Source organism: Schistocerca cancellata, chromosome 10 (genome assembly GCF_023864275.1).
Source record: "Schistocerca cancellata isolate TAMUIC-IGC-003103 chromosome 10, iqSchCanc2.1, whole genome shotgun sequence".
NCBI classification, from domain to species: domain Eukaryota; kingdom Metazoa; phylum Arthropoda; class Insecta; order Orthoptera; family Acrididae; genus Schistocerca; species Schistocerca cancellata.
In genome coordinates this window covers 72,568,666-72,811,240 of record NC_064635.1, presented here as the reverse complement: position 1 = coordinate 72,811,240, position 242,575 = coordinate 72,568,666, and the positions used below count along the sequence as shown (strand labels likewise).

Here is a 242,575-nt window from a genome sequence, read left to right as displayed (position 1 = left end):
TTAGTGAAACAAATTGGTTACACATGTATCATTCGAAGTATTTTCCATCGCTGGCCACTACTTTCTCCCATCTTTCGGGCAATATACGAATCCTGCGTCGAACAAATTGTTCATCTTTTGAAGCGATCTACGAATCGATCCAATTTGTGACTTCTTTATGAGATCGGAAGTGCTGGTCAGCCAAGCCATGTGCCATTGATCTAAACAGGTGGTAGTCAGAGGGAGCAATGTCTGGAGAATACGGCGGGTGGGGTAGGACTTCCCATTTTAACGTTTCCAAGTACGTTTTGACCTCTTTTGTAAGGTGGGATCGTGCGTTGTCGTGTTGCAAAATCACTTTATCGTGCCTCTCGCTGTATTACGGCCGTTTGTCTTTTAATGCTCTGCTCAAACGCATTAACTGCGTTCGATAACGAGCACCTGTGTTTGTTTCACTTGGTTTTAACACCTCATAGTACACGACGCCGAGTTGGTCCCACCAAATGCAGAGCATGATCTTGGAGCCGTGAATATTCGGTTTGGCCGTCGACGTGGAAGCGTGGTCGGTATACGAGGTGTGGCTAGAAAAAAAAACGGATTAGTACTGGTGAAACAATAAAACGAATGCAATAAGGCTGAAAGTCGCGTGGCCTGTCACGTGACTCTCGCTCCGCCTACTGCTCGAGTTTCATCTGCCTCCTGCACTCAGTCTGCCCGTGGCGTCTGTTTTAAGTAGTTGACGTTTTGTCTGTGCGTCGGAAAATGTTGAGTGTACAGAAAGAACAGCGTGTTAACATCAAATTTTGTTTCAAACTAGGAAAATCTGCCAGTGAAACGTTTGTAATGTACAACAAGTGTACGGCGATGATTGTTTATCGCGAACACAAGTGTTTGAGTGGTTTAAACGATTTAAAGATGGCCGCGAAGACACCAGTGATGACACTCGCACTGGCAGACCATTGTCAGCAAAAACTGATGCAAACATTGAAAAAATCGGTAAACTTGTTCTACAAGATCGCCGTTTAACAATCAGAGCAGTATCTGAGTTAACAGGAGTTGACAAGGATCTTGTCGAACAAGTTTACCGATTTTTTCAATGTTTGCATCAGTTTTTGCTGACAATGGTCTGCCAGTGCGAGTGTCATCACTGGTGTCTTCGCGGCCATCTTTAAATCGTTTAAACCACTCGAACACTTGTGTTCGCGATAAACAATCATCGCCGTACACTTGTTGTAACATTACAAACGTTTCACTGGCAGATTTTCCTAGTTTGAAATAAAATTTGATGTTAACACGCTGTTCTTTCTGTACACTCAACATTTTCCGACGCACAGACAAAACGTCAACTACTTAAAACAGACGCCACGGGCAGACTGAGTGCAGGAGGCAGATGGAACTCGAGCAGTAGGCGGAGCGAGAGTCACGTGACAGGCCACGCGACTTTCAGCCTTATTGTATTCGTTTTATTGTTTCACCAGTACTAGTCCGGTTTTTTCTAGCCACACCTCGTATACCCATGATTTTTCGCGTTTAGGGGTATCGTAATGAACCCATTTTTTGTCGCCGGTCACAATGCGATGCAGAAATCCCTTCCGTTTTTGCCCCTGAAGCAACACACAAACGCTGTTCAACGTCTCTTGGTTTCAGCTCACACGGGATCAAAGTTCCTTCTTTATGAATCATGCCCATAGCCTTGAGACGTTTTGAAATGGCTTGCTGCGTCACTCACACTAATCGTGCCAATTCTGCTTGAGTTTGACTCGAGTCTTCACTCAGCTATGTCTCCAATTCTGCATCTTCGAAAACATTCTCTTTTCCACCGCTATGCCGGTCTACGACTTTAAAATCAACGTTCGTGAACCGTTGAAACCACTCACGACACGTTATTTCACTAATTGCGTCCTTACCATACGTACTTGAGAGCTTTCGATGAGACTCAGCCGCTGTTTTATTCATACTGAAACAAAACAGTAACACCTCCCACAAATGACGAGAATTTGGCTCGTAAACTGAAATTTTCAATCAAGAACATCTTTATGGTGCGGACACAAATCGACTAATGTTTGAATGAGGTTATGTTGACCGAGGTCCGAGGTAACTCATAGACGTCTGCGATCTGTTTCTTTCGACCGCTACTTACCGTTGTCGCCACCTAACGGCGGAAGCAAAGTTGTAAACCTTGTATATGACGGCAGCCTTTGTGCACAACTGTCTTGCAAAAGCTAGTTTCCCCCCTCCGCCTAAGTTCGTAGCGTTTCAGTTTTGCATATTGGTATTCCGGTTGCTATCGGTTTATTTATCGATTCCGATTTTTTATTTCTAGTTCACTGTTTCTATTTTGAGTTTAAATGCTATCATTTTGTCATTTGGAGATAGCGAGTGAAGCTGTAGACGCTAGAAAATGGAGTGCCAAGTAAAGAAATCGGAACATTTACAACATATTCTTCTGTATCAGTTCTTTAGAGGGCTGACAGCAGCGGAGGCAACCAGAAAAATTTGCGCCGTTTACGAGGATAATGCCGTTGGACAGAGCACGGCAAGAAAATGATTTTCTCTTTTTAAGGAGGATCGGTTTTTGACACTAGTGAGTCTCTATGTTCAGAAAGACTTTTAGGGTTCGATGAAGATCATTTAAACGCGTTGCTCCTCAACGCTCCACGTCAGTGTACTCGAGAACTGGCGGATATTATGAACTTTTTTTTTTGCTGCTGCTGCTCTTTGTAATAACCCGACATCTTTATACATAAGACGGGTCCTTTCTAGCCTATGGGCTGGTCTCCTAGCCGACACACAGAGCGCTACGACCACACTCTGTGTGTCGTTGCCCGTGCCCCACCAACGTGAAGGTGGACCACTAAGCCCTCTTTCTGAGTATTGATTTGCAGCCATAAATACAGGGCTATTACAAATGATTGAAGTGATTTCATAAATTCACTGTAGCTCCATTCATTAACATATGGTCACGACACACTACAGATACGTAGAAAAACTCATAAAGTTTTGTTCGGCTGAAGCTGCACTTCAGGTTTCTGCCGCCAGAGCGCTCGAGGCCGCAGTGAGACAAAATGGCGACGGGAGCCGAGAAAGTGTATGTCGTGCTTGAAATGCACTCACATCAGTCAGTCATAACAGTGCAACGACACTTCAGGACGAAGTTCAACAAAGATCTACCAACTGCTAACTCCATTCGGCGATGGTATGCGCAGTTTAAAGCTTCTGGATGCCTCTGTAAGGGGAAATCAACGGGTCGGCCTGCAGTGTGCGAAGAAACGGTTGAACGCGTGCGGGCAAGTTTCACGCGTAGCCCGCGGAAGTCGACGAATAAAGCAAGCAGGGAGCTAAACGTACCACAACCGACGGTTTGGAAAATCTTACGGAAAAGGCTAAAGCAGAAGCCTTACCGTTTACAATTGCTACAAGCCCTGACACCCGATGACAAAGTCAAACGCTTTGAATTTTCGGCGCGGTTGCAACAGCTCATGGAAGAGGATGCGTTCAGTGCGAAACTTGTTTTCAGTGATGTAGCAACATTTTTTCTTAACGGTGAAGTGAACAGACACAATGTGCGAATCTGGGCGGTAGAGAATCCTCACGCATTCGTGCAGCAAATTCGCAATTCACCAAAAGTTAACGTGCTTTGTGCAATCTCACGGTTTAAAGTTTACGGCCCCTTTTTCTTCTGCGAATAAAACGTTACTGGACACGTGTATCTGGACATGCTGGAAAATTGGCTCATGCCACAACTGGAGACCGACAGCGCCGACTTCATCTTTCAACAGGATGGTGCACCACCGCACTTCCATCATGATGTTCGGCATTTCTTAAATAGGAGATTGGAAAACCGATGGATCGGTCGTGGTGGAGATCATGATCAGCAATTCATGTCATGGCCTCCACGCTCTCCCGACTTAACCCCATGCGATTTCTTTCTGTGGGGTTATGTGAAAGATTCAGTGTTTAAACCTCCTCTACCAAGAAACGTGCCAGGACTGCGAGCTCGCATCAACGATGCTTTCGAACTCATTGATGGGGACATGCTGCGTCGAGTGTGGGAGGAACTTGATTATCGGCTTGATGTCTGCCGAATCACTAAAGGGGCACATATCGAACATCTGTGAATGCCTAAAAAAACTTTTTGAGTTTTTGTATGTGTGTGCAAAGCATTGTGAAAATATCTCAAATAATAAAGTTATTGTAGAGCTGTGAAATCGCTTCAATCATTTGTAATAACCCTGTACTTATTGGAAAATGAATATACAAAGATTTGACAAAATTGTAATTCTAGAGTTTAAATTAGTTTTAAGTTGAGATATAACATAAAGTTAGTTAATGATTTAAGATTTATGTCTTAAAGATGCAAGAGTGCACTGATGAAATTTTCGTTTAAGTTAACTATGCTTACACTTACAGTTCATTTGTCAAGAGTGCAGAGTTTGAATTGAGACAGACTTATTTCATGCTCATATTGATTTGTTACTTCTATTATGACCATTGAAACTTTACCAATATACGATTATGTGAGTATAAAACTTAACATTAATAGATATCATATGTATATGGTTGTTCAGTTGTTACTTGCATTTAATGTATTAAAACCTTACCTATCTAGGACGTGATAACAGAAAACTTGCCATTGACGTAAATATTGACATTGACATTGACTGTGTTGTTCAGTCACTAGCTTAAATTTTTCAAACGCAAGTTAAAAACTTAACATATTACTGCTGCGTCAATTCATAAAACTTATAATTAGTCAGTTCATAAAACGTACAATTAGTGCATCATAGCTGTAATATCTATGTATACCGTCAGAGCATTACAACTTTACAGTTCTTGGTATAGCACATAGTGTTAGCTCTCGTCGGTGCTATCTCCCTGTCTCCTCGCCGTCACTGTCGTCCTGGAATGTCTGTCGTTGCTGTGGCCGGTGTTGTGTCTAGTAAGTCTCTCAAGACCTGCCGTGTGGTGGCGCTCGGTCTGCGATCACTGACGGTGGCGACACGCGGGTCCGACATGTATTAATGGACCGCGGCCGATTTAAAGCTACCACCTAGCAAGTGTGGTGTCTGGCGGTGACACCACATTCCTCCCCCGCAAATCGGCGAACGGTCGTGTGATAAGGCTTCCGCCCGCCTTGGGGAGGGCCCCATTGTTGACGTATGCGATGAGGTGGGGAGCCTAACAACAGGCGAGGCTGTGCCACCCGCACCCGGCCATTCGGTCCGAGGGGAGCTAGGAAACGCCTGAAAACCTAGTCCAGGGCGCACGTCAACATGCGGTGTATGCGCCCATAATGAGACAGGAGGGGCCGAAGGGTCGACCTCCATTGCGTCGGGGTATCCGACGCGCGATGACGCCAAGTGGTCCGGAGCGGGCAAGAGTTCCATGGCGGAGGACAGCTGGTCACGGGAAGCGATCGGCGGCGCGTGACCCAGGGAGGCGCGTGGCGGCTGCAGCGAAGCGTCCACTGCGGGCGGCGCCGGCGGCGGCTGCGGCGGCGGCGCGTCGCCACGGGGCAAAATGGAAGGCATCGTCGGTAACACCTGGGGATGAGGTGAGCCAGTAGATGGGTCCCCAGGGCGCTGACCGACTTCAACATCTGTGACTTGAAAGTCCGGACCAATCGTTCAGCGGCACCGTTTGACTGAGGCGAAAACGGCGCGGATGTCAGATGTTGAATGCCATTGGCCTTGCAGAATGACTGAAATTCTGCGGACATGAATTGTGGGCCATTGTCGGAAACAATAGTCTGTGGAAGACCTTCAATGCAAAAGAGAGCGGATAACGCTTGGATTGTGGCAGATGACGTCGTGGAAGACATCCGGACACTCACAACCATTCCAGGCCCTTTGCTTCGCGCCGGAATCGAACCAAGAACACTCAGGCTCGTGAACCTTCGCCCATGGACATTAATGTAGTTAATCCCATCCTCGTCGCCAAATATGTTGTGTCTAGTAAGTCTCTCAAGACCTGCCGTGTGGTGGCGCTCGGTCTGCGATCACTGACAGTGGCGACACGCGGGTCCGACATGTACTAATCGACCGCGGCCGATTTAAAGCTACCACCTAGCAATGTGGTGTCTGGCGGTGACACCACAGCCGGAACTGCGCAGCTTGGCGTTGCCTCTCTCTCTCTCCTGTACTCCTCCGTAAGGGCCATCGAGACTCTGTCTGCTGTTTCATTGATTAACTTCCATTTATCAGGGTCCCGCAGCGCTCGTCTCGCAGCAGTTGTACTTCATCACTTGGTTCATGTCTATTGCACTGGAGAACAACATGCTCTGGTGTGCCCACGTTTCCACATGTGCAGTTGGCAGCTCTGTCCTGACGTATACGGTAAAAGTATGTTGGGTACGGTCCGTGACCTGTAAGGAAATGCATCATGCCTACGCCTGGGTCAGCATGTCTCATTTTTAGGCGCTCTTCAATATTAGGGAAAAAACTCATATACGCGCCTGCTCTTTTCACTGGTGTCCCACTGCCTTTTCCGCTCCATCAGTCTCCATCGCTTTAAGTCGTGTCTGGTTGGGATATCCTCGTCAGTTATCTCCTGAACTTTGTGATTCTGGCACCCGTCTCAGCCAATACGCTGCCCCTCTGTATCTTATTGTTATATCTATAGGATACGTGCCATGCACTACGAATAGTGCTTCAGTAGATGTTGTTCCGAAGGCGCCAGATAGCCGCAGGAGTACATTCCTCTGACCACTTCTGGCGGCTGTCACATATGCAGATTACGTCTATCGACATATGTGACAGCCGCCAGAAGTGGTCAGAGGAATGTACTCCTGCGGATATCTGGCGCCTTCGGAACAACATCTACTGAAGCCCTATGGTGAACTGTGATCGATCCACCATCTTCCGACATTTGAATGCAACGTGGAAGGTTCAGTACTGCATACCAAAATCACAAAAATCAGCGGGCGTCCACATGTGGGCCTCTGCTTGCTAGTCTCAAATGGCTCGTGATCAACACCGACCATTCCTGTACTGTATGGTTACTGGTGGAGAGAAAAGGTGTCTTTATGTGTGGTGTACTACGAATTGCATCCCCGACGTGTAGCCACCACTGCTGACATGTATCGTCACCAACTGCGACGTCTTGCAGACGAAATCCAAGAATAACGGCAAGGCAGACTGCCACAAGTGACGATACTCCACGACAACGCCCGCCCGCATTCAGTTAGACTGACAAAAAAAAAGTGGTATACGGGAATGATGTTGTGCACCCGATCTTGCGCCCTCAGATTTTCGCCTCTTCCGGTCTCTACTGAGCAACCTTCACGTAACTTCTTTTCCGGATGAAAATGCACTTCGAACATGTTTCGATGAGTTCTTCCCCTCAAGACCACGTGATTTTTACAGTCGCGGAATCGAAAAGTTAATACAGCTTGCCAGACTGTTGTCAATAGTGAATGAGAATACATTATTGATGCCTGAAGTGTGTGTTATATGTACTTGTTTACTTGTTGTGTTTATTAAACTTACGAAAAACACTACAAACTTACGCTGCAAACTAATATATATGGTGTAAATTTTAAGTTGACAAACCAGAATAACTCGAAATATAAGTTTCACACGAAGCTAAAACTCTCCGGCTCTCCGCATAAGGTGGGTTTTGAGAGAGAGGAGTTAGAGTTTCATAAATGTTGACCAAAATATTAATTATTTTCGCAGATTCGGGTAAGTTTTGTTTGTTATGTGGTCATGAGGCCACACAACTTTTAATTATCAAACAAATCATCTGACTAGCTAACAAATAACCAAAATCCTACGAAGTAAATAAGAATTTTTTATTTACCGTAACCACTTTCCACGCAAAAATGACAACATGAGTTTTATTGAATTACAGCGCCAACTACCAAGAATAAACACAATTGTGTAAGACAAAATGTACGCAGTTATTTATGTAGAATCTGCCCATTTGAACTTTTGAAGTTGCTTCCTGCCCTACCCCCAGTGGTGGGCTAATTTTAGCACCAGCAGATGTCCCCCTCGAAAATAATCAATTTTGGATTCTACACATTTTTTCGTGTGAAGCATATTTTTCGAGTTACTCTGGTTTGTCAACTTGAAATTTACACCCTGTTTTCGGCATTAACGTAACAACCGACGTTAGAAAATCTCTGGGTGCTTTTACTCTATTTAAAAGTACATCTGGTCCCTTTTAAAAGGGGAATCTGACATAGATGCCAAATTAAACCTTCCCCTGTCCTGAAAACTTGACTCCGATGACCGTATTCCGTTTGCCAAAATCTCTCCAAGCTATTTATACTCTTCCGTTGGCTTCTTTTCTACTGCTCTGAATACATAAGCTCTTTATCAGTTGGTTTTGTAACTTAGTCCTTAATTTGTTTCACTCCCTACAGTCTGGAACCGCGTGACCGCTACGGTCGCAGGTTCGAATCCTGCCTCGGGCATGGATGTGTGTGATGTCCTTAGGTTAGTTAGGTTTAAGTAGTTCTAAGTTCTAGGGGACTGATGACCGTAGAAGTTAAGTCCCATTGTGCTCAGAGCCATTTGAACCATTTTGTTTCACTCCTTGTGATGTCTGAATTGTACGTACATTATTATTTCATTCGACGCTGTTGTTTGTGTAAACTACTGGCAGACTTCCATCAGTAGCATGCGGGCCCTTGAGATATATTCCAGTGACACATGTTTCTTCGTCGACTCTCCAGTTTATGAACCTGAACATTTCGTCTAGAAATGCTGAGAATAATTCTGGCAATATGAAATTCTTTTCCTGGCTAGTTTTCACGTTTCAGTTTCTTCCTGACCTCATCTACATCTATATAAACACGATTACTCTCCAGTTTGCAATTAATTGCCTGGCAGAGGGTTCATCGAGCGACCTTCAAGCTATTTCTTTACCTTCCCACTCCCGAACACAGAGCTGGGAAAAAACAAATCTTTCCGTGCGGGCTCTGATTTCTCTTAAGTTATTATGATAATCATTTCTCCCTGTGTAGATATGCACCAACAAAATATTACCACCCTCTGAGGAGAAAGTTAGTGATGAAATTTTAATGAAACGATTCTGCCGCAACGAAAAAAAGCGTTTGTTTTAGTGATTACCATTCCAACTCGTGTATCATGTCGATGGTACTCTCACTCCTATTTCGAGATACTACAAAATGAGCTGCTCCACACTGAAATTTTTCGATGTCGTCCGTCGATTCTCTCTCATGTGGATTCCACACCGCACAGCAGTCCTCAACAAGAGTACGTACAAGCCTGGTGTAAGTAGTCTCTTTAGAAGACCTGTTGCACTTCCTAAGGGTTCTGCCAATAAATCGCAGTCCACTACATTATATATGTAATCGTAATTCTAGTACCTATGTACTAAGTTGAATTTACAGCCGTTGGGTTTGTGTTACTTGTCGTTTAACCGAAATGTAGCGAATTCCTTTTAGTACTCACGTCAACAATTTCACATTTTTCATTATTTACAGTAACTGACACTTTTCGCATCATTAAAATATCTTGCCTAAATCGTTTTGCAATTTGTTTTGATGTTCTGATGTCTTAATAAGACGGTAAATGACAGCATCAGCCCCAACCGATCTAAGAAGGCCGCTCAGATTGTCTCCTAAATCGTTTATGTAGACCAGCAACAGCAGAGGCCTTATAACACGCCAGATATCACTTCTGTTTTACCTGATGACTTTCCGTCAGTCACTATGAACTGTGACCTTTCGTACAGGAAGTCATGAATGCAGTCGCACAACAGAGACTCCACGGGCACGCAATTTGATTAGAAGTCGCTTGTGAGGTACGGTGTGAAAAGCCTACAGATGTAGAAATACGGAGTCAATTTGAAATCGCTTGTCGATAGCACTCACTACTTCGTGAGAGTAAAGAGCTAGATGTATTTCACAAGAACGATATGTTATGAACCCGTGTTGGCTGTTTGTCAACAAATCGTTTCCTTTGAGCTAACTCATAGTGGTCGAAAACAGTATATGTTCAAAAATCCTGCTGCTAATCGATGTTATCAATATGGGTGTGTAATCCAGATGATTACTCCTATTTCCTTTCTCATCCTCATACTCATCCGCATTCCTCATGAAGTTTCGTGAAGATAGCACTTGAAGTGCGCAGCCTTCAGTATGTTAATATAGCCTGCAAAAATAACGTGTTCCTCAAGCGTTGTCAGTATAGGTTTAGTTTGGATCAAGTCGAAAACCTCTCAAAATCTATGACTCCGTGACAGTAGTTCTGAAAAGAAATTTTACTTTGGAAGATCTCTTATAATGGTCATGAAGAACAAGGACAAACCTCGATGATAACATACAAGGAGTTTTAAAGAAATTATAGACTGACTGAAGTCCGGAAAGGCATGTCGTGCCCATTCCATGCCCTTGGAGTTAATCCGAAGTGGCTGTTTACTTCAAGTGTAAAGAATCCAAAGTTTATCTGACAGATGGCTGTTGGCTTTCAGTTATTTCGTGAGAATAATAACTGAGAAAATTAATCATCTCCTGTGAATAAAGATGGCGGCGCTGTTCTTACTATCATAGATACCTACCATTGAAAGTGAAAGACTATTGAAGTGGCTTGGAATGGATAGTAAAAGGGAACGGGCCGTCCAGCTCCGACCCTCTCTGCCTGTTTCGGGGACACTGAGCTGTCACGTGACCCAAAAAAATGGATCTGTGACGCGTCTACACATTCGACTAAGCAAAATGAGGTTAATAAACTGCCTATTGGGTAATGAATGAACTTATCATGCAGAACTAGCGACAGGAAGAAGATGCTGTGATATGCAAATGATTAGCTTTTCACAGTATTTGCACAAGGTTGGCGCCGGTGGCGACACCTACAACGTGCTAACATGAGGAAAGTTTCCATCCGATTTCTCATACACAAACAGCAGTTGACCGGCGTTGCCTGGTGAAACGTTGTTGTGATGCCTCGTGTAAGGAGGAGAAATGCGTACCATCACGTTTCCGACTTTGATAAAGGTCGGATTGCAGCCTATCGCGATTGCTGTTTATCGTATCGCGACATTGCTGCTCGCATTGGTTGAGATCCAATGAGTGTTAGCAGAATATGGAATCGGTGGGTTCAGGAGGATAATAAGAAACGCTGTGCTGGATCCCAACGGCCTCGTATCATTAGCAGTCGAGATGACAGGCATCTTATACGCATGGCTGTAACGGATAGTGCAGCCATGTCTCGATCCCTGAGTCAATAGATGGGGACGTTTGCAAGACAACAACCGTCTGCACGAACAGTTCGACGACGTTTGCAGCAGCATGGACTATCAGCTCGGAGACCGTGGCAGTGGTTACCCTTGACGCTGCATCACAGACAGGAGCGCCTGCGATGGTGTACTCGACGACAAACCTGGGTGTACGAATGGGAAAACGTCATTTTTTCGGCTGAATCCAGGTTCTGTTTACAGCATCATGATGGTCGCATCCGTGTTTGGCGACATCGCGGTGAACGCACATTGGAAGCGTGTATTCGTCATCGCCATACTGACGTATCATCCCGCGTGATGGTATGGGGTGCCATTGGTTACACGTGTCTGTCACCTGTTGTTCGCATTGACTGCACTTTGAACAGTGGACGTTACATTTCAGATGTGTTACGACCCGTGGCTCTACCCTTCATTCGATCCCTGCGAAACCCTACATGCACGATCGCATGTTGCAGGTCCTGCACGGGCCTTTCTGGATACAGAAAATGTTTGACTGCTGCCCTGGCCAGCACATTCTACAGATCTCTCACCAATTGAAAACGTCTGGTCAATGGTGGCCGAGCAACTGGCTCGTCACAATATGCCAGTCACTACTCTTGAACTGTGGTATCGTGTTGAAGCTGCATGGGCAGCTGTACCCGTACACGCCATCCAAGCTCTGTTTGACTCAATGCCCAGGCGTATCAAGGCCGTTATTACGGCCAGAGTTGGTTGTTCCGGGTACTGATTTCTCAGGAGCTATGCACCCAAATTGCGTGAAAATGTAATCAGATGTCAGTTCTAGTATAATTGTCCAATGAATACCCGTTTATCATCTGCATTTCTTCTTGGTGTAGCAATTTTAATGGCCAGTAGTGTAGTTAGGAAAGCTGGTACTTTTGTACATACACTACCTGACAAAAAAGGTGAACCACACAGGACAGGAGAAAACGAAATGAATGATAGGGTGCGTGACGTTATTTAAGTAATTAGAGAATCTAGTCAAATGTACGAGGAGTGTAGCAGTGTGAGTCCACTTACCTGCATGACGCTGCACACCCCTGGCCTGGATGCATGCATTATTTGGTTAGAAGGGTTTGATAAAGCTGTTCTATGCTCTCCAGTGACAAGCTGGCCACAGTTGTTGGACTTGTTTGTTGATATCCTCTATACTGAAAATGGGAAGGAGCTGACGATCTAGCTGGTCCCATACAGCGCTATTGTGACGGATTTGGAGGTCAGCAATACCTCAACACAATTTACACAGTCTCCAGAGACGTGTGTAATGTGTGGAGGAGCATTGTCCTACTGAAAATTGCCACCACTATATATTTGCATGAGAGGTAACAGAGGGTGACGCAGGATGACCGTGGTGTACTGTTGTGTCATCAGAGTTCCCGCAATCACTACCACTCTTGGCCTGAAGTAATACCTGCGGTGTGTATAACATGTGGCGTACAAGGTGTATAGCTGCCTAACGTTGTCACCGCAATGGAATTCTCACGTCTATCAAAGGTTAAGATGACATTGCCACTGGCAACGTACACCTAGCGATTTCCATAAAACGAAGTGTTGTGTTGTGGTTGTACTTCACTTCAAACCACATTCATTTAATGTGGACAGACAAGAACATATTGTGAGACCTTAACTTTTCCTGGCGAATTGAATGTTCAAATAACTTACGGGTTTTCTGCCGAGTGACGTCGTCGACCACCGCCTGTCATTGGAGCACACCCCGTCATTGTCAAGGCACAAATGCAAGGAGGAAGCAATGTGCAAGGGAATTTAATATCTCGATTCACAGAGGAGAAACAAGGAAGATACCACACACAGAACAAGTAACCGCAGTCAACACACAACCAAAGATAACCAACATCAGAAATATCGAGAGTGACTATTAATCAACAGGTGAGGTAGCACTAATTCTGTCCCTTGAAACCTGCGTGTTTTTTCAGATGCTTTTGTTGTTTGGCCTCATGGTAGTGAGAATTTAAACCGGTTTCTGGAACACCTGTATTCAATCCACCCGAATATTCAGTTCACTATGGAGGTGGAAAAGATTGGATGCCTTCCCTTCCTTGATGTGTTGGTCAGAATGATGGTACGTTGGGACAGTCTGTTTATAGGAAGCGTGCTCACACTGACTTGTATCTGCGAGCTGATAGTTGTCACCATCCAGCTCAGCGTGAAGGAGTACTTCGTACCTTGGTTCACAGGGCCCACGTTGTCTCAGACCCTGAAAGTTTGGCAGCTGAGCTATCACATCTCGAAGTCACCTTTCGTCACAATGGTTATAGTGAGAGGCAGGTCAAACGTGCGTTGCGCTATCAGTCTTCTGTGCAACGAGTGAGTGACGATAATAACGAAGTGGCACCTGAGTCTACGGCCTTTTTGCCTTACGCAGGAAGCATTTTCAACAGTATTGGCCATATTTTCCGGAAATATGATGTGATATGTGTTTTTCGACCACCTTCTAAGACTAAGGCCCTGTTGGCATCACTAAAACATGATCTTGGTTTTCGCAAGGCTGGTGTCTGTCGTATTCCTTGCAGTTGTGGCATGTCATATATTGGTCAGACAATCAGGACTGTGGAAGACCAATTTATTGAACATAAGCGTCACACACGCTTACAACAGCCGAGCAAATCCGCTATTGCATAACATTGCCTTGACACCGGTCATCCTATGGAATACAACAACAAGGAGATTTTGACTTGCACTTCCAGCTATTGGGATAGTGTTATTAAGGAAGCTGTTGAAATCAGACTATCAAGCAACCTTATAAACAGAGATGGTGGATTTTGTTTAAATGCTGCTTGGAATCCGGATCTGTCTCTCATCAAAAACAGAGGGACAGGATTAGTGCTACCTCACCTGTTGATTAATAGGCACTATCGATATTTCTGATGTTGGTTATCTTTGGTTGTGTGTTGACTCTGCGGTTACTTGTTCTGTGTGTGGTATCTTCCTTGTTTCTCCTCTGTGAATCGAGATATTAAATTCCCTTGCACATTGCTTCCTCCTTGCATTTGTGCCTTGAGAATGGCAGGGTGTGCTCCTGTCGAAATATCGGCGGTGGTCGACGACGTCACTCGGCAGAAAACCCGTAAGTTATTTGAAGAACATAGTTTTTCTTCCAAATATTATCATTTGTTTGACAGACGTTCATGTGTATTCATAACATCGTACATACTGAGAATAGCACACTGAACCTCATGTCTACGTGACAAAAGTTGAGCTGTACTTAAAGACTCGAAAATTGTTCACATGACGCAGACAAATGAAGTGTAGGTTATGTGTCTAAAAGTTAACTAACAGCTGACAGACACAATGGCGTATTTTGAATGCTTGTAGAATTTGTGACTTAGTGCACATATGTTCTAGAAATTTGCAGTTTTCAAAAAAATGGCTCTGAGCGCTATGGGACTTAACATCTGTGGTCATCAGTCCCCTAGAACTTAGAACTACTTAAACCTAACTAACCTAAGGACATCACACACATCCATGCCCGAGGCAGGATTCGAACCTGCGACCGTAGCAGTCGCGCGGTTCCGGACTGAGCGCCTAGAACCGCTAGACCACTGCGGCCGGCTTTGCAGTTCTCAATTGCAACAGTTCTCTAATTGAAACATTACTTTTTTATGTATGGTTTTGAAATATTCGATTTTATTACCATAAAATAATAGTATTTATTCTTTAAATTAATATCAAATATCCCTATGAAATCTTCTAAACCTCATAATTTTGTTCGAATTACGATTTTTTATTACATTTATTTAAACAGAATGGGTTCAACAAACTTATTTTGTACTTAGACTCAGGAGATATGTACTTAGGTATTGGATGATAAAATTTAATTTGCAACCTTTTAAAAAGTTTTCACAGTTATGTGATGTACAGGTGATGTTCAGATGAAAACGACAAATGAAAAAACGAAGTGGACTATTTATTATTTCAAAATTGATCGCCATGTGGGTCGTCTCACTTGTTGCCAAGTACGCTGCAGTAATTGACCTGGGACGCCTTTGTACGTCTTCCGCACAGTCCAGATCTCGCCCCACGCGATTTCCACGTTTTTGGAGCCAACGCCACTTCTGCGTTAAATGACTCCACCAGCAAAATTATTGGTACAGGCAGCTTCTTGCGGTCGTGTCACCAGTACGTATTCCCTGGCACTCAAGCGTCTATGAAATCAGTCCACAAAGAGTACCCGCGCTGCGAAAATTATCTAATTCTGATGCTAAATGGGCATTACAAACACACGCGGATAAGAAATAACGAAGCTAATATTCTGCTTTACAAAACCGTATAGGATCTCCTAAACTTTATGACTGAGGGATTGAGCACCCTTTGTTTTGGGAGTAACAAAAGCCTTCCATAAAAAAGAAATGCTATGGCAGTTACTGAGTCGTCCCCGCCGGACACTTAAGAATTTGTCCTGCCCGTCGGAACCAATAATGGTGATTCATCTTCCGTTGATGTCACGCTAACATAGACGGCGCCTTCACGAGAGTCGCTTCATTAGTAAGGCGGAGTCGATTTCCTTTGAAAGCATTTAAGGACTTTCAACAACATACGCACTCTTCCCACATTCGTGCTGCCGAGTTCTGTAGCAGCCATTTCTTAGCGATAGATCTAGTATGTCCTTTGATTCAAGAGTAGCTACAAAAAGGGACTTACTAAAAAGTCAACAGGTGTTGGAATATTACTTATTGGCACACACACACATACACACACGCATACACACACATGGAAAGCCGGCCGGGGTGGCCGAGCGGTTCTAGGCGCTACAGTCTGGAACCGCGCGACCAACCTTTTAGGTTTAAGTAGTTCTAAGTTCTAGGGGACTGATGACCGCAGAAGTTAAGTACCCTAGTGCTCAGAGCCATTTGAACCACACATGGAAATACTACAATCATATTTAGAGTCTGTTCTAAAGTTCCCAAAAGAAACAAAAAGAAAGAAAAGCACAGTGGAAAGATTTAGAGCGGTACAACAGATAAATGTGAGTGACTGACCACTGCATTTTACAAACACATGCCAGCGATTCTGCAGCATACTAAATCCTTCAACGTCAGTGCTTGGTTAGAGCCAAGACACTACACGAAATTTTACAACTTCTGTCGCACACCAATTGGCATCAGTTACAGTGCTGGAGCGATCGACGTATGCATTTCACGTACTACTATATACCACTATACACTCTGAGGTGGAATAGCGATATGTACATGTACAGATGACAGCAGTAGCGCGTACACAAGCTATAAAAGGATACTGCATTGAGGAGCTTTCATTTTGACTCAGGTCATTCACGCGAACAGTTGTCATACGTGATTATGGTCGCACGACCGGAATTAACAGAGTTTGAACGCGGAATAGTAGTTGGAGCTACACGCATGGGACATTCCGTTTCGGATATTGTTAACGAATTCAATATTCCGAGATACACAGTGACGAGAGTGTGCGGAGAATATGAAATTTCAGGCGTTACCTCACCACGGACGGCCATCCATATGGTATATGTTAGAGCCCACCACGTACCACTGGTAGTCATTTCCTTTCGTATTCCATTCACAAATGGAACGAGGGAAAAACAATCTTTACTTAACGACCGAGAACAGCGACGTTTGCATGGAGTTGTCGGTGCTAACATACGAGGGCAGTTCAATAAGTAATGCAACACATTTTTTTTCTGAAACAGGGGTTGTTTTATTCAGCATTGAAATACACCAGGTTATTCCCCAATCTTTTAGCTACACAACACTATTTTTCAACGTAATCTCCATTCAATGCTACGGCCTTACGCCACCTTGAAATGAGGGCCTGTATGCCTGCACGGTACCATTCCACTGGTCGATGTCGGAGCCAACGTCGTACTGCATCAATAACTTCTTCATCATCCGCGTAGTGCCTCCCACGGATTGCGTCCTTCATTGGGCCAAACATATGGAAATCCGACGGTGCGAGATCGGGGCTGTAGGGTGCATGAGGAAGAACAGTCCACTGAAGTTTTGTGAGCTCCTCTCGGGTGCGAAGACCTGTGTGAAGACTTGCGTTGTCATGAAGAAGGAGAAGTTCGTTCAGATCTTTGTGCCTACGAACACGCTGAAGTCGTTTATTCAATTTCTGAAGAGTAGCACAATACACTTCAGAGTTGATCGTTTGACCATGGGGAAGGACATCGAACAGAATAACCCCTTCAGCGTCCCAGAAGACTGTAACCATGACTTTACCGGCTGAGGGGATGGCTTTAAACTTTTTCTTGGTAGGGGAGTGGGTGTGGCGCCACTCCATTGATTGCCGTTTTGTTTCAGGTTCGAAGTGATGAACCCATGCTTCATCGCCTGTAACAATCTTTGACAAGAAATTGTCACCCTCAGCCACATGACGAGCAAGCAATTCCGCACAGATGGTTCTCCTTTGCTCTTTATGGTGTTCGGTTAGACAACGAGGGACCCAGCGGGAACAAACCTTTGAATATCCCAACTGGTGAACAATTGTGACAGCACTACCAACAGAGATGTCAAGTTGAGCCCTGAGTTGTTTGATGGTGATCCGTCGATCATCTCGAATGAGTGTGTTCGCACGCTCCGCCATTGCAGGAGACAGCTGTGCACGGCCGGCCCGCACGCAGGAGATCAGACAGTCTTGCTTGACCTTGCGACGATGATGACACACGCTTTGCCCAACGACTCACCGTGCTTTTGTCCACTGCCAGATCACCGTAGACATTCTGCAAGCGCCTATGAATATCTGAGATGCCCTGGTTTTCCGCCAAAAGAAACTCGATCACTGCCAGTTGTTTGCAACGCACATCCGTTACAGACGCCATTTTAACAGCTCCGTACAGCGCTGCCACCTGTCGGAAGTCAATGAAACTATACGAGACGAAGCAGGAATGTTTGAAAATATTCCACAAGAAATTTCCGGTTTTTCATCCAAAATTGGCCGAGAAAAACAATGTGTTGCATTACTTATTGAACTGCCCTCGTACAAGCAAGACTCCGTGGAATAATCGCAGCAAACAACGGGAAACGTACGATTAACATATCCGTTAGGACAGTGTCGCGAAATTTGGCGTTAATGGGCTACGGCAGCAGACGATACACGCGAGTGTCTTTGCTAACAGTACGACATCGCCTGCAGCGCCTATCCCGGTCTCCTGACTATGTCGGTTGGGTCCCAGGCGACTGGAAAACCGTGGCTTGGTCGATCAGTCCCGATTTCAGTAAGTAAGAGCTTATGGTAGAGTTCGAGTGTGGCGCAGACCCCACGGAGCCACGGACCCAAGTTCTCAACAAGGCACTCTGCGAGCCAGTGGTGGCTCCATAATGGTGTGGGCTGTGTTTTCACGCAATGGAACCAATCATTGACTGGAGATGATTATGATCCCTTTCTTGGAGACCATTTGCAGCCGTTCAAGGACTTCATGTTCTCAAGCAAAGATGGAATTTTTATGGATGACAATGTGTCATGACACTGGGCAACAATTGTTTGCGATTGGTTTGAAGGACACTCCAAACAATTCGAACGAGTGGCTTGGCCACCCAGACTGCCCGACATTGATCCCATCGGACATTTATAAGACATAATCGAGAGGTCAGTCCGTGCACAAAACCCTGCACCGATGACACTTTTGTAATTATAGACGGCTATAGAGGTAGCGTTGCTCAGTTGTTTTGCAGGTGATTTCCAACGATTTGTTGAGTCCACGACACGTCGTGTTACAGAACTATGCCGAGCAAAAGGAGGTCCAACCCGATATTAGGAGTTGTACCCTGACTTGTCACCTCAGTCTATACAGTATACGAAATTGCAGTGCCTGTATTGTTCAGAAGTACGATGCAAAGTTTCTTTGGACATGCATGCATGTCCAGTTGTTCAGAAGTACGATGCAAAGTTCCCTCGGACATGCATGAATGTACAGTTGTTCAGATGTACGATGCAAAGTTCCTTCGGACATGCATGTATGTCCAGTTGTTCAGAAGTACGATGCAAAGTTCCCTAGGATATGCAAGCATGTCCAGTTGTTCAGAACTACGATGCAAAGTTCCCTCGGACATGCATGCATGTCCAGGTGTTCAGAAGTACGATGCAAAGTTCCTTCGGAGATGCATGCATGTCCAGCTGTTCAGAACTACGATGCAAAGTTCCCTCGGACATGCATGCATGTCCAGTTGTTCAGAACTACGATGCAAAGTTCCCTCAGACATGCATGCATGCCCAGGTGTTCAGAAGTACGATGCAAAGTTCCTGCATACATGTCCGAAGGAACTATGGATCGTACTTCTGAACAATACAGGCACTGCAATATCGTATTTATCCTCCAACACCGAGCAAGTGTCTTTCAATTAAAAAGTCTCCCCGGAACGGGAATATACACTCCTGGAAATGGAAAAAATAACACATTGACACCGGTGTGTCAGACCCACCATACTTGCTCCGGACACTGCGAGAGGGCTGTACAAGCAATGATCACACGCACGGCACAGCGGACACACCAGGAACCGCGGTGTTGGCCGTCGAATGGCGCTAGCTGCGCAGCATTTGTGCACCGCCGCCGTCAGTGTCAGCCAGTTTGCCGTGGCATACGGAGCTCCATCGCAGTCTTTAACACTGGTAGCATGCCGCGACAGCGTGGACGTGAACCGTATGTGCAGTTGACGGACTTTGAGCGAGGGCGTATAGTGGGCATGCGGGAGGCCGGGTGGACGTACCGCCGAATTGCTCAACAAGTGGGGCGTGAGGTCTCCACAGTACATCGATGTTGCCGCCAGTGGTCGGCGGAAGGTGCACGTGCCCGTCGACCTGGGACCGGACCGTAGCGACGCACGGATGCACGCCAAGACCGTAGGATCCTACGCGGTGCCGTAGGGGACCGCACCGCCACTTCCCAGCAAATTAGGGACACTGTTGCTCCTGGGGTATCGGCGAGGACCATTCGCAACCGTCTCCATGAAGCTGGGCTACGGTCCCGCACACCGTTACGCCGTCTTCCGCTCACGCCCCAACATCGTGCAGCCCGCCTCCAGTGGTGTCGCGACAGGCGTGAATGGAGGGACGAATGGAGACGTGTCGTCTTCAGCGATGAGAGTCGCTTCTGCCTTGGTGCCAATGATGGTCGTATGCGTGTTTGGCGCCGTGCAGGTGAGCGCCACAATCAGGACTGCATACGACCGAGGCACACAGGGCCAACACCCGGCATCATGGTGTGGGGAGCGATCTCCTACACTGGCCGTACACCACTGGTGATCGTCGAGGGGACACTGAATAGTGCACGGTACATCCAAACCGTCATCGAACCCATCGTTCTACCATTCCTAGACCGGCAAGGGAACTTGCTGTTCCAACAGGACAATGCACGTCCGCATGCATCCCGTGCCACCCAACGTGCTCTAGAAGGTGTAAGTCAACTACCCTGGCCAGCAAGATCTCCGGATATGTCCCCCGTTGAGCATGTTTGGGACTGGATGAAGCGTCGTCTCACGCGGTCTGCACGTCCAGCACGAACGCTGGTCCAACTGAGGCGCCAAGTGGAAATGACATGGCAAGCCGTTCCACAGGACTACATCCAGCATCTCTACGATCGTCCCCATGGGAGAATAGCAGCCTGCATTGCTGCGAAAGGTGGATATACACTGTACTAGTGCCGACATTGTGCATGCTCTGTTGCCTGTGTCTATGTGCCTGTGGTTCTGTCAGTGTGATCATGTGATGTATCTGACCCCAGGAATGTGTCAATAAAGTTTCCCCTTCCTGGGACAATGAATTCACGGTGTTCTTATTTCAATTTCCAGGAGTGTAGATAATGAATGTACGAGTGCAGGCTGCAGACATATCGCTGACGACATCTGAAAGATTGGGTCTGTCCTTGAGTCGTGGTCAGCGTAATAGTATGGCTTCCACTAGCGATAAACGGGAAATCGGCTTTCGAGTTCTGGCCAGGCAGAAATTTTCATTGTCATCACTCCGCTATACAGTTGATTGTTGCCCATGTGCGCAACTACGAATATATTTCACGTGTACATACATGTTCTAGAAGGTACCATATGGTAAATGTCGGGGACTACCATGCTCCTTTCCTAGTCGTTTCCTCTACTATTCCACTCACAAATGGAGCTAGGGGAAAATGGCTATATGCCTCGATGTGATTTGTAATTTCTCTTACCTTGCCTTTCGGTAAACCTAAGTTGGCTGCAATGGAATCGTTCTCAAGCCAGCTGAAAATGCCTGTTCTGTAATATTTCTCAATAGCGTTTGGCGAAAAGAACGTCGTCTTCTCTCCAGAGATTGTCATTTTGGTGCACAAAGCATCTTCGTAACAAATCCACCAGAACGCTACTGAATTACTTCGAAGTCTTTCTTTAATCCGAGCAGGTGCGGATCACAAACACTCGACTAATACTTGAGAATGGGCCGGAAAAGCTTCTGTCCTCTTGTTAAATTTTAAAATTCACTTGGTTAAAATGTGGCATACAGAGAGGCAACACATACTAGAGGTTCCTACACCAGAATGCGACACGGACTTCTGGGCACTGTCCTATAGAGATTCAGGTCAGAGTGACTTTATTCTGTTCTGAATGACTTGTATGAGATACGCAAGGGTGTAGTTGCTTGCTACACCGAAACCAGCTTTCTTCTATTGCTAGCTACTCTTCTCGCATTTGCATAGTTTTGACGTAACACCCCACCTGCGAATGATACATTCTGCCACATCGTGTTCCGTGTAGGACTGCTGGGCTGGGCTTCGTGCTGTTTCCCCCAATTTTTCCACAAGCCCTGCAACTCAGCAGAATGCTTCACTCTATTTATCTAGTAGATAATGGTATCTGTTATTTGTTTTCTTCACCTTAGTGATTTTTTTACTTTTATTTTTTTTAATTTTTGCAGCCAGACACTTAACCTACTTCTTTTATGCATTTTCAGTTGTTTGAAGCACATTCATAGGCTCCCCTGAAGCTATTCCTGAGCTAAATATCTTTTTGAATGTTTTGGTTCGCCGCAAAAATGACGGAGCTTCGGGACATGCAGTACATCGGAAACCGATGCGTACGGATTTATATTTAAGTGAACTATCGTTCGAAGACGAAGAGTGTTCTCGCTGACGAGAACACTCATTTAACGACGCACTTTCAATAACAGATACCTAATAGTCCTTTTATACGAGTATTTCAAAAGCTTCGAAATCAGTTGCAATAAATTACAGTCGTCGTCTGTTTGCAAGACCAAATATGCATGTATATTAACATTTCATCGTCCTACATGTGAAGCGTATTTGCGAACTCTAAATTTTTACTGCCTTTCACAATCATTCCTCCGTTATGCACATTTTAAACGTTTCAGATAACGGTACTATCACACAACTACTTACTTGTTTTAAAAACATCTGATAAAAATTACTGGACATTTTAGCCATGTAGGCCTACAAGCTGCTGTTATGTATCAAAAATGTTACGTTGACAAACAAGCATCTGTAATTTGATGAGGCTGGAAAAGAACTCATACCTCGTTACATGAACATTTATCCCGTTCTTATCTTTTATAAATTTTAATAACGATCAGCGATATCTTAACACAGCGACACTTATCTTCTTGCGAGGAACGGCTTTGCAATCTGCTTTAACCTGGTCCAGCACTTCGAAGTCTTAAAACCGCACCAGAGGGTCAATTTGCTGTTGCCAAGAGTCGTCATTGAACATGAAATGAACACAAAACACAGACATTTTGCGGTATTTTACAAAGAACACTTAATATAACAAAATTAGTTGCCATGCACTGACACAAATTAAGTAACTTAGTCACCATATATCGTGATACGGTTCCAAATGTTGAAACACTGCAGTCTGAACGGTAAAACCAAACGAAACAAGCAATCAATCAATCAAAGGAGCCCAGCTACAAACATAATACCGTTACTATACATTTACCTGTAGCTAGGGCGATCAAGTGCTCATATGTGAAAGCAGGGTATATTTGTAAAACTGGTCTAGCATAAGAGCTTACTTTCGTCGCAGCTACCAGTATGGTACGTTGTACTGTGTAGTGTACCAATAAGACATTTAAAATAAGATATTTAAAATTGTAAGAAAATAAAGCATGAGTTGATGATTTAGTGTAACTGTGAGTTCAATTAGTGGTGTCAGTCGGTATTTACGTATTAAGTTCAAATGGTTCAAATGGCTCTGAGCACTATGGGACTTAACAGCTGTGGTCATCAGTCCCCTAGAACTTAGAACTACTTAAACCTAACTAACCTAAGGACATCACACACATCCATGCCCGAGGCAGGATTCGAACCTGCGACCGTAGCAGTCGCGCGGTTCCGGACTGCGCGCCTAGAACCGCGAGACCACCGCGGCCGGCACGTATTAAGTCCGTGATTATAAGATGAAGAAATCTGTCTTTTGTTTAATATTGGTGAGTTACTGTCCTTTATAGGAAAAAGTACGTTGAACGTAGATATCGTTAAAGAATATGTGACAATTGATGAGTGACTAATTTCATTGTCGGGGCATTTTTCTTGTAAGCATTATTTTCCTAAAAATCCAAAAATTCTGGAATAAACGTCGGTTGATACACTAAATTGTAGAAGTCTCTACTTCCGCACGTTTGAGGTTTACGCAGCAATGCAGTCTGACCGTTCGTTCGGACAATGTAATTGTGTTTCAGCTGTTCTCTAGCATTTTTATACTCGCTTAAATGACTCAGGGATAAACGATACACAAGAGTCCCATCTACCAAAACCTTAATCCGTTTAAAGCTGGCTTTAGTGGGAATATTTTGCTGAAATTAACGTGAATTTACTATTGAGCTTCTTCGCAATAAACATAGAAATGTTGAGATCACGTTTGCTTGCTTTTACGAGACAAATGTGCATTGTGTCCCAAGATATGTCACTGTTTAGTTCTAATACAGTATAAGCAATGCAGACTGATGCCAAAGTACATGAAGATACAGGCACACTTCTACGTTTGCAGTTAGGGAGGATCGACAACATGCTAACACAACACTCAACAGCTATAGTTTTTGGGGATAAACAAGCATATGAACCCTTGCTGTGTTCTAATTTTTAAACATCTGCGTTTCAAACGACTGTGTGATTTACGAAATTAGCAACAGAAAGAAATACACTAAAAATTAGCTCAAAAGTAATCGTGGAAAAGGTCGGGAGTTAGTTGGTAATAGCATAGTCATACATCCCATATCATTAGAGACAGGACTTGTTTCTGATAGAGAGAGAGAAAACCAGCAAGTAAGCAACCGGTAGCAGGAGCAACTATGACACCAGGATATAAGAAATGGACTAACATTGAAGAAAGTCAAGAGATTTGCATCTGCCCAAGCTCAAAAGTTAACAAGTATTCAAGGAAATCGTGTGCAAAACTCTTTCCAACGATTTATGAACTAAATGTTTAGGCGGAGTGAAGCTTAATGCTACAAAACGTTTTGTACTATAGTTCTGAAACACTCTTTGCGAACATACTCTTTATTTTCCACAGTAATAATTTCAGTATTATTAAATGCTGGTAAGTAAATGTTGCTTGTGCTTAAGGAAATAGGTCTGAATTTCTGTTCACAAAGTCTCAACATTCCATCCTTTCTATGAAAAAATAATGTAACAACATTAAGCTACGAAATATCAATTAGTCTTTAAGAATGAATTAGTATTAATATTATTTCACAAAATTTTCCTGTATAAGCAGTGACAATAATATCATTTCAAAGCTTTAAAGTTGTAAAGCAAAATTAATGCATAACTAAATCGGAACATAAAGAACAGATACTAAATCCATCACACACACACACACACACACACACACAAACAAACACACACACACACACTTATGAACTGTTCCAACGCTTCACGGTCCTCGTTATAATCATTTTCATTAAGCTCATTCTGCACCTGAATCCGTCGGATTTCTAGCTATAGGGGCATTTGAAGACATTGGTGTATGACCTACACAAAGGCAGTTTGCAGACGTTACAAGAGCTGGTGACCAGTTTATGTGATGAAGTCAGAATGGAGCTACACGTATTAGAAAGAGAATGTGATGCTCTGCAAAGAAGGACTGAAGGGTTTGTCAGGATGCGTGACAACAACATACACTCCTGGAAATGGAAAAAAGAACACATTGACACCGGTGTGTCAGACCCACCATACTTGCTCCGGACACTGCGAGAGGGCTGTACAAGCAATGATCACACGCACGGCACAGCGGACACACCAGGAACCGCGGTGTTGGCCGTCGAATGGCGCTAGCTGCGCAGCATTTGTGCACCGCCGCCGTCAGTGTCAGCCAGTTTGCCGTGGCATACGGAGCTCCATCGCAGTCTTTAACACTGGTAGCATGCCGCGACAGCGTGGACGTGAACCGTATGTGCAGTTGACGGACTTTGAGCGAGGGCGTATAGTGGGCATGCGGGAGGCCGGGTGGACGTACCGCCGAATTGCTCAACACGTGGGGCGTGAGGTCTGCACAGTACATCGATGTTGTCGCCAGTGGTCGGCGGAAGGTGCACGTGCCCGTCGACCTGGGACCGGACCGCAGCGACGCACGGATGCACGCCAAGACCGTAGGATCCTGCGCAGTGCCGTAGGGGACCGCACCGCCACTTCCCAGCAAATTAGGGACACTTTTGCTCCTGGGGTATCGGCGAGGACCATTCGCAACCGTCTCCATGAAGCTGGGCTACGGTCCCGCACACCGTTACGCCGTCTTCCGCTCACGCCCCAACATCGTGCAGCCCGCCTCCAGTGGTGTCGCGACAGGCGTGAATGGAGGGACGAATGGAGACGTGTCGTCTTCAGCGATGAGAGTCGCTTCTGCCTTGGTGCCAATGATGGTCGTATGCGTGTTTGGCGCCGTGCAGGTGAGCGCCACAATCAGGACTGCATACGACCGAGGCACACAGGGCCAACACCCGGCATCATGGTGTGGGGAGCGATCTCCTACACTGGCCGTACACCACTGGTGATCGTCGAGGGGACACTGAATAGTGCACGGTACATCCAAACCGTCATCGAACCCATCGTTCTACCATTCCTAGACCGGCAAGGGAACTTGCTGTTCCAACAGGACAATGCACGTCCGCATGTATCCCGTGCCACCCAACGTGCTCTAGAAGGTGTAAGTCAACTACCCTGGCCAGCAAGATCTCCGGATCTGTCCCCCATTGAGCATGTTTGGGACTGGATGAAGCGTCGTCTCACGCGGTCTGCACGTCCAGCACGAACGCTGGTCCAACTGAGGCGCCAGGTGGAAATGGCATGGCAAGCCGTTCCACAGGACTACATACAGCATCTCTACGATCGTCTCCATGGGAGAATAGCAGCCTGCATTGCTGCGAAGGGTGGATATACACTGTACTTGTGCCGACATTGTGCATGCTCTGTTGCCTGTGTCTATGTGCCTGTGGTTCTGTCAGTGTGATCATGTGATGTATCTGACCCCAGGAATGTGTCAATAAAGTTTCCCCTTCCTGGGACAATGAATTCACGGTGTTCTTATTTCAATTTCCAGGAGTGTACAGCAGCGTCTGTAGTGACTGCGTTTACATGACGGACAGTTGGGACTCAGAGGACAGATTCGCACACATCTCAACAAGTGCTGCCTTCCGGACATCATACGAACTTTTCTTCTTAATTTTGTCTAGTACTCTCTCCCGTAAGGATATATGATAGTTTTTTAAACGGGCTGTATACCATAACACAACCCGACACCGTCCAGACGGAGCAAAGCAAAGAAAAAGCAGAGCGCCCAAGTTCTGGCGATCAGTCGGTGGTCAGCTCAGTGGCGAAATTCGTCAAACCTTTCGCGACAGCATCAACTATCCCGACCGCTCCACACCAAATTCAAACGGAAGAAGAAGTAAAATATCTCAATCCGAGACTGAGTTAGTTAGATAGCGAAAAAACTGACATACGTAACAAAAATGAGGTGAAAGTTAGGGAAGACATGGACAGAGAAACTGAAAGAGCTCAGAGGAATGTAGAAAATCTTGTAGGTAACTGAAATATAAACGAAAATAGATTGAAAGACAGCTTACTAGATCAACTGGGAGCAAGTGAAAAAGAAAAAAAACTGAAAGTAGCAACGATATTTTGTTTTCTGACGTATCTCAGCGGTTTTCCCCTGTTCCAGAAAATCCAAGGGTTAAATCAATTAAGATAAGAAGTGAAGCATTTCAAAACAAAGCTGGGTTATTTGCACTTTTAAGAGACAAAATGTGTTAACCGACGACTTCTGACTGGTTCTATACCAGTCACCCAATTGGTGAGAAACGTATGAGAAACTGGATGGCATACTCAACTAACAACCAAAGTTTGTACTGTTTCTGCTGTAGACTCTGTAGCATAGTCACAAGTTTGAGCAATTTATCTAAATTTGTCTCTGGTTTTTAAGCATTGTGGGAGCGTAGTTCGAAAGTTTATAACCAACAAAATGTATGAAAAACGTCGGAATTGTTTCAGAAACGGAAAAGCTTAAGAGCTGGTCTGGTTTCCAACAGAACAATTGAACATGTTACTCAGACTGCATCTGATACAGAAAAAAGGAAATGGAGAGATATTTTAGAAAGACTGTTGTACGGCACTATGTTTTAGGCTAAGCGTAATCTCCCATTATACGGCCACAGAGAGCACATGTTGGCAGAAAACAGGAATTTTTCAGCAGTTTATTAGACAGTTATCTAAATGTCATGCTGTACGATGAGAACATCTGAGCAATCTAGAACAGTCCATTCTGTAACAGCCGAGCTAAAGTTTTAGAAGCTTTCATCGCCCACTACACAAAGTGATTTCATGTCACTTTCGTGCTGGCTTGTATAGGGAAACATTTTCGGTGACATCAAAGAGTCGATATGATTTTTCATCATCTTTGACAGCAAGAAGAGGCCTCACACATGGATCAAATCAGTGAAATGTTTCGTTACGTTCACACAGGAAACATAGAATTAGAAGTAAAGGAGTAGCGACTAGGTTATTTTCAGCAAACTAGGAAGATATGCGTTGCCATAACGGAAGATATTTTCCATGTTATTGAACAATGTGGTCTGGCTGTAACAGTGTGCCGAATACAAGAGTACGACAATACTCCTACAGTGGCTTGTGTGCATTCAGAATTCAAGCAAGAATTTACGGATTTAATCCTACAGCCCCCATCCGCAGAATGAACCATGAAACTTGCCGTCGGTGGAGAGGCTTGGGTTCCTCAGTGATACAGAAAGCTGTACGTTAGGTGCAACCACAGCGGAGGGGTATCTGTTGAGAGGCCAGACAAACGTGTGGTCCCTGAAGAGGGCCAGCATCCTTTTCCATAGTTACAGGGGCAATAGTGTGCATGATTGACTGACCTGGCCTTGTAACATCAAACAAACCAGCCTTGCTGTGCTGGTACTATGAACAGCAGAAAGCATGGGGAAAACACAACCGTAATATTTCCTGAGAGCATGCAGCTCTACTGTATGGTTAAATGATAATCGGGTATGCAGGTTCGAAAATTTAAAAAGAAAAATGGATGGGTTCAAGCTGGATATTGTAGGAATTAATGAAGTTCGGTGGCGCGAGGAACAGGACTTCTGGTCGGGGTTGTAAATAAGAAATGCAGGAGTAGATTTAAAAATAAATAAGAAAATTAAAATGGGAGTCAGCTACAATGAACAGCATATGATCGCTTTATTGTAACCAAGATAGACACGACGTCAACACCTGATACATTAGTAGAAGTTTATATGCCAGCTAGCTCCACAGATTGTGAAGAGATAGACAAAATGTATGATGAGTCAAAAGCAATTAGTAGGATAGATAAGGGAGACGAAAATTAAATTTTGATGGGCGTCTGGAATTCGATAGTAGGGAAAGGAAGGCAAGGGAAAATAGTAGGTGAATATGGACTCTGGGGAAGGAATGAAAGAGGAAGCAACCTGATAGAATTTTGCACAGAGTGTAATTTACTCATCACTAATACTTAAGAATTATGAAAGAAGATTGTGTACGTGGAAGAAATCTGGAGGCACCAGAATGTTTCTGATTGATCATCATTTTTGACCCATATTTTAAATTGTCAGACTCTGGGCACAATTTATTGGTTATAAGTTGTAGATTAAAACAGAAGAAATTGCAAACAGGTACAAAATTGAGGAGATGGGGTTTGGGTAAGTTGAAAGAAACAGAGGCTGTCGACAGTTTCAGAGAGAGGATTAGGCAACAGTTGACAAGAATAGGAGAAAGGAATACAGCAGAAGATAAATAGGTAGCTTTAAGAAATGAAATAGTGGAGGCAGCAAAAAATCAAGTAGGTAAAAGGACAAGGCCCAGTAGAATTCGATAAAACAGGAAATATTGAATTTAATTGTTGAAACGAAAAAATATGTCGCAAATGAAGCATGAGAAACAGAGTACAAACTTTAAAAAAATGAAATTGGCAGGAAGCGCAAAATAGCGAAACAGGAGTGGTTAGAGGACAAATGTAAGGATTTAGAAGCATATTTCTCTAGGGAAAAGACAGATACCACCTACAGGAAAATTAAAGAGACCTTTGGAGGAAAGAGAAGTAACTACGAAAGGTGGAATTATGAAATTCTGTAGAGGTATTTCTGTAAACCCAAGAAATATTCTCTAAAAAGTAAATTCTGAAATCCTGAATGTAAGCTGAGATATGGGGTAAAGTGCGTGGAAATTTGCATGAATTTTATATTATATGTAGGTTAAGAATTTAAACAAGGGAAAATATTGCAGTAAAGTACTGAATAGTTTCTTAGAAAAAGGTACATATATTACTTTTTAAATAAATTTTTAAATTCCATAAAAAAGTTAAATATATATTATATTCCGATATATATATATATATATATATATATATATATATATATATATATATATATATATATATATATATATATATAATGGAAGGAACTTAACAGTAGATGTGTTAAAACGTGTAGAGTACAATACAAAATTTCATTGCCATATTTTCAAAACTATGGATTTGGTGCATCTTTTAAATAGTGTGTGTTTTCCATGAATATGGCCCCTTAACATACGTATTGCTGGTAACTCTGCCAGATCACCAAAGACAGAAACTGTCGGTCTGTTAAGTGCTGTTGTCACAAGGGGTGCACTCAGACCTGGAGAGGCCACTGTAGGAGCTACTTGAATTAGCAGCTCCAGTCACAAAAACTGACAACGGTTGGGACGGTGGTGTGCTGACTACACGGCTCTCCATATTCACAGCCAGTGAAGCATATGGGCTCAGGATGACATCGCAGTTTGTCGGTACCTTTGGGCCTTCAAATCCTGTTTGGACGAAGTTCGTTTATAACATGAATATGAAAATGAGGAGTGACGAGGTTGTTAAACAGTTCCATTACGGAGACAGCTTTAAGCACAGGTGTAGTTTCTGAACCCAGTGAACGACGACTAGCTTAGCTAACGGTACACCCAGAGTGGTTCTGCTGGCAGTGGCATTAGCTAAGTTCTGGCACTGTTAACATGCACATGCACCGACACTTGGCGGATGCTATGGAAACAATGTGAGATTCTGGAGATACTGACTAATGAGTGGAGCTGTGCGTCCACTTAAATTGGGGGTTTGTGTATGATTGTCCACTTGCCCTTTTAGAGGTTTCCAATTCACTCAAGATTTATTGTTGCAACAGTTATATCGAGTATATAAAACGATTACATTTACAGATCCATTGCACATGCAATTCTGAGGTACAAGCTATGGACCCATGCTGAAACTCCCATACTAGTATGTGGCGTAGCCTCCATGGTCAGCAATGTAGGTGCTAACTCTAGGAGCCCTTCGATCGTGCAGATGCTGGATACTGTCCTGGGATGCGTTATTCCACGTCTGCTCGACCTGTTCACATAGTTCTGTAAGAATTGTTGGTTGACGAGTCGCACAAGTCGCCTCTCATCCTATTACATCGCACATGTGTTCGATTGGAGACAAGTCTCAAGAGCATGCTGGACAAATAAGTTGCTGCACGTCCTGCAGAACACGTTGAGTTTCAGGGGCAGCGTGTGGGTGAAGCATTATCCTGTTGGAACAGCAAATCACCCTCCTGTTACAAGAATGTCAAAAGAACGGCTTTAACAGTATTCTGCACATATGGAGCGCTGGTTAGCGTCCCTCCGCAAACACCACAAGGCCTGGAGTGTGGGCAGTGTGTCTTGGACGAATGCACTGCATGAGACAGCACTCACCAGGTCTACGTCGCATGTGTAAAAGACTGTCACCTGCGTGCATTCAGAATCTGCTTTCGTCGCTAAAAACCCCGGAACCGCATTCCAACTTCCAAGTGATCCTCTGGCGACACCAGCCGAGTCGCGCAAGACGATGCTTTGACGTGAGTGGAAGAGGGGCTAGAGGTCTCCATGCCCGTAGTCACACTGCTAGTAACCTGTTCGTAACTGTTCATGTTGACAATTATGGGCCCACGATCTGTCACTGCTGCCCTTACAATACGAAGATCCTGGTGTGTGTGTTTGTGGGAGGGCGGAGGTGGGGGGGGGGGGGGGGGAAGGGGGGGCGCCTGTGCTGCGTGGACGTTCAGAGCCTCGTCCATGTCTGAGAGAATGTTCAAGTGACCAGTGACAGAAGTATCATCGCAGCGCGTCCAACTTGTGTGGCTGGACCACCCCTCCATTCCGAGGGCCACAATTTGGCGCTTTCGAAACGCTCAGTTGGCTGTAGGAGGCACGAGTACATCTCCAGGCACGGTTGCTTGCTGGCTTCACACGTTTGCACCACGCTGAGCTTTCTGGCTGTGAGCGTTCCCTATTAAAGGGTAGACTCAGATGGCGCTCTGGTAGCAATGACACTGTTGGTGGACGACGTTGAAACCATTATTAGTGCATCTACTATCCCCCAGGCGGCATACTCCGTAATGGAATCAAAATCGACGTCGTTACCGACGCTGGAGAGCTGTACAATTTTTTTTTCAGCAGATTATTTGTTTCAGTGTTGATCCTTGCCGCGTTTCGAGGCTCTGACGTTGTCTATACTGACGATTCGATGGTTACTGATCATGTGGGTTATGCTCTTACTCTAGGGGATCATTATGAACAACACTCATTTCCGGTCGGCTCCAGTGTTTTCGCTGCCGAGTTGGTCACCATCTCTCGCGCCGTAGATTATATCCGCTCCTGCTCAGGTGAGTCCTTCGTTATCTGTAGTGACTCAGCGGTTTACGAGCTATCGACTAGTGTTTCCCTCGCTCTCGTCTGGTGATGGCTATCCAGTAGTCCCTCCATACTCTTGCCCATTGCGGCCGCTCTGTGGTCTTTGTGTGGACCCCGGGTCACGTAGGCATCCTGGGAAATAAACGTGTTGACACACTGGCCAAACAGGCTGTCGTTGCACCAGCCTTGGCGATTGGCCTTTCGGAGAGTGACGTCAGGTCAGTTTTGCGGCAGAAGGTACTTCGCACCTGGGTGAAGACTGGCGCGCCCTGCCTTCACCCAACAAGGCCATCGAGGAGGCTACCTCCTCCTTGAGGGTATCTCGCAGGGACTCTGCTGTCCTCTGCCGGCTGCGCATTGGCTACTCCTGGATGACGCACAGCTATTTATTGCACCGCGAGGACCCACCTCTATGTCGGTGCGGGTCAGCTTTGACGGTGGTCCACTTCTTGCTGCACTGCCCGCTTTTAACTCCGCTCAGGCAGACGTTTCCGCTGCCTGATACGCTTCCTGCACTTTTATCAGATGACGTTGCGATGGCAGCCTCAGTTTTGAGTTTTATTCGTACAGGATTTTTTTATCGCTTGATCTAAGTGTTTGCCCTTTTTTTGTGTTGAGTCTTTCCTTTTGCGTACGATTTTAGACTGGGGGTCGTAGTGCGTTTCTTGGCGGTTGTCTTTTCCTTTTTTGTTTCTATGGTCGGCCAACCACTGTCACATTCGGTGTGATTTCAATTTCTTTTTTCTGGTCTCTGTCTATGTCTTTCATATCCTGTGCCGTCTTTGTCATCTTAATTGTTCGTTTTTATTCTTTGTAGGTGTTTTAAGTTCGTGGAAGAAGGGACCGATGACCCTAGTAGTCTGGTCCCTTCAATACCACAAAGCAACCAACCAATCATCTCCTGTGACAAAATTCATTTTCCTTTTCTTTCGTGTTGCATACTTGTCCTCAATAAGAAACTGAATCACAACAGCAAGCCGGCCAGTGTGGCCGAGCGGTTCTAGGCGCTTCAGTCTGAGACCGCGCGACCGCTACGGTCGCAGGTTCGAATCCTGCCTCGGGCATGGATGTGTGTGATGTCCTTAGGTTAGTTAGGTTTAAGTAGTTCTAAGTTCTAGGGGACTGATGACCTCAGAAGTTAAGTCCCATAGTGCTCAGAGCATTTGAACCACAACAGCAAACAACAACAAAAACCGTAAACGGTAGCACTTACATTAAATTCAGTTGCCAGTAAGAACTGAACTGACTAGCAGAAAGACAGTTGAGCTACAGCACGGCAAAGAAATGTAAAGAAATCGTCTTGGTTGGGAAATAGCCGATACTGCTATTGACATGTAGATAATTTAAATATATCGTTGGCTTCGTTGATTGCCGATAGTGAAATCCCTTTTTCGTCGTATGATTGAAAATCAAAGCATCTTAGAATTTCACTACTTGGCAACTAGGTCGTGTGTAATTTCATTTAGGTAATAGGGGGTTTGGGCCCCTCTTTGGCTAGGTCCTTGACGCCAAATGCAGACCCTTCGTACAAAGTATGTAAATAGCATGTAAATAATACACATAATGTTGTATGGGGATTCTAACATTGTTAGAAAATACATAAGAAGTAATTTCTTAATTATATTGAAGTTTACACAGTAAAATTTCTCTTTTTGTCATTCTGCATGTGTGCTTTGTCAACATTTTGTGTACTCGTTGTTTGTCTTCAACTATACATCGTATGAGACTAAACGAGATATGTGTGGAAACAAAGTGCCTTAGAAAGTTTTCATTCGTTACATCGAAAAAGGAGGAAAGCTGACCAGGCAATTACTACTGAATCACTTCTGAATCCATCCATATCAGCTGGTGATGAAAAAATAGAGGAGCTCAAGAAGTAACTACAGACAATAAAGAAGAGAAATATGGCCCAGAAAAAGCACGAGTATAAAGAAACTTATCTATTACAAAAAATTATCGTTACATGAAATATAAGACTGAAATGACTGTGCACGCGCTAGATATAAAAGGTCAATAAGAAATGGAAATGGTGTCACGTGGAATGCAGAAGATACTACTAAGGCCCTTTCATCAAAAGTACTATCTCCCAGTGTATATGTTCAATTATTTGAGGAGACAGAAGTATTATTTGCTTTATAACCTAACGCTCGTAAAACAGGCTGAGGTATTTCAGTGTAATAATGAGATTTCAAAAGAGGTCGCAAATTCAATTACCGCTAAAACAGAATTAATTCTCGAAGTAAAAACAGGAATCATCTTTTAATACCCACAGCAAATGTTAATGTCATTCCTTTGTCTTAATGCTCTAGTCACCAAGGACAGACTCAACCTCTTATCTGTACCTCCGTTTAAGTTTCAACGTCACTAGAAGTGAGCAACGTAAATTACCTTTTCAATCAGCTATGCATCAAACTAGGTGCCGATTTTCCTTACAAAAACGGCAAAGAAAACTTTCTTCAAAACATTAACTTCAAGATAATTTTATACGTCAGTCATAATTATTTCCAGTGGCTGCTATCATTCAACGACGCAAATTAAATGAGAATTGTAGTTCCACTCCGGACAAACGATTTTTACCTCCGTACATGAGTGTAAATAGTTGAAATGCGTCCAGGAATACCCCCAAACAATAGTCATTGATCTGCAGTTTTGTTGATACTTATTCCGGTTCAGATGGCAATTAACAAATATTGTTGATTTCATTCGATCAATATTTCCTCAAAAATGCTTCTTTAAACGTGCCAACATCATTTCCTGTTTTCACTGTGTTGTTTGCCCATACCACATAGTTCTTTGAGAATCAAAACAACGGAATTTACGTCTTATGACTGCTGCGTCATCTCTGGCAACAATCAAATGCTGAGAAATTGTTATTGAGAGCTGAGTATGTTCGGCTACTACTGTTAAGTCGATAAGTTACTAATTGCAGATCAACAACATTATGAAAGATTTTTGCTCTAGCTCATAACAATTGGGTGCATGTCTCTCTGCTTCAACTGCACCAGTTGTTTCCTGTTCAGTGCTATCAAAACTGTGGCTCTGCCTGTACAACAGTACCTTCGTGCAACACTGTTATACGATTAGTCATGACATCTTCCAGTATTGTTTCCGATTTCCTTTATCGAAACGTTAGCAGAAATGTGTACTTCTGTTTTTTTTCTCGGCAACTTCTGAAATAATATTTTTGCACTTAATTTTTGTGTACAGCTTTAACATCAGCGCCTACTCTGACATCATTTTCAACCTGTGGTTGTATATATTCTTGCTTCTGTCTCGTCGTATTGCTCCGTAATTTTCTTTTCTAATTACGAAATAATCACTACTTTTACAAATACACTCCTGGAAATGGAAAAAAGAACACATTGACACCGGTGTGTCAGACCCACCATACTTGCTCCGGACACTGCGAGAGGGCTGTACAAGCAATGATCACACGCACGGCACAGCGGACACACCAGGAACCGCGGTGTTGGCCGTCGAATGGCGCTAGCTGCGCAGCATTTGTGCACCGCCGCCGTCAGTGTCAGCCAGTTTGCCGTGGCATACGGAGCTCCATCGCAGTCTTTAACACTGGTAGCATGCCGCGACAGCGTGGACGTGAACCGTATGTGCAGTTGACGGACTTTGAGCGAGGGCGTATAGTGGGCATGCGGGAGGCCGGGTGGACGTACCGCCGAATTGCTCAACACGTGGGGCGTGAGGTCTCCACAGTACATCGATGTTGTCGCCAGTGGCCGGCGGAAGGTGCACGTGCCCGTCGACCTGGGACCGGACCGCAGCGACGCACGGATGCACGCCAAGACCGTAGGATCCTACGCAGTGCCGTAGGGGACCGCACCGCCACTTCCCAGCAAATTAGGGACACTGTTGCTCCTGGGGTATCGGCGAGGACCATTCGCAACCGTCTCCATGAAGCTGGGCTACGGTCCCGCACACCGTTACGCCGTCTTCCGCTCACGCCCCAACATCGTGCAGCCCGCCTCCAGTGGTGTCGCGACAGGCGTGAATGGAGGGACGAATGGAGACGTGTCGTCTTCAGCGATGAGAGTCGCTTCTGCCTTGGTGCCAATGATGGTCGTATGCGTGTTTGGCGCCGTGCAGGTGAGCGCCACAATCAGGACTGCATACGACCGAGGCACACAGGGCCAACACCCGGCATCATGGTGTGGGGAGCGATCTCCTTACACTGGCCGTACACCACCGGTGATCGTCGAGGGGACACTGAATAGTGCACGGTACATCCAAACCGTCATCGAACCCATTGTTCTACCATTCCTAGACCGGCAAGGGAACTTGCTGTTCCAACAGGTCAATGCACGTCCGCATGTATCCCGTGCCACCCAACGTGCTCTAGAAGGTGTAAGTCAACTACCCGGGCCAGCAAGATCTCCGGATCTGTCCCCCGTTGAGCATGTTTGGGACTGGATGAAGCGTCGTCTCACGCGGTCTGCACGTCCAGCACGAACGCTGGTCCAACTGAGGCGCCAGGTGGAAATGGCATGGCAAGCCGTTCCACAGGACTACATACAGCATCTCTACGATCGTCTCCATGGGAGAATAGCAGCCTGCATTGCTGCGAAAGGTGGATATACACTGTACTAGTGCCGACATTGTGCATGCTCTGTTGCCTGTGTCTATGTGCCTGTGGTTCTGTCAGTGTGATCATGTGATGTATCTGACCCCAGGAATGTGTCAATAAAGTTTCCCCTTCCTGGGACAATGACTTCACGGTGTTCTTATTTCAATTTCCAGGAGTGTATTTATTGATGACAAGGGAAGGTATTTATCTTTACTCAGTGAACACTGTGACAGCATGCAACTAGCTGTTTCTTGTTCTGTAAACATGTTGTTGTTATTGTTGCTGTTGTTCTGGTCTTTAGTCCAAAGACTGGTTTGATGCAGCTCTCCAAGCTACTCTTTTCTGTGCAGCCTTCTTCATCTCCGAATAACTACTATAACCTACATCCTTTTGAATCTGCTTACTGTATTCGTCTCTCGTTTTCCCTCTACAAGTTTTACCCCTCACACTTCCCTTCAGTGACTACTACGGTCGCAGGTTCGAATCCTGCCTCGGGCATGGGTGTGTGTGATGTCCTTACGTTAGTTAGGTTTAAGTAGTTCTAAGTTCTAGGGGACTTATGACCTAAGATGTTAAGTCCCATAGTGCTCAGAGCCAGAGCACCTACTTTCTTTGGAATTGGAATTATTATATTATTCTTGAATCTTTGTCCTGTCTCATACGTCTTGCACACCATGTGGAACAGTTTTTTATGGCTGGCTCTCCCAAGACTATCAGCAGTCCTGATGGAATGTCGTCAACATGTTGGCTCTTTTTTCGAATTAAGTCTTTCAGTGCTTTGTCAACTTCTTCACGTAGTGTCACATCTACTTCCTCATCGTATTCTACGTTCTCTTCCATCTCCTCAATATTGTCATCAAGTACATCTCCCTGGTATAGACACTCCTTCCATCTTTCTGCTTTCCCTTCTTTGCTTAGGACAGATTTTCCATCTAGCTCTTTATATTCATACAGGTGGTTCTCTTTTCTCCAAAGGGCTCTTTAATTCTTCAGTGGGCAGTATCTATCTTACCTCTAGTGATATATGCTTCTGTATACTTACATTTGTCCTCTAGCCATTCCTATTCAGCGATTTTGCACTTCCTGTCGATCTCATTTTTTAGACTGTTTTCCGTTTCGATCGCTTCATGTATTGCATTTTTGTATTTTATTCTTTCATCGATTAAATTCAGTATCTTTTGTTATCCAAAGATATCTACTAGACCTCGCTTTTTTACGTACTTGGTCCTTTGCTGCCTTCACTGTTTCATCTCTAAAAACTACCCATTCCTTTCCCCTGTTCGTATCAATCATTCCCTAATGCTCCCTCTGAAACCCTCTACAACTTCTGGTTCTTTCTGTTTACCCAGGTGCCATCTCCCTAATTTCCTGCCCTTTTGGATTTTCTTCAGATTTAATCTGCGGTTCATAATCAATAAACTGTGGTAAGAGTCCACATCTGCCAATGAAAATGTCTTGTAATTCAAAATCTGGTTCCTATCTCTGTCTAACCATTATATAATCAGTCTGAAACCTTTTGATATCTCCAGGTCCCTTCCACGTATACAGCCTTCTCTCATGATTCTAAAACCAAGTGTTAGCTATGATTAAATTATGCTCTGCAAAATTCTACCAGGCGGCTTTCTCTTTTATTCCTTTCCCCCAGGACAAATTAATCTGCTACTTTTCCTTCTCTTCCTTTTCCTACTATCGAATTCTAGTCCCCCATAACTATTAAATATTCGGCTCTATCTGGGTAATTTCTTTCATCTCATCATACATTTTCTCAATCTCCTTCTCATCTGTGGAGCTAGCTGGCATATAAACGTTTATTATTGTGGTGGGTATGGACTTTGTTTCTATATTGGATACAATAATGCGTTCACTTTGCTGTAAACATATATACCGATTGTTGAGGGCGCTCTCAACACTGTAGATACTAGGGACACAAATGCACTGCGTTGTAACACCCATCATTACATTTATATTACAGTCAAATTACCTTCAACATTCAAGAAGTCTTACAAATTTTACCTCACTCAAAGATTTGGTAAAAATGTCTGGTGCATTGTTTAGTGAATCTGTTTTACAAATGTCTAAAACTCTATTCACGTAACATCCATTCTAAAAATGGTAGTGTATTGCAACATACTTTGAATTTTTTGAAAAGTTACCATATCTAGCAAAACTGACTGTTCCTGACATGTCTTCGTACATTTAAAAAAATTCAAAATATTCCGAATTATCCTAATCTCAGTGACAGATTTTGACAATGCTACATACCCAGCAAATGTAGATTTCGTAACACTTCCTTTTTTTCAGCGATCCAAAATATGATGTCTCTAAATATTCTAATTACTTAGGCTGATGTAGCCTTATGAGCTGTGCAGTTATCTGCCCAATCTACAACTACAAAACAATCTAAGAGATTACTATTTTTAGTCTTTCCATATGTTAATTTCAAATATACGTAAAGTATCTGTGGTGTCACTGCCAGACACCACACTTGCTAGGTGGTAGCCTTTAAATCGGCCGCGGTCTGTTAGTATACGTCGGACCCGCGTGTCGCTACTATCAGTGATTGTAGACCGAGCGCCGCTACGCGGCAGGTCTAGAGAGACTTCCTAGCACTCGCCAAAGTTGTACAACCGACTTTGCTAGCGATGGTTCACTGACAAAATACGCTCTCATTTGCCGAGACGATACTTAGCATAGCCTTCAGCTACGTCATTTGCTATGACCTAGCAAGGCGCCATTACCAGTTACTATTGATACTGTAAAATATGTACCGTCAAGAGCGACGCTCATCATTTACGGATTAAAGTTAAGTATTCCACCAGCTACGTCCGTTTTTTCTAAAGTCTAAATTCCTTGTCCTGTTCCAGACATCACACCAGACTGTGTGAGCTGAAATGCATGCCTTTCGGCTTCCTCTAGTAAACCGGTGTTGGCTCTCCTGCCAACCCACAACATTGGCGACGAGACAACACCGCGTTCGTAACTATACTGCCCTGATTTACTTATGTAATGGCTTCGCCACCATCTCCAGATGTACTGTCCGAATTTTATCGCTTACAGAATCAGCAGACGCAGGCCTTACTGGATGCCCTTGGACAGCTCGTCCAGGGTCAACGTGCAATGCAAAACGACGCGGCAGCCGCCGCTCCACCGCTAACGCAGCCACAACACACAGTTGCACCAACTTTTCGTCCTTTTGATGCTGCACTGGAAAGCTGGACGGAGTGGTCACGCCAATTTGGATTCCATCTCGCCGCCTCCAGTATTCAAGGTAACGAGCGGCAGCCTTTTTATTGTCCTCCGTTGGGGTGCACACGTACCGTGTGACAGTCAAATTATTTCCCTGACACGACATAGCAACTCTGTCCTACGACGAAATTTTGTCTGCATTAGATGCATATTTCAAAGAATCAGTCAATGTTGTTGCCAAACGGTATACCTTCTTTCGTACAAAACGTACGGCAGGTCAGACTAATCGGGAGTGGGTTGCAACCTTGCAAGGCCTTACTAGTGATTGCACTTTTGAGTGTCAATGTGGACTCCCTTATTCAGATACTATGGTGCGTGATGCCATTGCACAGAACGTTTCTGATGTTCGTATACGGGAACAGATTTTGAAACTAGTCAATCCCTCCCTTCAACAAGTGATGGACATATTGGACTGGCAGGACTCACTTGACTTTGCTCAGGAATCATTTGAACCTTCGCCACCCGGGTGTCAGGTTAACCGGCCCACCGGGCGAGCTGCACGGAACAGTAAACAGTCCTCGTGCCCAGCCGCGCCGCTGCTGCCAGTATCTCAGCCACATGTCATGTTCCGCGCCGGCAAGCCAATGCAGTGCTAAAATCATGCCCGCGGTGTGCTACTAGACATTCGCGTGAAAATTGCCCGTCACGCCAAGCTATTTGCTTTTACTGTAATAAAAAAGAACATGTTCAAAGTGTTTGTCAGAAAAAGCTCAGATCAGAAACTCAAAACCATTCCAGGCCCTTTGCTTCGCGCCAGATTTTATTTAGCGTATGGCTATACATGCAACATTAATACATCAAGTGTTAGACATTAAAATCTTATAACAATCATGAATATAATTTATGTTTATATTGGTCAGTTAAAAGGTTATATCGAGATTTGAGATCCATTCTAGCGCCGATGGGGATGCCTCCAGGAAGTCGGACCAGTTCCCTACTTATGCTCGCAAGGAGCATTCACCATGGATGTGTTGGATCGTCTGTCTAGGGGCACTGCAGTCGCATTCTGGTGACATCGCTCTTCCCCATTTGTGTAGTGAATCCGCACACCTGCCATGTCCAGTACGTATTCGATTTAATGCGGACCATGTTTTCCATGTTAGTTCCATTCCAGAGATGTTGCAGTTATAGCTCTCAAACCAGGTCTGTAGTTGGTCATTTGTCTTTTGGTTCCAATCTAGTTTCCATTGTTTCATGTGGTAATAGTTATTATTTTGAAGCTGCTCAGCTGTGCGTATGGGTGGCTTTCTTGATTTCAATCGAGTGTGTCGCAGTTGTGAGAATTCTGCTTTAATTGGTAGTTCTGGTTTTGTTTCAATCTTTCTGAATTCGTGCAGTAGGGCCGCTTTTCTATGCAGGTCCGGGGGCAGGATATTACATAGCACCAGTAGCCAGTACGTGGGCGTTGATTTAACGGTTCCAGATAGCAACCTCATTGTGTTATTTAATTGCCTGTCAATAAGTTTGATGTGACAGCTATTAATCCAGACTGGAGCGCAGTACTCAGCCACAGACAACACTAAGGCGATAGATGAGGTGCGTAATGTTTTTGCGTTAGCTCCCCAAGTAGTACCGCAAAGTTTTTGAATGATGTTATTCCGTGTTCCAATTTTTGCAGTGGTGTTCTCCAGATGTTTTTGGTAAGAAAGAGTGCGATCCAATGTTATACCTAAGTACTTTGGAAACTTATTATGTTTGAGGTTGGTGTTTCCGAGTTTTATGTTAATAATTTCATTTGCCATTGTGTTATTAAGATGGAATGTAGATACTTCAGTTTTGTTAGGGTTTGGCTTGAGTCTCCATTTCTTGAAATAATTGTATAGTATTTCGACGTCATTATTAAGGACTTCCTCTGTATTGAAGAGATACTTGTCTCTGGTAGCCAGTGCTATGTTATCCGGATAGCAAAATTTTCTTGACTTTGTGTTTGGGAGATCTGCTATATAGAGGTAGAACAGAAGAGGGGCCAATACAGAGCCTTGCGGAAGCCCGTTGTTAATAAGTTTTGTTTTGCTTGTCTTTCCGTTTAGGGTGACCTGGAAGGTTCTGTTACTCAGCATATTATGTATTAAGGATGTTAAAATCTGGCAAGGAATCACTCCTAAGAGTTTGTAAATTATTCCATCTCTCCAAACAGTATCATATGCAGATGTTAAGTCTAGAAATACAGCACTTGTTTTCAATTTCTGTTGAAAGCCAGCCTCTACGTAGGATGTTAATGCCAGAACTTGGTCACAGCAACTACGGCCAGGTCTGAAGCCTGCCTGTTCTATAGGTAAGTTCTCCATAATGATGCCGTTAATTCGATTATGGACAAGTCGTTCGAGAAGTTTGTATGTACAGCTAAGAAGTGCTATTGGTCTGTAGCTTAGCGGTTGGTCTGCTGGTTTCCCTGGTTTCAGCAAAGCTATTATTCTTGCCTTTTTGAATTCTCTAGGGAGATGGTTTGCAGTCAAAATGTTCGAAAAGAAATTTGCCAGCCATTTGACTACGTTCTTTCCAGCGTAGGTTAGAAATTCTGGATATATGTTGTCATAACCTGGGGCTTTGCCCGGTTTCATATCCTTGAGGGCAGTAATGACATCATCCTCAGTGAATGGTCTGGAAAGCTCTGATATATTTGGAGTATTCTTTTTTAGTGTTCTGAGTTCGTGCTTAATCATCCTGGTATGTGATTTGTCTCTCGGAGCTCTTGACATTTCGACAATGTTATTTGCAATTTTCTCTGGTGTTACGGTTGGATTTTTCTGGGCTGGTCTTGTCGTACCTCCGAGTTTACGTAACAAACTCCATGCCTTCCTGCTTGATTGAGTGAAATTCATTCTTTCAGTTGCTTCAGTCCATCGTTGTCTTCTTGCGGAATCTAGATTGTGGAGGAGGTCATCAGCTATTTCTTGGTCACCACTACTAGTAAAATCCTCATATAGCTGATGGCATTTAGCACCCCATCCTGGGATGTACTCTTTTCGAAACCCCCTAGGAATGTGTTTTTTAGCTGTGGTAATTATAGCTTTCCTGAAACGATCGTAGCATTTAGGTAGTGACGGTATAAACCGGATGCATTTATCAAGGTCCGCTGAATACTTCTCCCAGTCAGCTTTTTGGAAATTCCATCTAGGTCGAGGGAAGGACCGTATCAGGGGTATAATGACACCGATGTCTAAAATAACAGGCCTATGCTGGCTGTGTGGGAAATCTGTGGCAACCATTCTGTGTTTAGGCACTGGTTTTCCCTCGTTATTGGTAGTTACAAAGCAGAGGTCCGGATTGTAGTCCCTGCGCCAGGCGGCCGAGTGGAATGTGCCCCTCTCCTTGGCATCGAATATAAGATGTAGATTGTTCTCGTCGGCCCATTCCACCAGCGCTTCTCCGTGTTCATTATTTTGGGTGTATCGCCACATTTCATGATGACTATTAAAATCACCGGCATATATCGTTGGGTGTTCATGTGCGGGTAGTACAATACTTGGCCAATTTGGTTTGGTGGTTTGTAGACATTTATAAGTCTTATGTTGTCTACTTTTATATCAACGACATGGATGTTGTTTTCTGTGCTTGTGGACAGCAGGTGTGCATGTTCAATATCGGATCGGGCATATGTGGCGGTGCCATAGGCGTGATGATATGTTGCGCCTATTTGTTGGAAGCCTTGAATACGTCCTCTTCTTTGTAAGTCTTCCTGCGAGTCGGTATGTGTTTCCTGAAGGAGTATCACATCGATGCTATTGTCCAATAGAAACTTTGAAAGATATTCAGATTTGGATCGGCTAATTCCCTCAATATTTAGCTGGCAGATCCGGACTGATGGTCCCAATCTTCTAGTCGGATGGTTCCCAAAGGAATCGTTCGTTTGTTCGCTTCGTTGCATGTTTGAATTACCAGGAGATCCCAAAGGATAGTCTGGTAGACAAGTTTGTAGACTATTTAGCCGTGATACAATCACGTTGCCCGGGGTGCACCATGAGGTTCAAAAATGGTTCAAATGGCTCTGAGCACTATGGGACTCAACTGCTGTGGTCATAAGTCCCCTAGAACTTAGAACTACTTGAACCTAACTAACCTAAGGACAGCACACAACACCCAGCCATCACGAGGCAGAGAAAATCCCTGACCCCGCCGGGAATCGAACCCGGGAACCCGGGCGTGGGAAGCGAGAACGCTACCGCACGACCACGAGATGCGGGCGGTGCACCATGAGGAGGCTAGTCTACTACGCGCCAGAATCGGAATCGAACCAAGGATACTCAGGCTCGCGACACTTCGCCCATGGAAATTCATGTAGTTCATGCCACTCCGCCCAGTGCCACTCTCTCTAACAGTGACTGTGTTCGTCCCACACATAGTGTGCGTCGACATCGCCGGAACTCCCGTCAAGTCGCAAGTAATTTTGTACCAGTGTCAGTTCACGCTGCACGACACAGTCGCTCTTGTCGTCAGCAGGACAATGAACTTTTTGTGGACTTGGACATTAACGGCAAAGTGATACCATTCCAGCTAGATACCGGGGCTGCAGTTTCACTGATCAATCAAGACACTTACAAACTGCTGGGCACACCTCCGTTGTGTGCCGCAACTGTTACATTAACTAGGTATTCGGCTCACCAGATCCCTGTGTTAGGACAGTGCAGCCTTCATGCAACATACAAGGGACAAACAAAACTTGTGTCATTTTACGTCCTTCGTTCTTCTTCTGCAATGAACTTGTTTGGTTTCGATTTACACTCCTGGAAATTGAAATAAGAACACCGTGAATTCATTGTCCCAGGAAGGGGAAACTTTATTGACACATTCCTGGGGTCAGATACATCACATGATCACACTGACAGAACCACAGGCACATAGACACAGGCAACAGAGCATGCACAATGTCGGCACTAGTACAGTGTATATCCACCTTTCGCAGCAATGCAGGCTGCTATTCTCCCATGGAGACGATCGTAGAGATGCTGGATGTAGTCCTGTGGAACGGCTTGCCATGCCATTTCCACCTGGGGCCTCAGTTGGACCAGCGTTCGTGCTGGACGTGCAGACCGCGTGAGACGACGCTTCATCCAGTCCCAAACATGCTCAATGGGGGACAGATCCGGAGATCTTGCTGGCCAGGGTAGTTGACTTACACCTTCTAGAGCACGTTGGGTGGCACGGGATACATGCGGACGTGCATTGTCCTGTTGGAACAGCAAGTTCCCTTGCCGGTCTAGGAATGGTAGAACGATGGGTTCGATGACGGTTTGGATGTACCGTGCACTATTCAGTGTCCCCTCGACGATCACCAGTGGTGTACGGCCAGTGTAGGAGATCACTCCCCACACCATGATGCCGGGTGTTGGCCCTGTGTGCCTCGGTCGTATACAGTCCTGATTGTGGCGCTCACCTGCACGGCGCCAAACACGCATACGACCATCATTGGCACCAAGGCAGAAGCGACTCTCATCGCTGAAGACGACACGTCTCCATTCGTCCCTCCATTCACGCCTGTCGCGACACCACTGGAGGCGGGCTGCACGATGTTGGGGCGTGAGCGGAAGACGGCCTAACGGTGTGCGGGACCGTAGCCCAGCTTCATGGAGACGGTTGCGAATGGTCCTCGCCGATACCCCAGGAGCAACAGTGTCCCTAATTTGCTGGGAAGTGGCGGTGCGGTCCCCTACGGCACTGCGTAGGATCCTACGGTCTTGGCGTGCATCCGTGCGTCGCTGCGGTCCGGTCCCAGGTCGACGGGCACGTGCACCTTCCGCCGACCACTGGCGACAACATCGATGTACTGTGGAGACCTCACGCCCCACGTGAGCAATTCGGCGGTACGTCCACCCGGCCTCCCGCATGCCCACTATACGCCCTCGCTCAAAGTCCGTCAACTGCACATACGGTTCACGTCCACGCTGTCGCGGCATGCTACCAGTGTTAAAGACTGCGATGGAGCTCCGTATGCCACGGCAAACTGGCTGACACTGACGGCGGCGGTGCACAAATGCTGCGCAGCTAGCGCCATTTGACGGCCAACACCGCGGTTCCTGGTGTGTCCGCTGTGCCGTGCGTGTGATCATTGCTTGTACAGCCCTCTCGCAGTGTCCGGAGCAAGTATGGTGGGTCTGACACACCGGTGTCAATGTGTTCTTTTTTCCATTTCCAGGAGTGTATTTCAGTTGTTTAACTTGTCTATAGTAAATCAGGTCCTATCAGTGAAACAGACTGTGCCTTCAGGCAGTGTTTCTCGTCTATGTGAAGAATTTGCAGACATTTTTGCACCGGGCCTCGGTTGCGCTAAGAACTATAAAGCACGATTTGGAACTGAAAGTAAACGCGCCACCGAAACTTTTCAGAGCGCGCAATGTTCCCCACGCCTTGCGTGATGAGGTCGCAAAAACATTACACGATTTGGAATCACAAGGTGTAATTGAACTTGTGCAGGCTTCTCTCTGGGCATCACCCTTAGTAATTTTGCCAAAACCTTCGGGAAAATTGAGACTTCGTGTGGACTTCAAGGCAACAGTGAATCCACAACTAGTGACTGCAACTTTTCCTTTACTCCGCTCGGCAGATCTTTTTGTCAAACTGTGCCCGGGTAAATATTTTTCGAAGTTGGACCTAGCAGATGCGTACTTGCAAATACCGGTGGACGAAGAATCCCAGTGCGTTTTGGTGGTTAACACGCATCTTGGTTTGTATCGATTCAAACGACTGCCATTCGGGTGTGCATCCGCCCCTGCATTGTTTCAGCAATATCTACAAACTGTTTGTGCGTCGGTCCCTACTGCAGCAAACTATCTGGACGATATTGTGATCTCCGGAAAGACGGAAGAAGAACATTTAGCCAATCTCAGAACATTATTTCAGGTCTTGCGACAAAATGGTCTTCGCTTGCGGAAGGACAAATGTGTGTTTTTTGCTCGTGACTTACCCTATCTGGGACATGTACTCAATGCCCAAGGCATACATCCCAGTCCAGAGCACCTCCGTGCCATACAAGACTTGCCTTCGCCGCAGAATTTGAAGCAGCTACAGAGTGTGCTGGGAAAAATAAATTACTATAACAAATATGTTCCACAGGGCTCTTCCATTTCAGCTCCGCTTCATCGCTTACGCCGTAAAGGTGTTCCGTTCGTCTGGAAGACGGAATGCGAACGCGCCTTTCGCCAGTTGCAATCGGCGTTGCTTTCGAATACTTGCCTTACGCCATTCGATCCCCAGAAGCCCCTTTTGTTGATGGTGGATGCATCGGATTTCGGGACCGGTGCTGTGCTTGCGCACAAAGATGGTTCGCACGATCGCCCTATTGTCTTTGCGTCCAAATTGCTCTCGTCTGCGCAAATAAATTATTCACAGATCGAGAAAGAAGCATTGACTCTCGTATTTGGTGTTACAAAGTTACATGATTTCTTGTATGGTCGTCACTTTACCATCATCACAGACCACAAACCTTTGACATCGCTTTTTCATCCGACCAAGCCTGTCCCTCCACGCACAGCGCAGAAATTCATTCGCTGGTCTATTCCTCTCGCAGTACCGCTACGATATCTTGTATCGGTCCACTGCTACGCACGGAAACGCCGATGCGTTGTACCGTTTGCCTGTTGCTGAGGATAGAGCATTCGATTCCTCCGAACTTGCTTGCATGTTCATTGATTCGAAACCGATGACGTGGTCGAATCGTTTCCGATTGATTTTCGTCGTGTAGCTACAGCCACAGCTGCCGACCCTGTCCTTGCTGCCGTTCTGCGTTTTGTTGCTACGCAATGGCCTTTGTCAAAGTCACGGATCGGGGATCCGTTGGTTCGCCGATTTTTTGCTCACAAGGAGAGACTTTTTGTACGACGTGGTGTTTTGCTGTTGCGTTCTGATAATGATCAGTCCAGGGTCGTGGTCCCACGTTCGTTACAGTCCTCTGTCTTACAGCTTCTCCACCAAGGACATTGGGGTATAGCGAGAACGAAACAACTTGCTCGTCAGCACTGTACTTGGTTCGGAAGCGATGCCGCGATTACGAATATGTGCTCTTCTTGCATGGTGTGTGCCGAACAACAGTCAGCACCACCGCGGAAATTCTTTGCATGGCCAAAAGCCACTTCCCCTTGGCAACGATTACACATCGATTTTGCTGGTCCATTCTGGAATGCTCGATGGTTGGTTGTGGTAGATTCATTCAGTAATTTTCCTTTTGTTGTCCGGATGTCTTCCACGACGTCATCTGCCACCATCCAAGCGTTATCCGCTATCTTTTGCATTGAAGGTCTTCCACAGACTATTGTTTCCGACAATGGCCCACAATTCAAGTCCGCAGAATTTCAGTCATTCTGAAAGGCCAACGGTATTCAACATCTGACGTCCGCGCCGTTTTCGCCACAGTCAAACGGTGCCGCTGAACGATTGGTCAGGACTTTCAAGTGACAGATGTTGAAGTTGAAAGAGTCGCATTCTCGGGAGGACGCGTTATTGCTCTTTTTGTCCTCGTATCGCTCTCAGCCCCGAGATGGTCGCTCGACGGCTGAGTTGCTCCACGGTCGCCCTCATCGAACCTTGATGTCTTTGCTACATCCGCCGCATCAGGTTCCTGTGCAGCGGCAGACAACTGCTTTTGCCCCAGGCGACGTCGTCTACTACCGCAACTATCGAGGTTCACGGCGTTGGCTCGAAGGGCGCATTCTTCGCTGCCTCGGCCGCGCTATGTATCTGGTTTTGGGGGCCTCTGGTGAGGTGCGTCGGCATCTCCATCAGCTGCGCCTCTGTCGTCGCACGGGATCTGCCGCTCCCCGTCTGCTTTCAGCGTCGGTGCCGTCTGGTCAGCGCCCTGGGGACCCATCTACTGGCTCGCCTCAGCCCCAGGTGTTACCTACGCTGCCTTAAATTTTGCCCCATGGCGACGCGCCCCCGCCGCCGCCGCCTGTGCTCCCGCCGGCGACGCCCGCCGTGGACGCGTCGCTGCAACCGCCGGGCGCCTCCCTGGGTCACGCGCCGCCGATCACTTCCCGTGACCAGTTGTCCTCCGCCATGGAACTCTTGCCCGCTCCGGACCATACGTCGTCTTCGCCCGTCGGGTGCCCCGGCCCGATGGAGGTCGACCCTTCGGCCCCTCCTGTCTCTCTACGGGCGCATACACCGCATTTTGGCGTGCACCCTGGAGCAGGTTTTCAGGCGTTTCCTAGCTCCCCGCGGTCCGAATGGCAGGGTGCGGGTGGCACAGCCTCGCCTGTTGTTAGGCTGCCCACCTCGTCGCATACGTCAACATGAGGTCCTCCCCACGGCGGGCGGAAGTCTTATGCCATGACCGTACGCCGATTTGTGGGGGAGGAATGTGGTGTCACCGCCAGACACCACACTTGCTAGGTGGTAGCCTTTAAATCGGCCGCGGTCCGTTAGTATACGTCGGACCCGCGTGTCGCCACTATCAGTGATTGTAGACCGAGCGCCGCCACACGGCAGGTCTAGAGAGACTTCCTAGCACTCGCCCCAGTTGTACGAGGTGCATTCAAGTTCTAAGGCCTCCGATTTTTTTTCTCCGGACTGGAAAGAGATAGAAACATTCGCATTGTTTTAAGATGAGGTCGCGTTCATTGTCAATACGTACCAGAGATGGCAGCACCGTATGGCAGATGGAATTTTACCGCCAGCGGCGAGAATGAGAACTGTTTTAAATACTTAAAGTGGCGACGTTTTCCTTACTTGAACAGCGTGCAATCATTCGTTTTCTGAATTTGCGTGGTGTGAAACCAATTGAAATACATCGACAGTTGAAGGAGACATGTGGTGATGGAGTTATGGATGTGTCGAAAGTGCGTTCGTGGGGCGACAGTTTAATGAAGGCAGAACATCGTGTGACGACAAACCGAAACAACCTCAGGCTCGCACAAGCCGGTCTGACGACATGATCGATAAAGTGTAGAGAATTGTTTTGTGGGATCGCCGAATGACTGTTGAACAGATCGCCTCCAGAGTTGGCATTTCTGTGGGCTCTGTGCACACAATCCTGCATGATGACCTGAAAATGCGAAAAGTGTCATCCAGGTGGGTGCCACGAATGCTGACGAACGACCACATGGCTACCCGTGTGGCATGTTGCCAAGCAATGTTGACGCGCAACGACAGCATGAATGGGACTTTCTTTTCGTCGGTTGTGACAATGGATGAGACGTGGATGCCATTTTTCAATCCAGAAACAAAGCGCCATTCAGCTCATTGGACGCACACAGATTCACCGCCACCAAAAAAATTTCGGGTAACTGCCAGTGCTGAAAAAATGATGGTGTCCATCTTCTGGGACAGCGAGGGCGTAATCCTTACCCATTGCTTTCCAAAGAGCACTACAGTAACAGGTGCAGCCTACGAAAATGTTTTGAAGAACAAATTCCTTCCTGCACTGCAACAAAAACGTCTGGGAAGGGCTGCGTGTGTGCTGTTTCACCAAGACAACGCACCCGTACATAGAGCTAACGTTACGCAACAGTTTCTTCGTGATAACAACTTTGAAGTGATTCCTCATGCTCCCTACTCACCTGACCTGGCTCCTAGTGACTTTTGGCTTTTTTCAACAATGAAAGACACTCTCCGTGGCCGCACATTGACCAGCCGTGCTGCTACTGCCTCAGCGATTTTCCAGTGGTCAAAACAGACTGCTAGAGAAGCCTTCGCCGCTTCCATGGAATCATGGCGTCAGAGTTGTGAAAAATGTGTACATCTGCAGGGCGATTACGTCGAGAAGTAACGCCAGTTTCATCGATTTCGGGTGAGTAGTTAATTAGAAAAAAAATCGGAGGCCTTAGAACTTGCATGCACCTCGTACAACCGACTTTGCTAGCGGTGGTTCACTGACAAAATACGCTCTCATTTGCCGAGACGATACTTAGCGTAGCCTTCAGCTACGTCATTTGCTACGACCTAGCAAGGCGCCATTACCAGTTACTATTGATACTGTAAAATATGTGCCGTCAAGAGCGACGTTCATCATTTATGGATTAAAGTTAAGTATTCCACCAGCTACGTCCGTTTTTTCTAAAGTCTAAATTCCTTGTCCTGTTCCAGACATCAAGCCAGCCTGCGTGAGCTAAAACGCGTGCCTTTCTGCTTCCTCTAGTAAACCGGTGTTGGCTCTCCTGCCAACCCACAACAGTATCATTGCAAAAATTTTGAAATCTACACAAATAATTCACCTGAAACTTATATCTGGTCATGCTTCTGACCTAAAGCACAGGAGAGCACGTATCAAGTTCCTGTCCTTATTATCATTGTTTGCATCTTGTGCTGGTTCTAATTTCAAATTAACTTCAGTCTGTGTACTGCACAGTTTTGAATGTTCAATCAGATATTTCTTAGCTAGAGATTCAATATAGCTCTCATGACCAAGAGTCATTACATTTCTCGCATGATTGTAGTCAATATTTATACCAACATAATCCTTTACCTAAGTCTTTAATTTGAAATCGCTTGTTTATCATGTTTTTGTTTGCTATCCTATGGAGACCTCTTCCTCAGTCTGTGCCGATGGCACGCTCTTCCAACATTTCCATTACGCGTGACTGTTTTGGTACCTTAAAAAGTTTATAATTGTTTTACTCAGATTCTACGCGCAGGTGGACTATTCTGAAAACGTTGGTATTGTAGTCAAGAGACTTTCACATACGTGATGGTATGCTCACTACAGGGTCATTAAACATGTTTTTCAGTGTTTTAAAAAGATTCTTTGTGGTACTGAAGAACTATCTGATTCTATGGAAACTACAGAAATCAGAGGAGATGATGAAACCCTGGAACCTGCATTGTGTGATTTATCGTTTTTGCGGTTTTTAAGTTTATAGACTATTATCTTAGGAGAAGCCAACCACGTTCAGAAGTATTTACAGGTTCTTGGGATAAATTTCGGAATGTGTATTACTAAGGCGAGAGGCTAGAGAACGTTTTGAAAGAAAAGAGAAATTATCTTGGTGACGAAGCACCTCGATTTGCGAAGGGCATGCCTGACGTGGTGAGTATCCTATGAGCAAGAAGAAAATCGCAAGTGGAGTGATAGCTGCAGACGAAACGCTGACATCGCACCAGGAATAGAGAAGGTCAATGCTACAGTGTATCTGACAGGTATTTACAAGAAATCGATACACACTGTAAAACCGTGGAACGTCTGTCACACAGTTTTAGTATTTGAGAGACTAGCAGTTTGATTGAAACCTCAGAAGCAGAACTTCCCACGACTGTATAAAATTCGGTATACAGTGATGATTTGTTACTAAATATTCTGCATCCAAATTCACTGTAGCCTATTTCAATACCCAAGGATGCATTACGTGCCAAATTTGATTTTCTCAATCACTCTGGTACATGTACAAAAAACAGTAGTCCCATACAACTTTAAATATCTGACATTAGGTTTCTACCCAAAAAACGGTATTTTGTTTCAGCAGTATTAACTGAAATTCTATTTTAAGGTATGCAGTTGCACAAACTACTTCAGGCAAAAATCTTCAATTTATTCTTGTTTCAGAGTACAGGCATCGTGACATATTCATAATCGGCTTGTTGTCTTCTAAACTGATAAACATCCGAATTTTATAGTTCCTTCCCTCTGTCACACCTAAATTTCTTAATAGTGTTACCAGCTAAATTTTCAGTTTCATGAACACATTCCACAAAACTCTCATAAACTTGAATTTAATAATTGATAGTGTAGACTGTGGCTGCTTTACTACTGTCATCAATAAAAGCGAGAGGGTGATTTTCCCCACGTAAACTTTCAGTTGAGTGTGACCAATTCACATCTTCATTAATGATCTCTAGTGTTTCTTTTACTTTGCTGACATTATTTTCAAAAGGTAATTATGCATTTTATTTTCAATACAAACTTTCTAGTTGAGGCACTGAGAACCATAAGGACCTAAAGCACACCATTGTCGATTTTGAGACTGTAGCATGTATGCATTCCCCTGGCATCTGTTGGTCTTACGGTGAGCTAGATTTATCAGTGCTGCAGGTCCAAATCGTGCATACGAACTTTCGCGAAAAGCTGCCTCACCGTTTTCTCTGGCATTCGCTGTCATGTGGATCTGACGACAGCGTGCTTTAGGTCCTTATTGTTCTCAGCGCTTCATTTCATAAATTATTGTTCTAAATTTTTGGGTATATGTACACTACAGCCCATTACAATTGCTACAGCAAGAAGAAATGCAGATGATAAACGGGTATTCATTGGACGAATATATTATATTAGAACTGACATTTGATTACATTTTCACGTAATTTGGGTGCACAGATCCTGAGAAATCAGTACCCAGAACAGCCACCTCTGGCCGTAATAACGGCCTCGATACGCTTGGGCATTGAGTCAAACACAGCTTGGATGGCCTGCAGAGGTACAGCTGCCCATGCAGCTTCAACACGATACCACAGTTCATCAAGAGTAGTGACTGGCGTATTTTGACGAGTCAGTTGCTCGGCCACCATTGACCAGACGTTTTCAATTGGTGAGAGATCTGGACAATGTGCTGGCCAGGGCAGCAGTCGAACATTTTCTCTTTCCTGAAAGGCCCGTACAGGACATGCAACATGCGGTCGCCCATTATTCAGCTGAAATGTAGGGATTCGCAGGGATCGAATGAAGGGTAGAGCCACGGGTCGTAACACATCTGAAATGTAACGTCCACAGTTCAAAGTGCCGTCAATGCGAACAAGAGGTGACCGAGACGTATAACCATTGGCAGCCCATACCATCACGCCGGGTGATACGCCAGTATTGCGATGACGAATGCACGCTTCCAATGTGCGTTCACCGCATTGTCGCCAAACACGGATGCGACCATCATGATGCTGTAAACAGAACCTGGATTCATCCGAAAAAGTGACGTTTTGCCATTCGTGCACCCAGGTTCGTCGTCGACTACACCAACACAGGCGCTCCAGTCTGTGATGCAGCGTCAAGGGTAACCGCAGCCACTGTCTCCGAGCTGATAGTCCGTGCTGCTGCAAACGTCGTCGAACTGTTCGTGCAGGTGGTTGTTGTCTTGCAAATGTCCCCATCTGTTGACTCAGGGATCGAGACGTGGCTGCACGATCCGTTACAGCCATGCGGATAAGAAGCCTGTCATCTCGACTGCTAGTGATACGAGGCTGTTGGGACCCAGCCGGGCGTTCCGTGCTACCCTCCTGAACCCACCGATTCCATATTCTGCTAACACTCATTGAATCTCGACCAACGCGAGCAGCAATGTCACGATACGATAAACCGCAATGGCGACAGGCTACAATCCGACCTTTAGCAAAGTCGGAAACGTGATGGTACGCATTTCTCCTCCTTACACGAGGCATGACAACAACGTTTCACCAGGCAACGCCGGTCAACCGCTGTTTGTGTATGAGAAATCGGTTGGAGACGTTCGTCATGTCAGCACATTGTAGGTGTCGCCACCGGTGCCAACCTTGTCTGAATGCTCTGAAAAGCTAATCATTTGCATATCACAGCATCTTCTTCCTGTCGGTTAAATTTCGTGTCTGTAGCACGTCATCTTCGTGGTGTAGCAATTTTTTGGCAAGTAGTGTACTGCCTATTTTTGTAAACTGGTAAAGTTTACTGTCTTCATTTTTCCTACTGGCAGAAAGCATTGAAGTTACGTAGGCATAAACATAGTTCCCACAATCATCAACATGATCTGTACAACGCTATCCAGTAACCAATGAGTCGGTACTTTGCTACCTGACTTATCATTGTGACATGCTTTCGTGGAATGTACCTCCGTTACAACAATGGCCATGCGGGATCTGTTCCGTTGATAGCCTCGGCGTTCTGGATGACGACCGCCTCCTGAACCACGCTGTTTACCTCTACCATGCGACCAGCTGTTGTTACCCTCACTACGCACCTCGCCTCACCCAACTGCCGCGGCGGCTGCCCGACGACGTACGCCACGAGTTTCCGACTGACGTCATTCCCTCTAAAAGTACCTTTGTTTGCCACATCCACAACGTAACTATTCCGCTTAGCTCTCACTGGTTTTCTTTTCAGTGTCAAAGTATTGCAAAATGACTTGAGCCTCGTCAGTTTACGAAATGCGGAATCTCTTGCTTCAGTTTTTACGAACTGATGTTTTGTGTATTCTACACATTCAGTAATTTGCAGCTTCGATTCCGTCCTTGCCTTTTAAATCAATCATCAGAATTTTGCTTTGAACGTATTCGACTGTCTTATCCTCTTGTTTCTAAACACCGATCAAATGTCCTACATAGCTGAAATATTCCGACAACGTTTTCAACATGTACTTGAGCTGTTCCTTTTCCGTCACTATCGCGCCTCCAAATTTAAATTGCTTGGCTTTTTTTTTGCGAACAAACTGAAAAATCTGCGGTAATGATGGAAGCAGAAGTAAGATGCGACTCAAATCTCTCAGGGAAAACTGTAATTAAAAAGAAAAACAAGAAAAAAACTAAAAATGTTGCTCTGCCACTGTAACTTTTAACTTCAGATTCTTCAATTCGTTTTAGCACACAGACTGTTACCACGTTAAGAATATTCGTTAACGACAAGGAAAGTACAATTTACATCTATCTTTACACAATGAACACACGGAATGGAACCAATTGCCTGTTTTCAGTAAACGTACATACTGTCGATATGAATGTACCACAATCCAACAACTTCAGTATCAGATACCGGTGTGTCAGACCCACCATACTTGCTCCGGACACAGCTAGAGGGCTGTACAAGCAATGATCACACGCACGGCACAGCGGACACACCAGGAACCGCGGTGTTGGCCGTCGAATGGCGCTAGCTGCGCAGCATTTGTGCACCGCCGCCGTCAGTGTCAGCCAGTTTGCCGTGGCATACGGAGCTCCATCGCAGTCTTTAACACTGGTAGCATACCGCGACAGCGTGGACGTGAACCGTATGTGCAGTTGACGGACTTTGAGCGAGGGCGTATAGTGGGCATGCGGGAGGCCGGGTGGACGTACCGCCGAATTGCTCAACACGTGGGGCGTGAGGTCTCCACAGTACATCGATGTTGTCGCCAGTGGTCGGCGGAAGGTGCACGTGCCCGTCGACCTGGGACCGGACCGCAGCGACGCACGGATGCACGCCAAGACCGTAGGATCCTACGCAGTGCCGTAGGGGACCGCACCGCCACTTCCCAGCAAATTAGGGACACTGTTGCTCCTGGAGTATCGGCGAGGACCATTCGCAACCGTCTCCATGAAGCTGGGCTACGGTCCCGCACACCGTTAGGCCGTCTTCCGCTCACGCCCCAACATCGTGCAGCCCGCCTCCAGTGGTGTCGCGACAGGCGTGAATGGAGGGACGAATGGAGACGTGTCGTCTTCAGCGATGAGAGTCGCTTCTGCCTTGGTGCCAATGATGGTCGTATGCGTGTTTGGCGCCGTGCAGGTGAGCGCCACAATCAGGACTCCACAATCAGGACTGCATACGACCGAGGCACACAGGGCCAACACCCGGCATCATGGTGTGGGGAGCGATCTCCTACACTGGCTGTACACCACTGGTGATCGTCGAGGGGACACTGAATAGCGCACGGTACATCCAAACCGTCATCGAACCCATCGTTCTACCATTCCTAGACCGGCAAGGGAACTTGCTGTTGCAACAGGACAATGCATGTCCGCATGTATCCCGTGCCACCCAACGTGCTCTAGAAGGTGTAAGTCAACTACCCTGGCCAGCAAGATCTCCGGATCTGTCCCCCATTGAGCATGTTTGGGAATGGATGAAGCGTCGTCTCACGCGGTCTGCACGTTCAGCACGAACGCTGGTCCAACTGAGGCGCCAGGTGGAAATGGCATGGCAAGCCGTTCCACAGGACTACATCCAGCATCTCTACGATCGTCTCCATGGGAGAATAGCAGCCTGCATTGCTGCGAAAGGTGGATATACACTGTACTAGTGCCGACATTGTGCATGCTCTGTTGCCTGTGTCTATGTGCCTGTGGTTCTGTCAGTGTGATCATGTGATGTATCTGACCCCAGGAATGTGTCAATAAAGTTTCCCCTTCCTGGGACAATGAATTCACGGTGTTCTTATTTCAATTTCCAGGAGTGTATATTTTGCTACGGCGGAAGGCGAATAACAAATGAAAAAAAAAACTCCTTTCAATTTTTTTGTCAATTAATAGAGAGACTCTGTCTTTAGTTCTCGTGGTGAGAAAGTGTTTTTCTTGTGAATGAATGTATTGTCTGAATATTAATCCTATGAAAATACTAAGCCTCAAAGTTCGTTTTTGTACAAAACCACGAAAGTTTTCCTTTCTTCCGTGCATTATCTCAGTGAAAGGTCAACAAGCGGCCTGTATCGGAAGAGGAAGTATGATCAAGAATTAATGTCACACACACGGTCAAGAGATAAATACCTATGGCGGAAGAAGATTAATATAACCAAGGATACCAGACGTAAGTTCACGACACAACTGGCTCACAATTTACGGGATTTGTGAACTAAACATGAAAAACAATTTATTCGCTGCAAAAATCATAAAGTATCAAATTTGCCAATAGTACAATCAATTTGTTTAATTTCACAATGCTCCACGTCTGTGTATTCGAGAACAGGCAAACATGATGAACTGTGATCATTCCACCACACAGCGACATTTGCACGCAGTGGGGAAGGTTCAAAAATCAGGAATGTTGGTACCACATGCTCCAAGCCGAAATCACAAAAATCAACAGGTGCGCGTATGGGTACCTCTGCTTGCTGGTGATCAATTGGATCTTGAGCAACACCGACCACAAGTATCCAGTATCGTTACTGATGACGAGAAATGGCGTTTAGAGATATTAGTCATCAATAATACGAGTATATTCTTGTTCACTGTTTAGAACAGTGTGCCAAGGCTGGGGTAACTTTTCGATTCAGAGACCATAGAAATCACGTGGTTTTGAGACGAAGAATTCGTCGATCCCTGCTGGGAGCAAATTTTCTTGCGAAAAGGAAGTTCCTTAAAGGTTGTTCGACAGAGAGCGAAAAAGTGAACATGTGAAGGATCAAGATCAGGTGAGTAAGGTGGGAGCAGAATGACATCCCAACTCATCACCGCTGTAATGTTTTTTGCCAGTCTAGCAGAATGTAGGAAAAGAGAGGAATGGTTGAGCCTAAATAAAGCAGAAGCTGCCCGCACAAAGACCTGTTCGAATCCACAAAAGTTAATGTTATGCATCTGTTGGAACAGCGATGGTGCGGTGTACTACTAATTGCTTTCCTGAGGTGTAACCATCACTGCTGACATTTATCGTGAACTACTGAGACGTCTTTCAGATGCAGTACAAGAACAACGACCAGGCAGACTGGTTGAACTGACGCTACTCCATAACACCCGCCCGCATTCTGCTAAACTGACAAAAGACAATGGGTGGTTCAAATGGCTCTGAGCACTATGGGACTTAATTTCTAAGGTCATCAGTCCCCTAGAACTTAGAACTACTTAAACCTAACCAACCCAAGGACATCACATACATCCATGCCCGAGGCGAGATTCGAACCTGTGACCGTAGCGGTCGCACGGTTCCAGACTGTAGCGCCTAGAACCGCTCGGACACCCCGGCCGGCTGACAAAAGACACTATCCCGGTGTTGTGTTGGGAAGTCATTCTGCTTCCACCTTATTCACCTGATCTTGTGCCCTCACATTTTCACTTTTCTCGCTATCTATCGAACAACCTTTAAGGTAGGCAGAAAACATCTTCCGAGATTGCCCTAAATGCTTTCTCCGCAAATTATTTCGAGCAGTTAGTCCACGAACCCACGCGAATTGTAAATGGTTGCGAAAACACACTTGACCTCTTAGCCACAAACAATCCAGAGCTAATAGAGAGCATAATGACTGATACAGGGATTAGTGATCACAAGGTCGTTGTAGTTAGGGTCAATACCGTTTCTTCCAAATCCACCAGAAACAAACGCAAAATAATTTTATTTAAAAAAAAGCGGATAAAGTGTCACTAGAAGCCTTCCTAAGAGACAATCTCCATTCCTTCCGAACTGACTATGCAAATGTAGACGAGATATGGCTCAAATTCAAAGATATAGTAGTAACAGCAATTGGAGATTCATACCTCATAAATTGGTAAGAGATGGAATTGATCCCCCATGGTACACAAAACAGGTCTGAACGCTGTTGCAGAGGCAACGGAAAAAGCATGCGAAGTTCGGAAGAACGCGAAATCCCGAAGATTGGCTAAAATTTACAGACGCGCGAAATTTGGCACGGACTTCAATGCGAGATGTCTTTAATAGGTTCAACAACGAAACATTGTCTCTAAATTTGGTAGAAAATCCGAAGAAATTCTGGTCGTATGTAAAGTACACAAGCGGCAAGACGCAGTCAATACCTTCGCTGCGCAGTGCCGATGGTACTGTTACCGACGACTGTGCCGCTAAAGCGGAGTTATTGAACGCAGTTTTCCGAAATTACTTCACCAGGGAATACGAATGGAATATTCCAGAATTTGAAACACGAACAGCTGCTAGCATGAGTTTCTTAGAAGTAGATACCTTAGGGGTTGCGAAGCAACTCAAATCGCTTGATACGGGCAAGTCTTCAGGTCCAGATTGTATACCGATTAGGTTCCTTTCAGATTACGCTGATACAATAGCCCCCTACTTAACAATCATATACAACCGCTCGCTCACCGATAGATCTGTACCTACAGATGGGAAAATTGCGCAGGTCGCACAAGTGTTTAAGCCGTAGTAGCAGTAATCTATCGAACTACAGACCTATATCATTGACGTCGGTTTGCAGTAGGGTTTTGGAGCATATACTGTATTCAAACATTATGAATCACCTCGAAGGGAGCGATCTATTGATACGTAATCAGCATGGTTTCAGGAAACATCGTTCTTGTGCAACGCAGCTAGCTCTTTATTCGCACGAAGTAATGGCCGCTATCGACAGGGGATCTCGATTCCGTATTTCTAGATTTCCGGAAAGCTTTTGACACCGTTCCTCACAAGAGACTTCTAATCAAGCTGCGGGCCTATGGGGTATCGTCTCAGTTGTGCGACTGGATTCGTGATTTCCTGTCAGGAAGGTCGCAGTTCGTAGTAATAGACGGAAAATCATCGAGTAAAACTGAAGTGATATCAGGTGTTCCCCAGGGAAGCGCCCTGGGACCTCTGCTGTTCCTGATCTACATAAATGACCTGAGTGACAATCTGAGCAGTTCTCTTAGGTTGTTCGCAGATGATGCAGTAATTTACCGTCTAGTAAGGTCATCCAAAGACCAGTATCAGTTGGAAAGCGATTTAGAAAAGATTGCTGCATGGTGTGGCAGGTGGCAGTTAACGCTAAATAACGAAAAGTGTGAGGTGATCCACATGTGTTCCAGAAGAAATCCGTTGGAATTCGATTACTCGATAAATAGTACAATTCTCAAGGCTGTCAATTCAACTAAGTACCTGGGTGTTAAAATTACGAACAACTTCAGTTGGAAAGACCACAGAGATAATATTGTGGGGAAGGCGAGACAAAGGTTGCGTTTCATTGGCAGGACACTTAGAAGATGCAACAAGTCCACTAAAGAGACAGCTTACACTACCCTCGTTCGTCCTCTGTTGGAATATCGCTGCGCGGTGTGGGATCCTTACCAGGTGGGATTGACGGAGGACATCGAAAGGGTGCAAAAAAGGGCAGCTCGTTTTGTATTATCACGTAATAGGGGAGAAAGTGTGGCAGATATAATACGCGAGTTGGGATGGAAGTCATTAAAGCAAAGACGTTTTTCGTCGCGGCGAGATCTATTTACGAAATTTCAGTCACCAACTACATAGGTAGGAATGATCATCAAAATAAAATAAGAGAAATCAGAGCTCGAACAGAAAGGTTTAGGTGTTCGTTTTTCCCGCGCGCTGTTCGGGAGCGGAATGGTAGAGAGATAGTATGATTGTGGTTCGATGAACCCTCTGCCAAGCACTTAAATGTGAATTGCAGAGTAATCATGTAGATGTAGATGTAGATGTAGATGTAGAACTTTCTCTTCGCAATAAAATTTGCTCTGAACAGATATCGACGAATTCTTCGTCTCTAAACCACGCGATTTCTATGGTCGCGGAATCGAAAAGTTACCCCAGCGTTGACACACTGTTGTAAACAGTGAAGGAGAATATATCATTGATGACTAATATCTCTGGCATGTCTATTGTTGCTTTTACTGAATTTATGTAAAAGCGCTACAAATTTGTGCACCAACCCGATATCATAACTTGTCTATGATAGTTTCGAAATTATGATGTTTTGGAATGATAGTGGAACTTTATGGGTACTTTGCATATTAAATTGACTTTACTGGAAAAGCATGACGTGTTGTGGCTTGCTGCCTCCTTGGACAGGGGGAGATAGCACCACCGAGCTCATAACACATCTACTGCTGACGCGCGTAGTGTTCTTAAGTATGGTACACCACCCCCGTGTCATTAACTGTATACACTGATGCACTGAAATATTATGACCACCTGCTTAACAGCTTGTTTGCCCGTCATTAGAATGAAATGTATCACTGATTCTGTGCATCAGCGATCCGACAAGTTTTTTGGTAAGTTCGTGGAGGTATGTGGCATTACGTATCTACGCAAAGGTCGTTTTCTTTTTGCTTACGCCTTTGTCCCGCAGTTTTCATAGGGTCGGCGTGGTTACAATCGGATTTGGCAAGGTTAAGTTGAAGGGGTGGCCGGAGGCCGTTCCTGGCGCCACTACGCGAAGGTCATGTAATTCTCGTAAATAAGGGTCGCTGATTTGCTTACGCTGTGATGGCGCCCGGTAGTGATCCAGATGGCTCCCGTAGGATTTACATCTCGGATTTGGTCGCCGAGACATCAGCGTGCGTCCGCTGTGATGCTCCTCAAACCACACCGTTCTGGCTCCGAGACGCCGACAATCATACTGCTGAGAGATGACAAGTTTGTCGGGGAGGACATCGAGCATGAAGGGATGCAGGTGGTTTGCAGCTGTCACCGCCTGAGGTCCCATGCAAGCGTAGGAACATGTCTTCCACAGTATAATACTGCTCACACCAGCTTGCAACTATGGCGCGCAGCACGTTCCGAGCTGCTGTTCACATTGGCGACGTCCGCCCCTGGTAGATGAGTGCTCAGCGCGACGGAATGTTTTGCCTAAGGGCCCGGGTTCGATTGCCGGCTGGGTCGGAATCTCCGCTCAGGGATTGGGTGTTGTCCTTATCATCATTATTTCGTCCCCATCGACACACAAGTCGCCGAAGTGACGTCAACTCGAAAGACTTGCAACCGGCTAAGGGAGGCCCTAACCACACGGCATTTCCACTTACGTTGGCGACGACGTTTTTGGAGACGACCAGTGACCAAATGCGGCAAAAATGTGATTCACCTGAAAAGCCGACACGTTTCCATTGGCCGACGATAGAATTCCGGTGTACCTGTGCCCATTGCAAACGTAATTGACGACGTTCTTGGGTCAAAACGTGAACGCTTAGGGGTGGTCGACTGTGGGGTTCAACAATGTACGATCAAAGTTGGGCTCCGAAACACTTGTGCGTCCACCAGAGTTGTGCTCTTTGGTCAGAAATGCCACAGGTCACAATCTACCCTACTTTACAGAGCACACAAGCCCCCAAACCATATGAAGAGTCATGGGCGACCAACCATTTAGCGGCTAGTGGTAGTTCCACGGTCCTACTTCTTTCTGTACAGGGTTCTCCATTGATCGTGACCGGGCCAAATATCTCACGAAATAAGCGTCAAACGAAAAAACTACAAAGAACGAAACCTGTCTAGCTTGAAGGGTGAAACCAGATGGTGCTATGGCTGGCCCGTTAGATGGCGTTGCCATAGGTCAAAAGAATATCAACTGCTTTTTTTTTTAATGGGAACCCCCATTTTTATTACATATTCGTGTAGTATGCATAAAGAAATATGAATATTTTAGTTGGACCACTTTTTTCGCTTTGTGATAGATGGCGCTGTAATAGTCACAAACATATATCTCACAATTTTAGACGAACAGTTGGTAAGATGTAGGTTTTTTAAATTAAAATAAACGACGTAGGTACGTTTGAACATTTTATTTCGGTTGTTCCAATACGATACATGTACATTTATGAACTTATCATTTCTGAGAACGCATGCTGTTACAGCGTGATTACCCGTAAATACCACATTAATGCAATAAATGCTCAAAACGATGTCCGTCACCCTCAATGCATTTGGCAATACGTGTAACGATATTCCTCTCAACAGCGAGTAGTTCGCCTTCCGTAATGTTCGCACATGGATTGACAATGCGCTGACGCGTGTTGTCAGGCGTTGTCGGTCGGTGACGATAGCAAATATCCTTCAACTTTCCCCAAAGAAAGAAATCCGGGGGCGTCAGATCCGGTGAAAGTGCGGGCCATGGTATGGTGCTTCGACGGCCAATCCACCTGTCATGAAATATGCTATTCAATACCGCTTCAACCGCACGCGAGCTATGTGCCGGACATCCATCTTGTTGGAAGTACATCGCCGTTCTGTCATGCAGTGAAACATCTTGTAGTAACATCGGTAGAACATTACGTAGGAAATCAGCATACATTGCACCATTTAGATTGCCATCGATAAAATGGGGGCCAATTATCCTTCTTCCCATAATGCCGCACCATACATTAACCCGCCAAGGTCGCTGATGTTCCACTTGTCGCAGCCATCGTCAATTTTCTGTTGCCAAATATTGAACATTATGCCAGTTTACGTTATCGCTGTTGGGGAATGAGGCTTCGTCGCTAAATAGAACGCGTGCAAAAAATCTGTCATCATCCCGCACTGTCTCTTGTGCCCAGTGGCAGAACTGTACACGACGTTTAGAGTCGTCGCCATGGAATTCCTAGTGCATAGAAATATGGTACGGGTGCAATCGATGTTGATGTAGCATTCTCAACACCGACGTTTTTTGAGATACCCTATCCTCGCGCAATTTGTTTGCTACTGATGGCCGGCCGAGGTGGTCTAGCGGTTCTGGCGCTGCAATCCGGAACCGCGGGACTGCTACGGTCGCAGGTTCGAATCCTGCCTCGGGCATGGGTGTGTGTGATGTCCTTAGGTTAGTTAGGTTTAAGTAGTTCTAAGTTCTAGGGGACTTATGACCTAAGATGTTGAGTTCCATAGTGTTCAGAGCCATTTGAGCCATTTGAAGCTACTGATGTGCGGATTAGCCGCGACAGCAGCTAAAACACCTACTTGGGCATCATCATTTGTTGCAGGTTGTGGTTGACGTTTCACATGTGGCTGAAGACTTCCTGTTTCCTTAAATAACGTAACTATCTGGCGAACGGTCCGGACACTTGGATGATGTCGTCCAGGATACCGAGCAGCAAAATGGTTCAAATGGCTCTGAGCATTATGGGACTTGACATCTGTGGTCATCAGTTCCCTAGAACTTAGAACTACTTAAACCTAACTAACCTAAGGACATCACACGCATCCATGCCCAAGGCAAGATTCGAAGCTGCTACCGTAGCGGTCGCGCGGTTTCAGACTGAAGCGCCTAGAACCGCTCGGCCACTCCGGCCGGCACTGGCGGAATGTTACGTGGTGCTACGTACTTATAGGTTTGTGACTATTGCAGCGCCATCTATCACAAAGCGAAAAAAGTGGTCCAACTAAAATATTCATATTTCTTTACGTACTACACGAATGTGTATTAAAATGGGGATTCCTATTAAAAAAAAAAAGCACACAGTTGATATCCGTATGACCTATGGCATCGCCATCTAGCGGGCCAACCATCGCGCCATCTGGTTTCCTCCTTCAAGCTAGACGTGTTTCGTTCTTTGTAGTATTTTCGTTTGATGCTTGTTTCGTGTGGTATTTGGCCCGGCAATTATCAGTGGACCACCTTGTAGATGCTCACGACAGTAGCACGTGAAATTCGACACGCCTCGCCGTTTTCTAGATACTCGTTCACAGGCTCTGCTTTATAATAATCTGTCCTTTGTCAAAGTCGCTTATCTCAAAAGATTATCCAACTTGCAGCCCATATCATCGCCGGGGAGACCCCCGTTCTCGTGTGCTCGGCCTACATACATGATGTGGCCGAAACTCCACCGGGCGGCATCCAACGTCGACGTGGGCAGAGGTCGTAATGCTTTGGCTTATCAGCGTGCATGCACAAGGCGACGCGCTTGCAGATGGTCTCAGTAGCAGCAACAGCGCCAGCGGTGACGGTGCTGGGAACGGCAGCAGCCATGGCTACTCGCTTCCCTTGTGCGCTGGCGTCTGCGCTGTTGGTGGTGATGGCAGGAACGAGTGAGTGTCTCCTAGCAGTGACTATATTTCGCAGTGAAATATGTAAAACAATCAACAGCTTTACTAAAAATTTTTTACAAATTTTGTCTTCGTTGCCAACGTTAACCAATGCATCATTTAATTTATGTTCTTTTCTCCTCACTAATTTATAATGGCCTATTATGATTTCCTGCAAATCTGTTAATCTCGGATCACTATTTGCACACTCTGTCCTCTGTTATGTGCTGTATACAGGTGTGTTCAATGAGTATCGGGAATTTTTAATTTCGAAGATTGTATTAGTCCAATTGTCGCGATTTTTCGTTGTTGTGTCGGCCAACATGTCAAACTATATGTTCACTGAATGAGATTTTCACTCTGCAGCGGAGTGTGCCTTTCGCCGGCAAGTGCTCTACCATCTGAGCTACCCAAGCACGACTCACGCCCCGTCGTCAGTGCTTTACTTCTGCCAGTACCTCGTCTCCTACCTTCCAGGCAAAGCTCCCGAGTTGGAGTCTCGGTCCGGCACACAGTTTTAATCTGCCAGGAAGTTTCATATCAGCGCACACTCCGCTGAAGAGTGAAAATCTCACTCTGGAAACATCCCCTAGGCTGTGGCTAAGCCATGTCTCCGCAATATCCCTTCTTCCAGAGTCCTAATTCTGCAAGGTTCGCAGGCGAGCTCCTGTGAAGTTTGGAAAGTGGGAGACGAGGTACTGGCGGAATTGAAGCTATGGGGACGGGTCGCGAGTCGTGCTTGGGCAGCCCAGTTGGTAGAGCATTTACCCGCGAAAGGCAAAGGTTCTGAGTTCGAGTCTCGGTCCGGCACACAGTTTTAGTCTGCCAGGAAGTTTCACATCAGTGCACACTCCGCTGCAGAGTGAAAATCTCACTCTGGAAACATCCCCCAGACTAAGCCACGTCTCCGCAATATCCTTTCTTCCAAGAGTGCTTGTTCTGCAATGTTCGCAGGAGAGCTTCTGTGAAGTTTGGAAAGTGGGAGACGAGGTACTGGCGGAAGTAAAGCTGTGAGGACTGGGAGTGACTCGTGCTTGGGTAGCTCAGTTGGTAGAGCACTTGCCCGCGAAAGGCAAAGGTCCCAAGTTCGGGTCTCCGTCCGGCACACAGTTTTAATCTGCCAGGAAGTTTCATATCAGCGCACACTCCGCTGAAGAGTGAAAATCTCACTCTGGAAACATCCCTCAGGCTGTGGCTAAGCCATGTCTCCGCAATATCCTTTCTTCCAGCAGTGCTAGTTCTGCAACGTTCGCAGGAGACCTTTTGTGAAGTTTTGGAAGCTAGGAGACGAGGTACTGGCGGAATTGAAGCTATGAGGACGGGGCGTGAGTCGTGCTTGGGTAGCTCAGTTAGCAGAGCAGTTGCCCGCGAAAGGTAAAGGTCCCGAGTTCGAGTGTCGGCCCGGCGCACAGTTTTAATCTGACAGGAAGTTGTATATATTCACTGATCACCGTATTGGACGATTAGTGGGTCGTCAGTTGTCACATACGTTACTTGTGTTTGCTTATTAGTGGTAAATACTGATTTGTCTTCAAGATGCATGATATTTTGCTACGAAAATGGAATAAAATGTAAATAACTTTTATAAATGTAGAATATTGCTTTTGGTGAGTCTCTAATGAGCGAAACAAGGGTTTACGAGTGGTACAAGCAAAGGACTTGGAAGAGCAGTTGAACGGAACGGAACGGAACGGAACGGACAGTGTCTTGAAAGGGGGATATAAGATGAACATCAACAAAAGCAAAACGAGGATAATGGAATGTAGTCGAATTAACTCAGGTGATGCTGAGGGAATTACATTAGGAAATGAGACACTTAAAGTAGTAAAGGAGTTTTGCTATTTGGGGAGCAAAATAACTTATTCTGGTAGAAGTAGAGACGATATAAAATGTAGACTGGCAATGGAAAGGAAAGCGTTTCTGAAGAAGAGGAATTTGTTAACGTCGAGTATAGATTTAAGTGTCAGGAAGTCGTTTCTGAAAGTATTTGTGTGGAGTGTAGCCATGTATGGAAGTGAAACATGGACGATAAATAGTTTGGACAAGAAGAGAATAGAAGCTTTTGAAATGTGGTGCTACAGAAGAATGCTGAAGATTAGATGGGTAGATGACATAACTAATGAGGAGGTACTGAATAGAATTGGGGAGAAGAGGAGTTTGTGGCACAACTTGACAAGAAGAAGGGATCGGTTGGTAGGACATGTTCTGAGACATCGAGGGATCACCAATTTAGTATTGGAGGGCAGCGTGGAGGGTAAAATTCATAGAGGGAGACCAAGAGATGAATACACTAAGCAGATTAAGAAGGATGTAGGCTGCAGTAGGTACTGTGAGATGAAGCAGCTTGCACAGGATAGAGTAGCATGGAGAGCTGCATCAAACCTGTCTCAGGACTGAAGACCATAACAACAATACAAGCGTTTTGGAGGTGGCGGTGAAACATTTGAGGATGACGAACTTTCTGGGCGCCCCAGCACATCAACAACCGACGGAAACGTGGAAAAAGCGAAATGATTTTGGACGATCGCCGAATCACAGTCAGAGAATTTGCTGGTAATGTTGGCGTATCAATTTGCTTATGCCATTAAATCTTTTCGGATGTATTGGGTATGAAACGTTTGACAACAAAGTTTGTGCCAGAGATGTTGAATTCCGATTGAGACCAGCGGAGAATGGAAGTTGCTCGGGATTCGCTAAATGAGGTCAGCAACAGTACAGAACTACTTAAACGCGCCATAATAGGTGACAAAACGTGGGTGTACGGGTATGACGTGGAAACGAAGGCTGAATCATCGAGTGGAGGCATTCTGGACCGACAAGTTCGAGAAAAGCTCGGAAAGTGCAATGGGTTTTGGAATGGTACTGCTCAGTGTTTTCTTCGATTTTAACCGTGTGGGGCCTCTCGAGTTCTGGCCAAAAGGTCGAAATCAGTTACATATACTACTACCCGCAACTTCAACGCCGTTTTCTAGAAGCAATACGAAAAAAAAACCTCCAGGATTCGTTGCGAAACAATTCATGGCTTTTACACCACAATAATTCACTTGTTCACACTTCATTGCTTGTTCATGAATTTTTGGCAGAAAACAACATTGTAATGATGCCACAGCCTCCATATTCGTTACGTATGGCCCCGTGTGAATTTTTCCTGGCTAAATCTACATCTACATCTACATCTATACTCCGCGAGCCACCTTACGGTGTGTGGCGGAGGGTACTTATTGTACCACTATCTGATCCCCCCTTCCCTGTTCCATTCACGAATTGTGCGTGGGAAGAACGACTGCTTGTAAGTCTCCGTATTTGCTCTAATTTCTCGGATCTTTTCGTTGTGATCATTACGCGAGATATATGTGGGCGGTAGTAATATGTTGCCCATCTCTCCCCGGAATGTGCTCTCTCGTAATTTCGATAATAAACCTCTCCGTATTGCGTAACGCCTTTCTTGAAGTGTCCGCCACTGGAGCTTGTTCAGCATCTCCGTAACGCTCTCGCGCTGACTAAATGTCCCCATGACGAATCGCGCTGCTTTTCGCTGGATCATGTCTATCTCTTCTATTAATCCAACCTGGTAAGGGTCCCATACTGATGAGCAATACTCAAGAATCGGACGAACAAGCGTTTTGTAAGCTACTTCTTTCGTCGATGAGTCACATTTTCTTAGAATTCTTCCTATGAATCTCAACCTGGCGCCTGCTTTTCCCACTATTTGTTTTATGTGATCATTCCACTTCAGATCGCTCCGGATAGTAACTCCTAAGTATTTTACGGTCGTTACCGCTCCCAATGATTTACCACCTATGGCATAATCGTACTGGAATGGATTTCTGCCCCTATGTATGCGCATTATATTACATTTATCTACGTTTAGGGAAAGCTGCCAGCTGTCGCACCATGCATTAATCCTCTGCAGGTCTTCCTGGAGTACGTACGAGTCTTCTGATGTTGCTACTTTCTTGTAGACAACCGTGTCATCTGCAAATAGCCTCACGGAGCTACCGATGTTGTCAACTAAGTCATTTATGTATATTGTAAACAATAAAGGTCCTATCACGCTTCCTTGCGGTACTCCCGAAATTACCTCTACATCTGCAGATTTTGAACCGTTAAGAATGACATGTTGTGTTCTTTCTTCTAGGAAATCCTGAATCCAATCACAAACCTGGTCCGATATTCCGTAAGCTCGTATTTTTTTCACTAAACGTAAGTGCGGAACCGTATCAAATGCCTTCCTGAAGTCCAGGAATACGGCATCAATCTGCTCGCCAGTGTCTACGGCACTGTGAATTTCTTGGGCAAATAGGGCGAGCTGAGTTTCACATGATCTCTGTTTGCGGAATCCATGTTGGTTATGATGAAGGAGATTTGTACTATCTAAGAACGTCATAATACGAGAACACAAAACATGTTCCATTATTCTACAACAGATTGACGTAAGCGAAATAGGCCTATAATTATTCGCATCTGATTTATGACCCTTCTTGAAAATGGGAACGACCTGCGCTTTCTTCCAGTCGCTAGGTACTTTACGTTCTTCCAGCGATCTACGATAAATCGCTGATAGAAAGGGGGCAAGTTCTTTAGCATAATCACTGTAGAATCTTAAGGGTATCTCGTCTGGTCCGGATGCTTTTCCGCTACTAAGTGATAGCAGTTGTTTTTCAATTCCGATATCGTTTATTTCAATATTTTCCATTTTGGCGTCCGTGCGACGGCTGAAGTCAGGGACCGTGTTACGATTTTCCGCAGTGAAACAGTTTCGGAACACTGAATTCAGTATTTCTGCCTTTCTTCGGTCGTCCTCTGTTTCGGTGCCATCGTGGTCAACGAGTGACTGAATAGGGGATTTAGATCCGCTTACCGATTTTACATATGACCAAAACTTTTTAGGGTTCTTGTTTAGATTGTTTGCCAATGTTTTATGTTCGAATTCGTTGAATGCTTCTCTCATTGCTCTCTTTACGCTCTTTTTCGCTTCGTTCAGCTTTTCCTTATCAGCTATGATTCGACTACTCTTAAACCTATGATGAAGCTTTCTTTGTTTCCGTAGTACCTTTCGTACATGATTGTTATACCACGGTGGATCTTTCCCCTCGCTTTGGACCTTAGTCGGTACGAACTTATCTAAGGCGTACTGGACGATGTTTCTGAATTTTTTCCATTTTTGTTCCACATCCTCCTCCTCAGAAATGAACGTTTCATGGTGGTCACTCAGATATTCTGCGATTTGTGCCCTATCACTCTTGTTAAGCAAATATATTTTCCTTCCTTTCTTGGCATTTCTTATTACACTTGTAGTCATTGATGCAACCACTGACTTATGATCACTGATACCCTCTTCTACATTCACGGAGTCGAAAAGTTCCGGTCTATTTGTTGCTATGAGGTCTAAAACGTTAGCTTCACGAGTTGGTTCTCTAACTATCTGCTCGAAGTAATTCTCGGACAAGGCAGTCAGGATAATGTCACAAGAGTCTCTGTCCCTGGCTCCAGTTCTGATTGTGTGACTATCCCATTCTATACCTGGTAGATTGAAGTCTCCCCCTATTACAATAGTATGATCACGAAACTTCTTCACGACGTTCTGCAGGTTCTCTCTGAGGCGCTCAACTACTACGGTTGCTGATGCAGGTGGTCTATAGAAGCATCCGACTATCATATCTGACCCACCTTTGATACTTAGCTTAACCCAGATTATTTCACATTCGCATTCGCTAATAACTTCACTGGATATTATTGAATTCTTTACTGCTATAAATACTCCTCCACCATTGGCGTTTATCCTATCCTTGCGGTATATATTCCATTCTGTGTCTAGGATTTCGTTACTGTTCACTTCCGGTTTTAACCAACTTTCCGTTCCTAATACTATATGCGCACTATTTCCTTCAATAAGAGATACTAATTCAGGAACCTTGCCCTGGATACTCCTGCAGTTTACCAATATTACGTTAACTTTTCCTGTCTTTGGTCTCTGAGGACGGACGTTCTTTATCAACGATGATAATGTCGCCCAAGGGGGGAGGGGGTCCCTCTGACCTAAAAAACCCCCGTGTGCACGCCACACGTACTCTGCTACCCTAGTAGCTGCTTCCGGTGTGTAGTGCACGCCTGACCTGTCTAGGGGGGCCCTACAGTTCTCCACCCAATAACGGAGGTCGATGAATTTGCAACCATTATAGTCGCAGAGTCGTCTGAGCCTCTGGTTTAGACCCTCCACACGGCTCCAAACCAGAGGACCACGATCGACTCTGGGCACTATGCTGCAGATATTAAGCTCAGCTTGCACTCCGCGTGCGATGCTGGTTGTCTTCACCAAATCAGCCAGCCGCCGGAAGGAACCAAGGATGGCCTCAGAACCCAAGCGGCAGGCGTCATTCGTTCCGACATGTGCTACTATCTGCAGCCGGTCACACCCAGTGCGTTCAATAGCTGCCGGAAGGGCCTCCTCCACATTACGGACGAGACCCCCCGGCAAGCACACCGAGTGCACACTGGCATTCTTCCCCGACCTACCCGCTATTTTCCTGAGGGGCTCCATAACCCGCCTAACGTTGGAGCTCCCTATAACTAATAGGCCCGCCCTCTGTGACTGTCGGGACCTTGCCGGAGAATCGGCCACTGGCCCAACAGGCGAGGCATCCTGTGGTGGCTCGGAAACGATGTCATCACCACTAGGAAGCACCCCGTACCTGTTGGAAAGGGGTAAGGCAGCCGTCACGCGGCCAGATCCCACCTTCGCCTTTCGGCCAGGCACGCGCGAGCCCACCACTGTCCGCCATTCACCCTGGAGTGATGGCTGACCGGTAAGATGCTCACTGCCGGAAGACGCAGCGACATCAGGGGTTCCATGTGATTCCAAGGCCACCGAAGTAGGCATAGGTCTCACCACAGTTGCCCCAACGCCACTACGAGCCGACGCCTGCGCCTCGAGCTCGATGAGCCTAACAGACAAAGCCTCCACCTGCCCCCGAAGAGTGGCCAATTCTCCTTGCGTCCGCTCACAACAACCACAGTCCCTACACATGACTATGTTTACCCTACCCTATACGGTGACAAATTCCCAAGATAATCTTCTGATGAGCTACTCTGATAATCAAGAAACACTCACTGAAATACGAGACGCGAAAACTACGCTAGGTTTTCCCAGAAAAACTATTTAAAAGCTAAGCGCAGCAAATAAGTACAAAAACGCTTTATACAAACAGTACTCGCTGCTACTGGTGCTCTCGCTCTGGCTGTCACAAGACAACTGCTGATTCAAGTGACTAGTGGCTAACGGCCGCGAAACAAACAAAAGACGGTTTTAGGGCGCTTTCTGTTCTAAACGATCAAGAAAACACTAAGAAATCTAACACGAAAACTACGTAAAGTTTTATCAAGAACTGTTAGTTACTATGCAGAGCAGATAAACACAAATAGAATCCCTTCCTTAGTGGAAGGTCGTAAACAAAATGCAAAATAAACGCTTTATACAAACAGTACTCGCTGCTGCTGGTGCTCTCGCTCTGGCTGTCACAAGACAAGCGAACGTTAAAGGGCCGTCGTTTTACAAGCTTAGATGTGTTTAACGAGCATCGCTGAAAGAGCTATGTGCTGTCGCAAAGATAGAGTTCCAGAAGTGTTCCGGGAATATGAAGAAGCGTTTGCATAAGTGTATAACATGTAATGGGGGACTACTTTGAAGGAGATAACATTTATTTTTGGTCATCAGTCTAGTGACTGGTTTGATGCGGCCCGCCACGAATTCCTTTCCTGTGCTAACCTCTTCATCTCAGAATAGCACTTGCAACCTACGTCCTCAATTATTTGCTTGACGTATTCCAATCCTTGTCTTCCTCTACAGTTTTTGCCCTCTACAGCTCCCTCTAGTACCATGGAAGTCATTCCCTCAAGTCTTAGCAGATGTCCTATCATCCTGTCCCTTCTCCTTATCAGTGTTTTCCACATATTCCTTTCCTCTCCGATTCTGCGTAGAATCTCCTCATTCCTTACCTTATCAGTCCACCTAATTTTCAACATTCGTCTGTAGCACCACATCTCAAATGCTTCGATTCTGTTCTGTTCCAGTTTTCCCACAGTCCATGTTTCACTACCATACAGTGCTGTACTCCAGATGTACATCCTCAGAAATTTCTTCCTCAAATTAAGGCCGGTATTTGATATTAGTAGACTTCTCTTGGCCAGAAATGCCTTTTTTGCCATAGCGAGTCTGCTTTTGATGTCCTCCTTGCTCCGTCCGTCGTTGGTTATTTTACTGCCTAGGTAGCAGAATTCCTTAACTTCATTGACTTCGTGACCATCAATCCTGATGTTAAGTTTCTCGCTGTTCTCATTTCTACTACTTCTCATTACCTTCGTCTTTCTCCGATTTACTCTCGAATCATACTGTGTACTCATTAGACTGTTCATTTCGTTCAGCAGATCATTTAATTCTTCTTCACTTTCACTCAGGATAGCAATGTCATCAGCGAATCGTATCATTGATATCCTTTCACCTTGTATTTTAATTCCTCTCCTGAACCTTTCTTTTATTTCCATCATAGCTTCCTCGATGTACAGATCGAAGAGTAGGGGCGAAAGGCTACAGCCCTGTCTTACACCCTTCTTAATACGAGCACTTCGTTCTTGATCGTCCACTCTTATTATTCCCTATTGGTTGTTGTACATATTGTATATGACCCGTCTCTCCCTATAGCTTACCCCTACTTTTTTCAGTATCTCGAACAGCTTGCATCATTTTATATTGTCGAACGCTTTTTCCAGGTCGACAAATCCTATGAAAGTGTCTTGATTTTTCTTTAGCCTTGCTTCCATTATTAGCCGTAACGTCAGAATTGCCTCTCTCGTCCCTTTACTTTTCCTAAAGCCAAACTGATCGTTACCTAGCGCATTCTCAATTTTCTTTTCCATTCTTCTGTATATTATAACATTATGTAGACAATAATAAAAGTATTTCTAAAAAATGAAAATTGCCGGTACGTTTTGAACACATCTCGCATAGTTAGCAGATATCACACTAGCTCAATGAAAGATAGCGTTAAAATTGTTGAGATGTTCGACAACTATTAGGAAAAGGGAAGTAAAACAAGAGGAAAACTAAAACAGATTCAGAGAAGTATGTGGCTGGCTGATAATTTACAAGAAACACGGATCAGACCGCCACCCTGATAAAACATCGACGTCGCCCTAAAATTGTAGGGAACGTGTCGAATGTTCACAAAACCCTAAAAGTCGTGTCACATTCGCTTGATTGTCAAGTAGAGAGCAAATCTGTCGGCAAAGAGTTGCCACTCATTCATCTGACAATAATATTCATTATAGTAAAAGGTGGCGCATTGTGACCTGTACGCCAAAAGGGCCACACATTGCAGGGTCCTCTAACTAGAGCGAGAAGCCATATACTGTTGATATGGGACGATGTATTGTAATAAGCACCACAGTTGATAATGCCATCAATTTTGGCAATTTTATCGTTTTTCCGTAACTTCAATGCTGAACAATGACGGGAGTATGCTTCCCAATTTCTGAACCATCACTAAAACTACCTCTCCACCGCTTTGCACGTACTATGTAGTAGGTAGCGAATGTACACTACTGGCCATTAAAAGTACTACACCAAGAAGAAATGCAGATGATAAACGGGTATTCATTGGACACAAACATATTATACTAGAACTGACATGTGATACATTTTCACGCAATTTGGGTGCATAGATCCTGAGAAATCAGTACCCAGAACAACCACCTCTGGCCGTAATAACGGCCTTGATACGCCTGGGCATTGAGTCAAACACAGCTTGGATGGCCTGCACAGGCCCATGCAACTTCAACACGATACCACAGTTCATCAACAGTAGTGACTGGCGTATTGTGACGAGCCAGTTGCTCGGCCACCATTGACCAGACGTTTTCAATTGGTGAGAGATCTGGAGAATGTGCTGGCCAGGGCAGCAGTCGAACATTTTGTGTATCAAGAAAGGCCCGTACAGGACCTGCAACATGCGGTCGTGCATTATCCTGCTGAAATGTAGGGTTTCGCAGGGATATAATGGAGGGTAGAGCCACGGGTCGTAACACATCTGAAATGTAACGTCCACTGTTCAAAGCGCCGTCAGTGCGAACAAGAGGTGACCGAGACGTGTAACCAATGGCACCCCGTACCATCACGCCGGGTGATACGCCAGTATGGCGATGACGAATACACGCTTCCAATGTGCGTTCACCGCGATGTCGCCAAACACGGATGCGACCATCATGATGCTGTAAACAGAACCTGGATTCATCCGAAAAAATGACGTTTTGCCATTCGTGCACCCACGTTCGTCGTTGAGTACGCCATCGCAGGCGCTCCTGTCTGTGACGCAGCGTCAAGGTTAACCGCAGCCATGGTCTCCGAGCTGATAGTCCATGCTGCTGCAGACGTCGTCGAACTGTTCGTGCAGATGGTTGTTGTCTTGTAAACGTCCCCATCTATTGACTCAGGGATCGAGACATGGCTGCACGATCCGTTACAGCCATGCAGATAAGATGTCTGTCATCTCGAATACTAGTGATACGAGGCCGTTGGGATCCAGCACGGCGTTCCGTATTACCCTCCTGAACCCACCGATTCCATATTCTGCTAACAATCACTGGATCTCGACCAGTGCGAGCAGCAATGTCGCGATACGATAAACCGCAATGGCGATAGGCTACAATCCGACCTTTATCAAAATCTGAAACGTGATGGTACGGATCTCTTCTCCTTACACGAGGAATCACAACAACATTTCATCAGGCAACGCCGGTGAACTGCTGTTTGTGTGTAGGTGTCGCCACCGACGCCAACCTTGTGTGAATGCCCTGCAAAGCTAATCATTTGCATATCACATCAGCTTCTTCCTGTCGGTTAAATTTCGCGTCTGTAGCACGTCATCTTCGTGGTGTAGCAATTTTAATGTCCAGTAGTGTAGATACATGACTGTGCAGTACGTCCATTCATGGGTAATTCTCGAATCTATACATCAAAGTATACCAAACAGCGTCGTATAGTGATCTACGTATTTCTAGCACTTCAACCGTAGTACATAATCCATCTTTCCTATGTTGACAGGATAGTCACAGAGCATTCTCCCATTCCTAGAGATTGAAAGATCCCCCCACATTATCTTTGACCAATCCTCCCTCCAACACTGTCCTCTATTTAATTTGCAGTTCATCAGATGTATGAGGGTATTGTACACCCTATATTCCATGTCTCATGAAGAAACAGAGTGAGCCAAGTCTACAACGGCTGTTCATGCATTCAGACCATTAGAGATGGCAGAGGACGCTGACAGGATGTGTGATTTTGTTTTGTGCCACCCGCTCTAGTTGGAACCTCACATGAGGCAAGTGTCGCGTGGTGTGGTTGCTGATTGCTGATGGATGCATTGCTTTGTGCCCCCCCCCCCGCCCCCTCATTGAGTGCAACTCGGGCAGCCTCTGTGGGTGGCGAGATGGTCGAGCACAGTCGCGTCGCGAACGAATAGCATGATATAATGATGATTAAGAGTTGAAAGTATTTAGTCGCATCGTAGAAGGAAAGTGTTTCAATAACCCAATTATTTCATGAAGAGTCGAGTGGGATTAATTATGAGATTTATGCTTGAAACTGTGTCGTGTTTGTGAATCAGTAATTGCCGTAGAGGAACATATTAATAGCTAAATGTAAATGAAAAGTGTTCCGTGATCAACTATTATCTGTTTAATTAGTGTGGAAATGCTGTGTTGCCATGGTTACTTGAGCGTGAATGTAACACAAACATAGGTGCTAACACGAGACTAGATGAGCTAAGACGTTGTTAGGGAAGCGTGTTACGTCCTGAAGGAGCAATGAAATACCGTAATTTGAATTGTAGTGTTTTAGTTTCAAAGTGAAATTTTCCTCTTTTCAACCGAATATCTCAAATATTAGAAATGTTCCTGTAGGAGAAGCGTGTTCTCACAGGGCAACTCCCCAGCGCACCCCCTCAGATTTATTGGGAAGATGGCCCACTGGATAGCCCACCAAAAACTGAATAGAGATCAAGCATGATAGCAGAAGAAAAGAAGCAAAATCGAAGCAATGGACGGTCCAACCTCAAGATGTGCAACGTCGAGCGCATTTGAATCGCCACGGCCTCGTGGTTATGAGGTGACGATGCTGGGTTGCACAGGGGGAGATCTGTGTTCAAATCTCCCTTGTGCCCATTCTTTTCAACAAAATTACGGACTATCCGTCCGGTCTCTGACGAGTCTGTCTGCTGTATTCAAATTTGTGTCCGTGTCGTGCTGTAACGTCCGTTTGTAACAGCGAGGTGTAAGAAAGTGACCTCCAGACGTACGTACCTCCTATTTGTTCCACACAAAGCAGACGAGTCAGTGACCGGGTGGAAAGTTCATATCTTGGAAAAAAAAGAGCAAGACCGAGATCTTGTGGTGTGCGTACTGTAAGACCTTCGGTACACACACCATCAGATTATTTGACTTGTCGCTCTAACCAAGTAGGCGAGTGTCAGCAATATGTCTCGTGGTCTTATCGTGGCGTGTTTATTTTCTGCCGTTAGGTCAGGCGATAGAAATGCCACTTGCACGCTTAGAGTAGCAGACTGACGGTGACCAACTTTAAACAGAACTTGATTAATTTTCACACACATTTATTAAGATAATAAAAAGCATAGATATTACGTAACTTGATTCTGGATGTTGTTTACAATTGACAATCTGAAGTTCCTTTGGTCTTGGTACATTAATCTTATTCTCACATATCTCTGATACTTGAGAAAGTGTCTATTCTTTTATGTACGGCAATATGGTAATCTTATTAGGCGCAGACTGAAACTTGACTATAGACTGGTACAGACAACTGCAGACTGGTACAGACTGGTGCAGACAAATGCAGACTGAATAATCGGAGGTCTGTACACTCGTTATAATACCTCGCGCGTTCAGGTATCACTGCGCGAGGGTGATACGTAGGAGAAAAGGTTCTACAGTAGCAGCAGTCTCATTGGCTGCGTTACATATTAATACGCGGATCGGCGGAAGCAGAATTTGGTCTGTCTCTAAGACAGCGCCATCTCGTAGCTGCGCCTGCGCTGCGCCTGTGCTGCGCCTGCGCTGTTGTGCTTAGCGGGACGCGCTCTATTGGGAAAGTTGTGTACATGCTGACTACGCGGAACTATGTACACAACAGATCTGAGCACGGATTTCACGCTCTGCAGTCCAATACCGTGAGGACACAGCCGCGACGCTGCGATTCTTGCGATTCGCTCCATATTGCACATCTTGAGTTTGAACCATTCACTGTTTCTATGTCGCTTGTTTTTTCATACTTCATTATACCTTCTTACTGTTTTCATGCTTTATCTGTGTTCAGTTTTTAACGGGCTACCCACTGTTCCATTTTCTTACTACATCTGAGTGTGTCCGATGGAGAGTTTCCATAGTCAGTATACAGCTCCCGAACTCGAGTTTGTGATAGCCACAAAATTTAATCCAAACTTAAAATGAAAAGTCACCACAGGGGTTTACACCTGCGATGCAGGGAACGACTGCTATTTGTTGAAGAAACGCAATAATGAAGAATAACTTAGAACAATAGAGCTACGTGAGGAGAGTGCTTCATCGCCTGCAGGAGGTAGGTGAAACGAAAATCTGCGGCATTGTGGATTACAGTGGTTCGACAATGTCTTGGATTGTAGTGGTTCGAGACAACCATCTCTGCAGCCCAAGGGAGCGGCACAGTTTGCAGTGTCACAACACGACACAGAAACCAGTAGTCACAATAATAAACACGCAATAATGGCTGTCGCGCTTAGTTTGAAACTACTGCTGCAGGCGACTCTTTCCGAGTTACTTCGCGTGTGACGAATATTGCCACGTAGAGGGAGGTGTAAGTAGATGAATGACGAACACTAACTTCACTTAACGAAGGTTGATTCAGCTCTAGCACGTGCAAGAGCGCGGAGCGAACTGCCTCCAGCCAGAACACATAAGGTATATACAGGGTGGTCCATTGACAGTGATCGGACCAAATATCTCACGAAATAATCATCAAACGAAAAAACTACAAAGAACGAAACTCGTCTAGCTTGAAGGGGGAAACCAGATGGCGCTATGGTTGGCCAGCTAGGTTGCGCTGCCATAGGTCAAACGGATATCAACTGCGTTTTTTTAAAAATAGGAACCACCATTTTTTATTACATATTCGTGTAGTGCGTAAAGAAATATGAATGTTTTACTTGGACCGCTTTTTTCGCTTTGTGATAGATGGGGCTGTAATAGTTACATACGTATAAGTAAGTGGTATCACGTAACATTCCGCCAGTGCGGGCGGTATTTGTTTCGTGATAGATTACCCGTGTTAAAATGGGCCGTTTACCAATTGCGCAAAAGGTCGATATCGTGTTGATGTATGGCAATCGTGATCAAAATGCCCAACGGACGTGTGCTACGTATGCTGCTCGGTATCCTGGACGACATCATCCAAGTGTCCGGACCGTTCGCCGGATAGTTACGTTATTTAAGGAAACAGTAAGTGTTCAGCCACATGTGAAACATCAACCACGACCTGCAACAGATGATGATGCCCAAGTAGGTGTTTTAGCTGCTGTCGCGGCTAATCCGCACATCAGTAGCAAACAAATTGCGCGAGAATCGGGAATCTCAAAAACGTCGGTGTTGAGAACGCTACATCAACATCGATTGCACCCGTACCATATTTCTATGCACTAGGAATTCCATGGCGACGACTCTAAACGTCGTGTACAGTTCTGCCACTGGGCACAAGAGAAAGTGCGGGACGATGACAGATTTTTTGCACGCGTTCTATTTAGCGACGAAGCCTCATTCCCCAACAGCGATAACGTAAAGTGGCATAATGTTCAATATTTGGCAACAGAAAATTGACGATGGCTGCGACAAGTGGAACATCAGCGACCTTGGCGGGTTAATGTATGGTGCGGCATTATGGGAGGAAGGATAATTGGCCCCCATTTTATCGATGGCAATCTAAATGGTGCAATGTATGCTGATTTCCTACGTAATGTTCTACCGATGTTACTAGAAGATGTTTCACTGCATGACAGAATGGCGATGTACTTCCAACATGATGGATGTCAGGCACATAGCTCGCATGTGGTTGAAGCGGTATTGAATAGCGTATTTCATGACAGGTGGATTGGTCGTCGAAGCAGCATACCATGGCCCGCACGTTCACCGGATCTGACGTCCCCGATTTTCTTTTATGGTGAAAGTCGAAGGATATTTGCTATCGTGATCCACCGACAACGTCTGAAAACATGCATCAGCTCATTGTCAATGCATGTGCGAACATTACGGAAGGCGAACTACTCACTGTTGAGAGGAATGTCGTTACACGTATTGCCAAATGCATTGAGGTTGACGGACATTTTGAGCATTTATTGCATTAACGTGGTATTTACAGGTAATCGCGCTGTAACAGCATGCGTTCTCAGAAATGATAAGTTCACAAAGGTACATGTATCACATTGGAAGAACCGAAATAAAATGTTCAGATGTACCTACGTTCTGTATTGTAATTTAAAAAACCTACCTGTTACCAATTGTTCGTCTAAAATTGTGAGCCATATGTTTGTGACTACTACAACGCAATCTATCACAAAGCGAAAAAAGTGGTCCAACTAAAACTACACGAATATGTAATAAAAATGGAGGTTCCTATTTTTAAAAAAAGCAGTTGATATCCGTTTGACCTATGGCAGCGCCATATAGCGGGCCAACGATAGCGCCATCTGGTTTCCCCATTCAAGCTAGACATGTTTCGTTCTTTGTAGTTTTTTCGTCTGACGCTTATTTCGTGCGATATTTGGCCCAGTCACGATCAACGGACTACCCTGTATACAGGTACAGAACATTCCAGTACAATGATTCTTGCCATTTGTGGATACTCGTAGAATGTACTCGAACCGAAGATAGAAATTAAATTGTTTCAGCTCAGGTCAGTTTTGAACTCACGACCCTCCATGCAACAATCTAGTATCATAACCACTAGCCAACGGCGGTTGCGCTACTTGGCTTCTTCTGCGACGATATTGTGTGGAGGAAATAATTAGACTTGTGTTTGGCGCGTCTGACTTTCAAGTAAAATAATGTCGTTAGTAAAGGAGTAAGTACTCATAGGTGTTATTGCGGAAGATCAGCCTAGTGAAGAGGAAATACAAAGTCATGGGTTATCTCCCAATATCGTGTCGCACCTCCTTCTGCCCTGCGCATCGTAGCAGCTCGATGTGTCCTGGACTGAACAAACCGTTGGAAGGCGAGGATAGGACAGAACAGATGGTCTGCAATGGTTTTGAGATGATGAAACCATCCTATAATTTGCCTTAAATGATTTAGAAAACTTAGAGGACCGACATAGGACATTCCACTTTCCCATATACGAGGTCAGTGTCTTAACAACCGCACTTCCTCATGTATGTGGTCCAGTTACATCGTGTTCCTTTGACCACACTCATTTTCCACCAGATAACGTATAATATACAACATAGTTTTCCTCTGCACTGTTGAACACACAGCTGGTGTTTCCTCCCCAGCTGAATGAGATTCGGAGTTCAGGAGAGTCATGTACTACACGTACTGCATATCAGTCATGTACCACAGATCTTGACACATTTGCTTGAGAAAGTATTACATTGTGATCATCTATTGTTATGTGACAGGTTTTACGAGTAGTAGTTGTCTCCTTTTATATTAACAACTACACTGAATTGTCCAAGTGATCTCTAACTGCGTACTGTGCACTAGTTTCCTGAGTACTTTTTTGAGATCTAGAATCTTTAATGTCTGACAGCCATCACACAACGTGCTGCAGAGTATACAGACTCACAACAGCGGTTCTGGAGTGCCCTCACTCGATATTGTCAGTCATCTGCTACTTGATTTTATAGCGTACGGGCTGTGACTCGGCACATCAAGTGTCAGGCAGTTTGACATGTTGAGAAATCTCGCTCTTGCTCTTTCCTTGATGTAGCAGAGAAACTGACATTCTATCTGGCTGTGTTGGAAGTGATACATTATCTTTGCTTCAGCTTTAAAATTTGATGTGTTCATTTCCTCATATTGGTCACGGTCCCAAGTTTCCTGTCTGCTACCATTTGATTGCCTCGCCTTAATGAATATTGGGCTCAGTTTTCCAGATTTTCAGGGCTCAGTTTTCCTAATTTTCAGGGCCAATACGTATGTTTCCAGCGTTACCAAGAATGCATTGTTCAGTCATAATATTAAAGTCTCTTAAAGTAACGAACGTATCTCACTGAACTCTTCTGACTGGAGAAGTTGACTTTGCAAACTGTGCTCTATTGGGGTCTATACCCACACTGTACATTGCAGCCGACATTAATACAGTTTTGAATAGGGCCCTGTGTGCCTTTAATGGAAGAGGAAATTGTCTATCTGTGAAATTTATAAATTTTGAGCGGTATTCTTGTACTCCTTCTACTTGTCACTTCTCATGATGCATGTAATTTAGAAACTTACAATATTCATCATGGAATGCTTCTAGATATCTTGTTATTTCACTTCTTCTAACTTGTGCGTTAGTTAATTTTATTTTAGAGCTTATACATAGGTTATGTTTAAGGAAGGTATATGGTTGGTTCTGCTTAAGTGAAGGTGTATGGTTTTATGTTGAAAAACGCATCTGCAAATGCATTCTTTCCAAAACTATCAGCTAACTGATATGAAACTAATCTTAAATACAGTAATCAAATTGGAATAATTAATCCACACATATTAATGAATGGGTATTAATGACAGTGACTAGAAGCACTTATTTAACACAGTTTACATTTTTTAAGGATTGCATAGTTCATCTATATATGAGAGTACAATAGAAATATATTGAATCGGGCTGTGAGCACACAGGCATTGAGCAGGTCTTGTTAGCCAACGGGGAAGCCCGCCCCCAGGCTAATTCTCGGAAGGCACAAGACAGTAGATCCACATATCAGTGCCGCTTGCTTTGAAAGAGCGCCCATGCACGTCATTCGCCAGATACAGTATGGATATAATCTCTCTTAGTATAGGGCCACCAACAGGACCGTTTTGCATCTTGAATGTGGAAGAGGGAGAACTGCCATTTTTTGCGAGATGCTGAAGGATGCTTTTGTGAAGGTAGAAAACAGTGTTTTGTTCGAAATGCACCACCTGCGACAGATAACGTCAGTAACGAGGAGTGAGGACCAGTAGTCAGCCACCTCCGAGGGCAAGGGGTGCTGGTGGATCACCCCCAAAATCCAGTGTTTAACACAGTGGAAGGACAGCCAGGACTGGCGAACTTAAATAAATTAGAAGTTAATTGACAGAAACTCGACTGTGCTAACGAGGACTTGCCTCATTGATCACAGAAAAGACAGAGAGTGCTGGACACAGTTCTTCAGCACCAAATGTTAGGGAGCACATTACTGGTTAATCGCCTGAAATCAGAATCGAGGAGGGGACCAGGTTCTCTTAAGGCATCTTTTTGCTGGTTAGCACTGAGAACACTAGTGACAACTGAAATGAGATGGTGAAAAAAAACGTTAAAATACTAGTCTTCCTTCTTTAGAGCAGACAAAACAAAATCACTTCTCCAGCAGACTTCTTCACTGCTGGGCTCTTCTCTGCCAGGCTTCTCCACTGGGTTCTTCTCTGCACGTCATCCACCGAGCAGATTTCTCTGAGCACATGAGCTGGGGACTTAAAAAACGTTCCGAATGAGCTGAACTTACAAGGAGAGGTCCCCAGCAGTGGGATAGACTTAAAACATCTATGTGGTGATGTAGGATGAGTTCTCAGGTATCACATCCTACAGTAATTCACCCTGATGGATCTTCGTTTGCGAGTAATCGAAGAAAGAATTTTGGTATTTTGAGTGACAATTAAAAGCGTGAAATAACTGATATGGAACGGACTGGTTGTGTAGTGTATTGGATAGGGTAAGTCGTTGATTTGAAACTTGTCAAGTACTTTAAGATTTTTTTATTTTTAAATCTTTATCAAAATGATTTTGATCATTAATTTTATTTGGTTAATTAGTTTAAATGTAATTTGTTATTTCCTTTCCTTTGTCACATCATTTTAATCATCGTAAGAACTTCTTCATTTGCTCTCATATTTCTTCATATCATTCTTTTTCTGTCTGAAATCATTGTTCATGTGATTTTAATTGACTTTGTGTATTAAATTTGTGTATTAAATTCTTTCGTTTAATCATTCTACCTTTTTGTCTCTGTTATTGCTTTCATTATTTCTATTCCTCATTTTGCTTGAATTTCTTTTTTCTTATAATCCCTTCTTTCCCTCAAATCTTCATCTGCGTAATTTTGTCCATAATGCAGCAGGAATGCAGGGTATGTTTTAAATGTTTGTATAACGATTACCAACCAAAAAATGCACAGCTACCATTTCACAGTCATCTTGTAGTAGACTTGTGGCGTTTGGCTCCTATTTTGCCTTAATCAAGTTGCGTAAAAATTCAGTGACTCGTTGCATGTAAGACACCTGCCACCTTTTAGAAATCCCACGGAGACGTCTGATGTTAAGTATTTGACGTGGAATATTTACATTTGGAGCATATTCAGCGATTTCAACGCAGGATTCATTGCTTTCGGTACCTCGACAGCTGATCGACAAAGAATGAGACTGAGTTTTCCCTATAGCTTCCGTGGTAGTTTCCTGCTGTATCATTAATATTTGAAAAGGGCAGGTCTTCATGTGTACTCTCCATAGGCGGCAGCACTCTCGCATCTGTAGTTTAATAGTAATTCCCTAGTTTGTAGGCGCTCTTTGCATTTCCGCAGACCAAACAAGAGGTGACACAAAAGCAACAGCATGACTCAATAAAGTGCTGCGTTTATTTAAAACATACAGTCGCTGAAACTTACGAAAACATGCAGCAAGCATTACGTCGTGCAACAGTGTTTAGCTGATTTAAGGGCTTCAAAGAAGGGCGGCTTTTCTGTATTTAACAAGGTGGGCCTGCTGTGAATGAAGTTAAAATCGAAAGGGCTGCTGTGATTGTCTATGAGGATTATCAGTTAACTTAATCTCAGTGAAGTGTTCAGTATTGGCTAAACTGAGGAAGCAAAATTCAAGGAAACGACCAGAACTTTCTGGGACTAGGTGGCGACTTCATCACGACAGTGCGTGGCCTCCCGTCGCAAATCTAGTGATGCAGTTCCTGGCTCAGTTTTTTTTACTCCCGTTACTAATGGCAAAGCTCTTGGCCATTCAATCTGAGAACTCGGAAGAAGTCCTCAAGAAAAGTAGGCGATTCTCAAGGACCCACAAAGAATGACTAGCACCTTGTGTTTGAGGATTGGCAGAGATGCTGTAAAAACTGCCATCAAGCAGGAGGGAAGTACCTTGAAAAAGATGATGTAAACATTGACATTGAGAAGCAAAAATCAGTGAAAACAATTAATAGTAATATCAAATCAAGATGAAGCTATTTGTGTGTGGTGGAAATGTAAAAATGTGAAAATGTGATTTGATTGTATATTGACATAAATATTGAATCCTGATTCCCGAAAAAAACTACACGTTGATCTTGCCAAAAACTGATTCTTGGTGTTGTAGCTATCATGGTATTCTGGGATGTTCTCTGTGTGACACACCTCTGTACATCTCTGTGAGTCGCAGCTCGATTTAGAATATTAGCATAATGGATGATTTGTGTTACATAATCCTAATGTAAGATGGGACTTTAAGAATGAAAATTTTATTTTTGGACCCCAGGAGTGGTGTATTTAACAGAAGTAACACAACAGTTTCTGTCTTTCACGTTGCATTATGTGGCTAAGCAACTAATACTGCGATGCGAGAGAACACCTCCCAGTAAGGTCCCTTTAGCTCAGTGGTGGGCAGAACTGTTGCAGTAGGTGTAGTTAGGGGTCAACGCCTGAAGTGGTGCAGATCTTCTATTCAGTTTCCTTTATAATCAGGAAACAGAAGGAAAAAAAAATAAAAACGGTAGTGTCTCTGAGAAAAAAAGCTGGTTCCACACATAACTTGTGATGGAAGGGTGGAGTGAGCTCTCAGTTCTAATTGCAGTGCACACCAGTACACTATAGCTTTCTATTTTCTGTTTTATTTAATAGAGTAGCAAATTTTTAGAAGAAATTCCTTAACAAAATGTGAAATATCCTTTAAAGATTAAACTGTGTTAATGGTCACAGATACCTGTTTTGTGAATATCAAGCTTCTTCACTGTACAAAGGTCTCTGAAGAACTTCAGCTCTAATGTCAACGACGTGAATTTGAGCGTTTTTCATCATGTAGGATCCATATCTCAGGGAAATAGTTACATAGCGAGTATAGTTCCTCTGCACTGTACCTGTGTAATTCCAATTAGACACCCCTGTGGAGGTTAGCTACATCAGCTACTCTTGGTAACTTCAAAAATGGGAAATTCTGTTCAGTTAAATGTAATTCAATATTTTACATATTACTTTCGATCAACTTTAAGTTCTGCATGAATCCATACGTGGACTTCAAAATGTACAGTGTGCATGCTTTGATATGCAGCATAAATTGCAAGGTGGTGTATTCATAATTGAAAATGTCTTTTACTCAAATTCACCGACCGAAATATTGTAGAACTTTTGCAATGTAATTATGGGCACATGGGAACATTACCTGAGGAAAGTAATGTAGATATCTTTGACAGTTTTAACATGAAAGGATTTATGGTTAAAACAGGAACTGTCCTGTAGTCCAGCCAGTTACATATGTTCATTGACAGGGCCACTTTCAGTTTAAGTGGCAAGCGATCTCTGAAACATATGTAAGATTAACTGTGTCCTCAAAACGTTTAGGAAGTTGCCCTTGTACTTTTTTCAAGCCACAGTGAATCTTCAGACCTCGGGTTTTCATTAACAGCAGTGAGCTTAGTAAACTGTACTATGTTTGTCAGAATGTGTCCCTTCTACAGTGGGATTGTTTATTAATGGATCCCTAACAAACCAGAAAGGAATTGGTTTTCGCCTTGTACTGTTTTACTGTGGGCAGTGTGAAGTCAAGCCCACTTAAAATGCGAGGTCTGCAATCCATTTTGCATGTTCTGATTTTCGTTCTTGCATTCCTTTTTCCTTCATTAATTCAACAACAGAGAGTTTCAAATTGATAAATCGTCCCCGGTATGCCCCTTGACTTAACTAATGTACTTTGCAGTAATGCATAAAGTCTCCATACTCATTGCTCAGTTCCATGAAAAACTGTTGAACCTGACAGTGGAATAATGAGTGCGACTTTTACTGTTCACACCATCAGTTTCTTCCTGTGCTGCATAGCTTCTAATTTAGTACAAAATACTTCTTGATATATGGAACAATGAATTCCGTATGTTAATCAAAATATCCACGGGTATGCTGCCGGTCTATAGTGTCTAACGGGCACAATATTTCGGCGATCAAACATGTCGCCATCATCAGGTGAACTGACGGACTGAGCTCCTGTGAACGTACCGGCACGGAGATCCGTACGCTATGGCTGCTCAGAGGGAACTGGGTTCGGTCGCGGCGGCGGCCGATTTAAATACCCTCCGCCCGCGGCGCGCTCCCTCCGCCGTCCGCGCCCAGCGCCACGGTCGCGCGGTGGAACAGATTGCGACGGCGTCTGAGATGACGTCGGTGTGATGGCTCTGTCCGCCGTGGTCGTCACAACTATACGTCTGCTCGATTTACTCTTGATTAACCCGATCGCTGGTTCCCAAGCCTTGCTAAGATTATAGCCACAGTCCCGGTTTATGAGGTCGTCATTGGTGCGAATTTCGATGGCCTCTCTAACAACGCTGTCCCAGTATCTCGACGTCTGTACCAGAATCCTCGTGCGGTCATACTCCATGGCGTGATTTTCCGACAAACAATGTTCAGCGACCGCCGACTTGCTCGGATACATCAGTCGAGTGTGCCTCTGGTGTTCACGGCATCGATCCTCGACGGTACGCATCGTCTGACCAATATACGACTTGCCACATTGACACGGAATCTGGTACACGCCGGCCTTCCTCAAACCGAGGTCATCTTTGGCGCTCCCCACCAGTGCACGAGTTTTATTTGGAGGACAAAACACAGTTCCGACCCGGTGTTTCTTCAGAATGCGGGCGATTTTCCCCGAGAGTGCGCCTGTGTATGGAATAAATGCAGTGCCTACCTCCTCCCTCGTGACTTCATCCATCTCAACAGGTTGTGCTGCAGTGGTTGGGCGGAGAGCACGTTGAATCTGCCACTCTGAGTACCCATTTTTTCGAAATACAGTTCTCAGATGTTCCAATTCCTGGGGTAGACTCTCTGCGTCAGAGATAGTGCGCGCCCTATGTACTAGAGTTTTAAGTACCCCATTCCTCTGTGAAGGGTGGTGGCAGCTGTCTGCATGCAAATACAGATCAGTGTGCGTAGCCTTCCGATGCACCCCATGACCTAGGGTGCCGTCAGCCCTTCTCTTGACCAAGACGTCAAGGAAAGGTAATTTACCCTCCGTTTCAGTCTCCATAGTGAATTTGATGTTGGGGTGTATGGAGTTTAGATGTGTAAGGAAGTCAAGGAGTTTATCCATACCATGTGGCCAGATGACGAACGTGTCGTCCACGTAACGGAAAAAGCAAGTAGGTTTCCATACGGATGACGACAGGGCTTCCTCCTCGAAGTTCTCCATGTACAAATTCGCTACCACCGGTGAGAGTGGGCTACCCATGGTGACTCCCTCCGTTTGTTCGTAGTATTCTCCATTAAAAAGAAAATACGTGGAAGTCAAGACATGCCTAAAAAGTTCAGTGGTCTTCTCATCAAACTTCTGACTAATCAATTCTAGTGACTCTCGCAGGGGTACCCTCGTAAACAAGGAAACGACATCAAAACTCACCATGATATCTGACTCATCCAACCTAAAGCTATCAAGGCGTTTAACAAAATCCACGGAATTACGGATGTGATGAGGGCATTTACCCACATAAGGACTTAATATTCCCGTCAGGTATTTGGCCAACAAATATGTAGGTGCCCTGATGTTGCTGACAATGGGGCGTAATGGTACCCCCTCTTTGTGAACCTTCGGGAGTCCATATAGTCTAGGCGGTACCGGACCTTGGGGTAACAATTTCTTAGCGTCACCCTCCGGTAAATCTGCGTCTTTGAGAAGCGCCCTCGTCTTGTTCTCCACCTTCTTTGTAGGGTCAACGCTGATCTTCCGGTAGGAATCGTCATTTAGCAGGCTCTGCATCTTATCAGTGTAGTCCTTATGGGAGACAACAACTGTAGCATTGCCTTTGTCAGCTGGTAAGACAACAATTTCAGAGCGCTCCCTCAGATCACGAATGGCCGCCCTCTCTTTACTGCTGATATTTGACTTCATCGGCTTGGATTTCGTCAACGCACAACAAGTTTCACGACGTATTTCCTCGGCTGATTCTGGCGGAAGTCGAGCTGCAACCTGTTCAACAGCACTAACAATTTCTGCGACCGGAGTGAACTTGGGGGTGGGAGCGAAGTTGAGACCTCTCTGCAAAACCGAGACCGCATCATCACTCAACACCATGCCACTCAAATTGATGACAGTCTTGCACGGAACCTGCAGGGATGGTTTGTCAAGGAGACGTGAGAACTTAGCTGTTTGACGTCCTGTAGCCTTCTTATGGGCGGAATCAGCTGACACCCAGGTGACACCATCAATCCAATCCCAGGAACAAGAAGTGAACTTACTAGCCAGTTGCAAATGTAGTTTGAGTAATTCCTGTGAGATAAACTCAAGGCTCCGGCGGGTGAATTGCACTCTCTCACGTACCAATGCGAGGCTGGCTCGTTTCTTGATTCTTTTAGCTGCTGCAGAATCGATGTGATGCATAACCTTAGCAAAATTTGGAACAACATTCTCGGAACGACATCTCTTTAGAAAGGCAAGAGTACTTAGCAAACGACATCTACGGTGGCGCAACTTTTCAAATTTCTTCATGCTGCGATACATCTCCTCCCCGTAAAGGTGTATGATGTGATTCTTGAGTTTCTCCCGGCGTATTTGATAATCAAAATATCCACGGGTATGCTGCCGTGGCGCTGGGCGCGGACGGCGGAGGGAGCGCGCCGCGGGCGGAGGGTATTTAAATCGGCCGCCGCCGTGACCGAACCCAGTTCCCTCTGAGCAGCCATAGCGTACGGATCTCCGTGCCGGTACGCTCACAGGAGCTCAGTCCGTCAGTTCACCTGATGATGGCGACATGTTTGATCGCCGAAATATTGTGCCCGTTGGACACTATAGACCGGCAGCATACCCGTGGATATTTTGATTATCAAATACGCCGGGAGAAACTCAAGAATCAATTCCGTATGTTCATTGTTGTAATTGTTGGCTCTTTCATTACCAAGTAAATCTTTAAATTCTATCTGCATGGTATTGTAATATTGTTTCATAGCAAATCTGCAGTACCCGTCACTTATGCGACTGCATTATATATGGTTGAGTACTCTCCCATCTCTCTTATCTCTTTCCCACGTATTTTTAGAGGCTTATGGCCATAGATGGTTAGACTGCTTTTTTGTGTAAACAGCCAATAGGCATGTGATTGTCCTTCATACCACAAACAAACAGCAATAGGTAAACGACCTTGATACCAGGATTTTGATGAAATGAATGGAATTGTATCGACCGGAAAATACACCACTGTATTAAAAGACATATCACACCATACTGGGTACTGTCAGGGACCAATGACCAAAAGTGAGATAGGCTGGCTCATATGCGGCCTGCACGCCTGGTACATGTGAAGTTTGGCATGCTTTGGCCATCTATGGTGTAACACAACACTAATCAAACAAAGATGGATAGTCTATGTACTTTACTATTGAACATGAAATGAAAATCAAAGATATTTTATGCAGCATAATTCAACAACAGTAAACAATTGTATGCACTCAAAAGTGGTGGGTGGTGGGTGATGCTTTCGAAAAAGGGTGAGGGAGTGCATTTCTATGCAGCAGCCACTGCCAGGCTCCAGCAAGTGTGTCCTGGAGATGTCTAATGCATGCAGCATTCAAAGATAGACAGATTAGTAAATACATTTTGTTTTTGCGCACTAATGCAATTTTAAAATAAAGTCTGTATTTTATAAGTAAAACAACTGATTTTTTAAAAAGTCTGCATATTTAATTAACTGAACCGATTTTATAATGTTAACTGAATACCTATATTTTACAATAATTCAACTAATTATAGTAAACAACTGATATCTAACTTTATTATTTCATTTACAATGTGATATTAAACACAATAACATGTATTAGTCAATAAAAGTAAGCTAATTTTTAAAAATGTACACAGTGAACATAAGTAAATTAATTAAAATGTATTATTTAAGATGAGTAAATTATAAAAATTTTACAATGTGGTTGTAAGATAATAAAATATGTTAGTTAAAACAAATGTACATTATTTTAAAAATTTTATATTGTGAACACCATATTATGAAAATGATTCCTTTGTATTTCAATTTCATTTGTCTGTTTTTAATTGTTTCAAAATAAAAATCATCAATCTATTTTGTGAAGTTATCATAAAATCATAAATGAGTTTTCGACAAAGTTGCTCTCCAAATCTAGTATTTAAAAATTCACAGTTCGTAATATTGTATAAAACATTTATCTCTAGCTTACTTACCTTTTTAATTTCTTTAGAAATACTTACATTGTTGAGCTTCTTGATTAAAGTAGTTTCTATGTATATAGAAAAAATTTTATTAGTTTAAAAAAAATAAATTTGTAGTTTGTATTCAACACATTTTTAAAAATTGTAATTTGGACTTATAACTAAACGATTCATTGAAAATTGTTGTTTTTTATTTTTATAAATGTAATAAAATTATTTCTTATAAATGTAGACCATAAAAGAAATGCAAAGTAAACTAAAAGGAACTTATAAACCAATTGAGAAATATGAAAAGACATTGGTTGCCCTATTTGTTTAAGTAATGAAAATAATAATCAATTTGTTAAAAAAAATTGCAATCATATTTTTCATAAAAAATGTATTGATGAATGGTTAAAGGGAAATGAAAATTATCCAATTGGTAGTATTATTATTAAAAATAAAGTTACCAGAAATGGTTAAAATAATTAATATTTTTGATTTGTTTGATTCTCAAGATGAAGCAGCATATTGTGGATATTATTTATATATTTAAATTGTAAAATTATAAAAATTAAGAATTTTTATTTTTTCATAAATCTATTAAAATTTTTATACATAAAGGGAGCAAGTTCAACAAAAGTCTTCTGTGAAATATAAATTTTGTGAATATTGTAATACTGAGAAATCAATTGATAATTTTACATTACACAAATATACAAAAGATGGTTATAGAACTATATGTAGACCATGTATAAATAAATGTCATGTAAAAAATTACAATAAAAATCGAGTTCCTTGTTTATGTGGAAAAAGTGTTGCTAAATATTATTCTAAGGAACATTTACGACGAAATCAAAGTGACGAACTTTCAAAAATATTATTAATAATAAATAATGAAGGAAAATCTACATCTACAATGAATAATGAAGAAGTTGTACCTGAAGAAAAATCTACATCTGCAAACAAATGTAAAAGTTCTCAAGAGATTAAAGATTTAACTTGTTTTATATAAATCCTTCACATAAAGATAAACATACTAATAAATGTAAGAATTGTACATTAGAATAAATGAAGAATAAGATATATTTATTTCATGATTTATTATTTATTAAATAATAATACATTTGATTAATTAAATAAATCATTAAAACTAATTGCTAGTTAAACTAAATACTAAACCAATTGATTGTTAAACTAAATAGTAAACTAATTCTTTTAAAAACTAATTGTTAAAAAAGGTCCTGATTGTAATACTAAATAATAAACTAATTCTCTTATTTGATTAGTTATCTGTTAAATAATATTCCTTATCCATCTATTAAATCATTTTGTTAAAAATATTTTTTACAAAACTAAAGATTTTTTTTGTAATAAATAATAGAGCCAAATGGGAAGTTACACTGCTACTGAACTACAACTACAACAATTTACAGTTGCAACTCTTTGTGAATTTTGTAGAATAAATATTTAATGAGGATATTCAAAATCGCTGTTAGTTGATTTATTTGGATTTATTATTAGAAATCATTCAATTATTGTTAGAAATAATATATCGGAAGTAAGTGAATTTTTTTGGAAACAGTTACATTTAGATACATTTTGCATGAAATTATACCGCTGAAGTAATCGAAAATCTTACAAATTTTGTTAAAAATTGTACACCTGAAGTACATGAAAATTATACATATATTGTTTAATATTATACACCTGAAATGAAGAAAATCATACGAATATTGTTAGAAATCATACATCTGAAGTAAGTGTAAATCGTACAAATATTGTTCGAACTTATACATCTGAAGTATGTGATAATTTTTGGAAAAGTTACCAAAAATATAATTTTGATGATGTTTTTCTATCTAAAGAAGGTAAACTATAAAAAAATAGTTCCATTTCCTACAAATATAATTGTAAAAGTGAAACCAAGAGATAGATGTACAATTAAAGATTACCTAGTAGAAAAAGCATTTGAAAACAGATGACAAAGTATTAATTTTGAAAATAGTGTAGATATACTTGATCCTAATCACTTCTTAACTGCACTAAAAACAAAACTTTTAAAAACTGTTAAAGATTAATTGAAAGTACATAATGGTTTAAATGTAAAATATAATCTATACTGTGAATATAAACTATAAACAAAAGCAATAAATGAAAAAGTTCAAAAATTTAGTCAACAAACAACTAACAATAGTTATTTGACAGAAAAAGATTTTAGTAAAAAATTTATTCAAGGTAAAAGTGATATTTTACGAAAAATATCTAATTTGCAAGCACAAGGACCAGGATGGACATTAAATACAGTTATTGGTTTCCAAGTAGCAAATAATAAATATACTCCACTAAATGGATGATCTTAAATTGATTTATTTGAAGCACAAAATGCATGTATTAAGGTAAAAATTAATTATGAACACAGTTTCAATTGTCTAAAAAAGCAGCTTTATTTCCTGTAGATTAAGATGCTGAAACAATAACGAAATATAAATAAAGTTGGTCTTGATCATGATAAAAACATGAAAATATTGAATTTCCTGTATTAGTTGATCATATTCCGAAAGTAGAAAACATACTGAAGTAAAATTTATTTTTGATTTCTGTTTTCTACATTTCAATAGTAAAGAAAAATTGGATAATCATACACCAAATTGTTAAATAAAACGCCATTAAAAGTTGAAATGAGAAAGTGTAAGAGAATGTGTACATTTTAAAAATTATCAGTATACAGAAAAAGCTGATTTGAAAATTTACTTTTAAATGTGGCCATCTATGAAACAAATCCAGAAAAAACATATACAGTAAAATATTAAAAACATGAAGAAGTGGATTTTGTTACTACATGAAGTTTATGGAAATTATAAAGATCCTGTTATTTAGGACCGAATTGTGATACAAAATTTATAGAATGTATAAAACAAGAAGTTGAAGAAATTGGAAAAATTCATTGTAAAATTGAAAAAATGGAAACACTTACATTTGAAGAAAACAATCTGCATAATAATTCTAAAATTTGTACATTGTGTAAATATTACAGAATAGCGATACAAAGGTACGTCATCATGATTATCTAACTGGTAGATATATTGCTCCATTGTGCAATAATTTACTTTAAAACTACAACAACCTTTTTTTGTACACATTTATTTACATATTTATCTGGTTGTGATTCACATCTTTCTGTAAATGAAATAGGTTGTGATAATAAAGAAACAGAACTAGTACCAAACAATGAAAATGATTAGATTAATTTTGGTGAACATACAAAAATATTTAAAAATGAGATTTGTTGATAAATTTAAATTTATGGCATCTTCACTTTATAAACTTCCAACAAATAAAAATAAAAATCAATTAAAACATTTTAAACAAATTCTCAAAAATTATTTAATTTAGTAATTAGAGAAGGTGTTTATCCATATGATTATATGGATTTTTGGAAAAATTTGAAGAAACACAGTTACCCACAAAAGGTAAATTTGACAATAAATTAAATAATTCTAACATAACTGATGAAGATTACAAGCATGCAAAAATTGTTTGGGAAAAATTCAATATAAAAAAAATCATTTTGAAAATAATGATTTTTATCCTGAAACTGATGTACTATTGTTCAGTGATAGTTTTGATAATTTTAGAAAAAAAATGTATAAAAAATATAATCCAGATCCTTCTTGGTATTTTAAAGTACCAGGTTTATTTTGGGATACAATGTTGAAAATTACTGAACAAAAACTTGAATTATTATATATTTATGATATGCTTCTAAAGGTTGAGAAATGAATAAGAGGAGGTAAGATACATAAAAGCAAATAACTAATATTTAAAAGATTTTAATAATAAAGAAATATCAAATTATATAACATATCTAGATGCAAATAACTTATATGGTTATACTATGAACTAACATTTACGTTATGGTGGATTTCAATGGGATGAACCAAGTACTTTGGTTGTACAACAATAAAGAAATTGAAACAATTGTGAAAATGGACATATATTGGAAGTAAATTTCGAATAGCCAAAAAAAATGAAAGTAAAATAATGACTACTTTAGATGAAAAACATAATTAAGTAGTACATTACAGAAATCTTAAAGAATATTTCTCTCTGGGAATGCATCTTACAAAATACATAAAATTTTAAAATTTAAACAAACAAATTGGTCTTAGGAGTATATAGATTTAAACACACAGTTGAGAACTAAAGCTACAAAAGATTTTGAAAAAGATTTTTATAAATTAATGAATAATTCTGTGTTTGTTGAAACAATAGAGAATATAAGAAATAGAGGAGATATAAAATTATATTCAAATAGTAAAGTACCTGATAAAATTGTAGCTAAACCAAACTTAAAATACAGAACCATATTTAATGAAAATCTTTCAGCTGCTTATATGAATAAGACAAATATGACATTTGATAAACCTATTTATGTTGGATAAAGTATACTTGATTTAGCTACGGAATTAATGTATGATTTTCATTATAAAGTTATGAAACCTAAATATGAAGAAAATACTGATTTATGTTATCAAGAATTAGATAGTTAAATTTACAATATTAAAACTGAAGACTTTTAAGAAGATATAAATCAATTATTGATTATTTTGCTACAAGTGATTATCCAATTGATAACTTATATCATTAGACAAGTGAACTAAAACGTTGTTAGTAAAATGAAAGAAACATCTAATGAAAGAGTAATTGCAGAATGTTATGGCTGAAGAGAAAAATGTTTATTTATAAAGTTTGTGACAATATAGAAAATAGTATAAAGGTATTAAGAAATGTGTTATTAAAACACAATTAGTTTAGAAGATTACAAAGACTGTTTGTTTAACAATATAGAACAATAGAGAAAAATTAATTTAATTAAAAGTGAAAAAACATGAAATTTATACAATTGAAGTAAACAACAAAAACATTAAGTTCCCACCATAATAAATGATATGTAATGGAAATAAAATATATACTTTTCTATATGGTCATTATAAGTTATTTAAAATATAATAAAATTGTTTATATATGAAATTAATTAAATCATTCCTATATAAAATGAACAAAAATTTTTTATAAATATAATTTTTCTATATAAATGAAAACTTTTACAAAGAGAAAAAATATCACAAAGATTTTTGCACACAAAAACCTAACATTGAATAATATAAGCAATGCAATAAAAAAATGATTGAATCAAAATGAAAGATTGAAGTTGTTAAGTAAAAGATGAAAGAATTAAAACAAAAGATGAAAGGCTTAAACCAAAAGATGTTAAAATTCAAAACTGGCAGAAATTGTGTATATTTATTTAAAAACTAATTGATTCTTTAACTAAATAAAACTAATTAAGTTTAACAATTAATTGCTTGAAATCCTATTGATTGTAAAAGTAATTGATATACTAATTCTTTTAAAAACTAATTGTTTGAAAACTAAGTAATTGTTCAACTAATTTTTAAAAACTAATTGTATGCTTAACTAAATAGTTCACATATTCTTTTAAAATTACAAATTGTTCATAAACTAATTAATTGTTAAATTAAATAGTAACTTAATTTTCTTTAACAACTAATTGTTTGAAAATTATTTGATTGTTAGACTAAATACTAAACTAATTCTCTTAAAAACTACTTGTTCAAAAAGTAATTGATTGTTCAACAAAATACTAATCTAGTTCTTTATAAAATTACTTTATCTTTATTTATCCAGTTGTTATATCTATTATCAAAACCTAACCAATTAGGATAAACTTGATTACCTTTATATCATACAACTTTGTCAACTTAGATTTCTGTAGAACATGTTCACAATAATTTCCTTTTATACATTTTAATTTAAATGTAATTGATTTAGAAAGTATAACATTTTCAATTTCAAATATTTCTGTTGACCAGTTCGCATTAATTCCTTTCTCGAAAGGACCTTTATGTTTGCTAATTCTGACTATATCACCTTTTTTAAATTTAGCATTTTCATTAGTTACAACGTTACTTATTATTAAATTTTTTTAGGAATTTCTATTGGTTTCATTTTTATTGTAGAATGTTTTGTGTTATTGTATTTGTCAATTAGATTTTTAACTAAATATAACCATTTTTAATTTCCTTGTGAATCAAATTTCTTCTATGTTTTTTCTTTAAGTGTTTGTATAAATATTTCTGAAGAAGGTAAATGATGATTAGTGTTACATTAGTTCATAAATTCTAGAAATTCTCTGTTATAGAATTCTATACCATTATCAGTTTGCAGACTATTTGGCTTCCTAACTAATAAAATTTTTTGAAGAGCATCAACTATATTTATCATTTTTATCTTTAATAGTAACAGCATATATATATATATATATATATATATATATATATATATATATATATATATATATATATTGAAAATCAATTATTGTTTATAAATATTTATAATTTTTATATATTTTTGAAATTCCTTTTAAATTGCTAGAATCCATTTCAACTAGATCAGCTTGCCATAAATCTTCTAAATGAAGAGTAACATCTTTTCTTTTTTTAATTTTTCTTTGTAATTGGTTTATGTAACTCATTAATTATATGTACACGAATATTACTTAAACCCTGACCACTTAGATAATGTAATAATTGAATTTGCTTTTTTTAGATTTAAAATTTGTACAACAACCTTCCATTCTTTGTTTTCCGTTCTTAGTTGTTATTCACTGTGGATTATGTGTTTCTTAAAACTTTTCACTTTTTAAACAATAAATATTATCTTCTTTAATAACTAAATGTGAATTAAGATTGTTATTTTCCATTTATATAGATAAAAATGCATAAAGACAAAAATGTAATATAATTTAAATTATTTCACCAAATACAGTTATATTTACATTTACAGGTACAGTTTTAACAGAATCATTCAATGTTATGGTCCTAAAATTTGATTTGTGTACGATTATTGATTGACTATTATTATTTGATATAGCTTACTGTTATATCAAAATAATTACCACCTGTTATTAAAATAGTCAGTTAATTTTGATCTTATACTTTATCTTTAAGATTACTTAATTTATTTAAGTATGGAGTTAAATCTGTTTTTGAGAAATAATCTTCTTTTTTGGTACAATAATTATTGAACTGTGTTAAAATGCTTGTGTATTCAGGCCTTGTAACATATTGTTTTTCTAAGTATTGTTTCTTAACTACATCTTTTGCATCATTTGGAGCAGTTATATTAGGAAGTCTTATATTTTTAAAACCAATATAAGCTGTAGTTATTTTAAAAATAGCATTAAGATCTTTTTAAAATTGTTTAATTGCATTATTTATCTTTGGATCTATTAATGATTGAAGTTGTTTATTAATGTTTTCATTTTCTCAATTTTTTCTAAATTGAACATAGGTGTATTAAGAACTTGTTCATTTTATGTAGTTAGATGTATCTTATTTCCACAAATGTCCATTTAGTAAATCTAAAATATCATTAAAATTATAATTTTCACATAGAAATTTTAAAACAAATAAACATTAATGGCCATATATTACTTCATCAAAATATTGTATTCTTTCTATATTGTAGTATATTCACTTTTTCCTAAATAGTTAATTAATTGTTTTGATATATTACCACTAAATGACTCAAAAACACATTTTTTACCATTATTTTTATAATAACTGATACAATGAGTACCAGGTCATCAGATTTATCTTTAATAGCTAATTTACTAATTCATCTTTCAGGTATACACCACAAAAGTGTTTAATTTTTAACTGTTTAGTTAGTTTTTCTATATCATAATTACTTAATGCATTAGGATATTTATTAATTACCTTTTGAAATTTTTTTGTTTTATTTATTCCAAAAATTTTTTCATTTCTAAATTATGTCTTTTTGAACTGAGAAAAGATGGCGGACAGTGCAGTGTATCGTATTGAGAACGCTCTTGTGATGATCGGAAATGTGGCAGAAGAAGGAGGATATATGAAGAAGGAAATGAAGAACAACTTACTAGAGGCGGTGAGTGAAATAAGAAAATGTTTAGAATCTTTGAAAAACGAAAGAAAAGCAAATAAGGTGGAGAATAGGAATCCTGCAAGAGAGGTTAGGAACATCCAACAAGAGACGAGCGTGGGAGAAGACAGCTGCACTGGTGGACAACTAGCGACATCTATTGGAGAAACTCAGGAAACAGCACATAGCGTACAGTGGCCTGCTGGGCACGTAGCGACATCTATTGGCGAAGCACAGGAAACAGCACATAGCGGACAGTGGACTGCTAATCACATAGCGACATCTATCGGCGAAACGCAAGAAACAGCACATAGCAGACAGAGACAGATGGAAGAGACACCTACGGGATATGAGAAGAACTTCAACGGAGACATCGGTGTGGGTAGCTTTCTGGAAAAAGCAAAAAAAGACGGAAATAAGACGGAAATGGGAGAACTGAGGCATAAAGTGGAGGAGATAACTGATTTCTTAAAAAACCAACTAGGGATATTAATACAAGAGCAAATAAAGAAAACTCTAGAAAAGGAAAGCCACCTAGACGCAGAGGAAACCAAAACAGATGGAAACAACATACAAACTAAATACAACAACAAAGTTAAGCCAGAGGGAACGACAATATACAGAAATCCTCTGCTCCAACAACAAAATCAGTTACAAGTCCAAATCAATGCACATTAGCAACATAATAAAACCCAAAATCAGGTTAATGAACTAGAGGAACCGACTTGGAGTACTGTGGCAGGGAGGAGCTGTTACAGAAGAAACCAGAGTAATTGTAAAACCATAACGGGTATCAAAAAAGATGAAGAAATGCAAGCAGCAGAAACAACAGCGTGGCTATACATCGGTAACTTAAAGAGAACCGCCACAACTGCTACAGTAGTGAAATACCTTAACAAGAACGGAATACTGGGACAACTAGAATGTGAAGAACTGCGCACACTGGACGACAAAAAAGCTTTCAAAGTAGGCATTCCGTTTTAAAAGCTACAAATCACACAAGAACCAGAATTCTGGCCAGAAAACATAAAAGTACGTCGATTTAGTTTCCCAAGAAGATCAATGGAAGAGGGAGCAGAGGTCAACTAAACTAAGAAGAAAACCAGAAGAGCAAGAAATAGAAGCAGTCTTGTGGAATACAGAGTGAGTAAAAAGTGCTCTTAACCCATCACCAACAGACATTCTGCAAAATTCGGATCTTGCAATTCTAACAGAAACCTTCCTGATAGACAGCTGGCAACATAAAGATTTCTATAATTATCACCTAATGGCAAAGAAGGGAGAAAGAGGACGACCCATGGGAGGTATATCTATCCTACTGAAACCCTGGATGACGCCCACCAAAAAAATCATAAAACAAGAAAATAGTATGCTAATAGAAGCGGCAAACATAAATATAATAGCAGCCTATTTTAAACTGCACACAAATGCTGTAAAAATAATTGACGAAATAGTCGCACTCATCAAACAATGCGACAGCAAACCCACCATTATTGCAGGCGATCTCAACTGCAGAATAGACACAGAAAACTATAAAACAAAACTAGTCGTTGAAACCCTAGAAGAAGATGGTTTCACCCTACTTAACGATAGGCAGATACCTACATACATATGCCACAATGGGAAGAGCACCATTGATATCGCATTAACAAGAGGAGACGTAGAAGGAAGTATTCAACCAATATGGCATGACTCCATTACTCCTGTTCGAAAGCACATTCCAATGAAGATAAAAATAAATATCGTCACGTCACCGCCAGCAAGAAAGACCCACCAAATCACACAAAGAAAAATTGATATAGAAAAATTAACAAACGAGCAAGAACAATTAACAGAAATTGAAACTTTCATAGAGGAAGGAGACCTTGAAAAAGCAACAGACCAAATAGAAGATGTCCTAAAAAATTCAGTGATACAAACAATCCCCAAAACAAGGACGGCCAAAAGATGGTTCGATGCTGAATGCTACAGCAAAAGGAACACTGTTCTAAAAACCCTCCACAGGCTAAGAAACCAGCATGACGAGGAAACATACAAACTGTACGCAGAAGAGAGGAGAATCTACAAAAAACTAATAGAAGAGAAGAAAAAAGAATACTTAGAAAGTGAGGCAAAAAGAGAAGCGGATGAAGTAGAGAAAGACCCATACATAGCAGCAAGACTAAGAAAAATGGCTCATACACCAAATATAGACCTGAAGGAATGGGAAGACCACTTCAGTAAGATACTGAACAAACAAGGACTCAAAACACCCCCAAAGAAAGAGAAACAACATCAAACTAAGGAAAAAGACAATACATGGGAATCCCTAAATGTAGATGATGTGAAAGAAGTAATAAAAGCACTGAAGAACAAGAAAGCAGCAGGACCTGATCATATATACAATGAACACATAAAAGATGCAAAAGAGGCCCTCCAACACATATGGACCAAACTGTTTAACAAATGCCTGAAACTTGGAAGAATTCCGACACAATGGAGACACTCGACAATAAAAGTTCTCTACAAAGGTAGAGGAGAATCAATGGACCCAAACAAGTACAGAGGCATAGCCCTGGAAAATACTCAATTCAAGATGTTTTCGAAGATAATAACACAAAGAATCCAAGCCTCTGTGGACAGTCATCTCCCAGAACGACAAATGGGTTTCAGATCTGGAAGATCAACACTTGCGGCAGTCAGGCTTCTTCTAAACAACATCGATGATGCGCTACAAAAGAAACAAATGTTCTATACAGTGTTCATAGACTTTACCAAAGCATTTGACCTATTGGAAAGAGAGCTCATAGTCCGAAAACTGGAAAACACAATGGGAGAAGATAGTGTATGGGCAAGAATAATCAAATCAATCCTCGAATACAATTTAATTACAATATCGGGCAACCTCTCTTTTTCGAACCCCATTCTGCAATCGAACGGAGTCTTACAGGGTGACCCAATGAGCCCTTTGCTATACATTCTTGCCACTGAAGAAGTACTCCGAATTGGAGAAAATGAAGAAGATGTGTATGTATATGCATACGCTGACGACATAGCCGTAGGTTCAACAGATGTACAGAAGCTGCAGAGAATCATTGAGAAAATAGACAGATGGTGCAGTGAACACAAACATCACATAAACATAGCAAAGACAGAAATGGTAATTTTCAGAAAAGGAGGCAAAACACCCAAGAATGCGGAAATCAGTATCAGAGGACAAAAAATAAAAATCTCATCAGACTTTAAATACCTAGGAGTGACATTGCAACCAACAGCCAAATGCTTCACAAAACATACAACAGAACGTGCAGCCCAAGCATTAATACAGGACATCAAAAACATCCGCCTACTCAGTCTAGAAACGGCCATGAAATTATTCAACGCAAAAATCTTGCCAATCCTGGCCTATGGGACGGAGGTTATATGGGATCACCTGACAGAAAAAAAGCTAGAAACACTAGAAAAGGTAAAATCGACCTATCTAAAAAGAGCACTAGGTCTCTCAAAGACAACAAGATCTACACTAGTGTACCCGCTAGCAAGAGAGACATTCATAATTGAAGACATCAGACTTCGATATATGATACCACACACCAGGGCTTCCAGAAAGCAACTGAAGATCATGGAGGACAAACGAGAAAAAATATGGGTGTAGTTTTACAACAACGAAGCAATGACAAACCGCTCATGGACAGCACCAAACTTCGAACAGCGACATGTTGTAACTAGACTTTCTACTCACGGCTTTCATCATCTAATCTGCAAAAACAAAACTTATCACGAGCCAACCGCAACATGTGTATGTCAACTGTGTAACGAAGCCTGTGAACGATATCACATAGAACTGTGCAGTAAAAGAGTGAAATCGATAAATGAATATGCAAAAATGTAAAATGTAAATGTAAAATGTTAAGCAAAGTAACTGTATATGTCTATTTGGCTGCAATTTTATTAAATAAAATTATGTCTTTTTTGTTTTTGTAATTCTTTATCCTGTTTATTCTCCAACTAATGAGCCAATTTTGTGCTAAATATGGTAATGCACCTAATAATACTGGAAAAATCCACCTTCATGTTGTGTTAATCGTTTACCATCTTTCTTTTTCGTTAAATATTCAATAATTTAATCACAACAATTTACTAGTAAATTTTCCCCAACTTTCTTTTCGAATTTCCATTTTTGAACTTCTGTTAAAAATGGTACAACATTTAATTGTTCATTATTCCACTTTAATTGATTTTGGTTTAGTTTTACCACTAAGTAGTAAAGTATAATCAATTGTAAAGTTATTCATTTATATAGTTAAAAGTTTAAGAAAGACCTTCTTGTATGGTTAAGTATTTATTAAGGTTTTTTATATGGTTTAAAACTTACAAGGATTTCTTGTATAGTATTAAAATGTTTAGAGATTTTTACATTATTTAAAAATTAGTAACAATTTTATATAGTTTAAAAATGTATAAATATTTCTTATATATTTTAAAAATTTGTGGAGATATGGTATATAATTTAAAAATTTATAAAGGTTTTTTACATAGTTTACAAATGTATAGTGATTTTTATATTCTCCATCCATTTTCATCAATATTTATTTCCATACCTAATTTTCCCTTTTTTTATACATTATACCTTTAACAGCTGTTGCTGCAACTTTTTCACCATATGAAGTATGATTTGCATACATACTTTATTTTGCAGTTGACTGAAGTTCCTTATCATCTATATGTTTTTTCTAAAACTTAATTATCTCAGTAAGTAATATTACGTTTTTTACAAGCTTTGTCTAGTTGATTTATACCTTTATCACCTTTAGCTAATCTTTCTTCTAATTTTGTACTTGTACCACAACATTTATAACCTGGAAGATGTGTTTCAAATGTTAATTCGTTAATATAAGTATTTAGTAATCCTTTTCAATATTTATCACTTTTCCAAAATGTATGTGGAAGATTATTTAAAAATCTAATTATATATGGAATTCCTTTTGGATTATCAATTATAAACGACTAAAGTCATTTGTCAACATTTGTGCAATACTACTTTTTTTATTATGATAATTATTATTGCCAGCTAGGTCTTCACCATGACTGACTGATAATCTATGAATTAATTGTTGAACTTCATTTAACCAAATGCATTCAATTGATTTATCTGTGTATTTTCTAACTAAACCTTCACCAATTTTTTCAGGAGAACTAATATCTGAATAATCTATACTTGTTCTTCTTAAGTTTGGAAAATAATCATCAACACTGGGTTTTATTAAATATTTGTATTGATTACCTTTACTTGGTCTTATTTTATTTAGATTATTATCAGAATATAAGGCTTCTGAATTTAATAATATATGGGTTTTATTAAATATTTGTATTGATTACCTTTACTTAGTCTTATTTTATTTCGATTATTATCAGAATATAATGCTTCTGAATTTAATAATATATCTGCATAATTTAATAAACCTACGGAATTAAACTTTTCATTTATATTCTATAGTAATTTATTTGTCAGGTGAAATCTCATTAATCCATCTGTACCTTAATTTACCAATGGTTAATTTATCACCATTAAATTCTACAGATACATTACCAACATATTTAAACATAGCAATAGGTTTTAATCCAAATACTTTATCTTCACTATGATAAATAGACTTTAACATTCTCTCACTAACGTTCATCTTTTTACTTTCATTTATTTTTTACTTTCATTTACCTTTTTATTTTCATTTTCTTCTCGATATTTATTTAATATATCTCGAATTTATGTTTCACTTAACATTTATCACATTTTCCAGGAATATCATCAGACAATCGGTTAATAGTTTAATTGGTGATAAATCTACAAAAACATCTATAAGATGGGTATAATGAATGATTTTCTTTTTAATTTCTCTATATTCTTCAATTGCTTTTGAAACATTATCACCTAAACCTTCAATAGCTTGTCTTACTTTTTCAATAGCATCAATAATAGCTTGTTTACCACTTTTTCATCATACTTTGCAAAGTTTTATTAATGAAGAAAAAACATTAATTGTAGTTATGTTTGTATTCATATTAATGCTTACGTTTATAATGATGTTTAATTTTAAAGGTCAAAGTTAAAGTTACTGTTAATGTTAAAGTTAATATTTAATGTTTTGTTTAATGTTTATATTTTATATTTATGTTGTTAAGAAATGTATTTTATTTCTATAGATAACTTCATTTTATTTTCTGGACATATATATTGTTAAAAAACCAAATTCTGCATTCCAACATTTACTACACATTTCTTTAAACTTATCGAACTTCATATCTCCACCAACAAACTCATGGTAAATATGATTTTAGTTTGTCTCATCTTGTCTAAAAGTATTTTAAAAAGTTAAATTGTCTCTTACTAGTTGTTTTTGTATTTTTGAATAAGTTTGAGGTAAATAAAATCAATCTATAACATTGTGTCTACCTATAGTGAAATAACTTCTAACAATATCTTTATTTTCTAGAATAAAGTCACCAAATACAATACCTGAATTATCTTTACATTCATCTAATGGAGTAATTTCTTCATTATTTTCAATAAAACTAACAATTTGTTTATTTATTTTATCCTTAATTTTTTTACACTCTTTTATAAATTCTTGATAAACTGGTTGATCTAATCTTTTTGAATAAACATGTAAGTGTTTAATTTTATTCCGATACAACCATCCTGTAGCTAAAATACAGGGTGATTCAAAAAGAATACCACAACTTTAGAAATTTAAATCTCTGCAACGACAAAAGGCAGAGCTAAGCACTATCTGTCGGCGAATTAAGGGAGCTATAAAGTTTCATTTAGTTGTACATTTGTTCGCTTGAGGCGCTGTTGACTAGGCCATTTCAGCCAATAAAGTTTTTGGTCCCTTTTTCTTCGAAGGTGCTACTGTAACTGGACTACAGTATCTGGAGATGTTAGAGAATTGGCTGTTCCCTCAGCTCGAACAAGAAGCACAACAATTCATGTTTCAGCAGGATGGAGCGCCACCACATTGGCACTTATCTGTCCATAACTACCTGAACGTCAACTACCTGAGGCGATGGATCGGCCGCCAGGCAGCCCGTGACAGAGCACTTCATCACTGGCCTCCAAGAAACCCTCATCTTACCCCCTGCGATTTTTTCTTATGGGGGTATGTTAAGGATATGGTGTTTCGGCCACCTCTCCCAGCCACCATTGATGATTTGAAACGAGAAATAACAGCAGCTATCCAAACTGTTACGCCTGATATGCTACAGAGAGTGTGGATCGAGTATTGGGTTGATATTGCTCGAGTGTCTGGAGGGGGCCATATTGAACATCTCTGAACTTGTTTTTGAGTGAAAAAAAACCTTTTTAAATACTCTTTGTAATGATGTATAACAGAAGGTTATATTATGTTTCTTTCATTAAATACACATTTTTAAAGTTGTGGTATTCTTTTTGATTCACCCTGTATAATAATCAATCATTAATGTTGTTTTACCACAACCTCTTTGTCCAATTATTGCACATCTAACAGAATTTGGCAGACGTTTACCATGTTTGTTTTTGAACTTATTTTCTGAATTTAGGTTCCCAATCTGGTTTGTTCATTTATTAATAATTTTTTTCATTTACTTATAATTTTTCATTTATTAATTATTTTTCATTAATCAACAATTTTTCATTTATTGACAATTTTTAGTAGTAAATGAGTACATTGTTTTAACTTAGTGATAAATCATCTGTACTTAGAAAACGATTAACTGTTCCATATGTGATAATTATACTACTGTTTAATTAGTTGGTTTTTATTCAGTTTTTGTAGCACCAAATATTACAACAAAAATAATAAACTTTATTGTGAAATAGAAACAATAGAAATTCCTGTAGGTCATTATAGTTGTAAAAATTAAAAAAAATTATGCATTTGAAAAACCCAGTATACACATTAAAGCAGATGAAATTTTAGACAGAATTGTTATTGAATGTGAAGTATAATTATACATGGATATAGCAGATAGTGTAGGAAGTTTACTTCATTTGAATAATCAAGTTGTTCAAGCTAATTACTTTTGAATTTATCAATATAAATTTTAATCTTGCTGAACTTATGCATGTAAAACATAATTGATCATTTTCATATGGAAACTAATATTATTGCTTCATTTAAAATTAGTGCTGCAATTGGTGGGCCAATAATTTATGAACCAAATTATTCATTAAATGTTCGTATTTTTAATAGAATTCAAGAATTAGACATTACTATAAATGATGAAAATGATAATTTAACTGACTAATTTTGCTACTGTAACAGCTATTTTAGAAATAAGTTAATACATTTTTTCTATAATAAATAAATAATTGCTAAATCAATCATGAATGAAATTGAAAATTATCAGTTTTGTTCATTTCCTGTTAGTGAAAAAACTAAAAATAATTTAAATGTTCCTAACAAAGATACAGAAACTGAAATATTGGCGATGGTTGGCTACTTCGAAATCATGCACAATTATACACGAATTTTAGTATTATTGGATTGATGGTACAGATTATCCAACTAATGATTTACAATCAAACAAAAAATTAATAGATAATTATGTAACTAAATTGTTTGGCTTTATAACAATAAATAAAGGAAATAATATATTTTCTAGAACTGAACATCCTTTTATTTCTTTAACAGTCTTACTATATCTAACTTTATCTGTTACTGACAAAATAAGTTTACAATTACAATCATTAATATAGGGATATTAATAGTAAAGAAAATGAAGTACTTTATCCATTGTCAATGCTTGGTGGATTTCTTAAAGATTATAAAGAAATTATTTTTGAAGGAAACTTAACTGTAATTTTTAGACATAGTTCATCTTGTGGAGATGCAATTCTACATTGCTTTGATAAAAATGATGCTCATGTTGAAATAAAAGATACACTTCCTAAAGAAGGTAAAATAGTTATAGAATCTGTGGAAATTCATGTACCTGTTGTTACTTACGAACCAAATTATGAACTTGAACAATGTGAAAATATTTTAAAAAATCCTAAAATTCCTATTTCTTTGAAGAACTTCAAACAGAAGAAGTTGCTGGATTATCTGGTAAAAACAGTTTTGAACTAGTTATAAGAAATTACTATAACTTTACAGAATTTGATATGCCATATTTTGTTTTTGTTGTATTTCAGACAAATCGTTAAAATAATCACTTAGTTGAGTCATCATTATTTGGTCATGTTAAACTATAGAATATGTATTTAAAAATAGTAGAAATGAAGTTTTTCCTCAAGAAATATTTATTTAAAAAACAGTAGAAATAAAGTTTTTCCTCAAGAAATATGGAATATTAAACCACCAAAAAATTTTCTAAAAGCATATGATGAATTTCTTGATTTTAAAAGAATTACTTTACTAAAATCAGATACTGATATTAATCCATTTAGTTTTATAGCTAATTATCAAATCTATGTAATCAATATGACATGTAGAAAGAATGTTATAACTACACAAAAAACAAATATGAAACTTTAAGCAATTTTTAATGATAAAATTCCAAATGATACACTTGCTTATGTAATTATGTATGGAAAAAAGAATCTTATATATGATGCACAACATAGATTACTTACTGAAAATTTTCAATTATTAACATTTTCTTCTATGTAAATGAATGAAAAACTTAAAATAATTATAAAAGTGTTGATTCATACTTAGATGTATTTCTGAAACATTTTAAGAAATATAGAAAAAATAAAAACAAAATTTTAATATATTTTACTTTTTTAACTAATACATTTTATTCATTTACTTACATTCACAATGTAAAAATTTTAAAATTTACTTGCTTTTGTTAACTAATACATGTTATTATCTTACAATCACACTGTAAATTTTTATAATTTACCTACAATAACTAATACACTTTAATTAATTTACTTACAGTCGCAGTGTAAATTTAAAAAAAAAACTTACTTTCGTTAACTAATACATTTCATTGTGTTAATATCACGTTGTAAATTAAATAATAACGTTATAAATCAGTTGTTTATTATAATTGGTTGTATTATATTAAAAAAAGGTAATTAGTTAACATTATAAAATCGGTTTAGTTAATTAAATATACTGAATTTTTTGAAAATCAGTAGTTTTACTTATAAAATACATAATTTATTTTAAAATTGCGTTAGTACATAAAAATGTATCTATTCAGATTGCCAAGCCATTTGTCGTACAATTTTATTGGAGAGAATCGCTGTTACCGACATGTTAGAAACTGAAATATATTTCAGCTGTACTTACCATTACACTTAGGACTTAAACATTCAGACGAAATGCATTAGATAACCTTAGGTAACGACCAATTTCGACAACGAGATGTTGCATTCAGACGAAGTGCTGTTTACTGCTACATCATGGACACCAGTGTAGTATAACAACTTGTACAGAAGATTAGACGTCCTTCAGGAACTGCTCCTCCCTACAGTGTTGCCAGACTGTGCAGATATCCAGACTGACAACCAGAACACGGCAAGTGGCACAACTGGTTTTCCCAGAAACTTTGCTTAGGGGAAGAGGAGCCATAACATGGGAACCTGTGTCTCAAGTTATCTGTAGATACTGGACTCTGTCTGAGAAAGGGACCATAAAAGTTTTCCACATGATCTAGGTGCCTCTTTACGCAAAATAAGCTGCTTCAAAACCTGACTACTTTATTTACTTTATTTTTCATTTACCTACCCATGTCCACAGAAGGTTACTACACAAATGTACCTTCTTGTAGCAAGATATTTAAAGTTCTATTGATTGTTTATTGCCATTAAGAGTCATAGAATGGCTCTGCAAGTTTATAATTAAACAAATCTGGTACACATAGTCACACAAAAGGAGCCAGAAATTTGAAAATTCGACCTGAATATCGTTTGCGATCTAACCAGTCACCAACCGCAACTTTACACGAGGTAAGCAGCCGGTCGATTCAGTGGTCTCCCTTTACAAAAGTACTCGTCATACTATTCCGTCACGAATGCGAAACAGGCCACGCGGGTTTTCTAAGCTCGAACAGAATGTTTCACACGCAATTATCTTTCACACAGAAGTACATAAAGTTACCAAACGATCACTGCCGCAGATTGTCTTCTGTTAGTGACAACCTAACCGAATTTACGTCTCTAATTCTTCATTTTACATACTATCTGAGAAAATAGATCTAGCGTCACGTGTTCGGTACAGTGGTTTAGTAGTGACGCTCCCAGGCAGTGCCTTCATACAGACAGCACCCCTGTCTCCTTACGGGAAGCTTTCAGTTCTGATTGTTGATCTGAACAAACAATCAAACACTCTTTCTAGATGATGCTCACGGCAAAATCTTGTCTCATCCAATCAAAATTTAGAAAGTAAATTTACGTAAGCAAACTTTCAATTTATTACATTGCTTTTTAATTATCAACCAAATTAAGTACGAAATAAATCAGAATTAAATAGAAAATTACTACGACCGCGGAATTAAAAAGCAGCTACATTCGCTTAGTAGTGGAAAAGCTTCAGGACCAGATGAGATACCTGAAAAATTCTATAAACATTATGCGAAAGAACTTGCTCCCCTTTTAGCAGTAATTCATCGTGGATCGCTTGAGCAACGAAAGGTACCTAACGACTGGAAAAAAGAGCAGATCATTCCCGTTTTTAAGAAAGGCCGTAAGTAAGACAGATCCACACAATTATAGACCTATATCGTTGACGTCAATCTGTGGTAAAAATATGGAACATGTTTTATACTCAAGAATTATGACGTTCTTGGAAAATGAACAGCTACTCTATAAAAATCAACATGGATTCTGGGAACAGAGATCCTGCGAAACTCAGCTCGCACTGTCCTACATGAGATCCATGCGCAGTGGAAAACGGCTCTCAGGCTGATGCATGTTCCTTGATTTCAGTAAGGCTTTTGACACCGTCCGTCATTGCCGATTAATGAAAAAATACGAGGTTCCGGAGTATCGGAGCAGACCCGCGACTGGATTCAAGACTGTCTTGCAGATAGAACTCAAGACGTCGCTCTTAACGGAAGTAAATCGACAGATGTAAAGGCAATATCCAGAGCACCACAGGAAAGTGTGATAGGACCGTTGCTTTTCACAATACATATAAATGATCTGGTAAAAAGTGTCGGATGCTCTTTAAGGCTATTCGCAGATGATACCAAAGTAGCAACGCCAGAAGATAGTAAGAATTTGCAGAACAAACTGCAGAGAATTAATGAGTGGTGCAGACTCTGGCAGTTGACCCTGAATGTAAATAAATGTAGCATATTGCGTATACGTAGGAAAAGAAATCCACTACTTTACAGCTACACCATTGATGACAAACAGCTGGAGACAGCGTCTGCCGTAAAATATCTAGGCGTAACTATCCAGAGCGACCTTAAGTGGAATGACTCTATAAAACAGATAGTGGGAAAAGCAGACACAAGACTCAGATTCATCGGAAGAATCTTAAGGAAATGTAACCCATCCACGAAAGAAGTGGCTTATGAGGCGCTTGTTCGCCCTATTCTTGACTTTATCCATTTGGCATTCCTATCAGGTAGGACTGATAGAGGAGATAGAGATGATCCAACAAAGAGCGACGCGGTTCGTCACGGGATCGTTTAGCTGGCGAAAACACGTTACGTAGATGCTAAACAAACTCCACTGGCAGACGTTACAAGAGAGACGTTTTGCATAACGGAGAGATTTACTTGTGAAATTTCGGGACAGCACTTTTCAGGATGAATCAGACAAGATATTACTTCCCCCCCCCCCCCCTCCCTCCCATATACGTCTCGCGCATTGACCACGAGGAGAAAATTCGAGAAATTAGAGCCGATACAGAGGCTTACCGATATTCATTCTTCCCAAGCACTATTCGCGAGTGGAACATGGACGGAGGGATCATATAGTGGTACCGAAAGTACCCTTTTCCGAAACCCTCCACTAGCAGTTGATTATGAATTAAAATACGCCACAGGAATTCCAGCGAAATAATTTCAGATAATATTTCCATTCATTAATTTTTTAAATTTATTCCCCTGACATATAATTAGTAACGTACGAAGACAAGCTCAGTTCTATATATACTGGAAAATATTCGTATGTCAGTGCTTTACGGACGTGAATAGATGAAAGGAAAACTAAAACATTTAATCAGGTTTCGAAAACGGGGCGCAAAGGACGCTAAAGTGTGAAACTGCAATGCTAAACAATGCGCCACCGCTTTGGTTGAATTTTAGTGATGAACCAAAACATTATGACCAACTTTGCAACGAAATACGTCACTGATTCTGCGTACCAGGAATCCGATAGTTTGTTGGTAGGTTTGTGGAGGTACGTGGCATTAGATGTCTACACATGCCGCTGATGGCGCACGATAACGACCTAGATGGGCTCCACAGAGATTACTCAGGCGAATTTGGTGGCCAAGACATCAGCGTGAGTTCACTATAACGCTCCTCAAAGCACGGTAGCACGATTCTGACTCCGAGCCACAGACAGTTACACTGCTGAAAGATATCGCGTCGGAGCACACACCTAGCACGGAGGGATGCAGGTGGTTTGCAGCTGCCAGAGTGCCTTCGATTACCCGCACAGGTGTCACGGAAGAGCCGAAGAATGTCTCCAATAGCATAATACTGCTCCCACCAGCTTGCATCTGTGGAATGCTACACATTTCGAGCCGCCGTTCACCTTGATGATGGTGTTTGTGGAAACGAGTAGCGACCTAACAAAGCAAAAATGTGATTCACCCGAAGAGCCGACACGTTTCCATTGGTCGATGATAGAACCCCGGTTGTCCAGTGTCCACAGCAATCGTAACTGAAGATGTCAGTGGGTCAACGTGTGAACACGTAGGGGTGGTGTGCACAGAATTCAGTGGTCAACACTGTGCCGTGAACAGTATGCTCCGAAAGACTTTTGTGTGCTCCAGTATTGTGCTCTTTCGGCAGAGATGCCACAGACCACCAACCATCCTACTTTGCAGAGCAGAGAACCTAAGAACCCCCACGTTCTGTGACGAGTCATAGGCGTCCAACCATTTAGCGTCTAGCGGTAGTATCACTATCCTTCTACCTCGTTTCGGAGCTGCTCGCGACAGTAGCGTGCAAACATTCGACCGGCATCGCTGTTTTCGAAATACTCGTTCATAGACTCCGCGAAATAATGGATTACTGACCATTAGAATTGCTACACCGAGAAGAATTGCAGATGATAAACGTCTGGTACCGCGCGCCGCGGAATTTGAATCATGGACGTCGAAGACCCATAGAGGTCGCTGCACCGTAAGCTGTGGCGGCGCGCGCCTCCTGACCCGCTTTTAGTGTGAGGGCGCCACAGTGGAACACGTGGTCCCAGCGGCCAACAGCGGCGCCCCCGAGAGCGTACTTCAGCGCTGGCCACTCGCTCATCCAGTCCATTCGAGGGTTGGATTCCCTCACTTCCTTATCGAGGACTCGCACTGCCTGGGCTACTCTCAGGGTGTATCTTCGACGTGGAAGAGCCCCAGCCGTGCCTGTCGTGTTGTTGCCCGTCGCCGCCGCCGCCGCCGTCTGGTCGCCGCCTCCCGGTGCTCGCCGCTTCTTCTGCCGCCGCCGCTGCCGCCGCCGCCGCCGCCGCCCGGTGCTTGCTACCGCCGCCGCCGCCTGGTCGCCGTCTCTCGGTGCTCGGCGCTTCTTCTACCGCCGTCTCTCGGTGCTCGCCGCTTCTGCCGCCGCCGCTGCCGCCGTATCTAGGTGTTCGCTGCTGCCTGCAATCATGGACGCCCCAACTACCACCATCATCTACACCTCCCTTCACCTGCCCCCACTGTAACGTCATGGAGTGCTTCCTCTGGGATTAACCCGTCTCATCCACCTCCCCTACTCACAGTCTCCTCCCCATCTATCTCCTCTCCATCACTGTATCCCCACCTGTACGTCACTCCTGCTCCTACCCCTGCTACTGCACCTGCTGCTGCTCCTGCTCCTGCCTCTGTCCCTGCTCCCACCCCCCCTCCCGCTCCTGTCGCCCGCCGAGACGACTTTCTCCCTCTCCCCCCTGCAACTACCACTGCTTCCCCTGCCCGAGTCACCGCCTGCCGCGCCACAGTCGCCGCCACAGAGCGCCCTACCCCCTCATCCAGTGCTGCTGCCTCACAGGAGGGCCCTGCCTCCCACCACCTCCCCATCCATCCAGTCCCTCATCCCTCCTTCCAGGCAACACCCGCCAAAAATCTTCCAAACAGCCCAGTGGCGACCTCTCCTCTACCTCCCCATCCAAAAAGCCACTGCCCGCCCCATCTCCCACTGACCCCGCTATGGATACCACCCCACCTCCCTCCTCTCCAGCCCCCTCCCTGTATACCTTTCTCCTAGCCAACCCTGATCCGAAATTCCTGGATGCCCGCACCCTCACCCGTGAAATAAGGAAGTACATCCCCAGTGCACCCATCACCCAACTTATCCCTCACAGAGACTCTGTTCTCATCAAGTCTCCCTCTCCATCCTTCCATACTGATCTCCTAAGGCGTCTTCCCCGCATCTCCTTTGGGCCCCACGCATCCCTCACCCCATTCCTTACATCCTCCTTTCCTCGTCTGCCCCAACCGCCTCGTCGTCCGCCGACCCTCACCACTGTTATCACAAAACTCAGCCCTGTGGTCATGGAGGCTAAGGTGTTGGCGGAACTGAATGCCCACCACGCCCTGGAAGTCTGCTCTGCCCGCCGTATTTACAACTCCTCTGGCCCTACTTTCCTCATGCGTATATTTACAGAGTCCGCCTCCTCCATCGACCACCTCCTCACGCAGGGAGCCCTGATTTTCTACCGCCGCCACCCTGTTGACCCGTCCCGTTACCCTCCTCAATCCTACTGCTGCCAGCATTGTCTTCTGTACAATGACCACCCCACCCAAAACTGCAAGAACCCACCCACCTGCCCCCATTGTAAAGCTTCCCACTTCCTTAAACAGTGTCCCAACCTCGCCTCCCCCCCATCCTGTAACACCTGCAATGAACCTCACCCCACCTATTCCTCCAAATGCAAAGCCAAGCCCCCTCCCACCAACCCTGAACTCATTGTCTCCGTTCGCCCCATTGACCCACCCATCCACCCTAACAATTCCCTGCGCCCTCCCCCTACAGCAGAAGACATCATCTGGTTTCTAACCATTGTCCTGCAGAACATCCACCCCTTCCAGCGCCCCCACACACTCCAGCAGATTTCCCTTGCCGCCCGCTCTGTTTTCCACTTAAACACCTACTCCACATACTCCCACAACCAGGCCCACTATACCTTCACCCGCCTAGACACCCATGTTTAAGCCCCTCTCTCCCCTTCCCGCACCCATCCCACCCCCAACCTCATGGCGCATCAACAGTATCGTCTCCTCTACCTCAACATTTGCTCCCTCCCTGCAAACAAATACCTCTTCATGCATACCCTCTCCCAGCACCAGGTTGACTCCTTCATCCTTAATGAAACCTTCCTCCAACCCCACCTTGTTGTCCGCACCTCCCCTTATCTCCTTCACCGCACTGACAATCCCCTTCCCCTAGCCCGAGGTGGGGTAGGTATAGGCCACCTCAGGCTTCTCCCTGTCTGGCCACAACCCCTCCTCAATGACCCGACTGAACACCTTCTCCTCAGCCTATTTTTTCCCTCCGTCACCTGTGCCACTATCTATATCCGCCCCGCAGCTCCTCTCCCCTTTGCCTTCATTTCCCATGTTGAGCGTACCTTCTCCACCTATGTGATCGCCGCTGACCTCAACATCCACAGCCGTGACCCTGCCACCCTTCGGTGGTGGCATCAGTTCCTTGCCACCCTCCATGGTGGCCTTGTTCCTCTCCGACAGCACACCTGTCTTAAAAGTAACTCCACCCCTGATGTTATCCTCACTTCCCCCAACCTCCTTGGTCGCATCGCCGTTGATGTCCTCGATCCCGTTGGTAATGTCCATCTCCCTGTCCTTCTCACCATCTCCTCTACCCGTCCTGCCACTGCAGCCACCCGTCCAGCTGCCCCTCCAAAGTCTGTCTATGACTACCACCATGCCAATTGGAATGCCTACCAGGAATCCATTGCCTTACAGGTCGAAAGCCACCCTCTCACTTTTCACCACCCTGATGACATCACCCATGCCTCTTCCTTCCTTCAGAAGACCATCACTGACGCTGTGGAGGCTCATGTCCCTACCAAACTCATCCACCCTCACTACCCTACACTTCCCCTACAGGCCGTCCTCCTCCTGCATGAATCCCGCAGGCTCTACCACTCCTTCCTCCGCACACGTGACTGGGATACTCTCACCCGCCACCGGCAATTACAGTGACATATCTGGAACCTCCTTACAGCAAAGAAACGCTGGGACTGGCGCCAGACATGCACACGCCTCAGCTCCACCCTCCCTGTCAACTCCTCCAAGTACTGGTCAGCCTTCCACCGCCTTACTGGTAGCCATCCCACCCCGCATTACCCCATCCTCCATGATGATCGACCCTTTCCTGACAACCTCAGTAAGGCTAACCATTTTGCTTCCCACCTATCTGAGGTCTTCCTGACGATCCCCATTTTGATTACTCCCTCTTCCCCACTGTCCTTGACCGCACTGACACCTCTGTCCCGCCGCTTGCCTCTAGCTTCCAGTACTTGGATCGGTTACCCCCCACAGACATCAACACTCCCATCACCACACAAGACATCACACTCGTCCTTCACTCCAAACGCAGCACCGCCCCTGGTCATGATGGCGTCACCTACAGTCACCTCAAGGAATCCCCTCCAACCTTCCTGTCTGTCCTTGTACCCTGTACAATGTCCTCCACTGGATTTTACCCTAACCTGTGGAAGACTTCCAGTGTCCTGCTGTTCCCTAAACCTAACAAACCCCCCTATGATACCTCTTCATATCGTCCAATCTGCCTCACCTCCATGTTCAGTAAGGTCTTCGAGGCCATCCTCTCTCGCCGTATTCACTGCCATGTTAACCAGCACCACCTCCTTCCTCTTACCCAGTGTGGCTTCCGACCTTCCTTCTCTGCCGACGACCAGCTCCTTAACCTTACCAATCTTCTTTCCCTCCAACTTAACTCCCGTCGCTCCACTATCTTTGTTTCCCTTGATCTCCAGAACGCCTATGACCGTGTCTGGCATCCCAGGATCCTCTTCAAACTCCAGACCTATGCTCTCCCCATCAACATCGTCCATCTCGTTGCTTCCTTCCTCTCCCATCGTCCCTCCTATGTGACTATCCACAGTTCCAACTCCCGTACTTTCTACCCCTCTGCCGGCGTGCCCCAAGGTTCTGTCCTTTCCCCTCTCCTCTATCTCCTGTACACTGCTGATATGCCCAAACCTCCCCCTCCTGTTCATCTTCTCCAGTTCGCTGATGACACCACCTTCCTAGCCCTCTATCCTACCCTTCAACGGTCCCAACGCACCCTCCAAACCCACCTTGACCAATTCACCACTTGGTGCAACCAGTGGTTCCTCCATGTTAATGCCTCCAAGACACAGGCGATCATCATAGGCCACACCACCCGCTCCTTCCACCTCCATGATTTCTACCTCACCATTTATGGCTGTCCTATCCACCTCACTCCTACCCTCAAATACCTTGGCATCACACTCGACCGCCACCTCACCTGGACACCCCATCTCCTTACCATCCAAAACAAAGCTCACAACCGCCTCCGCCTCCTGAAACTCCGGCCGGATGTGGGGTCCGCATCCTTCCACCATCATTCACACCTACAAATCCATGATACGCCCCATCCTTTGTTATGCCAGTGTCACTTGGATTTCCGCCCCTCCCTGGTTCTATAAAGCCCTCCAAATCCTCGAACGCCATGCGCTCCGCCTCGCCTTCCGCGTCCGCCTTCCGTCCTCCACGCGCATCCTCTATGACCTCATCCACTTCCCCCACCTTCTCCTTTTCCTTGAACACATCTGCACACTATATATTGTCCGCCGCCTTGATCCCCCTCACCCCCTGGTGTCTCCATTCCTCTCCACTCCATCCAGTTGCCGCGCCTTTACCATTGTGTCCCTCCCTCTCTTCATCTCCACACCCTCCATCTCCTTTCCCAACACAACTTCAACCGTCTACCCTTCCCGGATGATGAGCTTTGCCCTGACATCCACCCTTCCTACCAACTCTAACCCCCTCTTCCTGCCTCCTCCTCAGGGCTCCCTCTCCCACCCCTCCCTCCTTCTGCGCGGCTTTCCCCTCCTACTCCCCCTCCATCTCTTGTGCCTTCTTTCAGTGTCTCTGCGCTCCCTCCTGCCCTGTCTTCCCTTTTCCTCTCCCGCCCCAGGTGTCTCCTGGCCCTTCGTGAACTCACTGATGCCCCTCCTCTCTTCATCCCGCCGTTTCCCCAACTGCCCCATGCTCTCTACTCCTTTTCCATCCTATCTGACCTTTCCCTCGGCAGGTCCCACCTGGTAGTTTTATTCTTCGCCGTGTGTGCGCCAAGTGGGTTTTAAGTGTGTTGTTTCGTAGTGTTTTTAATACTGTGGCCAACTTTTAACCTGTGCATGTGCATCCAGTGTCTTCTCTGTGTTTTAAGAATCGCCAACTGTGTTTTTTAACTTTCTGGTGACTTTTTTAACTGTCCCCCAATAACGTCTCCATGTCAGTGCATTTTTACCTCCATTTTCTCCCCTTACTCTGTTTTATGCTCCCCTTGTTTTCGCTTTATGATGTAACATTTTATTCTTATTTTAGTTGTCATGTCACTCGGCTGAAGAGCGGCGGATTGTGCCACTGACAGCCCTCCCCTGCCCATATGGGGCAGGGGAATGAAATCACAGACTGTTTTCTTCTTGGTTCTTGTACGAATTTGTTTCCTTGTGACTCTGTTGTTCGGTCTTGTCGTATTCGTTCTGTCCTACATTGGTTGTGTCCATCCTTTTCCGTTGTGTTGTTGTTTGCGGGGCTCTCTGCGGGTCCCGCCGCGCCTTTCGTCAGTGCAACCCTGGTCACAGTTACAACAAAACGGGTATTCATTGGACAAATATATTATACTAGAACTGATATGTGATTACATTTTCACGCAGTTTGGGTGCATTGGTCCTGAGAAATCAGTACCCAGAACAACCACCTCTGGCCGTAATAACGGCCTTGATATGCCTGGGCATTGAGTCAAACAGAGGTTGGATGCCGTGTATAGGTACAGCTGCACATGTAGCTTCAACACGATACCACAGTTCATCAAGAATAGTGACTGGTGTATTGTGTCGAGCCAGTTGCTAGGCGACCATTGACCAGACGTTTTCAATTGGTGAGAGATCTGGATAATGTGCTGGCCAGGGCAGCAGTTGAACATATTCTGTATCCAGAAAGGCCCGTACAGGACCTGCAACATGCGGTCGCGCATTATTCTTCTGAAAAGTAGGGTTTCGTAGGGATCGAATGAAGGGTAGAGCCACGGGTCTTAACACATCTGAAATGTAACGTCCACTGTTCAAAGTGCCGTCAATGCGAACAAGAGGTGACAGAGACATGTAACCAATGGCACCAGATACCATCACGCCGGATCATACGCCAGTATGGCGATGACGAATACACGCTTCCAATGTGCGTTCACCGCGATGTCGCCAAACACGGATGCGACCATCGTGATGCTATAAAAAGAACCTGGATTCATTCCAAAAAATAACGTTTTGCCATTCGTGCACCCAGGTTCGTCGTTGAGTACACCATCGCAGGCGCTCTTGTCTGTGATGCAGTGTCAAGGGTAACGCAGCCGTGGTCCCCGAGCTGATAGCCCATGTTGCTGCAAACGCCGTCGAACTGTTGTCTTGCAAACGTCCCCATCTGTTGACTCAGGGATCGAGACGTGGCTGCACGATCCATTACCACCATGCAGATAAGATGCCTGTCATCTCGACTGCTAGTGATACGAGGCCGTTGGGATCCAGCACGGCGTTCCTTATTACCGTCCTGAACCCACCAATTCCATATTCTGCTAACAGTTATTGGATCTCGACCAACGCGAACAGCAATGTCGCAATCAGATAAACCGCAATCGCATATGTCTACAATCCGACCTTTATCAAAGTCGGAAACGTGGTTCGCATTTCTCCTCCTTACACGAGGCATCACAACAACATTTCACCAGGCAACGCCGGTCAACTGCTGTTTGTGTATGAGAAATCGGTTGGAAATTTTCCTCATGTCAGCACGTTGTAGGTGTCGCCACCGGCGCCAACCTTGTGTGAATGCTCTGAAAATCTAATCATTTGCATATGACAGCATCTTCTTCCTGTCAGTTAAATTTCGCGTCTGTAGCACGTCATCTTCGTGGTGTAGCAATTTTAATGGTCAGTAGTGTAATCTGCCTTTTGTCAGGGTCGCTTTTCTCAATGGATTTCCCCATTTACAACCCATGTCTTAGCTAGAGTGGTCCCCCGTCCATGTGTGCTATGTTTATATACTTTCGTTACAGCGTCACATGCCCGCAACGCGACCGAGCAGCATACAACGTCGCTGTGAGCAGTGGTCATAGCGGTTTCGCTGATCAGTGTATTTAGGCCCTAAAAGACACGGAAAATACTCTAAAACTTTGTTTCCTCAGAGACGTAGCAATATCTACAGATAACCCGGGGCACGTGTTCGCTAATTTTGAGCCCTCTTCCACTGAGTAGAGTGGCTACGAAGTCGTCCGCCCCCTTAGCTGTGTGATCAGCACGGCTGACAACCGTGCAGCGGGCCTGGGTTCGATTCCCAGCCGGGTAGGATGGAAACTCCGTTCAGGGGCTGGGTGTTGTGTTGCATTCATCGTCGTCGACACGCAAGCCAACCAATGTGGCATCAATTGAAAAGACTAGCTCCTAGTCAACAATGCTATACAATCATATCGTTTCACTTTTTCCGGGAAATTCGGGTTGTGGCACTTGCCGTGTCGGATTATTATCAGCGTGGCGAGGTCACTTGTCCCATATTGCGATGGATGTGCTTGGACTCAGCAGCTGCCGCCCACCATGTTTTGTGCCAAAGAGTGTGCATCAAATGATTGCGTTTGACTTGGGAAGTATGAACCTGAAATGAGATTTTTGAATAGTTGCACAATAGGTGGGAGGATAAAAAATGCAAACATTAATTATTGCTCCTTCTCTCTTTCCAAGCATTAATCCTGACTTGCGGGGTCGGCTGTTGTGGTTAACCAGATTTGACGTGTTAATTTTAAGGGGTGGCTGGATGCCCTTCCTTTCGCAACCCTGGACCCTCCTTGGGACGGAATGTGTGTACCCAAACTGTCTGCGTCTAGTGTAATTCATGGAATAGTGTGACGATGTTTCAAATGTCTGCGAGTCGTGTAAATGAGGCGGAACGTGCGGACCAGCCCGGCATTCACCTAGTGGGATGAGGAAAACTGCCTAAAAACCACATCCAGGCTGGCCAACACATCAGCCCTCGTCGTTAGTCCGCCAGGCGGATTCGATCTGGGGCCAGCGCGCCTACCTGAGTCCAGGAAGCAGTGCGTTAGGACTCTCGGCTGCCTGGTGGGCCTAATTATTGCTCCTTGAATAACTAAAAAAGTTAATTGGAAAGAATAATTGATAGAAATTGGAAGATACACATATCCTGGGTAAACTTTAACTGGTACTAATATCAACAGACATTTAAGATAGATATTCATCATTTAAGTTCCGTACTTCTTCACATTAATTCCATTGTGTGTACTCCTGATTATAACAATGCCTACGCAGGATGGCTCGTCCGCTGGTCGCGCAAATTCCTCTTGTCTGCTCCGAACATCCTGATGCAGAATTCTCGGCGAGGGTGAAATGATGAACAGATTGGTGTGGTCAATGTGAATATCTGAGTGAACTTTACTTTTCCAAGAACTTTTTTATAACACTTTTTAATGTATGCTTGAAATACACATTTTTAAACAATAGTGGTATGATGGATCTCGTCATACGTCTGCCCACTACCTCTTACAGAAACAAATATGTGAAGGTACAGATATTAATGAGTTGAAGAACGTATCTCTTCTCCTTTTTTGTATCAAAACATTATCTCTGCCAAAAAACAACTCGTTAATTTACCTTTGGGTTTGTGTATATGTAGCTTACATGTATAAAAGGAAAAGAACGAAGAAAGAAAAAATAATATGATCCATTACACTTTGTCAAGGCTGCGCATTCTATATATTATTATTGTTATTACTATTATTATTCAATAAATGTTCATTAAGGTGATAGTAGACATATGAATCAGGATCATTTGATATGTTTCGACTGAGATGCCTCAGTGGCTTCGAAAAAAAAAAAGGCACTCCGTCTTCAGGCCACGAGTGGCCTACCGGGACCATCCGACCGCCGTGTCATCCTCAGCTGAGGATGCGGATAGGAGGGGCGTGGGGGAAGCACACCACTCTCCCGGTCGTTTTGGTGGTATTCTTGACCGAAACCGCTACTATTCGGTCGAGTAGCTCCTCAGTTGGCATCACGACGCTGAGTGCACCCCGAAAAACGGCAACAGCGCATGGCGGCCTGGATGGTCAGCCATCTAAATGCCGACCACGCCCGACAGCGGTTAACTTCGGTTATCTCACGGGAACCGGTGTATCCACTGCGGCAAGGGCGTTGCCTGGCTTCGAAAAGCTTCTCTTTAAAAACAATTAAAAAAATCCGGAGTCACAAATTAAGTTCAGCAATGCTCTCATACTGGGCTTGTTGGGATAATTTTATGGGGGCTGTCACACACTAAGTCCGTTATGTGACTGCTAATACGAGACGATTTTTGTCTTTTAACAAATGTTAGTAATGTTAGACACAATTTGTAAAACGGAAGCAGAAAGTGAAAACAGGGATAGCACTATATGAACTGACAGAGTAACTATGAACGCACTGAATGGTATAAAAATGTAGAAATAATTTCAAACGACTTTATGTTGTAACCAGAAGCGTGTGTAATGTTACACCACAACCAATTTTCATTTGTGAATTATTGTTTCATTATAGCGAACAAAGAGCCTTCAGTGTACAAAATTGTTAAGGCTTTCGTGGCCACTTGTTGACAAACTACCTATTGGCTTCTGTCTCGGGTTCTTCGGCCGACGTTCATATAACGATTTTTCTGACGTTTCGCCAGCACGAGGGGCTGGCATTGTCAAAGTTCACCCTCCATTGCCGGTGGTGAACTGGAGCCGAGCTCGCGGCCGCAGACTATATGTTCCTGGAGCGCCAACGTCCGAGGGCTTCTCTGCGGTCATTTCCGGTGCGGTTCTCCTCTTGCTACCTGCGACGATCGTTCGCTGCAGTACGGGAAGCCAGGATCCGTTTACCTTAAGGCTTTCCTCTTTCTTGTTCAAACTGTTCGCGTGTTTTTGTATTTCTACAGCCTCTCTGAACAAGCGCGTGTGATAGTGCTTCTCTACAGCCAGAACTTCCGTGTCGGCGAATTTTATTACGTGGTCGGTCTCATTCAGTGCGTGCTCTGCCACGGCCGATTTCTCCACCTGCCCCAACCTGCAATGTCGCTTCTTTTATCCTGGTGTTCATCGATCGGCCAGTCATTCCTACATAAACTTTTCCGACACCAAAGTTCTGGCTGTAGAGAAGCACTATCACACGCGCTTGTTCAGAGAAGCTGTAGAAATACAAAAACACGCGAACGGTTTGAACAAGAAAGAGGAAAGCCTTAAGGTCAACGGATCCTGGCTTCCCGTACTACAGCGAACGACCGTCGCAGGTAGCAAGAGGAGAACCGCACCGGAAATGACAGCGGAGAAGCCCTCGGATGTTGCCGCGCCAGGTACATACAGTCCGCGTCCGCGAGCTCGGCTCCAATTCACCACCGGCAACGGAGAGTGAAGCTTTGACAATGCCAGCCACTGGTGCTGGCGAAACGTCAGAAAAATCATTAGATGAACGTCGGCCGAAGAACCCGAGACAGAAGCCAATAGGCAGTATGTCAGCCTTCAGTGTGTACGTATCAATCAGATGTAGGTTCTGTGTTGGCAGTGTATCTCAAATTAATGAACGGCCGAAGATTTCAGCAAAACTGTACGACAGGGTGACGTCTTGTTTTAGGCACACAGTCGCAACACGCACAGGGCTATCCGCGCATCATCGAAGGCAAGGCGGCGGCGCGCGGCCAGTTCCCACACCAGGCTCTCCTCGTCGCCGACGACCACTTCATATGCGGCGGATCGCTCATCACGAAGACTGCGGTCCTCACCGCCGGCTTCTGCACGGTCGGGTGAGTGGCAGCGGTAAGCGGCAGCTGAGCTGGGAGAGCGCGGGTGGCGCGGGTTTATGGGCCAATGTCTGTCTCATCTCGGGTGTCACAAATGTATGCCCGTTTGGCAGAATTGCGTCCTACGTTACACTTTAATAAGCTGTTGTTTCCTGTACTCACAGCTGTGATTTCAATACTTTGGTATGTAAATATTGTTGTTGTTGTGGTCTTCGGCCCTGAGACTGGTTTGATGCAGCTCTCCATACTACTCTATCCTGTGCAAGCTTCTTCATCTCCCAGTACCTACTGCAACCTACATCCTTCCGAATCTGCTTCGTGTATTCATCTCTTGGTCTCCCTCTACGATTTTTACCCTCCACGCTGCCCTCCAGTACTAAACTGGTCATCCCTTGATGCCTCAGAACATGTCCTACCAACCGATCCCTACTTCTAGTCAAGTTGTGCCACAAACTCCTCTTCTCCCAAATTCTATCAATACCTTCTCATTAGTTATGTGATCTGCCCATCTAATCTGCAGCATTCTTCTGTAGCTCCACATTCCAAAAGCTTCTACTCTCTTCTTGTCTAAACTATTTATCGTCCACGTTTCACTCCCATACAAGGCTACACTCCATACAAATACTTTCAGAAACGACTTCCTGACAAATCAATACTCGATGTTAACAAATTTCTCTTCTTCAGAAACGCTTTCCTTGCCATTGCCAGTCTACATTTTATATCCTCGCTACTTCTACCATCATCAGTTATTTTGCTCCACAAATAGCAAAACTCCTTTACTACTTTAAGTGTCTCATTTCCTAATCTAATTCCCTCAGCATCACCCGACTTAATTCGACTACATTCCATTATCCTCGTTTTGCTTTTGTTGATGTTAATCTTATACCCTCCTTTGAAGAGACTTTAAATTCCATTCAACTGCTCTTCCAAGTCCTTTGCTGTCTCTGACAGAATTACAATTTCATCGGCGAACCTCAAAGTTTTTATTTCTCCTCCATGGATTTTAATACCTACTCCGAACTTTCCTTTTGTTTCCTTCACTGCTTGCTCAATATATAGATTGAATAGCATCGGGGAGAGGCTACAACCCTGTCTCACTCCCTTCCCAACCAATGCTTCCCTTTCATACCCCTCGACTCTTATAACTGCCATCTGGTTTCTGTACAAATTGTAAATAGCCTTTCGCTCCCTGTATTTTACCCCTGCCACCTTCAGAATTTGAGAGAGCGTATTCCAGTCAATATTGTCAAACGCTTTCTCTAAGTCTATAAATGCTAGAAACATAGGTTTGTCTTTCCTTACTCTTTCTTCTAAGATAAGTCGTAGGGTCAGTATTGCCTCACGTGTTCCAACATTTCTACGGAATCCAAACTGATCTTCCCCGAGGTCGGCTTCTAATAGTTTTTTCCATTCGTCTGTAAGGAATTCGCGTTAGTATTTTGCAGCTGTCACTTATTAAACTGATAGTTCGCTGATTTTCACATCTGTCAACAAAAAAATATATTGTGTGATTGTCATGGGAAACGGAAGTGCAAAGTACCAGGTATACCGGTGTGAAATGAGCGTTAAGATACGAATGTGTCGATAGCGAACCGTTGTTGTGAAAGAGCCTTAATTTTTTTTGTTTGATTGGTATGACGTATGTCAAAGATATTTAATATACATAAAGTCATGGAACAAACAACATAATATGTTTTCATCGTGTTAACGATGTCGAATTTTGTACAAGAAAGTGATGATTTGCGGAAAACATTAATTTTTTGTTTTCATTTGAAAAAAAGTGCTGCATGCTTGTCCAAGCATATGGTGATCATACTGTATCAGAAGCAACATGCAAAAGATAGTTTCAACGGTTCAGAAATAATGATTTTGATGTAAGAAATGAAGAAATGGCTGACATCGAAATAAGTGTCCAAGGAATAGAAAAGCAACTGGAATCACTCAACAGAGGAAAGTCCACTGGCCCTGACGGGATACCAATTCGATTCTACACAGAGTACGCGAAAGAACTTGCCACACTTCTAACAGCCGTGTACCGCAAGCCTCTAGAGGAATGGAAGGTTCCAAATGTTTGGAAAAGAGCACAGGTAGTCCCAGTCTTCAAGAAGGGTCGTCGAGCAGATGCGCAAATCTATAGACCTATATCTCTGACGTCGATCTGTTGTAGAATTTTAGAACATGTTTTTTGCTCGAGTATCATGTCTTTTTTGGAAACCCAGAATCTACTATGTAGGAATCAACATGGATTCCGGAAACAGAGATCGTGTGAGACCCAACTCGCTTTATTTGTTCATGAGACCCAGAAAATATTAGATACAGGCTCCCAGGTAGATGCTATTTTTCTTGACTTCCGGAAGGCGTTCGATACAGTTCCGCACTGTCGCCTGATAAACAAAGTAAGAGCCTACGGAATATCAGATCAGCTGTGTGGCTGGATTGAAGAGTTTTTAGCAAACAGAACACAGCATGTTATTATCAATGGAGAGACGTCTACAGACGTTAAAGTAACCTCTGACGTGCCACAGGGGAGTGTTATGGGACCATTGCTTTTCACAATATATATAAATGACCTAGTAGATAGTGTCGGAAGTTCCACGCGGCTTTTCGCGGATGATGCTGTAGTATACAGAGAAGTTGCAGCATTAGAAAATTGTGGCGAAATGCAGGAAGATCTGCAGCGGATAGGCACTTGGTGCAGGGAGTGGCAACTGACCCTTAACATAGAGAAATGTAATGTATTGAGAATACATAGAAGGAAGAATCCTTTATTGTATGATTGTATGATAGCGGAACAAACACTGGTAGCAGTTACTTCTGTAAAATATCTGGGAGTATGCGTGCGGAACGATTTGAAGTGGAATGATCATATAAAATTAATTGTTGGTAAGGCGGGTACCAGGTTGAGATTCATTGGGAGAGTCCTTAGAAAATGTAGTCCATCAACAAAGGAGGTGGCTTACAAAACACTCGTTCGACCTATACTTGAGTATTGCTCATCAGTGTGGGATCCGTACCAGATCGGGTTGACGGAGGAGATGGAGAAGATCCAAAGAAGAGCGGCGCGTTTCGTGACAGGGTTATTTGGTAACCGTGATATCGTTACGGAGATGTTTAACAAACTCAAGTGGCAGACTCTGCAAGAGAGGCGCTCTGCATCGCGGTGTAGCTTGCTCGCCAGGTTTCGTGAGGGTACGTTTCTTGATGAGGTATCGAATATATTGCTTCCCCCTACTTATACCTCCCGAGGAGATCACGAATGTAAAATTAGAGAGATTAGAGCGCGCATGGAGGCTTTCAGATAGTCGTTCTTCCCGCGAACCATACGCGACTGGAACAGAAAAGGGAGGTAATGACAGTGGCACGTAAAGTGCTCTCCGCCACACACCGTTGGGTGGCTTGCGGAGTATAAATGTAGATGTAGATGTAGAAGAACGTGGAAGACCACCAAAAAAGTTCGAAGACGCCGAATTGCAAGCAATATTGGATGAAGATGATGCTTTGAGTCAGAAGAAAATGGCAGCAATGCTAAATGTTGCACAACAAACAATTTATGACAGTTTGAAAGCTATGGGAAAGATCCAAAAGTGTGGAAAATGGGTGCCACATGAATTGAATGGAAGAGAGATGGAAAACCGAAAAACCATTTGTCAAATTTTGCTTCAAAGACATGAAAGAAAATCAATTTTGCGTCGAATTGTTACTAGCGATGAAAAATGGATTTATTTTAAGAATCCTAAACGGGAAAAATCATGGGTTAATCCGGGACAACCATCAACATCGACTGCAAAACCAGATCGATTCGGCGAGAAGACAATGCTCTGTGTTTGGTGGGATCAGAAAGGTGTGGTGTATCATGAGCTTCTAAAACCCGGTGAAACTGTGAATACTAATCGCTACAGACAACAAATGATCAATTTGAACTATGCATTGATCGGATAAAGACCAGAATGGGCCAGAAGTCATGGCAAAGTAACTTTTTTACACGACAATGCGCCTGCACACGAAGCAAAACTGGTTCAGGATACAATCGAAACACTTGGCTGGGAGCTGCTACTCCACCCGCCGTATTCACCAGCCTTGGCCCCTCCCGACTACCATTTGTTTTCATCAATGGGACACGCATTGGTTGAGGAACTCTTCGATTCCTACGAAGAAGTCGAAAATTCGGTGTCTGATTGGTTTGCTTCAAAAGACGAACATTTCTATTGGCGTGGTGTCCACAAATTGCCAGAAAGATGGTCAAAATGTATAGAAAGCAATAGTCAGTACTTTGAATAAAATGTTTTTACTTTTCAAAATTAGTGTTTCATTTTCACAAAAAAAAACGCTCATTTCATACCGGTACACCTGATAAATTGCAAAGTAGTGAAACACTTCCTGTTCATCAATGAAGCTGACCGTACTGTTTGTGGTGCATAGTTTAGCTTTCGACATAGATGACGATCCGACACTCTAACTCAACAAACTGCCTATTGGCTTCTGTGTCGGGTTCTTCGGCAGACGTTCATCTGATGATTTTACTGACGTTTCGCCAGAACGAGGGGCTGGCGTTGTCAAAGATCAGCCTCCGTTGCCGGTGGTGAACTGGAGCCGAGCTCTCGGCCGCAATGTACCTGACACGCGAAAGTCCGACGGCTTCTCCGCTGTCATTTCCGGTGCGGTTCTCCTCTTGCTACCTGCGACGGTCGTTCGCTGCAGTACGGGAAGCCAGGATCCGTTTACCTTAAGGCTTTCCTCTTTCTTGTTGAAGCTGTTCGCGTGTTTTTGTATTTCTACGGCTTCTCTGATCAAGCGGGTGTGATAGTGCTTCTCTACAGCCAGAACTTCCGTGTCGGCGAATTTTATTACGTGGTCGGTCTCACTCAGTGCGTGTTCTGCCACGGCCGATATCTTCACCCGCCCCAGCCTGCAATGTCTCTTATGTTCTGCGATCCTGGTGTTCACTGATCGTCCAGTCATTCTGACATAAACTTTTCCACATGTGCATGGTATACGGTATATTCCCGACATTGGAAGTGGGTCTCTTTTCTCCTTTGCCGATCTAAGACACTCTTTGATCTACCTAGTCGGTTTGAAAATCGTCCTTACGCCGTGTTTGCGCAATACACGGCCGATTCCGCCCGTAACTCTCGGAATGTAAGGCAGAAAGGCCGTACCCGACCTTTCTATTTCTGATTCTGGAGGTGGTTTGATAGTTTGTGCAGGTATCGGTCCAATGTGTCGGTTTTCGATACACGCTGTGTCCCAGGTTCTCGTCATCCCTTGAGACCAGCACATCTAGAAACGGCAGTTTTTTGTCTTTTTCTACTTCCATGGTAAATTTTATGTCAACATGGTGGCTATTCAAGTGTCTTAGGAAGTCACCGAGCTCCACATGGCTCCACACGACGGAAGTATCATCGACGTATCTGTACATCACCTTAGGTTTGCAAGTCGCCAAGCCCAGTGTCTGTGCTTCGAATTGTTCCATGAAGAAGTTGGCCACCAGTGGACTAAGAGGGCTACCCATGGCGACGCCTTCCGGAGCTGTCCGTAGAAATTGTCATTCAGCGTGAAATAGCTCGTGGTGAGGCATGCATGGCAGAGCTTTGTGATGTCTTGCGGGAAAATGAAACCGATGTGGTCCAGAGCGTCACTGAGTGGCACTTTCGTAAACAAAGAAACAACATCAAAGCTGACCAGGATGTCGTTTGCTGAAAGCTTCAGTTTCTTCAGCTTCTCAGTGAAATGTCCTGAGTCCCTTATGTATGTGTCGGTTTTCCCCACGTGCGGCTGGAGCAGAGAGGCCAAGTGTTTTGCCAGTTTATACGTCGGTGAGCCGGGAGCGCTAACGATCGGTTGTAGTGGAACGTTGTTCTTATGGATCTTAGGTAATCCATACAGCCGAGGTGGTAGGGCTTCTGTGTTGCGCAGGTATCTCTGTACGTCCGCCGGTAGAGAAGACGCCTTGATTAACCGATTCGTATTCCGTGTGATACGCTGAGCAATGGGTACTCCACAAATAATATTAGAAGTGAAACACAGCCAAACACTCAGCGAAGTAAGGAATCAGAAAAAGAAACGTCGGGTACGGCCTTTCTGCCATACATTCCCAGAGTGACGGACGGAATCGGCCATATATTGCGCAAACACGGCGTAAAGACGATTTTCAAACCGACTAGGTAGATCAAAGAGTGTCTTAGATCGACACAGGAGAAAAGAGAACCACTAGCAATGTCGGGAATATACCGTACACCATGCACACGCGGAAAAGTTTATGTCGGAATGACTGGACGATCAGTCAACACCAGGATCAAAGAGCATAAGCGACATTGCAGGTTGGGGCGGGTGGAGAAATCGGCCGTGGCAGAGCACGCACTGAGTGAGACCGACTACGTAATAAAATTCGTCGACACGGAAGTTCTGGTTGTAGAGAAGCACTATCACACTCGCTTGTTCAGAGAAGCTGTAGAAATACAAAAACACGGGAACAGCTTTAATAAGAAAGAGGAAAGCCTTAAGGTAAGTGGATCCTGGCTTCCAGTACTACAGCGAACGACCGTCGCAGGTAGCAAGAGGAGAACCGCACCGGAAATGACGTCGGAGAAGCCCTCGGACGTTGGCGCGCAAGGTACATATAGTCCGCAGCCACGAGCTCAGCTCCAGTTCACCACCGGCAACGTTGGGTGAAGCTTTGACAATGCCAGCCACTTGTGCTGCCAAAACGCCAGTAAGATCATCAGATGAACGACGGCCGAAGAACCCGAGACAGAAGCCAATAGGCAGTTTGTCAACAAGTGGCCACTAAAGCCGTAACAATTTTGACCTCCAGTTAAGTTTGTTCAAAGCTAAAATCGACGGTACTTGAAAGTGATCTCTAGCTATCGGCAGGACAGGATAAAATAGTTTTATTTTAGCGCATTATTTGGTGTAATTTCTTATCTAGTTGGGTGTCATTTTTCGCGAGTTTCGATGCTGTTTTACTGCCGAATTAGTTTTTTGATTTTACAGTTATTTATGGCCAATTTTGGTGTTATTTTATTCCTTGCCTGTTTTAATTTTCTGCCAATTTGAGTTTTTTTGCCAAATTCGGTATTGCTTTTTTCCAAACTCGGTGTTACTTTACCAATTTCGTGACTATTTTTTCCAATTTTAATGTTACAGATTTTCCTTTTCGATGTTCTTTTTCAAATTCGTAGTAATTTTTATCTAAATTCGGTGTTTTTTGCCACGTACGTTGTTATCTTCATACGAAAATCGATACTACTTCTTTTTGTGATTTGGTGTTACCTTTTTCTGCCAAATTGTGTCTGTTTTGTCAAACCCTATGCAATTTTGGCCAAGTCATGTTTTTTGCTAATTTTGGTGTGTTTATTACCGAGTTCGATATATTTTTTTACTAATTTAGTTGTTATTTTTGTCAATTTCCTTGTTATTTTTTGCCAATTTCCTTGTTATTGTTTTGGCAAATTCTGCGTTATTTCTTGCCAAACTCGTTCCGCTTTGTTTTAGAAATTGGATTTTATTTGTGCCACTTTCGATGTTATTTTCTTGCCAAGCTTGGTGTTCTTCTTTTTGCCGATTTCGGTGCTATTTTTGAAGTCACGTCATAGTTCTTTACGTGGGAGATGGACTATTAATCCAACATTGTATATGAAGCTCACACGGAAAATATGCAGAATGAATTGTCAGTATTCAGTAATTATCAGTTACTTACATTGTTTCACTGTCGTTCTAAGATTTTAAAGATTTCATTCGGAAAAATGACAAATTTTACGGTATTTTGTAAAACTCGCCGATTTCGCGTTATTTACCTAAATTTGTCAATTACGATTTATCGGATACGCGAAATTATCCTGTCCCTACTGTGAGGTAACGGGTGAGTCGTGGCGCCCTGAAAATTCGGAGGAAGCAGTGGTATAACCAATGGCATCCCATACCATCACGCCGGGTGATACGCCAGTATGGCGATGACGAATACACGCTTCCAATGTGCGTTCACCGCGATGTCGCCAAACACGGATGCGACCATCATGATGCTGTAAACAGAACCTGGATTCATCCGAAAAAATGACGTTTTGCCATTCGTACACCCAGGTTCGTCGTCGAGTACCCCATCGCAGGCGCTCTTGTCTGTGATGCAGCGTCAAGGGTAACCGCAGCCATGGTCTCCGAGTTGATAGTGCATGCTGCTGCAAACATCGTCGAACTGTTCGTGCAGATAGTTGTTGTCTTGCAAACGTCCCCATCTGTTGGTTCATGGATCGAGACGTGGCTGCACGATCCGTTACAGCCATGCAGATAAGATGTCTGTCATCTCGAATGCTAGTGATGCGAGGCCGTTGGGATCCAGCACAGCGTTTCTTATTATCCTCCTGAACCCACCGATTCCATATTCTGCTAACAGTCATTGGATCTCGACCAACGCGAGCAGCAATGTCGCGATACGATAAACCGCTGTCGCGATAGGCTACAATCCGACCTTCATCAAAGTCGGAAACGATACGCATTTGTCCTTCTTACACGAGGCATCACAACAAAGTTTCACCAGGCAACGCCGGTCAACTGCTGTTTTTGTTTGAGAAATCGGTGGGAAACTTTCCTCATGTCATCACTTTGTAGGTGCCGCCACCGGCGCCAACCTTTTGTGAATGCTCTGACAAGCTAATCAATTGCATGTCACACCATGTGCTTCCTGTCGGTTAAATTTCACGTCTGTAGCACGTCATCTTCGTGGCGTAGCAATTTTAATGGCCAGTAGTGTAATAGTACCCAGAGGAATCATGACACCTCAAAAAGAAACATGTACATTACCATTATTTTCACGACTATTCTGGTGGTGTAGTCAGATTTTCAATGTCTTTATTAGTTTAAAGTTTAGTATCTGACTGTAAATTAGACAAGTAACACCCAGAAACGAATTTCCGAAGTGAAAACGCTTCACCCGATTTCGTCGATCGACGTGTGTTTAGAGAGCCATTAGTGCAAACCTAAATTGGTATGAATTACAGGCATGTAACTTGAATAGTACATGAGGTACTGGAAGACAAAGTGGCCAATTACTATCGATTGCGTCAGGCCATATGTGCTCCACAGTTAAAGTTAAAACGTTAGCACCATGCTTATGAATATACTTATTCGTCTATGTCTTTGTGTTGTATAGCTAGAGAAGGCCGAAATGCACGCGTTAAACTCAAGCAGGCTGGCGTGAGGTCTGAAACAAGATACGTAATGAATGCTATAAAGAAAAGTACGTAGCTTCTGGAATACTTAACTTTAATCCACATTTGTAGAACATCTCTCTTGATGATACGATAATAGACTCTCAATATAAATGGAATACGGCGCCTTGCTAGGTCGTAGCAATTGTAGCTGAAGGCTATGATAACTATCGTCTTGGCAAATGAGAGCGTAATTCTCAGTGAACCATGGCTAACAACGTCGGCTGTACAACTGGGTCGAGTGCTAGTACGTCTCTCTAGACCTGCCGTGTGGTGGCGCTCGGTCTGCAATTACTGACAGTGGCGACACGCGGGTCCGTCGTATACCAGCGGACCGCGGCCGATTTAAAAGCTACCACCTAGCAAGTGTGGTGTCTGGCGGTGACAACACACTTTGTTTATATCCGATATGGAGAAATTTATTGAATATTTACTGTGTTTTAGAAAACACAGAGACATTAGGCTAATGGCCTACCTTTTGTTCTATTCCATTGATGTATGTTTGTTTAATTTGTTTGTGTATGTAATAATGTGTGTTAGAGCGTGTTTATAGTCTAGCCATAGGAATATTTATTTAATTTCATGTTGTTTAAATGTTACTCCAGTATTTCGAATGTTTCATTACGTTTGTGAGTGGGCGTTGGCTTGAAGACAGGGCAGAAGCACTCTAGCCAATCGCAGCGATCGTCTCCGGGGAGGACACGAGGTAGTTATGAGCAGTGTGGCAGTTCTAGGGAGGACGAGAGAGGACACGAGAACTGCTGGACGTGGCGGCGAGATGGACGCAGAGTCGCGAGAGGGACCTGGACAGTGTGGAGCGGTTCACGCGTGCTCACGGCACACAGAAACATTTCGTAGTGCTGACTTGTGCGTTTGTGAGATTTCCGTGGCTTCTACAGTGAAGTTAATATCTCGCGTGCTTTGTTGTTGTTCTTAACTAATTACGTGCAGTAGGAATCTATTGTTTCCCTGTTATTCAACTTATATTTTATTTATTTGCAGGACCATTGACACCAATAAGTGTTTTGCAGAAATATACCGCATTCTCAAAAGTACTTCTACTATCGTACTCATTTAAAGTCGTTAAAATAGTACCTGCAGATTTTATTTAATTCCAATCTTCCATTTATAAATTTGTATGTTACATTGATAATTCGCAACTGCCGGGTGATAGAAACCTTCGACCATTCGATTTGGGTGTGTATTCTTATCATATACTGTAGACTCAGCAGTATTTGGCCTGTAGTGCCGCAACTACGTATCCCAACCCCTAGACAACGAAACCAGCCAAAACTTTTAATATTGTAACGTTGAGTCTGAGGGAATGCAATTGAGGGCCACCTCATTTCATTTATTTTTGCAATTTCACCTATTGGTGAAATCAGCTTCAGACATGTCAAATTAATTTTCCGCTCATGCACTTACATTTTCTTGTTACACTGTTAAGCACAGCAATGTTTATGGTTGACGGATTGCAACCACAGATACACTGAAACTGCTGATCAGGCGTAGGGTTTCATACCCTCGCCGGCAGGAGTGGCCGAGCGGTTCTAGGCGCTTCAGTCCGGAGCCGCGCTACTGCTGTTGTCGCAGGTTCGAATCCTGCCTCGGGCATGGATGTGTGTGATGTCCTTAGGTTAGTTAGGTTTAAATAGTTCTAAGTTCTAGGGGACTGATGACCTCAGATGTTAAGTCCAATAGTGCTCAGAGCCATTTGAACCTTTTTTTTTCATACCGTCAAGCTGAATCGAATTCACCTACCACGCACATAATGCGCCATTTTCTATGGAACAAATAATTAATGGCATTATGCTACATTGTATTTCAGTAACTGTGCATACTTACTACCATATCACTTTCAAACTGGTTCCTTTATTTGTTGTTTAGGAACCTCACGTTGTCACAAGTCTTATTACAAATCTCCCCATCTCAAGTTGAGTGAAAAACTGATAGCATGTGAAATGATACCTAACAAGCGGAACGCACATACGCGCCACCACCGATTTCGTCAAAATTTATGGTGTGTGCATAGTGTGGCCAGAAATGAAAGTGGCAGAAACGGGAGCTAAAGATGATCGAGTGTTCCGAAAAAAATTGAATTTTTGGTGCGGTTCAAGCGAAGCAACCGTCATGCGTGCTGTGTTGGTTTTCACGCAGCTGTTCGCCGACCGGAAAGAGTACAGCACACTAATCCAAGCGTCCAAGGGTCTTGGGGTCAAGTTCCAATGCGGAAACTTTTTTTTTCTATTCCCAGTTTTTGTATAAGCAGAAGTAATGCTCAATACATTATTTTCATTACTTTATAACAGGCAAAGGAAAACTTTCGATTGCAAATAAATTTCGAGGGAGGTATTGTAAGGACTACACGACAACATCATGCATAAAATTAGATACGTTTATTGTTTTAGAGTTTGATAATTGACACGTGATGGAATGATTTTCATCGTGACAAGAGGGGAAGCAGTAATTTTCGCGGTGTCTTGTCGGTGTTTTATAATTACATGGTTGTTTTAAAGCTTCAACAGAGAAACAATACTCTCGTTGTGTTCTCACAATATTCTCGAATGAATCCCGTTACTCGGTCCAGAGTTACCAAGCGAATGAGCTCTGCAGCCGTAGCTCGCGTTGTCCCCAATGGCCGATGGGTCGACTTTACCTGCATCAGGGACCTAGTGCCCACGTGCAACTGCAGAGGGCTGCTCGAAGGTCAAAATGAAGCTAACGGAATATGAAGGCCTGCACGCTTTAATCATAATTCCTTCTTGGAATGTCAGTTGCAGAATCTTCGTAGACACTGTAAGTTAAAACATTTCTTAGAAAATATTTACAGTTCCAAATTTTCCTTTGCGTTCCTTTCTTATGCCGTTTATGGAAAGATTAATCATTAAAACATATTGCGGATTACTGCGGTTTCTTTTCAGTGTGTGCGTGTTTTTTTTTATGCAATATGTTTCACTTCCTTTTGCTGGTTTGCCCGTAATCTTTACTTGGAAGGCCTGCACTAAAGCTTTTCGTGTCACTGTTTGCAAACTACACAAACAAGGTGGCAGACAGCTGAACAGCTTAATGTATATCCATTGTTATTTACAGAGCCACACATAATTTAAATGCCCATATGGATGGATCACAAGCATGTAACAGTACATCAGCAATTTGAAACAAATAAAATCTGCACATGTGCAGTCAACTGCAAGGTGTTCTGTGACATAACCTTAGAAGTACGGCAAAGACGATATGGCCCCACTCTGCATGGTTGCCAATTTATTTAAGATAATGAATCCAAGGTGGCGGTGATAGATGTAGCAATGTCGCCACGATTTCATGTCAGGAAGTTCATTTTTTTTGGGAAAAATTGGCCTATTGGTCTACCTCCGCTAACCTAAGTCATCCAACCACCATCTCTTCCTTGGAATTGGCGGGAAAAGGACGCAGTCTGTGCTGGGCTACTGGATAAGATGGACTTAAGTCTTTTTTTTGCATGCTCTGTTTATTTAAACAGTGAGTTGTCATAGGCAGTAGCTACATCCAGTGTGTTCACCATGAGGTCCAGAGTCCAACGGACCTAGTATACAGTACCACCGCCAGAGGACACTGTCATCTCCCCTGTGATATAATCCAAGATGACAGTCTGGGGAAAAATGGTGGGAAAAGGACTCAGTCTGTGTTCAACTGCTGGAGAGGAAGGAGTGTATTTATATTCAGTGGGAAACATGAACAATTAATTCAGGAACGGATTTCAAGTAGTGTATTTATTACACTGATACAAAACGCATGCCATGGCATGCTTGGTTCACAATAAATAGCCTACAGACCTGCAAACTACTCGTAAATTACCGAAAGAATTCGGTGCACTGATGTACAGACACGCAAACAACTTGCGAATTGTCAAAATAATGCATGTATGATGTTCTGCAAACACACTCACAACGCTTAAACAGCAGAAAATAATGCAGTACACAAACACTAATCGCATGTAAAAATGCTACCGAACTTTCTTTAAGAAATTCGACTGCAGAGAATCAGCAAACTGTTCCCTACAGAGTTTCAAGGTGGAATGATGTGTCCCACATGTAAGACCTGTCTGGCCATGCGCACGTGTTCACCTGCCCAATGTGGCCAACACATAGCTGCGAGATGTTAGCATAGTGCCTAATCCTTGCAGGTGCAGCTTAAAGTTGTCGTTGTTATACTGACATCTCATCTCTATGTAGATAACGGCCAAGTCCCCCTCTCGACGCACCATAGAAATATTTTTCAGTGCTTTCAGATATTGTTTACAAAAATATCCCAGAATAACACAGGATGCATTCTTCCTAGTGATCCAAACGAGACTGCCCATCCATTACATGTCAACCTTTCCTGGATATCATTAAGTGTCACATAAATTGTTAATGGTGGCTTTTGTTGTTTTTGTAGGAGCTTTTGTTATGTCTCAGGTTATCTGCATGGAAATTCTTGTCCCAAAAGCCCTTGTCAACTAAAATAGCCCACAATAACACTGAATGCATTCTTCTTAATGGTCTTAATGAGGCACCCCATCCATCAAGTGTTACCTTTCCCGAAAAATGTTACGTCCTGCTTCCAACATACATCTCTGAAACAGTAATCGTTCGCCCTTGTTCTCACCTCTAAAAGCCTTCATCATGTCTGTGCATCCTTGCAAAAACACCGTTAATCATAAAAGCATTCTTGTTGTATGGAAAGAGAGCGCAATATAGGCACATACAGGACAATCGGAACAATTACTCAAACAGAATTTGAAGCAATTTCCTACAGAAGAGAAAAATGGCTAGAATTTTCTGTGTCCTACAGCTGTTGGTCTGAAAATAGTAAATAAAGGAAGTATAAACCATTATCCATCATTACCGATCATAAAAAATCTTAGACAAAATATCTATGAAACTAGTAACATATAATGACAATGGGAAACATCATCAGAACAGAAATATAAATATACAACTCTGGCAGGCCATACAAACATCACAAGGTGTAATCCTATTACATATTATGACACTAAACCACAATTTGTCAGCATGGGCCAGAAGGGGTGGTGTGACTTACTAATAAAAACTCTGTGTAGTGATACAAGTTTAATATGCAGCAACAAAATAACCAGAATGCACACAGAGGAAAGTATTCAATTTTCAATCTTCAGCGGAGTGTGTGCTGATATGAAACTTCGTGGCAGATTCAAACTGGGTGCTGCACCAAGACTCAAACGCATGACCTCAGCCTTTGCCAAACAAGTTCTCTGCCAGTTGAGCTAACCAAACATGACTCATGATCTGTTCTCACAGCTTTAATTCCACCAGTACCTTATCTCCTACCTTCCAGACTTCACTGAAGCTCCACTGAAAACTTTGCAATACTAGCACTTCTGGAAGAAAGCACATTGCAGAGACATAGCTTAGCCACTGCCTGGGACATGTTTCCAGAGTAAAATTTTCTCTTTGCAGCTGGATGTGCGCTGACATGAAGTTTAATTTATCATTTGGATGGTGGCACTAACAGTTACTATAAAAATATGTAATCTAGTAAATCAATATTATTGGTTTTGTAATGTGAAGACATAACTGATGATACTAGAATACAGAATAGTGGGCTATCATAACAGTATGAAGTCAAATTATCTTAACAGAAAGACTGAAAGAGTGAAATATTCGGTATACTGACAATGGTTAAACTGGAAAGTTTAAATTTGACTTAAAATGAAATATACCACTTTGTAAACACATTAAAGTATGAAGATTGAGGCACAACCAAACTTATCATAGGAGATGGGGGCAATGATGGCCAAGAGGGAAGGGGGTGGAGCAGTGTTGAACACAGGCCAGAAAGAGAAAGGGAAATGGGGGGGGGGGGAGGAGATGAGTAACTGATTGCTGCATAACTGATATCTTAAATATGAAGAAAAACAAATTTTGTTAACACCAAAATTTAAAACACTGTCTTAACAAAAGACATATCAATGTCTCGTAGTACTGGTATGAAGCGAAAACTTTTTAAAACTCTTTTGAAGCTACCTCAATTCCAAGTTACTACCTGTCAGGACCTAGTAATCCATAAATAACAGAATACTGTGCACCAGAAACCATCAACAAGAATTATAAATGTCACAGCATTTTCATAACCTATACAAAAACCATTTGAATACTTCTTATTTATCAAATCAGCTTGTTAGTTTTAGATCTTATCAGAATGTCTCATCTGATCATTTTAGAGAGTACTTGTGGATCTTTAGATGTGCTCCTAGAGCTTATATGTTGCTTGGGGAAGAATGCTCTTTAAATCTGGTTCGAAGTTTTTTTTCACTCTGACGTATGTAAAATTTGTCATGCAAAAATCATCAACCTTACATGTCCCAGATTAGTCCTGTCTATATATTGTTTATACTTTCATGCCAAACAGATCATATCATTACCTTCTTCTAACTAGATGTTTAATTTTCTCTGAAATATTACCATATGGGGCAAGAACCGTATAACTGGTGTTCTCATTGTATTTATTTCAAGCAAAGTGACTACTATTCTTGCTGTCTTACCTGTACTCTAATTGTCTTGTTATACAACCTGTCTACAAACCAATGTTCTGCAGTGCTATGTACCATAACGTATTAAGTTCAGCATCAGTGCCATCATCTGAATGCCCATAAAAACCGCTAGTAAGTAGTATGATGTATCCATATCTCCCTTCAAGTGTGACGCTTTTTGATATTGTGTACTGATATTCTGGGAAATATATTTCCCTATTACCCCTGTTAGCTGTAAGATTTGATATTGGATGATAAATTATTTTAAGTTTCACAATAAATGCAAAATACTTGCACTTAGAGCTTTCTTCAGTAGTCATTGAGTTTTTTCCACTGTGTGCTTTAATTCTGCTTAGTTTGTCTGGCATCTGTGATCATGAAGCTTATTAGTGAAATCTTTGGCTCTCAATTTTAGCCACTTATTCAGATAGGTATTCTTTGCTTGTCAGACCTTGTGTGTTGGAACACGTGATAGACTGTATTGTATGATATATTGTAGTAAAAATTATGTATAATAATACTATTGACATGTTTGCTTGAATTATATTTCAATGTCATTTGTGAGAGTTTCCCTTATTGTCTCTTAGTTTTCTATTAGACAGATAATGCATTGTAAAATGGTACACACACACACACACACACACACACACACACAGCTGTGATTAATTTACAATGTTATTATTCTACTTTGGTACATATGTTACAACATTGGTCTAACTGTTGTTATTATAGTTATAATTCTTTACCAGACGAAGTAAATCCTAACAAAATAGCAACTAGGAGCGTCAATCTAACGAGAACGCCAAGAAACAACAACAAAAGTAGCAAATCAATGACACATAAACTAGAGTCTAAACTGTCTCAAGCACAGCCTTTCGAATCTGCACAAAAAATCTCTACAGACGAAGTTTTTTGAGCCTTAGACATCTTGAAACCTAGAATAAGAGCATATACTGTGTGTTCGTTAAAGATGCTGGTCAAGGTGCAGCCATCCTGAAACTGTCTAAATCTGGTTAACAATCACGAAGGTTATAGACTTATTGCTGTTCTAAATGCCTGCCATAAACTGCAGGCGAGAGTACTCTACAGTAGGATAGCACCAAATATCTTGAAAAATATTCCTTTAGAAAAAGCTGACTTGAGACCAGACCGCATTTGTAGTGATCAAGTGCAAGCATTGTCCGCTTACATAGAGAATGGAATCAAAGATAAGAACAAAACAATAGCCCTGTTTATTGACTTAAAATCGGCATATGATAAAGTGTGGCAGGAAGGTATGCTTCTAAGGTTCTTCAGAACAATTCAATGTAAAAGAGTTGTACAGTTACTGAATAACCTCGTGTCCAACAGGAAATTACAAGTTCACCTAAATGATCAAGTAAGTAAGGTGAACAATTTAAATTACAGACTACCACATGGACTTCAAATTAAATGTTGCACCCTACCAGGAAAGAGAGCGAGAACGTTTATCTGTGTTGATGACATAACAGTCTAATGATTTTACAATTTCAGAAAAGACTCTCACTCAGGATTTGAGAATTCTAGATGAGATTTTTTAATGTATCGCAACTCAAAGTAAACGAAAACGAAAGGGATTCTTTCATCTTCCATCTGAATAACAGACATGCTGGCCATAAACCGCAAAGTGCATTCAGAAATCACTTCCTGTCATATAACCCATCCCAAAAATATCTTGACGTGACTCTGGATGCCATCTGACATATAGAACGCACCTAACTGAAACAGCCTCAAAATTGAGAACCAGATACAACATATTACACAAACTGTGTGGAAAAAGTTGGGGAACTCAGGTATCAGTTCTGAAAACAACAGCCCTCTCACATGTGCATTTTGTTGGTGAATATTGCTGCCCAGTATGGCTGAATAATACTCATACAGACATGGTTGATACAAAGCTGAATGTGGCTATAAGAAGAATATATGGCACAATGAAACCCACAGCCACGGAATGGCAATCTGATCGAACGATGGAAGATACAAAATCAAGCTCCATTGGAAAAGGAATGGGAGAAATTTTCCAGAAATTGCGAGCTGTCACTACATCAGTACTGTGACGTCACTCAAAGGCAATAACTTAAGTATGGGAAACTCTCCTGGCAAGAGATTCACTTCTGAAAGATTCGAGCATGGTGGGGTAAGTGGTTTGCAGCCAATCCTAGCTCTGAAGGTCTCAGTGCCAGTCTTCTTACACGAGCCCCTCCAGGTTTCCAATAACCTACAAAGTTGTTGAATACCCTTAGTCGCATATGTACCAAGCACAGAGGATGCCAGGACTTTAAGCACAAGAGTGAAATCGGTGAAATTACCAAGAGTGACAGTGGACACTAGCGACAAACGATGCACCTCATAGACATGGAATCTCCTCCATGAAAATACGCTGAAGCTCTGTCCAGCATACATTAGATCTCTCAGGATGCAGTCTTCTGGATGGAACTTTAGATATCAACCTACAACCAACAGTTTGCAAATATTTAAATAGCTTTCCTGTCTTTTACTAGCCCGCATCTCGTGGTCGTGCGGTAGCGTTCTCGCTTCCCACACCCGGGTTCCCGGGTTCGATTCCCGGCGGGGTCAGGGATTTTCTCTGCCTCGTGATGGCTGGGTGTTGTGTGCTGTCCTTAGGTTAGTTAGGTTTAAGTAGTTCTAAGTTCTAGGGGACTGATGACCATAGATGTTAAGTCCCATAGTGCTCAGAGCCATTTTGTCTTTTACTATCGTAAAGTACTTATTCTACTTATTAAAATTAGCGTTTTTCTTTACTGTATAATTCATGCAACTGTTTTTAAATGCATTCCATTCACATGGATAATATTGTCTCATCAACTTAACATAAGACTTCCCTAATCAGGAATGATATTAATTTATTTTATCTGTACTTTATGTATATTGTATTATCTTTAACCCTGCTGCTGTTCAATCTCTGTAATGTACCCTTGGTGCCATAGGAAATAAAATGTAAAAAAAAAATCTTAACACTATCCTAGCGTACTACAGCACATGTCGATCAGACATCTTTGTGATTTTATATTTTACATTACAATACTTTAGTTACTCAGGTTAAGTCATAAAAAAATGTTCAGTTACTTCTTGTTGTGTATTACGATAAGTGCTGATTCAAGGCAATCCTTATATACTTTTCTATTGTTCTAGGCCTTCATAATTAATGTGGTTTTATGTTTCTACTTGAGTGGCATGTAATTTTCATTGGCTACTTGGTATGAATATTGATTTTATCTTGTCTTTGTCTACATGACGCTTTGTATTTTAAGGTTTTGTAGCCAATTTTGTCTTCTTAACATTGACATAAGAACCAGACGATAGTCTTAGACCGAAACTGGTAGAAAATTAATTGTTCTAGTGCAGATTTGTGTCATATGTTTCCTGCTACCTAATTTGGATGCTTCTGTTTACATAAATCGGAAAAATGGTCTCTTTCAATAAGTTTTGTTTTTTGGGTAGGCAAATATTAATTATTTATTGGCGAGTCAAATTCCATTCCCATTCTTACAATTTTGTCCAATTGTAATATTGTTCTTTAACTGAAATCTGGTACAACTAAACATTCTTGCACAAATTTTATCTTCCCAACATCAGCTGAGAAAAGTAATATTTTATTTCTTTCACAACTGTAGCATATCTCACACCAATGCACTTACCTTAACAGTCATTCCAGTCACTGGCATGAAATCAGGACTGTGTTTCATTTTGCCACTTCCTGTTTCTGAAGTTCTAGAGACTTGACTTCTAGGATGTATGAAACAATTAGTCTCCCAGTTTTCTGTCTGAATGTAAATATAGGGAGCTCCCTGAGTGTCACATTGATTTTTATCATTCTCATTATAAAAGAGATTATCTTCAGTTTCACTGAAACCCATTTTGTGCCCTATCTTTTTCAGTGCTTTTTCTGCTTGTAATGCACTAACATTCATGCCAGTTTCCCCTGCTCTCCACAGTTTTCCTTGGAAGAATGTTTTCCAGTTGTGGATTCCCCTCATTATCCAGTCTATTATTCATTTCTTCTCACCAGTTTGGATACATCATCTCACCAATTTGTTTTACATTGGTCTTGATTTTTCTGTTTGTGTTGTTGTCCCTACAATATTTAAAAAAAATACTTTGAACTTTCAGTACCTCACACTCTTTAGTATTTCCATAACTGATTAATGACCTACTGAGTACCAAAAATTTGATTCTAATGGAGCTGTATACCAGCAACTTGACTGTTCCTACAATTTGGATATGAATGTCTACATCATCACCTGGAACCGAGCGACCGCTACAGTCGCAGGTTCGAATCCTGCCTAGGGCATGGATGTGTGTGATGTCCTTAGGTTGGTTAGGTTTAATTAGTTCTAAGTTCTAGGCGACTGATGACCTCAGAAGTTAAGTTGCATAGTGCTCAGAGCCATCTACATCATCAACTTCCACTGCTTCATCTGTAAATTCGATATTAATCATTCTATCAATTTCTTCATTATAATTTACATCACATCTGTCATCATATTTATCTTAATATGAATTTCATCATCACTCATATTACAATTAAAAGGTAAAATGTCTTCACTACCTGTACTTGATTATCAAATTCACCAATTACAACATTGGAAATAGCGAGATTACGTTTTAGTCGTGCTTCCTCAGTAATTATTAACTTATTTGTACCACAATTATTATAATTATTTTTCGTCATTTCCTCCACCTTTGAAATTTCAATTCCTAACACACTATAGGCATTTGGGAGCAACTCATCACCCCACTCTTACTCTTAATTACATGTATTTTTGGGATTTCTGTTGTCTGTTGTGTTGAGAGGTATTGCTTTCCTGAACTCCCTATAAGAATATATAATTTATACTGTTCATAGGCTCCCATTTTTTCTGCACATAGGAGTCTGAATTTATCCTCCCCTATACTCTGATCATGCAATTACTGGCCATATTTTGGCTCATATTTCTTGCTCCAAACTGACAAGCTTACAATGGAACGACCATAAGCATACGTTTATCTTAAAAGTTATTGAAATTTCAAAAATTTTATCTTAAAGTTCTCTGTTTCCAGTTCTATTTCTTCCATTTCAGTGGAAATGTCTTATGATTTCACAATCCCTGTCAATGATTCCTGCAATATCCTTCTCCTTTATTTCACGAATTTTCCCATTACAATTTCGATCCCATCCCAATGTCCATAACCATCAACTGCACCACAATAAAATTTCTGTCTCTCATTTTTCTCTAAGACTGCCTGGCTTGTAAACATACTTGAGAAACCATTCAGTTGAGGCTTCTGTTACATAAACTGTGCCTATAGCGCTTTTTGTGGAAATCTTGTTTTTAGGGCATCTGTTTGAGTCAGCTTGCCAAAGCTCTGACCAAATGTGTTACTCTTCTAAGCTGTTTCTCAAACAGGGATTAGATTAGAATAGATTAGTACTTGTTCCATAGATCATGAATACGACACTTCGTAATGATGTGGAATGTGTCAGTTAATAAAAGGTGTCAATACAAGATATTACATTACACAAAATATTATATGACACTTAATTTTTTGGGTGGGGGTAGGGAAATAACCCACTTACTGTATCCAAAAGTTCATCTAATGAGTAGAAGGAGTTGCCGTTCAGAAATCCCTTTAATTTCCTTTTAAATGCTGAATGGCTATCTGTCAGACTTTTGATACTATTAGGTATGTGACCAAAGACTTTTGTGGCAGCATAATTTACCTCCTTCTGAGCCAAAGTTAGATTTAACCTTGAATAGTGAAGATCATCCTTTCGCCTAGTGTTGTAGCCAGGTACACTGCTATTACTTTTGAATTCGTTTGGATTGTTAATAACAAATTTCATAAGTGGATATATATCCACTTATGAAATTTGTTATTAACAATGGATGAGCTCCAGCAATTATGGTTCAAATGGTGCAAATGGCTCTGAGCACTATGGGACTTAACATCTGCGGTCATCAGTCCCCTAGAACTTAGAACTACTTAAACCCAACTAACCTAAGAACATCACACACATCCAAGCCCGAGGCAGTATTCGAACCTGCGACCATAGCAGCCGCGTGGTTCCTGACTGAAGCGCCTAGAACCGCTCGGCCACCGCAGCCGGCCTCCACCAATTGTTCTTACGCTTTTGTGCAATGAACACTCTTTTACTCAATGATGAATTACCCCAGAATATGATGCCATACGAAAGTAGAGAATGAAAATAGGCATGGTAAGCTAATTTACTGAGATGTATATCGCCAAAATTTGCAATGCCCCTAATAGCATAAGTAGCTGAATTCAAACGTTTCAGCAGATCTTCAGTATGTTTTTTCCAGTTCAACCCCTCATCAAAGCATACACCTAGAAATTTTGTATATTCTACCTTAGCTAACGATATCTGATCGAAGTCTATATTTATTAATGGTGTCATTCCATTTACTGTGTGGAACTCTTTATACTGTGTTTTGTCAAAGTTTAATGAGAGCCCATTTGCAGAGAACCACCTAATGATTTTCTGAAAAACATCATTTACAATTTCATCACTTAATTCGTGTCTGTTGGGTGTGATAGCTATACTTGTATCATTGGCAAAAAGTACCAGCTTTGCTTCTTTGTGAATATAGAATTGCAAGTCATTAATATATATTAAGAACAGCAGAGGACCCAAGACTGAACCCCATTTTTGATTGTTCCCCAGTTTGAGAAATCACCAGCTTTTTTTGCGTATTATGTGAACTGCTTATTTCAACTTTCTGCACTCTTCCAGTTAGATATGATTTAAACCGTTCGAGCGCTGTCCCATTTATACCACAGTACTTGAGCTTATCTAGAAGTATTCTTTTGTACTTTCGTTTCCCTCTCTAAAGTTAAACCTACTCAAAAACTCGCTTTTGATTCTAACAGAAATCTGTTTGGAGCACATTTTTCAAATACATTACAGCATAAAACGTATGTGAACAGACATTATGATTCAGTTACGAAATTGCTTACCCTTCAAAAACATATATTTCAAATTTAAACACATCAGTCGTTTAAGAAACAGCTTTGTCACAAAAGTCTTGTACAAAAGTTGACAGGACATAATTTGCCCTCTTTAGGAAATTTTATTAAAGGTGCATTAGGCCAAATACCACTACATCTACTAACAAAACGTTTTGTAGAGAGATTTCCTTGTAATTCAACAAGCTTCTATATAATGTTTGACACATTGCTTCTGTATTCACCTACGGTACTAGTTACTATTCTTTCTATATCCGCCACATTAGTATTGATAACATAAATATGAGTATTTGCCTGCACTAAAGTATAGTTTCTCTTCCAGATTCTGTTTAGTTTGAGTTATTTCTGATGTCAAAATTTAATTATCCTTCAGTATTGTCTATTTCAAAACTATTCATAGTTTTATTTTATCTAATAGCAATAGTTGATTCTATATTTACAATTTGAGAGCCAACTACATCCACTAGAGCATTCCGCTGCTTCTTCAGTCGATTTCAATCTATCTGTTTCATCCTTGACTTCGGCTGCTTGGTCATTGCTATTTAGAAGTTCTCTTGTGAAAGAGAAGTTCTCTTGTGCAGTCTTTGTGATTACTTCTCATGTGGCAAACTGTTTTTGGTGTGTGTGTGTGTGTGTGTATTGCTTTGCACAATATGGTGATGTACAAATTACATAAATGCTTGATATATTTTGGAATATTCGAAAAATACAATCCTGCAACTTCGCAACAAAATCGCGCTGAATTTTCGACGGCAACAACACACCAAAAATACTTCGCCACAGTGGAAGAATAAAAATCGATAACGGACGATAATGTAAAGTGTATTTTGCAAATCATGTGAACAGCCATCTGATGATGAACTTGCCAGTTCGAAAGCGGTAACGGCGCTATTTACCTAAATAAACAGCAGTATTAATAGTGGTTGGTTGCTGTCTTCTTCTTTGTAAGAATTAACCTGCATTAATTGTACACAGCCACGGTCTCACCATGTCAGTGTTAGACAAAATAGCAACTGAAGCATTATATACTAAGACGAACTATTATCAATGGCTGTATAGAGAAGCCATCGAAATATATAAACATGGTGATAATTTTAACAGAAAAGAAGCAGCTATGAAACTCAGCGATATATGGACAGTGGCGCCACAGAATTGATGAGAAGTTTTCATCTTTAACGTACTATGATCGGTAGTTATATTTTATCCTTGACAAGGTTCATCTCTGCTATCACGTGAAGTCCAGACCACTTCCACTTTCCACGGTATTTAGGCCGCTCTTCGACGCCCGACTCAGCAAGACTCACCACAACCAGGAGCACCTCCGAAGATGTCCAACGTAGCTTTGGACGAAACGTCAGGGACAGAGAAGTTCCATGGACCACGGCCATACAACCCGGAAGAATTCTCGGTAGCTGAAACATTCGGTAGTGAAAGCCTTCATTGTATAACCGTCATTTCCTTTCGAACTGACTTAACTTCAGCACATTCAAACCATTTCTGAAATATTCCGCAGATGAATAACTGATTACACAAATAACTTATTGCATTACTAATCTTAGAAGGACACTGTTTAATTAACTTCGCTGTTATTATATTGTGTTTGTGTATGTATTTAGATACACAAAAATGGACCTAACAGAGGTTGACAGTTAGTAGTTGAGTTTTCACCTACTGTGGAATGTCTGTGGCATTGATTACCATCAGCTATATGTAAAAATTATTAGCATCGATTGTCTGCTTTGCAACTGAAAATAGCTTTGTTCTTGCAGCTATGAGAAGTTCACCATCCGACTGGGAGGAATTCATCGCACTAAGAACGAGACCACATCTTGGACCGTGGTCGCCACCTGGGCAGTGACCCACCCAGACTACAATACGGAGACCTATTACAGTCACGACGTGTCTGTTGTATTCCTGCCTAAGAAGGCTCCTCTCAGTAGTGAGTAGCATAAAAGTAGAGTGGCGCTCTTGCTTCATACAGAGAGCTACAGACGTACAGATAGATATATAAATAAACTGATAAAGAGTGTGAGATAGAGTGTGGTGGTTGAGTGAAAGTCATGTGCAGCAGTCTGGCAAAGCAGTGCGTGCAGTGAGTAGTATAAAAGTAGAGTGGCGCTCTTGCTTCATACAGAGAGCTACAGACGTACAGATAGATATATAAATAAACTGATAAAGAGTGTGAGATAGAGTGTGGTGATTGAGTGAAGTCATGTGCAGCAGTCTGGCAAAGCAGTGTGTGCAGTCTGAAACTTACAGTTCCTTTTTACGCAGTCCAGTCACATTAATGTGACCGCCACCTCTGTTCAACGTCAAAGAACAATGAGCAGTCACAGATGGCAGGTGGCAGCATTACCAGTGGAGTGTACGTAAAGAGAGTTACGGGGGTGGGAAGTGCAGAAACTGTGGAGATGTCATAATGCGGAAATAGAGCTATTTGTCTGGCATACAGAAAGGCATGATCATTGGTTTTTGGGACAAGGGTGGAAGCATTTTCGAAATGCCGCCATTGTTAAAGTACAATGCACGTGGGAAAATGGCACTATCCTTGTGGTAAGGCAACTGTCGTGCACTATGGGCCATATACGAATGGTAGCTGAAAGATGTGTATAGCCAAACAGATGGGCAGCTGTTGAGCAACTGGCGACCCAGATGGTTGGGTTGGTTGGTTTGTGGAGGACTGAAAGGACCAGACTACATAGGCCATCAGTCACTTGTTCCACGGCCACAAAATCCTACAAGAATAAAAACAAATAGCTGAGGTAACAACGGACGACACAGAACAAGAAAGACACAGTCAAAGACCAGACAAAAGGAATTAAAAGCACACAGAATATGACAGTGGTTGGCCGACCATGAAAACAAAAAAGGAAAAGCCAACCACCAAGAAACACACTAACGACCACAATCTAAAACCGTAGGCCAAGGGCCAGACTCAACACAAAAAGGACACAAACACTTAGATCGAGCGATAAAAGTCCCCTGTACGAATAAAACTCAAAGATAAGTCTGCCATTGCAGCGTCATCTGATAAAAGTGCAGGGAGCATATCTGGCAGCGCAAACGACTGCCTGAGCAGTTAAAAACGAACAGGTCAACAAGATGTGGACGGCTGTCAACACTGATCAACAGTGGCAGAGGGGTGGGTCCTCACGGCGCAAGAGATGACCATGCGTCAGCCAGGTGTGGCCAATGCATAACCGGCAGAGAACAACTGAGTCCTTGCAGGAGGCTCGCAAGGAGAAACGCCACACACCTGTAGTATGCTTAAAGACTCGAAGGGTGCGCCATTCATCACCCCAGGCATCAAGTACCTTCTGCCCCAAAACTGACCTGAGATCACACTCCGAGAGACCAATCTCCAAGGCCGGGGCACTGACAGCCTGTCTGGCCAGTATGTCTACCCACTCATTTCTCGAGATGCCTGCATGACCTGGGGTCCACACAAAGACCACGGAGCGGCCGCAACGGGCAAGAGTATGGAGGGATTCCTGGATTGTCATCACCAGGCGAGAACGAGGAAAACACTGGTCGATAGCTTGTAAGCCGCTCAGGGAGTCACTGCAGAAGGACTCACCTGTGCAGGAGTGGATATACTCTAAGGCTCGAGAGATTGCTACCAGCTCGGCAGTGAAAACATTGGAACCAGCCGGCAATGGGAGTTATTCAGAATGGTCTCCTACAGTAAGAGCAGACCCGACCAGCAACCATCGAACTGTCGGTATAAACCACGTCAGAGCCTTGAAACGCGGCAAGGACTGAAAGAAAGCGGCGGTGGAGGGCCTCAGAAGGGACTGAGTCCTGCGGGTCTTGTGCCAAATCGAGCCGAAGGCATGGCCGGGGCACACACCATGGGGGGCCCGGAAAAGAGGCGGAAGAGGGTAAACTTCAAGCCCAGATAGAAGAGCCCAGACGCGAACCCTCACTGGGGCCGCCATTCTGGAAGATAGACGGCCGAGTTGGGGAACAGCAGACAGTAATTGGGATGCCAGGGTAAGCTACAAACATGTGCAGCATAAGCAGCCAGTAGGTGATGGCGCCGGATCCGCAATGGAGGGACACCAGCTTCCAGAAGTATGCTGTTGACAGGGCTTGTGTGGAAAGCTCCAGTGGCGAGTTGGATCCCACTGTGAAGGATGGGGTCAAGCAACCACAATGCAGAAGGGGATTCTGAACTGTAAGCCAGGCTCCCATAATCTAGACGGGACCGAATTAATGCCTGGTACAGTCATAGTGAACCAAGGGTCTACCAGCAGTATCTCCTCAATAACCAGTCAGGGAACGTTGCTGTTTATGGGCCTCTGCAGCAGATGGCTGGTTCATTCACCCACGCTGACTGCTGTTCATTGGCGAAAAGGCAGCAATTTTCACGCTAATACTGGAACTGGACGTCCACCGAGTGGTGACGAGTTTTCAGATGAAACTCGTTTGATATTCCATCAGACAGTTGGCGGTTAGGCTGTACAGCGTGAAACGTCTGGAAGTAAATTCCCTGCAACAATCAGCGGAAGGGTATAGATCAGAGGAGAGAGTTTTATGGTCCCCAGAGTGTTTTCTTGACGTTCGTCCGGTGATCTCGCCATTATGGAAGACAAAATGGATCAACAAAAGTATGCATCTATCCTTGGGGGCCATGTCCACCCTTACATGCACTTCCTTTCTCCTCAACGCGATGGCATCTACCAGCAGGGCAATGCAACATGTGACACAGCTGACAGTGTACGTTCATGGTTCAAAGAGTGGCAGGGTGAGCTTCCTATACTCCTCTGTCAACCAAACTCACCATATACGAAACTCAATGAGAACCCATGGTACCACATTGACCTGTTCACACAATGGATCCTCAACTGGGAAACATCGTGCAGTGCCCACAGCACTGGAGTTGGCGCAGCTCCAGATCACTATCAGAACTGTCCAGAACTACACTGACTATCTTCCCGCATGTCTTACAGCGCTCCACACAGCAAAAGATGGTTATTCAGAATTTTGATAGGTGTTCACATTAATGTGACTGGACAGTGTAATATACTACATAGTTGCTTTTCTTTCAGTTCTTTATTTATTCAGTTCATTTTTATGGTTTTTTTTAGAGAAATTGTCTGATTTTTCAGCAATGAGTGAAGTACAGATGACATTAGAATAAATGTAGCACCTAACATGGGTGCATATCGGCAGACTGTAAATCATGGAAGAAGCTACAGGCGTGCACATTTTTCTGAATCTGTGAAACCATGGTGGCTCCTGGAACCCTAAGCGTTCTTGATTGGATGTATGTCAGCAGATAGCCCAGACCATCCCACAAGTAGTGACCTTTCATGAGAATATGATAGGTTTTCTAATATTTCACTGATGAGACACGACGTGAAACCAAACAAAGATGTCTACTTCATTCAAAGTGTCAAACCTGCCACATGATACTACCTCCCCTTCCAGCCTATGTGACGCCCAGTTAGTAAACTGAAGGAAGCACCTAACATGGTTTCCATGGTTATGGTGCCACTGGAGTGTACCACCGAGTGTTGTGTCCCACCAGCCCAAGTGACCTATTACTGTGTCTTGGATATCCACTGGTGGTGTTCTTTCGCCCCCGCCCTCAATCTTTGAGAAGATTCTTGTGAACTGGATGTTAGTTCAAGTATGGGGAACTTACTTTCTGCACTACAGCAGGGAAGTCATATGAACTGCAAAGTTATTCACTACTTGTAGCTGTATAGCACTGATTTCACCAGTGATTTGCTGTACTGTCACCCATCTTTTTGCTGTTACAGTCTGCAATGGTTGACGCCAAGCACTGTCATCAATGAGTTACTGGCTGTAATTGATGATCCTGACGGTGCCATTTTCTCTCATATCTAGGTCTCACAGCATACGTGGACAAGGTGGCGTGACATAATCCCAGAACTTGAGTGACAAGAGTTAAAGAGTGCATTGCCTTGGGCCACTCCATAAATGACTGTGTTGATTTCACAGTTTTTTTCCATCTTGCGCCCAACTGTCACACTGACAACTTATGCAAGGTCCAACAACATTCCAGCTACAGGGGTAGTGTAGGTATAGGCATTCTGACACAGGTAGAATCGCTACACACACACTACTTGATCCGGAAATTGGTCGTCTGTCTTTTGTTAAAGTCACGCATGATAACATCGATGATCTTGCACTAATGACATCAACCGTGACGACATTACTCTTATCATTAAGAAGCCACACCCCTTATTAATCTCCAAACAATCTTAGTGTCTTTTAGTGAAACTGAAACTGTGCCAGTTGGAATAATTTCACCTTTTTTAGGGTATCTTGTTCTGTTCAGTGTCAGGAGGAGGTAAACACAAAAGGGTAGGGGTCTTTTAATCATTGTCAAGCTCAAATATACAGCGAATCATGGTACCCCTTAGGTTAATGGCAGCAGGGGACAGGAAAGGACACTCAGTGTGTATGCCTGGGGCCTCATTCAACATGCTGAAGAGGCAATTCCAACAGCCATTGAGGGAACAGGGAGCAAAATATTGCAGATTGTGGCGCATGTTGTAATAAATTATGCCTGTCGTCTGAGCTCCTAGGTCATTCTTGGGTCATTCCAGCGTCTGGCATAGAAGGTTGAGAGGATCAGCTTTGCGCATGGACATTCAGCGAAGCTCACAATTTGCAGCATTGTCGTCAGAACTTTGGTAGTGAGCATAATGGAAGGACTGAACCAAAGACGTCGAAAGTTCTGTGAAAAGCTAGGTTTCGACTTTCTGGACTTGCACCATAGGGTTGAGAACTGTAAGGTCCCATGAGTCTCAGAGCCGATCAGACTCATCACTGACGTGACTCAGTAACTGGCAATTAGGAAGCAGACCATCTCATTACGCAATGGAGTCAGTTTTGAGATGACAGGATTGCTCGAGAAGCGAGGTCTTTGCGACATATTGAGCATCTTGTTATTTTGTGCTGATGAGTTTACAGCCAGAAGCGTTCATCCTCTGGGCTATGCGCAGCTTCTAGGCAACGGCTAGAGGCGGGAAACAAGTGGTTCCATCTTCCAAAATTGCTGACTGCAAGTCTTAATCTTACTCAGGTAGCTTATTCAGTAATTTCGAAGGTGGTGCTACTGTCCTCGCATTCTTGGTGAGTGCATTCCACTGTAACTGTCTCACGTAGGTGGTGTTATAGTAGTGTTTACAGGCAAAGGGTGGACAAGGAAAGTTCACTGCGCAGTATGATGTTTGAACACTCAAGCGTTTGTCCATGGAGAGAACTGAGTGTGCCACAAAGTGAAAAAAAACACTGTAATTGAAGTAGGGGTGTGAATCAAAGTCCAGAGACTGAGTTGGTGATATGTTGACAAGTTTCCAGATGGCAAACTGAATGTCCGACCACTGTCTGCTCACTATCTCCATGACTGGCTGAATATTCAATTGGTTTCTGCCATAGTCATAGCCATCCCCTCGCCATATCCATCTCCTCCTGCCGATATTGATATCCATCTGTTCCCACCCTACCTGTAACAAACTCCTATTCCCCAGCTTCTCTCCAGCCATCCTCTTCTGCACCTCATCCTATTAGTCCTCTCTGGCCATACTCCCCCCGTTCACCCCCTCCTCAATCCACATCACACTTCTCTCAAATAGTGCCCGATCCCAAGTGTGCGCCCTGCCAAACAGGTCCATAGAGCAGGCCAAAACAATTCCCACAACATACCTGTATGTAAGCGAGACCTAAAATCGATTTTTGCACCAACCATATAGGCTGCTATGCAAGACAGGTTGATAAAGCAGGTCAATACTCCTCCAACACAGTACACCTGGCATACATGACAATCTACACGCCAGGGACTGGAAAAAGCTACTCTTGCCTCTGACAAATAGGCTGCCTTGAAGAGCAGGACGATAAGGCAGGCCAATACTATTCCCAGATATGTCAGGTCAGGGCAGTGTAAATGACAGGGCTGAAGAAAACACTTTCCTGCCTGTAACTCCAATTGGAGCTAGGAAATTATAAACAAAACAGAGCCAATACTCCTGAAGATTGCTGTAAGGGTGCGAAATTTAGCGGACATTGATTGTTGGGTTTGGGGAGAGATCCCTTATGTACATGCCTACATGCTTCTTTATACAGTAAACAAGTACAGATTGTACTAGATCCTCCCCCCCCCCCCGCCCGCCTTCGAGCTTAGCTCACATCTGTATTCTATATATATACAGATATCTGTTCCTCTTGCCACATCTGCATCCACGTTATCATCCCACTTACATCTGTGTATCTCCTGCTCCCCCCTCTTCTTTGTCCATCTCCTCCACCCACTGTTACTGGCCATACCCTCCTCCCCTCGTCCCCCCTTCTTTTTTTTATCCATATCCAACTCTACTTGTCCATCTCCTACTCCCTCTTCCTTTTTAACCTTTCTTCTGCATCTCCCCCTTCTCTCTATTCAAACTATCCTCCTCCTCTCTCTGCACATCTCCGCCATACCCACCCTCTGTGTGTCTCTTGTCTCACTTACTTCCTGCACCCTCTTCCTGCTCTCACTCTGTCCACCCCACCCTGCAAACCTTCTCTCTGTCAATACACTCTTACACTCGTCCTACTTGCAGATGAAGATTATCAGTTTCCCTAAGGCATTGCTCCAGAGGATGGCCTCTTTGAGGGTACAGTCCAGGATATGCATGAGCAGCAGCAGCATGGTTACCGGATACACGCAGTACAAACTGGATGTCGACGTATTCATCGTTTGTGTACTTCATCGGGAAGTCAACTTACATAGACTCGACAGGACCAGTTATAGTCAGTAGTCACGTACATTGGTTTACCTTGTCCTTTTTCAACTCCATTTACTATTGTTCTGCCTCACCTATATTCAGTTGCATCAATCCGTATCCTCTTTCACTTCAGCCTCAAGCATTTGCTCAACTCAGCATGAATTTGAGCAACTTCGGCAGTATTAATGTTGTCTGAATATTTAGACATAAATAAAATTTTAAGATAATATCTTTCTGTTGTTATAGTACTCAAACTGAAGTTCTCTAGTACTAAAAAATCTACTTTTGCAGCAGAATTGAAGAGTACGCGAAAGAACTTGCCCCCCTTCTAACAGCCGTGTACCGCAAGTCTCTAGAGGAAAGGAAGGTTCCAAATGATTGGAAAAGAGCACAGGTAGTCCCAGTCTTCAAGAAGGGTCGTCGAGCAGATGCGCAAAACTATAGACCTATATCTCTGACGTCGATCTGTTGTAGAAATTTAGAACATGTTTTTTGCTCGCGTATCATGTCGTTTTTGGAAACCCAGAATCTACTCTGTAGGAATCAACATGGATTCCGGAAACAGCGATCGTGTGAGACCCAACTCGCTTTATTTGTTCATGAGATCCAGAAAATATTAGATACAGGCTCCCAGGTAGATGCTATTTTCCTTGACTTCCGGAAGGCGTTTGATACAGTTCCGCACTGTCGCCTGATAAACAAAGTAAGAGCCTACGGAATATCAGACCAGCTGTGTGGCTGGATTGAAGAGTTTTTAGCAAACAGAACACAGCATGTTGTTCTCAATGGAGAGACGTCTACAGACGTTAAAGTAACCTCTGGCGTGCCACAGGGGAGTGTTATGGGACCATTGCTTTTCACAATATATATATAAATGACGTAGTAGATAGTGTCGGAAGTTCCATGCGGCTTTTCGCGGATGATGCTGTAGTATACAGAGAAGTTGCAGCATTAGAAAATTGTAGCGAAATGTAGGAAGATCTGCAGTGGATAGGCACTTGGTGCAGGGAGTGGCAACTGACCCTTAACATAGACAAATGTAATGTATTGCGAATACATAGAAAGAAGGATCCTTTATTGTATGATTATATGATAGCGGAACAAACACTGGTAGCAGTTACTTCTGTAAAATATCTGGGAGTATGCGTGCGGAACGATTTGAAGTGGAATTATCATATAAAATTAATTGTTGGTAAGGTGGGTACCAGGTTGAGATTCATTGGGAGAGTCCTTAGAAAATGTAGTCCATCAACAAAGGAGGTGGCTTACAAAACACTCGCCGACCTATACTTGAGTATTGCTCATCAGTGTGGGATCCGTACCAGATCGGGTTGACGGAGGAGATAGAGAAGGTCCAAAGAAGAGCGGCGCGTTTCGTGACAGGGTTATTTGGTAACCGTGATAGCGTTACGGAGATGTTTAACGAACTCAAGTGGCAGACTCTGCAAGAGAGGCGCTCTGCATTGCGGTGTAGCTTGCTCGCCAGGTTTCGAGAGGGTGCGTTTCTGGATGAGGTATCGAATATATTGCTTCCCCCTACTTATACCTCCCGAGGAGATCACGAATGTAAAATTAGAGAGATTCGAGCGCGCACGGAGGCTTTCCGACAGTCGTCCTTCCCGCGAACCATACCCGACTTGAACAGGAAAGGGAGGTGATGACAGTGGCACGTAAAGTGCCCTCCGCCACACACCGTTGGGTGGCTTGCGGAGTATAAATGTAGATGTAGATGTAGACATGGATATTTTTTATGGAAATAATCCCTCGTAAGTCCTGGACCATTGACCATTTATCAAGAAATTATATATTTTTTCTGTATAACTACTGCAGTCCGCAGAATACACCTTGTCCAAACTGCCTCGCAGTACTCTCCAGTAGCCTGCCTCCTGCAGTTCTCGGCCAACACCATTCTCTTCGTACTGGCTGTGATAAGAATTAGTGTTATTTTAGTAAAGGAAACCATGGGAAAATGGGGGACAAAATTGAAAATATTTTTTAAAACTACAAAAGGCTTAATTAAGACAACTGCAAGTTTTTCTGTAAACTCGTTATTATTCAATAATTACTAATATACAATAATATTTTTGGAAAACGAGAGAATAAAACTTTTTATTCCAAAATGAGAAAGTATGTCATTTGCCCCCTTCTGCCCCAGGATTTATGCATAATGGGGCGGTGAAGACAAGCTGTTATAAAAACATGTAGATCTAGTGGAGATGCAGAATTTTTGTTTTGCTCTACATCTATTTCGTTTTAAGAGAGTATAAGGTTTTAATTACAGCATTCAACGCCTGTGTCCTTTTCTTAAGACTGTTCATAGCCTGACATTCCAATGAAGTGCACTCTTCCTCTCGTAGTCTGAGACTTCAAGATTCTCGGTATGTGCTGAGTGGCCATATAATATAAGAAGAACTGGGAAGTATTTTGATGCCTTAGAAAATTCCAGAAAATACGTCTCCATCAAATGATGTGTACCTCAGTCCAATCTCTTGGCAGCAGTTGTAACTCAGATTCCTTCTGTTGTTCCTTTTGAGGAAAAATAGGCATCAGGACCGTGTAAGCGCCGCTTGCCGACGTACAGCTAAGGGTGGTTGCAGTTTCATCCCTTTCTGCAAATAGTAACGACCTTGACGTTTCCCCTTGCAAGCTATGATTTTTTATTGCTTTTTAGGGTTCACTGAAACAGCTGTTTCATCGCAATGAAATATTTGAGAAGCTGTTAGTCCGTGCTTCTCAAGTAAACTTGTTGACAACGAAAAAAAAAGTATCTACAGCTAGTTTATTAAAGCACATGGCTCTTGCACCATATATTGCTTCTGGATTGCGGATGGATAAAACAGGATGTCTCTTAATGAATCCGTTAACCCAATCTTCGCCGGCGAGTTCATGCCTTTCTTACAGCGAACTGCCAGATAAGCTAAGCAAGTCTCTCATTGTTGTGAGCTCAACTTCCTACTCTTCCATAAATACATTTTTAAACTTGCCAGACATTTTTTGAATTTTTTAGTCAGGGTTTTCTCTTCTTTTTCTGGTGTATCTTTACAGAGTAGACTGGAGAAGAGGAAATTGGTTTGAAGCCTTTAAATATCCAGCGGGTGTGTTGGACCTTCCATCAAACTACAGACCCCCTTGAAGATGTCTCCCGCAGACGGGGACGAAACGTTGGGAATTGAGACAAAATTCATCAACCGACCACGGCACAACAGCCCGGATAATCATAATGGACATGACATTTCCGGCCGTGAAAGTCTACATTTTAAAATATTTTTTTCAGTCGGAGGAGAAAGTTGGTAACTGAAATTTCGTGAGAAGATCCCACCACAACGAGAAACGACTTTGTTTTAGTGATGTCCACCCCAAACGCTGTATCATGTCCGTACCATTCTCTCCTCTATATCTCGATGATACAAAACGTGCTGCCCTTACTTGAACTTTGTCGTTGTACTCCATTAATCCTATCCGGTAAGGATCCCACACCGCGCAGCAGTACTCCAAAAGAGGACGTACAAGCGTTGTGCAAGCAGTCTCTGTAGTAGACCTGTTGCATCTTCTAAGTGTTCTGCCAATGAAACGCAGTGTTTGGTTCGATTCCCCCCACAACTCTTCTATGTGCTCTGTCCAATTTAAGGGGGGCGATGGGTTTTCGCGTCTGTGACATACTATAAGTCGCACGTGTCCTCTGGAATATGCTAAAGAAAAGTCACTTCAAGGCAAATATCTAAAGCCGAGAAGCAGAAGCAGCCAGATAATCTAAAAAAAAAAGTTCATAATTGTAATTCCTAGGTACTGAGCTCATTTTGCAGCCTTTACATTTGATTGATTTGTCGTGTTACCAAAGTTTAACGGATTCCTTGTAGCACTCATATGGATGCCCTCACACTTTTCACTATTTAGCGTCATTTGCCTATTTTCTCACCATACAGATATGTTCCCTAAATCGTTTTGCTATTTGTTTTGATCTTCTGGTGAGTTTACTAGACGATAAATGACAGCATCATCTGCAAGCAACCTAAGATGGCTGCTCCACTATCTTGGGGAACGCCAGAAATCACTTTCGTTTTACACGATGACTTTCCGTCAATTACTACGAAACAGTAATCTCTGTGACAGAAAATCACGACCCAGTCGAATAACTGAGACGATATTCCATAAGCACGCAGTTTGATTACAAGCCGCTTGTGATGTAGGAAAATCTAGAAATACGGCAGCAATTTGAAAACCCTTGTCGATAGCGCTTAGCTCTTCATGTCGGTAAAGAACTATCTGTGTTGCACCAGAATGATGTTTTCCAAATCCGTGTTAACTATGTGTCAATGGAACCTCATGTCGGTAAAGAACTATCTGTGTTTCACCAGAATGATATTTTCTAAATCCGTGTTGACTATGTGTCAATGGAACCTCTTCGAGTTAATTTGTCTTCCTTTCCCAATAAGACGATGGAGAGTGACATGAAAGAGAAGAGAAAAAAAGCGCGTAACCGCATGGTAGGTGAAAGCGTAATCTGACAGGGAGCGGTACATAGGGGGCGGTAGCATGGCCCAAGACTCATCACTTAACAAAAAATGGTTACTTGTAATTACGTTTTCGTGGAATAGTTGGTGACTACCTCAAGCTCCGTCCTGCATTATTCTGGTAACATCCTGTATTACCTCCCTATAGTATTGGTGATTAGGACTTATTGTCAAGCTAACATGAGGACGGCAAAGGTGTATTATTTCATTCAATATCCTTTTGTTAGATGGTATTGATTTTTGCATTTGCAGAATCCATACATAAAGGATTGTCGGCATAAATAATTTAACATTTTTTCCTCAAGGTTTCATCAAGCTGGTGACGTTGCCTTCCCCCAGCGAGGTCAATGCAACCTTCGTGGGAAAACGTGCCTTGATGGCCGGCTGGGGAAAACGGGAGGGCGGTAAGTTACTGACACAGTTTAGTTTATGATACAGCACTGAATTAAGTTTGTTTCGATCGTTCAAAACCTCCTGTGTACCTTGCCATTTCGTGGAAAGTATGGCATTGTTGGGCATTTCTGATTATTTTCGCGACGAAATATAGCTGCAAATGCCATAAGTTCCGTAATGACTATTTGCACACTACGAAAGAAGTACACATTTCGATAGGTAGCATTACACGGCCAGTTTCACACGGATATACGAGATGTTCGGAAATACCCATTACAACCTTCTAAGGACCGTAGAGGGGAGAAGTAACAATACTTTGATTGGGAACCTATGTCCAGAAACGTACCGTTTAGGTTCTACGATGGTTTCAGTTCAGATCTTTAACTCATCCACTTCTGCTTGAGGAGCTGAATTAGGTGTGACACAGTACAATTATTAGGTAACAATTCGAAAGGAAACATAATGAAATCTCCATTTATCATTGAACCACGTTTATTTTTATTAGAACTTGAACATCATGTGTTTACATTATTCCAAAACAAAAAAGAGCCCGGCATACTTTACGTACAGAAAAGTGCCGATGCATTACAGCCGCGGATAGATGTGGTGACCACAAATATTGTTACAGGCATCGTGCCTATGATGCGTGTTCTGGTACTCACTCTCCGTCCCAACTGGTGTCTTTTCGTTTTCTAGTGCAGTGGCCAGAACACATGCCAGTTGATCTTCCGGTGTCTGTACAGGAGTCTTGTAAATTAAGCTTAGCATTCGACCCCACACCAGGTGACCGTTTGATGTAGTACACTATATTTCATTCTACCTACCCCACTGCATACCAGGACAAGCAAGTCTGGGACGTTTCTCTTTCTCTCATCTGACGTGGACACGTTACACGTCTGCAGTGAAACCGTCGTAGAACGGGAGTTCTGGACATGGTGATGGTTCAGATGGCTCTGAGCACTATGGGACTTAACATCTGTGGTCATCAGTCCCCTAGAACTTAGAACTAATTAAATCTAACTAACCTAAGGACATCACACACATCCATGCCCGAGGTAGGATTCGAACCTGCGACCGTAGCAGTCTGGACATGGGTACCCATCCAAAACATCATGAACTCACTCCCCTCTCCAGACTTTTGTAACGGGAATTTCCGAGAACGCTGTATTTCTTAAAATAATCACTCTTGCATCACAACTCAACATGCCATACACATTATCAGTCTGAAAATACTGGAAAACAAATATCTACAGGCACACACATCCAGTTCCTTCGAGAGCTTGGCAGTAACTTCCACTTCCATTCGAGGTGTTTTTATTTCGAGTTGTCAGTGTCTATAAACATTAGTCGCGAATGAAATTCAGCCTGAATAACATTATTTTTGGCTAACAAGCAGAATCAAACACAAGTTAGGCCTACTAGAGGAAAATATTAAACAATACCAGTTTTGAAACTTCCTGGCAGATTAAAACTGTGTGCCGGACCGAGACTCGAACTCGGGACCTTTACCTTTCGCGGGCAAGTGCCCTACCAACTGAGCTACCCAAGCACGACTCACGCCCGGTCTCACAGCTTTACTTCTGCCAGTATCTCGTCTCCTACCTTCCAAACTTTACAGAAGCTCTCCTGCCAATCTTGCAAAACTAGCACTCCTGAAAGAAAGGATATTGCGGAGACATGGCGTAGCCACAGCCTAGGGGATGTTTCCAGAATGAGATTTTCACTCTGCAGCGGAGTGTGCGCTGATATGAAACTTCCTGGCAGATTAAAACTGTGTGCCGGACCGAGACTCGAACTCGGGACCTTTGCCTTTCGTGGGCAAGTGCAAGTGGTAGAGCACTTGTCCGCGAAAGGCAAAGGTCCCGAGTTCGAGTCTCGGTCCGGCACACAGTTTTAATCTGCCAGGAAGTTTCATATCAGCGCACACTCCGCTGCAGAGTGAAAATCTCATTCTGAATATCAGTTTTATCGGTTTTGATCACTGTTTACAGAAATATATTTACGCTGTGTTTACAAGACAAACTAAATAGTTTTGTGGTGAACTCTGCTCAGAATAATGGTCTCATAGAGCTCTCCAAGCCATCGTATCTTGTGGAAGCCTACCCATTGCTGCGTAACTACTAAAACCCAAGCGCATTTGAATCTGCTTACAGTAATCAAGTTATGTTACCCCACTACAATTTTTACGCACTTGCCCTTCCTAAATATTTCTTTCATTAACAGATCCACAATTACCTGATGCATCAGAATGTTTGCTATCACTGATCCCTCCTTCTAGTCAAGTTATGTCACAAATGCATTTTGTTCCGTATTCGATTACGTCCCTCCACATTAATTCAATATACCTATCTAATCTTCAGCATTTTTTGGAACTACAACATTTCAAAAGCTTCTCTAACGTACCATCCGTTATTACCGTCTGCTCCCCTCCACTAGGGGCGCAAGGATAGCTCTGAGCGTGTGTAGAAGTGTTTGCGTTCTGCCTCTGCCAGGTGGGAAGTGTGGATCGTGGAATGGGTTAGACACAGAAGAACGGTTATTGGTGCATTCCCGAAAGAGTTTCTCTAATAAATAATTTAATTTAATGAGTGTAGGTAGCCTACTTTTAGGACAAACAACCAACTCCCTTATACTATTATATTGTTTTTACTATTATGTTGTTTACAAAGTGATACAGGATAGGAAAGGTTTACTGAAAAATTTAAAAAAAGGACACACGCATCTTGATAATAGTGTCAGATAGATATAGATAAAACAAACAAGTAAGAAAAGAAGTAAGCTCTGCAGAAATGTGTTCTGAAATGTACTACACTTACGGAACATTAATTAACACAGATGGACATCCGTTAGCTGAACACAACACAAAGGACGGTTTCGTGTACTATTACAGATTAAACACTGAACTGGACGAACAGGCACACTTCTGACAGCATCAAATGTGAAATTCACTCTGCGCAATTGCAATACATCATTTACCTTTGCTGCATAGTGTGTCATTGTGTAGCCTCCCCCTTCCTAATCGGCCTTCTGGATAGCGATATAACCGACTGTGATCGCATATGCCAAATGATATTTTACAGTGAGTAAGCAAAGCAATGAAGAATGGAAGAACTACATAAGTTCGGTAGTGGGAAAGGCGAATAGTTGTGTTCTGGGAGGAATCTGTTAAAGAGCAGCTCATCTACACTCATGCTCATAAATTAAGGATAATTGCAGAATGTGGTGCCACACAACGTGACACTACACAAAACTGGCGCCAGTAGCATAGGCACACAGGAAACACACACGACACAGATCTGTAAGTCCACGGTAGTGGTGATAAGCTGAGAAAACCATCCCGAAACACATTTACTACAAAACGCCACTGCTTCCTGCGTATGTACCCCGACACCAATATGGGATATGATCACCACGCACACGTACACAGACCGCACAACAGGTTGGCATACTCTGGATCAGGTGGTCGAGCAGCTGCTGGGGTACAGCCCCCCAGTCTTGCACCAGTGCCTGTCGGAGCTCCTGAAGTGTCCTAGGGGTTTGAAGACGTGCAGTGATACGTCGACCGGGAGCATCCCAGACGTGCTCGATGAGGTTTAGATCTGGAGAACAGTCAGGCCACTCCATTCGCCTGATATCTTCTGTTTCAAGGTACTCCTCCACGATGGCAGCTCGGTGGGGCCGTGCGTTATCATCCATCAGGAGGAAGGTGGGACCCACTGCACCCCTGAGAAGGCGAACATACAGGTGCAAAATTACGTTCCGATACACGTGACCTGTTACAGTTCCTCTGTCAAAGACATGCAGGGGTGTACGTTCACCAATCATAATCCCATCCCGCTCCATCAAACCACGACCTCCATACAGGTCCCTTTCAAGGACATTAAGGGGTTAGTATCTGGTTCCTGGTTCACGCCGATGAAAACCCGGCGAGAATCACTGTTCAGACTATACTTGCACACATCCGCGAACATAACCTGGAACCACAGTTCCAATGACCATGTACTCTGTTCTTGACACCAGGCTTTACGGGCTCATCTGTGGCCAGGGGTCAGTGAATGCACCTTGCGGGTCTCTGGGCAAATAAACCATGTCTGTTCAGTCGTCTGTAGACTGTGTGTCTGGAGACAACTGTCCCAGTGGCTGCGGTAAGTTCCCGAGTAAGACTTCCTGCAGTACTCCGTGACAGTCTGCGCGCACTGATGGTGAGATATCGGTCTTCTTGTGGTGTTGTACACTGTGGACGTCCCGTACTGTAGCGCCTGGATACATTTCCTGTCTACTGGAATCGTTGCCATAATCTTGAGATCACCCTTTGTGGCACGTGGAGGGCCCGTGCTACGACCTGCTGAGTTTCACCAGCCTCCAGTCGCCCTAGTATTCTACCTCTCATAACGTCATCAACATGTGTTCTTTGAGCCATTTTCGACACACAGTCACCATTAGCACGTCTGAAAACGTCTGCGCACTTACTCACTGTACCGTACTCTGACATGCACCACCACACCTCTGCATATGTGGACTGCTGCCATCGCCACCGTGCGATGACCGCAGGTCAGATGCACCGCATAGTCATACCCCGACGTGATTTAAGCCAGCAAACCGCCCACCAGTGCGTTGTTTTACCATGTATCAGCACTGTCATTAATTTATGAGCATGAGTGTATAAAGGCTTTCACATACAGAAGACCAGGGTGACCTATTTTTTAGTATTACTCTAGTGTTTGGTATCCCCACCAGATAAGTGTAGATGTAGAGACGACCTGTTAATAGTTGTAGTAATAGCCTACTGATGATGATGATGATGATGATGATGATGATGATGATGATGATGATGATGATGAGGCCCCATACTCCCAGGAGCGTAGGGAACGATGCGGGAGACCCGCACCGCCGACTAGGCAAGGTCGTAGCGGTGGTGGTTTGCCATTGCCTTCCTCCGACCGTAACGGGGACAAATGATGATGATGAAGGCAACACAACAACACCCAGTCATCTCGAGGCAGGGAAGATCCCTGACCCCGCCGTGTATTATGTACCTCATTGTTTCTTTGGAACTTCACTGGATTACTTGCAAAACATTTCATGAGGGGATAAATATAATGTGAAGCAATAGTAAGAAAGCCTTAAAAGTTCACAACAAGACGATCGTGGGTGAGCACCAGTTAATATCCTTACAGCATGTTTCTGAACAACGACCACTATCGCTATTAAAGATAAGTGACCCTAAACCTTATTCCATATGACGTTATTGAATAAAAATATACAAAATGCCAAATTACTGAGTTGTCTCTCCCAATGCTTACAACAAATGTGGCTGGGCTAAGTTGTTTTAGGAACTTAGAAATGCGCTTTTTTCCATTTTAGATCATCATCTAAGCGCACACCGAAAATCTTTGAAGTTCCCATCATGTAGTACACTTATAATTGATGTAGTACCGCCAAGATGTGCACAAGTGAATATATTGTGTCTTTCTCAGTGAGACCATTCACAGAAAAGAGCCAATGGAAATTTAAGAACCTTGTTTACCATTTCTTCTGTTGCTTTACGTACTGAGTGACAATTACTGAACTATATGGATAAAAACCTAAATTGTTACAAGCTACGACGTGCAAACTCTTTATTCAACATGTAAACATCCCTACAGATATTTTGATTTAGGTTATGACATGTTCGATAAGCCTGCCATCACTGGCGATGATGTGGCGCAGACGAATAGCGAAATTCTGCATGACTCGCTGAAGCGCCGGGTTGTCACCTCTTAATCGGATCATCATCACTCTTTTATCCACTTACTCCAGTTTCAACACATGTTTCATCAGTCGTTTTCCTATCATAACTGCCACTCCATAGCCGCCACTCTTCTTCCTGCCTTAGTAAAACAATTTGTGCTGTTCACTATACAGTTATTCCTTATTCCCCCATCTCACTTCACACATGCCCCACGTGTCTAATCTATTCTTCATCATTTCCTGTTTACTATTTTCCAGCTTGCCAGGCTACAATAGTGTGAGCACCTTCCATGTTCCAATCATTAACTTCCCTTCCTTGTTCCATCTTCATCTATTTCTCATTTATGCTCTCTTCCTTGGACCTTCTATCCCATTTTAACATAAACGTGTTTTCCAGCTCAGCTTCCTTGCCTTCTTCCTTTAGTCTTTCTACGTCAAATTTCTCACTGGTTTTCTTCCTCTTACTCTCTTCAATCTTATTCGCAAATCTGCCAAACCTGTGTCTCCTCAAAGGTATGCTCTGGTATTTTTAATGCTGTTTTTCTTCCTAATCTGTATCATGATACAATATATTTGGTACCTGTCTTAATTCAACCCAGCTATCTTGTGTGTTGTTCAAACAGTGTGTTTCTAATCACAAGAGCATTTTCTCTGGAGAAATTAACCAGGCTTTCACTCTTGTCGTTCCTGTTTCTGAGTGCAAATCTTCCAACCACTCCCTCAACTTTTCCCTCTCCTACCACTCCATTCAAATCCCCCATTATGATTATGTGGCGTTTTTTTTTCTATGCCGAATTTCTTCAATCTTGTCACAATAGTCCTTTACTTTCTTACCAGGGTTTTGACTTATTGCCACCGGCCGGTGTGGCCGAGTGGTTCTAGGCGCTTCAGTCTGGAACCGCGCAACCGCTACGATTACAGGTTTGAATCCTGCCTCGGGCATGCATGTGTGTCATGTCCTTAGGTTAGTTAGGTTTAAGTACACTCCTGGAAATGGAAAAAAGAACACATTGACACCGGTGTGTCAGATCCACCATACTTGCTCCGGACACTGCGAGAGGGCTGTACAAGCAATGATCACACGCACGGCATAGCGGACACACCAGGAACCGCGGTGTTGGCCGTCGAATGGCGCTAGCTGCGCAGCATTTGTGCACCGCCGCCGTCAGTGTCAGCCAGTTTGCCGTGGCATACGGAGCTCCATCGCAGTCTTTAACACTGGTAGCATGCCGCGACAGCGTGGACGTGGACTGTATGTGCAGTTGACGGACTTTGAGCGAGGGCGTATAGTGGGCATGCGGGAGGCCGGGTGGACGTACCGCCGAATTGCTCAACACGTGGGGCGTGAGGTCTCCACAGTACATCGATGTTGTCACCAGTGGTCGGCGGAAGGTGCACGTGCCCGTCGACCTGGGACCGGACCGCAGCGACGCACGGATGCACGCCAAGACCGTAGGATCCTACGCAGTGCCGTAGGGGACCGCACCGCCACTTCCCAGCAAATTAGGGACACTGTTGCTCCTGGGGTATCGGCGAGGACCATTCGCAACCGTCTCCATGAAGCTGGGCTACGGTCCCGCACACCGTTAGGCCGTCTTCCGCTCACGCCCCAACATCGTGCAGCCCGCCTCCAGTGGTGTCGCGACAGGCGTGAATGGAGGGACGAATGGAGACGTGTCGTCTTCAGCGATGAGAGTCGCTTCTGCCTTGGTTCCAATGATGGTCGTATGCGTGTTTGGCGCCGTGCAGGTGAGCGCCACAATCAGGACTGCATACGACCGAGGCACACAGGGCCAACACCCGGCATCATGGTGTGGGGAGCGATCTCCTACACTGACCGTACACCACTGGTGATTGTCGAGGGGACACTGAATAGTGCACGGTACATCCAAACCGTCATCGAACCCATCGTTCTACCATTCCTAGACCGGCAAGGGAACTTGCTGTTCCAACAGGACAATGCACGTCCGCATGTATCCCGTGCCACCCAACGTGCTCTAGAAGGTGTAAGTCAACTACCCTGGGCAGCAAGATCTCCGGATCTGTCCCCCATTGAGCATGTTTGGGACTGGATGAAGCGTCATCTCACGCGGTCTGCACGTCCAGCACGAACGCTGGTCCAACTGAGGCGCCAGGTGGAAATGGCATGGCAAGCCGTTCCACAGGACTACATCCAGCATCTCTACGATCGTCTCCATGGGAGAATAGCAGCCTGCATTGCTGCGAAAGGTGGATATACACTGTACTAGTGCCGACATTGTGCATGCTCTGTTGCCTGTGTCTATGTGCCTGTGGTTCTGTCAGTGTGATCATGTGATGTATCTGACCCCAGGAATGTGTCAATAAAGTTTCCCCTTCCTGGGGCAATGAATTCACGGTGTTCTTATTTCAATTTCCAGGAGTGTATATCCATATCCATGGTTCTACCTTTTTCTTCATATTAGATTCTTCCAAAGCATATCACCAGATTTCTAGGCATCCACCAGATATTCCGAAGATGGCCATCATCACACCATTTGGCCTATTTGAATACTGTTACAGGCCTTATGGACTGAAAAACGCTGTGCAGACATGGCACTGGTTCATTGATTCCATTTTGCTTCATCTGCCTCTTGCTTATGCTTACGTAGACGATATTCTTAAATTTTATTCTCCTGCTGAGGAGCGTCAAGTTCACCTCGCTTTGGTCCGTTTGGCCCTCGCTGCAAATGGCATGGTGGTGAACCATGATAAATCTCAACTATGTTCCACATCTGTTACCTTTCTCGGCCAGTCTGTCTCTGCCGATGGTCTGCAGTCGACGAATTCTTGTGTCGAAATCGTACATAAGCTTCCTCTCCCGGAGTATTATGCTCAGCTCCGTCGCTTTATGGGTATGGCAAACTTTTATCGCCGCCATAGACCTCAATCTGCCTTCATCCAAATGGCCCTCACCAATGCTCTCCCTGGCAAGAACGCCACTGGAAAACGGAAGTTGGAGTGGACCCAACCAATGTTCAATGCTTTTGGTAACCTTAAAACTGCCCTATCCAAAGCCCTCACACTCACCCACCCTGACCCTGAGCGCCATGCCTCTATCACGACTGATGCCAGTGATTCAGCTGCGGGCGCTGTTTTATAGCAGCACACTGCCGACTCCAGCCAGCCCCTCTGCTTCTTTTCCGAGAAACTGACTAAGAGCCAGTGCAAATAGTCAGCATTTGATCGTGAGCTGCTTGCAGTGGACAAGGCGATTAAGCCTTGACCTCGAGGGGCGACCCTTCACGATCTATACCAATCACAAGCCACTCGTGGATGCTATTCGTAATCTGCCTAAAAACCTTTCACCCAGGCGTTTCCACCATATGGACTACATCTGTCAGTACTCTTCCGACGCATGTTATATCCACGGAACGGAGAATGTTGTGACAGACTACCTTTCTTGCATATGCGTGCTAACTGCACCGCTGAATCTAAAGGAGCTGGCCCGACTACAAGCCGACAATGACGATATACAGCAACTAAGAGCAAACAACAGTTCATCGCTCTCTGTCCAGCCCCATATACTACCTGGATTGGCAATCCCTGTCCTTTGTGACCCCTCTACGGGGCCACTTCGTCCCCTGTTCCCCACTGCTCTTCGCCATAGGGTCTTTGCCGCCTTGCATGGCTTAGCTCACCCTGGGACATACGCCACGACAAAGCTGGTTATGGAGCACTTTGTCTGGCCTGGTATCAAGCACGACTGTCGTGCTTCGAGCTTTGCATGCATTCTGTGCCAGTGGAGCAAGGCCGGCAGACACGCCAAACCTCCACTGGGCAAGGTTTACATCTCTAAGGGGTGTTACTGGCACGTCCATATCGACGTCATTGGTCCCCTTCCTCCATCTGAGGGCTACAGATATATCTTATCAGTCATCGACCATGTGTCCCACTGGATCGAAGCCGTCCGCCTTACTATCATGCCCGAGACCATCGCTTGTTCCTTCATCTCGGTGTTGGTTGCTTGCTTTGGCTGTCCCCTATCTCACACCACCAACCAGGGACGCTAATTTGAGCATGCACTCTGCACATGAGTCTGTGAACTCTGCGGCGTCACCAAGTGTCGTACCGCAGCTTGCCACCTGCAAGCGAATAGCTTCATTGAGCGGTGGCAGCGCACAGTCAAGGCCATCCAAGGCCCGCCCCCACCCTGCATGCCCCCGTAGGTACTGCTGGATGTTTGATTGTCTCATAAGGGATATCTTAATGCCTTGCTCGCCAAGGTTCTGTATGGCGAGCCACTCCATCTCACCGTTGAGTTCGTCGAGGATTCACCTCCTGCAACATCCTAGGATCTTCCCATCCTAGTCGAGCATGTCCGCACGCACGTCACGCACCTGCACACCCCCCTGCACCGCCCCCACACCGCCTCCCCCCCTCTGTTCTTCCACAAAGACCTAGCTAAGTTCTATTTTGTTATGCTGCGGCAAGACGGCAAGAGCTGACAAGTGCGAGAATTAGCGCACAATCAGTTTAACAGCTCATGCATAGAAGCTGCTTACAAGAATAATATACAGAAGAATGGAAAAGAAAATTGAGAATGTGCTAGGTGACGATCAGTTTGGCTTTAGGAAAAGTAAAGGGACGAGAGAGGCAATTCTGACGTTACGGCTAACAATGGAAGCAAGGCTAAAGAAAAGTCAAGACACTTTCATAGGATTTGTCGACCTGGAAAAAGCGTTCGACAATATAAAATGCTGCAAGCTGTTCGAGATTCTGAAAAAAGTAGGGGTAAGCTATAGGGAGAGACGGGTCATATATAATATGTACAAGAACCAAGAGGGAATAATAAGAGTGGACGATCAAGAACGAAGTGCTCATATTAAGAAGGGTGTAAGACAAGGCTGTAGCCTTTCGCCCCTACTCTTGTACATCGAGGAAGTAATGATGGAAATAAAAGAAAGCTTCAGGAGTGGAATTAAAATACAAGGTGAAAGGATATCAATGATACGATTTGCTGATGACATTGCTATCCTGAGTGAAAGTGAAGAAGAATTAAATGATCTGCTGAACGGAGTGAATAGTCTAATGAGTACACAGTATAGTTTGAGAGGAAATCGGAGAAAGACAAAGCTAATGAGAAGTAGTAGAAATGAGAACAGCGAGAAACTTAACATCAGGATTGATGGTCATGAAGTCAATGAAGTTAAGGAATTCTGCTACCTAGGCAGTAAAATAACCAATGACGGATGGTGCAAGGAGGACATCAAAAGCAGAGTGGCTATGGCAAAAAAGGCATTTCTGGCCAAGAGAAGTCTACTATAATCAAATACCGTCCTTAATTTGAGAGAAAAAATTTCTGAGGATGTACGTATGGAGTACAGCGGTGTATGGTAGTGAAATTTTGGACTGTGGGAAAACCGGAACAGAAGAGAAGCGAAGCATTTGAGATGTAGTGCTATAGACGAATGTTGAAAATTAGGTGGACTGATAAGGTAAGGAATGAGGAGGTTCTACGCAGAATCGGAGAGGAAAGGAATACATGGAAAACACTGATAGGGACAAGGGACGGGATGATAGGACATCTGCTAAGACATGAGGGAATGACTTCCATGGTACTAGAGGGAGCTGTAGAGGGCAAAAACTGTAGAGGAAGACAGAGATTGGAATATGTCAAGCAAATAATTGAGGACGTAGGTTGCAAGTGCTACTCTGAGATGAAGAGGTTAGCACAGGAAAGGAATTCGTGGCGGGCCGCATCAAACCAGTCAGTAGACTGATGGACAAAAAATAAAAAAAAAAACGCTGCGGGATGACACTGTGCAGGCAACCCTTCAGTGGCCCTATTTGGGCCCTCACCATGTGCTGCGCCATGGTACCTACACGTTTGTCATCCACCTCGATGGATAGCCCCAGACAGTCTCAGTTAATAGACTCAAACCGGAATGGTCCCTCAAGGACGAACTTCGTCTGGTCCGACGCAGCCGCCCTGCCTGCAGAAGACTCGTCACCGCCTGCCATCACTTCTCAAATGCAGCCGTTGAAACCATCGGGCTGCAGCACCGCCGACACCACCGTCCGCACTTCCCTCGACGGCCGCCGCCTGAACCCGCCGGATCGGCTCCGAAATTACGACTTCATCCCCTGAGCCTTCCCTCCGCCGTGCTCCGCACTAGCAAGACTCAAATTTGACACGGAATTTGCAGTCTCCCCTCCACAACGGCCACAGGCCGGTCACGTGATTCCACCTCCACACGGACAGGACGCGGGGCGTGACTGCCAGCGCTCAGTCTTAGACCTACTACAAACAGATGTTATATATATTATGAACATAATGCTTGAAGTATGCGAAATAAAATCTCACAAGAACACCAGTAGACAGCAACTTTAATAAAGAAACGAAACGAACAATGAACTGTTTGCATCTGCTAAATGTTTATGTACTAAGAAATAGCCAACTCGTTACAGCACGTTAAAGTGGAAATTTCACGAACTTAAACGTTTTTAATTGCCGTACACGAAATTGAAGCCGACTCCTTCGGCAATTTTGTGACAGACATTTTATTTTGAGCAATAAAAACATCACAGTAGAAACTCATGTTCGCTACACACGAAAGTTAATAAGAAAAATATTTATTTTGTGAAACAAAACGGAAAAAGAGTGCAAACTTTTGTTGGGTCACTTAATCTTCTAGGCTCTTTTTGGGCTGTACGTATTTAAACAACTCGTAGCAAAAACCTGAAAAAAATCTGTGCAGCCTGGCTGTAGTGTACTTTGCTGGTTTTGATTACAGACACAAAGCAGGCGAGAGTGTGTTTGTTTCCTGGCGGGAAAGGCAACATAGTACACTCAAGCAAAACCAGGAGCGCTGGCAGTCACGCCCCGCCTCCTGTCCGTGTGGAGGTGGAATCACGTGACCGGCCTTTGGCCGTTGTGGAGGGGAGACTGCAAATTCCGTGTGAAACTTCAGTCTTGCCTCCGCACTACCGGTGTCTGTGTGTGTGTGTGTGTGTGGGGGGGGGGGGGGGGGTGGAGGCTCTGTGGCGTCTGGCGCAGATCGCCCTATCTTTGGGAACCTTTTCCTTTGGACTATCGATTCTGGTGAGAACTTTCTGCCATAATTGTCATATGTACAAGTGTTCAATAAATATATATTTCATGCCAAAGTGAGTTATCTCTCCACTACTCTTTCATGGTAACCACAGTCTACTTAACTTGTTGGAAAGAAGAACAGAACAGACAAATGGGATTCTCTAATTTTACTGCGCCAAAATGTAAACAAAATTATAACTACAAGCCGATTCTACGATGTTGCCGCGTTTTCTCGAATAATACGTAAACTTAAGTAAAATCTTGTGAAGTGAAATCGTTATTAAACAAGCTTGAGAAACAAAGTAGCATACTTATCTAATGTTAAATCTGTACGAAACAAACTGTTATTACAAACTAAATAACTTATCCTTACGAGAGAGCAAAACCTCACGCTTCTCAGCCCATGGGGGGCTGCCCAAAAACACAGGTAGGTATTATAAATTATGAACCTGTTTATGGCTGTTGCTTTGTTTACGCAAGGGACAGTTTGCGTTGTATCAGCAGTTTTCTATACCGTGTTCATTGTACTGGGGGCATTTTAGAGATTCACTAGCTGTTCAAAAGCAATGGGACACCTATTACTGTTCGTCCACGAGACTCAGAGAGCCATAGACACAGGTTCCCAGGTAGATGTCGTGTTTCTTGAATTCCGCAAGGCGTTCGATACAGTTCCCCACAGTCGTTTAATGAATAAAGTAAGAGCACATGGACTATCAGACTAATTGTGTGATTGGATTGAAGAGTTCCTAGATAACAGAACGCAACATGTCGTTCTCAATGGAGAGAAGTCTTCCGAAGTAAGAGTGATTTCAGGTGTGCCGCAGGCGAGCGTCGTAGGACCGTTGCTATTCACAATATACATAAATCACCTTGTGGGTGACATCGGAAGTTCACTGAGGCTTTTTGCGGATGATGCTATGGTATATCGAGAGGTTGTAACAATGGAAAATTGTACTGAAATGTAGGAGGATCTGCAGCGAATTGACGCATGGTGCAGGGAATGGCAATTGAATCTCAATGTAGACAAGTGTAATGTGCTGCGAATACATAGAAAGAAAGATCCTTTATCATTTAGCTACAATATAGCACGTCAGGAACTGGAAGCAGTCAATTCTGTGAATCATCTGGGAGTAGGCATTAGGAGTGATTTAAAATGGAATGATCATATAAAGTTGATCGTCGGTAAATAACCTAACCTAACCTAAGTGAATACTGCTGAGCAGTGTGGGATTCGTACCAGATAGGGTTGATAGAAGAGATAGAGAAGATCCAACGGAGAGCAGCGCGCTTCGTTACAGGATCATTTAGTAATCGCGATAGCGTTACGGAGATGATAGATAAACTCCAGTGGAAGACTCTGCAGGAGAGACGCTCAGTAGCTCGGTTCGGGCTTTTGTCAAAGTTTTGAGAACATACCTTCACCGAGGAGTCAAGCAGTATATGGCTCCCTCCTACGTATAACTCGCGAAGAGACCATGAGGATAAAATCAGAGATTAGAGCCTACACAGAGGCATACCGACAATCCTTCTTTCCACGAACAATACGAGACTGGAATAGAAGGGAGAACCGATAGAGGTACTCAGGGTACCCTCCGCCACACACCGTCAGGTGGCTTGCGGAGTATGGATGTAGATGTAGATGTAGATGAATATGCGCGAATGTGCTAATTTGTGATTGGCAGAGAAACGTCACGGCCAATCGGAAAGTAGCATCAAACCCGCTCAATTCCGCGCGTGTATACGGAACCAATCGCAGTTTGTCACTGAATCAGAACAGTAAATTGACATATATACATTCTGAAAATTCACAAATATAAAATCAACTCCCTCTTAACAAAACTACGTTACTAAAATCATAGTCTCACTTCCGCAGTACCATGAACTGACGAAATAGTTTATAACAAATCCCCAGGTACGAATAACTAGCATACAAGTCATTCTCGAACATACCTAGGAGCCCAATTACTTCAATGTACAGTATAAAAGCTTTACATATACCATTATTTCACATTCACACCTTCATTGACTATCATCAAGTTAGTTCTATAACTTGGCAGCCGGCCGGTGTGGCCGTGCGGTTCTAGGTGCTTCAGTTTGGAACCGCGTGACCGCTATGGTCTCAGGTTCGAATCTTGCCTCGGGCATGGAAGTGTGTAATGTCTTTAGGTTAGTTAGGTTTAAGTAGTTCTAAGTTCTAGGGGACTGATAACCACAGATGTTAAGTCCCATAGTGCTCAGAGCCATTTGAACCATTTTTTTATAACTTGGCAGAAAGCCCAACAAATCTAGCACTTGAAAGGTAAACAAGTTTAATTAAAAGACGGCTGAAGGCTCATGATTTAAGACTGTAGGTAAAATTAATTAAAAGAACACAAGGCAGAAGGGCTTATCTCCTATTAGACTGAAGGACCCACACAGTCTGATACTTGAAAGACAAGAACTTTAATTTAAAAACGGTTGAAGGTCGATTACTTAAAACAACTAAAATAATTTTTAGTAGGCAGAAGGCCCAAAGCTTTATCTTTAAACAATATTTTACACAGGCTGAAGGCCCAAACAATCTAAGATTTAACAAGAAAGAAATTTAAATTTTAAAGCGGCTGAAGGCCCATTATTTAAAAACACAACTATAACAAATTTTGAAAAGGCAGAAGGCTCAAAGCTTTATAAAAAAAAATTAAATAGGCTGAAGGCCCAAGCAATGCAAGACTTGACAAGTAAGAAACGTTCAATTTTAAAGTGGCTGAAGGCCCATTATTTAAAACCCAACAAAAAGCCATTAAAATACACAATCAAACACCAATAAGAAAAGGCAGTACAACCAGCGGCGCTCAGAAGTTTTCGAGGATCGGTCTGCACTTGAAATATTAACGTTCGCTTAGGACAGACAGGTAGTCAGCCCAACTATACCCGATCCGCCGGCAACCCAACCAAGAGCAGTCAACGCACCCACCGACAAGACGACTTGCTTTCCACCCGACCAGTACACAAGGAACTCCAATGCCAAAACGTAAAGGCGTAGCCATCCACAACTGAGTATGCATAAGCTGTCAAAACTACACACACGTGTTGGACAGCGACAACACGATGAGGAAACGACACTGCCTGAATTTTATGTCAGCGGCCAGGGCAGGTAACCGGAACGCTAACGGCCACAAGGCAGAAAATTCCGCTGGCGCACTTGGACTTCAAATAACCAAAATACAATTAAACTCCACCGGATGGTGGTCAAACTTTCTGTTGCTTACAGGAATACCCCCCCAACAGCCGACCATGGAAACCAACGGTACAATGTGAACAGTCTGGCTTCGGTAATTAAATCACCACTCAAGTCTGATGTCCTGGGTCGGTGAGCCACGAACCCAGTAGCAATCGGAACAGCTCCCACACACTCTGACACTGCGCAGAGACTGCCAGCGGGCCTGGCCCACTGCGCCGCATGGAGATTTCCTGGCTCATCCACACCAATCAACCGACTCCTCTGAGCCAGTACGCCGACAACATTTAAAATAACTTGTCAATCAAAATCACACCAACTACACACAGTTTCACGAACACTTGCACTGTGAACCAGACAATGCTAACGGCAGTGACTGTACAATAACAGGAAAGAATCACTAGTCGGCACACGCAGACAACCCATCAGCGATCCCTGGCCAACATACACGTCGTCCGACAAGACGACCGACTGACGACCAACCGAGGTGGTCCGGCAACCATCGGCCGAGTCGCGGCTGTCCGGACCTCACTGCAGCTGTGCCCCTACTGAACTTCTGCTGCGTCCTAAGTCAAACACTGCCAGGTCCGAACTGCACTGCTAGCGCCTCTCAACTCACTGGCAGATCCGAACTAACTGCTGGCATGTTCCAACCGAACTCCTCGACACAAAACGATCGGGAAGTAATAGCAGTCCAGCAAAGATAACACAGCAGAGCTTATATCGATAAGCGCTGCTGCTGCCGCTCACGGGCAGGCAAAGCAGCAACTCAGTGACAAGTAATCGAAACTAACATAACAAGGTGGCAGTACCACAAAAATTGGATGTTAAATAAGAGATGGCACAAACATGAGACATGCACGGCTCAACTAGCTGCAAACTCATATGCATATACATGAGAACAAAATATAGTATGTTTCTCTGTGGTTTCCCTGTGTTAGTAAATAACCAGTTTGTAGCTATGTCCAAAAACATGTGCTTCATTCATGATATGCAACTTGATTCAGTCTCTGCCATAATAAAATAAACTGGTCAAATTGAGTTTGGCAAACAATGGAACAGCGTTCACAAATTATTGCAAAAAAATATTGCAAAGATCCTTATACTGCAAGTACTTTGGACCGATATTATTTAATTAGTTTTATGTTGGTACTGAAGGGTAGAGTTACTGGATCTTCATGTTCGTAAAGAGACACGAATATGACATGACTGACTTTTTTCTCGTTACAGGCAAGAACCATTCTGATACTCTCCTGTACACTGAGGTGACAGTTATTCCTAATTCAGTGTGTGAGCAAGACTATGGACCGGGTTTCATTATTGAAAGTACACTGTGTGCTGGAAACACGAACAAAGGCATTTGCTCTGTGAGTAAGAAGTGTGGTCTACTACGACAACTTACTACCAACATCTTATTCTATGGCTTTGTGTTGTCCTCATCATTTCATCATCATCCAGGAAAGTGGCGAAATTGGACTGAGCAAAGATTGGATAATTGTACGGGCGCTGATAACCACGCAGTTGAGCGCCCCACAAACCAAACATCGTCATCAGCATCTATGGCTTTTCATAAATGCTTTCTATAACGCTTATTTGTGAGTAATTCATATTGTAACAATTTTTTGCATCAAATTTACAGAATTTGCTCTTCATAGCTAGGTCATGCTGCCTGCCTGTAAGCAATGATAAACAATCGATGTATTTTCTGAACTAGCTACGAGCGACATCTAATCTCCTAGATTTTTCCAATATGAATTTGTTACTGTCAGCAGATATCAGTCCGACTGAAACTTCTCCATGATATGCCATAGATGGCAATGGAAATGTCTACTTGGTGCGACAATAAAGTAATGAGACTGATGTGAAAAAAAAATGTTGCTTACCGTTTTAGTCAAGTTTAATCTCCTTCAAAGTAGTTCCCTTCTGATTTCAAACACTTTTTCCAGCGCTTCTGCCATTGATGGTAACATTTCTGGAACTCATCTTCTGTAATATCCTCTAAGATCCTCGTCACAGATTTTTGAACATCTTGTGTTGTTCGAAAATGGTGCCCCTTGACAGCAGTTTTGACTCTCGGGAATATAAAAAAGTCGCATGGAGCAATATCTGGTGAATAAGGTGTCTGTGGTAGTACTGAAATTTGTTTTGAGGTTAAAAATTGCTGTACTGACAGAGCAGTATGGGATGGTGCAGTATCGTGATGCAGAATCAGCAATGTTGGCATGGACACGAAGAACTCTTTTACGAAGTCTTTCTAAAATTTATTTTTAGTAATATTGGTTAACTGTTTGTTCAGGAGGCACCCACTCTTTATGAACAATTCTATTGGAATCAAAGAAGCACACAAGCATGTATTTCACTTTTGACTTTGACATGCGAGCTTTCTTTGGTCTGGGTGATCTCTTTGAGCACCATTGCGAACTTTGGCGTTTTGTCTCTGGATCGTACTGAAAAAACAAACTTTCATCACCAGTGATAACACGACTAAACAATTCTGGATTGATTTCCGTTTGCTCTAACAGATCGGCTGCCACATTTTTCTGTGTTTCTCGCTGTTGTGGTGTGAGATTTTTGGGGACCATTTCTGCACAAATCTTTGTCATACCAAGATCTTTAGTTATTACTAGACGAACCGTTTCTCGATCGATGTTCAGTTCTTCTGCAATCATTTTCACGGATAATCTTCGATCAGATCGTACGAGTTCACGCACCCTGGCCAAGTTGACATCCGTCCGTGAGGCTGATGGTCGTCCACTGTGGTCTTCATCTTCAACATTCGTTCTGCCTTCACTAAACATTTTATGCCAACGAAAAACTTGAGCTCTTTTCATAACCTCCTCTCCAAAAGCCTTCTGAAGCTTACCGTAAGTTTTCGTCGCGTTTTCACCCAATTTAACGCAAAAAGTAATGGCATACCGTTGTGAAATATTATGCGGTTCCATTTCCGTGACGAGAGAAGCAAACGCCTGTTAACTTATTACAGCACAGCTCAGAACTGAGCAGTTGCATAGATGTGGGGCTTGGACTAGAAGCATGTTCTAGAGCAAGGTCAAAGATATTGTGCCTGCGCAAGCCTGCAGGGTTGCAACGTGTTTCAAATAAAATCAATATCATTACTTTATTGTCGCACCTCGTATAGTCAGACACTGGGAAACTAATATACGTTACCGCTGGATATATTTCGTAAACCACATCAAATACTGACGAATCGATTCCACAACCGAACGTGAGGAGAGGGGCTAGTGTAATTGGTTAATACGAACCATAAAAAAATGCACGGAAGTATGTTTTTTAACACAAACCTACGTTTTTTTAAATGGAACCCCGTTAGTTTTGTTAGCACATCTGAACATATAAACAAATACGTAATTAGTTCCGTTTGTCGCATTGTAAAAATGTTAATTACATCCGGAGATATTGTAACCTAAAGTTGACGTCTGAGTACCACTGTAAGTAGGCTGTTTAGGTTTTCTTATTGGTAACGCCACGTAGCGCTCTGTATGAAAATCACTGGCTGTGCTGTGTGCAGTCTGTGGCTGCTTTGCATTGTTGTAATACTCGCCATTGTAGTGTTGGGCAGCGGCAGCTGGATGTGAACAGCGCGTAGCGTTGTGCAGTTAGAGGTGACCCGCCAGCAGTGGTCGATGTGAGGAGAGAGATGGCGGAGTTTTGAAATTACATATATTATGACTTTTGATGATATTAAGGTAAATACATTGTTTGTTCTCTATTAAAATCTTTCATTTGTTAACTATCCCTATCAGTAGTTAGTGCCTTCCGTAGTTTGAATCTTTTATTTAGCTGGCAGTAGTGGCGCTCGCTGTATTGCAGTAGTTCGAGTAAGGAAGATTTTTGTGAGGTAAGTGATCTGTGAAAGGTATAGTTTAATGTTCGTCAGGGCCATTCTTTTGTAGGGATTTTTGATAGTCAGATTGCGTTGCGCTAAAAATATTGTGTGTCAGTTTAAGCACAGTCATGTATAATTTTTCAAAGGGGACGTTTCACCACTCCTCCGCTGTTCGATCGTGTGTCGGAGAGCACCGAACGGGGAACGGTGATGGACCTTAGGTACCAAAGAGACTGGAACAGCACATCACGTCCACATGCTAACACCTTTTTATTGGTCTTTTTCACTGCCGCACATGTACATTGCCATGAGGGGTGAGGTACACGTTTCATAGGACGTGGAGGACGCATAAATTGGCCAGCCCGTTCTCCTGATCTTACACCTCTGGAATTCTTTCTGTAGGTTACGTTAAAGGAGAATGTGTACCGTGATGTGCCTACAACCCCAGAGGATATGAAACAACGTATTGTGGCAGCCTGCGGCGACATTACACAAGATGTACTGCGGCGTGTACGACATTCATTACGCCAGAGATTGCAATTGTGTGCAGCAAATGATGGCCACCATATTGAACATCTATTGGCCTGACATGTCGGGACACACTCTATTCCACTCCGTAATTGAAAACGGAAACCACGTGTGTACGTGTACCTCACCCCTCATGGTAATGTACATGTGCGTCAGTGAAAAAGACCAATAAGAAGGTGTTAGCATGTGGACGTAATGTGCTGTTCCAGTCTCTTCTGTACCTAAAGTCCATCACCGTTCCCTTTGGATCCCTACTTAATTCGGTGCTCTCCGATACACACGATCGAACAGCGGAGGAGTGGTACTCAAGCGTCAACTTTAGGTTACAATATCTCCGCTTGTAATTAACATTTTACAATGCAACAAACGGCACTGATTACGTATTTGTTTATATGTTCAGATGTGCCAACAAAACTAACGGGGTTCCATTTAAAAAAACCTAGGTTTGTGTTAAAAACATACTTCCGTGCATCTTTTTATGGTTTGTATTAACCAATTACACTAGCCCCTCTCCTCACGTTCGGTCTGTGGAATCGATTCGTCAGTATTTGATGTGGTTTACGAAATATATCCAGCGGTAACGTTAGGTGACTCACCCTGTATACCTGAATGTGGCATTTGCAATCAGTAACAGATAAATGGTGTAGGTGTACCAGTTTGTCTCAGGTATAGATTTACTGGAGTGAACACTTACAAGTCTTATTCTCACACAATTAATATTTTTCCATTATACAGTACAATTAAAAAAGAAAGAAGAATTTTCCCACTGCATTAATCATAACCTCAGTACCATTTTTCTGGAATTTTGTAATGTGACAACACAGCATTCCGATGAAAGGTCTGTAATGACACTGTCATCGGAATGCTGTGTTGTTGCGCATTTAATTATTAACGTGTACAGCAATGCTGAGTCGTCACTGTGATACTCGTGGTTTGGAGCGCCTGGGGCAGCAGAATTTCTCGCCAACAGTGGCGAAGACAACAGTGTGGTCTCTATGTCCGGAAGTGATGACACTGGCTGACTGCCAGCGACCACTTGCCACTCAAGCAAGTTCAAGAGCTCCCCACCCCCCATCTCCCCACCGACAACCTCGGTGAAAGTGTTCGACAATATCTAAGAGTACCATGCTTTGTAAGCTTGTACTCTTTTGTTAACATATGCTAGCCAGCGAGTCTGACAGCTTAGAACACTCAGCATACTACGTACACTTGTTGGCAGTGGGGCATTGTCGAGGTGCTGTGGCATTGTTTTAGCATGTAAAAAGCTGGCATGTCGCTGTGTGCCAGGAGCCTGAAGTATTGGTCAGACTCTAAGATGGGGATCGATCGCGGTGAAAGTTAGAGATGGTGCTCGGAGGAAGATTAGTATTTTAACGACCATGTTGGCTACCTCTATGGTGGTTGGCAGAATGAGTTGGATCTTTGTCAGGCTGTCAGAATATCATTGCACAAGACGAGAGCTGCTGTAGGGTGTTGAATGGGCGCTTGTTAGACGCTGTTGATGTGCCTGAGAAACAGTGGTAATTCATTCATTTATTACTCAAAATGCATCCGTCGTGACGATACCACATGACACCAGAGTCCAAAGGACGTAAACAGTGCACACCCAGCCAGAGAAGAGGCCACAGTCAGCACATGGTACATGGCAACCAGCAGGTGGCTTAGTGGCGAAGGCACTGGCACTGCAAATGCTCTGACCCAGCAGGACAGGAACATAATGGTGATCCCACCGACTTGGTACCATTACAGCCCTGGATACGGATGGTCGAGGCGTCAATGGTCATGCTGTTGACCTATGCAGAAGAGGCAGCTCACAACAGCAGAGTCTGCCCAGAGCAAAGGTAAGCGGAAAGTAGTCTGCACACACAGAAGATTGTGGATGAGTGGCTGGTCGTCACTGGACGGGAACCGAAGACAGCAGGGTGGGAGGCAGAAGCAGCTGAAATAGGCCTGGCAGTTGATTCACTGGTTGGAAAGTGTAAAGTCCATGTCATCGAACTTGGAAGCAACAGTAGTGCCACAGCTAACAACATCACAGTCCGAAGAAGGTGACTGATTGAGCCTTCCAAACTGATACATTCATAGATCTGTAGACTTCTAAACTTCGGGACCAGCATAGGTCCCTTCTCGAGACTGGCAGCTGACTGACTGCGATATCTTTCAGCGAGAAAGGTGCTTTATGAAAACTGGTTTGGTGCATACTTGTTTTGGTAGTCTATCAGTTCTGGTCACGTGAATCACAAAATGTTCTTGGGCGTTCAATAAGTAACACAACGCTTTTTTTCTAGGCCAATTTGGGTTTAAAAAATGCGGAATTTGTCGGGATATCGTGGAATATTCCCGCTTCGGCCCCTGTAGTTTTATGATGTTCTGATGGGTGGCAGTGCTACACCTGTCATTGAGTTTCCTTTAGCGGGAAAGCAGAGCATCTCAGGGATTCGTAGGCGCTTGCAGAATGTCTCTGGAGAAGTAGCAGTGAACAGAAGCGAGGTGAGTTGTTGGGCAAGGCGTCCGTCATCATCATAATGAGGCAGAGCATACCTGGCAGCGCAAACCTGTCCAATCTCCTGTATGCCTGCTGGCTGCACGCAGCTGTGTCCCCTGCAGTACTGGAATCTGCAGGTACTCACGTCCTAGGCGATCGACGGACCACAGTCAAGCACGTCACCGCTTAACCGGCGTGCTGACACACTCGCCCACCAGCTGGGGTACTCAGAGGTGTGTGCCCGCTATGTTCGTCACCACCTGGCAAAGTGCACAAAGAGCCACGAAGGTCCATCTGTTTGGCCCAATGAAGGATACACTTCGCGTGAAGCAGTGCGTGGATAATGGACAGATTATTTATGCAGCAAGACTTTGGCTCCGATTTCCACCATTAGAGTGGTTCCATGCGGTTGTAAACGCCCTCCCAGTAATGTCATGCAAGGCCACTGCATTGAATGGAGATTCTGTTGAAAAATGGGGTTTTGTAGACAAAGGCGGGAGAATATTATGGTACACTGGAATTATGAATAAAACCAATCTTATTTTGGAAAAAATGTGTTGCATTATTTTAGTAACATTTGGTCAGTCTTAGTGTGATGTGGCCCCTTGCATTAGCCGTTCAAGATGTCTTCATTTTTCCCCAGCCGCACCAACTATATCAATTTACAGCGAAATATTCTTCCCTCCAATAGAAAGTCTGTCTATGGTTTCCCGAATAAAAATCTCTCGGTGTACATGCCGCGTCAATTCAGGATAAAACTCCAAGCTTTCGACCACTACCTCCATGGTCGTCGTCAGGGCTAAAACTGACTGTCATGAACTATTTTTTTTTCTTTATTATGATTTCATTCCCCTGCCCCATATGGACAGGGGAGGGCTGTCAGCGGCACAATCCGCCGCTCTTCAGCCGAGTGACACGACATCTAAATCAAGAATAAAATAATACGTACATAAGGAGATAAAAAAGGGAAACATAAAACAGAGTAAGGGGAGAAAATGAAGGTAAAAATACACTGACATGTAGATGTTCACAGAAAGTTAAAAAAAAACACAGTTGGCGATTCTTAAAACACAGAGAAGACACTGGATGCGCATGCACAGGTTAAAAGTTGGCCACAGTATTAAAAACACTCCAAAACAACACACTTAAAACCCACTTGGAGCACACACAACGAAGAATAAAACTACCAGGTGGGACCTGCCAAGGGAAAGGTCAGAGAGGATGGAAAAGGAGGGGAGAGCATGGGGCAGCTGGGGAAGCGGCGGGATGAAGAGAGGAGGGGCAACCGTGGGTTCACGAAGAGGCAGGAGACACACAGGGCGGGAGAGGAAAAGGGAAGGCAGGGCAGGAGGGGGCGCAGAGACACTGAAAGGAGGCACAAGAGATGGAGGGGGAGTAGGAGGGGAAATCCGCTCAGAAGGAGGGAGGGGGAGGAGAGGGACGCCTGAGGAGGAGGCAGGAAGAGGGTGTTGGTAGGAAGGGTAGATGTCAGGGCGAAGCTCATCATCCGGGAGGGGTCTGTCGTGAACTAGCGAGGTTCCCACTTTTATATGCCAAGGACGGCTTCTGATTGGCTGGAATACGTCATAGCAACAGCGATATGGCGCGTAGTGAAGTGGTGCCCTCTACTTCCATAGATGTAGTTTCTATCCTGCATTGCTTGCAGCGCCATCCCTTGAATCAGGAGGTAAAGTACGGGAAGTTTTTCTCTGCGATTTTTCTTTATCCAGTACACTCTTCCAAGTGTTTCTAAGTGCATAGCCATTGTCTCTGTTAAAGTTATTATCGCTAAGTCTAATTTCGACTGCTTCCCGGATCACAGAGTCCCAGTAATTCGATGCGTGGGCTATTACTCTGGTTTCTTCAAATAAAATCTTATGCTTGTTAAGCAGGCTATGTTCAGCCACCGCAGATTTTTCCAAATACCTGTATTTTAGGTGGCGCTGGTGCTCGATGCAGCGGTCGGCAACGGTTCTTACAGACTGGCCCACGTAATTCTTGCCGCATTCGTAAGGAATAGTATAAATTCCCGGCACTCTTAAGCCGAGACTATCCTTGACTGTACACCGAGAGATTTTTATTCAAGAAATACGTCGCGAAAGACTTCGTAGCCATATGGTTTCCCGAGTTTGAAAATTAAATGCTTCTATCATTTCTTTGAATAAATCCGAGTTTTTTTGGAAATTAGCTCGTAAAATACTGCATCTGTTCTACGCCTAGCACTTCCGTTTACGACGTACATTATAGGACAATTCTTAGCCACATCTACTGTAATAATCATGTATTAAGTCTTCCCTCTAACTATTGTGACTGCGTGGGGCACATGCTGTTATAAGCAATGATCAAGGAAAACACAATCTCGCGACGATATGAGCCCACCAATACGTCTATGTAAAGTACTATTTTCGCACCACAAAATCAACTATGCCACTGTAAATGAAAATCAGCGTCCCACACCTTTCCTTTATAATGAGACTTGAAATAACGTCTTTGTTGGTTCGCAGCCAGGTCAGCTGAAAAATCAATCATTTACTGTACACCTACTTGTATCAATAAAATCTCCTTGAGGTCCACAGGTTCCTGTGGGATAGAAATGTTGTACTAACTGCGCAAGCAGTTGTGCGACTGTAAAGAAAAGTACTAAAATTCAAATTTGCTGCATAATGGCGGCTGTCTTGTAGCTCCTGTGAGTCTACGTTGCCTCGACTGTCCAGCGCTATAAGTGCTGTCAATGCTTTGTTACTTCACTCAGGGCCATTACAACTAAAAAATGAAAGCATTAAGTAGAAGTTTAAGCGAAAAATCTATTTCATAATTAATAACACCGCCGTACAGACCCTGAAGACGCTGAAAGATTTTATAACAACGGCAGAGTCAGAAAAAATTGCGTCGGAGAGAGAATATCAAGGAAAATGACGCTATCATAATGGTGGTTATTATAAGATTTAAATATACTGTTTCATAGCACATTGTATCAGGTCTCTACCGTCATTGGTTTTCCCCAAAGTAACATTTCGTAGAATTAACAATTTTATACTCCTTGACCATTGCTTTTCTTTTTCACTAGTTGTACAGAGTTTCTTCTATTAGAGTGGCTCATTTCATTAATTCGTAACGAACAAAAAAATTGTTCGTGACAAATACACATGAAGACGCTATATGGCCCACTGGAAAGGCCATGCATACATCTGAATACTGTCTGCAATCGGCATTCCACTAGAGCTCCTGTTTTTTTTTTTTTTTTTTTAAAAAAAAAAACGTGCATCACAAAAATAGTGACTCACACTTTGGGTTTACATTCACTAAGTGTCTAAGTGTTCATGTTATGATCATTATTCACAGATTTTTACACATAAGATTTATGTAGTTCGTTAGTTAATGTTCATTTTACGAAAATTTGGGTGGTATTCATCATAGCTTGTTGTTATGTAAATTTTTGCATCTTAATTTTGTCTACTTTTTAAGGCTGTTGACAGTACACTGTTTATGCGCCTGTTCTTATAAACTACTTTTGGTTGGAGTGGAGATTTATCATCTTCAACCGTTAGAAAGAGTGCGGTCCTCCCATTGGGGCTCGGCTCACAAGGAAAACAGCTCGAAAAACCAGGAAAGAACGTATCTCCAATTCCAATTTGCTCATATCTTACCTTTGTCTAGCATTTGTAACACATTTGATTCAATGAGAGCTATTATGTTAATATTTTAGAGCTATGTAGAAATATGCAGGTCAAACACGAATCCATAATTATTTTTGGTTAAAAGCATGAAGTTTTACAGAATTTCTACATAGAGTTTGCCTTTCCAATTACACAATCGATCATGTGAAGTCTTTAAAGATATAGGCAAAGCTTTGCTTTCATCTCCTTGTAGTATGTACCCACTGCCAATTCATTTTTCACTGCCACTTCCACAGAGGTTAAAAATTGTCAGTTAAAATTCTGTGCTTTGCATCATAAGTGAGGTTCTTTTTACCATACGTAACTGTGTGTGCTGAAATATCTGCAAGAATTTTTTCATTAAAAGTTGCAACTAATTTCATTGTTGTCTTCTGAGTGTTACAATATTTTTTCTATGAGTCATATTAATCACATAGATAAGATAGTTCGTTACAAAATTATACGGACTTACTTCAGTATCTCCTCTGAGTAGTGTAACTCATTTAAAATCGAGAAATTCATCATATGCTTTAAGCAAATTATAAGGTGGATTAATATCCCACATGTCTTGAGGGGAAACTTCGTTTCTTCCATTTTTCAGGTATATGTACTGTAGCTCAATGTGATTGAATAATAAAGAGTCCAGCACTGATTATTTTTACAATTTGTTTGAAATTTAACAAATACTAAATATAGCACATAAACTCTACTGAGCTATAGAAATTTGATATCTAACTCAAAATTTGTCTTACCAGTGAATCTAGCAACTTCTTAACTTTGTAGTTCAGAAAAAAATATTAGAATTTTAGGATTTTTCTATATATTTTCTAGTTGTTGTGACTAGTAATTTGGTTCATATTTAACAATCAGTACACGAATTTCCATCGATCCTACAACGACTTTTCCTTCTTTTGGAAGTGTATCTTTTATTTCGACTCCAGCATCGTTATTATCAGGCCATCTAAGAAGAGCATATCCAGCACTGGAACTTCAAGTGAAAATTACAGTAAGATCACCTTACAGTCTCTAAAGATACCACTAAGCATATTTAGTGGATAAAGCACTTAATTTTTCTTACTCTTTATTTTGCCATTGTTAAGTATATTTCCTTCTATATTTATTTTATTAGTAACATGAAGTCAAATACAAGCGAACTGATGATGAAATGAAAGGTTGCTCAATTCTAGATAAAATATTATTTCCTATCTTTCTGGTTACAAAATCCTATAGCTTTGTTCCAAGTATATCCTAGCAACAGCATGGTTGAACTGGAATATAACTAATCATTTGTACATAAATTCTATAAGTTTAGATCAACCAAAATATCAAGAACTTTTAAAAATTTGCAAAAAAATTAAACACAAAGAAATGAGAAGATAACCACTTTTCTTGAAAATTGCGATTAATTATACTGCTAGATTAATGTCAAGATAATTCACTTGTAATATGCAATGACTTCATCCTTGAAAATTAGGGTATAGTAAGAAAATATTTTACAAGACATAGGCATATAGAAATAGATAGTTTTTATTTCGCTGAAACTTTCTCAAAAACACCAAAACAATTACTCAGAGATAATCTCAAATTTTTAAATAGTTTCAGACAGGATGACATAAATTTAAATCACATTTACCATGACTTTGTTGGTGGTGACTGAAAATTTGATGACCTTAAAGAAATGCAAGAAAATGTTGGAATGATCAGTTTGGATTTTTTTTACTAAAAACATGACTAGAAAAATGAATGAAGGTAATTTCACAGATAAAATACAAAAATTCCTAATAACATAAAGGGGAACGAATTGTTTTTCTTGAATTCATAAATAAAAACATAAAACATTAAAAGTTAAAATTAATTTTAGTTAATTTTTTCATCTATATTAAATGTCTTCCAAATTTGATGCATAAGTTGTTAAAAAGCCAAAGAAAACAAAACAAGTTGGAGAAGTGAAAGAACAGATCAAGTTTTGGAAAAAAAGTCCATGAAAAATGTAAAAAAAGAGCTCAACCAGTTATTGATCTAATCGAAGAAGTTAAACAAGTGTTGAAGGTTTAGGTGGTGATGTTCTGAAAGCTATTGAAGATAATAGTGAGGCTGAAAAACAGATCGTTCCTTATTACCATCATCATGAAGAAAAATGTGATGACATGTTTCCTATTCCATCAAAACAGTCAGAATCTCATTTGAGGAAAGCTTGTTTCATAAAGATGAAGAACTTCTGTCACCCAAAGACGAAAACAACTTGAACAAATGCTAAAAAATGTAGAAGAATAGGTGAAACTTAAAACGAGGCAAAAAAGTTTTACCTCTAACAATGGAGGGGGAAAGCTGGAACTGGGTGTAGCTGAATGTCTGGTTCAGATGCCGCTGGAGTAAAAAGAAATTGCAAAAAATAATCCATATATATGAATACTAATGAATTAAGTAATTTTGATAAATAAAAAGTTGCTAAGCAGTTAAAAATTAAATATTTTTATGATTGATAAATTACCTGCACATGGAGGCAGTCTGAATACTGGTGCAGCTGCCACTGCTTCAGAAGTCGCTAGTTCTAAGACACCTTCAGCTGCCACTGATCATCTTAGCGGATATGAATCTGGAATAGTAAATTTAGATGCACCTGATTATTCTGTTTCACATTTAATCTGTTATTATAAGAATAAAGATTAAAATTTGTGTTTGAATCATTTGGAGGAAATATTCCTAAAGAAGTGGTTAAAATTTTAACCAAGTAATTTATGGTCCTTTGTGCTTATTTGTGACGAAACAATTACCTGTTAATTATAAATTTAACAATATTTTTTATTTAATAAATAGACATTTTTGCAAATAAGCTGCAGGTGCAGACACAGATGCAGTCTGAAGACTGCCTCAGCTGTAACCAGTCTAGAGGCTGCAGTGAAACGATTAAGATTTTTATTTCATTTCGAATATATTGATATTCTAAAGCTGCTTGATTATTGTGAAGTATTTCTATGAAAGAAACAAAATTTTGTTTGATAAACTCGAGATAATGACTTTTACTTCTACTTAAAGTTGTCACATTCGAATATTTGGACTTGGGAACACCACAAAAAATACACAAAATATCATTTGTGATCAATTTACTTTTCTGTCAAATAATGGAAACCAAATATCTTTAAACCAATTTTGTAAATTTAGTTGATAATCGTTTTTCTGAATAAATACAAGAACATTAATCAAAACTGATTCTGAATTGTCAACAGCATTACTTGTGATAGCTGCCATTATATGAATAGAACTTTTATTAAGGAAGAAGGATTTTCAGAATTATTCTCTGTAACAAATTTAATATAAACTTTTTATTTTGTTTAGTTTTCCATGTTTGGTGTTCAGAGAATCTGCATCTTCTGATTTTCCAGGGCCTACATTCATGGACACTGAAATTCCTTAATTAATAAAGTATAAAATCTTCATAATTATTGGCATCTTTAAATAGTCAGTTTTTATTTGTCTGATATAAAAATAATACTATAAATGTTGAGCATACAAGCATTAAAAGTCAACAAAATAAAGCCAGAGCAATACAACTACAAATAAAAGGATGTTCTAAACAGAGAAAACAAGAACCTGTTTATCTTATTAGGAATAATACTAGCAGTAACAATGAGATGAATGAACTCAAAGCTAAACAACAACAATTTATTCAAATGATTCCTCTTAGGTGTGAAAATTTAAATTTTGGACAGTTATATAATCTGTATATAACACATTAAACATATGTTGATGTAGTTGTCAATTAGATTAAAAACAAAAATCTGTGCAAAGAATTTGAATGTAATTATATATAATATGATGTAAAACTGTCTGCTGATTATATTAGAGGATTTCAGAATAAAGTAAATTGGCAGTATATAGCAAAACATCATAAAATGTCTGAAAACTTCACATGAATTTCATTATATTTTATGTATATAACAAAGACAAAAAATTGCCTGAAGATTTTGTTATAGAATTTCAAGGTAAAGTACAGTGAGACAATACACCACTGTATCAAAAATACAAAGAAGCAACAACAGACAAGTAAATTATTCAGTGTTGCAATACTATGAGCAATACTACCAACACCAGAAACTATCTTCTGTACATTCACTTTAGTAATTACTTGACAGCAAAAAATTGTTCACTTCTGATATATATATATATATATATATATATATATATATATATATATATATATATATATATATATAAGTGTTGTTTGGAAATTAGCTTCCAAAACATAGAATCGGTTCTGAGGCTCTTTTATTTGCGACATAAATTGCAGGACAATTCTTAGCCACACTTACTTTAATAATCATGAACTGAGTCTTCCATCTAATTACTGTGATTGTGTGGCATATATGCTGTTATAGGCAATGACCAAGAAAAACACGATAGGCATCCGACACTACCTCCACGTAAAAAAATATCTAATTTCGCACCATAAAATCAACTATGCCACTGTAAATGACTACCATTGTAGATATTTCTCACTATAATGAGTTAACAGTGCATAGTCCGAAACCTTTCTTTTATAACATGACTGCAAACTACATCTTTGTTGGTTCATAGCCAGTCCAGCTGAAAAATCATTTTTGTGCACTTGCTTGTTTCGATATAAACAAGATCTCCTCCAGGTCCGCAGGCTCTTGTGGAATAGCAGTCTTATGCTACAGTACTACAGATCTGGAAGCCGCATAGAGATCTTATAATAATGACATCATAGAAAAAGCGCCAGAGAGAGAATATCAAGGAGAGAGACGTTATCACAGTATGTATAACATCACCGACAAAACTGTAAGAGTCACAGATATAAAATTCCGTTGCACAGCAATTTATATATTTCTCCATAGTAACATTTCGTAGAATTAATTATATTCCATGTTCATTAATTTTCTGTTTCACTAACTATTTCACTGTACAGAATTTCTTATATTAAAGTCACTGAGTTAATTAATTCCTAGCAGACATAAAAATCTTCATGAGAAATACAAACTGGGACGCTATACGTCCTGGATTTTTGCTTACAGTTATGAAAATTTGTGCCCGATCCGGACTCGGACCCAGATTACTCGAGCAGTCGTCTTAACGACTTCCGCTGTGTGACACTTGACATTCTTTATTGACTGCAGAAACATCGTTCCACTGAATCACCACTTACAAATTAGTAGAATCAAATTTTTACATCGTGCCAACTCTTCACAAAACGTAATAACAATCTTCGTCAACTCTTACTCTTAGTCTGCATTACCTTTTGTTACAAATTAGTTTCTAACCAATTCTTTTCGACTAATTCTCATTTGCTAATGGTTTCTCACTCCGCTGGCATTTTATGCACTGACAGTTTATGTGGCAGGATGAATTTTCGCTTAAGCTAAATGAAGGTTACTCAGAATTCAATCGAAACCACTGCAGCACTACATGTCGTGACACGTAGAGCCGCATCGTGGAGCTGCTTATATATGCTGGAACGTCTGTTCCGTGGTAAACCTTTGGCAAAACTGAAAAATCGTCTACTGAGCGAACGAAGTCCAGTTTCAGGACGTCGTTTAAAAGGCAAGGTTCAGTGTTGGTAACGCATCTAGCGACTTCTCTGACCAAAGCAACGACAGCTCTGTCAAATTTAATACAGTAGTTTCAATGACGGTAGCCAGGTGACGAAACACCGTGCCTGCTACGTCACAGGTTGTCCCACTGACTAGCACTCCTTTATCCTGTAATTTTAACCTCGTCATTCCCTTAGGTCTTCTTTATTCACTTTCCTCAGAAACAACAATCCATTGTGGTATCTGTATAAGAGAAATGGTGGGAAAGTTGACACCTGCATTTGCCGTAATGAAGAGGTAAAAGCTCGCACCATCTGTAATTTCAACCTCGTCATTCCCTTAGGTCTTCTTTGTTCAGTGTCCTCAGAAACAGCAATCCATCGTGATATTTGTATATGCGAAATGGTGGCAAATTTGACATTCACATTTGCCATAATCAAGAGGGAAAAGGTTGTACCATTCAGCCGGCCGCTGTGGCCGAGTGGTTCTAGGCGCTTCAGTCTGGAACCGCGCGATCACTATGGTCGCAGTTTCGAATCCTGCCTTGGGCATGGATGTGTATGATGTCCTTAGATTAGTTAGGTTTAATTACGTTTTAGGGGACTGATGACCTCTGATGTTAAGTCCCATAGTGCTCAGAGCCATTTGAACCATTTGTACCATTGAAGCCCTCCAGCAAGAATTATTTCTGCAGAGAGAGACATTGATGACAAAGAGACCCAGTGGGTCACAGAACCTGGCAATTCTTCGAAGGACTTCTCGCTTTGTGGCAGAACGTTCGAGAATATTGTCGAATTCGCACACAACGGTAAGGACAGGTTGGCTGCTGAGTGGTGCACCAACTGTCGTCGTAGGAATGCTGGAAAGGAGCAGGAATGATTAGTGAACAAGTTAACATAGCAAACAGAAGATGTACTTAACTTGTAGTCCTCCATGAGTACGAACAAACGTTACAAATAATGCAGCAAGAAATAAAGTCCAGCTAGTAGAATAGCAATAAAGACAGGCTCTCAGCACTAAAGCACAAACGATGGAATCGGAACCGCGACTAGGCATCGTCTACGAGTGGGTGGTGGCTGCCGCCGGCCTTTTTACATTGCGGCGTCAGTGGGCCTTCGTAGTCCACGGCTCGGTGGGTGCACAGCATTGGGTCCTCCAGATCCCATGCGATTCCTATCAACAACTGACAGAAACCTGCATTCCTATTTCCAACTTTATGATGCCAGTAGGGTGGTATCGATATGTGATACCACATGTTCCAGTTGACTGCTACTACCTCCACATCTGCGGTGTTTACGACACCTGATTGCCATATTTCATTCAATCTGTAGTAAGTCGACCATCAACTGTACAAATCCACTTAGCATTAGTCCTCTCCCTAGCTCACTTTCTTCTAAATGCGTGTGGCTTTATGTCGTAGTGAAGATAGCTGTTGCTAAATTGTTTACGAATGCACCTGTGAATAGCTCAGATGTCTGACAAAGAGCTGTAGGGGTTGCCCATTGCTGGCCTTCAAACCCATACTGTTCTGTCAGGATGCAAACTGGGCACTTATGTGCCGCTACATCTGCTGAACAAATTTATTACACTGCCTTTGCTGCCTAGTCACACACTTGCTAGGCGATGTTGCGTTCCACGTAGTGTCTCTTGCACAGCGCTGACAGAGTAACGACGGCAGTCCAGTCTCTGCTCTTCTAACCATTTTCTGCTGAGCTGATTCACAGGCTCTCTGCAGAGTGTCGAGGCTGCTTTCCAGTTGCCTGCTGTTGATACTTTCGTGTAACTGAGTAACGCTGCCTGTTCGGACATAGAAATAATCTCCCACTTATCTACTAATTTGTCGCATAGCAGACCGTATGTATAAACAGAAAATGTGGAAAGAAGTGGCATACTCAAGCATGATGACAAGTGTTTGAAACTCACTAAGGATATATCGCAGCATGCAGATCAGCTGAAGACGAATGGAAGTATGTAGGCGTGGTAGTCATAGAAACTGGACCAGCATACATTTAGTGGTGTCACTAGCTGCTTTTGGTAGAACTTGAACAATCTGTAAGGAACTGCAGTGTACCTCCTTGTCCAGCTACCACTGGGCAGTGCACGTAATGTAGCATCATACGGGACCTGACTGCACAGTGGTAACACTGGGAGTGGGTAGGACAGCGTCACCACATCAGAGAGTTCGTCTCCATAGCTGAGTGGTCAATGCAGCAGATTTCCATGCAGAAGGGCCGGGTCTGATTCCAGGTGTGATCAGATATTTTCCTCACTCGGCAACTGGGTGTTGTGTTTTCCACCATCATTTCATAACCATCAACATGCAAGTTTCCAAAGGGGCCTCAACTAAAAATAGTAGCACCATGCTGCCTGCAGGTGGGACTCCCAGCCTGTCAACACACATTATTTGTTATTACCACATCAAGGCAGGACATTTGTTATGATCTATATGCTGGGTGCGGGGTTATAGTGTAACTAATGCGCCTCACAGCAGACACAGATGGAGTCGAGCAGTACCACCACGATGCCAAGGCCAAGCCAGACTACAAGAAGACTGGGTATCACCAGTTGCTGCCACAGACTCTGGACTGGGTCAAGGCAGCTGCCTCCAGCGTGGAGTCTCCTTATGGGACTTGGTGCCACAGCGCCACCGCCACCTACACCTGCCAGCCAGAGGGCAGCAGGTCATGTGGCGTGCACTCCACTTGTTCTTCGCCACTGCAGAACACAACTCGGAGCGATGCTGATGTCAACACTGAGGCCCACTGTTAGGCTGTAGGCCCTCGATGTCAGCAGCACAGGGTGCTGATGCTATTCCTTTCCATCAGAATAGATGATGATGATGATTTGGGTTGAGGGGACGCTCGACGTCATGGTCGTCAGCGCCCTGACGAAAAGTCAACATGAAATCTCATGGGCTGTCCTCACATGTGGAGCACTTTATAACGTACTAAAGTCTGCCGCCCTTCCCCACCACTGTAGGGAGGAGGCCTGAAAGGTCACAAAATTTCACCACTGTGATAACACTGGCATCGGTATTTGCGAAGACGGTGGGCAGATCTCCAGCGAGACCGAGGGCTGTGTCAGTATTCAGTACACACGTAGCCACAATATGCTGAACTGAAAGCGGCACGCCACAGACTTCAAAGATTGGTGGATCCTCCTGCCAGAGGGGGGAGCCATGTGTGAAAGGGTTGTGCCCGATGCGCAGTCTGGTAAGCAAAACCTCCTTCCAGTGGGGAGGCTGAAACGAAGTCCGCCAAGCCTTTGTGGTCGATTTGAGCGACCGCAGTTTGTTGTCTTACACCTGCAACCATTCAGTCTCCCACTGACGCACGATGAATCTGTCAGAAAATGAGATAATGGCGTGCAACAGGATGGGACATTGATGGACAGCACCATCCCAACATGCTTCCTTGGCAGCTTTGTCAGCCATGTCGTTACCCTGTATTCCTACGTGGCCAGGTACCCAGCAAACAATCACCACCTTGCCATGGCATTGGAGCCACTGTAAGGAGTCATGGATGAGCTGAATCAGCGGGTCTTTTTTTTATCAGTCTACTGACTGGTTTGGTGCGGCCCGCCACGAATTCCTTTCCTGTGCTAACCTCTTCATCTCAGAGTAGCACTTGCAACCTACGTCCTCAATTATTTGCTTGACGTATTCCAATCTCTGTCTTCCTCTACAGTTTTTGCCCTCTACAGCTCCCTCTAGTACCATGGAAGTCATTCCCTCATGTCTTAGCAGATGTCCTATCATCCAGTCCCTTCTCCTTATCAGTGTTTTCCACATATTCCTTTCCTCTCCGACTGCGTAGAACCTCCTCATTCCTTACCTTATCAGTCCACCTAATTTTCAACATTCGTCTATAGCACCACATCTCAAATGCTTCGATTCTCTTCTGTTCCGGTTTTCCCACAGTCCATGTTTCACTACCATACAATGCTGTACTCCAGACGTACATCCTCAGAAATTTCTTCCTCAAATTAAGGCCGGTATTTGATATTAGTAGACTTCTCTTGGGCAGAAATGCCTTTTTTGCCATAGCGAGTCTGCTTTTGATGTCCTCCTTGCTCCGTCCGTCATTGGTTATTTTACTGCCTAGGTAGCAGAATTCCTTAACTTCATTGACTTCGTGACCATCAATCCTGATGTTAAGTTTCTCGCTGTTCTCATTTCTACTACTTCTCATTACCTTCGTCTTTCTCCGATTTACTCTCAAACCATACTGTGTACTCATTAGACTGTTCATTCCGTTCAGCAGATCATTTAATTCTTCTTCACTTTCACTCAGGATAGCAATGTCATCAGCGAAACGTATCATTGATATCCTTTCACCTTGTATTTTAATTCCACTCGTGAACCTTTCTTTTATTTCCATCATTGCTTCCTCGATATACAGTTTGAAGAGTAGGGGCGAAGGCTACAGCCTTGTCTTACACCCTTCTTAATACGAGCACTTCGTTCTTGATCGTCCACTCTTATTATTCCCTCTTGGTTGTTGTCTATATTGTACACTCCTGAAAATGGAAAAAAGAACACATTGACACCGGTGTGTCAGACCCACCATACTTGCTCCGGACACTGCGAGAGGGCTGTACAAGCAATGATCACACGCACGGCACAGCGGACACACCAGGAACCGCGGTGTTGGCCGTCGAATGGCGCTAGCTGCGCAGCATTTGTGCACCGCCGCCGTCAGTGTCAGCCAGTTTGCCGTGGCATACGGAGCTCCATTGCAGTCTTTAACACTGGTAGCATGCCGCGACAGCGTGGACGTGAACCGTATGTGCAGTTGACGGACTTTGAGCGAGGGCGTATAGTGGGCATGCGGGAGGCCGGGTGGACGTACCGCCGAATTGCTCAATACGTGGGGCGTGAGGTCTCCACAGTACATCGATGTTGTCGCCAGTGGTCGGCGGAAGGTGCACGTGCCCGTCGACCTGGGACCGGACCGCAGCGACGCACGGATGCACGCCAAGACCGTAGGATCCTACGCAGTGCCGTAGGGGACCGCACCGCCACTTCCCATCAAATTAGGGACACTGTTGCTCCTGGGGTATCGGCGAGGACCATTCGCAACCGTCTCCATGAAGCTGGGCTACGGTCCCGCACACCGTTAGGCCGTCTTCCGCTTACGCCCCAACATCGTGCAGCCTGCCTCCAGTGGTGTCGCGACAGGCGTGAATGGAGGGACGAATGGAGACGTGTCGTCTTCAGCGATGAGAGTCGCTTCTGCCTTGGTGCCAATGATGGTCGTATGCGTGTTTGGCGCCGTGCAGGTGAGCGCCACAATCAGGACTGCATACGACCGAGGCACACAGGGCCAACACCCGGCATCATGGTGTGGGGAGCGATCTCCTACACTCGCCGTACACCACTGGTGATCGTCGAGGGGACACTGAATAGTGCACGGTACATCCAAACCGTCATCGAACCCATCGTTCTACCATTCCTAGACCGGCAAGGGAACTTGCTGTTCCAACAGGACAATGCACGTCCACATGTATCCCGTGCCACCCAACGTGCTCTAGAAGGTGTAAGTCAACTACCCTGGCCAGCAAGATCTCCGGATCTGTCCCCCATTGAGCATGTTTGGGAATGGATGAAGCGTTGTCTCACGCGGTCTGCACGTCCAACACGAACGCTGGTCCAACTGAGGCGCCAGGTGGAAATGGCATGGCAAGCCGTTCTACAGGACTACATCCAGCATCTCTACGATCGTCTCCATGGGAGAATAGCAGCCTGCATTGCTGCGAAAGGTGGATATACACTGTACTAGTGCCGACATTGTGCATGCTCTGTTGCCTGTGTCTATGTGCCTGTGGATCTGTCAGTGTGATCATGTGATGTAACTGACCCCAGGAATGTGTCAATAAAGTTTCCCCTTCCTGGGACAATGAATTCACGGTGTTCTTATTTCAATTTCCAGGAGTGTATATGACCCGTCTCTCCCTATAGCTTACCCCTACTTTTTTCAGAATCTCGCACAGCTTGCACCATTTTATATTGTCGAACGCTTTTTCCAGGGCGACAAATCCTATGAAAGTGTCTTGATTTTTCTTTAGCCTTGCTTCCATTATTAGCCGTAACGTCAGAATTGCCTCTCTTGTCCCTTTACTTTTCCTAAAGCCAAACTGATCGTCACCTAGCGCATTCTCAATTTTATTTTCCATTCTTCTGTATATTATTCTTGTAAGGAGCTACGATGCATGAGCTGTTAAGCTGATTGTGCGATAATTCTCGTACTTGTCAGCTCTTGCCGTCTTCGGAATTGTGTGGATGATGCTTTTCCGAAAGTCAGATGGTATATCGCCAGACTCATATATTCTACACACCAACGTGAATAGTCGTTTGGTTGCCACTTCCCCCAATGATTTTAGAAATTCTGATGGAATGTTATCTATCCCTTCTGCCTTATTTGACCGTAAGTCCTCCAAAGCTCTTTTAAATTCCGATTCTAATACTGGATCCCCTATCTCTTCTAAATCGACTCCTGTTTCTTCTTCTATCACATCAGACAAATCTTCACCCTCATAGAGGCTTTCAACGTATTCTTTCCACCTATCTGCTCTCTCCTCTGCATTTAACAGTGGAATTCCCGTTGCACTCTTAATGTTACCACCGTTGCTTTTAATGTCACCAAAGGTTGTTTTGACTTTCCTGTATGCTGAGTCTGTCCTTCCGACAATCATATCTTTTTCGATGTCTTCACAGTTTTCCTGCAGCCATTTCGTCTTAGCTTCCCTGCACTTCCTATTTATTTCATTCCTCAGCGACTTGTATTTCTGTATTCCTGATTTTCCCGGAACATGTTTGTACTTCCTCCTTTCATCAATCAACTGAAGTATTTCTTCTGTTATCCATGGTTTCTTCCAGCTACCTTCTTTGTATCTATGTTTTCCTTCCCAACTTTTGTAATGGCACTTATTAGATATGTCCATTCCTCTTCAACTGTACTGCCTACTGCGCTATTCCTTATTGCTGTATCTATAGCGTTAGAGAACTTCAGACGTATCTCGTCATTCCTTAATACTTCCGTATCCCACTTCTTTGCGTATTGATTCTGCCTGACTAATGTCTTGAACTTCAGACTACTCTTCGTCACTACTATATTGTGATCTGAGTCTATATATGCTCCTGGGTAGGCCTTACAATCCAGTATCTGATTTCGGAATCTCTGTCTGACCATGATGTAATCTAATTGAAATCTTCCCGTATCTCCCGGCCTTTTTCCAAGTATACCTCCTCCTCTTGTGATTCTTGAACAGGGTATTCGCTATTACTAGCTGAAACTTGTTACAGAACTCAATTAGTCTTTCTCCTCTTTCATTCCTTGTCCCAAGCCCATATTCTCCTGTAACCTTTTCTTCTACTCCTTCCCCTACAACTGCATTCCAGTCGCCCATGACTATTAGATTTTCGTCCCCCTTTACATACTGCATTACCCTTTCAATATCCTCATACACTTTCTCTATCTGTTCATCTTCAGCTTGCGACGTCGGCATGTATACCTGAACTATCGTTGTCGGTCTGCTGTCGATTCTGATTAGAACAACCCAGTCACTGAACTGTTCACAGTAACAGACCCTCTGCCCTACCTTCCTATTCATAACGAATCCTACATCTGTTATACCATTTTCTGCTGCTGTTGATAATACCCGATACTCATCTGACCAGAAATACTTGTCTTCCTTCCACTTCACTTCACTGACCCCTACTATATCCAGATTGAGCCTTTGCATTTCCCTTTTCAGATTTTCTAGTTTCCCTACCACGTTCAAGCTTCTGACATTCCACGCCCCGACTGGTAGAACGTTATCCTTTCGTAGATTATTCAATCTTTTTCTCATGGTAACCTCCCCCTTGGCAGTCCCCTCCCAGAGATCCGAATGGGGGACTATTCCGGAATCTTTTGCCAATGGAGAGATCATCATGACACTTCTTCAATTACAGGCCACATGTCCTGTGGATACACGTTATGTGTCTTTAATGCAGTGGTTTCCATTGCCTTCTGCATCCTCATGTCGTTGATCATTGCTGATTCTTCCGCCTTTAGGGGTAGTTTCCCACCCCTAGGACAAGAGAGTGCCCTGAACCTCTATCCGCTCCTCCGCCCTCTTTGACAAGGCCGTTGGCAGAATGAGGCTGACTTCTTATGCCGGAAGTGTTCGGCCGCCAATGCCGATTATTTATCAAAATTTAGGCAGTGGCGGGGATCGAACCAAGGACCGAAGACGTTTTGATTATGAATGAAAGACGCTACCCCTAGACCACGGGTACCCACTACCAGCGGGTTTACCGGTTATATTTTGTGAGGTGCTTGCAGTGCACTAAGAGAGTCGGAACAGACAAGAAAACTCCTACGCTCATGGCCGGCCGCCGTGGTCTCGCGGTTCAGGCGCTCAGTCCGGAACAGCGCGACTGCTACGGTCGCAGGTTCGAATCCTGCCTCGGGCATGGATGTATGTGATGTCCTTAGGTTAGTTAGGTTTAAGTAGTTCTAAGTTCTAGGTGACTGATGACCGCAGTTGTTAAGTCCTATAGTGCTCAGAGCCATTTGAACCATTTTTTTCCTACGCTCATGTCTGTGAACCCTCTCCAGGGCCCTCAGAATGCCATGTGAGTCTGCATCATAATTTGTAAATTGTTCTGGAAGACGCACTTTAAAAACACTATCAGCGAAAACCACAAAACAACCAAGGGCATTCTCCTGCTGGGATCCGTCTGTATAAATAGTGATGGAACTATGGTACATACTTATAATAGACGAAAACAAAGTTGTAAAAACCACATCTGGAGTACACCTTTTCGTGTACTGTGTCGGATGGAAGCCGCTACTTCGGAGCCTTTGCTGACCTAGGTCGCAGTAGTGAGGCATGTCTCTGAAGCTAATAAATTATTGTGTCTCAGTGACCAGTATGTCTACTGGGTACAACAAGCCCACGACCAAACCACCCACTCTACTGAGCGCCTCTTAAGTGGTGTCAGGGGAGCTGACGTTACTGCATCGAGCAGCGGACAGTGTACCAGCTTGCATAGTGCACTGTCCGAACCACAGCCTGATCATTTGGAGGTCGTAATGTTTCCGGATTGTCTCAGTTATCTCTGGGCAGGTGTCTACTGATCTAAATGTTGAAATGTGTGTAAATTCCTACAGTACCAAATTGCTGAGGTCATGAATCCCTAGACTTACAGCCTACTTGGGATAACTTATGATAAGAACTGCACACACTCCCATATTCGAGACCACCTCTGGTGGTGGGTGGGGTGGGGGGGGTGGGGGGGGGGGGTGAGCGCAATGCCTGACATGGAGCCTCAAACTGCGTGGCCACTCCGCATGGCTCTACTGATCTATTAGTCACTATGTGAGACACCATAAGTAATGCCAGTGACGGAAGCGCATCTCACTACTACCTCAGGACAACCAGGACCAATTATGCCCACAGTAGCACCATTTCACCTAACTGGAATCGACATCTTGGGGCGCATCCTAAAGTCGACAAATGATAATCGAAGGACAATGATTTGGGCCGACACTAAAGCAGTGCCACCTGACGAGGCTCCGGAAGTTGCATGACTCCTTGTGGTGTACATAGTTTTCAAGCAGAATGCTCGATGAACGATGATCTCTGGTCGTAGAAATGTTTTCTTGCTGAAATTAGAATGAGAGCTAATTTAACGTTGCGACATCATGCACAGAATGACGACTGCCATCCAAGCACAAGCGAATGGACTCACAGAACGCTTTTTTAACAAGCCTTGGAAAGATCTACTGTCGATGCATACCGATATTGAAACGTCCCCTTTGAACAATTTATACAAGACTGTGCTTAAACTGACACACAATGTTTTTAGCGCAACGCAATCTGACTATCAAAGATCCCTGCAAAAGAATGGCCCTGAGTAACATTAAACTATACCTTTCAGAAATCACTTACCTCACAAAAATCTTCATTACTCGAACTACTGCAATACAGCGAGCGCCACTACTGCCAGCTAAATAAAAGATTCAAACTACGGAAGGCACTAACTACTGATAGGGATAGTTAGCAAATAAAAGATATTAATAGAGAACAAACAATGTATTTACCTTAATAGTCAAAATATATATACATAGCAGTTCATGACAAATTACGAAACTCCGCCATCTCTCTCCCGACATCCACCACTGCTGGCGGCTCACCTCCAACTGCGCAACGCTACGCGCTGTTCACATCCAGCTGCCGCTGCCTAACACTACAATGGCAGACAACAATGCAAACTAACCACAGGCTGCACACAGCACAGCCAGTGATTTTCATACAGAGCATTACGTAACGTTGCCAATAAGAAAATATAAACAGCCTACTTACATAGGCCCCATGCTCCCCACAAAAAATTTTACAAAATATTTTTGGGCAGTGGCCAATAATGATTTGATAAAATTTTTCATAATTACAATAACAAAGATATCAAATGCACACACTTATTTATACAATGTTGGTCAAAAGCTAAAATTTTCTCACAGTCCATAAAGACAGTCCAGATTGTTCATCACAGTAAAATTTCAGTGTTTTTCTTTTTCGAAGTCTGAGCAGTAAAAGACAATGCACACGGAAGTAGTGGATTTCCATGCAGTCTTGAAGAAGTAGTGTTGTCCTTCCAACTGAAAGACAGTGCTGACTCTTGACATGCTGACAGGTAATGGGCTACAACAGAGCAAATCCACAGCAGAGTCATTCGACGTTTTGAAGAATATTGGTAGGTAGGTCATCACAGAGTAGACCCACTGTAGTCCTGGCAGAGATTGTGGTATTGGTGGGCCACCAGAGGTGCAGACCCACTATAGTCCTTGTAGAGCAGCCATCTGTTCCAACTGTGCAGGTGCACAATCAACATTGAAGAGTCTTGCGGATAATAGAGCAAGTCCATAACCACTACTTGTGCACTCACAAAGTTTTTGGAATTGTCCTTAGAACCAGCAATGCTGTTATCCAGTCCCTTGCTGACTTATTAACACACGTGCAAACACTAACAGTCACAACTTCTCACATTTTGTGCATTACTGTGACCAACAGAAATGTGTGCAGTGAAATGAATGCTTACAAGTTACTTAATTTGATTAACTGGTGTCAATTACAATATTATAACATGAGAATACAATTACAAAGGTACAAAATACATCATTAAAAACATAACAATACAGATAACATTTGTAGTACAGGCTTTACAACAGAATAGAAATAAACATATACATCAGTGTTACAGGAATTATGACATAAATAAATACATAAAAGATCAGAATAATTTTTGAAACATCAACTTTCACATAGGAGCAACAAAACAGAATAAATAATGTCTCAACATCTTTACAAAGTAAATAACATAGTATTAGAAAAATTCTACAACATAGCTCTCATCAGCTAAACACATAAAGACAGGAAAAACACAAATACACAAGTGTACACAAACATATAGTGGGATAACACAAAAGGGAAAGGACAGGGTTTGTTTTACTGCAGTATTTTGCATGGAGATCTCCCTTCGTTCATCATTATTCCCAAAAAGTCCTATCTAAGCCTGCTTTCTGTATTCTGTTCACATCCTCTGTCAAAAATAGTTTTTCTCCACTGTACAGTATCCTTTTTTTTGCCAAACTATTTTCTGATAGTTTCTCAATGCATTACTAATAAATTCATCATAGTTAGTTTCTTATATAGTCTACCCCCTCTTAAGCTAACTTAAATCTACTGAGCTCAGATGCTAAACTAAGGGACGAGGCAATGCAGCAGTATAAAACAATTAACACAAACATCAAGGACAATAATTTTAAATAGGCAAAGCAATTGCAGTACTACAACTAATATAAAGCACTGTGCAGCAAACAAGGAAAACTAGTAACACAAAGTCAAATTCAGTAACACTATGCCTGGCAAACAGTAGTAACTTATACCTAAACATGACATAGCTCAAGCAGAAAAATATTACACTAAAGACAACAATGCAGATAAGGGAATTGTATATTCACATCTTAATGTCTATGTAATTAAAGTGGTGCACCACAAAAACTAATTCTACAAAAAATTACCAAGTACTTGAAAAGAAAATTATATATGCAGTTATTGTTATCAGTCCCTTCTTAGTGTTTTTTCCATTCCAAGAGCTCCGTTTTCGAAAAATGTGGATCAGAAAATAATTATTTAATAGATCTGTTGACAGAAAGAGTTCACATTAGCAGATGCATATAAGTTTATTTTATAAAACCAATGCTGCAACACAGCTGGAAACCAGATATTAAACAAAATGAGCAATCTCTTAACTACAAAGACAATAGATGTAAAATGTTTCTAATCATTTCATTAGGCATTTTAGTAAATATCATAAATTACGAGCTCCACAGTACGCTTTCAACAAGGAAATGTCAATAGCGAGGACAATGGCCTCCCCTTTCTTTTTTCTACTTGTGCTTCTGACGAGGCACTCACTAATGACTTGTTCTCCCGGCGTCTGACACAGCTGCATGCCCACGACGCATTACGTGCAGGTGGTCACTCAACTTTCTTACGGAAATATTTACGACAGCAGTTTCCGCTACAGTGACAGTCTCATATACAAAATTTCACGGGTTGAGAATTTGCGTTGCAAATGTGTAGAAACAAAATCTTATGAATATAACAGTGTCCAAAAAATTTTCGCCGGCATTGTGATATATTCACGCATTTACACACATTTCAAAACTCTTAAAGTATGAATCTTGGTTTCCAAAAACCTTTTTCACAAACCAGAGTCCCTAAACACTACTCATTATTCCTTACCTTATTCGTCGACACTTCTTCAATATTTCATCATAGCAGCTACGTGGCTTAATCAAATAACTCATATAGCATCAACCTATTAATCATAAACATACCTCAGCAGCATAATACACATCCTCATCGTAATAATAACATCATAACACCTCAGTCAAATCTCAAAATCGTCGTAGCTTCCTCCAATAATTTCAAAACCTAAAAAGAATTCTCTGCTCATTTAAATAGTGTCATCTACCTCAAACGTACTTTAAAAATCATGATCTCATACCAAATACATCATTCAAAGCTCTCATAGTATCACAATGGGTCTGAAAAAATATGAACAGTTCACACAGTACAGACAAAATACAATTTCGTAAGTGGGAAGTAATCCAACTCTGTAATTGCGTAAACATGTGTCACTGACGTAATAAAAAAGTTTGTCTCTCTCAGTTAAATGATCAGATAGCTGTGTAATTTATGTATTAGAGAAATATGGTACCGATGTGTAAAGTTGTATAACCAAATACCGTATTAGCTAGGGCTCCTTGTGCTTGCCACACACATGGTACACAAAGTAAGCGTGTACCCCCTGAGGATTATTGTAATTATACCCTCAGGTGTTACAGATTACAGCAATGGAATGAAATGTATCACGGAAAACTTTCTTTGTAATTCAAAAATCTTTAAAAATAAATGTTTTAAGTACAAAATTAATCACTCAAATACGTTTCCTGTAGCTCTAAATATGCGTCTTGCTGTAAGATAATCTCTGTGGAAGTGTCGTAGTTATCGTCCTCCGAAAGCTAAGTTCTGCAGAAGACAATGTACTTACCTCATGATAAACAAAAGTGAAATGCTTTGCGTATAGATATCTTAGTTATTACGCTTATTGTTGTGATGAAGAAATTACTGTGCTGTAACATATTGTTGTGCTACGGAAAAGGCTGTCTCATTGTAGCTATACCACAAAAGTTACTATTAAAACATGTTTTACTTTCCAGAAGGATTCAGAAAAACTGTGCAGATATAAAACAGATACACTCCAAAAGCAACATTGTAAATTGTCACTCATTAGTAGCGTCGTGATAAAATCGTGTAGCTGTCACATAAACTAACCATTGTCTCATCTGGTATCTCACACAAAGTACCTTAAATCCAGAATGTATTTTCAAGTAAACCAAAATGTTGCATTAGAATCTCATTAGCAGTACTGGTAAATGTTCTAAGTATGTGAGCCTTATAGTCGTTACGTAATCGTGCAACTAACAAGGAAGAATGAACACACACAATAACACTGTGTCGTCTGTTCGCAATAACAATGCATTCGTAATTTCTGTTTAAATAAGTTCTCCTGGTTCTTGACTGGATATTTAACTTCAAAACATAGTTGCGTGTTAACAGTTTCTTAAGTCTGACAAAGCATACTAGATATGTGAAGTGAAAAGTTTTATGGCAAAGACAAAGTTAATGTGGTGCAACTCTTTGCTCTTCTCAGTACGCAGAGTTTCAGCTTTAACGCAATTATCATGCGGTATTCGTCCGTAAAGAATACTGGAATTTTGCTCACAGTTAGCGTCAATGTTATTTTTCCCTGAGCCAGCGGGCGCAAGTGGCTGCCTGCGGTGCGAGTCATTGTCTGTTTCTTTGTTGGCGCGCGTCGTTATTGGGATTAGGAGACCTAACTTCTACAAATTCGCCTTGCCGAGAGGGCTCTGCTCTGTTTAAATCCCGCCAGTTCTGATGCAGTTCAGGTCTGTCGTTACGATCATATCGTCTGTCGTCATGTCGGTACATTCCATAGTTTCTTTCCTGTCGGTCACGTGGTGGAGAATTTCTCCCTGAATCGTAACTGCGTGCTGAAGTTATTCTGATATATTTTTTTCGTTCCCATATTGTCTGTTTCTAAGGTAATCTCTGTCATATTCATTACTACGAAAATGCGATCTTTCTCTGTAACTATTATTACTCTGCCAGTGGTTGTCATATGGGTGGTGTCTGTTTTGATCACGATTTGCGTTGTAAGAATAGCCTTGTCGTGTCCAGTTATTGTTTCTGTCGTCACAGAATTGTGACGTATGTGACCTGTAGTGATTGTTTTCCTGTTTTCGCATCCGGCGACTGTCTGTGTCAATTTCTAATTCTTGTAGGAGTCCCTGAAAAGCTTCAATGTCGTCTTTGCAACGTCCTGCCAAAATAATATTTCTTAAACGTTCAGGTAATTTGATTAAGCAAATGCGGATGAGTTTTGAGGGGCTGTATGGGTTTGACAGGTACTGATTCTTGTGCAACATGTCTTCAAAATATTTGACAAGACTGGAAAATTCAGATTGTTCAAAGTGTTTCATCATCATGATGCTATGTTTTACTCGGTCTTGTGTAGCTTGTGACCAATATGCTCAGAGGAACGCATGGTAAAATTCTCCTTCACTGTGACAATCGTGAATGACCGATCGCATTCTTACAGCTGGTTCATTCTCCAAGTAGCCACACATAAATTCTAACCTGTGCTCCAATGACCAGTTGGGAGGAAAACAATGAGAGAATTGATGGAGCCACGCTTGTGGATGAATGTCGTTGGCAGAATTCTTAAACGTTTTGAATTTACGTGTAGTAATGAACAGCTTATAGTCAAAATCATCATGTCGGCGAGTCTCATGTCGGTCATTGTTACGTCGCTTCGGCGGTTCCATCTCAAAATTCGGTGCACATTGCCAATTTCTTTCATAACTTCCGAAATGCCCTGTGTTATTATTTTGTGGCTGTTCCGTATTTCTATGTCCCTCTTCCCTTATTGGGGCACGAGTGTCCTCTGAAATTCGTAATTCTTGTATTACCTGTGTCAGCTGATCTTGTACTTCCCGGACTTCTCTTTGGTGTTGCGTATCAATTTGATTCAGATTTTGTTTCAGTTTCCTAATTTGTTCGCTCTCTTCTGTGTCATTAAAGACTACCGGTTTTGTGTCATTCAGATTATCATCTACCTTCGTAGATAAATTATTTAGCTGATCCGAAAGTTCAACTACTTTCTCTGATAATGAACTAATTTCCTCCATGTGTCTTTCTACTGTGTCCTTTAAGTTTTCCTGAGTTTTTGCAAGTTACGTAACCGAATCGGTAGACGCAACTGAGTCAATTTTAGCTTGCAAGGTCTCATGATTTTCATGAACAATAGTTTGCAGTTCTTTTATTGCTGCTTCGTGATTCTGTAATGCATTTTCATGACGCGAAAAAATAGGTTGGAAATGCTCACAAATTTGTTTTTTTACGTCATTACAGGCTTTTTGACATTTCGATTCTATTTTATGTAACTCAGTAGTTAAATCTTCACGTGTTTGTTCAAGCGTGGTGTGAAGATTTTGTTCCATTGCGTTTAACTGTTGCTGTGTTTGTCTCTGATGTTGTTCCATTGTGTCTAACTTTTGAAGATTTTGTTCCATTGTATCTAACTTTTGAAGCTTTTGCTGTGTTTGTCTCTGATTTTGTTCCATTTGTTGCATTAGTTGTAATAACAATGCATTAGTGTCTGGAATCTGTCCCTCTACGCTTTTCGGCAGTGCATTTGCACCGGCAACATTCACATTTTGACAAGCTGAAAATGTGTCTTGACTTATTTGAGAAAACGGTGAGGACGCAAAACCTGAATCTACAGTATTTGTAAAATTGTGTCCTGTCATTTCGGATTCCTGAGGCGAGCTGTTGCCGACCGATCGATCGATAATGCTTCCCTGTTCACAACCTGTTTCACTGTCTGCACCATTATTTGCCGCCCGCTCCATTTCCCTATGCACAATTACCAAATTACTACTTGGAATGTCTGTTAATTCACTACACAGTGGTGCTGATAAGCTATGCTCGTCGTCACTATTATTTCTCAGTTTACTTTGGAGCCTAGTGTTACGTTTTTCACACGCCATTATTGTGACAATATTTCACACGATAACACAGAAAAACACAATTTGAAGAGCAAAAATAAGAGAACACATTAACATAGCACTGAAAATAATATCTAGTTATTTGCAGCTGCGAAATACTTGGTGCAAATCTACGTGCATGCCACAACTGTTTTACCGTGCAACAATGAAAAACCACAACTACCAAGGAAATTCTCTCTATAATTACGCGCTAGCAATAAACAGAAGCTACACTAAATACACAAACTACAAGAAAAAATTCCAGTGAGGTATCTTCGGCTAAGGGTCGACATATGAAACGTCCCCTTTGAACAATTTATACAAGACTGTGCTTAAACTGACACACAATGTTTTTAGCGCAACGCAATCTGACTATCAAAGATCCCTGCAAAAGAATGGCCCTGAGTAACATTAAACTATATCTTTCTGAAATCACTTACCTCACAAAAATCTCCATTACTCGAACTACTGCAATACAGCGAGCGCCACTACTGCCAGCTAAATAAAAGATTCAAACTACTGAAGGCACTAACTACTGATAGGGATAGTTAGCAAATAAAAGATATTAATAGAGAACAAACAATGTATTTACCTTAATAGTCATAATATATATACATAGCAGTTCATGACAAATTACAATATCAAACAGAGAGACCAGGATACAAATTGCCCTTGTGACATTCGCACTTAGTGCAGAAAAGCAAGATACTGCAGGTTTCACACAATTCATTCTCTTCCACAGTTGTGAAACAGAAACGGCAGTCGATACACAGCACCTGTTTCTGCCTGAAAATACTCAGTATGACTGCATGAAACACATCACCAGGACTAAAGAACCAAGGTAGCTGGCTCACGTACAGATCTTCGACAAACAAATAAAGGACTGAGAGCACTATTGTGCCAAGCACTATCATGTGATGTACTGCCTGGGAGACTTGATATACACTCCTGGAAATTGAAATAAGAACACCGTGAATTCATTGTCCCAGGAAGGGGAAACTTTATTGACACATTCCTGGGGTCAGATACATCACATGATCACACTGACAGAACCACAGGCACATAGACACAGGCAACAGAGCATGCACAATGTCGGCACTAGTACAGTGTATGTCCACCTTTCGCAGCAATGCAGGCTGCTATTCTCCCATGGAGACGATCGTAGAGATGCTGGATGTAGTCCTGTGGAACGGCTTGCCATGCCATTTCCACCTGGCGCCTCAGTTGGACCAGCGTTCGTGCTGGACGTGCAGACCGCGTGAGACGACGCTTCATCCAGTCCCAAACATGCTCAATGGGGGACAGATCCGGAGATCTTGCTGGCCAGGGTAGTTGACTTACACCTTCTAGAGCACGTTGGGTGGCACGGGATACATGCGGACGTGCATTGTCCTGTTGGAACAGCAAGTTCCCTTGCCGGTCTAGGAATGGTAGAACGATGGGTTCGATGACGGTTTGGATGTACCGTGCACTATTCAGTGTCCCCTCGACGATCACCAGTGGTGTACGGCCAGTGTAGGAGATCGCTCCCCACACCATGATGCCGGGTGTTGGCCCTGTGTGCCTCGGTCGTATGCAGTCCTGATTGTGGCGCTCACCTGCACGGCGCCAAACACGCATACGACCATCATTGGCACCAAGGCAGAAGCGACTCTCATCGCTGAAGACGACACGTCTCCATTCGTCCCTCCATTCACGCCTGTCGCGACACCACTGGAGGCGGGCTGCACGATGTTGGGGCGTGAGCGGAAGACGGCCTAACGGTGTGCGGGACCGTAGCCCAGCTTCATGGAGACGGTTGCGAATGGTCCTCGCCGATACCCCAGGAGCAACAGTGTCCCTAATTTGATGGGAAGTGGTGGTGCGGTCCCCTACGGCACTGCGTAGGATCCTACGGTCTTGGCGTGCATCCGTGCGTCGCTGCGGTCCGGTCCCAGGTCGACGGGCACGTGCACCTTCCGCCGACCACTGGCGGCAACATCGATGTACTGTGGAGACCTCACGCTCCACGTGTTGAGCAATTCGGCGGTACGTCCACCCGGCCTCCCGCATGCCCACTATACGCCCTCGCTCAAAGTCCGTCAACTGCACATACGGTTCACGTCCACGCTGTCGCGGCATGCTACCAGTGTTAAAGACTGCGATGGAGCTCCGTATGCCACGGCAAACTGGCTGACACTGACGGCGGCGGTGCACAAATGCTGCGCAGCTAGCGCCATTCGACGGCCAACAACGCGGTTCCTGGTGTGTCCGCTGTGCCGTGCGTGTGATCATTGCTTGTACAGCCCTCTCGCAGTGTCCGGAGCAAGTATGGTGGGTCTGACACACCGGTGTCAATGTGTTCTTTTTTCCATTTCCAGGAGTGTAGTTTCCTAGATCATTTAAGGACCTAATAGGGAAGCTCTGGATAAAACCTAATTTGAAAAGGTTCTCTAATTTATTACGTTGCCACAGAATAAGGTTTATTACTACATGATCAAGGTCACTGATCCTGTCCTTCAATGAAACTGCGCACTGGGAGCGCCACACACGACCGCTCCAGTCTCTCACTGCCACCTGAGCCCCAGCTGTCTGCACCCTGCATGCTCACCACCGCCTTGCCTACTTCCCCTGAGTTATATACATTCTCTGTCTACTATGTTTCTCACAATTTCATTACACAATGGAAGTTTGTTTTATGAAAACTGGACAAGTTACCAGTGGCTACAATATACTCATCATTAGATGTTTCGAACTATGTAACTTTGCAATATGAAATACTTAACACAAATATTTAAAGTTAATGACAATAATTTAGTTAAAAGCAAGGATCATAAAATGATTAATTTGGTCTCATAGAAACTGTTGTCTGTTCTGTGTAGCAGACAAGAAACTCAGATCCATTGAGGAATAAATTGCAGTTGCATGCAAGATTGTTTGGGCAAGACTCAATAACAGCCTTGGGCATAAACGTATAACTGGAGTCTTGCATCGATAACCAAATTCACTTCGTGATGTCACCGAAAACATGAGAGGGAGCCATTACATCGCTGGTATGTAAGTTCCTCAATCACACTGTAATCGTTGGATGAGACTTTAATCCAACAACCAGTTTGGATAGTTACAGTTTTGTTAGTGATAGATGTGACTAGACTTCCTGCAAAACATTACTAAATGTCTTCTCTGATAACTACCGAAAACATAGAGTTCGGAATTCCAGCATGATGGAAATACTGTATATTGGATCTAATGAGGACAAATACACTTGATCTCTCTGAGGATATCCACAGTGAAACTTGTAATAATAACCACGAGGTAGCTGTAGCAACAACGATTACCACTGTAAGAAGGACAACAAAAACAGGTAGATGGACTTACATGTTCGCTAAGCTAGATTAAAATGAAGAAATTGTTTCTTTCTGCTCAGGACAGGAGCATGTAGTGCAACTATGGCACAAATTAAAAAAAATTGTTGACCATGCCTTAGATAGAAATGCACCTCACGGAACAGTTCATGGCGGATGGGCTCCTCCATGGTATATGGTCACTGAACAATGCTCTAAAGAAACAGAGAGAACTGCATAGTAGGTTTAGAACATAGCATACGGATAGAGAGATGCTAAACGAAACTCATTTAGCTTTAAAGGAGGAAATGCCTGTGCTTTCACTGACTACCCTGTAGAAGACTATTATCAAAAGGTATTCCACATAACATGAAGAAATACTGATCATGTGTAAAGGCTGTTAGTGGCACCAAAGTTAGTGTTCAGACACACATGGACAAGCCAGGAGCGGAAACTGAGTGTTTCAAACGTTCCTTTACAAAGCAAAAATTGGCTATTAATGTCCCAGTTTCATTCACGCACCACTGAAAAGATGACTGAAATAGATATTAGTGCCACTGACGATGAGGGACAGCTGAGGTCGTTACATTTCAACAAAGCTTCATGGCCTTGAAGCACAGGTCGCACCCGTCAACGAGAAGGGTAGCAGAATCGATCCACAGATTTACTGACTGGCTCAAATACTCGTACAAGGTGCATTCAAGTTCTAAGGCCTCTGATTTTTTTCCTCCAGACTGGAAAGAGATAGAAACATGCGCATTGTTTTAAAATGAGGCCATGTTCATTGTCAATATGTCCCAGAGATGGCAGCACCGTACGGCAGATGGAATTTTACCGTCAGCAGCGAGAATGAGAACTGTTTTAAATACTTAAAATTGCGACGTTTTTCTTACTTGAACAGCGTACAATCATTCGTTTTCTAAATTTGCGTGGTGTGAAACCAATTGAAATTCATCGACAGTTGAAGGAGACATGTGGTGATGGAGTTATGGATGTGTCGAAAGTGCTTCGTGGGTGTGACAGTTTAATGAAGGCAGAACATCGTGTGACAACAAACCGAAACAACCTCGGGCTCGCACAAGCCGGTCTGACGACATGATCGAGAAAGTGGAGAGAATTGTTTTGGGGGATCGCCGAATGACTGTTGAACAGATCGCCTCCAGAGTTGGCATTTCTGTGGGTTCTGTGCACACAATACTGCATGACGGCCTGAAAATGCGAAAAGTGTCATCCAGGTGGGTGCCACAAATGCTGACGGACGACCACATGGCTGCCCGTGTGGCATGCTGCCAAGCAATGTTGACGCGCAACGACAACATGAATGGGACTTTCTTTTCGTCGGTTGTGACAATGGATGAGACGTGGATGCCATTTTTCAATCCAGAAACAAAGCGCCAGTCAGCTCAATGGAAGCCCACAGGTTTACCGCTACCAAAAAAATTTCGGGTAACCGCCAGTGCTGAAAAAATGATGGTGTCCATGTTCTGGGACAGCGAGGGCGTAATGCTTACCCATTGCGTTCCAAAGGGCACTACGGTAACAGGTGCATCCTACGAAAATGTTTTGAAGAACAAATTCCTTCCTGCACTGCAACAAAAACGTCTGGGAAGGGCTGCACTGTTTCACCAAGACAACGCACCCGCACATCGAGCTAACGTTACGCAACAGTTTCTTCGTGATAACAACTTTGAAGTGATTCCTCATGCTCCCTACTCACCTGACCTGGCTCCTAGTGACTATTTGGCTTTTTCCAACAATGAAAGACACTCTCCGTGGCCGCACATTCACCAGCCGTGCTGCTATTCCCTCAGCGATTTTCCAGTGGTCAAAACAAACTCCTAAAGAAGTCTTCGCCGCTGCCATGGAATCATGGCGTCAGCGTTGTGAAAAATGTGTACGACTGCAGGGCGATTACGTCGAGAAGTAACGCCAGTTTCATCGATTTCGGGTGAGTAGTTAATTAGAAAAATAATCGGAGGCCTTAGAACTTGAATGCATCTCGTATATCTCGAACAATATGACATCCTCTATGACAGCCAGCACGGATTCTGTAAACATCATCATGTGAAACTCAAATCACTGTTTTCTCACACGCTTATCTGAAAGCCGTGCATCAAGGCAGTCAGATAGATCCAGTATTTCTCAGTAATATACATAATATTATTATCTACAGTACTTTCGTATGGACTATCGAGCGACTGAATTGAGGATTTGTTGGTAGGGAGAGCACAGAGAAATCGGTATGGAACGTGGATGGAGAGTTTGTACAACAATAGTCAACAACAACATGCAATGAAGGGCGGTTTGAATGATCGCAGACTTACTTCAATGGCTGGAGAGTATAACAGACATGTCGAGAAATATTAACCTGCAGACGCTCCGAGAAAGACGGAATATCTGTCGCGAGAAGCTTCTAAGAAAATGTCAATAACTGTCTTTCTGGGCAATGTGGGAGACAGTACCAACCTGAAACGAATCAAATGCCCTAAGAATTAATTTATAAACATAGGTACCTGGTTATTTACTATTTGCTAGCACAAATATAAATTTGACCGATAATACATAAGACTTGCTGTAAGTATACATTGTCAAAGCCATGAAATTGTGATTACTCCTATAATTTTCGTACAAGTGCAGTTTTTCTTTGGTGGACATAATTCGTTATTGTCCATTGTATAATTTTACAGGACATACGTAACAAAAACTTATGTTGTCGTGAGTACTCCAATGGCATCGTAATAGGTCCGTCTCTGCTGCGAATTCACTGTTCATTCTGCATGCATACATTCTTGCCAATAACTTCAAATACGATTAAACAATAAATGTACTGCCTGTTAAGTTTAATAATGCAAAGGTCATTGAAGAGACTTTTGCAACATGTTGAAATATCAACTTCACAAAATCTTTTTTTGCCAACCATATCCATGCGCTGGTATGACGACAGTCTGTTATGCGCATCGATGCCAAATAACGTCCCACATGGTGCCCTATCCAGTGTGGAGTGTGGTCCCACTGATCTCTGCTTGTAATGCCTCAGTTCTAACAATACGGCTTTTTGTAGGAAGGGAAGCAGTTTATTGGGAACCCGATATAATCCCGTTACGTTATTTTGTTACGGTTTGTTCCTGGTATGGGCGTGTTTGTGCCCTTTATCAGCTTACTGATATCAGTAAACACACAGATTTTGAAGACGAGTCCATTGCCCATGGTGCATCCTTTATATAGGTCAAGGCGTAATATTATTCATCAGCTATTAGTATTAGCAGCAGAACTCTACTAGATATTTGTAAGGTAATAACTGTCTACATTGCAGGGAGACTGGGGCGGAGCCCTTGTTCAGAAGTCCAGTGATGGCTACAAACAGATCGGCATTGCCAGCTTTTTCTATGAGAAGTGCGAGGAACCTGTAGCCGCTGGCTACGCCCGGGTAACCTCCTTCCTCGAGTGGATCACAAGAACTGCTCCACCCGATACTGACTGAGAAGGTGGTACCGGTATTGCCTGTGATATGGTTCCGTTACTAGATCACGTCGTGTATGTATTTAAATTAAAATAATAAAGTCAATACAGAACGCTTGATAATTGCTAAAAATATGTTCTCAGACCACTGGCCACCTCAGTGCTAACGTAGAATATATGTCACATCCACTTTTTTTGCTTCTTCATCTCAGGGAGTAAATTGTACTGGGTGTATTCGATTGTAGCATATATGAGGTGTGACAATAAAGTAATGAGACTGATTTTCTTTGCAAAATGTGGCAACCCTGCAGGCTTGCGTAGGCACAATATGTATGACCTTGGTCTATAAACTGCTTCTAGTCCAAGCGGCACACTGATGCAACCGCTCAGTCGTGAGTTGTGGTGCAATACGTTAAGACGTGTTTGTGTCTCTCGTCACGGAAATGGAACCGTTTTTGCGTTAAATTAGGTGAAAACGCGACGACAACTTACGGTAAGCTTCAGATGGCTTTTGGAGAGGAGTTTATGTCAAGAGCTCAAGTTTTCCGTTGGCATAAAATGTTTAGTGAAGGCAGAACGAATGTTGAAAATAAACACCGCGGTGGACGACCATCAACCTCACGGACGGATGTCAACTTGCCCAGGGCGCCTGAACTAGTACCATGTGATGGAAGATTATCTGTGAAAACGATTGTAAAAGAACTAAACATCAACCGAGAAACGGTTCGTCTAATAATAACTGAAGATCTTGGTATGAGAAAGATTTGTGCAAAAATTGTCCCCAAAAATCTCACACCACAACAGCGAGAAACACCGAAAAATGTGGCAGCCGATCTGTTAGAGCAAACGGAAATCAATCCAGAACTGTTGAGCCAAGTTATCACTGGCGATGAACGTTTGTTTTTTCAGTACGATCCAGAGACAAAACTCTAAAGTTCGCAACGGTGCTCAAAGAGATCACCCAGATCAAAGAAAGCTCGCATGTCAAAGTCAAAAGTGAAATTCATGCTTGTGTGCTTCTTTGATTCCAAGGGAATTGTCCATAAAGAGTAGGTGCCTCCTGGACAAACAGTTAACCAATATTACTGCAAATAAATTTTAGAAAGACCTTGTAAAAGAGTTCTTCGTGTCTGTGCCAACATTGCTGATAATTGGAGTCTGCATCACGAGGATGCACCATCCCATACTGCTCTGTCAGTCTGTCACTACAGCAATTTTTAACCTCAAAACAAATTTCACCAGATATCGCTCCATTCGACTTTCTTGTATTTTCAATAGTCAAAACGGTGGTCAAGAGAACGCCATTTTCAAACAACACAAGATGTCCAAAAAGCTGTGACGAGTGTCTTGGAGGATATTACAGAAGATGAGTTCCAGAAATGTTACCATCAATGGCAGAAGCACTGGAAGAAGTGTGTGCAATCAGAAGGGAACTACTTTGAAGGAGACACACTAAACTTGACTAAAACGGTAGCAATATTTTTTTTCACATCAGTCTCATTACATTATTGTCGCACCTCGTACTTCATACCATGTGCTTGTGTGGATCAGTTGTATTCCTTTCTGGGTGTTTCCAGCAAGTGGCAACATGTGATTGAAGAAAATTGCTTATCTGTGTCAGCATGGTTTCAAGAAATAAAATTAATGTCTGAGTATGTTTCTTTTGAGATATTTATGGTCAGAATGTATTTAGAGGGTGTTGCAATATGCTAAGGTACTCATTTATGTCGAATAAGTTACTATTTATTTCATGACAAGAGTGAAGTGACACAATTTTTCGATGTTCCACTCGGTCTACATTCGGCAACGACCTATACTAAAAATTCCAGTGGAACTGCTCTCACAATTTTTAAGCACTGAACATTGAATTTTCTGGATATTTCAAAGATTTTAGTTATTACGAACAAAAAGTCGAAACAGTTTGAACATGTCTTAAAACTAGGTGAATTAAATTTTTTAAATTCCTGTTTTCGGTGTCATTTTGCCATATAACACTACATTGATCAACCAGTATAAATTCTTCATTCCCAAAATCTAAGTCAGGATTCTGAGGGCTATACAGAGTATTTTGCTTGCACATCACGACACTTCAGCCTTTCAGGAAAGGACAGACATTGAAGACTGAGCAATAGTGACGCTTATGGTATGTAACGTGGCACTGAGAGTTGAAGTCTTGTTTCACAGCTTCTCAGAACCTCAGAGTAACTGATTCGTCTTGCAGTACTACCAGAGACTGGTAAAAGAAGAAGAAGAACAAAAATGGAACACCACTCCATGATAATACATGAGCAATAATTGTAGATTCTTCTGATTGTGTCAAGATGAATGTTATCATGTCATTGCTAACACATTCAGATAGAATCTGCTTTTCAGAACCGCTATTGCAACCCAGATACCAGCTATTACAGTAAATATGGCACAGCATCGATGGTGAAACATGTACAACATTCAGCGAAAGAGGCAATATATTACTGACAGACAGAGAGAAGGCAAACACAGTGCTTATATTTGATGATGTTGCACTGGAAAATCAGGTACAAATACTGAAATATTTCTATATACGCCATGGTAGGAGTGTTAACATATTTTACGTAAGTCTGACATACTCTAGAGTTCCAAAGCAGTTGGTAAGGGATAATGCACACCTTATTATCGCTTTCAAACAAGACAATATGAATTCGAAACACATTTATCAAGTACTTGCAGGAAATTCTATGACATCTAATGAACTTACAAAGATATGTGGAGTCTGTTGGTATCACACACAGTACAGGTGTTTGGTACCTAACAAAACAGACAATAAAAATAAAACTTTCAGCAGTTTCTCTACATATAGCAATGAAGGACTTACGTATACAGTACATTATGATTATATTGACACGTATGTCACGTGCTCAGTCCGAGAGGAGGAGTATCAATACACAGAACATTTGCCCAAGCTAAATGCAGAGATTTAATCATCTGTCACCTCATAGAGCAGCAGAAGATTGACTAAAATTATCGACATTAAGTCTGTGATAGTTAATCAACACATTGATGTAAAATTCCAGAAGAACAAGAACATGTTGAAGATAATTAATATGAAAACTGGAAAGGTCAAGTTAATTGAATAAACATTACAAGATATGAAAAAAACTAACTTGAAGATATTAAGGGGACAAGGAAATGACGTAACCCTACTGAAGTTAATCGTTATATTAAACGTAAAGTTTGATAACAATGAACGAATTTCAGAAATATAGTAAAAATAAATCTACAGAGACCATACAAGTTGCATATTGTATCGAAATCAGTTTAGTATGCAACAGCATGTTGACGAAACGTGAAGTCATTGATGCACAGAAAGCTATTAGACAGAAATTACGATTTCTAGGGTTAGGAGACTCAGAATGACTTCAGTCTCTCAGAGAAAAGTTTAATCCAAAATAGCTATCGAGTAGCTCTCACACACACTTGCTAAGTCCGATGTGTGCAAAGAAGAGGAAGAAGTATAATATACTGTTGCTGACTACTTTAGCTGTCATGGAGACAGTGAAATAGAATCTACATATCAGGTCAGTAGGGAAGAACCATATATGTAGGGTGCACAGCCTGTAAGCTTAGCCAAGAACGTCCTATGTGCTGAAAGTAAGGAATTTGAAAGAACGCTTCGTCTATTGGATTTAATATCCTTAAAACCTTCAAAGCCTATAACCATGTACCTAAAGATCTAAAATCGTGCGGTGAAATATTATGCACGACAAACAAATAGACGAACAGAAAGCCCTAACAGTATTTGAAGCATGGAAACATAATTAAACTTCTATTATGTGGTATAACCATTAAAGGTATTGATAGTCAGTATAAAAAGATCTAAGTCTCTGGAGTCCATGTATTATGACGCTCTCATTGAAATATAGGACAGCTATGACTACTCACAACATCAGCAACTGCTGGAAATACAGCTCATATAAATGAAACCATATCAGTCATTTCATAGTTTAGGGAAAGACAAATCATTGAACAATTATGGAGAGAGTAGTTCGAGAACTACACAAACCAGCATACAAAACGTACTCTCATAGGCATGTTATCGTACATGAGAATGCAAACTAGACTAGCCGCCACGTGGTGCATCCCGGACTTGTCACGGATAAATACTCTACAGTACCGGCTGCTGGACCTAAACGGGATTTCCCAGCTTTCTAGAAATACAGCGCAATGAATACCAAAGCAAATGCTAAAACAAATGGCTCTTATCAGAATCAGAAATGAGGGATATTGGAGATGTCTTGAAAATATTACAACTGAACACAGAAGGTGCAAGTAGATCAAAAGCCGATTGCCTACTAAAGATCCTGAATGATCACTCTGTTGTTGTAGAATTTTAGAACATGTCTTTTGCTCGAGTATCATGTCGTTTTTGGAAACTCAGAATCTACTATGTAGGAATCAACATGGATTCCGGAAACAGCGATCGTGTGAAACCCAACTCGCTTTATTTGTTCATGAGACCCAGAAAATATTAGATACAGGCTCCCAGGTAGATGCCATTTTCCTTGACTTCCGGAAGGCATTCGATACAGTTCCGCACTGTCGCCTGATAAACAAAGTAAGAGCCTACGGAATATCAGACCAGCTGTGTGGCTGGATTGAAGAGTTTTTAGCAAACAGAACACAGCATGTTGTTCTCAATGGAGAGACATCTACAGACGTTAAAGTAACCTCTGGCGTGCCACAGGGGAGTGTTATGGGACCATTGCTTTTCACAATATATATAAATGACCTAGTAGATAGTGTCGGAAGTTCCATGCGGCTTTTCGCGGATGATGCTGTAGTATACAGAGAAGTTGCAGCATTAGAAAATTGTAGTGAAATGCAGGAAGATCTGCAGCGGATAGGCACTTGGTGCAGGGAGTGGCAACTGACCCTTAACATAGACAAATGTAATGTATTGCGAATACATAGAAAGAAGGATCCTTTATTGTATGATTATATGATTGCGGAACAAACACTGCTAGCAGTTACTTCTGTAAAATATCTGGGAGTATGCGTGCGGAACGATTTGAAGTGGAATGATCATATAAAATTAATTGTTGGTAAGGCGGGTACCAGGTTGAGATTCATTGGGAGAGTCTTTAGAAAATGTAGTCCATCAACAAAGGAGGTGGCTTACAAAACACTCGTTCGACCTACACTTGAGTATTGCTCATCAGTGTGGGATCCGTACCAGATCGGGTTGACGGAGGAGATAGAGAAGATCCAAAGAAGAGCGGCGCGTTTCGTCACAGGGTTATTTGGTAACCGTGATAGCGTTACTGAGATGTTTAACAAACTCAAGTGGCAGACTCTGCAAGAGAGGCGCTCTGCATCGCGGTGTAGCTTGCTCGCCAGGTTTCGAGAGGGTGCGTTTCTGGATGAGGTATCGAATATATTGCTTCCCCCTACTTATACCTCCCGAGGAGATCACGAATGTAAAATTAGAGAGATTAGAGCGCGCACAGAGGCTTTCAGACAGTCGTTCTTCCCGCGAACCATACGCGACTGGAATAGGAAAGGGAGATAATGACAGTGGCACGTAAAGTGCCCTCCGCCACACACCGTTGGGTGGCTTGCGGAGTATAAATGTAGATGTAGATGTAGTTCATGTAGTTTTACTTCAGGAAACACACTGTGCTGATGAGACACAACTAGGAAACATATGCAAACTACCTGGTTTCACCCTAGCTGCTGCCACATAACAAATGGCATATGGCACTGCCAACTATGTCAGGAATAACATCGAGGCAGTGAATAGCATGGTATCCACTACAGAAGGAAACACGTATGTCACTCCCATTAAAATTTCTAACATGGAAATTATAAGCCTTTATGAGCCTCCAGCCCAACTTTGGAATGGCAACACAATTCAAGACATCCAACGCCCTGCACTCATCATGGGAGACTTCAACTGTCACAGCACTCAATGGGGATACAACTACACCAACCAAGATGGCGAGGGGACTGGTGACCTCAGATGTTAAGCCCCATAGTGCTCAGAGCCATTCTGAACCAAGACAGCGAAGAAGTATCCAAATGGGCAGAGACACAGAATATTTTCTAATATATGACTCCAAAGACAGGGGAACATTCCATTCTGCTAGATGGGGTAGAGACTACTGTCCAGATTCGTGCTTCGTCACAAAAGATGTGCAAAATACACCTTTACGTTGCAACAAGAAAGGCCTCTCAGATTTCCCTCGCAGTCAACGTAGGCCTGTTCGACTCAACGTCGGGACACAAATTCCTGTTATCAGATCGATTCCTAAACCCCGATGGAATTTTGGTAAATCTAACTGGAAGAACTATACTTCTGAGCTAGAGTTTAACATTCAATGGATTCCTCCAAAAGCAGGAAATTAAGGGCGATTTGTGGGCCTGCTATTATCCATCGCCAGAATCCATGTCCTCAGGTGCTATCGAAAAACATACATTCCTGGATGGAACCAGGAATGCACTGACCTCTTCAACGAATACCTGGAGAATGCCGATCCTGACGTCGCTGACGAGCTTTTGCAATGTTTGGACCCAGCTGGCCGGGAAAAATGGCACACATTAATGAATGAAATGAGTTTCGAACATTCCAGTAGAAAGGTATGGCACTTACTGTCAAGACTGGGCGCGACTTAAAACAAAACGGTACATAATAGTGATGATATAAGTCCCAATTATGTTGCCAACAGAATTTTGAAACTTACACGCAAAACACCAGAGATAGACAAAAAGAAAAGCAGAGAAATCAGAGCAGAACTGAGCAGTGTCAAATGAAGAACACGTGAAACTGACGTCCCAAAGAATTTTGAGACATACGAGATCTCCAAGGCCGTTAAGGACACAAAAGCAGGGAAAGCTGCAAGCATCGACGGCGTATACCAAGAATTTTTGTAGCACTGTAGCCCCAATGTTGTAGGATGGAATTCTTCAAGAACATATTATAGACTGGAAGGCTGCCAGCCCTTTCTAATAGAACCAAAATCATAGTAATCCTGAAACCGGCAAAGACAGGAAAGCACCCTAAAGACTACAGACCCATAGATCTCCTTACTGTCTGCTATAAATTTCTTGAGAGGCTCATTCTTAACAGAATAAAACCCACTGTTAAGGAGATGATACCAGTTGAACAGGCTGGCTTTAGACCTAAAATGAGCTGCAATGACCATGTACTAGCCGTAACCACACATATCTAAAGGGGCTTTGAAGAAAAGAAAAAACCCACAGCTGTATTTATTGATTTATCGTCTGCGTATAAGGTAGTATGGAAACAAGGAGTACTGCTAAAGTTTCTACGCATCATACCTTGTAAAAAAAACTGGCCACACTACTTAAAAACATGCTAGCAAATAGACACATCAAAGTACACCTTAATGGCAAGAAAAACCGGAACTACTATCTCAGTGACGGCCTTCCCCAGGGGTCAGTTCTTCCGCCTCTGCTCTTGAGTATATACATATCTGACCTACCAAACACCCAATCTAAAAAGTTCATTTACGCCGATGACATGTTTAATTAGCCAATCTGTCGACTTTGAGACATCAGAAATTGCTCTTGAAAACGATCTGAAAAAGATGAATGAATATTTCGAAGTATGGCAACTTAATCCCAACGCCAAGAAGACAGAGACAGCCTGCTTTTACCTAAATAACAGACACACTATGCATGCAGAATCATTCTCAGAAACCAAATGTTAAGATACAACCCTCAACCAAAATACCTGGGAGTAACGCTTGACCCCACTCTCACTTTTCAGAGCCCATGTGGAGAAGACAGCCTGCAAAATACAAACTACATATAACATAATCCCAAAACTGACAGGAAATGGCAGGGGAACGAACGCGATAACCCTCAGGACATCGGCATTTGCTCTTGTCTATTCAGCAGCAGAGTACTGCAGCTCTACATTGATAAAGAGCGCCCATACCAGAGCAGTGGATAACTCAATAATATTATGAGGCTGATATCGGGAACCATCAAGTCATCACCAACCCAGTGGTTCCCTGTTCTGTCCAACATCCATCCTCCACACTTACGAAGACAGCTAGCACTGAAAAAAAAATGCCTAGACAACCATCAACTTCCTGTCCATCAAGACCTGATCTCCCACTCTCGACTAAGGTCTCTGAAATCATCATGTAGGGTGGGATGATTCTTGGCGCCGAGAATGATCTTCCTCCAACCCAGACTCAAACAATCTAATCAAAGATCCGAGCCAACGCCCTGTCGGATTTGAGCTACTAAAGATGATCCTAGACATCACTCAATTGCTTCTGAACATGGCATGGAAATTGTCACTACTGGAGGCGTGGTTGATAGACATGACTGCGACTGTGCACACAACAGACACGACAGCACATCGCCATTGAATGATCTGTATGGAAATTCCAAGGCAACTTTCACGACCTTCATTTGCTTAAGGGAGAAGCTACCGCCTGGCTGAAAGGACTGAACATCCATCCTTGAGCAGTACAATAACGCCAACTACGTGGTCATCTTATGGAATTATACAGCACTTATTATTTTATTCTATATGACTTGATATTACATACATTTTTTCATCATAAGTATTTTATCTTATAACCATTATGTACTGTACATATATCTCTTATCTCACAATGTACCAGATGTAAGCTGATGCTGTATTTCAAGCCATACGAAATAATAAATAATAATAATAATCACCATCATCATCATATATGGTGTATATGACTTGTGGAGGCTCATCTTGTATATACAATGCAATATTTAAGAGTGAAAGAGGATTGAAGTGCATCTTAATGGTTACTGATATATATTCCAATTTTCCTGGGTATTACCTATGAAAACATAAAGGAGCATGCATGTTGCACATTGTTTGAGCAGCTGATGCTGTTGCCTGAAAACCTTCAAACTGACCGTAGAGGTGAAATTTACAATAGGCATTTGAAAGTGGTAATATAGCGGTATGGAATACTTGCGTCCTTCCATTTGAAATCTGGTACCTTGGAATGTTTGAATACGATAGTAAAAAACAAATTTTTCAAGCATTGTAATCTTCTAGTATCGTACAAATGGTTAGATATTCTCCCACAAAGAACTGAACAGTCTAAGTGAACTATATATCATACAGTATGAATGAAACGGATTAACATTCCTAATATTGACACTTTAAATACTGTACAAAATCGTAATAAAATGTCAGATCCGCGGTGTCAGACATTTAATGTAGGTGATTTTGTGTGCATTTCAGAGTAAAAGAAATCACATATACCGAACTGGTCAACAGAGATATTTACCATTATAAAATTGCAGAAAACAAACACAAGAATGTATGTCTTAAAAGATGGTAAAGGTGAAGAAAGTGCTGGCTTTTCTACGCAGAAGAATTGGGGAAAAGCTCTGAATCAGTTGTATTTCCTGTAGAGAGTTTCATAACACATCAAGGATTAGGTCTTTAGTTAAATATGTTGGTTAGACGATAGCTGGCTAGTGCCCGTTATTTGTTATACAATGTGTTTACGCGAGAGCGCGCAAAAATTTAACAGGACGTAGTAGATGCTTCACTGAACAATTTGAGGCAGGGAATCATGGATCAGAGAAGCCAACTTAAGGATATAATGGGAATAAAATCACGGTGTTGTGTACTTTATTTACATTAGTTACAGTTAACTGCAAATACCATTACTGACACAATGAACGTACCATTTGCACTGCATCTTGTGAAACTTGCTGGAACTGACGGCTATTAATCTCAATACAACCATAATATGAGGGAACAAGATTCTGACGAAACCTGAGAAATATCCTTGGTGTGTTTCGAATCACATCATAGGCAGCTACAAAACTGATAGCTAATTCCATCTCTGTATTCACTGGGTCTCCTAGACAAGTGACTTTAGATATTCCCATAGGAAATAATCAACTTGCAGGCCATGAAAAGACCTCCCAGGGACCAGGAAATACTTCCTAGTAATCAAGCTCGTCCTCTTCGTTTTCTTCCAGGAAATAAAGAATGTATATGTAAAGAAACAGGACAGTACGGGTAAACTTGTACACATGTTAGTTACAAATAAGCTGGAAACCAGTAATGCTAGACAGAGCGGTAGACAAGTTTATTTCCATATCACCTTAAGCTGCCTTCACTGAGTGCTGGTTCCCTACCTCTATGTCCTGTCACATGTCACATTTTTGCACGATCTTACGGAAACACCCGGTATAACAGGGGGTGCAAACATCAAACCGTGCAGTAGCATAACGCGAATGGTAGGAAATGCATCAGAGGTGGCTGTAGTATTATAGATAAACCAGCGATCGAACTACATATCCCAACATGTAACTACTATGGACCTGGAACGATGCTTCAGAAACAGTTAGCAAATGGTGCTGAGAGAATTAATCTGTTGGCTAAGGTGGGGAAGAAGTATGATATTGAATATCCCACAAATCAGTGTTCGGCAGAATGTCACGCAGCAGATAAAACATTGGGTGATAAAGCTAAGACAATACATGCGAGAAGAGATATTTATGCATTACAGCATTTGCAGCTTATAAAACGAAGAGCACCAAGCGCAAATAGGGTCTGGAAGTAAATTTCCAATACGTTAAGAGCATTGCTCGTCATACACTAAAGAATAAAAATACAGCCCAAGGGTGTTTAAAAAATTATTTACACTTGGTGGTGTCACCAGCAACAAGAGCATTGAAGTGCAGAGGAGGCGGAGGAGGAAGAAGAAGAAGAAGAAGAATGAATTAAAATGCCTAAGGTACAACCAATACATAAGACCATATGTGAAATTATTCCATTTCTAATTCTAACACTGGAAGATCTTTCAGCAACTGGTTCATTAGCTAGAGATGTGGTAGTCATCGCCTGAACAATGAAAAATTCTGAAAGTGCCCACCCACAGCTTGATTAGGTGAAAGGACATAACAGGACGATGGAATCTATGGATATTGGGAAAGGATTGTATTTAAAAGAACATAGGAAAGGATCTGGCATTTCGTAATAGGGAAAGCTCCTGGCTATACTACCCAACTGACCACTTACAAATAATGATCTGCTTAAATTTGCCCAGATATTCGATATTCCAAGATTTCGTAAAGTGTTTATATGGAACACATTGCTTAAGACTAATTGATACACCATTCTGAATTAAGATGTAGCAGGAAGACCTAGAACTCACAGGATTGCATAGGTTTAAAAACCCATAAATAGTGTCTACTGTTTTGATTTGTTTGATGACCTTCATCCACCAGTAGAATTACGCCGCTCCCTTACCAGCAACCATGTGTTCTATATTTTTCGAAGCCACCAAAACAGTGATACGCAATTGTATGCTCATCTGTGCCTCACGTTCGCCTGAAATTTATGAAGTAGAGTAATTTATAATGATCAGTATTACCCATCCATTCATCAGATGAAACTTAAACGTGATATCGTATATTCTGACTTTAAAAGAGTGATCCTCAGTATAATGAGCAAATTTTTTTCCACCAATTGATTTAAACAGAGGGCACTGCAGTATCACACTGACTAGATTAGAGACGTAGAACAATATTTCCAATATCACAAAGGCAGACAATTAGCTACATCTAAATGGTAGTAAAGTTAGGGAAACAGAACCTGGCACATTTGATATTAATATTAAAATGAGGTTTTTAATTGGTCTGAAAAAGGAACTGTTTTACAGGCAAACATGAATAAGCTTAACTCAGAAATAAGGACAATGAAAAAGAAAATAGACCTCATCCGTGATTGCTCAATGGTACCACTACTAGGTTTCTCAAGGATTCAGGTTTAGCGTCATTCCGATAATTTTTATGCACCAGATAAAAATAGTAATATTTTCCTATACTTCAACAGGAAATTTCGGAAAAGTGATGATAATGCTACAGCTGGATCGAATGTTACATGTGATGCTTTAACATTTCTGTTTCAGGAAATAAGATCTGAACATACGTAATGTGAGTGTGACATTAACTCTTAAAATCTGAGATTTGAATGGTTTAGAAAATGCAGGATGTTTCGAAGATGAACTGATGGGTAGAGCAGCAAAATAGTCAGTTAAACGCATGTATACCCCATGTTGATGGGATACTTCAAGGACATGAAGCATATAATTATGAGTTTGAAGCAGGAATTTGTTAGGTAAGAAATGCAATGGATTGTAACTCAAACGTTCAGTGAGGATGTGGTGATGTGAATGAGATTTTCGTTGATAAAATAAGATGGAAGATGCCCCATATCAATGTAACAGATGAGGAACATTTGAATGCTGGTATTCATCTGCCATTAACTTTCTGTTGATGGGAGCACTTTCACCGTGCTGTTTTTCAGATAGCATCCAAGCTCGCATACGCTATTAAAACGTCCATTCAGGTAGGAACAGCAAGATTCATTATATCAGCATTTCAAACCAAGAGGAATTGCAACATGGGAAACGATTCGAGACAGCTGTACTTTAACTAACGCCAAAGTCAACCTGAATTCAGTTTATTATCCATATCACACTTAATGAGTGGAATGGAATCTTTTTATCTTACATTTGATATGTATGTAAGTTTTCACCCTTCCTACTATGAGGACGTAAAAGGAGAAGAATGTCTGTTCACTCTGTGGGCAGTTAAGGAGCTGGCATCACTTATCGTTATACGTTGTTCAAAACAGAACAATACAGTTAGATTTGTCCCCCAGTAGGCACTTCTGCATGACTGGGTGACTAACTACTCGCCACTTACAAAAATTGTCCAACAAGCAGTATAGATAAACAGGTGGTGTGTTATATCCAAAACAGTTCACGATGGCACATCTTTGTAGATGCTCAAGTCTTTTTCAATGAATGCAGACAGTATGTAGTTAAGGATATTGCCTTCACTGCTTTTACAGAAATTGTGAATGTGTAATAATGACGTTCTCCGCAAATATAGCATCACTGAAATCTCTCAGGGATGTGACGTGTGAAGTGTACCAAAACACATGTCTTAACGTACTTTCCCCATGGAATTCGCAGTAATGATCCTGACATATCTTATGAGTATGTAGTGCCATATTAAACCTTCGACCTCATAAACACATCTATGCAATATGATCCAAGATGAATACATGGATGCATGGTACTGCCCAGCTGTCCGGCAGGTCAAGAAAAAGTGTGGAAATGGAGAAAATAGTGTTACGTTTGTTTCATAAAATCTGGAAATTCCTTTAAGTTGGCTGACAAACAAATGAATTTAAAACAAATTCACTGTGTTATTAACGAGTTTGTCCTAATTTTACTTTGTTTTCAGCTACCATCGGCTGATGTAATTAATGTTTTGAGGATATATTTTTATTCAGCACACAACTGCATCCAGAACCGGATTTTCTAAATAACGTTGGCGTTTTTTAAATATGAAAGTGTCTCACACCATTTATATACTACATCAATTGACAAAATTGTGATTTAGGCTTTTGTAAGTAATAATGATACTTTAGGGCAACAAATTTCTTCATCATCTATTCAGTTCATTTTAAGCAGTATTTCCTTTGGTTGTTTAATTAACAATAAAACAGAGATACATATTTTTCATTAATATGTTTCAGTTATAATAATGAAATCTTTTAAAAGATTATATTTTTTAGGTAGAAAAATACTCTTCCTACAGTATATTGTCAATGAAAGCACACATTGGTATAACAGAAAAAATTACAATTCAGTTATTGCAATGTCATTTGACCCAGAGTGGAAAACTTTGACAATCCCAGTGTCATTTGATGCAATGGAGAAATTTGCAATATAGTTTGATATACTTCTTCAAAATACACTGAATTAACATGACAATTACACTAAAAACTAGACACTCTAGCAGCAGGCAGCAGGTGAAAGAGTAATGTAGAAATGTATACATGCATTTCATTATATCACACACATGGTGTGCAATAATCTGAATCTCTCTCCCTCCCTCCCTCCCTCCCACTCTCTCTCTGTCTCTCTCTGTCTCTCTCTCTCTCCGTGTCTCTCTCTCACTCACTCACTCTCTCTCTCTCTCTCTCTCTCTCTCTCTCTCTCTCACACACACACACACACACAAACACACACACTTTAGAAACAAATACATTAACGTGAATGAATAGTGGAAGTACAGGAGAATATCTATCCCATCTCCACAATGTATTTATTACTATCATAAGGCACCAGAAGCTGGATGTGATAGGAGCAAGGAGTCGCTCAAAGTCAGAGCATACACAGAGCATACACAACGAAGGGAAACCCATTTTGGTGGTGAGTCTTCTTAAATGTTGAGAATTTATTTTCCTCTATTAGAATACCACCATGTCCCAGTTTCTTTGGAAGGCAACATATAGAGTAATGTTGATTTTCTCCCTCTGGGAATAAAAGCAAATCTACATCTATCTTATGCCAGCTCCCAAAATTAGACGAATGAAGGCCATAAACATGAACCAATACACCGGTATTCTGCTTCTCAACTTTCGGTACATGCTGAAGCTTAATGAGGAAATCAGTACCATCAAAGTTACAACACCCACAAACTTTATTATGTACATGGATGACTCAATAATTTCTCTCACTTTCCAGAATCGACCATGAAAAACAAATCTCATCAAGATTTTCGACATTAGTAAGCGCCTTCTTGTTAGTGATGTCTTGTGGAAGCCACCTATAGCTGGACCCATCGTTTAATGGATCAATAACATGAGATTGGACATCAATCAGGAGTACTTGGGTTAGTGCCTTACTGGACCCTCTTTCCTGCATATTGGAAAAGTTGTTTTGTTGTGTGCATCAGTTCATAGCATAACAGTGTGCCACGCTTAATGGTGTGACGTTGTGGATTGCCAGCCATTTTGGAAAACTCACTTTCTTGAATGCATAGACCAGAGTTCAAGATATGTATGGTGTCTCTGTACCCATCAGTACAATTATCTATATGGGCAAATGATATCTAGTCTTCAATTGCAACTGCTGTCACTGAGTAATTTAAAGGTGGAAAGCTGGTAACCTGCTGTGTGTGTACATTATTAGTAGAATGGTACAGAGGTCTGCAGCTAGCTGGAGTATTACCACGACTATCAGCAGTGGAGGTTGAAGTCTGTGCCAAGAGGAATGGCCCAGGACAGCAGTGGATAGAGCCCCAGTGCTGGTGTGATGGTAGCTGCTGTGGTGAGCGTGAAGTGAACTTTGCTGGCTGTGAGGGTCAAGCTGGACCAGACTGAGTTGTGGTGGTCATGCACGTGTTAACTATGATGTCAGACCACGTGGTGGTGATTGCATCCTAACTCCTCCTCTGGATGATTTAAATGTACACTGTAGAAAAAAATAATGAGATATGTTACTACTGGATATTTATAATATGGATATTTATAATACACGTGTAAGTACTGAATTGTTTTCTTCTTATCTAAAGCAACTTTGATGTATGTATTATGCCAGTCTGATACTGTTATCTTGAGATCATCAGGCATATCCTCTAGCCAGACATGCATATCAGAGTTGCATGTCATTTATGAGTTTGGTACATCGTCATCATCATCATCATAATCATCATCATCATCATCATCATCATCATCATCATCATCACTACTGGAGTCCCAAGCAGATACACACATAAGTAAGAATGTATAGACCTATTACTGCCCATCATCCTCGAAGTGTACAGCAGTGTACCTTGGATTGGCTTCATTTTTTAAAGTTTCGGAGCAGTCTGTTCATGTGTTGGTCCCACCACACCAGCACAACCTACTGTCCCTGAAGTGAATATCTGCTGTTTATGATACTCCTCATTATGTGAGACATCAATGTACAGATACCTCCAACTGCAAAATATCAAAAAGGATTTGTAATTGTCATCTATCTCACGCAATATACCGAAACTAGCACCATATTGGAATACAGTGTACATTGATTATACGTTGTTCAGCTTTAAGTTATTGTTCAAACTCGTCCAGTATCTGAGGGATGATTGCTACAACGACAACTCATACTGAACTCCATATAATACACACACAACAGCTGAATAAGAAGGTGAAAATCAGTACTTGCATGAAAATTGAAATGTTTGTGGCTGATCATCATCAACTATAGCACTGGATACATGACCAGGCTCCTGTTATCACTTGCTCTAAGAACTGCTGCAGGGAGAAAATGACAAAAATCTCTTCACTGTACGTGTCTCAGGTTAACAATCAGGAACTGGAGTGATTTTCAACTAACATGGTTGTGATATTTATACACAGTATTGTTGACTGATGTGGTAGCAGCTAGAATGTGTGTTTTGTCGATGGGGATGTGTATTGCTCAGTCAGACCGAAGGAAGCTCAATGGCACACCAAATGTACCACAAGACCTCAAATGCTGTGAAATATCGAGAAAATTATGACAGAGCAAGAATAAAGGTTTTTCTGATTGTGCTGCACTCATAAATATCATAAGGATTGGAATATCCATGTGGTGTCACCGCCAGACACCACACTTGCTAGGTGGTAGCCTTTAAATCGGCCGCAGTCCGTTAGTATACGTCGGACCCGCGTGTCGCCACTATCAGTGATTGCAGACCGAGCGCCGCCACACGGCAGGTCTAGCCTAGAGAGACTCCCTAGCACTTGTTCCAGTTGTACAGCCGACTTTGCTAGGAATGGTTCACTGTCTACAGACGCTCTCAATTGCAGAGACGACAGTTTAGCATAGCCTTCAGCTACGTCATTTGCTACGACCTAGCAAGGAGCCATATTCGGTTACTATAAGTACTATCTTCAAGAATGTCTTCTGAACAGATAATATTGACTCATGTACCGTCAAGAGCGACGTTCATCATTAATGGATTAAAGTTAAGTATCAAACTAATTACGTATGCTTTCTGAATTCTCATTCCTTGTTATGTTCCAGACCTCACGCCAGTATAGTTCTTCCCTCCTCACTCCAGCCTGCGTGAGCTAAAACACGTGCATTTCGGCCTCCACTCGTAACACGGTGTTGGCTCTTCTGCTAACACAAAAGTCCAGGTGGGAACAATAGCATTGGAAGCACATCTGAGGATTAAAAGAGTCCAATATCGTTGGGACTAGGACTGAGAATATATGGATAAGGGAATTCTTTATCTGGATTTCTGTTAAGTCTACCAGATCCGACAGGTCCTAATGTGTTTGGACAGAAGACTGCAGGTGTTGTACTTGGGGGAGACGCTAAATAGCGTGCTCTTACAAAATTAGTAGCATTGAAGCACGTTTTGGGAATGGATGGCAGGTGTGTGAATCAGATCAGTTGCCAGAAGGCAGGAGTACCTTCGACAGAGGTCTCCAGGCCCTTTTAATGCTGTCACAGTGAAAGAATTTATAGTCTGTTCCCATCAGTCATTAGCACTAAATCGATAAATTTCTGTGCATTCAATGTATATATTTTCGTGAGGTTGGGAGTTGACTCGAGATTGGCGTGCTCTAAGAGCCGCAAGGGATCATCAGCAAGCTGCTGTAACACATCTACACCAGCCTGTCTCTCCTTGTAATTAACGACCGACTGTGCTGGTGCAATGGTATGAGAGGGATGCAGGGATTCAGCAAACTGAGAGGGGAGCGCCACTGGCGAGGCAGCTGTTCACAAAGATGTGTGTGGGGGTGGGGAATGTGCATGCTCACTGCTGCTGGCAGGTCACATTCAGCAGCACAGATGTCGCGCTCTGCCAGGTACAGTAGTAGATGAAGACACAAAGGTCAACTACCACAACTCTCCACTCATGTTCAACATTTATGCCATGTCTAAATAAAGAAGTATTTGATCCCTTCTTCCCTACAACTCCGGTTATAGTGCGGAAAAAAGACAGTTTTGTGATCTGTCTTCTGTGATAGGCATTTACTTGGGTTGTGCATACATGTGTTTATTTGTGTGTCAATTGGCTTATCTAGAATCAGTATAATCATAAAATGTGAATATTGTAATTAATCAGTGTGACCTTTCTACTGTGCACATACGTCGTTTTTTAATGTGATATGCAATACACACTTTTCTCACCGTAATGAATGTAATTTTTGTCAACAATTCAGTCATAACATAATTTTACAATAACTGGATCCAGCCATAACTATTAGCCACACTGCTTGTGCTAATAACACGCCTGATGTCTGGTCCCACTACAGCTATTTTAAATTGGTTTTTGTTCTGCGATATGTCAAATAACTGCAATCATTCATAACGATTGAACATGAGATCGGTATGATTATTAACTATATTAAGATTTTCCTGAGTCACTTTTTCCCACTGTGGTGAATGGAGTACAAGCAAAGATAGGTAAATAGTCCAGCCTGAAAAGGCAGTGTGAAGGTGTTGGGTGAATCGTTGGGTGGAAGGGGTTGAGGTGGGCAGAGAAGTAATGGTGGTAGTGACCTTGAGCTTCGAATTGACCTCAGATGGAGGGGGGGAGGGAGATGTCCTCGACCTTGAAAGTGACAGCTCATTTGTGTAAGTCTCCCATTAATGAAATTGGCCCACAATGGGCTCTGATCCAGTACTAATGAAACAACTGAAAAATAAGTGGCATCCATTATGGACACAATCTCAAGCAAATGGCAGCAGTCATCACCACACTGGAACTATCACGTGGAGTCACTAGGTTCCCATGCCAAGGCCGAGCTAGTCAGCATACTTTTATGCAAGTCACTGTGTTTCACTCAGATTAAGTCAATGCCAAGACACCTGCTTAGCCGGAACTACAAAAAGTTTCATCGAATCTACTTCTCGCTTGTTATAATCGTTTTATTATCTATCCAAACAATGTGATATTACAAACACGAATTGTTACGTTCTGAGTGTGGGTAAGAACATGATATTGTGAGGGGGCATTAAATATGCCACTCACACAGTGCATTGTGGAAATGCCAGTAGTCACAGACCATAGTGGGACAATAATTGAGCTTATATGGCTGACATGGAAATATGTACCATGATGACACATTTCAGGGGGTATACTAAGCTGTTGACAAGAGTCGACATATTATTTGCCAACATAAGTAGATAATTATACAAAAACGTGACAATGGAACAACATATCCAGACATAAGTGTTTAACTGGTGCCATCAACAACTGTGGAAGTCTATCCTCATATAAATTTTAACTAGGCTATAACAGGAGAATCTTACAAGCTCTTTTGCAACAAAAATTATTTGATACAGATCGGTAACTGTTATCAAAATATACACCTTTAAAAATTACAGTTTTCCATGCATTAAAAAAAATTCAGGAAACATTTCGCACACTCTCATACCGTTACCTCAAAAGCATGAATTGGGAGCAATCAACAGCTATTTGACACGGTGAAAATAACCATCCATGCGTTTTTAACTTCATGTAAAGGAAGAAAATGAACTCATATTGTAACAAATCATATCAATCAAGGCAATGAGACATTGTTTCCTTGTTTCTTATGAGTCATATCATCAACTGTACTACGTGAGACATCTATCATTAGCATGATGAAGAATGATATAACTTTTTCAGCAGTTTTCCCCAAATTCTTCGGTGATCTGTGTGTTTTGAACATTTCCATATAGCAACTTATTCTGTTACTGAACTCCAACAGAACTGCATGAAATACATTAGAAACCATTGATTTTTATGATTAACTGTTCAAGTAAAATCTAAAGTGCAAGAGTCCTTGCTGCTGTTAAGGATATCATTGCTTGAAAGCACACAGTGTACAGTATATACACGTAACATCCATATGCAGGATGGACCACCTGAATGTTTCAGTACGCACCCTAGATATTGAGATAGTCTTTCATGGATATGAATGTATGGCAGGGTTTGATGAAAGTAAACACTACAAAAACACTTCTGGCATCGTCAACGTGGGGCTGACCTGTAGTATAGTGAACACTGAGTAAATTTTTACTGCCAAGATCACTAAAATCGTTTATTCATGTAGATAGTCTGTAAAATATGTTAGAATACAGCAACTAACGTGTCAGTCCACACAATTACAACAGACATTTGCAATACTTGCAACAGCAACATACCTTTGTTTATATCAGTGCATATTCTCCCCCTACAGAACAGTAAGTGGTGCTATACAATGTCTGACAATGTCGTTGCTGTAAGCTATACTAGAAGTCAGCATCTCAGTTTTAAAATAACAGCTATGTACACAAATATTGTTCCAATTACTTGTGCTCACATTCATCACCACTTTATAACTGACAGATACCACTGTGAACATCATTAGTGATACATAAGTACATCACATGACACAGTGGTAATACAAATCAATTAAGAAATAGATCAACTATTCCATATAATTATGTGTGCCTAAATTATTATCATGACATATAAGCCAAGTCAGTATTCTACTTTTTTTTAAAACCAGTCTGTAAAGGATTGTGCGGCATTCATAATATTTATTTTATACATAATCATTTTTATATGATTTTAGAAAATTTTTAAAAAAACATTTTATAGTTATTCTTAAAATTCTTTACCAAATTTACCTTTATACAAAATCACAACCAATGCAACAACCTATAACCACTTAAAAGTTCTCTATGTACAGCTAATTATATCACATGTAGGTTGATTTTAGTACCTCTGGGAATAGCTCTATGTCTACAGGCACATATATGAGATTACATCAAGAATATGTAACAATGAAGCTATTTAATGTTTTGCTTTTGTTGTCAATTACAAAGTTTACATGAGCTTACCCAAGACAACATGTTACTCAAGATTTAGGTGGCATCTCGATACATGACACCAATGTGCAATGTGATCACTTGATATCCAGATGAACACTCTTCCAATGTTTAGTATAGCCAGTGTACAATTATTACGCCATGTGGGATTGTAATTGCTATTAAACTGAGCCCATAGTCTAGCATTACTAGCTCACTGTTACATATACCTGTGCTAGAACAAATATGTTCACTTGATATTCATCTTAGATGACTAATGAAGTGTAACAGAATGTGCTCAGTGTCCAACTCATAATAAAAAAGCAGTTTCTATTCAATGAAACCTTAAGGCATTTTTCATACAGAATTACGGTATATGCCAACAGTTATCTAAAAACTTTTACTAAAAATATTTCTACAAAACCTTAATAGTTCTCAATATCAAATTACATAAAATGAATCTAAATCTTTTAAAAAATTCTTATGTACGTCTTATAATGCCATATGTAAGCTAGTTTCGTTACATCGATAATTACTTGAAATCAAAGAAACAATGAATACATTACTATAGTTTATCTGGAAAATATATACTGTACCTATTTCCCAATGGAGCTACAATTAAGATTTTGAATTTTTGTTAGCAAACTTCCTGTCTGTACTACCTTGTATACGGCAATGTGTCGTTTGGCGTCTAGGTGTGAGCTTATTACCCAGTGTACCTGCAATTTCGTAACCCGATGTCTACGTGAATTCTCTTCCATTCTTTCATATGATCATCTTACAATTACAAGGCTATTTAGATTACAAATACCTGTAAAATAAGCTGTGATCTAATGTTGGTAATCATTTGTAGATATCTGTATGTAATTATTATTACATTCATAGGTATTTTCCGTGGATGACTCAATACTATGAGACATTCTAAAACGTAAGTGAATATTACTTTCGACACAAACTTAGATGGACAGCCTGTATTATTTCTTACGCTATCAGTAACATCAAAACTCATGAAAACAATGACTTTGGTTGCATAGAAATTCGTCAATTACATCACAAGGAATCGCGAAGCGAAGTTGATGCTTGAAATAAACGGAATGTACCCTTATTGCACATGCTGGGATGCAGCCGTTTTGTCCTTAATCACGGTGTGATTGACATACTACAGTACGACAAACGCTATAGTTATTGTTCTTAACACTGTTATTAAGTGGACTGTAAATAATACAGACGTCCGGTCACACACAGTGAAAAATTTGGAAAGGGCTTACTCGTTCATGCTTTACTGATCTTTACTACAGTACTAGAATGTGCATAACAGTAACGAAATACCGAACATCACCGGCCAGGGTCAATATAACTAATGGCTGATCAAAGATCTAACTGAGGGGTAAATGCTAGTTGTACGTAGTTGTGCACCAATTACATAATAGTACATGACACGTACAAAACATGTTACTGAACATTTTAATGGCTACATTACAACTGAACTTTTGCACATGGTGAAACGATTACATAAAGTTACAGTAGTACCTACAAAAGTGTGCAGTAGACATGAAGAAAAAAAAAATTCTGCTTCTAGGACATCTTACCATTTATCTGCTATCCCAGGAATGGCCTGTCGTACTGTTGTCGTTCCGATCCAAGTCAAATCCACTAGTTTATCATAGAACGATTGAAACATCGGTCGTGACAATTCCATGAAAGCGTAAAATTTCACAATTCCTTTTGGCCTACTGAAAGCAGGCGCTTTGCTAGGACGATTGGACGGTTGATTTCATGTCTGTTCCGTATAAACTTAACAGTTTGGACAAGCAATAATTATTGTGAAGCCTAAGCCTCGAGGAGTGACTCCTTCCGACCTGCTCTCAGCCTCATATCAATTCTTTGGACGCTTTGATGACGTACTGTTTCGACGCCGCGTTGGATACGACGTTTTTACCTTCTCTGCCCCAACACACTTCATTACCACTTATTCTTATTGAAAGACAAAACCGTACACTATAAATCAATAATAAAGTATAAAACGTCAACACAGCACACAAAAACCAAGATTGGATGCGAAAGAATCGTCTTTTTGGGACACGTACTGACGCTTGCTGACACCAAGCTAACGTATTATTGTTCTGAAATGCTTCTAAATACACCCAGACACTACAGGGGGTATCAAGTCGACGCAGATAAGCATCAGAGGACAATATAGTTAGTAACGTCTTTGGATGTTACTTATTATTACCCAATACTCACGATGTTATGGAAAACACTTTAGTTTTTTTATTAATATTGAAACCTCCCCTTAGAAAAATTTATGAATTACTGTGCTAATAAACCCCTTACGTTATTTGATTTTCAAACAACTGAGCAGAGCTGAACGTACTCAGATATTTCGCTCTTTACCTATTCTGATCAACACTAAACTGACACACAATATCTTTAGCGCAACGCAATCTGACTTTCAATAATCCCTACAAAAGAATGGCCCTGACTAACAATAACCTATACCTTTCATGAATCACTTACCTCACAAAAATCTTCGTTACTCAAACTACTGCAATAGAGCGTGCGCCAATACTGCCAGCTAAATAAAAGATTCTAACTACTGAAGGGACTAACTACTGATAGACATAGTTGGCAAATGAAAGATTTTTATAGAGAACAAACAATGTATTTACCTTAATAGTGTTCAAAAGTCATAATATATATATCAGTTCATGACATCCAGTCTTAAAAATTTCCTGTCTCTGATGGACACACATCCAGATCATCCGCTCTCAAAACTCCGCCATCTCTCTCCCACATCCACAACTGCTGACGGCTCACCTCCAACTGCGCAACGCTACGCGCTGTTAACAGCCAACTGGCCCACACTACAATAGCAAATTCCAACAATGCAAACCAGCCACAGACTGCACACAGCACAGTCAGTGATTTTCATATAGAGCGGTACATGGCGTTACCAACATAAAAACCTAAACAGCCTACTTACAATATGATTCAATAATAACTAAATGATCATGAATGATTGCATTTTGTTTAAAGGGGAAAGGAGGGTTGATCGTACAATTACCCTCAGGAATTATGGCAACTAAAATGTCCGTGACTTCGTTCGTTATAGGAAGGAGTATGGTCCATTACTGTACTTCGATACAGTCGTTCAAACTTCGTACGCTTTTATTTTCACAAAGCTAAGTGTCCAGTCCCCTTCGTATAGTCCACAGATCCTCTTATCAGTTATTCGGCATGTAATAGAATTTAATACTGAGCACTAGTTTTTCTCGGATACACAATTCCCCAGATATTCTTAGTCTGTGACCTTACGGAAAAAGTCTGTCCACTATTAATTACCTATAGTGACTGTTCTTGCAAATTAACAAAAGTGCCCTGATCCCTTCCGTAGCATATCACACGGAATTGCCCGCTATATCGCAAGCCGCAGCTACGTAGACTTATTCAGAGCACAGAAAACAAGACAGGAGAACTAACAATACCCGCGTATGGTTTACACAGCAGAATTTAAAAACAGAAGTAGCCGCGTTAAACTCTCTTTGATTTCCCTAACGCAATGCTTTGCAGTGGGCGTTTTCTGATGAAAGATTATGTTTCGATAGTTTTAATTAAAACATTTTCAATGCTATTAACTATTACCTACACTACTGGCCATTAAAAATGCTACATCACGAAGATGACGTGCTACAGACGCCAAATTTAACCTACAGGAAGAAGATACTGTGATATGCAAATGATTAGCTTTTCAGAGCATTCACACAAGGTTGGCGCCGGTGGCGACACCTACAACGTCCTGACAGGAGGAAAGTTTCCAAACGATTTCTCATACACAAACAGCAGTTGACCGGCGTTGCCTGGTGAAACGTTGTTGTGATGCCTCGTGTAAGGAGGAGAAATGCGTACCATCACGTTTCTGACTTTGATAAAGGTCGGATTGTAGCCTATCGCGATTGCGATTTATCGTATCGCGACATTGCTACTCGCGTTGGTCGAGATCCAATGACTGTTAGCAGAATATGGAATCGGTGGGTTCAGGAGGGTAATACGCAACGCCGTGCTGGATCCCGACGGCCTCGTATCACTAGCAGTCGAGATATCTTATCCGCATGGCTGTAACGGATCGTGCAGCCACGTCTCGATCCCTGAGTTAACAGATGGGGACGTTTGCAAGACAACCATCTGGACGAACAGTTCGACGACGTTTCCAGTAGGATGGATTATCAGCTGGGAAACCATGGCAGCGGTTACCCTTGACGCTGCATCACAGACAGGAGCACCTGCGATGGTGTACTCAACGACGAACCTGGGTGCACGAATGGCAAAACGTCATTTCTTCGCATGAATCCAGGTTCTGTTTACAGCATCATGATGGTCGCATCCGTGTTTGGTGACATCGCGGTGTACACACATTGGAAGCGTTTATTCGTCATTGCCATACTGGCCTATCATCCGGCGTGATGGTATGGGGTGCCATTTGTTACACGTCTCGGTCACCTCTTGTTCGCGTTGACGGCACTTTGAACAGTGGCCGTTACATTTCAGATATGTTACGACCCGTGGCTCTACCATTCATTCGATCCCTGCGAAACCCTACATTTCAGCAGGATAATGCACGACCGCATATTGCAGGTCGTGTACGGGCCTTTCTGGATACAGAAAATGTTCGACAGCTGCCCTGGCCAGCACATTCTCCAGATCTCTCACGAATTGCAAACGTCGGGTCAATGGTAGCCGAACAACTGGCTCGTCACAATACGCCAGTCACTACTCTTGATAAACTATGGTATCGTGTTGAAGCT

The 242,575-nt window shown here is 42.4% G+C and overlaps 1 protein-coding gene across 1 annotated transcript; it reads left to right on the top strand.

Annotated features, from left to right (window-relative positions):
* Positions 1 to 65,273: 65,273 nt before the first annotated feature.
* LOC126106129 (brachyurin-like) lies at positions 65,274 to 217,156 on the top strand. Its single transcript, XM_049912373.1, has 6 exons — positions 65,274 to 65,415; positions 125,057 to 125,225; positions 149,726 to 149,895; positions 161,514 to 161,612; positions 178,833 to 178,969; positions 216,989 to 217,156. Exons 1-6 carry the CDS (start codon positions 65,274 to 65,276, stop codon positions 217,154 to 217,156), a joined length of 885 nt encoding a protein of 294 aa, XP_049768330.1.
* Positions 217,157 to 242,575: the final 25,419 nt, after the last annotated feature.

Excerpts from the sequence above, each read along its gene's own strand:
- LOC126106129 (XM_049912373.1), top strand. The coding sequence starts at position 65,274 with ATGCACAAGGCGACGCGCTTGCAGATGGTCTCAGTAGCAGCAACAGCG. Across the intron at positions 125,226-149,725 it reads GCCGGCTTCTGCACGGTCGG|CTATGAGAAGTTCACCATCC; the intron begins GTGAGTGGCAGC and ends TTGTTCTTGCAG. Across the intron at positions 161,613-178,832 it reads CTGGGGAAAACGGGAGGGCG|GCAAGAACCATTCTGATACT; the intron begins GTAAGTTACTGA and ends TTCTCGTTACAG.